At 41.0% G+C, this 288,358-nt stretch overlaps 4 protein-coding genes across 6 annotated transcripts; 1 reads left to right on the top strand and 3 right to left on the bottom strand.

Annotated features, from left to right (window-relative positions):
- Positions 1-120,747: 120,747 nt before the first annotated feature.
- On the bottom strand, positions 120,748-126,115 carry LOC307261518 (protein YIPF7-like; the record flags this gene model as incomplete). The annotated part of the gene is made up of 6 exons (XM_080042077.1): positions 126,062-126,115; positions 125,740-125,873; positions 124,685-124,800; positions 124,234-124,379; positions 121,841-122,022; positions 120,748-120,910 (listed from the first exon to the last, which is right to left on the bottom strand). The coding sequence occupies exons 2-6, from the start codon at positions 125,859-125,861 to the stop codon at positions 120,748-120,750; spliced, it is 729 nt and encodes a 242-aa protein (XP_079898203.1). The 5' UTR covers positions 125,862-125,873; positions 126,062-126,115.
- Positions 126,116-128,097: 1,982 nt separating this feature from the next.
- On the top strand, positions 128,098-136,500 carry lamtor3 (late endosomal/lysosomal adaptor, MAPK and MTOR activator 3). The gene is made up of 7 exons (XM_080042122.1): positions 128,098-128,195; positions 128,419-128,463; positions 130,864-130,898; positions 131,364-131,422; positions 132,536-132,669; positions 133,143-133,206; positions 136,121-136,500. The coding sequence occupies exons 2-7, from the start codon at positions 128,455-128,457 to the stop codon at positions 136,192-136,194; spliced, it is 375 nt and encodes a 124-aa protein (XP_079898248.1). The 5' UTR covers positions 128,098-128,195; positions 128,419-128,454; the 3' UTR covers positions 136,195-136,500.
- Positions 136,501-136,751: 251 nt separating this feature from the next.
- dapp1 (dual adaptor of phosphotyrosine and 3-phosphoinositides) lies at positions 136,752-170,072 on the bottom strand. Of its 3 annotated transcripts, XR_013845223.1 has the most exons (10): positions 169,989-170,072; positions 161,993-162,115; positions 158,743-158,876; positions 149,637-149,770; positions 148,998-149,045; positions 148,752-148,814; positions 147,998-148,083; positions 144,144-144,231; positions 139,711-139,835; positions 136,752-137,436 (listed from the first exon to the last, which is right to left on the bottom strand). XR_013845223.1 is itself a non-coding variant. In XM_080042060.1 (9 exons), exons 1-9 carry the CDS (start codon positions 170,045-170,047, stop codon positions 139,812-139,814), a joined length of 759 nt encoding a protein of 252 aa, XP_079898186.1. In that variant the 5' UTR covers positions 170,048-170,072; the 3' UTR covers positions 138,844-139,811. The 3 variants fall into 3 exon arrangements, 2 of the variants coding, with proteins under 2 accessions (XP_079898186.1, XP_079898187.1); XM_080042060.1 differs by lacking the exon at positions 136,752-137,436 and having other exon boundaries at positions 138,844-139,835; XM_080042061.1 differs by lacking the exon at positions 136,752-137,436 and having other exon boundaries at positions 138,844-139,835; positions 149,637-149,767.
- An 18,483-nt stretch (positions 170,073-188,555) lies between these two features.
- atp10d (ATPase phospholipid transporting 10D) lies at positions 188,556-269,286 on the bottom strand (the record flags this gene model as incomplete). Its single annotated transcript, XM_080042761.1, has 23 exons — positions 188,556-189,604; positions 198,498-198,685; positions 199,771-199,875; positions 206,545-206,625; positions 206,811-207,011; positions 207,510-207,635; positions 209,875-209,951; positions 210,669-210,942; positions 212,664-212,848; positions 220,514-220,640; positions 221,425-221,531; positions 222,167-222,632; positions 222,950-223,123; positions 224,100-224,279; positions 226,956-227,161; positions 229,357-229,609; positions 233,174-233,286; positions 235,952-236,083; positions 237,072-237,178; positions 237,612-237,700; positions 248,695-248,899; positions 266,153-266,347; positions 268,922-269,286. 23 exons carry the CDS (start codon positions 269,284-269,286, stop codon positions 189,421-189,423), a joined length of 4,140 nt encoding a protein of 1,379 aa, XP_079898887.1. The 3' UTR covers positions 188,556-189,420.
- Between the last annotated feature and the right edge of the window lie 19,072 nt (positions 269,287-288,358).

The following is a 288,358-nucleotide window of genomic DNA, read 5'->3' as shown; positions in this document are numbered from 1 at the left end:
TGCTATGACCACAGCATCACAACCTCTAACTTTTGTAACTATGCCCTAAACCAAAGCACCAACCCTACAAACATGATATATGCTTTGCACTGTGTTTGAAATTCTCCAACACACTTCTTGAAAAAAAATTAAACTAATTGAATACCAATCAGTCTAAACCTTAGCACTACAAATAGACCCCAGGTGAGCTCAGCTCCTTTCTGAGACAGTAAGAGTCAGTGGAAGAGGAGGAGAGAGAGCGACAGGAGTACGAGGACAAAGAAGGCAACAGACAGAGACACATACAACAGGGACACTATAGTGGACTATGTTAGATCATGGCCTATCAATGAGGGAGCCTGGACAGAGAGTGCAGCCCAACCTGAGTCGCTCCATAATTAGGAGATTTAGACTGGATATCAGGTGATCATTTCCCTGTTGCTTCTCAAAGGATTGAGTGTGATGTTGATGAGGCGATGTGGCCAGACGTAAACAGGAGGCGGTATCCATAAAAGGATTCATAATCCAACCACCCAATTCCTTACAACGCTGTTTTTTTTACCATTGTTTCCTAATTTTACTGTAATTGTTTCTTAGTTCATCCTGACACACTGAATTGCTTGAACTGCAGTCCTACCTATTCATTGTGTCAATGTCAAAATAAACTATTCTGCAACATGTGTGTTAGCATTTGGCAAAAACCGTAAAGTATTTGTTGTTACTGTAGGTGAAAGTGTATGAACATGAAGAGGCATAATTCTACTGATAAAGCATTCATATAGTGGTTTGCATTTATACTACAGTGTTTTCCATTCTGCACACCAGTGTTCAATGAGTGCTAGAAATGTCTAGTCATATGATGTGTGTGTTTGTCATTTGAAAAGAAAACACCATTTAGTGAAGAGTTAACACTGTTTTGAGGGTAAAGTGTGCTTTTGCAAGAGAAGTGAAGGATTTTGCATTTTGTGTTTGAGTTTTGTGTTTAGGGTTTTGAAAAAGTGAGGTATCTATCAGGAAATGTGTTTAAGCAATTGTGAAAAACTGTAAGCAATCGAAAAAACAGTAATTAATACAATGTGTTTTCCCCTTACAGTTTTTTACGATCGCACGAACACTAAAATCAAAAGTATGACACAATTATCAAAACCTTAAACTCAAGAAGCAAACCATTGGCCCTATGTGCACCACTATAAGCACAAAGTCAGCCTCACACTTTTTGCAAAACAATACACAGTGATTTGCAAAACACTAAACACACTTAAACACATTAGACACAGAAGTATATCATGATGTCACCTCATTGCAATTCCAAAGCACTGACTGTCAAACTACCAAACACATGAGCCAATCAGTAAACACAACCCCCAAATGCACAAACACATGATTGCTTTATTCTAGACACACCAATCAGGTTCAAGCACTATACAAATGCAGCAGGTAAGTCCACATGCCTTTACAGTAACCAAAATGGAAGGAGTCAGAATTACAGTGAGAGTGAGGGGGTTGAATCCACAGAGGAGATCGGGTCCTCCTCTGTCATGCCAATATTAGCCCTTACAACACACCTCATACTCACATTTTTAGACTGATTGCGAAACATAGTCAGAGCAGGTAAACAAATGCACCAGACGCAATACATTGTCATTTGGGACAATATGTCATTCCACCATGCTGCTCTGGTCCAGAACTGGTTTCTACACCATCCACAGGCCACAGTTCACAGTTTTATACCTTCCACCATACTCTCCTTTTCCAGTTTTTCTCTGCATGGCGGTGGAAGGATGTGGATGAAATTCTCTGGACAGAACCAGCTAGTCGAAGAGATAATGTCTAGTATTTTCTAAACTGTATTTTCTGTTTCCTTTATTAAATGTATATACAGTATTATCTGTAATTTTTAACCTGTACTGGATACAGTATTGTATGTGTGTTGTTGTTTGCTGGGATAACAGTGTTATGCAGACTACTGCACACATGTTTGGTTGTGATTTTCCATGTTGACTGATTTGGGTGTATGGAGAAAAATGTATTATATTTTCCTCAGTCTGCAGCATTGGTCTGGTCAAGTGTTTGGTGAACTTATTGTATATTTGCACTTTCTCTGTGTACTTGTGATACATTACTCAAATAACTGAGAAGTAGAATTACTAAAAGTGTTTAAGGTTAGCAACAGCAGTGTGTAACTGGTTCAGACAGAATTAAGTGATATGAAAAGTGTGTGTTTCATATGGTAACAAAATATGTTTTTTATAAAAGAGTGTATAGTTTTGAAAAGAGTATTTCATTTTGCAAAGGGTCTGAGGTGTTTTGGTAATTGAGTGTTTGGTGGGCTAATTGTGTGTAGTGTTTTGAGAAATCGGGCCCTGTTTTCAAAATCGTGCTTAAGCAATCGAAAAAAACTGTAAAATGACTAAATACATTTATCCAAAGGTCTTGCTTCTGCTATTTTACTCTCCCGCGTGCATGCCGTAGTCACGCATGGATGCCGCAGAGCAGCACACACACAGACACACACACCAGCTGATAGAGAAACCCTTTGAGACACATATGAACATTTATTTACAGCAAATTGCGGCCCTTCACAAAGTTTTGACCATGGTAAGAGGTGCATTTACCTTTGTCAGATTTTTAACTTAAATTATTATTTATTTTTTACAACACAGTCGGTCAACCTATCAGGCGAGCTACTGAAAACCCGATCGACGTGTTGGAGACCCTTGGTCTAGAGTGGATCAATCTTTCACAAAAAAACTCTGTATGAGGGGCACTTTACACGGTGAAAACGAGAAAGTTTTCCCATTTTGGTTTTTAAAAAAACCCCGTTCAGACACAATTTATCTGACATCTTCACTCGTACACATGTTTTCAGAGGAAACGGGACGAAATCGCTGTAGTAGCAGTGTAGTAGGCGTGCCGAGCCAATAGTCAGCGGTGACACTTAGCCTAGTAGATAGCTCTTCCGGTACAATTTGATGCATAAAACCTTACTGTAACCGAAAATTAATGCCACTAACGTTCATAAAGCGGTTGGTGTAAGCTTGGGGTTATAAGTATTGTAAATGACAAGCTTTCTGTCCTCTTATTTCACCACATTGAACTCATGAAAAAAGAAGACATGCTGATAGTGAAGTGGCTTTGTGAGCGGCTACTTTCCTGTTAGGCGTACTTCAAAATAAAAGTCGACTCAGGTTTGTCCAGTGAAATGCTATTAATGTTTAGCCAGTGAAATGCTTTTACTGTGAAGCCTTAATGCTCCTTTTGTTGAACAGTAACTTAACCGCTGCGCGCTGAACTATGGATAGTGTTTTTTAATGTAGAGAGAGCCGTGTCCCTGGCATATAGAAGCTACACACGTTTATTTTGCTAGAAAAACCGGCAGAGCACAAATCTTTCCCCAGAAAAAGTAGCGGGTGGTCTCAATAACTTACTAATCGCTTAGACTAAATTGGCGAGTGTTATATTTGAGTCCTGCACGACACTCTCCGCTGATCACAGTGATGGTGCCGCGGAGACACCGTGCATGTTATGTTGTCTTCAAACTTTATAACTCGCGTGTGGGTATTTTGACAGCAAATGTTATAGACTACGCACTACGCATACGTGAAGTGGAGCCGTGACGTCAGCGTTACCAGGGAAAATGGTTTCGGTGTTTACAAGAAACCAAAACCGTTGAGTTTTCCAAAAAATCCTCCCTGGGAGTAGATCTCAAAAACTTGCGGTTTCATGCCTGCGTTTGCTTTTTTCATGTAAATGATATAGTGCAACCGCGAAAATATTTTCGCGTATGCATCGTTTCGTGTTGTCGTGTAAAGTGCCCCTGAGACTTTTAAAGTCAAAAACCATCAAAAGTACTGAATCAGCTGTGTTTTGCATAAAGCACATCTGTGTGTTGTTGCTGCTAGGAAAGAGTAATTCAAAGGTGCATGTGTGTATTGGTTTGATGCTAAAAACAGTTTTGAAATGGAATTGTTAGGTTTTGTTTCAAGAGTTTCATTTTGCCGTATAAGTTAGAAGTTTATCTCCATGTGCTTTGTCCTATTCGGCCTGTGTGTTAAGTTTTGACACAGTGAGCCAAAGTCTGCAACATGTGTGTAAGCATTCGGCAAAAACTGTAATTTGTGCCAGAAGCCGACGTTATGTTGATGTCACTCAATAATCACACACACCTCTGAAAACAGCAGACATTTATGTCCTCCATTGCACTGAACAAAGCAGACAATGTTTCTCCTCCTGTTGCTCCCGTCAGCAACTGCTGCCCGTGACACAGACGTGGCCGTTAGCAGTTCAAAATACAGGCTAGCGTGCTGCTATGTTTGGCCGTGCACAGCTACTGATCCTGGGTCAGCCACAAAGTTAGAGTGACTGTAGTGCAGAATGGGTGGGATGTGCAGGGCGGGTCATTCTGCGCATGCGTTAAAATAATTTATGCATTCATTCTAGAAATGAATCACCCTGTGTTAATGCGTTCATTTTTACAGCCCTAGAGATATATCATACTTTTATAGATATATTCACCTTGAGTGAAGATATCCACTTTGCTCAGGTTTTTATGTCACTTAGATGTCAGGATAAGGATATAAGAATATAATCTTCAATTATGCACATTAAAAATCCAAGATAGTGACCTATTCACAGTGCACTTATATGAGTGGAAATGTAAAGCAATGGTTTGTGCATGCATGTATTTGTGTGTTGGCATGCTTACTGTGTCATAGAGGAAGAAAAGGAAGCTGGTCCAGGGGAAGGAGGAAACCTGAGCGGATGTTAGGCCTGTTGCTCACCCATGTCTCTTGCAGCCAGGAACTCATCAGTCTGTCATCAACTCCCTGAGTAGCCATGGACACACACACACACACACACACACACACACACACACACACACACACACACACACACACACACACACACACACACACACACACACACACACACACACACACACACACACACACACACACACACACACACACACACACACACACACACACACACACACACACAGCTTGAGATGGCTGGGGATGTAACCATTGACTAATAACGTAACTTAACTCAGGCTGCTTGCAACAGAACAGACATTAAAGCTGGGGTGGAGGATTTGGGGAGAAAATAGCAGTTGGGATAGAGATTCGAATCCAAATACCTCAACCGCTCCACTTGTTCTCTTTGGTCCCTCCCCTATGGTCCCTCCCTGACACGCTCTACACAAACAAAGTTGTGCCAAAGTGAATGGACAGTCCCAACAGCCAATAAGAACAGAGAATCGGAGCCTCGCTCTGATTGGTGTCAGCTCATGTTAACTTTGACCAATCAGAAATCACATACCCAAGCTTTAACTATGCTAGCGCTATGTTAAGCTAGCGGGAGCCCACACTGTTAATTAAATTATACAAACACATGGCACGGGAGTATTGTGACCATTAGCTGTGACTGGCTATCTTTCTTGCAGCGTACCATATACCTATTATAAAGTAAAGAGCATCTATTATGCCTTTTCATGTTTTCTGATAAATGCTTTCATAATGCTAAACAGTCACGCTAAATGATACCAAAGTGTCAGATAATGACGTATGTGCATTTTAGACAAATTCCCTGCTTACTGTCTGGGGTGGCGGCTGGTGGCTGTGCACAGCCTTAAAGATCTCCTATTATACTACTTTTCTGGGCTTAATTTCTCATAAATGACTCCTATAGAGCAACCTGACATGAATCACAGCACAAAAAACATAGCATACAGGGAGTAATAACCGGATATGGGGCCAGGCCCGCTTTCACTCTCCCCGTCTGGGCCACTCTACCTCCACGCAGAGCCCCCTGCCTTCCACAGCAACTTACTTTCTATGTGGGCTCCAGCTAGCTTAACACAGCACTAGCATTAGCCTACTTGAGGCGGATGTGGAAATCTGCCAGTGAATGTGAGAGAGAGTGACAGACAGGCTAGTGAGTGCCCGCTCCCTCAATGTGGGCTTTGCTCAATCTTGGCTGGGTTAAAAGTTTGACCTCGCCCACATTGAGCTCTGTCTGCAGGCTGCAGTCAGGGGCTTCTCGTTTAAGGTGATAGTTGACAGTTGGAAAAGTTGAAAAAATTCTATTTTTGATCGAACGTAAGACATTATTTTTCAAGATAGTTATTCCTTCAATGTGTCTTTAATTGAAAAGTAAAGAAAAAGAAAAAGACCATTCTTAACAATAAAAACGAATAATAGTACAAAAGAATATTAGCAGGGATGTTTACCATAAAAGCTCCATGAACATCCAGCCACCCCCTCGACCTTGGCTTTACCTTTGCAGTCCCGTGGGCCGAGGGGAAATATCCTTCACTGCTACTGTCCTAACTGAACGATTGAGGAAGGGCTGGCAGAGGGCATGAAGGGGATGAGGTGGTGCTTCACACAGTAGATGTGCTTGTGAGTCATTGGCACGTTTATGGCTTCCGACCGGTAGGGTGAGTTAGAGGGTGGCAGGATGGACACACAGTGAGCTGAAAGATACAGAGCCTGGGGGGACCACTTGTTTTTCCCCAGGCTTCCTCCCCCCCACCCCACCCCAGGAAGGTAAAAGCAGCTCTTGATGAAAATCACTTCCACGTGGTTAATGGCCTCTTCACTCTACTACAGCAGAGTTACACAGACACAACAGCTGTCACTTCAAGCACTTCCATGTAATAAGCGGTACTGAGAATGACACAGCAACCTGCACCAGCATTAAATTGGCAGCCATTCAAATGGCATTAGATGCTGAGGTCACAACTGTTTCCCAGGGATCAGTGGGGATGGTATTGTCAGTTTTTTCTATTTGGTAGTACATTCAAAATGGTATGGATGTTTTGTCATTGAAAAAATAGTTTCAATAGAAGCAAGATGTTCTTACTTCTCATTTTAGCTCTACTGTACTCCTGAGCAACAACTTGGTTCAAAATGCATCTTCAAACTGAGACATATTTAGCATTTAAATAACTAGAAATATTATGGTCACAAGAGGAAAAGTCAGACTTTTTGCCGAATGCTTACACACATGTTGCAGACTTTGGCTCACTGTGTCAAAACTTAACACACAGGACGAATAGGACAAAGCACCTGGAGATAAACTTCTAACTTATACGGCAAAATGACACTCTTGAAACAAAACCGAACAATCCCATTTCAAAACTGTTTTAGCATCAAAACAATACACACATGCACCTTTGAATGACTCTTTCCTAGCAGCAACAACACACAGATGTGCTTTATGCAAAACACATCTGTATTCAGTACTTTGGATGGTTTTTGACTTTAAAAGATGAGCTCCTGTTGCTGTGATTTACAGTAGACAAATACAGTTTTTGCCTAATACCGTAAACACTAAAAGTGAATGCTATGACGGTGACCACAGCATCACAACCTCTAACTTTTGTAACTATGCCCTAAACCAAAGCACCAACCCTACAAACACGATATATGCTTTGCACTGTGTTTGAAATTCTCCAACACACTTCTTGAAAAAAAAAAATAATAATAATTGAATACCAATCAGTCTAAACCTTAGCACTACAAATAGACCCCAGGTGAGCTCAGCTCCTTTCTGAGACGGTAAGAGTCAGTGGAAGAGGAGGAGAGAGAGTAACAGGAGGACGAGGACAAAGAAGGCAACAGACGGTGACACATACAACAGGGACACTATAGTGGACTATGTTATAGATCACGGCCTATCAATGAGGGAGCCTGGACAGAGAGTGCAGCCCAGCCTGAGTCGCTCCATAATTAGGAGATTTAGACTGGATATCAGGTGATCATTTCCCTGTTGCCTCTCAAAGGATGACATTGAGTGTGATGTTGATGAGGCGATGTGGCCAGACGTAAACAGGAGGAGGTATCCATAAAAGGATTCATAATCCAACCACCCAATTCCTTACAACGCTGTTTTTTTTAACAGTAACTTTGTTCCCTAATTTTACTGTAATTGTTTCTTAGTTCATCCTGACGCACTGAAATGCTTGAACTACAGTCCTACCTATTCATTGTGTTTGTTTGAAATGTCAAAATAAACTATTCTGCAACATGTGTGTTAGCATTTGGCAAAAACCGTAAAGTATTTGCTGTTACTGTAGGTGAAAGTGTATGAACATGCAAAGGCATAATTCTACTGATAAAGCATTCATATAGTGGTTTGCATTTATACTATAGTTTTCCATTCTGCACACCAGTGTTCAATGAGTGATAGAAATGTCTAGTCATATGATGTGTGTGTTTGTCATTTGAAAAGAAAACACCATTTAGTGAAGAGTTACCATTGTTTTGAGGGTAAAGTGTGCTTTTGCAAGAGAAGTGAAGGATTTTGTGTTTGAGTTTTGAGATTTGTGTTTAGGGTTTTGAAAAAGTGAGGTAGTCTATCAGGAAATGTGTTTAAGCAATTGTGAAAAACTGTAATAGCTTTAAAATATTAAGGAGCTATTTAGCATTCACCACTTATGGTAGATTGTGGGATGAAACTGGGAGGTGAAGTGGGAGGACACAGGGCGGAGATCATCCGTGCACAATTTGACACAGGTGGGTATTTATAAAGGGAAGATTGCGTGCAACTGTGTTTTTTTTTGCACAGCACAATTTTGGTTTTGTGCGAACGCAATGTTTTGGGATGGATTCTAAGCACCCCTTTATAAATGAGGCCCTTGGAGCCTTCGGGAAAAGTGGAAAGCCCAGCTTTCATAATCTTAATTAAGGGGTTGCAGTCATCCAAAAATGTGCCATCAAGAAAAAAAGTACAGACACTGCTAAACAAGAAATTTGAAGAAAATGTATGTGAACTTAATTCTGAACTCTCTGAGGTCGATGGTGTGTGCACAACAGTAGATTGCTGGTCAGCTGTGAACAAGGCATTTATGGGCATCACTATCCACTGGCTAAACAACACTGATATTTCTAAGAGACACTATTCAGTTGTGGCATGCCGGCGGATTAAAGGAGCACATGTATTCACATGATGTGTTGGCAAAATTATTGTCAGATGTTAACAAAGAATTCAAAATCCACAACAAGGTTGAGTGTACAGTAACGCTGCAAATTTTGTCAAGGCGTTCAAGTGTTTTGGGATGGATGTTGCTATTGATACTGAAGAGCCAGAGACAGTGGTCCACTTTGATGAAACTGAAGGTGAAGATGACAATGAACCAGTCAGCCTTTGCTGCCGCCAGTGAGAGTTCAGATGAAGATGAACAGATGGAGCCTGAGGCCCTGTTTCCACCTGGGATTATGATGTGATTTTGGTAATCCGATCAAAGGTGGCCAGCTCTCAGTCCGTGTGTTCACACTTGTCTTTTTACATGTGACTTCTTTGTCTACGATCGGATTGCATTTACCCGCTCTGTATGTAAATCAACACGTACATCATTTCCATTTGCATTGGTGTTTTTAACCGGTGGGTTCAAACAAGTAAACATACAGGGCTGTACAGTGCCACAGATTTAATCGCATTTGCTATTAAAATGCATTACGTGCAAAGATAATTACAAGTCTAGGTTGACGAGATAGGCTACTGTCTCATTTAGACAAGGAGGAGTGATGCACAACACTGCTTAGAGGGCTCTACATTAACACTCGCCAAATGCGGGTAAATATCATAGATAGCGAGTAAGTTATTACGCCACTTTGGCTGGTGAAAGATGTGTGCTCGCCGGGCGGCTTTTCTAACGTCTCTGCTACACTCTTGCAGAGGTGGAAAGAGTACAAAAATATTCTACTCAAGTAGAAGTATGATTACTTGGATGAAATTTTACTTAAGTAAAAGTAAAAGTACTGGTCTAAAAATCTACTGAAGTAAAAGTGAAAAAGTAGCTGATTTAAAATGTACTGAAAGTACAAGTTACTAGTTACTTTTTAACAGCGGGAGGGGGCAGGGGTCTCTTCTGCGTAGGGCATTATATACACTCAACAAAAATATAAACGCAACACTTTTGTTTTTGCTCCCATTTTTCATGAGATGGACTTAAAGATCTAAAATTCATTCCAGATACACAATATTACCATTTCTCTCAAACATTGTTCACAAATCTGTCTAAATGTGTGATAGTGAGCACTTCTGCTTTGCTGAGATAATCCATCCCACCTCACAGGTGTGCCACATCAAGATGCTGATCTGACATCATGATTAGTGCACAGGTGTGCCTTAGACTGTCCACAATAAAAGGCCACTCTGAAATGTGCATTTTTTTGCTTTATTGGGGGTCTGGGGACTCAGAACCAGTCAGTATCTGGTGTGACCATCATTTGCCTCATGCAGTGCAACACATCTTCTTCGCATAGAGTTTATCAGATTGTCAATTGTGGCCTGTGGAATGTTGGTCCTCTCCTCTTCAATGGCTGTGCGAAGTTGCTGGATATTAGTGGGAAGTGGTGCACGCTGTCGTATACGCCGGTCAAGCACATCCCAAACATGCTCAATGGGTGACATGTCCGGTGAGTATGCTGGCCATGCAAGAACTGGGACATTTTCAGCTTCCAAGAATTGTGTACAGATCCTTGCAACATGGGGCCGTGCATTATCTTGCTGAAACGTGAGGTGATGTTCATGGATGTATGGCACAACAATGGGCCTCAGGATCTCATCACGGTATCTCTGTGCATTCAAAATGCCATAAATAAAATGCACCTGTGTTCTTCGTCCATAACAGATGCCTGCCCATACCATAACCCCACCACCACCATGGGCCACTTGATCCACAACCTTGACATCAGCAAAGCGCTCACCCACACGACGCCACACCCGCTGTCTGCCATCTGCCCTGAACAATGTAAACCGAGATTCATCCGTGAAGAGAACACCTCTCCAACGTGCCAGACGCCATCGAATGTGAGCATTTGCCCACTCAAGTCTGTTACGGCGACGAGCTGGAGTCAGGTCAAGACCCCGATGAGGACGACGAGCATGCAGTTGAGCTTCCCTGAGACGGTTTCTGACAGTTTGTGCAGAAATTGTTTGGTTGGTAAACCAATTGTTTCAGCAGCTGTCTCAGTGGCGGGTCTCAGACGATCTTGGAGGTGAACCTGCTGGATGTGGAGGTCCTGGGCTGGTGTGGTTACACGTGGTCTGCGGTTGTGAGGCCGGTTGGATGTACTGCCATATTCTCTGAAACATCTTTGGAGACGGCTTATGGTGGAGAAATTAACATTCAATGCACGAGCAACAGATCTGGTTGACATTCCTGCTGTCAGCATGCCAATTGCACGCTCCCTCAATGCTTGTGGCATCTGTGGCATTTTGCTGTGAGACAAAACTGCACATTTCAGGGTGGCCTTTTATTGTGGACAGTCTAAGGCACACCTGTGCACTAATCATGATGTCAGATCAGCATCTTGATGTGGCACACCTGTGAGGTGGGATGGATTATCTCAGCAAAGCAGAAGTGCTCACTATCACACATTTAGACAGATTTGTGAACAATGTTTGAGAGAAATGGTAATATTGTGTATCTGGAATGAATTTTAGATCTTTAAGTCCATCTCATGAAAAATGGGAGCAAAAACAAAAGTGTTGCGTTTATATTTTTGTTGAGTGTATATAGACAAGGGGATATACATCTAAAACGAGTTTTGTTCAATTAATGCAACACTTTTACAAATTTAAGTGCACAAATTAAACAAATCATGTCACCACACATGTATGGATGTATACTGTGTCATTATACTTTAGATAAGCAAATATGGAGCAAATAGTCTGTTAATGAGGGAATGTAACCGGTCTACAGACTTAAACAGACTGCAGCTGCAGTTCTAATAATGTAATTGTGTACAATTAATCTAAACCATGGACATTGCAAGGTTAGGCTGCTCGATTTTGACAAAAATCATAATCATGATTATTTTGAACTGCAACATGCACTTATTTAACATTTGAAACCATGACTTTTGACTTTGAACATATCCTAATTGAACTGAAAACAAGGAAAATGCAAATAAGTAAAACATATTTTTAATAATTAATAAAATAAGTGTCAAAATCAAAATAAACCGTTGCAAATGTTGTTGATAGGGCACGTCTTTTGCTAGCAGGAATGTGAGGGCATATTTTATTTATATCTCATGGAGCTGGCTGGATAAACAAGTTGCATTGTAGGCTACAGTGTTCTTGATTGATGACTGTTGTGGTGGCAAGAGTCAAGGAACTTCCTGTGTTTTTTATTCCTTTATTGCTTGGTCATAGACCACTTGGATTCGACTTAAAGTGAGTAAACTAATTGGTCGTAATGTTTTGAGGTGCAGCTGGGTCGGATATGCCTTTTTTCTCTCTCTCACGGTCGCGCATGTCATCTGACTCGTGTGTCCGCGCATAACATATCTTGCACACTATTTTAGTCTATTAATTTTACCTTTATTCTCGACCAAAGCCTGACTTTCTGCCGTCTTCTGGAAGTTTTTCAAAGCTGTACTCTGCACTGTTAAGGCCGAATTCCACCGGCTGCATCTCCGGTCCTTCTCCGCTCCAGCACGGCAGAAACAGTAATACAATTAAGAGCAGTCAGTGGGTGAGTTTGCACCACGTCCGCTGCACCGTCTCTCTGCTCCGCTGCTGCTCCAGCTCTCCGGTGAAATACGCACTGCTTCTATTTCTGCCGGATGCCTGAGCTCACCGCATCAATTTAGCACAGAACACATCGAGATAGACAGGAACACAAGCGCCGACAAAACAATAAAACCTCCGGTTAATTTTCAAAATAAGACACTCCGTGTTCACTGCAGGTGACATTCTCAAAACAGAGACACATACAAGCATGTCCACTGTTCTTTTACTCGTTCGGATGGGAACAATAACCTTCCGTGCGTTCGTTGTTGTGTAAATACCATATAGGAGAATCATATTATCAAGAGCGATCGCCCGTCACTTTTATTACCGCGGGAACTCCTCGTTCTCGCGACTCCAGCTGTTCAGCGGAGCTGGCCGTGCCTGCTTTGAAAACGGAGCCGGTGGGTATTGACGGACGTGGGCGCACGGAGCAAAACCGTTGGACACCGCACGCGCAGCCAGTGGAAATTCCGGGGTCAAGCTGAAAGCTAAACTATCAGGTGAGGGAGGGGCCGATCGCACGGCTGGATGAAAGGTTCGCTGCATTTAAAAGCCTTCACGTCTTCACGTGCGGTACAATCAGGGCCGCCTTAATGCACGGGCTTACCTGGGCTGAAGCCCCAGGGCCTACAAGGATCAGGGGCCTCTAAAAAAAATTTTTTTTTTTTTTTTTTTTTTTTTTTTTAACTGTCTCAATATAGGCCCCTGATCTAAGAAGGCCCCGCACATTGTCATTTAAATAAATTATTGACTGGCTCATGATAGGCCCTGATCTTAGGGGGGCGTAGAGAGATCAGGGGCCCATCATGAACCAGTAAAGAAAAAGGAAAAAAAATCACATTATTTTTGGCCTACGAAGATCAAGGGGCCTATCATTCACCAGTACATTTTTGTTATTTTTGTTTAAATAACATTGTTCGGGGCAACGCAGATCAAGGGCCTATATTGAGATGAGCCATTAAAAACAAAATGAAGAATTCAAAGAGAGAAGTAGCTTTGGGATAAGGGATTATAAAAAAAAAATTGGAATGCTGACTGACTGGATTTTTTTAAACCTGTATATTTTTGTTTCTGCTTTTTGGTATTTCTGTGTCTCCAAATGATTTCAGAAAATAGCTCACATAGGACACAGTTGATTTAGCCTTAGTTTTCTTCTCAAAGTGCACCAGATTGATGCATTTTACTTTAAAAGGTTCAAATTTTTCTTCCGGGGGGGCATGCCCCCGGACCCCCCTAGAAGGTCCTGGGTCCCCACCGCTGTCTCTTCAATAACTTGGAAAAACACAGTAACCAACCATGTGTGTTTGGTTATGAAAAGTCACTAGACCAGGAGGGGTTTAAGTACATGTTACCTTAAGTGATTTTGTATTTCATCAATAGAGATATTGTGGTGTAGACTAACATGGCTTTAACGCATCTGTATTGTAAGACCGCCGCCCGGGGGGGCCTACAAAACCTCTCAGCCCCAGGGCCTAGTGGCAGGTAAAAGCAGCCCTGGGTACAATGACAGTTTAACTAGGATTATTTTGTTTTAATGATAGAGGAAGCAATGTTTGTTGTTGTCATTTAGTCGCAACGTGTTCTCTCCTCCTGTTGATCATTCACTGTGTTAGTTTCCGGTATTGTGCCGTAAAAATAAAAGCCCCCCACGATTTTTCTTTTCTTTTCTCTCTGTTAGCCTATCTATTTTTTTCTCAGTAACGCAGGTGATATACAATGTAGCGAAGTACAATACTTCAAAATAAACATACTCAAAGTAAAAGTATAGGTTTTATAAATCACTTAAAAAATTACAAGTACACAAAAAAAACTATTCAATTACAGGAACGCGAGTAAATGTAATTCGCTACTTTGCACCCCTGCACTCTTGTCACCACCACCAGTACACGGCTTTCGATATGCAGTTAAGTTACTGCATCATGTGCGAACAGAATATTTCCTGTGCGCCTTCACATTAAAAGCCTATTACTAGCCAAACGCGAGTTGACTTTTATTTTTAAGCAGATAAGAACAGGAAGTCGTTGTCTTGCAGCGCACCAGTCAATAGCAGCGATTTCCGTGTTTTGAGATTTACGCAGTGAAATGAAAACAGAGGACAGAAAGCTTCTCATTTGCAACACAACTAACGTTCATGACGCTTCTATAAAAGCTGCATGAACGCCAGTGATGCATTTTCAACGTATTTCCGCTCAGGCAGGGGGCGGCAGTCGAGTAGGAGGTCCCTAATGTGGACAAAAGTCACATTGCTGTTTCCACTACCATTTGAATGCGGACACATCGGACACAAGCAACGTAAACTACCTCCGAATGTGTTTTTTGTGATCCGATCTCAATGCGTCTTGAGAGTGTTTTCACCTGTAGTTAGAGCTGTATTCATGTGATCAGATGACAAAAAACACATGTTAAAGACAAGTGGAAACGGGGTCTGTGCCTCACTCAGGTCTGGATCATATAAGTAATACATTTTATTTTTAGAAAATGATATATTTGGATACGTAAAAAAAAATATATATATCTAGATATAGGGGAGAAGGGGGGAATGTGAGACATCGGGTAATGTGAGACACCCCCTGTATCTAGGCAATGGAACACATTTTTGGTCATGTGAGATATATGTTTTCAAGCCCTTCTCATTTCCCCTTGGCCATGAAAGAGAGGACCTCATGGTGATGTTGTAAGCATGTTTTTTTCCCAAAAATTTATTTTTTGCATGTAAAAGTAAATTTTCTTGCTGTCAACTTAATCGATTGTTGTGCCAAAGCAAATTGATTCAGGTAGAAAAACTTCTATCATACATGTTGATGAACTACCATCATATGAAACCATGTGATGATGATAACTGAAGATTAGCCTGAATTGCTGAGAGAGGTCGTTTTTTCTCAAATTGTGGCAGTGGGGTAAAGTGAGACAAATGCTGTGGGTTAAAGTGTTACAGTGTCTGTGCCCTCTTTTAATAAATCCATTATATTTGAGGTAGCAAGGAGACTAGTTTGAATAAGACAAAAGACAATGTGGGCTGGAGGTGGGGGTTGATGGTTGAAGGGGTGTCAGCAAGGGCATGGTTTGGCACGTATCTATGTGGGGGACAGGAGAGTGACCTTTAACACCAATAGACTCTAATGGCGCATTTCCACTGCGTGGTCTCAGCTCAACTCGACTCGACTCAACTCGCATTTTTGGCGTTTCCACCGCGAAAACATGGTACCTGGTACCAGCAGCGGCTGTTTTTTTTGGTATCGCCTCGCTCTAGGTTCCAAGCGAGCTGAGCCGATGCTAAAAAAGTGACGTCGGCAGACAGCCGGCCGCTGATTGGCCAGACGGTAGTCTCTGGCCAATCAGTGGCCGGCCGTCTGCCGACGTTTCTGATTGGCCAGAGACTACCGGCTTCATTCTGTTGTTTATCCTCCCCAACTCTCCGGGACTTTTGAGTGTATTTACACCGCGTGCAGCCTTCCCTGGCTCTCTTTCATTTGATTTGCATCACAGATCCGATTTTTTTTTCCATATATTCGCTAAGCTCACCCAGTTGTGTTGGTTGTTGGGGAAGTTACTTTAAACATACGAGAGGAGACATGTAGGGCAGCTAGCAGCTAGGCTAAATAGCCTATAGTAGCCAGCTGGGACAGACATGATAGCGAGCGATTACATTAAGCCTCGGACTGAACTGATTACCTCAATAAAATAATCAGGCTGAGACACGGCTTGCATTTGAAAACACGTATCCTGAAACAAGCACTTAACAGTCAACTTTATCATGCCCGTGTTTACATGCATAGGGATGTACGTGACGCATCCCTACAGCTGACTGTGTGGCAGAGTTACACATCGGGACACCAACCCTCCCTTTTAATGGCCCGTCACAATATTCTTCTACTTCTTTTAGCAAACAGATACAAGGGGGGTATTTCTTTAACAATATCACTATCAAGAACAAGTATCCCCTGCCATTAATCAACTCTGCTTTTGAACCCCTCCACGGTGCCAGTGTTCAGCAAGCTCGATCTCCGCAATGCTTATCATCTTGTCCGCATTCGGAAGGGAGACGAATGGAAGACTGCATTTAAGACCCCCCTCGGCCATTTCGAATACCTGGTTATGCCTTTTGGACTCACTAATGCCCCCGCTGTCTTCCAAGCCTTGGTTAATGATGTGCTCCGTGACCTCTTAAATCGCACTGTGTTTGTGTACTTGGACGACATACTTATCTTCTCTCGTTCACAGGAAGAACATGTCCAACACGTGAAGCAGGTGTTACAGCGACTCCTGGAGAACAAGCTGTATGTTAAAGCGGAGAAGTGCAAGTTCCATGTGGACTCCGTGGACTTCCTGGGGTACATCATAGAGCGAGGGCAGGTGAGGGCCGATCCCGTGAAGATACAGGCGGTGGCACAATGGCCTCAACCCTCGACCCGAAAGCAGCTCCAGCGCTTTTTGGGCTTCGCCAACTTCTACCGAAGGTTTGTCAGGGATTATAGTCGAGTAGCGGTTCCCCTCACTAGACTCACCTCCCCGGCTGCTCCTTTCTCTTGGAACCCCGAGGCTGAAGCAGCGTTCGTTGAGCTGAAGAAGCGGTTCACTTCAGCCCCCATTCTCATTCACCTCAATCCGGCTCTGCAGTTCGTGGTCGAGGTCGACGCTTCAGACTCCGGGGTAGGGGCGGTCCTCTCTCAACGCTCCCCGGAGGACCGGAAGCTTCATCCCTGTGCCTTCTTCTCCAGACGTCTGTCACCAGCAGAGCACAACTACGACGTTGGCAACAGGGAATTACTAGCTGTTAAGCTAGCGCTCGAGGAGTGGAGGCACTGGTTGGAGGGAGTGGAGATCCCTTTTGTTGTTTGGACTGACCACAAGAACCTGTCCTATATTCAGTCCGCCAAGCGCCTCAACTCCCGCCAAGCCCGCTGGGCATTATTCTTTGGTCGATTTAACTTCCAGCTCACGTTTCGACCAGGGTCCAAGAATGGGAAGCCGGACGCCCTGTCCCGACAGTTTGCCGTTGACCACGGCTCCCCCAGCCCCGATACCATCGTCTCCCCTGGCTGTGTGGTGGGAGCTGTCAGGTGGCAGATTGAGGCACGGATCCGAGAGGCGCTGAGGGAGGAACCGGATCCTGGAACCGGTCCGCTGGGCCGTCTGTTCGTGCCAAGTGCTGTCCGCTCCAAGGTCCTCCAGTGGGTGCATAATTCACGGTTCTCCTGCCACCCAGGTGTTAACCGCAGCCTGTCCCTGGCTAAGCGACACTTCTGGTGGCCCACCATCGAGGCTGACACCCGTGCCTTCGTCCTCGCCTGCACTGTCTGCGCCCGCAGTAAGTCCTCGCATCAATCCTCCTCAGGTCTGCTCCGTCCCCTCCCGGTGCCTGGCCGTCCCTGGAGTCACATCGGTCTCGACTTTGTCACTGGTCTGCCGTCGTCCGAAGGTAATTCAACCATACTCACCATTGTTGACAGATTTTCCAAGGCTGTTCATTTTGTTCCACTGCCCAAGCTGCCCACAGCGCCTAAAACTGCTGACCTCCTGGTCCAGCATGTGGTCCGCCTGCACGGGATCCCGACTGATGTGGTCTCCGATCGGGGTCAGATCAGGGGCCTATATTGAGACAGTAAAAAAAAAAAAAAATCTTTTTTTTTTTTTGAGAGGCCCCTAATCTTCGTAGGCCCTGGGGCTTCAGCCCAGGTAAGCCCGTGCATAAAGGCGGCCCTGTATACGTCAGCTAGATGGGCGTATCTCCCTCCCCCTGACGTCACATCAATGCCCTTTTTCGGCAAGAGGAGTGAGGCAGAGTAAAAATCTCACAAGACGGCGACGCGCATAAACCAGGAGAATTGAATGCAGTTGGAATAACTGAGGTAAGCCCGGATACTATATCCATTTGATGTACTATCTATGAGACAGACATACGCTACTTGCTTTATAGATACTGTAGATGTCAACTTTGTTGTTAACAGTATTGCAGTTAAGAATGGTCTCCTTGAGGGTTTTACTATTTTAAATTGTAATTTGTTTGTAGAACCTGGCTGGTATATTTTTCCAGTATTGCTTTCTTTAGGTTCCTTTTTAGTATGGACTGAATTTTTTTTTATTTTTAATTTTTTTTGAGAGGCCCCTAATCTTCGTAGGCCCTGGGGCTTCAGCCCAGGTAAGCCCGTGCATAAAGGCGGCCCTGTATACTTCAGCTAGATGGGCGTATCTCCCTCCCCCCGACGTCACATCAATGCCCTTTTTCGGCAAGAGGAGTGAGGCAGAGTAAAAATCTCACAAGACGGCGACGCGCATAAGCCAGGAGAATTGAATGCAGTTGGAATAACTGAGGTAAGCCCGGATACTATATCCATTTGATGTACTATCTATGAGACAGACATACGCTACTTGCTTTATAGATACTGTAGATGTCAACTTTGTTGTTAACAGTATTGCAGTTAAGAATGGTCTCCTTGAGGGTTTTACTATTTTAAGTTGTAATTTGTTTGTAGAACCTGGCTGGTATATTTTTCCAGTATTGCTTTCTTTAGGTTCCTTTTTAGTATGGACTGAAATGGAATTTGATGTGAATTGTTTCCAGGTTTGGAAAATTATAAAAATGGGAAAACATTTGCACCCTAAGGATTAACTGTCCTGTTTCTGTTTGAATAATTCCTCATTAACCCTCTGCACTCCACTCTGCAACATTGTAAGGTAGAGTACTGTTATCTAAAGCTGAGGGGCTGTCTTATTTTGTTTATCCGTCACTTTCTCTTTTTGTTAATGACTCCACAGCCAATGCCATCAATAAGTTATTCCTTGGTTTTATTTGGAAAAATAAACCCCACAAACTTAAAAAAGCACTATTATCTAACAGTAGAGCGGACCGAGGTCTTGAAGATTTAAATTTAATCGATTCTGTTAAAGGTCACATATTATGCTAAATGCACTTTTTAAATGTGTTCCAACATATCCATGGGTCCACGGTGTGCCTAGAGACTGCCAAAATATAAAAAAAATAACAATCTCTCCTTTTCTCACTCTCCCCCTTTCTGAAACCCCCACCCCTCCCCCCCAATATACTCCGTTCATAATTCTCGCGGTTTATGACATCATAAACTGCACAGCCACATCCCCATATTTTCTTTATATGTCCATGCTTCCCCCCCCACATTAGTAACCAGAAATGTCCACCGTGCAGTAGTCTATGATAACCCCACCCCCCCCATTTCTTATTGGTCCACGGCCCCGAGATCCTCTAGAAAATTTTCCGAGCGACAGCCATGTTGCTTTCCCCGCTAAGCGACAAGATGCCCATAGTAGCCTACAGCCGGCCGGGTAAACACTGTGTTCGCAGTCACGCAGTGTCTCTCTAGTATCGCGAGAGCACGGCAGAGATGGTGGGAGAGCCCCATGGACATATAAAGAAAGCCCGGCAGAGAGGTGGGAGGGGCCAGCCAGATCGCACAAATATAGGTCATCCTGAGACCAGAGGACAATCAGGGTATAGAGGCTTGCTACAATAAATGATCTGAACGGGTTTTTCAGCAAAGATCTAAAAAAATAAGTATTAGGGACTACTTAGACCATATAAAATTGACAGCAAAGTGCATAATATGTGAGCTTTAATACTTTTAAAGTTAACTGGCTTAAAAGATGCTTAGCTAACCCTAATTCTTTATGTTTTTTTATCCCTAACCACATTTTTTATAAAAATGGTGGTCTCTCTTTTGTTTTGATATGTAATTACGCACCAAACAGACTTCCTGTTGCATTGTCTAAGTTTCATCAGCAGTCTCTTGCCTGGAAGTTATGCTACATCCACAACTTTTCTCCTCACAGAACTTTCCTATGGAATAATAATAATAATAATAATAATAATAATAATAATTATAATAATAATAATAATATTAATATAACTATTGGAAATACTTCCCTCTTTTATCCAAAGTGGTTCGAAAGAAATATCGTAAATATTTTGTCCTTATTTGTTTTCCTATTCCCTTCAAGGAATTCAATGCTGTAACTAGGCTATCCCTTCAGGTGTGTCTCATCTGATTAAGAGTCATGTAAGAGTCATGTTTGTTTTAATGAAGTACATACTTCTATGATCTACCTACATTGTCTTTGAATGGCATGGAATTAAAGGATAAAAAATTTAATAATAGATTCATTCGTCAAACATTGCAAAGTAAAAACAAATTTATTCCAAGAAGAAAATTCTACTGGAATTCACATTTGGAAAAGATAAATTACCTCGTCAATTTTATATTTCCAACAAGGTAAAAGAAATTAATTTTAAAATTTTACATAAAATCTATCCAATCAATTCTATAATATCAAAATATATGGATATTGATAGCTCCTGCTCCTTTTGTGGACTCACTAATGAAACATTTACCCATCTTTTTTTTAAATGTGAATTTACAAAGAAATTTTGGTCTGATTTAGGTTAAGAAAGCGATTTATTTATGTTAATATAAGTGTTAAATCGCTCTTTATTCGTACAGTGATCACTTATATAGTGTGCGCGTTTCATAAAGCCGATCTCTCAGTCAGCTGCTCTGCATGTAATCAGCAAATAAACTTTTCGGGGATCCCACTACTGATAACCAATCAGAAGAGAGAACACTACACCACAGAATGCATGTGCACCCGTCTCACTGCCGGTGCAGATGGGTGAATGTGTAAATGCGCCTACAATGGCGGAGCAGGTAAAAATCCTGCCCAATGTCTGTTTTGATGGTTTTTATCATGTTTTATCGCACTGATGGATCTGAGATGATGCTAGATAACTCGCTGCTTGAAGACCGCAGTGCATTAATGTGGGGACGACCGAGGGGACTGCTAACTGCAGTCACTGACAGGAAGTTAGCTTAACTGACCATTCCGCTTACTGAACCTTTAAGTTGTTTCATTTTCCACCTATGGTCATTCATGATTTTATTCTTAAAGATGTGATATGTTACTTTGACGATGGTAAAGATAAGTCCCTTATTTATATGGTTAACTTTTTTATTTTACTTGGGATATGTTTTATTCACAAGCAAACATTCTTAGATTCTCACCCCTCTTTCCATGTATTTTTAGTGGAGTTTAAGTCACTTTTCAAGTCCCTTTCCTTGATGGTATAGCCATCATAAAATTTGACCCCACCACCCCCCCAGTCAGATTTGGGTTTGTTACCAACACTGTGCTACGAGGGTACAAAATCATTAAGGTTTGATATAATACACTGGATAATTGGCATAAAGAAAATAAGCAAATGTGCATGAATTAGTAGGTTATTTACAGTGACAGACATGAACGATAAATGGTTTCAAGCAATCAAAATTAAGTAGTCTTTATCTTTCTTGTTATTTTACGAGATAAGTATACTTTTAAGTGATAAAACAATACTTTTCAATCCAAATAAAGGAGGTTTAGTATTTCTCCCATTGCATAACAAATATTATAGGCCTAAATAAAGTTAAAGTAGGTTAAATATCAAAAGAGAGTAATTTCAGTAGTAAAATTGTTATGTTGATATAGTGGATGTAGGCCTAATAAAAGATCCCTTATTGTAGAGATGGACATGATGAACTTTATTATGCTGATGTCTAACATTTAACATAGCCTACAATTCCCAGAGACCATTTACATCAATGTCAATTAGGCTATGATTTAATCTTAATGGTATAAAGATATAACTTCACTATAAAGTAATGTGACTCTAGGTAGTCTTCCAGGCCCGGTTCTAGACAGTTAGATTTGGGTGGGCCTGTAGAAATTTTAGGTGGGCACACTGGGCAGAGAGACTGAAGATGCTTGCCGAGGTCATGACCCTGCTAGGGGGATCCGGGGGTATGCCCCCCCGGGAGATTTTTTTTTACCTTTTTAAAGTGAAATGCATGAATCTGGTGCACTTTGAGAGGAAAATTAAGAGGCTAAATCTGAGGAATTTTGTGTGAACAAATAATTTGGAGACACTGGGTCGGATGAATTAGAAGCTATTGAAGAAAGACACATGGATTTTCCATAGAAATATAAATTTGAAATAAAATATTATGCAGGGTCCTCTGGGATGGGCTTGATGCTCTTTTTCTTTTACGGGACATATTTTTCTGTAATATAATGCATTCATTTAAATGCAGTGAGATGAACGAAGCAGAAGAACTCTGTTGTCCAGTTATCTTTTTTTCCACAGACAAGGCTCAAATAGGCTATAGACTATACACAGTGCATGGGCAACTGAGGGCAGCCCCATTTTCAAATATTTTTAAATAAACTCAATACACACTGTGCATGCCATGGACTTGAACGTGACGTGATCAGTTAACCTCGGATTACCTCCCAGATGAACTGATTCAATCATTACGCTATCTACCAAAACATTGTATTCCTTTTATTGTATGATAATTTACATTTAAATAATATGATGTTGATATCAAACACACAAACAAAAAAAAATTAAAAATAAAACTAAAGATTGGGGGGGCCCCCCTGTCAGTCGGGACCCTAAGCAACCGCTCATTTCGCTTATGCCTCGGGCCGGCTCTGCTGACCAGTGACCACTATAAGCGGGTGGGTATCTTGGAGGCAGGCTGTCCTGCCCACCCAATAATACAATTGGAAGCAATGCATGGTAAATTAAGTATTAATTAATTGTCTGAATTCTATTTGACATTTTCTTGGACAGCGAATGAACAGGTCCGTCCGATAGTGTGTCTGGACTTCCACCTAATTTATTTTATTTTTTTCTGATTGGGTGGGCACAGCCCACATTTGGGTGGGCATGGCCCACCCTGGCCCCTGGCTACCGCCGGCCCTGTAGTCTTCACTTTTAAATAAATCTATAAAGGAGAGTTAGGGGGCGCCCTTAGCTCAGTTGGTAGGGTGTCCCCCCCATGGGCCTCGGCCAGCAGCGGACCCGGGTTCGATTCCAGCCCGCGGTCGTTCTCTGCATGTCACTCCCCTCTCTGCCCCATTTCAACTCTATCTCTACACTATCAATAAAGCATAAAAATGCAAAAAAAAAAAAAAAAAAAGGAGAGTTAAACCTGCATGCATGGGTTCACAAAATAGCACAATATAGGATCTTTAAAAATAAATATGACCAACCTCAAACAAGAGACATCTCTAAATAGACGGCAACTATACAACTGGATTATCTTGGTAACAGTGGTATTGTGTAAGCACATGTACACGTGAAAAGAGAACTTAATAACAAGCAGTATATGTGGATTATTTGCTCTACCACTTGTTTGCTGACTCTGCCTTTCCTCCTGTGCGGCCCTGGGCTCACGTTCCCATAACTGGGAATCATCCTGATGCTGTGAAAATACTGGCCAAAAGAGCTTTGACCTGGTTCCCTCCACAGTAGTGTGAATATGAATTGAACCTTGGGCATGAGAGAGAGATGGAAGGGTGAGAGGTTCATGTGAGAGGATACATTCTGGAGGTGGCTGAAGGCTTCCTAGATACAGTGCCGTAAGCAAGGTATGCAAGAGGATGAAGCAAAGTTCAACAAAAGGAGACAGGCCTTCCACTAAAAACTCCCACATTGGAGTGTTTTCTCTATAAACCTCTGAGACATTTGAGATAGGTTTTTTACCATGAGCTGCATCACAATGTCTTCCCTGTGCTTCCCCCTCCTCGGCTCAGCAAGCAGTGGCTGCAGGGAACTCCGCGACCTGGGGAAATGGTGGGTGGTGGACAGTGGAGGCGCAGTAATGTGCAGGAAAAGCATCCCCAGAATCCTTTGGCTCCTGCCAAAGTTAACATACACCAGGGGATTCTGTATCAAAGTTTCCAATATTTGGCTCCACAAACAGAATAGCCACTACAAAAACACAGTCCGAGGGGTTCCCTGCTGGTTATTCAAATAAAAAACGTTTAATTATGAACATTTGGGAAATCAAACTGCAATGTCTGAGCACTTTGCACCAGGCCCCCTTCCATGCTTGAAAGCATAGCTCACAGTCTTTCACCAACATCCAAACTTCACTCAGCTCCATAGGGCAGTTGAGTTTCCTCATTTCAACTTAATGTATGTGTTTAAGATAAAGGAGAGCTTTTTAGAAGAGCCAGTCTACACATTTAGGATTTACAAACATAAAAGGCTGGTATATTGTTATTTGTCCACATAGGGATTTATGACATATCATCCTTTATATTAAAGATCTCTTATTATACTACTTTTCTGGTCTTAATTTCATGTTAAAAACTGACCAACCTGACACGAATCACATCACAAAAAACCATGTAGATTTTCGGGAAACTCTTCCTCTCATCTGAGCGCGCACAGCAGTCTCTCTCCACACTCGGCTTTGTGCTTCTCCGCCCCCTCCCCCCTCCTGCAAACCCCACTCCGTTGTGATTGGTTACCTTCCTTCCGGAACATTTTCAGCAGCGCACGGGCAGATTTGAGAGCAGGAAGGTGGGGGCATGGCCGGAGCTTGCCTGAGCAGCACGTTGCAGCATTACCATACATGGAAACATCCGCTTTTCGTGAAATTCTGAACCGATTTGAACACGTGATTTCTCGACCGGCTGCGCTAGTGTTTAGTGCTCTGCACAGCCACCCCAGACGGTCAGCAGGGAATACGTCTAAATGCGTGTACGTCATTATTTGATACGCTAGTATGGTTAAACATGACTATAAATCATTATAACAACGTTTATAGGTCATAAAAGTCAAAAAGTATAATAGGTCCTCTTTAAGTGAATGGGGGCCTCCAGCTCGTGAATATTTTATCTTCCTCAGCATGTAAACGGCTTTGAATTGCCATTGCCTGAAGCCGGATAGGCTAGTCAGGAAAGGCTGACTGAACATGGAATGTTATAGGGGACATATTATGGTAATCTGGGTTTTAAATGTGTATTTCCAAGGTCTACTAGAAAAGGTTTTCATAGTTTATTGTTAAAAAAAACCATTAGTTTTCTACCATTGCCCATTTGTTCATCGCCCTTTCCAGCCTTTTCTGCACTTTATCTCAAAGGGTTGGTTTTGACATTTGCCCCCTGCTCTGACTGGTCAGATCTACATGGGCGTGCATGCACCGCCCTGCTCATTTACTCTATACCTGCATACGTGGGCATGGCACCGCCCAGCTTTGTTTACTTTTGGCCAATGCAGCATGGAGACCAATGTAAACATGTTTAGCTTCATTGTTACCGCAAATATCAGCACACTTCTAAACCAAATGGCATCAAGATTACTGGTTTCCCTGACATTATCCTCAGGTAAATACAGTTTAAATGTATAAAATATATATATATATATATATATATCACTGTCAATAACAGAATATGAGCTAAGTATTTATCCATAAACTCTTTAAACTGGTAACATAGGGAGTTATATAGGAGTCATAGTTTTACATTTGTCTTTGCAGTTTAAACTGAGGAATGATCTACAGCCCAGTGGAGTGAAAAAGCTTTGGTTGTGAAGCCATGCTGAGGTAGCATGTAAACATGTACAGTAACGAGGCAGGAAAGGAATGTATCCTGAATCATGTCAAGATTCACTGGAAAGGCATTATCTTTTGTGAAATGTATTGTTGAAATAATTATGCTTACGGTTTGTCAGAGCTGCAAATAATCTGACACCCCTTTATCTATCTGAAGATTTTCTCAGATAAAACAGTATCATTACATTTTAAAAAGACCAAAACCATCTTTAAAAATAAAGCAGTTTATTCATAGCCAGTGAAATGGAAATATAAAGTTTACATAATTCAAACAGAAGCAAAGCCATAACTTTTCTCAGGTCATTCGTTGGTGCTCTCGTTGTTGCTAGTGATCACTGAAGAACACCACCTGTACCACCCAGTGAAAAAGTCCTCCTTTCCTCTGATGGAACAGGTAGCTGGGTGAAGGTCCTGGTGGGTCCACGGACACCTCATCAAACACTAATCTGTGGCAGCCAGAATTATTTATGGTTGGTAGGGGATCAAATACTATATCACTCAAGGAAATGCAAAATAATTTATATATTTTTTTATGTGATTTTCTGGATTTTCTTTTTGATATTCTGTCTATCACTGTTAAAATGAACCTAGCTTTAAAATGATAGACCGCTCTTTTCTTTGTAAGTGGGCAAACTTACGAAATCGGTGAGGGATCAAATACTTATTTCCACCACTGTGTGTGTGTGTGTGTGTGTGTGTGTGTATATATATATATATATATATATATATATATATATATATATATATTAGGGCTGTCAAATTAACGCGTTAAATTCGATTAATTAATCACAGAAAAATTAACGCGATTAAAAAAATTAACGCAGATTAATCGCACTTTTATAGTGCCCTTTGACCCGGTGCAAAAGGGGTGAGATGATAGCGCAGCTGTACCTGTAGTTTGCGGACACGGCCTGCACGGGATTAAAGAGTAGGCCAGAAAGAAGCATAGAGAGGGCTCTATGGACGTTTTATGGGAAGCTTCGGGCAAATAAGCATGAAGGTAGGAAGTTATTTTATGTTATTCTCAGCAGTATCTGTGCATTATTGATTTAGTGGGTGCCTAATTAAAAATGTAGGTTCAAAACTCTCAGTATCTCTTAATCTTCCGTCTCACTTTTGTTTGCTAGCTGCCTCGTCTCCCCCATAAACGGACCCCACCCCGTCAGTCTTCCTAGCATATGCAGCCTGCCTTTTTTCCTCGTGTGTGTGTGTGTGTGTCTCAATATTTTTGGCTATGAGTAGGACGATGGTAAATGAGTCGGCGTAGGGCGTAGGCTAAGCGAACCTGTGGCAGTGCAGCGCTGTCTGTTGTGGGAGATAGACAGTCTTCATTTAGCCTGCTTGTTTTTTTGTGGTTTTAAGTAGAAAATTCGGCGAAGTTCCTAATTTTATTTAATGTAGAAAGCTGGCTTAGGGGAGGAGACAGAAGTTATGAGAGAGAGAGAGAGAGAGAGAGAGAGAGAGAAACTGTAGGCTATACAGCTGTTTATAAAAAGGCATAAAAGTGTCATATAAGTACGCAATTAATTTAGATTAATTAATCACAGAGCCTGTAATTAATTAGATTAATTTTTTTAATGGCTTGACAGCCCTAATATATATATATATATATATATATCAGTGATTCTTGAGAACCGGGACAAAAGGCGGGGACAAAATGTAACTGCTGTTATCTTTAAAAATTAAAATATTTAAAATTGTAGATGTTATTAGGGATTAAGAATAGAATGTCTGGAGCACAATTATCCCCTTAAATTTAATTTTATTATTATTATGTCAAATTTATGACACTTGTTATCTTCTCATGACGTCAAAAACAGTGTGTCCACAGAGAAGGTTTCAATCTTTCATATGCAATAAAACCTATTAAAAATGTACTTTACTGATTAAAAATAGTTTTTTCATTAAAGGCAACACTAAATAATCTCATATCAATAAAAAAATGTTTCTACAACACATTCATGTTTTATAAGGTTTCTAAGTGGGGGGACACTTTTTGTCACCACCGTCAGACATTTCATTAAAATGTAATAAAATCACGCAATATGAGGGGCAGCTGTCTCCGTGAAAAACCTATTGTCACAAGCTGTCTGTGCAGAGTACATTAGAGTCAGACAGGCTCTGATAAGTGTTGTAGTTTTAGAATATTTTACATTCCAAATCTTGAAAGTCATGCGTCACAACCATGATATGTCAACACCGACTTACAATTTTATTTGAAATGTTTATAATTTTATATTCCTGAAGTAGTTCATACTAGCACCAATCATCAACAGAAAAAACAAATGGCTAACTAGATTAATTCAATTTTTTTTTGTTTAAGAAACGTATGTTTCGAATATGTCAACACCGTCAGATGTCAACTCCATCAGATTTCCTGTCTGACGGTGGTGACAGGCCAATGACGGAATTGACATTCAATGTGAAGGCATCATATTTGGGTGGTTTTCAAGTTATTATAATTATATTAAATACAGAAATAGGGTTTAGTTTTTCTAATACTGTATTTATGGAAACTCTCACAATCTTCTTTTGTCATGGATGATTCTTAGAAAAGTACAGGATGATATACAAAATCTTTTAGAGCAAGTCTGATTGAAATACTGTAATGTGAATCTTTGAATTAACGCTCAACCAATAATATGCTGTTATAAAATCACTGTTATTGATTATTCTACGTATTTGATGGTTATATGGGTCAACTCCGTCAGATATACTTGTCAAACCCCCATAAATTCCCTGCTATATGGGGCCCAGTGCTGCGGCACTTAGGGAACCAAAAGGTGTGAGGTTTGCCCCAGTTTTGTTTTTGTCTTTGTTTTAGCTTTGTTTTGTTTCTTGTGTATTTATGCTTATTTTCTTAATCATTTTGCCTAATTATATATGTGTTGTGAGGGAGGGGGGAGGAGAGAGGGGTTTGGGTGTTGTGTATGTATGTATTGTATGTTTTGTATGTTTTTACTTATTGTTTTTTTTGTCCATATGTATAAAACCACTAAAATAAAAGTTAAAAAAAATATATATGGGGAGAATGGGGTAATATGAGCCACTTTTTACATTTGCTCCCCTCTAAGCGAGCTAAAATGATTTATCACTAAAATTTACACATTTCCCATTAATTCAGGATGTTTCCTAGAAATGGGCATTAGCAGAATTTTTTGTTTTAAAAAAAAGTTGTCATGTGGCTCACTTTACCCCAGCTGTGGGGTAAACTGAGACAGACCAGAGAAATCAAGGGGGTAAACTGATCCACTTACTTTTTCCACTCTGAAACTACCATAACAACACATATTGTAACAGTAAGAATCCTGAAAGCTAGCCACACATTCCAGAACTAATGTCGGACTAGTAAAAGAATGATGGGGTTTGGTCAATTAAGCAAAGCAAATTTTCTAAACACTTGAAAGTAACTCTGAACAAAATCAAATACAACATATTATAATTCAAAAGGTTTTAATAAGATTCAAATGAAAGATAGAACCAGTTAGATTAGGACAAAGTCTCGGGGTCAGAACACAGGACCCTTAGAGCCAGCTTGTGTCTGGGGGTCAAAGCATAGGAAAATCAGAACCAGCGAGAACAGCCTGGGACTCAGAACACAGGAGAAGACCCAACTGGATTATAACATCAGCCTGTCATACTCTATAACTATAGGCCTACTCTACATTCCAGCCCTGAAGGTTACAGGGAAACATTTCAGGCTAATCTTCATTTATAAGCATCACATGGTTTCATATGTTGGTAGTTCATCAACACGTATGATAGAAGTTTTTCTGCGTGAATACATTTGCTTTGGCACAACAGTTGATTAAGTTGACAGCAAGAAAATTTACTTTTACATGCAAAATACCTATTTTGGTGAAAAAAACATGCTCACCACAGCACCATGAGGTCCTCTCTTTCAGGGCCATAGGGAAATGAGAGGGGCTTGAAAACATATATCTCACATGACCACAAATGTTTTCCGTTGCCTAGATACAGGGGGTGGCTCCCATTACCCGATGACTCAGATTACCCGTTCTCCCCTATATATACTTGTCAACTCCGTCAGATTGATATTATTATGATAACAATACAAAATTATATTTCATAGTTGTTGAGGAATGGTTGGTCATATGTGAAAATCTAACCAGTCACCTAACATGAGAATGTGTTTTGAAATTTGAAACACATTTTGATTGATGTTAATTTTAAAGTAAACATTCTATTACACAGTTCAACTGAAGAACATAGAGGAAAATCGATATAAAATATCTAGTCATATACATTCTGAAAATATTTTTTGTGGCCTCTGTCAGTCTTGGTGAATACTTGTGATCACAATTCTTCTCATGGGTCTAGCATAAATTGAGGGAAAATGTATTTGTGACTTTGGTGTCTGACGATGTTGACACAATAAGGAATGGCAAGGTAAAAAGCCCATTTTGATAAAAGGGATAAAAGCTGGGAGGTTGTATTAAAGTGTAGCTCTGTAGCTTAGTATATGTTGGAAGCATACATGTAATTTAATTTGCCTAAACATAGGGTTTGTATTTTTTCAACATTGCACCCTGTTTTTTCCCGGTTCTCAAGAATCACTGATATATATTTTAGTACTGAGTTGGAACTCTGATTGTTCAGGTATCACTCTGTGACCGAATGTTGCGTTCCTGCCAAGGTGGCTCGACGCTTTGACCCCCATCTGAGGAGGGCAGGTCTGAGCTACTGTGCCCGATGCGGGCTCTTAGGGCTTATGTTTCTGCTACCGCCTGTATTCGTCAGTCAGCGCAGGTCTATGTTTGCCATGGTGGACCTAACAAGGGTCATACTCTAAAAACAACATTCCTGCTAATAATTGATTGGATTTATATAGCGCTTTTCAAGGTACTCAAAGCGCTTTACAGGGTTCCAGGTTCAATTCATTCACACACAGTCATACCGGTGGTGGTAAACTACAATAGTAGCCACAGTTGCCCTGGGGCAGACTGACAGAAGCGAGGCTGCCATTCCGCGCCATCGGCCCCTCCGACCACCACCTCAAACATACAAGAATGAAGGAGTTCACCACCTACAATCCATTATATAATTAAAACATTTAGAGAATCCGGAGAAATATCTGCAGGTAAGGGGCAAGGTCCAAAATTAAAATTTAGTGCCCATGACCTAAGGTGGCATGCAAAGTGAAAGCAACAACATCCACAAATGCGGCAGACTTCTCTGGGCCTGGGGCCTATTTCAGGTAGCTGGTTTTACATACTCTGAGTTGGTCAACTCAGAGCGCAGGGTTGATGAGCAACTCTGGGTTTTCGGTTTCAGAACAGTGGATCAGCGTTGGGTCAATCAACTCTAAGTGTGTTCACTCTGGGTGGAACGTGTGCGTAAAAGCCATCGTCAATGGATCGCTGATAACATGATTCACCATGGAAACAGGAGAAACAAATGCTTGATCCTCCCACTTCTCAAAAAAGAAAAAAAAAGAAAACTTCTCCGCTCCTCCCACTAGAGTTAGAAATATTAACGAATGAGTTTATGGTATGGAGAAGAATTAACGGAGATATTATCTCATAACTCTGATCTAATCACCTCGGCAAATCAGAAAAAACGGTGTCAAGAGCATCATTGCTTCCGTATGAGAAGCATTCTATTTTAAGAATTAAGTCACCGCATATCAACAGCAGCAAAATTATTAATGCAAATTGCCGCTGCATTATGTAGGCAAGCTATAATAGCCTACTGTGCAGTAAACAGACTGTTGCTTCTTTTAAATGGGGAGTGAAAGACATTAACGTCTGACACATAAAGTGACAGTTTCCATCGTAGATCCTGATTGATTTATTACCAGATCCCTTGTCCTCTAGTGATCACAGTTTACATTATTATATCATTTCTATATTCATATTATGCTATTTAACGAGGCTCGTCTGTGACTTTGTGATCACACAAGTAAACAGTAACGATCGCGTGCAGCCGCATAATTACATTTCAACCTGACATAAATAGCCTATGTTCAGTGGCAAAGACGTTAAAAAACTCCTGTTAATAAAAAAATAAATAATGAGATACATAAAATACAATAGGTTTATTAATCTGAATGTAAAGCATGTTCACAATGTGTAAGGTGGCCGCATATGAACGGCACGAGGGCTGAGAACAATGCTACTGATCAGATAAATGATCGATCAAACGTAAAATCATCAGGAAATGATAAAAAACACCCCGATGGAGATTTCTATGGAGTGATTTTGCGGAGCTGCAGCATAAAGTGAAAACAAACTCAGAGTAGGTCGTCAAATCACTTATCCAGCAGGTTAGACCTACGGCGTATGTTGCCGCAGTAACTGACTCTCGGTTGCGCTGAACCTGCTTCTTGAAACGGAAAACCGAGAGTTTCCACTAACTCAGAGCGAACAAACTCTGGGTTGGCTAAAAACCAGCTACCTGAAATAGGCCCCTGGGCTCATCTGAGATAGACTGACTCAAAGTGGAACAGTGTGCTGTGGTCTGATGAGTCTACATTTCAAATAGTTTTTGTAAATCATGGACATTGTGTCCTCTGGGCTCCAGAGGAAAAGGACCATCCAGATTGTTACCAATACAAAGTTGAAAAGTTAGGAAATTATCACAATCTGTTGTATTCACATCTTACATAACGTCCCAACGTCTTCGGATTTGGTCTTGTAGATGACATGATTTATAAACATAACTGTCCAAACTGGTAATGATATAATTCTATTTAAAAATCTATCATTATATCATGTTTCTCCAACTCTTAATTTAGTCCTTAAACTGTGCCAACTGATAGCATTTGGATAGACTTCTTCAGGCTGAGCAAACTGACTTCCTGCTAGTCCAGTACACATGGATAACACCAAAATGGTTAACTGATACAGATTTTTGAGACTTTCAACTTTGTTTTTGACACATTGCATTATATCAGTTTTAAAGGGGCACACATTAAAGTATCATCAAGATCTTTTTTTTAAGTGAGAGGTAGATGGGATGATGGTATCTTTGCACAGAAACTGTTATTGCATGTCTGCAGGTGTTTGGTAATTGGATTAATGCAGGAGCAAAAGCAGAAATGTATTTTTCCTCTACAGGCTGTAAAGGCCCAAAGACAGCCATGTTTGTTTAATGTTAGCGGGTTAGGTGAGGGAATGGATGATGACAAGCCCCATCTTTCCCACAACTCGCCTACACAGCAACTCCCCTAACTCGATGAGCATTTTTGTTTCTTCAAATGTGACGGTAGATAATACAAAAAAATCCCCTTGCCCAGTAGGTGACCGCGCTTGCCCTCTGGAGTAGGAGTTTATTTAAAAGCATAAGCATAACAATAGCAGTGTGGCTGAAGGATGACGATGAAGGGCCTCCTCAAAGTTTGATCCCTCTCCAAGAGCAGCTTGGGTAACGTAAGCCAAACAACCCCCCCAGAGCATCTGAATTAAAGCTTCACTTTATGGGGCTCTATACACAACAATGGTCTTTGTGACGTTCTGAAAGGGTTAGGGTTAGGCATGGCAGTCCACGGAAATGTTGGCTTAGTTATGAGAGGTGATGTTAGACACACAAACCGGCATTTTTCTTGTCATTTTGATATCGTAGAATTGTTTAACAAAGTTCATTAAAAAGGAACAGGAAGAAAGAGAAAGAAAGAAGGATGTATAAAGAGAGAAAAATGCAGCCTGTTACAGTAGCTCCTGCTCGTTTAACCAGCAGAACCAAAACTCAATAAAGCATTTTTACAATTCTATGGAATGGCTAGTCATTCATCAGACATCCTGCTCTGGGGCCGTATTCACAAAACATTTTATCTTAGCACTAAGAGTACTCATAGGGAGCACTAAAAGTTCTTAGTAAGGAGTAATTTCTTAAAACCTATTCACAAAGCTGATAAGACCAACTTTTACTAAGGAATGGGAGGGACTCCTAAGCTAAGACTAGAGGGCGGTGTTGACCCTGTTGCTATGGATGATGTCATGTTCATACCTTCTATGCCTATAGTGATTGGCTGAGAGGGAATGAGAGCTAAGAGTGAATTTATGATAGAAACACTGTGGGAGATATCCATATTGTGTCGCAGTATTAAAGTAAAGAGTTTTTATATACAATTAATGACAAGTGACACTGATTTAACATGAAACCAAGATACTGCAGGGTTTCCCACACATTATTTCACAATTAGCCTACAATAGCGCCACATAGGTCTATTCATTTTAAATTTTACAATTATTTGAATCGGAAAAAATATCCTCATTGAAGAGCTGCACGCCATGCACTCTCACTGTATTTCTCTCAACGGCGGACTATGCAGCAATAGCCAGACAACGACAAACCGGGAAATTCACCATTTAGAAACAACACCCGGCGAAATCGTAAAGTGCATGCGGAAGGAAAAAGGCGAGACGCGCAACTATACAGTAGCGGACCTCTGGAACGGAGGAGATGCTGCGAAGCGCCACATATAGGCCTCTAGTAGGAAATTAAACCCAAACGTGACACCAACAGTAACTTTCAGTGCATCATAAACCCAAAGCAACTGCAGGAAAAGGAACTTAATAAATATTTTATTATATACATTTAATAAATATAAATGTGTCTATACTTTCTAAATATAGCTTTACTAAGATCATTAACCCCTTACAGCTATCCAAAACACCATCAAATGACTGTCTGTGATTTACTCTTAGTGACTTAGGAGTCCTCTTGAGGACTCCTAGCTTTTCATAGATTTAGGAGCTAGTTTTAGCGCTAAAATGCTTTGTGAATTACACTTATTAAAAAAAGTTAGGAGTCCTAAAATTAGGAGTGAAACGCCCCTTATTTTTAATAATAATAATAATAATAATGCATTTATTTTATATGGCGCCTTTCAGGGCACTCAAGGTCGCCTAATAAGCAAAAACAAGGCAAAAACACAATTAAAACAAGTTTAAAAAGCACAGAGCTTGCAGCAGATTTTCAGTCCATGGGTGAGTATGCCTGCCTAAATAAATGTGTTTTAAGGTGGGATTTGAAGGTGAGAGGTGAGTCCATATTTCTAATGTCCGGGGGAAGGCTGTTCCAGAGGCGTGGGGCAGAGCAGCTGAAAGCTCGAGCCCCCATGGTGGACAGATGAGCTGGGGGGACATGTAGGTTGATGGAGGAGGCGGATCTAAGTGACCGGGTGGGAGTATTGATTTGGATGAGGTCAGACAGATATGGGGGGGCGAGGTTATGTATGGCATTGAATGTATTGAGGAGGATCTTATATTCAATACGGTGTTTGATAGGGAGCCAGTGAAGTTGGTGCAGGATGGGGGTGATGTGACAGATGGCAGGGGTTTTGGTGATAATACGTGCAGCAGTGTTTTGGACCAGCTGGTGTTTATGGAGGAGTTTGTGGGTGAGACCAAACAGAAGGGAGTTGCAGTAATCCAGGCGTGAGGTGACTAGAGAGTGGACCAAGATAGCGGCGCTGTTGGGAGTGAGTGACGGGCGGAGGCGGTTGATATTTCGAAGATGAAAGTAGGCGGACCAGATGGAGTTATTGATATGGGTATGGAATGATAGGGTGCTGTCGAGGACAACACCCAGACTCTTAACCTGAGGGGAGGGGGAAACTGAGGAGTTGTCAATGGAGAGGGTGAAACTGGGTTGCTTGGTGAGTGTAGATTTGGAGCCAATGAGGGCTATCTCGGTTTTGTTACTGTTAAGTTTGAGAAAGTGGGAGGGGAACCAGGATTTGATTTCCTGTAGGCAGGCACAGAGGGAGGGGGGTGGGAGGGTGGATGAAGGTTTGGAGGAGACATAGAGCTGGGTGTCGTCCGCGTAGCAGTGAAAATTAATGTTATGTTTACGGAATATTTGACCAAGTGGGAGGAGATAGATGATGAATAGGATGGGGCCAAGGACAGAGCCCTGGGGAACACCGGAGGAGAGGGGGGAGGTATGGGATGAGAATGATTTTAACTGAATGAATTGAGTGCGGCCAAAGAGATAAGAATGGAACCAGTCTAGGGGTGTGTCGGATATACCAATGGAGGCTAGTCGGTCGAGGAGGATGGAATGGGAAATGGTGTCAAAGGCTGCTGTCAGATCAAGGAGGATGAGAATGGATAAATGTCCAGAGTCAGCTGCCATCAGGAGGTCGTTAGTGATTTTTATGAGTGCTGTTTCTGTGCTGTGACGGGGGCGGAAACCGGATTGGAACTGTTCATAGAGGTTATTGTTGGAGAGGTGGGCCTGAATCTGTGATGCGACTACTTTTTCCAGAATTTTTGAGATATATGGCAGGTTGGAGATGGGGCGGAGGTTATTGAAAATGTTGGGGTCTAAACTAGGGCTGGGTATCGTCAAGGACTTCGCGATACGATACGTATCACGATACACTGGTCACGATACGATATATCACGATATATCACGATATATTGCGTATCTTGATATATCACGATATATTGCGATATTCCATAAACAAGTTGCCTTGTCAAACATAACAGCACAATATAGTGATAATTGTACAGACAAATGAAGTCAAAACTATTTAATTCACAACTTCCTTTACTATTTTTCTTCCTTTTTTTTGGTTTTGGCAAATTATCAAACACTGCTGCAGCTGCCATAACATCAAAATAACAAATCCAATTCACTCTTGTACTAACTGTAGAGGACACAATAAAAATGAAAACACATCAGTGTGCTTTTGTGACACAGTGAATCTTAAGTATTTTTATAAACAAAACTGATCTAACTTCAATAGTCAGTATCCTAGAGGCTCAGGCCTGACAGCAGACATGGGTTTGAATCTGACCCGTGGTTGTTTCATTCCCTCTCTGCCCCACTTCATATCTGTATCTCTGCACTGTCAATAAAGCCTTGAAAAGCAAAAAAAAAAAAAAAAAAAAAAAATCATAAAAAAATTAATTAAAAAAAAATCGATATTTTGATATAAAAATCGATACTGATATCGGGAAACTAAGTATCGCGATATATCGATATTTCGATTTTTTTGACACAGCCCTAGTCTAAACCAGGTTTCTTCAATAGCGGTGTAACAGCAGCAGATTTGAACTGGGATGGGACGGAACCAGAGGTGAGAGAGGAATGAATAATGGCTGTTATCAGGGGTAGTAGAGAGGGAAGGGAGGCTATAACCAGGGAGGATGGCAGGGGGTCAAGTTGGCAGGTAGATGGTTTGGAAGTCCGGATGAGTTTTGTTAAGTCAGTCGCTGAGGGGAGTTGAAAGCAGGAGAGAGGTACGGAGAGGGGGGGATTGGGAACAAAGGGAGGCGGATGACTAGACGTGTGAGGGGTCAGTTGCTGGTGGATGGTGGATATTTTAGAGTCAAAAAATGCCATTATGGAGTTACAGTGGTCAGTGGAGTAGAAGTGTGGTGGAAGGAAATCAGGGGGGCGGAGAGAATTGTTGAGTGACATATGCATGGCAATAACAAAAATGGCCAGTTTGCATTTATTTGATTCAGCTGAGGCCTGTTTCAGGTAGCTGGTTTTACATACTAGTACGAGTTAAATCCTGTGCTCTGAGTTAAATCCTGTGCTCTGAGTTGGTCAACTCAGAGCGCAGGGTTGACGAGCAACTCTGGGTTTTCGGTTTCAGAACAGTGGATCAGTGTTGGGTTAATCAACTCTGAGCATGTTCACTCTGGGTGGAGCATGTGCGTAAAAGCCATCGTCAATGGATCGCTGATAACATGATTCACCATGGAAACAGAAGAAACAAATGATTGATCCTCCCACTTCTCAAAAAAGAAAAGAAAAAAAATCTCCGCTCCTCCCACTAGGGTTAGAATTATTAACGAATGGGTTTATGGTATGGAGAAGATTTAACGGGGATATTGTCTAATAACTCTGATCTAATCTCCTCTGCAATTCAGAAAAAAACAGAGCAAACATTTTTTGTCAAGAGAATAATTTTGCTTCCGTATGAGAAGCCATAGTCTATTTTAAAAAGTTACGCTTATCAGCAGTAAAGTATTAAGCTGGCGCGGCACAGCATTGCTGACAGTGTTTTATATTCGCTGTATAATATGTTGGCAAGCTATAGCCTAATACTGTGCAGTAAACAGACTGTCGCTTCTTTTAAATGGGGATTGAAAGACATCAGCGTCAGACACATTAGGTGACAGTTTCCATTGAAGAGCCTGATTTATTTATTACCAGATCCATTTTCCTCAAGTGATCACAGTTTGTTCACGATGTGTAAGGTGGCCGCCTACATGAACGGACCGAGGGCTGAGAACAAGGCTACTGATCAGATAAATTATCGATCAAACGTAAAATCATCAGTACATGATAAAAACATCCCGATGGAGATTTCTATGGAGTGATTTTGCTTCAAACTGTACAGGGACGCGTTGTGACAGTGACACTCTTTCTTCAGTCGGAGCTGCAGCGTAAAGTGAAAACAAACTCAGGGTAGGTCTAACCACCTCCCGAGCAGGTTAGACCCACGGCGTATGTTGCCGCAGTAACTGACTCTCGGTTGCGCTGAACCTGCTTCCTGAAACTGAAAACCCAGAGTTTCCACTAACTCAGAGCGAACAAACTCTGGGTTGCCTCAAAACCAGCTACCTGAAACAGGCCTCTGGGAAGCAGGAACATGTCAACACAAATATAACTGAATGACGACCAATGATTGCATGCTTGATCTGACCATACTTTTTCAGCTTGTGAGCTACTTTTAAAATTAACAAGTCAGGATGATCTACCTACTATAAAAATGCAAAACATATATTTATTTAAACATATTTTGATCATTCTTTATATGTGCAATATACATAAGTTGGTGTACCTTGCATAACTTCATGAACCCATATTGCCAGGCCGCCTCAACCTTACAACAAAAAATGTGTAATATTTATTTTGATTAATAAACAAATAATTTTAAAGTAATACAGTATTTCTCACGGGAATATGGGAGACTGTGGTGGGGACTCAGGACCTCTGGGGTACGGGGTCTTGCCCCCCGGAAGAAAAATGTGAACCTTTTAAAGTAAAATGTATCAATCTGGTGCATTTTGAGAAGAAAACTAAGGCTAAATCAGCTGTGTCCAATGTGAGCTATTTAGTACTATTTTATGGAATGATTTGAAGACACAGAATTACCAAAAAGTAGAAAGGTTAGGGGCCTATAATGAGCCAGTCAATTGTTTATTTTTTTAAATAACGTTGTTCTTTCTTCTTTTGTAGACTATATTGAGCTAGTAAAAAAAAATATATATATATATATGTTTAATATAATTTAATATTTTAAATTGAAAGAATGCCATGCGAACTACCCACACTTTGCTCGCACCTTGTGTGGTGGTTGCAACTATTGGTGTATAAATGTGTGTGTGAATGGTAACGTGGGGATGTGAACAGGTCTCTCCTGTAAATGAGTCTCAAGAGATTACCTGTTAAAATAAAGGTAAAAAAAAAAAATTGGAAAAGTTGATCCAATATTGAAAGTATTCAGCCAATGCATCTTTCCAAGATAGTGTCCCTTACTACCTCCTGTTTATTTGGGAAGTACAGCCCATCTTCTCCATCTACATTTAGGCTGGTGGCAAAAGCAAAAGTGGCCAAAATCTGATATTTTGCTGATATGTGACTCAGATGTTTTTATTCCATCACTTCAACAGTTGAGGTGGTTGGGGCATCATGTTTAAGTTATGTTAGTCAATTGTACACGAGGCATATTGAATCTTTTCGCAAAGCCCCTCTCAAGTTTTACCTTTCAGAGGGGGTCAGAGCGCAGGGTCAGCCATAGCACGGCGGCCCTGGGGCAGTCGGGGTTGGTCAAGTAAACAATGGTAGAGATGGTGGGAGTCATTTTCAGCCCTGTAGTTTCATGCCCACTTGATTTCACAATCGACTGTAATAATGTAATAGTGCACTTTTGTCTTACAGTCTTGTATTTCATTGTGATTTAATTTTTTTAATATCATCATTTCCAATTCAGTGAAAATAAGTGTTGCTTCACAATGATTTTTTGTGAACATTTAATATCCGGACATTCTCCGGGTCGGATTCTCTGGATATTTTCCAGTGTGGCACCATTGCTGATACCGATAACTAATTTGTATTTCTTTATTGAAAACCAAACAATAAACATATAACATATAGGCTAGGCCTAGACTATGTAACAGATTAGTGAGCTATAGTAGAAGTATTTACTACAACCTAGCTCAAATTCAATAGGTTGTTGTGAATGTTTTGGGATAGTTCCTCCTCGGCGTATTTCAAACTGTGGACTCACCATAGGGACTCACACTATACACCTGTGGGTGCTCAGGTTGCGCGCACTGCTGAGGCAGACACCCTTCGTAGAGAGCGTAGCATACATTGAAAATGAATGACTGGTGGATGCCACTTAAGTTCATTGCCCTTTTGGTGTGAGCGTATTACAGATTGCAAGCTTTCGGTTGTCTTCCTGCTGCGTATAAGCTACAACTCCCATTTGGAAGACATGCTAAATCTAGTGACAGCCTTGAAGCAGGGTTGGGAAGTGCTACGCTGAACTCACATTCTGGTCAAAGTCAACACACGTTTCGCCAGTTAAATGCTTTTAATGTGAAGCTGAAGCTGTAGGAAATGTTCAGATTGAATTAGCAGTAACTAGTATTTTTCATGGGCACGGATCAAGGCAGAATAAGCCAATCTGTGTGATGATATTTAACCCAGTGCAATGACACCAGCCCTCACAGCCCAAAAACCAGAGCTGACTTTGCCTGGCACCCCAAGTCAAACTTGTAAACTGTATATGTTTAACTTGGGTCATGCGCTTCCTAAACCTCAGTCTATTATTAACTAAATGTTATTCATGTTTTGAAGTACGACATTTATCAAACTAACATTTGTGTTGGAAACAGACCCACAGTGTCCTCAAGTGTCAGCTTCAGTTTCAGCCTCTTGTTTTGATTAATCAAGTGTTCATTCCATAACGGAAGCATTTGGAACATTTGAGACAAAGCAAATATACTCCATTTCAGACTGGCCTGTAAGAGTATTTCATGAGAATTCCAAAGTACTCGCTAAGAATTCTTCTAGCTGTAAAAGGTTTAATCATCTCATTATCATTAACAATGAATCTCCTTATAAAAGTTTAGAGTAATTAAAGAGAAATTAAAGGTTGTTCTAGCAATTCATTTTATGGCGATTTGTGAATAGAGCAAACGATTGAGGGTGTGATCAGAGTAACTGTCTAACATACTGCACGGGAAACTGACACCAACATTGATGCCATGTTTCCTGGTGAGCTGAAATAGCAACCAGCATAGATGCTAACAGGCACAACCCCAAACAAAAAAGCCCTGAAAATCCCCCCAAAAATGTTTTTATTGAAGTGAATAAACTATCAACAGAGACAACTACATTAAGGTTGGAACGAACACACACACCACTCACTCCCAGCATCCACTCAGAGTGAGAGAGAGAAGAATAACTGTACTAAGTATTTATTTAGTTAATTGGAGATATATTAAAGCAGAATCTGAATACATTTCTGTTCTCTATTACAATACTTGTATATCATCATTACTTATATCACACTGTTTGATTATAGTAATTGCATCATAAGGTTTAACTGTATAGTGTCCCTATGCTCAGGCAGTGCTGCTATACTGCTTTCAAGGCAGTTTTGTTTTGCCTAATATAAGCCATTTTGGGTTGGCACATTAGGAAACTATACCCTCATGCATCGTGGGTCCAGATGAAAGTGGTATTTGCAAAGCTTTATATTGCCTCATTTGGGTGACAAATTAATCGCAACGACAAAATGTAGGTATACTGTATTATATGCAGTGAAGATCACTATGTCAAACAGATACTGCAATAATGGTTGAGCTTGCAGCAGCAAGACCACTTAATATGTAATATATTAATACTAAATATTAAAGTATTATAGGGGAGAACGAGTTAATGTGAGACATCGGGCAATGTGAGACACCCCCTGTATCTAGGCAACGGAACACATTTTTGGTCATGTGAGCATTATGTTTTCAAGCCCCTCTCATTTCCCCTTGGCCATGAAGGAGAGGACCTCATTGAAATATTGTAAGCATGTTTTTTTCACAAAAATAGTTTTATATTTTTGCATGTGAAAGTAAATGTTCTTGCTGTCAACTTAATCAACTGTTGTGCCAAAGCAAATGGATTCAGGTAGAAACACTTTTATCATACATGTTGATGAACTACCAACATATGTGATGAAGCTAACTGAAAATGAGCCTGAATTGCTAAGAGAGGTAGTTTTTTCTCAAATTGTGGCGGTGGGTTAAAGTGAGACATGCTGTGGGGTAAAGTGAAACAGTGTCTGTGCCCTCTTTTGATGAATCCATTATATTTAAGGTAGCAAGGAGACTAGTTTGAATAGAGACCATGCGGGCCGTAGGTGGGGGCGACTGTGGCTCAGTTGGTAGAGCGGGTCGGCCGATGATCCAAGGGTTGGAGGTTCGATCCCCGCCCTGCCACCTGTGTCATAGTTGTTGTGTCCTTGGGCAAGACACTTCACCCACCTTGCCTCGTGTGAATGTCGATAGTCAGCCTGCTATCGGTGTAAATGTGTGTGTGAATGGTAACGTGGGAAAGGAAAACAGGTCTCCCTTGCAAAAGAGTCTTCGGTCTCAATGGGATTTACCTGTATAAATAAAGGTTAAAAAAAAAAAAAAAAGTGGGGGTTGAAGTTGAAGAGGTGTCAGCAAGGGCACGGTTTGGCAGGTATGTATGTGGGGTACAGGAGAGTGACTTTAACATCAATGGACTCTAAGTAATATGTCTTTATTCAATGAATGATCCCAATAAAACAAATGCGGAAAATATTTATCAAAGACTCAAAAGATGAAAAATTACAGGTGGGTCTAGTCCTGTGTTCTAAGTCTCAGGCTGTTCTAGCTGGATCTGATTGTCCTTTGCCAAACCCCATGATTCTGTTACTAGTCCGACATTAGTTCTGGAATATGTGGTTTTCAAGCTAGCTGTCAGGATTCTAACTGTTACAACATGTGTTGTTATGGTAGTTTTAGAGTGGAAAAAGTAAGTGGATCAGTTTACCCCCTTTATTTCTCTGGTCTGTCTCAGTTTACCCCTAGGTTGGGGTAGAGTGAGGCACATGACAACTTTTTTTAAAACAATCATATTTTCACTGCCCTTCGTCCTGAATATATTCTGATTATTTATCCATTGCTAGGAAACATCCTGAATTAATGGGAAATGTGTAAATTTGACTGATAAATCATTTTAGCTCTCTTAAAGGTGAAGTAAGCGCAGGGCTGTACAGTGCGACAGTTTTGATCGCATTTGCTACTGAAATTTATCACGTGCGATGATGAATACAAGTCCACTCGCACTAGTGCGACAGCTTGCCAAGGAGCAGATGCTGTCTGTTTGAGAGACAGAGGAGCGCTGCACAACACTGCTACATTAACACTCTCCAAATGCGGGTAAATGTAGTCTTAGGCAAGTAAGTTATTAAGTCCACCCGCCACTTTGGCTGGTGAAAGATGTGTGCTCGGGACCTGTGATTGTGCGGCAATTCTAGTGTCTAAAACACTTCACCAGCGGTAATAACCGGAAGAAGACGGCACGCAGTTAAGTTAGCGTGTGTGCAAACAGAACATTTCCTGTGCGCCTTCACATTAAAAGCCTGTAGCCAAACGTGAGTTGACTTTTATTTTGAAGACAGTAAGAACAGAAAGTTCACTCTCCACAGGTTTTTATCATGTTTTATCAATAATGGATTGGATTAATATAGCGCTTTTCAAGGCACTCAAAACGCTTTACAGGGTTCCAGGTTCCACTCGTTCACACACAGTCATACCGGTGGTGGTAAACTACGATAGTAGCCACAGCTGCCCTGGGGAAGACTGACAAAAGCATGGCTGCCACCACCTCAAACATACAGCAATCATACACATTCACACAAGGCAAGGTGGGTGAAGTGTCTTGCCCAGGGACACAACAACCATGACACAGGTGGCCGGGCGGGGATTGAACCGCCAAGCTTTGGATCATTGGACGACCCGCTTAACCACCTGAGCCACAGTCGCCCCAATGGATCTGAGATGATGCTAGATAACTCACTGCTTGAAGACCGCAGTGCATTAATGTGGTGACGTAGGGACGAGTGATGGGACTGCTAACTGCAGTAACTGACAGGAAGTTAGCTAAAAGAACCATTCCGCTTACAGCACCTTTAAAGGGGACCAAATGTAAAAAGTGTCTTACGTTACCCCACTCTCCCCTATTTATGAATTGCTATTTAGGCAATAAAGCACACATACATTATAAATCCAGATGTAAATCAAGAGGTAACTCAACACAAAAACCCAAGATTGGAAGTTTTCATCATGTGGATATTGTGAAAATATATATAGTTTTTAATTGATCCATTGAAGACTGGAAAGCACTCACTTGAAATACAGGTACTTCCAATTAAAACTGCAATTATCATGATTATTTATTTTATTTTAACATGTGATAGAAGCATTTTGGCGAAGAGAATTAAGGAAAGAGACACCATTTACTTCACTTGTGATAGATAGTGAAACGAGCAAAACAAATTGACATTTTTGTTTTAGCTTGAAGATATGCCTAGTTGGGTAGGCCTGTGCAGTTTGATAAATCCTACCTGAAACACTGAGAGATAAGTAATAGAAAGTGTTTTTGTATGTGTTTGCTTTCATTCATTCTCTGCTTAGTACATGCTGTCATGAATAAACCAATACAGTATCTCCCCTCTGGATGCTATTTAGAATGGCAATGCATTCAATGACAGCAACAATTGATTGTACTTCAAGTGAACACTCTTCACCACAGTGAGTGAGACTGAGTGCAGGTGTTGATGATCATTTACACAGCGAGCACATGTTTTTCTGTTCGCCTGTCACAGAAGCAGGTGTCATGCCCTCAACAATTTATTGCTTTAATAAAGAGTTTGAGCTGGAAGTCAGGTGTTGGGTGTTGGTGACAATAAAAAGGAATGCTTTGTGTACGGAGGAATCTTTCATGGCTTCCTGCTGCCAGTTTTTCAAACAATGCTTATTTGTCAAAGAGATGCTTTTGGAAAACACCTTTCATTTATGTTGGCACATTTTGGGATGGCTTTCACTTGCCAGCACTGGATTAAATGGCTTTCAGTCTGTCTTTCTCTATTTCTTCATCTCCCAGATAGAGACATGAGATAAGAACACAGGCCAAGGGGACAGGCACAGACTGAGGTATGGACTATGTATGTGCAGAGGGAGCTGTCAATCACTCACTGTTAAATGAACTGTAGAACAAATTAAAAATGCTTTAGTAAAGGGAAACAGTCATTCTTCATCAGAATATTAGAAGGAGCATTCTGAATGGTTATGGTTATGGGCAAACATCACAAGGTTCTCGTGCTAAACTGTTCCAATTCTATGAATTTATCATAATAAACACAACAGCAAATGAATAGGTGATACGATCAACCTTATGAGGATGAAATCATTTCCCAACACTTGATATACTGTATGTTGGGTGTGCTTGCAGAAATGTATCTTTCCATTGTGAGCGTCTGGCCTGTGCAGCTTTGCTCCATGTTGTGCCTAGGACCTAACGTGTTCGGTCATGCATAGATCCATCAGAAGAAGGAAAAACAGGTTCTTAAGACTGCAGCGCTCTGTGAGGGAGATAGATATATAGGTGTTTGTTATTAGAAGACTTGCCATCACCAGACAACTCCCCGAATTCCTGCCTGAACATTCTGGCTGTATATGTGTGTAACTGCCACACACTGGCACAATAAAGGCCAAACTCTTTCCTCTCATTGACGCAGTATCAGCGGCCACTATTCACTGCCAGTCCTGCATGGGCCTTGTAAGAGCCTGAAATGTAATAAAAATAAATTAATTTAACCCAAAATGTAATATCTGAACGATAATGTAAAAAAAAGCTCAGCCCAAAAATTAATAACTTCCCCAAAATGAAGCTACTTCTGACATTTTGTGTCAGTCATTACATTATGGAGCGAGCAAAATATTTTTGAAGTCTATCAGTCTACTTGTGTATGAACACTTTAAGCATTGAATTACATTAGACCCATTAAAAATAAAGATTTTTGTTGGTAACTACTCTCTCCATTGTAGGCAAGGGCAATGCAGAGGAAATACTGTATACTGATACACTGTGGACCTATGCTAACATATAGCTTGAAGAATCGTAAAACCCAATATATAAAATACTAAAATACATGTTATGCAACTGAAAACACTCTATAGCAAATTAAGGTTCTTCTTTTAACATTCTATTCATATGAACCAATTTGAAGAGTAAAATGTTAAAAGTACTTATTTTAAAGCCTATTTTAAAACTACCAGTCGGTTTACCTCTGTACTAATATGTACTATATACAGTATCTACATACATTTCAAGCATATCATTTTGACCATTAAACTTAAACTCATTTCTATCTAGAGGTTTGTCCACAGATACTCCAGACACTCTTAAAGTTAACTCAGCTTGTGTGTATTCCCCAGCAGCAGAACTGGGACATGAGTTGATCATCAGTCAGAAGAGCTTCTGTTGGCTACACAGACACGTTTGTGATTGGCTGTGGAGTCATTCACTGATCCTTACCAGTGTTATTTCAGACCCCGGCACTAAACTTTGATGTGCTTGAGCTTAAAAGGTGCACTATGCAGTTTCAGGGGAGGGGGATTTGTTTCAATGTTCAGAGCCTGCAGTTCATTTACAAAACATATTAACTCAACATGTAATTCTTAGCATTGGATAATTACAGTATATTGTCATAAATCAAAACTTAATTATTTTGAGGAACCTGGAACGAAACGAACATCCCAAAAAATCTTTGCAAACCAAACTGTGGGCCCTGCTGCTGTACACAAAAAACAGTGAAACAGTAACTTTTCATGAAGCTTTTGAACTTCTAACAGTTTCCAGGGATCACATTTTCATGTGATGAAAGTTTGTTTATTCAATTAACAGGTTATATCTTAGAAAATGTTAACTTCTCTGACAACACCCAAAGTTACATAGTGCACCTTTGAGACTTTTTTTTAAAGAAAAGCAGTGTGTGCAAACTAGCACACTACTTTGTGAAAGCTCCTAAAAAGCTTAGTGATTCAGAAGACAGCGAAGGTACCACCACACTACTGAGATATGGAGGTAAACTAGGAACGTTGACACTCGGAGCGCCACTAATCACCAACACTGCACACGTTTCCAAAGTCAGGAAGTAATAAAATATGGATAAAAGAAGGGAAGACGAAGATAAGAAAAGAAGGAAGAAGAGAAAGAGGCATGATGTGTAACATATGTGTAGGAGACTGGGGATCACATCCATTCACAGACCTCCATTTAATGTTTGCCTTTTTATATTATGTCAAGCAAAAATTGTATAATTCTCAATTCAGGAAACGCTAATATTAGTCCATTTGAAATAGGCATTTGGACATTTTGGGAAATCAATTATTGTTGTCCTGCTGATAATATCCAATCAGACACTACTTTACCTGTCATTGTGCAAGGCCGTGAGAAGACAATGTATCTAATGTGTTATTATTTCTTAACTAAGGCTTGTTGCTAATGACAACAGGATAAATAATCTATAATAGTGGAAGATGGATTTGAATATCCAAATTCAATAGAAGTGTGGTAGAAAATGCACGCCTTTACCTGGGAAAATAAAGAGGTCACAGATCTCCTTCCCTCGCCAGTTTGTGAGCGTCATTAGGACGTTTGAGAAACACAAGCAAGTGCCTTCAAGTCTGCACTCCTCTGCCCTGACACTCCCATCAAATGAGATTCAGGTGTTGGCAAATTACTTCAGTGAGCTGTGACCTTTCAGAATATCTAAATACGTCTCAAATGGGCAAACTTCTGGAAAGTTTGTTTGCAAATATTAATGCTTAAAAGTTAACTTAAAAAAAAATAGATTATATATTATTTTTCTATATTTTGACTTCAGTATTTCAGTACAACAGCCCTAGCGCCTGTGAACCATTTTTTTTTATCTGCAGCTATTTTGTATATGCTTGTATAAACAATAACAGTGCGTCAGCCGTGTTGAGTATTTGCCTGCGGCGGTTCAGCCTCCCTGACAGACAGACAGACAGCACAAACCTCCTTTGTTTCATCTCAAGAACAGAAGTTGTACTGTGGTTAAGCTGTTTCGCCTGGATGGAATGTGCTGCTGAAGAGGAGCCAATTGAAAACACACCCACCTGTTTGCGCTGAAGATAGCATCGCATTGTGTCATAATGACGGGTGCTAATTTCTGTGGATGCAGAAGAGATGAAGATTTATGACTTCTTGATGACATTAAAAATGTTTTAACTGAACAGAACAGACAGAACTATCAGTTTGTTTCCCAATAGCTTCGGATAACAAGATAAACAGATCCCTCCTGTCATTCCTCAAGCTTTATGTACAGTATCTCACAAAAGTGAGTACACCCCTCACATTTCTTCACATTTTTCTTTATATATTTCCATGGGACAACACTGAAGAAATGACACTTTGATACAATGTAAAGTAGTCAGTCTACAGCTTGTATAACAGTGTAAATTTACTGTCCCCTCAAAATAACTCGACACACAGCCATTAATGTCTAAACTGCTGGCAACAAAAGTGAGTACACCCCTTAGAAAAAATTTACAAATTGGGCCCAAAGTGTCAATATTTTGTGTGGCCACCATTATTTTCCAGCACTGCCTTAACCCTCTTGGGCATGTAGTTCACTAGAGCTTCACAGGTTGCAACTGGAACCCTCTTCCACCCATTTATGACAGCATCAAGGAGCTGGTGGATATTAAAGACCTTGCGCTCCTACACCTTCTGTTTGAGGATGCCCCAAAGATGCTCAATAGGGTTTAGGTCTGGAGACATGCTTGGCCAGGCCATAACCTTTACCCTCAGCTTTTTTAGCAAGCCACTGGTCGTCTTGGAGGTGTGTTTGGGGTTGTTATCATGTTGCAATACCACCCTGCGGCCCAGTTTACGAAGGTTGAGTGCACGTGGTCAGCGTCGTACACAGAGGTTGGCTTTGGAAAATAGACGTATGAGTGCTGCCAGCATTGCTGAAGGGCTTGAAGGGGTGGGGGGTCAACCTGTCAGTGCTCAGACCATACGCCGCACTCTGCATCATACTGGTCTGCATGGCTGTCATCCCAGAAGGAAGCCTATTCTAAAGATGATGCACAAGAAACCCCACAAAAAGTTTGCTGAAGACAAACAGACTACGGACATGGATTACTGCAACCATGTCCTGTGGTCTGATGAGACCAAAATACATTTATTTGGTTCAGATGGTGTTAAGAGTGTGGAGCGGCAACCAGGTGAGGAGTACAAAGACAAGTGTGTCTTGCCTAGAGTCAAGCATGGTGGTTGGAGTGTCATGGTCTGGGGCTGCATGAGTGCTGCCAGCACTGGGGATCTACAGTTCATTGAATTATAGCATGTACTGTGACATACTGAAGCAGAGCATGATCCCCTCCCTTCATAAACTGGGCCGCAGGGCAGTACTGCAACATGATAACGACCCCAAACACACCTCCGAACGACCACTGGCTTGCTAAAGAAGCTGAGGGTAAAGGTTATGGACTGGCCAAGCATGTCTCCAGTCTTAAACCCTATTGAGCATCTTTGGGGCATCCTCAAACGGGAGATGGAGGAGCGCAAGGACTCTAATATCCACCAGCTCCTTGATGTCGTCATGAATGGGTAGAAGAGGATTCCAGTTGCAACCTGTGAAGCTCTAGTGAACTACATGCCCAAGAGGGTTAAGGCAGTGATAGAAAATAATGATGGCAAAACAAAATATTGACACTTTGGGCCCAATTTGGACATTTTTTCTTAGGGGTGTACTCACTTTTGTTGCCAACAGTTTAGACATTAATGGCTGTGTGTCGAGTTATTTTGAGGGGACAGTAAATTTACACTGTTATACAAGCTGTACACTGACTACTTGACATTGTATCAAAGTGTCATTTATTCAGTGTTGTCGCATGGAAAGATATAATGAAATATTTGAAGAAATGTGAGGGGTGTACTCACTTTTGTGAGATACTGTATATGTATACAGTAGGGGAAGGTGGGGTGATTTGTGCATTTTGGAAGTTGCAAAACCCCTTGTTTCTAGAAAACCGTGGAAGAAATTGGAAATGTGACCACATATTTAAGAAGAGCCGTCCATTTGACTCATCCTGTAAAGAAGGGAGACACAAGGAATAAGATATAAGCACGTTTAAGCTCAAAAAACTGTGTTTTGCCTTTCAAAGTAAAATTTCCATGATCAAGGTTTTTTGATTATTGTGTCTGAACAATTATAGACACGTTTGAAAACATTTGACACATGTTTTAGTGCTTTGGTATGCTACACTTTGAGTCTATATAGTTAGCACAATGTCAACCCTAAATTGCTGCATCATGCCTATTATCCAAAATTCTGGGGATGGGGTGATTTGTGCGCAAGGGCCTGGGTGAGTTATAAGTAAGTAAGTAAGTAAAATGTATTTATAAAAGCACATTTATGACAGTTTGCACTGTCCAAAGTGCTGTACATAGTGCATTCAGTAGGTAAACAATGAAGGTACAATAACAATAACCAAAATAAAAGACGTAAAGCCCATACATCCACATAAACACAGATAGTAGTGCAGAGGTAAGATAGTTAATGGGGAGGAAACACCAGGGTGTACATATGGGTTTTGAGCCTTGATTTAAAGGCAGAAATGTAGGGGGAATCACATTTGTCAGGTGGCAGTTGGTTCCACAAGCACGGAGCAACTAGTGCAAAGTACATTTCTGAGAGTTGTGCCAGTGGCATGGCTGTATACGCTGGTCACCAAAAGAAAGTGATTGTCTACAGTAGCTCAGAAGAGAGTGACATCTCAATTCCACTTAACGACACCACTGATGAGAGTTCAGATGGCCAGAAAGATGATGATGGTGACTTCACCCCACTACGTGGGGTGATTTGTGCGACAAGACAACTTTTTTTCCGAAAGCTATATTTCTTAAACAGTTTATTCCAGATCCAAAGTTTTTATTGCCAGGGATGCACAACATCCTGAAATATATGTACATATTTGAGTTGGAGACATAACTGTCAAGGCCTCACTTTAAAATCACTTTGAGTAAAAAGTTGCACAAATCACCCCACCTTCCCCTATATACAGTGCTGTGTGAAAGTTTGTGAACCCCTTGAGCCTTTTGGAATTTTATTTATTTTAACCACTATTCATTCATTTTTATCAATTCCAGTATTTATTATATGAAATAACAGATGTTTGTTTATCAATTGAACATTTTTCTTTTCCAGAAATCAATTGTTAAAACAGATAAAACAAATTATTTGACAAATGTTGTATCTGCAAAAGTTTGTGAACCCTGAGCTGCATTGCTTAAATCGAGAACACAGACAAATAAGAATAAGACTTCAGGTATCTCCAGGTGCTCTCTGGCAAAGTTGTGACAAGCAGTTTTGTTCTTTTTTGAGAGCAGAGGCTTCTTCAGCAACCCTCCCTTGAAAGCCATGTTGACTTATTCTTATTCTTATTGTGGAACCATGCACATCTGTCCCAGATGCTGCAAGAGAGGTCTGCAAATCACTAGATGTAATGTTTGGGTTGGCTTTTAACTGAAAAATCACTTTTCTTGTGGTGCTTATGGATATTTTTGAAGGAAGTCTACATCTAGGCAGATGTTCAGTCACTCTGAAAGCTCTCCATTTGTAGATGATTTGCCTCATGGTGGACCGATGGAGCTCAAACTTTTTTTAAATTAATGTATAGCTGTCCCCAGACAAATGTGCAGCATAACAACTCTATTCCTGAGATCCTCTGAGATTTTTTTCCATTTTAGCATGTCTGACCTGTATGGGTTCACTTTGGTGAGCCTAAACTGACCTGGTTTGATCTCTGTTTTATCTAGTGCCGCCCAAGTTCTTCCCTAAAGATCTCTCACTACATTGATTTCATCACTCAATTTGGCCCATCAGATTGTGTTTATCTGCTCCATTTAAGCAATGCAGCTCAGGGATCACAAACTTTTGCAGATACAACATTTGTCAAATAATTTGTTTTATCTGTTTTAACAGTTGATTTCTGGAAAAGAAAAATGTTGAATTGATAAACAAACACCTGTCATTTCATATAAAAAATACTGGTATTGATAAAAATGAATTAATAATGGTTAAAATAAATAGAATTCCAAAAGGCTCAAGGGGTTCACAAACTTTCACACAGCACTGTATATGTATTTATTAATACCCAGGCTGCATTCCAATACCCATACTATCTACTATTTAGTTGGGGAGGACAGGGAATGTGAGGCATCGGGTAATGTGAGACACCCCCTGTATCTAGGACACGGAACACATTTTTTGTCATGTGAGATACAATCATATGAAAAAGTTTGGGAACCCCTCTCAGCCGGCATTATAATTGACTCTGCTTTCACAAAAAAAATATAAAAGTGGTATGTCTTTAATTTACCAGGAACAGCTAAGTACTGGGATGTTTTCCAAACAAAGATTTTTTGAAAAGCAGTATTTGGTTGTATGAAATAAAATAAAATGTGAAAAACTGGCTGTGCAAAAATATGGGTACCCTTGTGGTTTTGTTGATTTTAGTGCCTGTAACAGCATGTAAAACTGATGAATTTAAACACAAAGTTGGTTGGATTATGTTGTTAAGCCTTGAACCTCATAGAAATGTCTGTTTAATCATGAGAAAATGTATTTTAGGTGCCTAAATGCAAGTTGCACTTCTCTTTGACTCTCTGCTGAAGTGAGACAGAATGGGATCATCACAACTGCTCCCAAAAGATCTTAAAAACAAAGATTATTCATTATCATGGTTTAGGGGAAGGCTACAAGAAGCTTTCCCAAAGGTTTCAATTGTCAATTTCTACTTTAAGGAACGTTGTCAGGGAATGGAAGGACACAGGCACAGTTGCAGTTAAACCCAGGTCTAGCAGACCAAGAAAAGTACAAGAGCGGCATATGCGGCGGATTGTGAGAATGGTTGCACACAACCCAAAGATCACCTCCAAAGACCTGCAAGAACATCTGGCTGCAGATTGTGTATCTGTACATGGTTCAACAATTCAGTGCAATTTGCACCAAAACATCTGTATGGCCGGGTGATGAGAAGGAAGCCCTTTCTGCGCCCACACCACAGATACAGTTGCATGGAGTATGCGAAAGCTCATTTAGACAAGCCAGCTTCATATTGGAAGAAAATGCTTTGGACTGATGAGACAAAAATTAAGTTATTTGGTCTTTATAAAAAGCAGATGTTTTGGTGCAAATTGCGCTGAACGATGTACAGATACACAATCTGCAGCCAGATGTTCTTGCAGGTCTTTGGAGGTGATCTGTGGGTTGTGTGCAACCATTCTCACAATCCTCCACCTATGCCGCTCCTGTTTTTTTCTTGGTATGCCATGCCTGGGTTTAACTGCCACTGTGCCTGTGTCCTTCCATTTCCTGACAACGTTCCCTACAGTCGAAATTGACAATTGAAACCTTTGGGAAAGCTTCTTGTAGCCTTCCCCTAAACCATGACAATAAACAATCTTTGTTTTTCAGATCTTTTGGGAGCTGGTTTGATGATCCCATTCTGTCTCACTTCAGCAGAGAGTCAAAGAGAAGTGCAACTTGCATTTAGGCACCTAAAATACATTTTCTCATGATTAAACAGACATTTCCATGAGGTTCAAGGCTTAACAACATAATCCAACCAACTTTGTGTTTAAAGTCATCAGTTTTACATGCTGTTACAGGCATTAAAATCAACAAAACCACAAGGGTACCCACATTTTTGCACAGCCAGTTTTTCACATTTTATTTTATTTCATACAACCAAATACTGCTTTTCAAAAAATCTTTGTTTGGAAAACATCCCAGTACTTAGCTGTTCCTGGTAAATTAAAGACATACCACTTTTATATTTTTTTTGTGAAAGCAGAGTCAATTATAATGCCGGCTGAGAGGGGTTCCCAAACTTTTTCATATGACTGTATATGTTTTCAAGCCCCTCTCATTTCCCCTTGGCCATGAAAGAGAGGACCTTGTGGTGATGTTGTAAGCATGTTTTTTCACAAAAAAATATTTTTTGTGTGTTAAAGTAAATTTTCTTGCTGTCAACTTAATCGATTGTTGTGCCTAATCAAATTGATTCAGGTAGAAAAAATTCTATCACACATGTTGATGAACTACCAACATATGAAACCACGTGATGATGATAACTGAAGATTAGCCTGAATTGAGGTAGTTTTTTCTCAAATTGTGGCAGTGGGGTAAAGTGAGACAAATGCTGTGGGGTAAAGTGAGACAGTGTCTGTGCCCTCTTTTAATGAATCCATTATATTTGAGGTAGCAAGGAGACTAGTTTGAAAAGACAATGTGGGCCAGAGGTGGGGGTTCATGGTTGAAGGGGTGTCAGCAACGGCATGGTTTGGCATGCATTTATGTGGGGGACAGGAGTGTGACCTTTAACATCAATAGACTCTAAGAAATATGTCTTTATTCAATGAATGATCCCAATAAAACAAATGCAGAAAAAAAGACTCAAAAGATGTAAAATGACAGCTGGGTCTAGTCCTGTTCTGAGTCCCAGACTGTTCTGGTTCTGATTGTCCTTTGCTCTGACCCCCAGACACTAGCTGGCTCTAAGGGTCCTGTGTTCTGACCCCCAGACTGTGTTTTAATCTAACTGGTTCTATCTCTCATTTGAATGTTAATTATTGAATATGAATTATATGTTGTATTTGATCAGAGTTACTTTCAAGTGTTTAGAATTTTTTTTGCTTAATTGACCAAACCCCATGATTCTGTTACTAGTCCGACATTAGTTTTGTAATATTTGGTTTTCAAGCTAGCTGTCAGGACTCTAACTGTTACAATTTGTGTTGTTATGGTAGTTTCAGAGTGTAAAAAGTAAGTGGTTCAGTTTACCCCCTTGATTTTTCTGGTCTGTACCCTGGGGTAAACTGAGACACATGACAACTTTTTTAAAACAATCATATTTTCAATGCCCTTTGTCTTGAAAAAAGTCTGCTAATGCCCATTTCTAGGAAACATCCTGAATTAATGGGAAATGTGTAAGTTTGAGTGATGAATCATTTTAGCTCGCTAAGAGGAGACCAAATGTAAAAAGTGTCTCAGATTACCCCGTTCTCCCCTACGCTAGAATTTTTTTTAGGATGTCCCCATTCTTGTGGCCAGATTTAGTTTGGTTAGAAATACCCGGATGTCTACTACATCCGGCCGAGATTTTTAGTGTTGAAAACGGCATCCGATTTGGGCGTTTCTGACCCACAATCCAGTGCGCACCGGAAGTGACGTAACATCGACAGAGCTTCCGTGTAAAAAAACACCCAGAGATACGACGGATGTAAAAGCAAGAGGCAAGATCAAGGCACAATGTTATGATGAAATAAATAAGTAAAATTATGTCCCAAGTATATGCCTATTGCATCCTAACTAGATTATATAGAATAGAAAAAAGAAAGAGAATGATATTTGGAACGCAGGGAATGTCTCAAGGCTGTGGGAACCATGAGCAAAATGGGAATATGCAAGACATTAACCTACTGTTATTCCTTCTTCTTTATCCCATAAATCATCTTGATGCAGTGTAATTACTAGTTTGTCTACTAGATATTTAATATATTTCGTACAATTATCTTTTTATTTATGACCCTGTTTCACAACCCTGCTTTGTCAACCTGAAAAAAACTATAGCAATGGTGCTGATTGTATCAAGCTTGTAAATTGTTAAATTTGAGGCCACCACAGTCTCCCAAATTCCTCTGAGAAAACACTGTGTGTGTGTGTGTGTGTGTGTGTGTGTGTGTGTGTGTGTGTGTGTGTGTGTGTGTGTGTGTGTGTGTGTGTGTGTGTGTGTATGGTTATTAAACGTCATTAGACTGGTCAGTCACAACTGGTAATAATGGCAGAGCCCTCCGCCCCAACCTTTTAAAAAAAATGTCAGCAACAGCGAAAAAACCTTACGAGGTGAAAGGAAAGAGGAGCTTATGTCGTTTCTCTCTCATTCACTTAAAAAAAGCAGTTTTTTGCCTTTTTACCATTTTTCTAAGCTGTTTTTTATAAATGTCTTTTGCTCATTTTACTTTTCATTTGAACTGAAATAAAAATGTTCTTTGTCCTTAATTCTCTTCACCAGAATACACCAAATTGCTTCTTTTACATGTTCAAATCACAACATTTTCTTCTGGGGGGAGGATGCCCCTTTTTAGCCTATTTTATCAGCCCCAAAGCGCTTTACATTTCTTACCACATTCACACACACACACACACACACACACACACACACACACACACTCATACACCGATGCAGTAGCTGCCATGCAAGGCGCTCTGGATTACTTAAATCAAATCTAATCAGTCAAAACTAAAGAGGACTTTACTGCATAGATGCTAAAGCCATTTCTATTTTCAGAGTGCTTTTTTACTGTAATAAATATTTGTGAAAAGAGCATTCTATGTGAACTGTTTCCATGTTATTGTGTTTGTCTATTTGCTCAGACATTCAATACTTCATAATGTCTGTGACATGTTGGACAGTGCATGACTATTACATGTAGTAGAGAGAATATAACATACAACATTAAAACGTACATGGAGGTTATTCCAATTGCCAAAAAAAATGATATTAATGAGTGCATTTCAAATTTCAACCAGACCTGGATGTAATTAATGATAAAATGTATGTTTTTCTTTCTTATGCTGTGGAGACTCTGAGGGAGACTGACTAGAGCTACTGACAGAAACCTGAGTTACATGTAAGTGGCCTCTCACTATTCTTCTGGGCCCCAGCTCCTCTCAAAATTCTAAGTTATACCTCTAGAAGACTTTACTCCTCTCCAGGAGACATTTCTATGTCTTCACCCGTCAATTACTGCATTAGAAAATAAAGTAATATTTTTAAAGATTTCCTTTCCTGCATTTAAGTCACCTGTGTGTGTTGCTTATCCATATGCCTCTCATTGTCTCTGTGTCCCAGTATGCATGTCCCAAAGGTGCTCTAGATGTTTGTCATATAATCTGTAAACTCATGTAATCTCTATCATTATCTGACAGAAATTCAACCCGATCACACTTAGGACCTTTTCATGAAAGACGAAACTTTTTTTAACGGTCCAGCATTTCTTAGAACACAGTAAGACAGTGAAGAGAGAGGAGTGTGATTTTTTTTATTTTCTTCATTTTTGATATGATAATTCATACCATCCCACTCACATTCTGTAAACCATATAATGTTACGCACATTCATTTGGTTCCCGCCAGGTCTGCACTCTTCACCATAATAATGCATTTGGTCCTGGGACCCATCATGCATACCTTAGGCCCTTGTCTAAACAGGAAAAGAAGTTCTGAATCAGTAGTCCTTTGTAGTGGATACGTTTGGAGGGCAGCCAGCCAACTCTCTCCTGGTGGAGAGGGAGAGCTGAGCTTCTACTGGCGGGCTGCTGCTTCACTCACTCTATGTCTATGTCCATGTGCTGTGTGAGGATTCTGTTTTATCCTTCTTTCTCATGTAACTTGGCTCTTGTCTGACAGAGGGCTGTCACTTTTTACAAAAATGAAGTTCGAACGAATTTGACCCGTAATTTGCTCCAATATATTCAAATACCCCTCCCTCCCCCCACCCCCACGCTCACTCCCCTAACCACAACACGTCAGAATGTTCGTTATGCTGCTCCGCAAAATGACGTCTTTGAACAGTGCGACAGCGCTTTGTGACGTTACCATCAACGGTGTAGAACCCAAAATACTTCCACACGCTTCTGCTCATATTTTTGGGTGATCGTTCGGGACGGCACTGCTCACTATTGTCTATTTTGGTCGCAAAACAACAGATTAACACCATGATTAACATTAGCTTGGTTTACTGATAGGTCAACAGGGTTTACAATAGGTCAAACTGATAGAAAAGTTAGAAAGCGCCCTCTGCTGGATTACAAGGGAAACTACTTTGAATGGTCTGATATGCTTGAGGCTGTAGCAGCACACATATTGAACAGGAAATGACAGTTTGAATATGAACTTTTTTACCCCACCTTTGAACTAATATTCACATTTTGAATTAAAAGTGACAGCCCTATCTGGTATGAACCCACCTGACTCACCACATGCTCCTTTAGTGCAATGACTGTGTGGACATGCATTCTTCATGGGTTTATTGATAATAACACCATAGCCCAATATATGGAAACATACAAGACATACAATGTGGGGTATTTGTGTATTATTCTTAAAGGAGAAATTAGATCAAGTGGATAATCCTGCAATGAACCTGTTTGATCTGTGCCCAGGGTATAGGTGTGCACATATCACAGAATATGGGCTAAATGGATTTCTCACATTGGAGCTGTAGGAAATGAAGGGGCGATAAGGAATCAAAGAGTTGAAGTATAATGGTATAATGCACGCGTTTAAATAAAGTTATGAATTGCTTGCATAGATTAGCAAGTCATAAGTTTTATCGTCTCGGTGCTGCCTTCATACCACTACCCTGCCTATACAGATCAAAGCCTTCTCAACAAAGATGATCATTTGATAGTTGAACACTGATAGTTATGTCGTTTTGTACAGAGACATCCTGGAGAACTATTGCCTCCCACTAGCAAGAAGGGTCTGGGAACAACATTAGGCTGCAAGACGACAACCAGGCGACTGCCGAGCATTTCTTGATGCAGAAGGGGTGTACTGTAGATGCCATGGCCTGCTTGCCCCAATTTTGTATCATCCTGAATACACAGTTTGCAAAGGTTCATTGTGGTTTAATTTTCACTGTGAAATGTTTGGATGAGATTGATCAATAAGGTTTTGAGAAGATATACACTTTATATTTTAAAAATAAATCACATTAAAACAATCATTTCATGAGAAGAGGTCAAAAATATTTCAAACAAATTTCTGTAAAGATTATACAATTTAAACAACACTATCTTTAATTTGGACTGATAAATATGCCTAAACTCTTTAGAGATGCTTACTATTATGCAACTTACTCCCCAAATGACATAGTTTAAAAAACTTTATTTATGGATTTCTTTTAAAGAACATACACAAAAAAAGGAAAACAAGACAAAATAAAACAAACAACTAACATGGCGTACTCTAATTTACAGGTTTCTAATGACTTCCAATTACATTGTTTCCCAGAGGTGTCATGTAGGTCCCCTTAGAACTGTTTTATAATCAAGGAAAGGCTGCCCTATCTGTTGAGGTTTCCAATGACTTAAAGTCTCTAGTTGTTGTGACGAGCCTAGAATGGCTGTTTCTGGGTTGGGATGGAGGACGTGGCCATAGACATCTGAATAACAACGAAACACACTTGACTAGAAATTGTGGAGTCTGGAACAGAACCAAAACATATGAGCCAGGGTTCCATCAGAGTGATTGCACCTAATGCAAAGTGGTGATGAGGAGGGATAGAATGAATGTTATTGACACGTGAATAATGGAGCCGATGTACAACCTTATATTGAATTAATTGGTGCCTAGAGTTGATCGAGCAAGAGTGTATGGAAGAGAAATGTCTCTCATTTCCTCTTCAATGGCTGTCCATTCATTCCCATTCATTGGTCCTACCCATCCTTAAGTGTTGTATCCATTATTTGCCATTATCAAAAGACTTAAAACATTTTTGTTTATTAAATTTAGCAAGGGTAGAGGAGCTGAGTTAAAACACAACCTACTCAGTCCTTAGCCTACTCACTAGCACCTACCAAAATTACATAGTTAAGAGGATTTTGTGGATTTGGGTTTACAGGGGCTCTATGAAACAGGACAACATGAAGCTTCAATCACAGGATATAAAGTGCAGAAACAGTGTAGGTTGACTGAGTGTTGAAGCTCAGTATATAAACTAGTATTCCTTTGCTTATCTAAACATAGTGGCTGCAGAGACAGGCCAGTTTGAGATCTGACACACACAGCTTCTGGCAAACGAAGACACTTGTGGAACATCCGGCAGTTTCCTTCTCTAAAACCCATGTTTTGACAAGAAATTCTTACTGTGAGCCACTGTTTGAAATGTGGGACTATGTACACAATGTAAGCCTGAACGCCTGCACCCCTCTGCTGCTGACACACAGGCTGTGCTCACTGTAGTGCCGTATATACTGTATGTGTCTTACAGTTGTCAGGTAGTTTGTGCACTGACACTGCAAAGATTTGTATTCAATATAGAAAGGATTGTGTGAGAATGACATTAACAATAGGCAATGTTATCATCCCTGTGTGTTTTCGTACACTGTTAGGAGAGCTGCTCTGTCATTGAGCAAGCAAAAAGTGTCTCTGCTATGGGCCTTTTTTTTATTAAGAGAGACAAAGACAATGAATACACTTAAAGGTGTAGTCGGCGATTCTGGAGAATGCTTGTTGTGTAATAACACAATATATTATTTAGGTGCACACATAGTACGAGGTAGCGGAACGTGAGGATATATTCACAGATTTTGAAAAAAGTGATTTTGACAAACAGCGTTGGTGACCCCCCCCCCACACACACTTTTTGGTAAAAGTAAATATCTATGTCAATTTGTTTGGCGGATACACAGTCATTTGATCTGCTGTTGGGTAAGGAGAGTGCAATAATAATAATATTCTCAATTTATATAGCGCTTTTCTCGCAATCAGTCCTTGGTACCTTCAACATTGGTTTGCAACAGTGCTGGTATTTCTTATGGCCTTGTGTTTTTGAGTTCTGTTCCCGTGGTAGGTTTAGTCAGCGGGTTCTGTTTAGGGAATCTCAACAATAGCGTGGTGGTGAAAGTGGACATAGAGCTCAGGAAGACCTCAGTGGCTCCCTGACTTACCTGGGAATGTTTGAAGAGCTTGGCGTGGAGAGCAGGGCAGACCTTGCCTTGGTAGAAGAGAAGGATCTGGAGAAGTACCTCAGACCAATCCAGTGTCACAGACTGCTGATCGGCATTAAGAATAAAGGTAAATCCAACTATGACACTGCCATGGTTTTTATTATTTTTATAGTTGAATCGTTAAAATAGCTTAAGATTTTAGGGGTGCTAGAGGCACAGTGGTTAGAGCGTCCCCCTAGAGGCACCAGACCTGGGTTCGAATCCGACCCGGATCTACTTCTTGCTCTACCTCTATCCATAATAATTTTGTTTTCTCACTTCTAGAATTTCCACCAGTGGAATAAGAAGATTATGTTGCTGTCGAATCTCCACCCCTCACAAGTACACCCTATTCCCAGTCGTCAAGTTCCGAAAGCACTTTAAATTCTCCTTTGTCATCACCCATATGGCTTGGCAGGCCATGATATGCTGACTTCTGGGTCAGATGGGACGAGTTGCCAGCAGCTATTCACAAAGCGACGGAAGATAACAAGACCATCACCGGGGGACAGAAGAGATATGGTAAAGACAGTGGTGGACCAAATGTTAGAGCATGAGCTAAACCCAACAAGAGCAACAGCATCGCCCACAGCATTGTGAGAGACTGGCCCGAAAGCTTTGCTGATGTCGGAAAAAAGGGAGAAATGCTTGGAGACGGCTGCTACTCTCTTCTTCAACAAATAAAAATAAGACTTGTATCCAAAAATAAGAAACAAACTCTTCAAACACTGCGACGCAGGCAGCGCAGGCCTTGCAATGTGGCGGCAGAGGGGGCTCTCGTAATGGCCAGAGGCCCAGTAGATCAATACGGTTGTGTGAGGTGGTGTCTGGAAGAACTTCCTGCTGGAAAGACGGAGGCAACCTTGGAAGAAACAAAAATGGAGGAAGGGATGGGAGGGGCAGAGACGGCTGAACATCTGATGAAGAGGACCTACATCACCCAGCACCAGGACATAAACAGGGTGCCTGCACCAGCCATTGCTGAGATCACGGAGGAATTGCCATTCCTATTCTCGCAGAGAGGCCTTTTCTCCCACTTCAGTCTGCTGACGGATGTCTCCATACAAACTAAGTATCAAGAGGCTATGAACAGCAAGGGCAGTACCATCATTCGGTTTTGCCAGCAACTCAGCAGGTATCCAGGCATCAAGGACGTCCTCGCTAAATACGAGCCAGAGGCGTCAGACAAGGCTGCATGTGCGTCAGACAAGGCTGCATGTGTCCTTCTGCTACTAATGGCATATTTCAAGGAACCAAAGCATGCCCACATGCTTGAGACTGATGTAAGTTGTTTAAAAAATCAGTTTGTGATTGTATTAGACAGTACTATTATGTTATCTTTTGCACGATGTGTTGATACCAGGGCTGTCAAGCGATTAAAAAAATGAATCTAATTAATTACAGGCTCTGTGATAAATTAATCTAAATTAATCGCATACTTTTATGCCTGTTTATAAACAGCAGTATAGCCTGCAACAGTTTGTTTCTCTTTCTCTCTCTCTCGCTCTCCGTCTCTCGTAACTTCTGTCTCCTCCCCTCAGCCAGGTTTCTACATGAAATAAAATTAGGAACTAGCGCCGAATTTTCTCAAAAAAACAAGCAGACTAAATGACGACTTTCCATCTCCCACAACAGACAGCGCTACACTTCCACAGATGCGCATAGCCTATGCCGATTCATTCACCATCGTCGTACTCATAGGCAAAAATATTGACACACACACACACACGGAGCGGGTGTCCGTTTATGCGGGAGACGAGACAGCTAGCAGCGCACACACAGGTAGCGGATCATGAGGATATTTACGCTGATTTGCCTGATTGCTTGTCTCCATCTTTTTGGATTCAGCGTCTTTTAACTGTGGGGCAGGAACACACCAACTCTCTTGTTCTCTTGTCCTGCAGAAGACACAGGGTCAGGTTCTTACCAATCAAAAGAAAGTGCAACGTCCAAATGTGCATATGCAAGATGGATTGTATCTCACCTTTACTGATTGTGACAGCAAAGGCCATGTAAAACTTTCCATTACCTAATGCTTCATTAATACAGTATCTCCCAGTCTGTTAACTAGTAAATAAGCAGTGATTGAATCAGTTTCTCAGTACCTTCTCATTAACCTATCATTACCTAATGATTCAATAATACAGTAACTCCTGCTCTGTTTGGTCTAGGTCCTGGGAAAGTTTTGTATGCGCTTCATTTAGCGGAGAATATCTCAACTATTATAGACTAATATGACCCCAGTGAACAACGTGGGATGTGTGACAAAATCTCTATCCGGGGCGAAAGCCCTGAAAATTACCACAACAGGTTACACTAGTATCACACTACGTGGTGAATGGGACTTTTTTTCCCTTTATAGATATCCTCATACTTTTTTTACCAGATCAATCTTCATGATAAGAGAAATACGGTTTGTATTACACTTTGTATAAAAAAGGTAATAAAATATGCAAATGAGGCAATATCTCATTAAATATGCGTAGCCTACATATAAACTATTTAGTAGAGGTCCTGGACACGATTTGTATGCACTTAATTTAGCGAAGAATATCTCAACTGTTATAGACTAATATGACCCCATTGAACAAAATGGGATGTGTACCAAAATCTCTACCCGGGACGAAAGTCCTGAAAATAACCACAACAGGTTACACTAGTATCACACTAAGTGGTGAATGGGACTTTTTTTCCTTTATAGATATCCTCATACATTTCTACAAGATTAATCTTCATCATTAAGATAAATACTTTTTGTATTACAATTTGTCAAAAAAAATTAATAAAATATGCAAATTAGCCAATATCTAATTAAATATGCGTACATATAAACCCTTGAAGTTACAGATTTTCTGAGGGGATCACAATGTTCACAATGACAATGACTATAAGGTCATAGAAGAGTGTAAACATTCTGATTTGATATATAATGAAAATGGCAAAAAAACAGTCAACCTATTACGTACTGTGTGTACGCATATTGAATGAGATATTGCCTAATTTGCATATTTTATTAAATGTTTTAGACTAAGTGTAATACAAAAAGTATGAGGATATCTATAAAGGAAAAAAACGTCCCATTCACCACGTAGTGTGATACTAGTGTAACCTGTTATGGTCATTTTCAGGACTTTCGTCCCGGGTAGAGATTTTGGCACACATCCCATGTTGTTCACTGGGGTCATATTAGTCTATAACAGTTGAGATATTCTTCGCTAATTGAAGTGCATACAAATCGTATCCAGGAATTCTACTAAAGGGTTTATATGTAGGCTGTGTATATTTAACGAGATATTGCCTAATTTGCATATTTTATTAAATGTTTTAGACAAAGAGTAATACAAAAAGTATTTCTCTTAATATGAAGATTAATCTGGTAAAAAAGTATGAGGATATCTATAAAGGAAAAAAAAGTCCCATTCACCACGTAATGTGATACTAATAGCACCTGTTGTGGTCATTTTCAGGACTTTCGCCTCGGATAGAGATTTTGTCACACATCCCACTGGGGTCATATTAGTCTATAACAGTTTAAATATTCTCCGCTAAATGAAGCGCATACAAAACTTTCCCAGGACCTCCACTAGTTTACAGTAACTAATTAATAGTGCTTGAACCACAGTATCTCAGTACCTACTCATTAACTAACCATTTGTTCCTCATTCCTTCCTCGGCGACTTTGTGTGAGCCTTATTGTAAAGTGTTACCATATAATTTTACTGGGGGGCCCACATAGAAGCTCAGTCCAATTCACAGCAGACCCGGTTCGAATCCGAACCCTTCTCTACCCCATTTCAAATCTGTCTCTCTGCCCATCAATAAATCATTAAAAATGCCAAACAATTATCTTTTAAAAAGAAAAAGCATTTAACTGGTGAAAAATGTGTTGACTATTATTTTGAAGCAGACACCTTTCTCTTCTGTCTGATGGTTCTTGAGCAGCGGGGATGTGACATGTTTTGGCTTCTGTGTGGACAAATTCGACAAACAAAGATAAGGGAGGAAATCTGACTATGTTGTTGTCACATTTGTATTTTGACTAAAACACTGTCCACTTTTCCTTGGGATTATATGACCAGATTTCTGCAATGTCTAGGTATGGTAGTCCTGGAAGTTAGCCTTCCAATGTTGCAGCATCAAGATGCACCAACACGTCTAAAAGTTTGCGGAGCTTTTGTGGATCTTTGTTTGTTTGACATTCTGTAGTTTGGAGAAAAAGAGCTTGCTACATGGCTTCGGGGCGAGCAATGTGTCTCTTCCAGCCATTCCCTGGACTGGTTGCTTTGTCATTTGTTAGTTCCTTGTATTTGTGAATGTCTGACTTAATTATCAATCTGGACCTTCATCTATTGCCTGCCTTCTCATTTAACAACCTGTGATCTGCCAGTAAGCTTCTTTTTGTATTATCCTTTATTCTTCTAACCTGCATCCTCAACTGTCTGCATTTGGGCCCAACCCGTGTTGCCCTACTCACATCAGCGTGGCATTTTCCAGCCTCATGACCTCAGGAATTTCCATGATTTCAGCTTTGGTGTACCTTCTAGTTGGTGAAAGTTACTACTACTACTTTATTAATATTCTGTGTGAATTAGTAACTTGCTTCTACAGTTTAGTTTTTCTATACTTCTATAATTTTTGGTTGTATTGATTTGGACAGTGTCATTTGGTTCTGCTTGTTGTGCTGTCATGTTTGTTCAGGAGAACGGCAGGAGCAAGCAATCGCAAATGAATGTGGAGGGTCTACAAGCACTGGCCGAGTGAATGACTACATCTGACATTCTACCCATTGTCAATTTCAGAGATGTATGACATTTTAGGAGCATGACTCACACCCTGGCTCCTTGATGTGTTTGCCTCTTTAATCCCGCTTGAGAAATGCCTTTTTATAGTCACTTTTTAAGGGACTTGTTCCCAGTTGAGTCACTGGTGGTGATAATGCGAGGGCGTCAGAGGAGAATGGACGGACCAGCAACAATCACACTTCACTCTCTTAATGTTTGACTTTCAGTGGCAGAAAGTCAACATCCTTGAATGGAAGTTTACTGGACAGACACTAAAGGACTGCTTTGATCTGAGTTCAAAAGCCACAGTTTAAAATAAATCAATGTTCAGTGAGTCAAACAGCAGTGGTTGTAGCATGACATGTTGAAAGACGTTTTCATAGTCAAGTGATTGGGTGCTCTGACAGTTTCATTCACACTATTTTATTACACATCAACAGCTTTTTGATGTTTATGTTATACACCTTTCCTCTAAAAGCAATGATAGAAAAAAACTATCCTTACTTACATTTCCAATTCAGTTTTTAACTGCTTTTGTGCAGCTCTTTCCAATAAAATAATCTAGTAGATCCTGTAGAACAATAAGATGTTTCCCCAATGTCTGAATGTCTAGTGTCCTCTTCATGTTGAAGAAGTGGACCTGTTTTGTGTTTTGTTTTCCTACAGAGAACCCTCTGGCTAACAGCATGTTTCACAAGTACTTCTCACTAAATTCATCCAATAAATCTGTGCAGCAATGTAAGACATCTGGACAATCTGGCACGTCTCTTTCTTTAACTGCCCGCAGTACAAGACAGGTGGTCTTTATTGTTCATACCGTCTTCCCTTTATTGGTTAGAATTCCCACTTCTTAATCTACAAGTCTGTTTAATGGGCTTGTTCAGCCAAAACCTGAACATTGTGATAGCAGATGGTTAAACAGTGAATATGGAAGATGCTGTCGCTCCAACACCACAACATCATTATCAGCCTTCAATAGGTACATAATGTTACACTGTTTTCTAACACTGTAGGTAACTGAAATCACCTCTGAGCAAAATATATCAGATTCATATTGCTTTGTTTGAAGGCGTAGTCAGCGATTTTTTTTAAAATCAGTAAATCCTCAAGATTGGCTACCTGTCGGTACTTTGTGCGTGCTGAAAAAACATGCCCATTTACAGAACCTAGGCTGAGTCTTATTACTAGATTATTTTTCAGCGCAAACACAGTACGGACAGGTATACATTTTCATCCCATTAATGTGTGTGTGTGTATGCCATCATCCTACATTGCACAATGGTCCACAAGTTGTCCACTTTAGCTGGGGTACCTCATGTACCCTGTCTCCACCCTTTTTGACAAATGTGGATTTGCTGGTTCCAGTAACTGACCCCCAGTCAAAGGCAGGTCTCCTGATAGCTACCAGCTATCAGGAGGGTGCTGGTAAGCAATGTCCAGGATCTGAAAATACTGTACCCTCCACTGCTGTGCTTCATGCTCAGTTAAGCCTCCTGCCTGACCGGACCCATACAGTTTCAGTGTTCGGAGACAGCGTGTCACCACTCAGCTGGTCAATGACCTGAAAGCCCCTAGTCAAGCCCAGGGAAGCAATTGCTTCATGGACACCTTCTCTGCTCCAGGATTTACTGAATATACATCCATATTGTAAAGCCCTTTCCTGAACCTTGCTTCTTCACCATTGCTAAATGGAGTAAATTATGGAAAGAGAAGTTTACCATCCATCATGTCATTTTGCTGAATAAAAATTGTATATTTGATTATAAAAAAAAGAGTGGGAGACGGAGAGAAAGGAGAGAGGACAGACACAGCATTTTATTGCCTGTTTGACAGGGCTCACTGCAGAGGGAATAGCTTTGATGAAGAACAGGGACAGCCCTTACCCAGTAAGGCTACTTACAGAGTGTTCTGTGGAACTGGACATGCTTAATACACATTATATATTTCATTTATCACCAGAGAGCTGGTGAGATGACAAGAGTGGGGCCCATGAACCCTCCCAGGAGAAGAAGGCTCACAGGAAGATGGAGAAGTTATTTTATTGAATGGATTGCCTTAAGAACTGCCTGCTTCTCATTGTAGGCATCTCATTATGACAGCTCGTCAAGACTCCAAATGAAAACATGCAGAGCAAATTATAAGTTCACTTGAGATGTGTTTAGAGCTAACCAGGCAGATGTGCACCAGTGGCTCTAATATTACTGGATTGGGTCTATGTGTTCAATGAGTGAACAGACAGAATATGTACACACAGATTACCTCCTCTATATCTTCCGCATGACTCCAGTACCCTGGAAATCCAGACTCGCCTCAAGCAAATTTACAGAGTCACCAATCAAATCGTACTATCTGATACTGGCGGGCGGGCGTAACCGGATGACGACAGTGCTGTGCCATCAAGGTTGTGATAGTAAACAAGAAAGATGGCCGCAAATACATACTTGTGTTCAAAAAGGCTTTGACTTCGACACTTAACGATTTGGACTTGTGCTTTTTCTTTAAGAAATGAACAGAAGACGGCACTCAACTTTCATTAGCAAGAAAGATGTATTCGCTGTTTTGCCGACCGGATATGTCAAAAGTATAATTTACCAGTTAGCCCGCTGTTCGCTAAACAAATTGGGCTATCACGTTGTTCATTGCTCTTGTTGTGCCTACAAAGTGTCTTGTAATGTGTTAAAGCTGATTCCATTGTGCATACCGAGAGACTAAAGTCTAACATAATGTATGTTTACATAAATCTCTCTGTAGAATCAACCATCCCTGAGGGTGTCATAAACTCATTAAACACTCTAACAGTGTGGAATACTGAGGAGGGACAATTTATCAGGAAATCAGGAAATGCTTTTGTGTGCTACCAGTCATCCCCATCCCCAAGCTTTACATTCCTCTTATGCCTCAAAAATACAAAGTTTGATGTTTTTTTAAAGGTTCAGTGAGCAGAATGGTCAGTTTAGCTAACTTCCTGTCAGTGACTGCAGTTAACCAGCAGTGAGACGGTGCCGGTTTGTAGTGTTCTCTCTTCTGATTGGTTATCAGTAGTGGGATCCCCGAAAAGTTTATTTGCCGATCACATGCCGAGCGAGAGATCGGCTTTATGAAACGCACACACTGTATAAGTGATCACTGTATGAATAAAGAGTGATTTAACATTTATATTAACATAAATAAATCGCTTACTTCACCTTTAATCCAGCAGTGCTCAGTGGCCAAGCCTGGTATTTAAATAGTTTTGGCCGGCTGTGGACGGGTCAGTAAAACAAAATGGAATTCATATGAGCCCGGAAGCAGATATACCTGTTCACTCCAATACAAGCGTCAAACAGGAATGTGTCTCCGCAAATTTTTTTCGGGATATCAATCAAAGGCTTATACTTATCTTTAGACCATGTACTAATAGGCCCCTTATCAGTCTACGTCACACAGCGTCACTCCCCGCTCTACTGCGCATGTCAGTTGCAGAAAGAGAGCCCAACGGCCCGACAGCTAGCCTGGCTCCGCCCGCCTACCTACTTCCGCTCAAATTTAATTTCCCCTGCAGTAGTCAGTCTGGGTCTGCAGTATATTCTTAGGTTTTCTCCGGCCAGATTTCTGCCGGTCCAATCAGCGCACAGAGGGAGTGGCTCGGAAGCCGATGCATAACATAACGTCAAGCCCCAAAGGCTATGCGATTGGTTGGCAGATCCAGAGTGGCACTGGGTAGATCCAATAGTTTTAAACTTCAACAGACACCCGCCTCCAAGTGAGTGAACGTTTGCCAATAGAGCGATTACAGACCTTCTGTACAAATGAAATGAAGTACGATGGTCTGGTAGGACCAGGCTACCCGACAGCGGGAATCAGTCTAAAAACAGATTATCACTAGGCTAGTTATGATCACTTTTAAGTCAAAAAGCAAAATTATGAAATAAAGGCATCTCGGCCTCTCTTTGTCTATCTGTCTGCTGGTCTTTCTCAGTGCACACTGTCACTCTCCAACAGCATCTGCAATAAAAGTCCGCCCACTGGAGTCGTCGGGCCATTTCTTCTCATCATTTATCCACTTGCCCGCAACGCGTATGGGTCATTAAGACGTATCCCGTTCAATAGTGTTAATGTTTCCGCATAACCTATTTATCCCTTGCTAATAAACTGTTTTTAGTAAGCTGACAACATCGCTATTTAACACCATGGACCTATAAAGACACACCGCAACTGCAATATAACCAAACGGGTAACCATGGCAACCAGTCAAAAAAATGTCTTTCTGCAGGCGTGCTGCTTGATAAACAAATAAGCCCCCATAGAATGGAAGTTTTCTCTTTTCAAAACGCCACCTCAAGCGTTTAATAGCCAGTTTCTTTTGAGTTTTACAGGGCTGCCAAGTTTCACCAAAAGTTTGGAGTGAGATTTTTTGGCCGAGGGACCCAAAATTGTGTCATTTCTCCCACCCAATTATTTTTGCTATTGTCCTGCAAGTTTACATATTGTTCACAATAAATCAGAAATAAAGACAATTGGAAAATGTGATAAGACATCAAAAATCTTATTAAAATAAACAAATTCATGAATTGCAAAGTCGTAGGACAGGTCTTAATTAAACATTGGGTGTGGGCACATTATAAGTGGGGGTCTGAGGGTCCCCCCCATACATTTTTGAGCATTAAACACTTAATTTCCTGCATTCTGGTGAATTTTTATGAAGCAATGTGTGCCTTTTCTGCATTCATTTTTATGTAAAGTATAATAGAACATTCACGGTCCCGACCAGGCTAAACGTAAAGGATAAACTTATTCTGTTGCCTGATTGGCTCAGTCAGCTGTCACTCCGATCTGAAATCAAGGTGTTTAACAGTTATTCCATGATCTTCTGTGTACTGCTTTATTTTCATTAGCCTGTTTTAAGGTACCACATAAAAGACTGCATTGTCATTTAGTTAAATAGTTCTTATTTTTTATTTATTTAACCTGAACCATTTATAATTAACGTAATTATAATTAAGATAAAGATGCAATATTAAGATGCAATGACATAAATTATAATAATGTATGTGATAGTCTGTTCATATTGCAGGCTATATTTATACAATTGATTTTCGATGGCAGATGACGTTGCATATGTGGGTCAAATAAATTCACTTTGTACTTATAACTATATCGAGGTGCATCTAAAACAAAATTCAATATCAATGAAAAATTCCTTTTTTCTGTAATTGAATTCAAAAAGTGAAACTTAAATAAATTCTAGAAATTCATTACACATGAAGTGAAATTAATCTAGAATAAACATACTTTTCAGAAGGTCGACATTTCTGTATTACAAATCCTTTTTCTGATTGGTTGTATGTAATATTCAAATATTTTGAGATACTGGATTTTTTATTCCATGATCAATCAATCATCCAAAAAAAAGGCCTGACATATTTCACTTTGTGTAATGAATCATTGAAAGTTTCACTTTTTGAATGGACTTTCCATGATATTCATTTTTTTTTTGCACCTTCAGACTGCTCACTGTCAACTATTTTAACATAAAACAATGCAGGGACATCAAGACCAGTCGGCAGAGAATACATCTGCTGTATGAAATGAACTGCCCCCTGATTTACGGTTCAAACTAGCAAGGCATTGTGGGATAATGGGCCATCTTTTCCATTTTTACATCAGTAAATCTGTGTTGGATCTCTGGGTCTACTTCTGAAAGCTGTGGGCTGGCACTTAACAGAATGACTTACACGTGACGGGTATACTACGAAACAAACTCAACAGAGCCCGGCTCTCTTTTTTTGATCTGGTTCAACAAAACACACACCCTCGCTCAGAGCTAACCGGTATCACGAAAGAAGTTATCAACCTCTTATGTTGAGCGAGGGTTTCGGCCCATGAAAAGGGGGCGTTTGACCCGTCATTTGACTCTGCATCCGCACAAAATGGACTGATCTTGTGCCGCTAACTTTACACAAACGGACTGATTGTGAGCAGCTGAGTAAAACAAAAGTGTGTCGCCAACTTCATTCAAGAGGAAGAGTTTGTCAGTCTGAATTATTACAGCAGAAATCAGAGAGCCGAAAAAAACTCTTACTGCAAATAGGCTAAGGAGAGTGGAATGCTGCCAGCATGGAAATTATTTATTTATCTTGCCAACTGTAATTGCTACTGATGAAAAGAAAGAAGCCCACAGTGAAATAATGTTGCAACCTGTGATTTTATAGAACACTTTATTAAGAGCCAGTGTGTGTAGATCGCCAGGTAAAACCATGTGAGGTGAGAGCATAGAGTAGCGCTGCATACAGTAGGTCTAGGCTATTTAACATTTTCTGCATCAATAACTGTATGCATGTGGCAAAAAGCCCCAGCGTGATGCTACAGTTCACTCTGCTGTAAGCCTTATGTCACGGCTTCGTTGCGTTCATTAACTTACTGATCAATAAGTTTACTTATTTAACGAGTTTCCTCAGTGAGAATATATCGCTCAGACAATATAGTCAGGTCCGCGGGATTTCAAAATGTGTAGTTTCCTTAAAGGGCAGCGCACTAAGAGCCGAATTTAAGCTCAAACTCTGAAACAAAAACTGCTCTGAGCAGGTTAGCCGTGCAGCCTCTGTTACCACGGTGATCTAGCCAGGTAAAAAGAGAGCCACCTTTCCTGATACTGAAAACTCTGGCTTTAGACTCAACAGACCTCGCTCAGCCCTTAATCTCGCTTCGCAGTATACCCCTCTGGCTTTACAAAGCAGGCCCCTTTGATCCTGGATTGGCGTTTATGCAACTGACTTATCCAAAGTGCCCAGGTTAGACTTTGTCAAGGCTGGCTTTATCAATCATCCTGGATATCTTCATTCCACTTTTATGCAATAGGCCCCAGGTAACACACAATGAGACACTTCTTAAAAGTAAAATGTCCAATATACGAACATGATGTAAAGGATGAGCTACAAACAAAAAATATTTACAATAGGTCTAGAGGTGTGAGGACATAGTATTAGCAGAGCCTTAGATGGGATGCTGCTGAATTTGAGGTAGGACTGATATCCTCTCTGTGAAGCTCACTGCAGCCACCTTGGTGTGGGCCCTGGTTGCAGTTGAGTGGGAGACAGCTATTGATCAGATAGATCAACTTTTTACCCCACTATCACAGCTGACATGGAGGCTGTAGACATCGGATTCTGAAATGTCACCATAAAATACAACAGTTAGGCTACTATAAGTGAAACGTTAGCTTTGAGCACTCACTGAAAATGATAGTGGATGAAAACTTTTTTCTTTAGTTGCCTTACAAACACACAAACGGATGTTACATTAGTCTGTTTCTGAAACAGTTTAGCAGCTATAATTGCATACTGTGTGAACAGAAATATAGTCTAATAGGTTGAAAGTCTTACCTGTACGCGAGTGCATTCTGCAGGAGGTGGTGCATTAGAAAAGTCTATGGGACAGGGTCCCGGTCCGCATACGTCCCTCCCGTCCAGAGTGTCCTCTTCTTGCCCAGAATATTTAGTTTCAGAGTCCTCCGGTTGAAAAACTATCTTGAAAACTGTAGCAAATTTAGCCGAGTGCGCGTTTCCTTCCCTCCGTTTTACAGTGAAACTGGAAACTATACATTCATATTTTAGAAAAAATCATTCATTGTGGAATCTAAATAGTGTCAGTATTTGTCGAGGTATCGCCCACAACTGTATTTGGAAGTTGTTGTTGTTTACCAACTCTCATCAGTCAGATGAGACCATGGACGAGACTACAAGGGAAATGTGGGCGGGGCCTTGGAGGACTGCGAGCGCAGTGCATTGTGGTAGTAGGAGGATTTCTGACTTTAGAGCCAGAGACAGCCAGAGAGACCATAAAAACACTCTTTTTGCCTTTTCTCAGGCTAGGACGAACCGATTTCTAATTTATTTGCACATCTATACTGCATAGGAGTATAGAGTTCAATACACTTTCATGTTTCCACCGGGGGAGTAATTCTTTAAGTTTGTTTGCAGAAGACAGGTCTCCTTCAATACAAAGTGAATGGAACGGTGTTCAACGGTTTCCCCCACGATGGGCGTGGCCTATTTCATGCACTGTCTCTATCGCATGGTATCAATGGGTTGTGGGAGGAGCTTATTTTCATGCGGCCCGGAGGCAGATATCCCCGTCCACTACACTACAAGCGGCGAACAAGATTGTGTCTCTGCAAACTTTTTCTGGATATCAATCATAGGCTCATACTTATCTTTTAACCATATACTAAAAAAATTGAAGTTTTCTCATTTCAAAACGCCACCCCAAGCGTTTTATTAGCCCAACGGCTTTTAACGGCTTTCAGTTTTAGCCGTTTATTTTTGAGGGAGAAGGAGGGGTGGGCAGCCGTGGGCAGCGGAACAGAGTCGTAGTGAAACAAAGGTTTCGGTTTCGGCCCGGCCTCACGGCAGGAACATAAAAGTAATTCTTACTCATTCTGATAAGGGATTAACGTTCACAGCTACAACATTGGTCTTATAAGAAAACTTTATAAAGCTAACTAACTATGTTAAAGAGCATAATAGATGCTCTTTAAACATTTCAATCCTTTTTTTTGGTGGTTGGTACAGTTAATAGCACAACAACTGCTCGTAAGTTCTGCTTTGCTGCTTGGCTCCACTAGAAAACAATGGAGAGAAGTCTGTGTATAACTGCTTTGACTTTTAATGGGTGCCTGCTCACGTTTTACAGTGCATGTAAGTTAAAGAGCACCTATTAATCTACATAGTTGTTTGTGCTGTGATTCATGTCAGGTTGCTCTATAGGAGTCATTAATGAGAAATTAAGACCAGAAAAGTAGTATAATAAGTAGGGCTGTCAAATTAACGCGTTAATTTCGATTAATTAATCACAGAAAAATTAACGCGATTAAAAAAATTAACGCAGATTAATCGCACTTCTATAATGCCCTTTGACCCGGTGCAAAAGTGGTGCGTAGCTGAACCGAGCTGCACCTGAAGCAGACACAGCCCGCGCGGGTGAAAGGGAGAAAAGTAAAGAGAGAAGCAGGGGGCCGAGGGCTCTATGGACGGTTTAATAAGCATGAAGGTAGGAAGACATATTACTTTATTCTCCGCAGCCAGTGTCTGTGCATTATTGATTTAGTGGGTGCAACAATGTAGGCTAGGTTCAAAACAGTATCTCTCAATCTTTCTCCCCGTGTCTCAATTTTGTTTGCTAGCGTCTCGTCGTCCGCGTAAACGTGTGTGTGTGTGTGTGTGTGTGTGTGTGTGTGTGTGTGTGTGTGTGTGTGTGTGTGTCTCTCAATATTTTTGCCTATGAGTACGACGATGGTGAATGAATCGGCATAAGCATCTGTGACAGTGCAGCGCTGTCTGTTGTGGAGACAGAAGTTACGAGAGACGGAGAGAGAGAGCGAGAGATAAATAGAGAGAGAGAGAGCGAGAGACAGAGAGAGAGACAGAGAAACAAACTGTAGTAGGCTATACAGCTGTTTATAAACAGGTATAAAAGTGTCATAAAAGTATGCGATTAATTTAGATTAATTAATCACAGAGCCTGTAATTAATTAGATTATTTTTTTTAATCGCTTGACAGCCCTAATAATAAGAGATCTTTAAGTTTAGTTTTTGCAGTGTGTGTCCGAGTGAGAGCTTCATGTCAGTGTGCACCAGTAGGTGTCTCATCTTTTCCTGTGTTCCTGAGTTTATACTCCGGCTTTATTTTCTTTACTGTGAGTTCTATCACGCATTTCTATGTGCCAGTTTGATGTTGAATTTCCTAATTTTGAAGCTAAGTTAAAGCAGTGCTGTTTAGGCTGCTATGATAATTAATTGATTGCTCCCCACGTGAAAAGGTAATGTCTGTCACCACATGTAGTGTAGCCATTCTGACCTGAAACTCCAGGGGCCTGTTGCATAAAAGTGGAATTAAGATATCCAGGATGATTGATAAAGCCAGCCTTGACAAAGTCTAGCCTGGGCACTTTGGATTAGTCAGTTGCATAAACGCCAATCCAGGATGAAAAGGGGCCGCTTTGTCAAGCCAGGTGTAAGTAATTCTGTTAAGTGCCAGGCCACAGCTTTCAGAAGTAGACCCAGAGATCGAACACAGATATACTGATGTAAAAATTTAAAAGACGGCCCATTTTCCCACAATGCCTTGCTAGTTTAAACCGTAACGGCCTCCACACACATCCTACCTCTACTGCGCGTCTGCGTCTGACTTTTTGTCACTGACCGTGTAATCGACCTAGAGCGAGCACACATCCAACCTCAGACGCACTGCTGATGCACGTCGGAGGCACGTCTGCAGCGACGCTCCCCTTTACCTCAGGAGGAGGAGCCTGTTTTTTTCTGAGAGCCGCGCGTCTCTCTCGGGTCTCTCTGCTTTAACTGATAGAGAAATACTCTGCTGCGAGTCATATTGACTTCATACCGGCAGCTTTTGCTGTAGTTTCACCATTTCCTGGTGTGTCCCTTTCAAAATAAGACTTCCAACAAGCGAAAAGAAAAAAAAAGAAAAAGGCAATGGGGCGCACGGATTACTGTCCAGACTCAATATTAGACTCAATATAAATCATATGCATCATAAATGACACGAAAGAACTTCATTTTTAATGGGAATTATCTATGAAAACTCTATGTAGAAATATAGGGCTTTTAGAAGCAGCGCTGCAGCAGCAGCTGCTGCTGAGACGTTCCATGTGTGTCCGAGAAAAGTCCGAGAGACGCAGCAGTAAGGTAAGGCGACGCGCTCCAGAGGTAGACGCAGGATGTGTGTGGAGGCCGTTAGTCAGGGGGCAGTTAATTTTATACAGCCTATGTCATCTCTGCCAACTAATCTTGATGTCCCTGCATTGTTTTATGATAAAATAGTTGACAGTGAGCAGTCTGCAGGTGCATTTAAAAAATAGAATATCATGAAAAGTCCATTCAAATAGTTAAACTTTCATAGAGTCATTACACAAAGTGAAATATGTAAGGCCTTCTTTTTGGATGATTGATTGATCATGGAATAAAAAATCCAGTATCTCAAAATACTATAATATTGCATACAACCAATCAGAAATGTCGACCTTCTGAAAAGTATGTTTATTCTAGATTATTTTCACTTAATGTGTAATGAATCTAGAACATATTTAAGTTTCACTTTTTGAATTAAATTACAGAAAAAAGGACACTTTCATTGATGTTTAATTTTGTTTTAGATGCACCTCGATATAGTTATAAGTACAAAGTGAATTTATTTGACCCACATTTGCAACGTCATCTGCCATCGATAATCAATTGTATAAATATAGCCTGCAGTATCAACAGACTATCACATAAATTATTATAATTTATATCATTTCATCTTAATGTAATTATAATTAAGTTAATTATAAATGGTGCAGGTTAAATAATAAAAAAGAAGAACTATTTAACTAAATGACAATGCAGTCTTTTATATGGTACTTTAAAACAGGTTATTGAAACTTAAGCATTACACAGAAGATCATGGAATAACTGTTAAACACCTTGATTTCAGATCGGAGTGACAGCTGACTGAGCCAATCAGGCAACAGAATAAGTTTATCCTTTACGTTTAGCCTGGTCGGGACCAGGCTAAACGTAAAGGATAAATCTCCATGGTAACTTATGTCCCTCCGCTTTTATGCAACCGGATCATAGCTAACGCAAGCCAGGATAACCGAAAAATCCTAGGTTAATACCTTATCCTAGTTTTATGCAATAGGCCCCAGGGCTGAAAATGAGTCCAACTCTGGTGACGATATTGAGTATTGGAAATAAACAGGGTTTGTTTAACACAGTACAGTCTAAACTGAAGCTCCGTATCCTCATCCTCATTCCCAGTATCCTAATAGATATGCCATCCTTGGTTGCTGTTTAAACCTAATAGAGCACGCCCTCCTTCATAACTTCTAAAACAGTTGGCTTTCTGCCCCTTGTATGCGCGTGCATATGTTCAATGACGTTTGACAGAAACACGTCTATAGAAGGAAACACAAACTGATCTTTAAATGCCCAGAAACACAAATCCATTTACACTAGTTAACCACAAAAGTCAAAAGTAAAAATGTTATTCAAATATGGAGACATACAGTTTTCCTTAAGACCTGTTGACAGACACTGATCCCCTTAAAGGCAAAGCAGGTGTTGGAGAGGGATATACAATGTGACATTCCAGGCAACATAACATCTAAATTCCATCATTCTCCATCTTACTGCCACTGCTATCCATATTCACACCTGAGTGTAGTTATGTGTGTGACATAAGAAACACTGAGGTTAATGTTGGTCAGTGTGCTGTACTTTTCCACAGCTGTTTATGTGGAACAACTAACTCAGCAACAGCATGTGTGCCCTGTTTAGAATTCTACATCACAGATACATTCTTGTCCACCTTCAAAAAGGTACATGTTTGCGCAACATGAATGAATTGTATGTTTAATGTGTAAACAAGATAAAGACATCATTGATTATATTTCCTTAGGAATGTTCCAGGGTCTTAGAGCATGTTAATCAGTAATGAGATAAGTGAAATGTAGAAACTGATGTCAACAGTTAGATTTTGAATCAGTATTACCTGGATACATGTTGCTCTTTCAGTAGGTAAACACTCAATAGTCTTTTTCTCTCTACATCATTGTTGTCCAGTTCTGACAAATGTGTTGATCTGGTGCTTTACTTTACAGGAGGTGACCTACATTTTAGCAAATGACTGCTGATCTAACAATCTTTGAAGAGTTTTGTATTATAAAACCAGTGTCGTGCGGTAAGGGGAGGCAGAGCATCATGAAAAAAAAAATAATAATACAATAGATATACAGTATCTCACAAAAGTGAGTACACCCCTCACATTTCTTCAACTATTTCATTATACCTTTTCATGGGACAACACTGAAGAAATGACACTTTGATATGATGTAAACACACAGCCATTAATGTCTAAACTGCTGGCAAAAAAAAGTGAGTACACACCCTAAGTGAAAATGTCCAAATTGCGCCCAAAGTGTCAATATTTTGTGTTGCCACCATTATTTTCTCGCACTGCCTTAACCCTCTTGGGCATGAAGTTCACCAGAGCTTCACAGGTTGCCACTGGAATCTTCTTCCACTCATTCATTACGACATCATGGAGCTGGTGGATATTAGAGACCTTACGGTCCCCCACCTTCTGTTTGAGGATGCCCCAAAGATGCTAAATAGGGTTTAGGTCTGGAGACATGCTTGGCCAATGGCCAGTCCATCACCTTTACCCTCAGCTTCTTTAGCAAGGCAGTGGTCATTTGGAGGTGTGTTTGGGGTCGTTATCATGTTGCAATACTGCCTTGTGGCCCAGTGTACGAAGGTTGAGTGCACGTGCTCAGCGTCATACGCAGAGGTTGGCTTTGGAAAATAGACATACTGCCACCATTGCTGACCTTGAAGGGGAGGGGGTCAGCCTGTCAGTGCTCAGACCATACGCAGCACTCATACTGGTCTGCATGGCTGTCATCCTAGAAGGAAACCTATTCTAAAGATGATGCAAAAGAAAGCCCACAAACAGTTTGCTGAAGACAAGCAGACTACGGACATGGATTACTGCAACCATGTCCTGTGGTCTGATGAGACCAAGATAAACTTATTGTGTTCAGATGGTGTCAAGTGTGTGGGACTGCAACCATTTACTGTTCCCAGAGGGGAGATACGCGAGTTGAGGCAGCGAGCAGTGGTGCCTCACTTAGGATTGCGCAATCCCTCACAAACAGGCCCTACCTTCCGAAACGCATACTTTCTACTATTTAGTATGGTAGAAAAAAGATTTAGGATGTCCTGATTCTTGTTGCCAGATTTAGGATGGTTAGAGATACCCGGATGTCTACTACATCCGGCCAAGATTTTAGTGTTGAAAATTATTTGGGCGATTCTGACCCATAATCCAGTGTGCACCTGAAGTGACCTCACATCAACAGAGCCTCAATATAAAAAACAAACAGAGATGGGACGGATATAAAAGCAAGAGGAAAGATCAAGGCACAATGTTATGATGAAATAAATAAGTAAAAGTATGTCCCAATTGTATGCCTACTGCATCATAACTAGATTATTTTTATCGTCAGATGTAGTAGGTAGAATAGAAAAAAGAAAGAATATGCGATTCGGAACGCAGGGTGGGTTAGCTTTTTCACTGTTTGTCACCAATGTAATGTTTGTTGACACTTTTATTATGTCAGCACTTAACTTAAAATAGTTAATGTATTGTATGTATGTGTATTCATATAGTCTTGCAGCAAGACTAAATATGCTGATCTGACATAAAACCGTGCTAAAAAAGCATGAATACGCATACGCCACTGAAGGAGGCGTATGCGTGAGCCCACAGGGTTTACAGGATATTACCGTTACCTTCACAACCTGTAGACCAGGGGTGTCCAAACTTTTTTCACTGAGGGCCACATACAGAAAAATCTACGAAGGGCCGGGCCACTTTGCAAAAATAACACATTTATCAGGACATGTAGCTGCTCTGATGTTTAGTTTCAGAGTGTCTTCATAAATTGTAATCCTTCTTCACGGCAAAACTTTACTTGCACATTAAACAGATACATTCCCCCTCTTGTTAAATGCCATTGATACACCCAGTGTTTTCTGCTTTTGCGTCCAATGTCCAGCTGGGTGAAAATAGTAGCCAGCCGAGATCCCGCCCCTCCAAAGGGGGTCCGGGGGTATGCCCCCCGGGAGATTTGTTGAAGTTTCTAAAGTGAAATGCATGAATCTAGTGCACTTTGAGAGGGAAATTAAGAGGCTAAAGCTGAATAATTTTGTATGAAAAAAATGGAGACACTGTGTCAGATGAATTAGAAGCTATTGGAGAAGGACACATGTATTTTATACAATAATATTAATTTAATTTAAAATAAAATATTATGCAGGGTCCTCTGGGATGGGCTTGGTGCTCTTTTTCTTTTATGGGACATATTTCTCTGTAATATAATGAGTGCATTTAAATTATTTAAAATTTAAAATGACCATATTACATTATATTTTTTAAATGTGCCATGGGCCAATAAATCAGTTTTGACACCCCTGCACTAGTGGGTTAACTAAGAAATGCAAAAAAAAATATATTTGATATTTTTCAAAGGGACATATTACATTATATTTTTAAAATCGGCCGCGGGCCAATAAAAAGCGGGCAGCCCTCGGGCCGTAGTTTGGACACCCCTGCTGTAGACCTACTTTAGTTGAGCTGGCTTTATTTATCCATTCTTCCGTTTGGCTATTTTTGGTATTTATTTGTTTAGGGTAATGAAAGGCAGACTTTGCCTAAATGTGAATCTGAAAAAGTAAGTGCCTCACCAGCCACGAACCTCACCGCACGTCTCTGTATAAAACAGTCATATTTCGTCTAAAGTAGTTTTCAACACCAATAGTTGAATGATATATGAATTTCAGTTAGTGTATGACTGTAATGTAATGCACAGACAATACTTAAACCCAAATGTACACCACACAGACGGAGTAGAGTAGAGTAAAAGTTCTTACCTTTTATCGAAAAACAACCTATGGTAAAATACAAGACATCAGTCAGAAAAAGGAAAACTTGACTAGTTGGCGAGGAATAATCAACTGTTAACGGAGATGAGTCTGAAGACAGAAGCCGGTAGGGAGGGTGGATGTTCATGGCCTAGGGGAGGCAGAGACAGTAATTTAATAATAATAATAATAATAATAATAATAATAATAATAATAATAATAATAATAATAATAATAATAATAATAATAATAATAATAATAATAGCACATTTTATTTATATTGCACACTTTAAAATACAATGAAATCTCAAGGTGCTTCACAAAAAATATGTTAAAATCCACCAGTGCAGTTACAAAAAGCAGTAAAAGTGTAAATATTTAAACTAGTTAACCCTCTGAGGTCCGGGGCTATTTTGGCCGTTTTTGCATACTTTTGATTCATACTTACTAATGTACAGTAAGACATTTTTATCATGACAAGTTAGTTTTAGTTTTTTGTTTAGCACACCCTCACCTATATGACATGATAGTTATTTTTGTCATTTTGACACAATAAATGATCATATTGGACACACAACCATACAATAAACGTAAAAACAGATTAAAAAAATATTATTTTTACTATGGTTACATAAACATTTATAACACATTTTTTTGGAAGCTGAAAATAAATACATGGGATGTCATTATGGTAATGTGAAAGATTGATTGAGGTGGCATCAACCTTTATGAACAAATAGCAGGTGAATACATAGGCGTTTTCCCCAAATTCCTAAAAATTCTGTCAATCATGACACAGAGGGCACATAAAAGAATGTAAAGCTTGCTGTGTTTGGTATATTTTGTTTCAGTAAAACTTCACTTGCATTACCTGTTAACCTTCTTTCCCGAGGGTACATAACTGTACCTTTTTAAAATCTATAGTCTACAGTTAAATTATGCAGCAATCATTGATCAACATTGAGTAACTAGGCTATTTTAATGATCTAAATAACCCTTTTCAGCTAGCTTTTAAATTGCATTGTAATTATCCCAATTATAATTGAATAGTCCTCCTTTGAGACGAAGTGAATCAGCTACATAGCTGATTTTTCTGTGGGTTTTTTGCAGAGTTTGTGTGCGCGCAATTGAGCAGAGTCACCTCAGAGGAGTTGTTGGTTATTGAAGACTCTTCATGTGGCCTTAAGGAACAAATAGAGTGAAAACACAGCTGTGGATGTCCAGTGTCAGGCCAGACCTCTTCGGTAGGGGCCAGAGTATGGGTCTGCCTGAGGGGTCCAAACCCCACGCTGCATCCCCACCTCATGCCGTGTGCTTTATTTACTCTGTGGTCACATGGTCCCTGCTTAAGCTCAGCAGCTCTGGCAGAAGCCGTTAGCTTCCCCATACCTCCCCTCTCTCTGTCTGCAGATGGTACCGAGGTTTATTTGTATTTAGAGGGCTTTTGTTTTCTTCAGTTGCATCAGTAAGCTGGTCGTCCACCGATGGGGTCACATGCCTTTGTGTCAGACTGTGTCTTGCAGATGGACAGCTGAGTCTTCTGGGGGGTGAAGTGTTCCTGTGCACAGGCTCCCATCTCTCACAGGACTCTCACTGCCTGGGACGCTCACAGTCAAGATCTGATGGTCAACACAAAACTGCCCTCCAACTGGACGATTACTTTTTTATGTCTACAGTTTGGAAGGAGGTCAAATCTTTCTGCAGAATTGACTCTTGATATAGTGTTTGTGATTTGTAGTAAGTTGTAGGAAAAATTACCTGCTCATTATCTATGGGATCCTCTGGAACCTTCTTGATTGTATTCTTCCACTTATTTATTTTTTAGTGAAGCACTTTAAAATATTTTTTCTGAACTATGTCCTCTGTGTTCATTTTCATATTTGTTTTCTTATGTTGCAGCCTGTTATTCAAGAATTCCATTGCCCACTACTGCAATTGTCATGCATATGATAAAAAGAAAAACTTGATCAAAGTCATGAGAACACATATGTAAGTCTCCCAACCCTCCCCACAGTCCTTCTGTGGGTGGGGGCATCATGTCGTTTCCTCCTTGGAGTTGATTGTCATAAGATCTTTGTAAGTTTTTCCACCTGCTCATGTGCCTTTGGTCTGAGGCCCACCAGAGCAAACTGACAGGAGTAAAAGCCTACATGTTGATTCAGCTTCCTCTCATCCAAAGCATTCCCCGAGGAAAGAGATCCTGTGTGTGGGACAGGTGCTAGGTAGGGGGTGGATGTGGCCCAGAGCCATCCAGATGACATCTTTAAGTTCAAAAGGAACACATTTTGAAATAATCTTTTAAATTTGTAAATTTAAAGTGGCAAGGCTGGTGAAACCTTAACCTTTTATCAGGCATAGAAAGCAGAATGTAGCAGGGAATTCCCATTCTATTTTCATAGGACATTTTCAAAGGCATGCCATTATTTGCTACGTGCTACACTGAAAGTAAAAAAAAAAATTTAAATAAAAAGTTAATTTAATTTACAGAGCCCAATGTCACAAATTTGCCTCAAGGGACTTTACGACCATCAATCCAAAAAGGAAAATAAGAAAAGTTAAGAAATCCCAGGAAGAGCAACCAAAAAAAAGGGTACAGAATAGACCAACATTAAAATGACTGTATGGAAAATCAGGATGAACAAATTGATTGTAAACATAATGGGAAAAATGGATCAGGGAGGAAGGTTGATCACTTTCAGATGTTTGGAAACAGATAGGAGCCACATGACCTCTTCCCCACTATGGAAACCTGGACAGGGCCCACTACACAAACACACATGACCAAGCTGCAGCAACGCATTCACACACATAGGAGAAAAGAAACAAAAACACACATCTGAGACACACAGAGAGAAGAGACACTGGATCTCCTGGAGGACATGGTTCCACAACCAAACATCTGGAATGAGAGAGAGAGAGAGAGGTCAGCAGACAGAGGGTAAGGATGCACTGTACTAAAGTCTAGTGTGTTCTCCCAGTGCTCCTGCTCCGTACACTTCCTTGGCCCGGATGGAAGAGGTGAGCTTCACCACGGTACAGATGCTCATAGAAGAGCATAAATGGGATACTGACCTGTAATTCATATGCTACGAACATGTAAAAACAATGCTGTGATACACAGGATATCTGTAAATCAAACCAGTAAGTATTGTGTTAGTGCGAAACAATCACAGCAGCATTTAGAGCTCCCCACGCCTCATCCAATGTAGCAACAAACTCTACATTTTCTTGGGTTCTGTCAAATAAATGTCACATCATTTGCCATTAACATTCTATTCTTCTGCAGGCTTGTTTAAAAACAATTGCTATATACTGTATGTTACCAGGGGTGGCCAACCAGTCAGAGACTAAGCCACATTTTTTACTGTGTAACTGCAAAGAGCCACATCGTACACACGGGTACACATGAACATCCCCCCATCCCTTCCTCATACACACACACACACACACACACACACACAGACCTCTGCTCAGTCAGATTTACAGTAAATGTCACAACCAAAATGATAATGCAGTAACGGCCTTAACTATGTTTCACCCGTTTCAGTTGAATTTTGTATTATTATTATTTTTTTTAATAAATAATGCTTGTGCCCCTGGGCTACCAGGCCCAGGGGCACAAGCACTCAATAAGGGGGCCCTAAGCTAAGGTACTGATAACTTTACATGTCTTATAGTCAAAGAGCTCAGTCACTCATGTCAATAAAAGGTTCCAAAAAAGGAATAGCCTAAATATAAGGAAATAAATCATCATGGGCCCCTCAACTAGTAGGGGAGAAATACAAAAGCAATTGTAAAGCAACAGCATTATTAGCTCTGTCTTAGGGGCTTCATGAGGGGCCTCTAAGGCCCCCACACATACAGGAATAAACTTTCTATGTGTAAATTCTATACTGTTCATAAAAAGTAGCTATCCACCCTTTATCTGTTGAAATGGGTCTCTCCATCATATAACATGAGTCTGCAGACCAATCTACTGTTTTTGCAGTTGCAGAGTAAAGGATGCTGCCTGCTTAAGAAAAATCGGAAAAATAATGTTCCTTCTGCAGCTCAAGATTTGATTTAGCCTCTAAATTTTCCTCTCTAAGTGCATCAGATTGATGCATTTTACTTTAAAACGGTACACATTTTCTTCCAGGGTGCAATGCCCCCTGACCCCTCAACAAGGACCAGGGTCCCTCCCACAGTGTCCCAAAATCATCTGGGAAACACTGACTTCCTTAACAAGTTTTTTGCCAATAATTGTATGTATCTGTGCGGAAAAGTCAGTGTACCTGACTGGATAGGTAGGAGTGGGGGGGCCCTTTGAGAGTCTTGGTCCAGAGGCCTATTATCTCATAATCCGTCTAAGAAACAACTGGATTCCACAATCTTTTTTATTTTCGCGGGTAGCATGCACAAGCATGCGCAAGCATTATTTATAAAGAAAAAAAAAAACGGGGGGCCCCACACTAGGACTTGAAACGGCCCCCCAGATCGTTAAGGCCGCCCCTGTGATAATGACAGAACTGGACTCCTACAGTACTAACGACAGGCCAGTCATTTTCAACAATGAACATTGTGTGCACTGCCTCACACACAAACTCTCAGTTCAACCAAGTCCACAAACAAAAATATAACAATTTACAATAGCGTTTTTCTCTTACTATGCATGTTGCTTAGTGGGACTTACTTTTAGCATGGAGTGAGCTGAAGTGGCGCTGAAGATTTGAAGCCTTGAAATGCGCAAATGACACTTGGCATATAAGGCAGAATGGCTTGGCATAACGTTCAACAAAAAATATAAACTCTCCCACTCTGTTTCAGAGCGAACTTGACACAAATTGTTTACTCACGGAAAACCTCCCTCCAAGCTGAGCGGACAGTTTTATGTTCCGTCCACACCAAACGTTTGCGAACGTTATGTTGCGTCCTCAAATAAACATTTGCGAACAGGCATACACATACACATTAACAAAATAAAAAATTAAATAATAAACAACATGTAAAACGAACGTAAGAGCCGCATGAAACGTTTGCGAACATGCACACACAAAAACAAAAGTATAGAAAAAAAAAATAAAATAAAAAACTAGAAAATCCCGCGGAGATTTTGAAAGTACGGGCAGCCCTGCGCAGGCCGCCAATCCCCGCGTCGGCGGCGCCCCGCCCGTCGGCCGCGCCCGAAAGCTTCTACGAACCTCCGCCGCGGGCTTTCCGAACTGCAGTCCCGAGTTGTGGCCGATCGAAGGTCGCAATCGTGGCAAAACGTCAGGAAAATGGCCGCTCTTAGCGAAGACGTTTTCGTTAAGGGCGGCCGTGTTTTTTGAGCTATCTGGCTAAAACGTTATACACACGTGTATGTTGGTCCCCTGATGCTGTGTACACAATTTGGTGATGATAGGTTGGGGAATCCACAAAGTAGATGTCACTTGACTGAATTTCAGGTCATGTAAATTAGGGAAGAAAAAATAATCATGGCTGACCCCTATGGTCCAAGAGGCTTTATTGTAGAGCACCGTGAGTTGTGCATGTGTAAGAAATGTCAAGTCAATCAGAGTCAGTGGGAAAGGGGCGTAGCCTGTCAAACATTGCATTTTTGAATTATGGTTTTCGCATTTGTGGCGCCCCCTATGGGTTAATCTTGACAAGCTTAGAGGGCCATGCTACCACATGACTTCTGCACATATCCTGCAAGTTTGATGATGATAGGACCTATGGTTAAGGAGCTATGGCCAATTTGCTAATAAGCCCCGCCCCTGTGTAAACGTTTTGGTCAATGGCGGCCATGTTTTTCAAGCTTTCTTACTAATCTTTTACGGGCATGTGTGTCATAGTCCCCCGAGGCTCCATGAGAAATTGGTGTTGATAAAGAAAAATTTGAGAAAGTTGTGGTTAAAACCATGTTTTTCAGTTTACGCTAATTAGCGGAAAATATTCCCAGGCGGATTTATATGGTCCCAGAGGCTTTTTTGTAGAGCACCCTAACATACACCTGTGTGAGAAATTTCAAGTGAATCGGATTTACGGTGTGAGGGGCGTGGCCTCTCAAACTTTCTTCAGTTGGGGCTTAATAACAGCGCCCCCTAGCGGAAATTCAAAAAACTGTCCGAGAGGCTATATTGTAGAGCACCATGAGCTGTACAAGTGTAATACAGGTCAATCAGAGTCAGGGGGCATTTGTGGCGCCCCCTATGGGTTAATATTGATAAGCTTCGAGGGACATGCTACCACATGACTTCTGCACATACCCAGCAAGTTTGATGATGATAGGACCTATGGTTAAGGAGTTATGGCCAATTTGATAATAAGCCCCGCCCCTGCGTAAACATTTTGGGTAATGGCGGCGAAAAAAATAATCATGGCTGACCCCTATGGTCTGAGAGGCTATAAAGGTAAAGGGGAGGAGCCTAACGCGGTAAAGGGGAGGAGCTTAGGGAGGAGCCTAACACTGTAAAGGGGAGGAGCCTAACACTGCAAGGGGAGGAGCCTAATGCTGTAAAGAGGAGGAGCCTAATGATGTAAAGGGGAGGAGTCTAATTGGGTAAAGGGGAGGAGCCTAATGTGGTAAATGGGAGGAGCCTAACGGGGCAAGGGGAGGGGTCTAACGGGGTAAAGGGGAGGAGCCTAATGATGTAAATGGGAGGAGTCTAATGGTGTAAAGGGGAGGAGCCTAATTGTGTAAAGGGGAGGAGCCTAATGATGTAAAGGGGAGGAGTCTAACTGGGTAAAGGGGGGAGCCTAACATGGTAAATGGGAGGAGCCTAATGGTGTAAAGGGGAGGGGCCTAACGCGGTAAAGGGGGGAGTCTAATGCAGTAAAGGGAGGAGTCTAACGAGGTAAAGGGGAGGAGCCTAATGATGTAAAGAGGAGGAGTCTAACGGGGTAAAGGGGAGGAGCCTAACATGGTAAATGGGAGGAGCCAAATGGTGTGAAGGGGAGGAGCCTAACGAGGTAAAGGGGAGGAGTCTAATGCAGTAAAGGGAGGAGTCTAACGAGATAAAGGGGAGGAGCCTAATTATGTAAAGGGGAGGAGTCTAACTGGGTAAAGGGGAGGAGCCTAACGAGGTAAAGGGGAGGAGCCTAATGATGTAAAGGGGAGGAGCCTAACGGGGTAAAGGGGATGAGTCTACCTATGTAGAGGGGAGGAGCCTAACGCGGTAAATGGGAGGAGTCTAATGGTGTAAAGGGGAGGAGCCTAATTGTGTAAAGGGGAGGAGCCTAATGATGTAAAGGGGAGGAGTCTAACTGGGTAAAGGGGAGGAGCCTAATTATGTAAAGGGGAGGAGTCTAACTGGGTAAAGGGGAGGAGCCTAACGTTGTAAAGGGGAGGAGCCTAACGTGGTAAAGGGGAGGAGCCTAACGCGGTAAAGGGGGGGAGTCTACCTATGTAAAGGGGAGGAGCCTAACGTGGTAAATGGGAGGAGTCTAATGGTGTAAAGGGGAGGAGCCTAATGATGTAAAGGGGAGGAGTCTAAAGGGGTAAAGGGGAGGGGCCTAACGTGGTAAAGGGGAGGAGTATAATGCAGTAAAGGGAGGAGTCTAACAAGATAAAGGGGAGGAGCCTAATTGTGTAAAGGGGAGGAGTCTAACTGGGTAAAGGGGAGGAGCCTAATTATGTAAAGGGGAGGAGCCTAATTATGTAAAGGGGAGGAGTCTAACTGGGTAAAGGGGAGGAGCCTAACGTTGTAAAGGGGAGGAGCCTAACGTGGTGAAGGGGAGGAGCCTAACGCGGTAAAGGGGAGGAGCCTAACGCGGTAAAGGGGAGGAGCCTAATGGTGTAAAGGGGAGGAGCCTAACGAGGTAAAGGGGAGGGGCCTAACGTGGTAAATGGGAGGAGCCTAATGGTGTAAAGGGGAGGAGCCTAACGAGGCAAAGGGGAGGAGCCTAATGTGGTGAAAGGGGATGAGTCTAATGATGTAAATGGGAGGAGCCTAACGTGGTAAAGGGGAGGAGCCTAATGCTGTAAAGGGGAGGAGTCTAACGTGGTAAAGGGGATAACACCCTGTTTTTCAGTTTATGCCAATTAGCGGGAAATATTCCCTGGCGGACTTATATGCTCCCAGAGGCTTTTTTGTAGAGCACCCTAACATACACCTGTGTGAGAAATTTCAAGTCAATCGGACTTACGGTGTGAGGGGCGTGGCCTCTCAAACTTTCTTCAGTCGGGGCTTAATAACAGCAATACATTGAGGGCCCGTACTTAATTATAATCACAAAATTTGATATGAACTGAAGAGCAAAGAGCCGCATGCGGGCACACCAAAACCTCCATGAATGTTAGTGGCAGCCACCAGTCATTCATTTTCACTTTAATTTTCACTACGAAGGGCGACTGACTGACTGTCCACTCCACACACAGTCTGAAATAAGCCGTGGGTGAAAGACTCCCAAAACATTTAGGCCTACAACAACCAGTTTGTAGCCTTAATACTAATTTGTTTTATATACCCTATGTTGTTTTATGGTTTGGTTTTTAAATAAAAAAAGAAGTTCCAATATGTTTGTGAATGCTGTTCTAGGGGTGGGGTGCAGGGGGCGGGGGGGAGAGGGTCTATCTATATTGTTATTTGCACTGAATTGCAAATTATGATATTTTAGAAGAAATACACTGAATTACAATGGTGTAGACATCATTGTAATTCAGTGTATTTCTTCTTAAATATCATAATTAGAATGGTGTGATAAGAGCATTAAAATGAGAAAAAATAATGGGACAAAAAGAAATCAAGGGACATTCAGGCTAGAATAAATAAAAATGTGATTAATCGCGAGATAACTATGACATTAATGCGATTAAATATTTTAACCGTTTGACAGCACTAATATATATATATATATATATATATATATATATATATATATATAAAAAATACAAGATGATAAAATTATAAAAAAAAAAACATGTACAATCTATACAGTTTGACACACAATACTTCACAGACAAACATTTAACAATAAACAACAAAAAAAGCAATTTCAAGTGTGACTACATACATGTTATCTAACCCCTCGACACATTGATCAAATCATTTTGGTAAAATGAGGTGAAGCTGAGTTCAGCAGGGTAGAAAGGGCTGAGTGAAAACTTTTATGACCTATAAACGTTGTTATAATGATTTATAGTCATGTTTAACCATACTAAAGTGTCAAATAATGACGTACATGCATTTAGATGTATTCCCTGCTGACCGTCTGGGGTGGCTGTGCAGAGCGCTAAACACTAGTAACGCCGGTCGCGATTCACTTGTTCAAATTTCCGGGATTTATCTACGTTGATCAATCCGGATTTTCCATGTATGGTAATGCTGCAACGTGCTCAGGCACGCTCCGGCCATGCCCCCACCTGCCTGCTCAAATCTGCCCACGCGCTGCTGAAAGTGTTCCGGAAGGTAACCAATCACTACGGAGTGGGGTTGGCAGGAGGGGGGCGAGGGGGCGGAGAAGGACGAAGCCGAGTGTTGACAGAGAATGCTGAAAGCGCCCAAATGAGAGGAAGCATTTCCCAAAAATCTACATAGTTTTTTGTGCTGTGATTCATGTCAGGTTGCTCTATAGGAGTCATTAATGAGAAATTAAGACCAGAAAAGTAGTATAATAGGAGATCTTTAAGTAACTAGTACAATGTATTTAATGGTCTCTGTTGATGTTTTGAAAGGAGCAGGAAGTGCAGGAAAATGTTCACTCAGTGAGCTTCTACAAAAGAGAATTAAATTCCTTTTTTTTATTTATTCTTGGATTACCCATCTGCAGTATTGCATACACAACTCTTGAGATTAGATGATTGTGTTCCATTGATGATGATGTGATGTCAGCAGGGTTTTTACCCCGTCCTCCCAGCTCCTGGTTGAGTGCCAATTTGGCAAATGTCTTATAGTATGAAAACAGAGAAGAAACCATGCCTGCAGTGCTTGCTTATCAGTTCTCTTCCATGTGCTCGGTCGGTATAAATATTTAACAAAATAAGAAAACAGCCTGACATGTAACACTGGATGTCAGACCGATGGTTCTGCCAGGAGTAATGCTTTGGATTAAAGAGGACCTTTTATTCTTGTTTGTATTTTCTGACCTATAAATGATGTTACAATCAAGGCCGTAGCCAGCTATGAGGTCACCGAGGTCCGGACCTAGCTATTTTCATGGAGTGAGAACAAAAACCATTACAGCCATTTACGGGAGTAGTCACATCTCACTGAGGGTGAATCTCAATACAGGGGTTGCGGTCTACGAAGGCTGCATTTGAAGACCGATTGCGTCATAGCGGCGCGCAAAGGTTGTTCCATTTGCAAGGCTCCTCATATGCGGCCGAGAAATGCAGCCTTCGTTTCACGGTTTTGAAGGCTGCATCAGATGTATCCTTCGCGGCCCAACATATCCCAAGATTCATTGCGTTTTTTTCAGAGATGGCAAGGACCCGGTCTCTGGATTGAGATCCAGCTTGAGTGTCTGCCTGCCACTGTGAGTGTGTTAATGCCAGGACCTCTCCCATCCGCTGTCTGACCTGTGTGTGTTGTGCCCATCTAGTTGAGTTACCACCGTCAGGCCAGTTTCCATGGCTGGCCTCGAGCGTGCACGCGCAGGTTAGAGGGTACTTTCTTCAGCGAAGAAGGTCTACGTTCTGGACGTGGCTTACTACTGGAGTAAAGTACAAACTATGCATTTTGCGAATTATCGATCCACAAACAAAGTATTACCGCACCTTACATAATAGGCAGTAACCTATATAGTGTGTCTATCTACTGTATGAGTTTAGTGGAGCAGGTCAGCACCTGTTTCTTTCGTTGTTCCTTGTATCCAGTCTGAATTATAGTAATGTGAATAAACCCTTGTCTAATATGGTATCAGTGACCAACAATTGCCTGCTTCAAAAACACATTTTACAGCAGTGTCTGAATTCAAATCTCTCCATGCCACGGTAGTGTGTTGCCCTGGGACCAGCTGAGAACACAGCTGTCTGAACCCCTTTGCTCTGCAGACAATGCATCCCAGCAGGTAGCAGCTAGTTAGGGAACTGTAAAGTACATCTGAAAGTCAATTGGGGATGGACAACTGGTAGTTTTTCATCTTAGACAAAGCTGCTTCATTTTCTTAATACGTTTTGTAGAGCATTGTTGAGAGAGCCTAATAAATAAGAATTGCATTGCTTCAATACTGGTTGCATATGACAGATGAATGAACTTTGAACATCAGATATGTAAGTGCAAATGCATTGCATGGTAACAGGGGAAACAATGGCAAGGCAACGGTGCGTTCAAGCTCTATTGCACTGAAGGAGACCTCCATCTTAGAATCAGATAGGACTTATCAGAAATGACTTAAGTGGCTCCCAATGAAGGCATTTTTCTATATGAATGCTTGTTTGCAAAACAGTCACTGTAGGCCTCTGAAGGTATTTGGCAAATGAATTGCCCAACACCAGATGTCAGATTTTAAATTGACAAACGCTCGCTGCTCTGTATAAAACACAACTGCAACTCTAAATATCTGCTCAGAGGTTCCAATAATGACATTGGCAATGGCATTCATGGCAGTACAACATTGTAACAACATCACATATGACAGCTGTGGGGATCACTACATCAATACATATTTTTTACAGAAAGGACCATGTGATCAAATGATCCAAAGGAAAAGACAGATGATGGCACGTGTCATCCCACTTCCCCTCCCAGTTTCATCCCAAAAATCTGCCATAAATGGTGAATACTAAATAGCTTCTGAATATGGTGACGCTCATAATAAGCACAGCACTTTGACATAAGAAAATATGAGGTGACCGCAAAGAAAGTGACTGAAAAAACTAGCACACTCACACACACTGATCACAATATCATGATTGGAACAGTAATTGTAGTATTTGTAAAGCAGTTTCGCCCATATCTTGCTGTGTTAAATATCACGCATTAGCCTACCTGTAGGCCTATAAGTATATACAGTATTTTGTGAGAAGTGAAATATGGGATTATAGCCTATTTAGGGTTCTTGCACCATTTTTTCACCATTCATAGCTGCAAACCAATAAAAAATAAATAAAAAAATCACTAAAATGGTTTTGATGTGTAGTTAGTGAACACCTCTTTTAGTCAGAATGGTTGAAGTGAAAAAATATTTTCCAAGAGTCAGTCTGTGTGAACTCAAATCACAGACACTGAAATCCTTGTGTAAAAATAGGCTATTTCGTAAACTCATAGAAAGCCATAAAACCAGTATTTTTGATTCCTTGGCCATGGCAAGATATAATCAGGATTTATATCATGTTTTGCACTCATTTTGAAGGAGAGGCATCAAATTTTAGGTTGTAACTCATATCTAGTAGATTTATGCATTTCATATGGTCTCCAACTGAGGAGCAAACATGCCTCATGACACAAACGAGAAAAAAATAGGAATTTTCATATTTTATGTCAAACTTCCGGATTACTGGCCACTGCGACAACAAATCTAAAGAAAAATGTCAAAGGTGTTCTGATATGGATAGTATGGACTGCTGTCTGCATGTCCATGACAAAATAAGATTGTGTGTGTGTGTTTGCATGTGTCATAGGCTATTAGGGCTGCAAATATGTACCCCTTGTAATTTCTCTCCTCTCATACACACACACAAGCACACTTTCACACACACACACACACACACACACACACACACATGAACTTACACACGCGCGCACACACACACAGACACATATACAAACTAAATTTTTTTTTTTTTAAAGCTGGTATTTTGTAGTTTTAGTGAGTGAGTTTCATCATAAAAACTCATATTTTGAAATAAAGACGATGATAAAAGAGGTGATAAAATGGGTACATTTTACTATTCTCTTTCATTTTACCAAATTGCATGTCATGGTCTGTCTTTGTCTTGTTTTGGTGTTACCCGGGTTTCCTGTTTTATTTTGGTACGTCTGTCTTGTTCCTCCCCATGTCCTGTCAAGCTTCCCTCTTGTTTGATTACTGCTCCCTTCCCTAATGTGTTTCACCTGTCCCTCCTTGTCTACCCTGTCTTGTGTGTGTGTGTGTGTGTGTGTGTGTGTGTGTGTGTGTGTGTGTGTGTGTGTGTGTGTGTGTGTGTGTGTAACTCCCAGTGTTTCTTTGTTCCCTGTCTGAGCATTGTACCTGTTGGTGAGTCTGTCCCTGTATGTTCCTGTGTTCCATGTGTACACTGTTATACCATTCCTTCACAGCATCTCCAAGGTGCAGTAGTATGTGGGTATCAGCCTCCTCATGTGTGCATAGTGCAAGAACTTCTACATCTCGAGGCTGAGTGCAGAGGACTTCAGCATGATGGTTGCTAATCACTTGTTTTTCAGTGTTGAGGTCTGTCAGGCCCTTCAGGGAGTTTGTAGAAGAGTTGAGCCGTCAAGTGCCATTCCTGAAAAAGTTTTTGCGCATTGACGACAACAAGGCTGAACTGTTCTCCTTCCTGGCATCTATCTTGCTGCGTGTTTCCGCCTTTAAACTGTCAGGAAAATATTGATCCCACACAACATCCACTCTGCTGACATGCTCCAACTTAGACAGGATGTATAGAGGTTGATCCAGAGTGATGATTGATACCTGACCAGGATTCAGAATATCCACTGCCTTCTTCACCACATTCATAGAATGGCGAATCATGGCAAACGGTTTTGGCTTGGTCATAGAAAAGGGGAAGTAAACGCTACATTATGTGGTGTTAACAATGTTGTTATGCTTCAGTATGATTATTGTATAACATTTACACGTAGTGAGATCCACTGTGAAGATCCCTCTCCATTCAGAGCTCCCGGTGTGATCCTTCCAGGACGAGGAACCGACTCCACATGTGGTAGGGCCGTACCAGTCGCCAGGATACACACATCCATTGGACTACTACACACATCCTTTCCAAGAACTGTCACAGGACCAGTAAAATACAGTTTAACAGAGAACCACTGACAGTGATTGATTAACCGGAAATGATCACAAAACATACAGACTAAAAGGACTATTGACAACACTTGTTTATTTTAAATGGCCCATGTTTTTATTTTCAAATAATGAACAGTATATGCATATGTGTTTTGGGTGTGACCTACAACTTTATGTGAGTAAAAGTTACTGCTTGCAACTTACCTTGCCTGGTACTTTCATTGTGGTAACTGTTTATATCACTTAGCTCCTTCGGAACCTAGAGAAATATAAGGTCAGCATACAACTCATGAACTGATTCTGTAATTCATGAAAATATGCATTACTCCGCTAATATTTGGAGGTTTTACCACAATTTTGTTCCCTGAATGCCAGATATATGAAGTTGGGTACTTTCCAGCATGTTTTAAATAGCACCACTGCCTTGTCCATCCTTGAAAATGTAGGATTAGACAACATAATCAAGATCCTAGGTGCTCTACAACCCAAGCTACTATAAGAGCTGCTGGTGGCCATTTTTAAAAGTGGCCGCCGTGGGCGCCATAGGAAAAATTGGTGGTGCCCTATAGCCAAAAATCTTCCTTAGGGCATGCTCTAACAGTGTGCCAAAGCTCATGTTTGTATCATAAAAAGCACAATGCATTCACATATCTGCTGGACTATAGGCTATTAAGCCACCTATCCCCCATTCGGAATGTCCTAATATGGCTATTTCAGTGGAGGAGTACTTCTAGAAAAATCTCATTAGAAATTGAACTGTAATAGATATCTTCATACAACCACTGGTTATTGTTCAATAGCATCCTAGACAATACATAAATGGTATATTTGGCAGGGATTCATGTTTTGGTGATATTTGAGAGAAAAGTAAAGGAACCCTCTTTTCCTATCACCACAAAAGTACCATTTCCCCCTAAACTAAAGCTATGTATACAGGACTCTATTTCAATAAATGTTTTGGTAAATTACATTCTAACTTTTTGGTGATGTGGGACAGACACCTGGTTAGTACCTCAGCAAATCTGATGAAGAAAAGAGTGAGCATTCCCAAGTTATGGGCTTTTTTGTCACATATCCCCTATTCGGAATGGCCTAATTTGGCTCTTTTTGAGGGACTGGGGTAGTTCTAAAGAATAACCAAAAAAACACATTTCGCCCAAAGATAAAAGTGCTCAACAATCAATTTCATAAACAGGACATTCTAAAGATAAAAAAAAATCATTGTTGGGGTTTGTTCTACCTCGGGTAGGGGTACCTGAACATCTGAGGGCCCCTCCTGCTAGTCTATCTCCTTCATCTGATCGCTGAACACATCAGCATGTTTACGCGTCTCTATCAAATGTAATATATTTGCTCGGGGCTCCCGGTCAAACCACAACTAATCTTCCTAACAATGGCGACAACAACACTTTCCCATAATGTGAAGCTGACGGCAATTTATTAAAAAAGAAGAGAAAGCACCTGAGTTTGTTTCAACCGAACTAAACATGGCAGGTGTGAATACACCTTAAGATTGTCTGGAAAGGTCTGAGGGCATCTGGTGGACAATAGGAGGATGGGATGTCTGGCGAATTGTGAGAGCTCTGTAAGAGAGAAGTGAAAGACTGAGAGGGACTGGAGAAAGGGAAAATGGCATGGCATTCTTTGTGACTCCAGATGGTAAATGTCAAATGCAACAAACTGCATTAATTATATGACAGAGTTGAAAGTGATAATGCATCGCGTGTGCCAAAACAACTATGCTTTTATAACAATATTTCACCCTCCACTGTTATCTAACCACAGAGATTTGAATCATGATGAAATTGTCTCCCTATGTGACTACCAGAGAGTCTGGACTATTCTGAACTCCAGAACCCAAAAGCTCTTTCTCTTCTTCCCCATGTCTCCTATTGGACTGTTAGCCTGATCAGTGGCGTGGCGTGGGGATTTTTTTTGAGGAAGCCAAGTGAGACAACACCTTTAATCTACATGTTTATTGGAAGGTGGGGGACGGAAAAGAGTAGGCTACGTCGCAGCTTGTATTTAATGTAACTACAAGAGCTATTATAGCGCCTAGTCACTTTACCAGGACTTACACACGCCTGTAATCTGTCCGACACCGCTCTTTCGCTCTCTCTCTCCCTCCCTCACTCTCTCACTCACACACCTCCTAATCGTTTTATTAAATTATACATTTTATTATAAATGCACCCCCCACCCCGACCGGAATGCACAACTAGCCGCTTAATGCCCAATACAGATTCGAATTCATTCACAATATAATTAGGGGATGTTTTAGGCTATTTTAAGTTTCACGTTCACGTGAGACACGACTCACACAATCAGTTGTAGGTGCTTGACATACACACATACTTTCTATGCATCCTTTTCGTTTAAGAACTAGGCCAAATGTTCATTATACAACACTACTTAAGACAACCCAGAACAACTTCAGTGGATATACAGTAGGCCTACCAATGCAACTTAATCCAGGCAATCGAGGCACAATTAGCAGTAAAATAACACAAAACATAACACACATAGCTACACGGACAGTTAAAGAGGACCTATTATACTACTTTTCTGGTCTTCATTTCTTGTTTTACACTGCTATAGAGCAACCTGACACGAATCACATCACAAAAAACTATGTAGATTTTCGGGAAGCTCTTTCTCTTATTTTGGCGATCCAGCACGTCCTGTCAACACTTGAGTGTGTGTGCTTCGGCAATCTCCGCTCCCTCCGCCTGTGCATCGGCCATCTCCGCTACCCTCCCCCCCCCCTCCTGCAAACCCCACTCCGTTGTGATTGGTTACCTTCCTTCCGGAACACTTTCAGTGGCGGGAAGCGCGAGCATGGACCTATAAGGGCGCGAGGCAGACGCGAGGCAGACGCGAACAGGGAAGTGAAATCATTACCATACATGGAAACATCCGCGTGGTCACGTCACAAATTTTTATGCGACGTCACAAATTATGAAAGGGTAGACCGCTTTGAAGACGTGACTTCTCGACTGGCTAGAATAGTGTTTAGTGCTCTGCACAGACACCCCAGACGGTCAGCAGGGAATACGTCGAAATGCATGTAAGTCATTATTTGATAATTTAGTATGGTTAAGCATGACTATGAATCATCATAACAACGTTTATAGGTCATAAAAGTCAAAAAGCATCATAGGTCCTCTTTAAGGGAACAGTTAACCCGCGCCGGGAGAAGGTGTGTATTTTACTCACTATTTGTAGAGGAAGGCCATTAGCTGAAGATTGCCGCTACCAGCTAGCCACTCGGTGCGGATTGTTCTCCTCATTGAAAGAGCGATAAACTTTCTTTCTCTCCACTCGCATTGGCCTGCCGTCAGATTTGATTTTTAATGGCTTCTCAATTGGCAGTTTGGTAAAATAATGTTTTACTAAATACTCAAAATCTCCACCCTCCATAACTGTTCTTGCTAATATGATAACAATGCAAACATGCTAATCTCCCGCTATTGTTATTGTTGTTAAATTTCAGTGACGTTGATAATGATGCTTTGATTTGATTGGTGTGAAGCCAAGGGCCGAGTGGCTTCCCTTAGCACCCTCATGACACCTTCCTGACCAATCACAGGAGGGCAGTGTCAAGACAATAGCCTCACCTGATTGGTCAATCCTTCTTTCTTTTTTTCACTAAGGGATCATGGACATATAAAGTAAGGGATGCCTCGCGGACATACAGTGTTCAGTGTCGTGTTTCGCCACGTCTTCAGTATGTAACTTTAAAGGGGCGCTGTTTCGCGCATTGTGAAATGCTCAATGAGAGGAGAAAAATGGGGAAGAAATGACAGGAGCACAGCACCAAAGAATTACCGAAACTGTTAATATAAATGTTTTTATTGGATGACAACTACAGCCTAAAAAACAGGGAAGCCTGGCTTCCCTTGGCCTCCGGGAGAAAACGCCACTGAGCCTGATTAACATCACAACTAACAGTGAGCGCGGGTCAGAGTGTTAATGCGGAAAATGGCTACCACACTTTTCAGTGGGTCACACTTCCCTTGCCTTGAGCTGAGTAAGACTGAGGGAGGCTGGGAGATTGCAAGGTCCACTGGAGGGGAGGTGGGCTTTAATCGGGCCGTAGCCCCATGCATTGCATGAAAGTCAGTCAAGCATAATCAGTCATCCTACAAAGTACAGGAACATGCCTGCTTTTAAGTTGTTTACATATCCCCAACATGACTGCAGTGGGTAATAAGTGCAAATCAATGAGCAGAGTGCGAGATCTGGGTCAATGCTGCAGCCCCTGATGCTGCCCAGGCTGACAGTACATACCCTAATGACCGATTGGTGCAGCTGGAAAATTACATCGCTCTAATTGTGCTTTGCAAAATACATTACAATGTATTCCTTTTGCTTCATTCTCAGTTAAACACAGGGCTGATGTTTGACAAAGGAAAGCAAAGTGTGGATTTTTATTTTTTTTTCATTTCCTTTATTTATCCTCGAAAGATCAATTGAGGGGTGACCCTCATTTGCAATAACTTCGATTTAAAAATTACAATACACACACAAAACACAATGCAAACAAGCTGACAAAGAGACAAAAACAATCGAAACATTCAGATCAAATGGGTGAAGCAAAACATAGCCTAACCAAAACAGTTATAGGTAGAGTGGGGCAGATTCAAAATAATATGTCTAAATTTGTTCAAAGGATATGAAGGTATTTATTTTTATTTGACGCCGTAAATTGTTCCAGGAGTCGGGGGGACTGAAACTGAAAGCTGACTTTTAAAGTGGGCATATGGATCATATAACATGAGCATGTCAGTGGAGCGGGTCTGATAAAGCCCATCTGAAATTTGCAGTCAAATAACGAGGAAGCTTCCCGGAGCTTCCCGGTCAGGGCTTTATAGAAATATGCCAATGTGTGTCACGTCTTACTTTAAGAGAGGACCACTCAACCTGTTTATATAAAACACAATGGTGTGTGTCATAAGCATCTCCTGTGATGAACCTTAAAGCAGAGTGAAAAACAGAGTCCAGGAGTTTATGACATGAATGAGATGCATGCTGATAAACCACATCACCTTAATCAAGGACCAACATAAAAACTGCGTTGCAAATCCTTTTCCTACTGAAAAAAGGGAAAAATAAAAATATAAATTTTTTACAGTTTTTATTCTTGGACAAGAGATATTTTTCTTTGCATATGGGGAGCGACATTACGCCTGTGTATCGCGCTGGACCTGTGGTGTGGCATTGGGAGAGGAAGCCTTGACAGCGCCCTGTTTTAATCTGCATGATAAGGTTAAGATCTCTCCATAACTGTTGGAGCCTCTGCCTGTCACGTCTCGTTGTGGACACACGGTTAGGCAGCCACAAAAGTACAGAGACTTTGTTACTTAGACACCGTTTCCACTTGTCTTTAACATCTGATCACATCTGGACAGCTCTAACTACAGGTGGAAACACTCTCAGAACGCATTGAAGACGCATTGAGATCGGATCACAAAAACCACATTCGGAGGTGGTTTACGTCGCTTGTGTCCGAATTCAAACGGTAGTGGAAACAGCAATGTGACTTTTGTCCACTTTAGGGACCTCCTACTCAACTGCCGCCCCCTGCTTGAGTGGAAATACGTTAAAAATGCATCATTGGCGTTCATGCAGCTTTTATAGAAGCCTCATGAACGTTAGTTGCATGCGCCAGTATTGCAAATGACAAGCTTTCTGTCCTCTGTTTTCATTTCACTGCGTAAATCTGAAAACACGGAAATCGCTGCTATGACTGGTGCGCTGCAGGGCACCTGCCAATAGCGGATTCTTCAACCATGATTCAGGCAGAACCAAGACATCTGGGCCTGCATGAGAAACCAAGATATTTTTATGGTCTAACTTATCGTTCTGTAGCATCTTCTTATCTTTAAATGAAGAAAACCCAAGCTCTTTTTAGCAACAGCGGGGTGGGCCATGACAACTGAATTATTACACGTAGTATGTACAGTTTTCCAATTAATAATGGTAATCCCATGTGGTCTGTGGCTTGACCTGTATGTTCTATGAGGAGGGTTTAAAGTTGGTCTGAAGGACTGACATACAGATATTGGATGAGTTTTTTATTGGAGACCACGGACGACCACAATCTTTGCCCCTGAGGGCTGTTGACCAAATGAGCGGTTTCACTGGAGTCAAGCTCAGCTCATTTGTCCTTCCCCTTCGTTGACAGACAGCTGCCAGCTTTGCACCTGGTAGGATGCAGCATGAGTCTAAAGTTCAAGTTCATGGGGATTGATCTTTTTTTTTATTAGGATGAGACACACGAGGAGAATTCCAGTTAATCAGAACATTGTCCTTAGATCTGGCTATTATAGCATTATATTATAATGACCAAGAGTGTCTGTTGATAATCTGCACAGCTAAACAGAGCCCTGCTAAGCTGTCTAACATTTTGCCTGAGTTTCCTTAAAGGTGCTGTAAGCGGAATGGTTCTTTTAGCTAACTTCCTGTCAGTTACTGCAGTTAGCAGTCCCTTCGCTCGTCCCTACGTCACCACATTAATGCACTGCGGTCTTCAAGCAGCGAGTTATCTAGCATCATCTCAGATCCATAAGTGTGATAAAACATGATAAAAACCATCAAAACAGACATTAGGAAGGATTTTTACCTGCTCCGCCATTGTAGGCAAATAAACATTCACCCATCTGTCGCTCTGCACGTGCACCGGCAGTGAGACGGGTGCCGGTTTGTAGCGTTCTCTCTTCTGATTGGATACTACTTTCGGGATCCCCGAACAATTAAATTTGCCGATTACATGCAGAGTGATTACATGCTGAAACTATAAATCTTTGTTAAATATCATTCACACACCTAGTGTTTTCCGCTAGTGCCTCCAATGTGCGACTGTGCGAAAATATTATACAGCCGAGATTCAGACCCTCCTAGTGGGGTCCGGGGGTATGCCCCCCCGGGAGATTTTTTTAACCTTTTTAAAGTGAAATGCATGAATCTGGTGCGCTCCATAAAAATATTAATATAAAATAAAATATTATGGAGGGTCCTCTGGGTTGGGCTTGGAGCTCTTTTTCTTTTACGGGACATATTTCTCTGTAACATAGTGAATGCATTTAAATGCAGTGTGAGGAACTAAGCAGAAGAACTCTGTTGTCCAGCTACTGTATCTTTTTTCCCACAGACAAGGCTGAAATAGGCTATAGACTATACACAGTGCATGGGCAACTGAGGGCAGCCCCATTTCCAATTGTTTTTAAATAAACTCAATACACACTGTGCATGGATGTGAACGTGACATGATCAGATAATTTCGGATTTCCTCCCAGATGAACTGATTACATTTTTAGACTATTAATTATCTAGACCAAAACATTTTATTTCTTTTTTTGTATAACTCACATTTGCATAATATGATGTTAATATCAAACACACATATATATATATATATATATATATATATTTGGAGGGGGCCCCCCAGGCATTCGGGGGCCCTAAGCGGCCGCTTAGTTCGCTTATGCCTCGGGCCGGCTCTGTATCTTTGTACCACACCACACCATACTAGCTATAGTTTGGTCTGGCTGCGCCAGACAAGCCTAGGGGGTTCTGGTACAGCAGTCCTATAACTAGTGTTAGCACAGGCCAGGGTGACAGCTTCATAGAGTTCTTTCACGCTGCACCTGGTGTTAACTCCCAATAATAGTCCACGTTCAACTTGTTTGGTCCATTTATTTGTAGCTCAACAGCATCACCACCACGGCGTCAGACACTTGGCACACACCAAATACGTCATAACAGTGCGCACCTGATAACAGGGATATGGCTACCGTAAATAACAGAATAGAAGCGCCAACAAATTTAACTTAACAATCTCCCCTCTTAAAAAAAGAAAATTAAAAATGTGCAAATAAAGGCTGACACTTAATGTTCCTGTGTCTTTTGACAAATTACATCGAGTAAGAAAGAACGTTCTCCTTTTAAGAAAAAAAACAGTAACGACATGTAACATGTGAACAGTCATTTGTTTTTTGTTGTTTTTTTAGTCATATAACAGTCACTCTTCAAGCTTCCACTTTCCATCCTTCAGCGCTTTAAGAAGGAGCAGGGAAGAAGCTCCTTTTTGGGTCAGACAGTCTGCCAGCTGTTCTTTTGTAGCTGACCAGAGTACATGTTCCTTTTGCTTTGGATCAGTTCTTTTGACTTAAGTTTCTTTACAACTTTATTTGCTTTGTGCATAGTTTGTACAGTTTGATGCATGAACGCACGTATCAAACATGATGTCCGGCCTGCTTTGTCTAGCCACCCATAGCAGCTGACCTATCTTTGACCTCAGCTTGTCAGTCTGTGAGAGGAGAATCACGCTCTAAAGCTCTTGATGAGTCCAACAGGCTGCAGATTCTTTATGTATATATCTTGTTGCATCTCCACTCCTCCTTTTACAGTGGCAAAGTCCATCCCCACATAATGAAAGCGATCATGCTCCTCGCGTCCCACTTTAAAAGCAGTTTTGATGTGAGGAATGACTGTAGAGGCAAAATGTGAGAGCCAGCCCAGATGAAGTCATCCACGTGACAAGCAAGGATACCAGTTACACTACAGTGTTCATCAAGCCAGTAGAAAACAGCAGGATCCACTTGTGACATTGTGGCGCCTGTCTTGAGCATTGTTGCTTTTACTTTATTGTACCAGTAGAGCGATGCATCAGCTAGTCTATAGACACATTTTCTTAGACACATTTTCTTAGCTTCCACACTTTTCCTTCACTTTTGGCTTCAGGAGGAGGACGAATGTGAATGTCCCGTGACAGCTCCGCCCCCTGAAGAAAAGCTGACTTGATGTCCATGGAGTGCAACGTCCACTGTCTCTGACATATTACTGACATAAATAACTTGAGTGACTCTGATGAGCACGTAGTGTTAAATTCTTCAAACCCCTAGCTACAAGACGTGCTTTGGGTATTATGCCATCAGGGGTTTCTTTTAGTGTACACACCCACCTGGTGGACACCTGCTTTTGACCAACATCCTTTACCTCCTCAAACAACGCATTTCTCTTCCTGTTTCTAATTTCTTCAAGTTTTGCATTGTCAAATGAAACATCTTCTGTGACTTAACACATCATTTTCATGCACGTCAGAGCATACTTCACCATTGTCCAGAGGCTCAACCTGAAGCTCCTCCACCTGAGTAAGATCAGCTGACCTTGTGGTCCCTGTGTCAAAAGGTTCTGAGTATTGTAGGTTGAACCAGTTCTTATTTTTTCGCCCCATCACTTTAGCTGTATGAGAAACACCAGTGTCTTTGTCCAGATAACTGATTATTTGTCCTGTTTTTACTGCTATGGAGCCTCCCACTCTTATGTCAAGTGGCTGTTGTTCATCCTGACGATTGTCACACACTGTCTCAGCAGCATCGTCAATGTCCATATCGCTATCAATAGCAGATGCATCAGTATTTCCACATATGTCATTTTCTGCAGGTTGCTGTGGACTTTCAGCACCAGCTATTTCACTGGAGTCATCATTAGCCTTCCTTAGCCTTGAGTGGTGAACCCTGACGTAGGTCCCACCATGACGTACAAATATCACTACTCCATCTTGTCCTATCACGACTCCAGGGCCCTTCCATTCAACACAGTCTGTCCTCTTGTAATAGACTCTGTCCCTGGTTTCATACTTCTCATCGTTTGGTCGGAGTTGCTTTCTCAGAGCTCTTCTTATTCTCTCTGAGCACTCTGCCTCAGTGAATGCTTTTCTTGCTGTGTGTAACGCTGTTATATGTTGTCCCACCCATGCACTGATAGTAGTGCCATCCAAGGCAGGTGGCATGACGACTAGGACAGAAGGAAGATTTGGATTTTGTCCAAATACCAGCTGGTATGGGCTGAAGCCGTGGACATTCTGCATTGTGTTCTTTGCCATGAGTGCTCAATCCAGGGCCGTTCCCCAGTCACATCTGTTGTCACTTTTAACTTTCAACAGTATCTCCGTGAGTGTTTGGTTATGCCGCTCCAGCAAACCATTACTCCAAGGACTGTAGCCAGCAGTAGTCTTTATCTCAATATTAAATTCTCAGCCATGTCTCGTATTTCTTCATTATTAAATTCCCCTCCATTATCACTGAGAAGTCGCTCCGGTGGGCCGTGGACACTAATCCAGGAATGAATGAAGTGTTTCACTATCATACTAGGCTTCTTGGAGGTGACAATGCTACCAGCACTGAAGCGAGTGAAATGATCGATAATGTGAAGGTACCACACATTATGTTCTAGTTCATGTAAATCCACTGCTACAGTCTCATTGTATCGAGAAGCCATGGGCAGACCAACAGCAGGTTTAGGCGTAGGCCTGCTGTGCTTGAAACATATCTCACATTTGCTCACTATCCCTTCCAGAATAGTAGTGTTCTCATCATCAACATTTCCAGCAGTTTCTTCAGTCTATCAACTGATGCATGGCCGAACTGCTTGTGAAGTTTCAGTAAAGCTTTGTGTTTTTGTTCCTCAGTCATATTTTCTGTAATAGCAAGCACAATGTTCTCATATGCATCACTTAGGGAGTCTTTATCTGATATGTTAATACAGTAATGTCCTGAGGATGTAACCTATAGAGCTAGCTTCTGTTTCAACATGGTCGCTGTGTCGTTATCCAAGTCTAAAAGAGCTCCTGCTCTCTTTAGGGAAGCTTTACTTAGAAGTAACGGGATGTCAGATGGTACTACTTCTGTTTCTATGCAGCATTTTGTTTTCCCTACCTTGGCTGGAATCTTAACTTTTTTTATGGAGTGTACAACTTTTCCATCTTCAAACTTGAAAGGCTTGCTGCTCTCCATGTTTATCACTTGCTGTATTTCGCACTCATCCAGTCCCTGCACATAGTTATCCAGCCACTGTTCACCACAAACTGTCCTTGTGCAAGCTGTGTCAATTACAGCCGATCCTAGAGCTTCAACCTTGAATATCTCATAATCTGATTCCTTTGAAAACAGAGTTATATTGCACTCATCAGGTTTTTCACTGCACTGATTTTCACTTGTCATTTTAACATGCTCTTTCTTGTGTGGATAGTCTTTTACCCAATGGTATGTGCTCTGACAAATACCACATTTTGTCAGTCTTCCGAAATTATGAAGCGGGTTAGTGCCTGCAAGGGGTCCTCACGCTTGGCTACTTTGGGCTGGTGACCAGGCCCGGAGTGGCTAATCGGGAGAACCGGGAGCATTCCCGGTGGGCCGCTCTGGTTTTTGGGCTGCGAGGGCCGGCCCAGTCATGGCACTGGGTTAAAATATCATTTTACCTATTGGTGCATTAAAAATCATATTATTAGTCCGCAGTTAAGTTACTGCTAATGGAAACTGACCATTTCCTACAGCTTCAGTTTCACATTAAAAGCATCTAACTGGCGTAACGTGAGATTACTTTTATTTTGAAGCAGAATTTAGGGCCTCCTAGCCCTGCTGCGTGTCTCTCTCTAGCAGCATGTCGGACTACGAGGTGAAAGATAACTTGTAATTCTGCGCTCATACCAAAGGCTTTATGAAAGTTAGTCACAGCCCCCAGTCATATATGTTCAATGCATGCTCGGGACAATGGCGACTGGAGCGTCGGCTGCACTGGGATGAGCCAGAATCCGAACATGTAGGCCTATTCGGATGAGCACGGATAATGAGATGATCGATCCGAATATGTTTATTTCGCGAATAATCTCGTTATTATTCAGGAAACAACTATTTATTTATTTTGCCTATCATGCACTAAATTGACGCGGCGCGTTCTGCCTTAACTTGAGTGGCACCTATCAGCTGTTCATCTCCGCTGCCGTGGCAGAAAAGAGATAGGCCTAGACCAGCTGCGTTTATGCATGGCCCCGTGAGCTGCGGTCTCTCCATTCCGCTGGATGTTTGTGACCCCGAGTCACCTTCAGTCCCTCCTGACTTTTATTTATTTCAAATCTCTGAACGTGAACCACGTCTCTTCATTTAATAAAATCGATCTTTAAATATTCGATCTGCAAACACTTCGCTTGTTTAGTTCATACAATCTGTTTATAACTAAGAGATTTGCTCAAAAAAAGTTTCGTTTTTGTGCGTTGATCAATTAGACCACTAGATTATAAAACGCTGTTTCCTAGTCTAAAGTAATTATTCATTGAACTAAGTTAGAAATTAAAAAAGAGAGGGAGAGAGAGATAGCGAGACAGAGATAGGCCTATGAGAGACAGAGGGAGAGAGAGAGAGTGAGAGAGAAGAGGGAAATAAACGGGCAAAATAAATCTTATCTAGATCGATGATACAACTTAGTTTAGTTAAAAATAAAAAGGGACAGAGATGAAAAAATAAAATAAATTGGGCAAGTTTATGATTTACTGTGATGTAATAGGCCTACTGTTTCAGACTCTGAATGTTCAATGTCCCCCAGTCAAACGTGTAGGGGCTTAGACAGTTATAATGAGAGAGAGAAACAGATGAGTACAGTATGAGGAAAATATGCCTATCTCATTATTGATAATATGCCAATATTAAATCAATTTGAGGCTCTGAAGGGACAATAATTGTTGTTTTTTTCACACATAAGCCCATAAGCCCCAGCCACTTCCGGTTTCATATCCGAATACAGGTAGCCTACATATAGATAGGCTAATTGTGTTTGTTGAACAGATAGCCTACAGATAATGACGTCTCCGTACACTCCTACTGCACATAGTAGCACCATGGCAGGCACCTGAGTAGGCTATAGGCTAAACAGGAGCATTTGAGTCCACACAGTCTAAAAACACAGAATTACAAGGGTGCAGAGAACAGTGCACTGCAAAACCTAGAGCAGACGTACATATTAAGGTTGTTATTACATTACATTAATAATATCGGCGTGAAAGTGGGCTGATCTGAGGCATGAAACTCCAGGGCTGAAAATGAGTCCCACTCCGGCCCTGCTGGTGACTGCTCTCTTCTGTTGTCTGTGTCGTATACAGTGTCTTTACTCACGTTAATTGTTCCCGCTTTCCGTTCACTCTTCTCGCCGAACACTCGTTTGAGCGCTGATCAGCAAAAGTATGTGTTCCACATGCAGTTAATGCCAGTTGCTTCAACGTGTTTAGTCCATTTATTTGTAGCTCAACAGCATAACATTACAGCATCGCCACCACGGCGTCAGACACTTGGCACTAACCAAATACGTCATAACAGTGCGCACCTGATAATAGGGATATGGCTACCGTAAATAACAGAATAGAAGCCCCAACAAATTTAACTTAACACCTGGTATGCCCCATGTGTCACAGCCTGACCATAGGAACAAGCTTCCTCGCCCAGTCTGCCTCCAGGACGGAAATAATAATGGACTCAGGTTGTAATAAAACCAAAGGACAACCTTGTTTCAAATATGTCATGTGTGATAGATATTACGTAAGTAAAAAAAAGGCAGAAACATCCCCTTTGTCAAAACTCCTCCGTTCTATATATCTATTCCATTCAAATTCTCTTTTTAATATTACACATTCATTTGACCAATCTTTTTTTTTTTAAAGCCACAACATCCAGTTTGCTCCCAGGTTTCAAGGTCCTCCTCCTACTGGATGGTAATCACAGGCAGGGTTAGTTGAGGTCAAGCCTGTCAGTAGGAACTCCCAAGAGAAGCTCTGAAGGCCAGGAGTCCAAACTATTTTTGAATTCTTCTGGGGGTTGGGACTGAGACCAATTTTAAAATGACTGTAGCACAGGAAACTAATCAGCTAAATGTATGTAGGTGGAGTTTGTGCTTTCCCTGAGTGTGGTTTAGGCGCATTACATCAAGAGGTTTACTTGACATTAAAGAGCGGCATAGTTAGTTTGCAATTAGCAATCCTCCATATGGTGGCGCTGTTATTAAGACCCACAGTTGCAATGCTTAACAGGCCACGCTTGACCCCTAAGTCTGATCAACTTAAAATGTCCCACACAGGTCCAGGTGAACGGGCTTTACAAAAATGCTTCTGGGACCATAGACAAATGTTGAGCTAATTTGCATAAGGTGAAAAACTTTTTTTCTCAATGTCTTTTTCAATTTTCACCCAATCCACACAACATTTTGTACAGAATGTCTGTAGAGAATTAGCAAGATCGCTTGAAAAAAAGTCCGCCAATGATCAAAACGCCTTCGCAGGGCAGGGGCTTAGCTGATACTGAAAATGTATTATGCCTCCATATCAAACTTTTTTAAATGTCTTCGGCTATAAGTATACTAAATTTCATGAAATGATAAAATTAACAATTGTTATGGAATATTTAGCTAAACTGCTCCATTAATATGAAGGTATACTGTATATAGATTGTAATCTCCGTCACCTTCTTGAGAAGTATTTAACCAGTGCAACATGTTGGAGCCTTGCGCTCACAGTCTGGCACACTGTCTGCATGATTATCACTGATGACATGCCAATGTTTTCACATCCACTCTAGATAAACTAAAAACATGTTGCTAATTATTTTATATTACCCCTTTAAAGCCGTGTACATGTTATGTTACTATTATGCGGCACATATTTATAATGTTGACCACACCATATCATGTATACAATTTAAAAAATTATATCTAACATTATTCTATTACATGTATGATATCCTATTTCACTTCAGTATTTATTACTTTTATCTCCATGTAGCTACAGTATTCCATTTCGTCCAAACTTATTTTTAACTTTATTTTGCATGCGACTTTATATTTATGTTGCACCTTATCTCTACACTTTTTTATCTGCACTGTGTCCTTGCACTACTTTTATGTTTGACTTAAGAATGTCATTGCCAATGATATGACATTGAATCTTGTTAAGATGTGTAGGTAAGCTTACTTACTTACTTGAATTGTTTTTTATATTTGCGTGCTTATTTTCTCTGAAGACAGACTTATTTGTTCTTCAATTAATATGAAACATTCATACACCTCAGCTGTGACACTGCTGTACAATCTTTAGATCTGGCTGGTTGAGGTTTAGTGTGAGTGCTGCCTCTCATTTAAACATTATGCCATTGTGTGTTGATAGACGTGTGTGCTGGGAGCTTTAAAATCCTAGCGTTGAGCTTCACAGCTCAGACAGAACTATCCCTTTTTCTCCACCTCTACACTGAGCACTGGCCTCCATTTATCAAAAGCAAGTGTTGGCCGGGACCAGTGACACACTGGGGCTGCGGCTGTCATCTAGGCCATATACTATAATGTCACTTAAAGCTGTTTTTTATTAGCTGGATGACAGATAGTTCTTTAATTGTTTTGTTATTTTTCCTCCTCATGTGAGAAAACACAGGGGCTTGAACGTGGGAATGTATGGACTCTTGCTATGTTTGGATAGAACAATTGGGAAAGTCCTATAGAACATGTGTGATTGGATTTTAAATGTGTTGATATACAAAGAGCTGATAGCACAGTTAAAGGGATACAGTTCTTGGGACGTGGGTTCAGTTAAACATGTAACAGCTTTATCAGACATACAAACCCTGATCAGTGTGTGAAGTTGAGTCTCTCTAGGACTGTGGTGGTGAGGTGATGGTGACACACGTCAGAAGGTGACAGGACACACTTTATTTTGTTTGCAACCTGAATTTAGGAAACAAGACCTTGGTTTATTACCAGGATATTTCCAAACACGTAAATTCATGCAAGCAGTTACTAATCTACCAATCCCTATCCTTTTGGCTTGGGACCACTTATCTTAGAATTTTTATGGATTTTATTTTTTGTTTTTTTATTACCTTTCACTTTATTATGGGTTATGATTTGGTGATCTAGGTTGGAGCGTATCCTTGGAGGTGGCTAGTTCAAGGCTAACCCCCTTACTAGTCACCTGCCCACCAGATGCCCTCAGACGTTCCTACCAGTGAGTTTTCTGGTATTCTGTAGGCAGTGGTGCAGATGTTACTGGTGTGTGAAGCTGCAGAGTGGGGACTCTTTGCTCTCAGCTGAAGCAGAGCAGAGGGCCTAACACAGGTTAATTGGTGTGCTCGGCTTTGACTCCAATCTTTTCCAGATGTCATTACCACATTATTGCTGCTGCTGGTAGAGCCTGTGAAAGCAACCACTACAGGCCCAGCCTCTTGAGCAGTGGTGGAAATATCAATGAGTTTGACACAGTTTTGTTTCTGTGAGTTGCAGGCCAACAGAGCTCCTAAAGGCTTACACCAACAGGACATCAGGTCCAGCAGACAGATGATGCTTTTTCAGTATGTCAAAAAGGTAGAAACTCTGATACTTGTGAATGTACAGTTAATGTCTTTGTTATTTTTTATTTAACTATATATTTTTGAAAACTTCATAAAGACAAGAATCAGAAAATGCATGATTCCATTTGCCATCTTGGCTTTTCAAATATGGCGACCTTCAACGTTTGTTTTTTAATATAAAGTTTATACACGTATCTCCTTATCCTGACATCTAAGGGACATAGGAACATGAGCCAGGTGGATATCTTCACCCAATGTGAATACATTTACAATAGGAAGGTATATTACAAATATCCATATACCGTATGTACACCGGCCGCACAGAGCAGGCGCTAGCTTGGAAGCTGAGAGGGAAACGCTGGTATGTACTGGCTGGCAATATGCCCATTAGCCTACTTTGCATTGAATCTGCAAGTCTACGCCACGAGAACGCTGCTGTGGCAGTGCAACACATCAGAGGGAAACACACTTACATCGATGGCAGTGCGGAGATGAAAATATAATTGTATGGACTTTCTAACAAGGTGACAACCACTCACTATAATGGCACACTTTCCACTGGCATTGTTTGTTGGGTTGGTCTATTTGTTTGAGCTCTGCTAAAGTTTCTTTTTTAAATTGTTGTCCAAAATTGAGTTGTTTTGGACTATAGTTTATAGACGTATAGGGCCTGTGCTTCATCTACCCGTTCTCTGTTGACTACGCGTATAGATGGCACGCTTTAACGCGCTGGGATTAGTAATTTAGCGGGGGCTCTCTGGCCCCCAATCAGACCAGTTAATACGGTCAAGTTGAAATATGTATCCTTGAAGGAGGCCTTATCAGGCTCATTGCCACATCGTGTCCCTTCGGCGCACTGTTGACAGATTTGGAGAGGTCTGGTACTGCTTCATTCTGACCAGCTGTTTGTATGTTACGGTGACGGGTCTCAGTCCTGTGGTTTGACTCTCTCCAGCATGGTATCTGCACATTTTTAAAGTTCAAATTTAAAGACATTTAAGACCTTTTTAAGACCTCTAAAATGAAAAAATAATACCATTACCGTGGTAACAGAAATCGACAAACTACACTACAGTATACTCCGTAAAGGGTTGCATTAAATCTGACTAACACATATTCAATGCACTTTAGCTAACAACTGCTGTCTAATTACAGAAAATAAAAAATGTTCAGCAGTCTGAATGAAGACAATGTCCCCCCGCATTTCCATCAAATACATATATAAGATCACTGTAAAGGCAACCTGAAAACCCATCATTACCACATTTTCAACCAATTATAGAACTGTATCAATTGGTTTACATTTTCTGATTAATCGAGTAACAAGAACAGTTTAATCAATTTAGAAAATATGTGTTAGGTGCAGCATACAATATTTTAATTAGGCTAAATTAAAAATGGGATATTTTTTGGGGAAGAATAATCCGAATGTTCTTCATATTTTAATTCCTTATTCAATAAATAACAAACTTAGTCCATTAACTTTTTTTTCAGAACTTATGGCAGAAACTATTTAAAAATTGGTTCCACAGGTCAAGGGAGGTTTTTGCAATTTCAAAATCGTATGTGTATGTTGGCCTAGCCACCTGTAGATTTACATCCATGCTCACGGGACCTGCGGTAATTTGGGCAAAGTAATTTGTTCTTCATACAGTATTGTTGCAGGCATTCAGGTTAATAAACCGCGGGTAATAGGGCTGTACCGATTGGCAAAGGAAACGTAGGCTACTATCTGCGATTGATGGGAGGATCGGCAATAGCTTTTATCTAGCTGTCAGAAAGGGAGTGCAGAGTGGAGAGAAAGAAAGCGACAGAAAGAGAGACAAGCAGTGAGATAGAGACCCGCGTCTCACTCCATGAGCTCACGCTAAGTCAACGCGACCTGAATGAGCTGAATGAACGTCTGATGAGCAGCTATTAATAAATATAGATAAATAAACATGTTTACTAAACACAATCAACGTGTTGTGTGATTTGCGACAGTAGCCTACCTATATCATCAGCGGACGGGTGATTGCGCACCTACAAGCAGCGGCAGTGTGTGGTCGCGGGGTGAAAAAAGCCAGCCAGTCGTCCTCCCTCCACCTCTCACTGAATTTATAATAGCTTGGCATGCATTCCGCCTGATTCCGCCGCGTTCTTCTCTCCTTTTTTGCTCTACTGCGGCCGACTTCAAATTCGAAAGCAGGGAACACACATTCTTCTTCTACGTTTTAAATGCGGTACTCAGCCTCACACGGCCGTACTGCCTCTAGCGTATGTGTCGGACTTGCCGGATATCTTTGAAGTATATAAAACACGATAAAATAAAAACATAGAAATCTATAACAATTAAACTAGAAAACTAGAAAGAAACAAATAAGGCAAGCTCATTAATTCTGCCCCCGATTAAATTTAATGCCGCCCACCCAATAATTCCAGACTTTTTAAGACATTTAAGGCCTTGAATATTGAAACTTAAATTTAATGACTTTTAATGCTTTTCAAGATCCGCGGCAACCCTGCTCTCCAGTGAGTGTCCGTCATAGCTCATTCAGTCGGACGGCTTTCCTGACCACTGGTGCCCACCCTTGAGGACCACAGCTCCCCGCCACAGCTTCAGCAATGGAAAAATTTAGATTTGGCAAATGGAATGTTTTTTTAAATTTTTTTATTGATTTTCTGTTATCAAACAAAGAACAACACAGCACAGATCTTGTCAAGTTACAAAAGAGTAATGAGATATAAAGGTTACATAAATACATATTTGGATCATATAAGCATTGTTTACAGTGGAGTCATGTGGAAGAGATTATACAAACTATTTATTTGTGAAAACAAGGTGTGGGCGTCCTTTCTGCAAGAGCTCAGCAAGATGGCAACTGGAATGTTGATATTAGGTAATCTAGTAGGAGGCGAGATATTGAGAAATTAGTGTTTGAAGGTCGCCATTTTTAAAAATCCAAAATGGCCACCATATTGGTTTATCCGATACGTGAATCATGAATGAATCCACACTGCACCTTATGACCAAGCATGTAGTGCTTCAAGACAAGCCAGTTGATAATTTTTGTTATAAGCTGGTTAACTGAAGCAGTCCAAGTCCACCAATAAGTCCTGTGTTACACCTGCAGCCAAAGCACAAGAAGCATTGTGTCATGCTAGACTCTGCATAAAATCCGGTAAGTTTCACAACACTAAAAAAAGTGTCACACTTAGCGCTCGTGGTGCAGTGGTCAGAGCGCCCCCCGCTCTCCCTCCATGAGGCTCAGTCCTTGCAGCAGACCTCAGTTCTCTGTGTGTCATACCCCTCTCTGCTCCATTGCATCTCTGCCTCTCTGCACTAAATAAAAAGCATTGAAAATGCAAAAAAAAAAGTAATGTGTGACACTTATCATGTGCTGCAATACAGTTAAACCTAGTGCCACTTTTGATTTGACAAATCTGAACCCTTATTTAGAATCTGGGAAAGCATTGAGGTCTCCCTCATTTTAAATGACGCTTCCAGGCGACACTGTGTCATGGACAATATGGGCCATGGTAGATGATGAAAAACATATGAATTGATTGTATGTCCTTTGGACTGTATACAAGCTGTGTGCATCCTACGTATTAGAAGGCATGGGGTAGCCCAGTAGTGAACTTTTGCACTTTTTTCACATGACCATTCAAGACTTGATGTGCGCAGTCTATCCAACCTCATACTGTATATCAGAATATTTACACAAAAAAATTACATTTGCAACAAACTTAATTGCTCTACAGTTGTTAGTATTGAATAATTTTATCATAAATATTATTTTGAGGAACATGGAACCAAACGTAAAACTAGAATATGCTTGTAAAGCAGACGGTCGTCCCTGTTGCTGTAAACAACAACGGTGAAACTCTTCAGGAAGCTTTCTAACTTCAAACAGTGTTCCAGGGATCACATTGTCCTGAGAGGAAAGTTTGTTTATACAATTATGGGAATATACCCTAGAAAAATTTCACTTTTCCAAGTTACATAGTGCACCTTTAAATAGCCAAGCTCTCTGAAGGACTAGTCGATCATCACTCACAGGTTGGTCCGGTATCTTATTGTTCTTCAAGCTTCCATAATTAGGTGTGTGTAATAGAATAATGCTCTCAACGACTTGCTTCATTTCCAGACTGCCTCATTTACACACAGGCTGCAGGGGAGGAGTCAGTAATGAAATATCTTCAGGGGGAAAGTTGGGCTTCAATCAGACATGCTGGTTTGCTCTGAGAGCAGTCATTAGCTGGGAATGTTTTCACTCCAGGTCACCCACAGACACAGCACCCTTTCCCCTTACATGAAATGGTAGTGAGACCCCCAGGATACACAACCACTTTCACATCTGTATTCTTCATTAGGATATGTTATGGATCATTTAGAGAGCGCTGGAAAACAAGCTAAAAAACACAGAGGCAGCCGCTTTATCAAATCTATCTAACGCTAAAAATGCCCCTGGGGCGTTTTAATGGCAGCTCTATTCTATTTATTTTACAAATATCTCTATTAGTGTAATTACAGATTTTGATGTTCTTAATCGGCACAGTAATATTGATGGTATAAGGCTCAAGCTGCTCATGTGTGTGTGAATTGTGTTACTGGCTGTTTGAATGTGATTTATGGACACGCCACTGTTGCAGCTCGAAGGATGACAATGTCAGTCAGTTGTCCCGAGTCAGTTCTACAGAATAGGAGAAAGCAAGTACAGCTAATCACAAGCTTGTTGCTGCAAATAAGGCAAAAGATGAATGCTTTCAGAAAACTATTAACTTTACAACCGATTATTTCTAACATGACAACTGTATATCGTAGAGCTTTAAGCTTTAATCTTGATTCAGCAGATTTAAACTCTATACTTAAGCATTGCATTTATATCTTTAGATTAACCAAATCAAAGAAATACATTGTATTGTTAATCTACACCAATAGAATAATCACTAGACTACTCCTTTGTGTTGATATTTAGACAAATGGTCTACAGTGCAGCAGTGATTTATTAAATCTATTTTAGTTTATGGCAAAATGCCTGAAAAACTAATGAAAATGATATCACGGCCTTCCAGCATTTTTCATGCTATACTATATGGATGTTAGATACCACTTAAAAGGTGGAGTCAGCGATTATTGAGAAAGCTTGATGTCAAAATCACTTTTTGTCAAAATCAGTTGATATCTCCTCATGATCCGCTACCTGTATGTACTGTGTGTGCGCTGAATGAAATCCAGTGTTAATACACAGCCTAGGCTCTGTAAATGGGCATGTTGTTAGCTTCTGTGGGCCCCTATGTTCACATGCCCGTTTACAGAGCCTAGGCTTTGTATAAACACTGAAAAGAAAATTTCAGTGCACACACATTACAACAAGTAGCAGATTGGGAGAAGATATTCTGTGATTCTGACAGAAAGTTATTTTGACAACAAGCATTCTCCAGAATCACTGATTCCTCCTTTACTAAATGATATGTATTACTCTGGTTTAACTACGGCATCACCCATTGCACAGGAGGTAGCGAAACTAATCTATATTACATCCTTGGACATATGAATATTTAAATACTTTATGAAACTCCTCGGAGAATAAATGGGTTGAAGCAGATTAAGCTGAATCAGTTCCTTTTAATCTGCGGTAAACTGGTTCATTTTGGGTTGAGGTGAAACAAGTGAGATCCCCATCCATCTTTCCTCTGCTCAATGAAAGCTGAGCCTGAGCAGGAGCTGAGTCCCTGAGAGCACAGAACCTCTTAATCATCTGGAAGAGTGTGGTGTAAAGTAGCAGGATAGTTACTGCGGGGCCCAGGGAGTGTTTGTCTTCAGCCTGGGCAGCTAGATTACCTATGTGGGGGGAGGGGGGGGGGGGAGATTCTCATTTATACAAATACACTCTTTGGCCATTATCAATGCTATCACTTCAGATAACTGTCTTGTCTTTCTCTGAGTCTAAACTGTGAGTGTATTAGGGTCAAGCATGTTGCATATGTTCTGGGTTACAAGGCGTTGAGAAGAATGGAGTCATGAAGGGGGCTGTGTTGTGGTTTGGGTAACAGAGGGTTAAGGCTGACGTTAGGGCCATGCTTGGGGTTAGGCTCTGCCAAGGGTTACAGCCTGAGAGGAAGTTCTCTTCGACAGTTCACTGACAAGAAAGTCATCTGTGAAGTACTTCAGCATGTACTGAAGCTCACAACTGTAACCAAAACTGTTTTGGATTTCACTTGTACAGCTGTATGAGAAAAATTTGTGGTCGGAGCAACACTCTACTGATAAAGCAAGAAACACTAGTGTTAGAGGTTTTAGAACAAGGGCCCAGATCCAAGACCACCATCTTACAAATCCCTGTCTTGCATTGACGAGATCCCCAAAATTTGACCTTTCAAAGATGATCACATAAAATTCCTAAAGAGCACCTATTATGCTTTTTTGTCTTTTCTGTCCTATAAACGTTGTTCTAATGTTTTATAATCATGCTAAACGATACCAAAGTGTCAAATAATAACGTACATGCATTTAGAGATATTCCATACTGACCGTCCGGGGTGGCTGTGCAAAGCGCACGGCACCCTAGTGCCTAATTTCCTGCATTGAGTTACATAATCAACATGGATTTGTCATGTATGGTAATGCTGCTACACACTCAGGCCCGTCCCTGCCTCCCTTTGAATGTTTTATAGTTATGCTAAACGATACCAAAGTGTCAAATAATGACATACAGTACATGCATTTAGACATATTCCCTGCTTACTATCTTCGGTGGCTGTTTTGTTAGGTCTTTTGTTTTTGTGTTCTCGTGTTCAGGTGTGTGTGTTTGTGTGTGTTTTTTGAAAAAAAAAAATCCAAAAATAAAGTATTAAAAAAATAAAAGCAGCTGATGACGTTTGCGGCACCCTAGTGCCTAATATCCTGGATTTATTGACTTGAACAAATTGGATTTCCCATGTATGGTAACGCTGCTAAAAGCTCAGGCCCGCCCTGCCCGGCCCTAGCCTGGCTCCGCCCACCTACTTCTGCTCAATTTTCATTTCCCTTCAGTAGTCAGTCTGGGTCCGCAGTATATTCGCAGGCTTTTTTCTTGATAGATTTTTACACGTCACGACCAAACTTTATGCGATTGATTGGCAGATCCAGAGTGGCACTGGGCAGATCCAATAGTTCTAAACTTCAACAGACACCTTCAAGTGAGTTTACGTTTGTCAATTGAGCGATTCCAGAACTTCTGTACAAATTAAATGAAGTACGATGGTCTAGTAGGACCAGGCTAGCCCCACCCTCCCCTGTCTGCTCAAATCTGCCTGCGCTCGCACTGCAGTCCGCTCAGTGTAGAGGTGACGGTGCATGTTACCATCCGGTTAATGAGGGAACATGGCTCTGATTGGCCAGGTTCCAGGCCTAGGTAAGACAGGGACAGAGGGCAGACGGGGGTCTTAAAGAGAGTTGCGTTTAGGCTCTAAACATAACGTTTGTGCAGAGGCTGAACTGCAATACCAGTGTGATCCTGAAAAATAGCATAGTAGGTGCTCTTTAAAGAGAGTTATGTGTACGCTCTAAACAGACCGTCTTCGCAGAGATTCTATGAGACGAAATCCAGCAATGCAAGTGTGAGAAATAAAAAGGGATTTTTGGACACTACACTATGAAAACAGTTTCTAGTAGAGTCACAAAATAAAAAGCTGAACCTGAAAAATAGCATAATATAGGATCTTTAAAGACTTTCGATGTGAGTTTTTGTTGTTTTTTTACCATCCAGTGAGTATATATTATGGGAACTTTCCTAATGTAACACATTTGACAAGCTGCTCAGTAATGAAATCCCACTGCAAAGAAGAAGAGGAATAGTAAGAATGATAGTAGGTTGACATGTGGATAGTAACTTGTGTAAATGCAAATAACATTAAGATACATTTTTTTAATTGGTCTATAACGACTGCAAATGTTTCATTGTGTGGTTGCTTAGTTGTGGATGGATGACAAGTGTCTGTAGAGTGTGCCAGTTTGGACATACACATCCCAGCTGCCTTTTTAACCTGATTCCCATTTGAATGTGAATGTATGGATGGGTATACTGTATGTATGTATATATGCATATAATGTGTATGTTTTTTGATATGTACATATATTTATTTGATTGTGTTGGGGAAACAATAAAGACAGATACTAATGCATGTCGAAAAAAAACAAGGTTTTTTCAAGAATTGTTATAGAAAAAATATAATTCTAAATCGCATTTTGTCTGGCTAATCTTGAAATGCTAAACATACAATTGTTACCATCCGTGAGCATTGTAGCATCATCAATACTGTATATGAGTATTGTTTTGGTGTTTCTTTCAAGAGTAGCTGTGATAGAATTTGATGTAAATAAAGAAACGGTTTGTCTGCAGAACATCAGTAGACTAGCCTAGCCCCCTCAAACAATAGAGGGGACAAATAAAGCATAGTTTAAAAACAAAGCTATCATTATCATTATAGTTTCTGCAGCACACAACTCCAAAAAAAAACAGTGTGACCAAAAGTGTCTTAAAATACTAAAATAGTAACCACATAACAAGTTTCTGCCAGATAAACATATCTGTTAACACTGATAAACATGGGAATGAAGGGAAATGTGTCCTCACACTGAAAACAGCTGCACTACTGTGATGCTGTGGCGCCCTCTGTTGTAATAAGATGAAATGACTACTTTGTAGCCATAGATAATCAAGTGTAAAATAAATTTCAGACTAGAGTCATTTCATTTCTATGAAAATTCTGGATGAATTTAGAAACAACAGCCGACGAAATCGCAAAGTGCATGTGGAAGGAAAAAGGACACGCAACTTTACAGTAGCGGACCTTTGGAACGGAGGAATGCTGCGAGGCTTCCTAGTCTAGTAGGAAATTAAACCCAAATGTGACACCAACAGAAACTTTCAGTGCATCGTAAACCGACAGCAACTGCAGGAAAAGGAGCTAAATAAATACTTTTGTATTTTAATTTTTATAAATATAATAAATATAAATGTATCTATACTTTCTGAATATAGCTTTACCAAGATCATTAAACCCTCACAGTTATTAAGGTACCATTCAGAAAGCTCACTATCATAAGGCCTATATCTCTCCAAAACGGCATCAAATGATTGTCTGTGATTTACTCTTAGGGGTCCTCTCGAGGACTCTTAGCTTTTCATAGATTTAGGAGCTACTTTTAGTGCTAAAATGCATTATGAATTAAACTTATCTTAAAAAGTTAGAAGTCCTAAAATAATGAGTGAAACACCCCTTATTTTTAAGTGTTACTCCAAAATCAGCAAGTTTGGACTTACTCTTAACCTTAAAATGTTTTGTGAATACGGCCCCTGAGCTTTTCAGACATCACTGTGGAAGTTTGTCCTTAATTTGAGTGCTTGATGGAGTCCAGGAAGCATCATGGCTGTGAGATATCATGTCTTATGAGCCGGTGAAGGCCTACATCCTGTTAACCTGACGTACAATCTGCCGGCTTTGGGCTTTGCAGGATTGTTTTTTTTATGAACTATAGTTCATGAGGAAGAAGGCAGAAGGAGTTTTTATATTTTTTTAATGAAAGATGTAAATTCTTCATTATTCTATATCTTCATCACACTACAAGGGTGAAAAACATACCTTTAACATACCTTTCATTTTCTTGGAAGAAGTAAGAAAATGTGAAAAATGTAATAAAAACTATTTACTTGAACAAAAAAGGCTTTTCCTCTCAGATTATTTCTTGTGATGATTAAAATACAGTGATGAGTGCAAAGAGCCCATAGATAAGGGCACATGGGTAAGCCACCAACAGCTGCTGGCCCTCCATACCCAAGGTGGAGATGAAGATCTTGGAGGCAGAGAGACTACACCAAAAAATCCCTAGCAAGGTCAGACATGTACCCAGGATGCCTCTGTGGAAAGAAAAAGAGGGATTGGAAGCTTGTTCACCATAAAGGTCAACCTGACCTGAATTCTTCAAGAAACTTTCATCTGATCTTTTTCTTTGTTGGTCAAAACTAAGGGGGCTTTCACAACTACTGTACCTTTTCTAGGACTTTTCTGTTTGATCCGAACCAAAATTACAGAAGTGAAACCACCAAGTGGACCTTGGTCCGACCTAAAGAGGTGGTCTCGGTCCAGATTATACTTAACCATGGTTTGGTTATGGTCCAGTATGAAGGCAGTTTTTCGATGGTTCAGACTTTCGGAACAAGTACAGGCAGTCCTGGCCGGCTATCGCCATTCACACAGAGGAGAAATTAGTCTAAACCAAACCTAAGCAGATCAAATCCATACACTGGATTAAAAGAATGGTTCGGACCTAAGTGCAGACTTCAAGGTGTGAAAGCCCCCTATAACAGATTTTTATATGGTCATTCAGTTTTTGATGAGGATGCTTGTGACAAATTTAAAGGCTGTTTAAACGGGGCAGTACAATTAGATTCCAGACGTAGTGAGTTAAAGCTACGTTTTCATGCCTCCGCACTGGGGAATGACGAAGGCCATAGCCAATATGTTTTAGAGTTGTCCGTCCATCTGGGCCATTCTTGTGAACCCAAAAACTCATCAACGCTTTGAGGGGATTTTCTTTAAACCTTGCACAAATGTCCACTCTGACTCTAAGATGAACTGAATAAATGATGGAGGTCAAAGATCACTGTGACAGAAGGATTTGAAGGATTTTCTTCAAAGTTTATGAGTGAAGTAGTAGTAGTTGTAGAAAATAATGACAATGAGCCATCTTCATAGCAACTGACCTACTGTAAGTCTTTAAGCCTATGAAGACGATGAAATATCACAAACAGTAACATAGATAATACACAAGTACTGAGGGGACTTACTGCAGCGAGCAGAAGACAGCGTATGTAGAGAGGGCCACCATGGGCAGGAGGCAGTAGCCCAGCACACTGATCACACAGCTTAAAGACACGGCCAGGCAACTCATCAGACTGAGGAGAATGTAAATCCCAATGCAGGCTGTAGCACTGACACCGTACACGTAACCAAAGTTGGCTTTACCTGCCTGGATATACGAGAGAACAGAAATAAACTGGTTTAATCACTTTACTTTGCATATTATATGGCAAGCGTTCCAATCCCCGTACTTTCTGCTATTTAGTATGGTAGAAAAAGATTTAGGATGTCCGAATTCATGTGGTCAGATTTAGTATGGTTAAAAAATACCCAGATGCCAACTACATCCGGATGAGGTTTTTAGTGTTGAAATCAGCATGCTATTTGGGCGATTCTGACCCACAATCCAGTTCCCGCCGGCAGTGACGTCACATCGACAACAATCTGACAACATGACGGATATACAGTGCTGTGTGAAAGTTTGTGAACCCCTTGAACCTTTTGGAATTTTATTTATTTTTACCATCATTAATTCATTTTTATCAATACCAGTATTTCTTACATGAAATAACAGATGTTTGTTTATCAATTCAACATTTTTCTTTTCCAGAAATCAATTGTTAAAAGACAAAACAAATGATTTGCCAACTGCTGTATGTGCAAAAGTTTGTGAACCCTGAGCTGCATTGCTTAAATCAGGCAGGTTAACACAATCAGGTGGGCCAAAATGATTGATGAAATAGACCAATGTAATGAGAGATCGTTAGGGAAGAAATTGGGTGGCACTAGATAAAACAGAGATAAAACCAGGTCAGTTTAGGCCCACCAAAGTGAACCCATACAGGTCAGACATGCTAAAAGGGAAAAAAATCTCAGAGGATCTCAGGAATAGAGTTTTGGGGCCAGTTTCACAGACATGGATTAAGCCTAGTCCTGGACTAAATGGAATTTTGAATGGAGATTGTCCATTGAAAGTACAATTTAGTCCAGAACTATGCTTAATCCATGTCTGCGAAACCGGCCCTTGATGTTGCACATTTGTATGGGGACAGCTATAAATTCATATAAAAAAAAATGTAGCTCCATCGGTCCACCGTGAGGTAAATCATCTACAAATGGAGAGCTTTAAGAGTGACTGAACATCTGCCTAGAAGTGGACTTCCTTCAAAAATATCATCAAGCGCCACAAGAAAAGTGATTTTTCAGGTAAAAGCCAACCCAAACATTACATCTGGAGATTTGCAGACAATTTGACACCACCATTCTTCACTTGGGAGAAGGTTCTCTTGGTGGTAGGCAGAGTTGCGTTTTTGCCCAAACATGGTGGTTTTGGTTATGACCAAACAGTTAAATTTTCGACTAATCTGTCCACAGAATAAGACTTCAGGTATCTCCAGGTGCTCTCTGGCAAAGTTGTGACAAGCAGTTTTGTTCTTTTTTGATAGCAGAGGCTTCTTCAGCAACCCTCCCATGAAAGCCATGTTGACTGAGTTTTCTTCTTATTGTGGAACCATGCACATCTGTCCCAGATGCTGCAAGAGAGGTCTGCAAATCACTACATGTAATGTTTGGGTTGGCTTTTAACTGAAAAATCACTTTTCTTGTGGCGCTTGTGGATATTTTTGAAGGAAGTCTACTTCCAGGTAGATGTTCAGTCACTCTTAAAGCTCTCCATTTGTAGATGATTTGCCTCACGGTGGACCGATGGAGCTCAAACTTTTTTTTAAAATAATTTATAGCTGTCCCCAGACAAATGTGCAGCATCACAACTCTATTCCTGAGATCCTCAGAGATTATTTTCCCTTTGAGCATGTCTGACCTGTATGGGTTCACTTTGGTGGGCCTAAACTGACCTTTTTTCTCTGTTTTATCTAGTGCCGCCCAATTTATTCCCTAAAGATCTCTCATTACATTGGTCCATTTCATGACTCAATTTAGCCCATCTGATTGTGTTAACTTGCTCGATTTAAGCAATGCAGCTTAGGGTTCACAAACTTTTGATCATACAACATTTGTCAAATAATTTGTTTTATCTGTTTTAACAATTGATTTCTGGAAAAGAAAAATGTTGAATTGATAAACAAACATGTTATTTCATATAAAAAATATTGGTATTGATAAAAATGAATTAATAATGGTAAAAATAGATACAATTCCAAAAGGTTCAAGGGGTTCACAAACTTTCACACAGCACTGTATAATGAAGAGGCAAGATCAAGGCGCAATGTTATGATGAAATAAATAAGTAAAAGTATTTCCCAACCTCATGCTAACTAGATAATTTGTATGGTCATCTGTAGCATGTGGAATAGAAAAAAGTATGAGATTTGGAACGCAGGGAAAGACTCTTACTGTGCTAAATATCTAGAAAGTAACTCACTATCATTAAAGTGACCCCTAGTACAATGAAGAAGAGGAAAGGGCCTGTCAGGTCATTGTCATGTATAATGCTGCCATCTACTGGCTTGGAGGGGTTCAACACTGTCAATGTCTTCTGCCAGATGACCTCAAAGTTGGTACCTAGTTCTAGACAACGACCAGAAAAGAGTCAAGAAGAGAAGAAAAAATTATTTCAAAATTCAATCATGAAAACAACGTACAAAATACAGAAACACCTGATCAGTCAGTAACTCTTTCTGATTGTTAGTATGGAGTGATCTTCAGTGCCATGTTGCTTTGATTGGAATCTGAATACAGGAATGTTGCTTTATATATATTAATCAGTTCCACAGCTGCCTCCGGGGAATTACACATCTGAATTCTATATGAACGGACAATTGCTAGTTTAAAACGAATCTATTACCAACAAAAAAACATCTGTTTGTTATCACCCTCGAGAAGGGGAGGCTCCTCTTCTGGGTCATGTGTTCCAGGCTGGTAGAACTCTCCAGTGTACTGCTGCTCCATGGAAGGATCCGCAGAACCTGGCACCAAAGCCTCTGCTCCACTGGAAATAACACAGTCGCAAATGAAATATCAAATTAACACTGATTGGAAAAACATAAAAGTAGTAATATGATGAAGGCACAGGTCGATGACCGGTGTCAAGGTTTATCGGGGTTTGAAAAAGTCAAGGTTTCAAAACCACTATTATTTTTCCGCTATAGCGTTTTAAGGTTTTAGCGCCCTGCCCCCTAGTATGTTAACATTCAAGTTTATTAATGTTTAGAATATTCCTGCATCAGGAATTTTTACTAAAAGAGAAATGTGTAGAACGTGAGCATGTCTCTACAAACCTTATTGACCTGCTCACTTTAGGACTGCTTTCATTTCTATTTTATTTAGAGTTATTCATTTAATGTCTTATGTTATCATTAAAGTTTATAAATGTTCAGAATATACTATATGTTGTTTAAAAATGAGAAAAGATTGTGTTAATCCGCAAAAAAAAACAAAAAAAAAAACATTTCTAAATAACACATTTGAGAGCTGCAATCGCCATACCATGATACAGTGAAACTGTGGAATTTCTTACTTTAAGTTATCATACCCTCAGAAAATCATGCCTAATATGATGATGCTGTTCTTGCTCTCCGGGAAGAAAACACATTCTCCCTATAGTTTCTAAGTCTCATCAGTCAGTTATGTCAAGTTATTCTAGGATTTATTTGATGTCGCCCTCATGTGGAGTCTTACATTGTTCACAGAAAAGTCAGGCTATGATCCACAGCACATGGTCAACACAAAGAGAAAGTAAAAAGAGACTTAAATACCACCATAGGAACAAGTTGTAGTTTGGCTCACATACCTTTATACCTGTCTAGTCCCATTGTACTCTGGAGGTTTTCAATGATTGTGATATTATTTACAGATAATCGGATGCATATGGCACTCAAATGAAATGGTAATACAGTATAGAGGCACAATCTAAAGTCTAAACACTTACTCATCATAATAGATGGGGCTTGTGGCGTTGTAGATCTGGCTGTAATCCATATACTGATCCTGGCCATCGATGTTATACCCTGTCTGGTAGAAGTCCTGCTCAAACTGTTGGAAGTCCCCCATGCTCAACACAATCTGAATCACATATTTCAGTCAATGTTAAGACATTTTTTATAAGTACACCCCCGCCCAAATCCCCAAATGAACTTGATTCTGCACCTGGTTTATGAGAAACTATCTCAAAGTATCTCAGGGTTAATAACTAAAGGGCAATACACACTTTCAGGCAACAAAACAACTTATTTTCTGCTCAATAAACTCACCAGTTTGAGTCTAGAAAGCCCGACTTGTTGAGGCCTCTTCACAGAGATGTTGATGTCAACAGGCCAGAGAACATGCAGCCCAGTCTGTAAAGAAGTATTAATAGTTTGCTATATTTAGCATTGGGCTGTGGGACATGGCAACTGCTGAGCTCCTCTTTATTCTGATTCTTTAAACTGGAAATGCTCTAAAATGTAAGAGCTTTACTGAACTATAATATACAGTGCTACTCGAAAGTATGTGAACCCCTTGAGCATTTTGGAATTTTATTTAGTTTAACCATTAATCATTAATTTGTATCAATACCAGTATTTTTTATATGAAATAACAGATGTTTGTTCAATTAATTCAACCTTTTTTTTCCGGAAATCAATTGTTAAAACAGACAAAACAAATGATTTGCCAACTTTTGTATGTGCAAACGTTTGTGAACCCTGAGCTGCATTGCTTAAATCGAGCAGGTAAACACAATCAGGTGGGCCAAGTTGAGTGATGAAATGGACCAATGTAATGAGAGATCTTTAGGGAAGAAATTGGGCGGCACTTGATAAAACAAAGATCAAACAAGGTTGGTTTAGGCTCACCAAAGTGAACCCAAACAGGTCAACACCTAAAAGGATAAGAAAACCTTAGAGGATCTCAGGAATAGAGTTGTGATGTTGCACATTTGTCTGGGGACAGCTATAAATTAATTAAAAAAAAGTTTGAGCTCCATCGGTCCACCTTGAGGCAAATCATCTACAAATGGAGAGCTTAAACAGTGACTGAACATCTGCCTGGAAGTGGACTTCCTTCAAAAATATCCACAAGCGCCACAAGAAAAGTGATTTTTCTGGTAAAGGCTGACTTCCAAAAGACTTCAGGTATCTCCAGGTTCTCTCTGGCAAAGTTGTGACAAGCAGTTTTGTTATTTTTTGAGAGCAGAGGCTTCTTCAGCAACCCTCCCATGAAAGCCATTTTGACTGAGTTTTCTTCTTATTGTGGAACCATGCACATCTGTCCCAGATGCTGCAAGAGAGGTCTGCAAATCACTACATGTAATGTTTGGGTTGGCTTTTAACTGAAAAATCCCTTTTCTTGTGGCGCTTGTGGATATTTTTGAAGGAAGTCCACTTCTAGGCAGATGTTCAGTCACTCCTAAAGCTCTCCATTTGTAGATGATTTGCCTCGCAGTGGATCGATGGAGCTCAAACTTTTTTTAAATAAATTTAAAGCTGTCCCCAGACACATTTGAAACATCACAACTCTATTCCTGAGATCCTCTGAGATTTCCTTTACTCTTGGCTAACTGACCTGAATGGGTTCACTTTGGTGGGCCTAAACTGACCTGGTTTTATATCTGTTTTATCTAATGCCGCCCAATTCCATCCCTAAAGATCTGTCATTACATTGGTCCATTTCATCACTCAACCTGATTGTGTTTACCTGCTCGATTTAAGCAATGCAGCTCGGGGTTCACAAACTTTTGCACATAATTTGTTTTGTCCGTTTTAACAATTGATTTCCGTAAAAAAAATTGTTTTGATTTGATAAACAAACATCTGTTATTTCATATAAAAAATACTGGTATTGATAAAAAAAATTCATGATTAATGGTTAAAATAAATAAAATTCCAAAATGCTCAAGGGGTTCACATATTTTCGAGCAGCACATATAGGCTGTTGTTTAGGCTACACATAAAGAAATGTGCATTACATAATAAAGATATGATTGGATTCTGCATCAATGCTGTGCTATGCATCATAAGTGTTATGTCTTTATAAATAGGTCTGTGTCTATTGAATGCTTATGTAGGCTATGCAATATCAGTGGAGCTATACAACTGAATATGGCTTATTTAAATATATAAAAAGGCTATTTAATATAGGCTACAGCCTAATGTAGCCTATATTTATTTTTCTCAGGACACAAAATGAACGTTACAGCAAATAGTTTCTCTCGGTAAAGTTTCAAAAGACACCGAGAACATGTGACCAGTCAGAACAAGCAAGAGAGCAGAACGGCTGTCATTTCCTCCAAAGCCACGCCCACACCGGAAACAAAACAAGGCTGTCATGTGACTCGTGCTCTCGTGCCTCTTGTGTCGTATGCTGCGGTTAGATGTGAAGGCAGTACAAGAAGGATTCCATTATAAGGTATAACAAACCGTTCCCCGTTGAGATGTGTTATTTTCTTTGCATTTACTTCACATGTTTACATTAATGTAGTATGCCATTGTTAGCTAAATATCGCCGGTTACCTTTCTCATTAGCTACCAGGTTAGCATGGTAACATACTCATTCGTTTCAAATGACCCAGAGTTACAGACAGTCTAAGTTACTATGTGGACTTTTAATGGACTCACTTTTCTCCCTACAGTCGCTCACCGTTGTGAATAACATATAAATCAACACCATGGCTGACGTGAGTACGGCCTGTCATTCTCTCCTTCCATAGTCCTACCAGTCGCTGGCAACGAGCCCCAGAAATAATATCAAAACCAAATTTGATTTAAACCAAAATGTGACCTTCCATGTAATTGACCCTGCGTTCCAAATCACATACTTTTTCTTTTTACTACACTATATTAAAGCACACAAGAGTATTAGAACCATGGGAGAGAAATAAAAATCAGATAAGGAAGTTTTTTTTTCTTTCATTTTGTATAGAAATGTCAAGAATCAAGACCAATCCTGCTAAATGCTGTTGGAGTTAGTGGGGCATAGGTATTTTTGGCATAAAGCTGGAGTACAGTATATGATTTCTGATTGGTCAAAGTTAACATGAGCTGACACTCTGACCAATCAGAGCGAGGCTCCGATTCTCTGTTCTTATTGGCTGTTGGGACTGTCCATTCACTTTGGCACAACTTTGTTGGTGTAGAGCGGGGGTCACTAACAGGCGGACCGCGGTCCGGGTCCGGACCCAGACGCCGTCCTATACGGACCCGGACCTGTAGTCAATCAATTGTTTAAGTATTTAAAATTTTGACGGGGCGCTTCTATTTTGACCGGCGCAGCTTTTCTAGACTTTACGGTACTGGTTTAGCGAATCAGGAAATGCTTTCGAGTTAAGCCATCCCGCCTCCTGCTACTCAGGCAGCCAATCGAATCTGTGCATTCCCGGCTCAGGCTGGCTCACAGACAGAGACAGTGAGCTATCATGCGAGAGATGACAGAGAGAAGTGCAAGAATTACGAGAATTTCAGCGAAATAAGTCAGATTAGAGTGAGAAAGACAGCGGGAGGAGAGTGAGAGACAGCTTTCTCTCTCGCTCGCCCGCTCGCTCACCGGCTCCGTGTGTCGCGAGCGAGTTAACGAGCGATCAACAGCTGAGTTTTTTCCTATTATTACTATCTATGATTTTTTCCCCTTTTGTAAGACTGGTGAAAACCGGTCAAGGTGCAATCATGTGGACTCTCTATTACCCTGATGTAGACCTATGTGTGAATGACACAGACATAAGATTGACATAATCACCAATCGCCAGCAGCACTGCATCTACTGCCCACAACAGCAACAGGAAAAACATTATTTAAAAAAAAAATTTGTATGTAGTTTCAATTATCTACATTTTAAGTTTTACATATTCTTAGTAATGGCAGAATTTATAAATACAGGTTAATTTTTTAGCAAGATATTTGGCAGTAGCCCCCACTAACATTAGCGAAAGCTAGTGGTCATCCGTCCCTCAGTCCAGTTATCTGGCTGCTAGCAAGTTATGTTGTTTTGTTAATTTTTCTATTCATCTTAACTATATTAAATGTTGACCTTTTCTTTTATTATTTGCACCAGAATGCTCCGATTACATTCTAAAAACACAAAAAAAAATTACTGGGGGGGAAACCCCCAGACCCTCCTACAGGGGTTTAGTTTCTGACATGTCACTTTTTCAGAGCTTTTCAAAATTGCAAAATAAAAATCCAGTATTAGACAAAGTGGGAGATTACTATGTTAAACAAACACAGTAGGTATAGTGAAGTTTAGAAATGATACATTGAAAATATTTCTCAAAATTATTTAATTTTTCAAAAATGAATTATATATTTTATCTTTATTTTAAGATTATTATTATATTTATTTTCACAATTTTATTTTTAAATGCAGCCCTTCTCTATGAAGAGATTAGTTTCAGTTGAGTCACTTAAATAATACATATATCTTCAGTATTATATATCTATAATTATTTAAAAGTGAGAATAAATATTGTTGAAATGTTTTTGAATTGTTCTTTCTATATTGATCTGACAGTCAGTTGTTAATTACATGCAGACGTTGATACAACTACTAGGCTACTTCACTATATATCACACTGAATCATAACGCAAGTTAGACATTATGATGTTCCGGACCTTTGCTTGAGGACATTTTCTCTAACTGGACCTATTTGAATTTTAGTTGAATACCCCTGGTGTAGAGTGTGTCAGGGAGGGACCATAGGGGAGGGACCAAAGAGAACAAGTGGAGCGGTTGAGGTATTTGGATTCGAATCTCTATCCCAACTGCCATTTTCTCCCCAAATCCTCCACCCAAGCATTAAGTTACTTTATGAATTAAGATTTTTGGAACCAGAACATATGAACATAAGATGATGATTGTCATTGTAATTTTTATTTTTTTATTTTTACAAATATGCCAAACATGTCATGGCTTCAATACTTTAAATACATGTTCCTGATTATACTTACTGTAGGTAACGTCAATGCAGGCGCTTAACTTGAACCAGAGTATTTTTACAGTTTGGTATAAAGGATCTGGGGACTTCCTCCACCACTGCTAAAGCTCTACTACTTTCCTGTCCAACATGTATCACTTTTCTTTGCAGGATTTGAAGAGATACCTGTACAAACAGCTGCAAAGGTGTGTATGATTGAGCTCGGGCATGGGGCTGGTATGATATTCTGACGGTATGATAACCTTAAGCAAAAAAATAACACGGTACAGCAAATACAGCTCTCAAATGTGTTATTTTTGAAACATCTGAGTAAAAGACAAAATAATTTCTCTTTCAAGATATAGAATATTTTCTACATTAATTCACTTGTAATAAACATTTAATTATTCTTAACACAATAGAAATACCAGCTGTCCTTTTTAAGTGAGCAGCTCAACAAGGTTTTTAGAGACATGCTCACTTTCTACACATTTCTCTTTTAGTAAAGGTTATGATGCAGGAATGTTCTGAACAATAATAAACTATGTTAACATCCTAGGGCATATATGTATACCTTGAGAATGGCCCATGCCTGATTGAGTACATAATGAATATTAGTAAAGCTATGTTCCATGTCAGTGTGTATAACCCTGCTCTGTGCTTCCTCCCAGTGTTGAAGGTCTTCATGCCATTGTAGTGACAGACAGAGACGGAGTCCCTGTCATCAAAGGTAAAAGAACTATTGCAACACTTTGGAGCTCATTTCTATTATACAATCCTTTGTCTTTGTCATCAGTTCCACTATAACCACACAGCATTATGGCTAACCACACACTGACCCTGTGTTCCAATCCCCATACTTCCATACTATTTAGTATGCCAGAAAGAGATTTAGGATGTCCCAATACATGCACGTCAATTGCAGTATGCCAAAAATACCCAGATGCCCCACTCACTCCAATAGCATTTTGCAGTATTCGTCTTTATTCTTGACATTTCTCGAAATAATAAAAAAAATCTTCCTTATCTGATTTTTTTTTCTCTCCTGTGGCCCTAAAACTCTTCTGTATGTGTAGTATGTAGTGTAGGGCTGGCCCGAATTATTCGAATATTCGAATACTCGTTCGGAAAATTAGTATTCGGGGCTTCGTTTTTTTAATTTTTTTTTTTATAGTGGTTTTATTATGGTGTGTTTTTCTGGAACGAATATTCGAATATTCGCTCGGAAAAACCAACGAATATTCGAAGCCTGAAAAATGGCATTCGGGCCAGCCCTAAGTAGTGTAGTAAAAAGAAAAAGAGTATGTGATTTGGAACGCAGGGTGAGTTATTCTTGTTTTGCCTACATTGCACAAAAGTAGTAAAAGTAGTGATGGAGACTCATCTAGTTTTTGTTTTTGTCCCATGCTGTGAGCAGTTGATATGAGTTAAAGTTGAGGATTTGTGGAGACTGATGTTGGGATAAATATTGAGCTTTTCAGGGGGTATTTCATTCACAGGCCAGAAAATCTAATCAAAATGTCGCAGACTGATCTGAAACAAACTCGGCAAGCTGCTCCGTTCCCATTGAATATCACTATTTAACTGCTTTGACTTTGTGCATCAGAAATGATTAGAACTATATTTTTGAAAGTTAAGGAGGATTCAAGTAATGTACCAAAGGCACTGAGAAAAAAAACCTACTAAAAACAGACATTGTTAAGTGGTGTGTTTGTGTCAAAGGGAATTCAGAGCAAATAAGTCTCATTATGCACGTCTTCTAATAGAATATCTGAAGTGAGGAGCAGTTATTGAGTGTGTGTAGAGTACAGTTATTCACATTGCTTGTTGTGTGTCCCTGCAGTTGCCAATGACAGTGCTCCGGTCCATGCTCTGCGACCAGGCTTCTTGTCCACGTTTGCTCTGGCCACAGACCAGGGCAGCAAACTGGGCCTGTCCAAGAACAAGAGCATCATATGCTACTACAACACCTACCAGGTCAGACATTATCATACATGGCTCTCATTTTTCTCTCACATATTACCATAAGTGACTAATGGATTTCTTAGCAGCTCCCTGTGATTATTGAGAATGAAAAAAATAAGGTAGATAAGGTAAATATTTTCGGTAAAAAAATTAAAAACCGCTAACATTGCTCCAAAGCAGCCACACTGACAAGGCTGCCTGGCTGCAGTCTTCTTTCTTCTTGATTTTTTTAATCAGCCTCGTGAGCCTGATTAATCGGTCTATCCCTAGTTTCAACCACCTACAACTAATAAGCCTGTTGTCTGGTTGACTGTGTTTTATTAGCTACATTATGAGGATTCTCAACCCAGCAATAGTTCTGTGAAAATCTTAAGGCTGTTTTCTGGACAATACCTCATATCATCCCAACACGTGAGGTGTAAGCATGGCGGTGTTTCTCCCCTGTTGGTGGCCTAACATGTCTGTTGTGTCCTTGTACTCAACAGATTGTGCAGTTCAATCAGTTACCACTGGTCATCAGTCTGATTGCCAGCAGTAGTGCCAACACAGGTAAACCCTCTGTCAATGCTCAATGTACACAGTTCACCTTAGTCCACTGCAACTACATGTAGATTACCAATAGTCAAGCCAAGATAGAATTATGAATGACTAGGGAAGGGCTTACAAGTTATTGACAGCAACATTTAATCATTGTTGTTTATCACAACAGCATTTACTTAAACGGCTTGGTAATTGTGTAGAAGAATGTTATGGCTGAAGTACTCCAAAAGCGTTTACATTGTGCTTGGTTTTCTCACTGTATTTTAAATAGAGTAGTCGACAAGTCTAAATAAAAACTTCTGTTTCAATGTTGGGGAAAAGAGTCTCTATGTACATGCCTGGTATTTCCCCACCATCTGCCATGTTACAGTGGTGTTTGTGAGAACTTGATAGATAGATATTGCTTGTGTAGTTTGAATGGTTTCATAGTTTGATGTTTTGGAAAAACTTTAAAAAATGAAAAGATTAGACTTTAAAAACATTCCCAATGTAGCTAATTATATTTCTGTTATGAGTGTTGTGTTTTGTGATTAACTTTGTGAAAAATTATCTAATTTCCCTGTCTGTCAAATAAAAAGCATAAAAAAGCCCCAAAACATATGACATATGTCTATTTCTCCTGATTACAATGATTTGACTTATCACCAGCACACTACTGCCGCCCTGTGGCGTGGCGTGTCAACACCAAAAATAATCAAACCAAATATTCCAACATAGAACCAAAAACACCCCTAATGGCTTCTACACGTCTGTTCCAGTAGTCGGAGCTATACTAGGTGGAATAGTTGTAACACAGCCAGCATGGTGTTTGTTACAGGCCCCCATACTAAATGTAGCTGCAAGAGCCTCACCGGTGGGGCTACTGTCTGTGAACTAACCCTGCGTTCCAAATCACATACTCTTTCTTTTTACTACACTACATACTAAAGTACAGAAGAGTTTTAGGGCCACTGGAGAAAAAAAAAATCAGATAAGGAAGATTTTTTCTCATTATGTCGAGAAATGTCAAGAGTAAAGACGAATACTCTAAAATGCTATTGGAGTTAGTGGGGCATTTATGTATTTTCACCATACTACAATTGGCGTGCATGTATCGGGACATCCTAAATCTTTTTCTGGCATACTAAATAGTAGGGAAGTATGGGGATTGGAACTCCCCATACATAAAAGGGTAAGTGTTGTGGGAAGTGGATATACAGTGTCGTGCGAAAGTTTGTGAACCCCTTGAGCCTTTTGGAATTTTATTTATTTTAACCATTATTAATTCATTTTTTTTCAATACCAGTATTTTTATATGAAATAACAGATGTTTGTTTATCAATTCAACATTTTTATTTTCCAGAAATCAATTGTTAAAATAGATAAAAACAAATTATTTGACAAATGTTGTATGTGCAAAAGTTTGTGAACCCTAAGCTGCATTGCTTAAATCGAGCAAGGTAAATACAATCAGGTGGGCCAAACTGATTGATGAAATAGACCAATGTAATGAGAGATCTTGAGGGAAGAAATTGGGCGCCACTAGATAAAACAAAGATAAAACCAGGTCAGTTTAGGCCCACCAAACTGAACCCATACAGGTCAGACATGCTCAAGGGGGAAAAAATCTCAGAGGATCTCAGGAATAGAGTTTTGATGTTGCACATTTGTCTGGGGACAGCTATACATTCGTATAAAAAAGTTTGAGCTCCATCGGCCCACCGTGAGGCAAATCATCTACAAATGGAGAGCTTTAAGAGTGACTTAACGTCTGCCTAGAAGTGGACTTCCTTCAAAAATATCCTCAAGCGCCACAAGAAAAGTGATTTTTCAGGTAAAAGCCAACCCACACATTACATCTGGAGATTTGCAGACCATTTGCCACCACCATCCTTCACTTGGGAGAAGGTTCTCTTGGTGGTAGGCAGAGTTGCGTTTCTGCCCAAACATGGCGGTTTTGGTTATGACCAAACAGATCAATTTTGGACTAATCTGCCCACAGAATAAGACTTCAGGTATCTCCAGGTGCTCTCTGGCAAAGCCGTGACAAGCAGTTTTGTTCTTTTTTGAGAGCAGAGGCTTCTTCAGCAACCATCCCATGAAAGCCATTTTGACTGAGTTTTCTTCTTATTGTGGAACCATGCACATCTGTCCCAGATGTTGCAAGAGAGGTCTGCAAATCACTAGATGTAATGAGTGGGTTGGCTTTTAACTAAAAAAATACTTTTCTTGTGGCGCTTGAAGATATTTTTGAAGGAAGTCCACTTCTAGGCAGATGTTTAGTCACTCTTAAAGCTCTCCATTTGTAGATGATTTGCCTCACGGTGGACCGATGGAGCTCAAACTTTTTTTAAATTAATTTATAGCTGTCCCTAGACAAATGTGCAGCATCACAAGTCTATTCCTGAGATCTTCTGAGATTTCTTTCCCTTTTAGAATCTCTGACCTGTATGGGTTCAGTTTGGTGAGCCTAAACTGACCAGGTTTTATCTTTGTTTTATCTAGTGACGCAGAATTTCTTCCCTAAAGATCTCTCATTACATTGGTCTATTTCATCAATCAATTTGGCCCACCTGATTGTGTTTACCTTGCTCGATTTAAGCAATGCAGCTCAGGGTTCACAAACTTTTGCACATACATTTGTCAAATAATTTGTTTTAACTGTTTTAACAATTGATTTCTGGAAAAGAAAAATGTTGAATTGATAAACAAACATCTATTATTTCATATAAAAAATACTGGTATTGAAAAAAATGAATTAATAATGGTTAAAATAAATACAATTCCAAAAGGCTCAAGGGGTTCACAAACTTTCGCACGACACTGTATTGTGAAAGCTCATTGGATCACCACAGACATTCCAGTGGCTCCTGTTGTGTTCATACATTGACCATGAGATATTGTCTAAAGTGAATTAACAGCAGTGCACTGTGTGTGTCCTCAGGGCTGATCATGAGTCTGGAGAAGGAGCTGGCTCCACTAATAGAGGAGCTGAGGCAGGTGGTGGAGGTGACATAAGCTCTGACACACAATCACTGTCTGTTCACTGTCAAGCTGTCTGTAATGGTGCATTCATGGCCTGTGGGAAAAACCTGTCTGGAGGTTTTTAAAATTCCCAGTAAGAGACTTGATATGTGTTAATATCTTCCATCGTGATTGAACTTTCCTCTACACATTTTCTCTTTGTTGACTTTCTTGCTCTCTGATAATTTTTTCTCTGTACAACAGAGGTATTCCTCGTCAGCATTTTCACAGTTAACCCAGAGTTAATATGTCAAATCAAATGTCAAGCAGTCTGAAATAAATGTCATTTTTAGCATCTCATCTGGTTTCCCTCATTTTGTCATTGGTTATGGTTTGATTGTAAACATCCAGTGTTGTAGTGTTTTCTTGTAGTAGTAGTAATGTACTTATATTGTAGTCTTTGTAGAAAGGTCAATTTGTCAATACATTTTATTTCACTGACGACTGCAATCCAGCCATCAGTGTGGAGAGGGTTTGCCTGAAACAAGGTTATTACAGAAAGATTTGTTCATTGTTTGTTTAATGATACATTGTTCTGTAAAAATGTTGGACACTAATATGTTGTAAACATGCATTTTAACTCTAGCTTTATCCAACATCTAGATTGTTGGCATATTTATTCAAACATTTCATAAAACAATGAAAAAAACTAATTGTTTTAATATAAATGATCAACTGGCAAGGTTTCATGATATCTAGAAGTTAAAATGTTACAGTGTCTTGACCTAACTACAATCTTCAGTACATTCTCATGAAATTATCACCAGCCACTGGCTCTAGTGTAGCACATGTGACACATAGTATGGGAGCATCGTGCATATACACGGGTGTAAGGTACTTTTTATTGCTACATATTAAAAAGATTTCCTGCATCATAATTCATTTGAAATAATTCCATTTACCAGTTCTGCATTATTACAACAAAATAGGCTTTTCTGACACGAGAGAACTTCATATAATCAATATTGTTTTTTAAGGATGAGACTGGAGAGATTTTCTTCACTGCTAGGAACAAAAATAGCTTGAAGCTAATAGCCACAGACAGGATGTTTGGTGTAATAGCATAATGCTAACAATACCCATGAAGGAGTTTGTTTTAAAGGAAACCCAACTCTATAACAGCAGAGTGAGAATTCTAACAGACGACTGGTGAAATTCTTCACCAGTGAATATGTCATGAAGCAAAGCGGAGTCTCTTCCCAGTAGCTGACCTCCAATCAGTCCACACAGGGCAACCTGTCCCCAGGGTTGCCGCGGATCTTGAAAAGCATTAAAAGTCATTAAATTTAAGTTTCAATATTCAAGGCCTTAAATGTCTTAAAAAGTCTGGAATTATTGGGTGGGCGGCATTAAATTTACTCGGGGGCAGAATTAATGAGCTTGCCTTATTTGTTTCATTCTAGTTTTATAGTTTAATTGTTAGATTTCTATGTTTTTATTTTATCGGTGTTTTATATACAAAGATATCCGGCAAGTCCGACGCCTACGCTAGAGGCAGTACGGCCGTGTGAGGCTGAGTACCGCATTTAAAACGTAGAAGAAGAATGTGTGTTCCCTGCTTTCGAATTTGAAGTCGGCCGCGGTAGAGCAAAAAAGGAGAGAACGACCCAGCGAAATGCATGCGCAGCTATTATAAATTCAGTGAGAGGTGGAGGGAGGACGACTGGCTGGCTTTTTTCACCCCGCGACCGCGACCACACACTGCCGCTGCTTGTAGGTGCGCAACCACCCGTCCGCTGATGATATAGGTAGGCTACTGTCGCAAATCACACAACACGTTGATTGTGTTTAGTGAACAATGTTTATGTGTCTATATTTATAAATAGCTGCTCATCAGACGTTCATTCAGCTCATTCAGGTCGCGTTGACTTGGCGTGAGCTCATGGAGTGAGACGCGGGTCTCTTTCTGTCACTTTCTTTCTCTCCACTCTGCACTCCCTTTCTGACAGCTATAAAAACTATTGCCGATCCTCCCATCAATCGCAGATAGTAGCCTACGTTTCCTTTGCCAATCGGTACAACTCGGTTTATTAACCTGAACGCCTGCAACAATACTGTATGAAGAAAAAATTACTTTGCGCAAATTACCGCATGGATGTAAATCTACAGTGGGCCAACATACGATTTTGAAATTGCAAAAACCTCCCTTGACCTGTGGAACCAATTTTTAAATAGTTTCTGCCATAAGTTCTGAAAAATAAAGTTAATGGACTAAGTTTGTTATTTATTGAATAAGGAATTAAAATATGAAGAACATTCGGATTATTCTTCTCCCAAAAATATCCCATTTTTAATTTAGCCTAATTAAAATATTGTATGCTGCACCTAACACATATTTTCTAAATTTATTAAACTGTTCTTGTTACTCGATTAATCAGTAAATGTAAACCAATTGATACAGTTCTGTAATTGGTTAAAAAGGTGGTAATGATGGGTTTTCAGGTTGCCTTTACAGTGATCTCTTACACTGTGTGTGCAAATTTTTTAGGCAAGTTGTATTTTTGAGGATTAATTTTATTATTGAACAACTACAGTGCTCTCGGTCAATCCAAAATGTTAATGAACCTAAACCTGAATGTTTACGAAAGTAAAGGTGAGGTTTTGTCTTTCTTACGAGAATATAGGCTATATATGTTTTGCTATTATTAGGTAACTATTAGTGTGCAGAATTATTCTGCAACTAAATAAAAAAACTAAAATTTTCCCATCTCACTTGTTTATTTTCATCTGTTACAGTGAGAATAATAAAACAACTCAACATTTACAAATAAAAATGTCCGACATGTCAAAAAAAAAAATCAGTGACCAATATAATATAGCCACCCTTCTTTTCAATAACTGTCACAAGCCTTCCATTCATGGAGTCTGTCAGTTTCTTGATCTGTTGACGATCAACTTTTTGTGCAGCAGCAACCACAGCCTCCCAGACACTGTTCCGAGAGGTGTACTGATTTCCTTCACTGTAAATATCCCGTTTAAGCAGGGCCCACAGGTTCTCAATAGGGTTTAGGTCAGGAGAGGAAGGGGGTCATGTCATTATTTTTTCATCCTTAAGGCCTTTACTGGCTAGCCATGCAGTTGAGTACTTCGATGCATGTGATGGAGCATTGTCCTGCATAAAAATCATGGTCTTCTTGAAAGATGCAGACCTTTTACTGTACCACTGAAGAAAGTATCTTCTAGAAACTGGCAGTAGGTTTGGGAGTTGATTTTGAGGCCATCTTCAACCCGAAAAGGTCCAACTAGCTCATCTTTAAAGATACTAATAGTTCCCTCAAAAGATCAGCTAGTTGGACCTTTTTGTTTTTTATTTTCTGTAATTAGACAGCAGTTGTTAGCTAAAGTGCATTGAATATTTGGTAGTCAGATTTAATGTAACCCTTTACGGAGTATAGTGTAGTTTGTCGATTTCTGTTACCGCGGTATTGGTATTATTTTTCCATTTTAGAGGTCTTAAAAAGGTCTTAAATGTCTTTAAATTTGAACTTTAAAAATTGGCAGATACCATGCCTGTCCCATTCTCATCCATTCTCCAGTGGACTCTGGGTTTAGTTCATCCAGCTGATGTGAGGTCTTGTGTGGAGTCTGCGTTCCATCTCAACTCACAGCATTCATCGACCTTTTCTCATCTGTGACTGGAAAAAAAGAGTGTGTCACCGCTGGCTGCAAATCACCTAGTCCTTTAACTGGTCTGTAAGGGGCCACTCACACTAGGGCCGCGGCCCCGTGCCAAAGCTCATTAGCATACTAAAGTCTAGAACAGGGGTGTCCAAACTACGGCCCGCGGGCCAACTGCGGCCCGCTTTTTATTGGCCCGCGGCCGATTTTAAAGATATAATGTAATATGGCCCTTTGAAAAAAAAAGATTTTTTTTTTTTTTTTTTGCATTTCTTAGTTAACCCACTAGTGCAGGGTTGTCAAAACTGATTGATTGGCCCGTGGCACATTTAAAAAATATAATGTAATATGGCCCTTTTAATTTTTAAATAATGTAAATGCACTCATTATATTACAGAGAAATATGTCCCAAATAAGAAAAAGAGCTCCAAGCCCATCCCAGGGGACCCTGCATAACATTTTATTTTAAATTAATATTATTATGGAAAATCCATGTGTCCTTCTCCAATAGCTTCTAATTCATCTGACACAGTGTCTCCATTTTTTTCATACAAAATTCTTCAGCCTCTTAATTTCCCTCTCAAAGTGCACCAGATTCATGCATTTCACTTTAAAAACTTAAAAAAATCTCCCGGGGGGTCATACCCCCGGACCCCCCTTGGAGGGTCAGGATCTCGGCTGGCTACTATTTTCACCCAGCTGGACATTGGACGCAAAAGCAGAAAACACTGGGTGTATCAATGGCATTTAGCAAGAGGGGGAATGTATCTGTTTAATGTGCAAGTAAAGTGTTGCCGTGAAGAAGGATTACAATTTATGAAAACACTATGAAACTAAACATCAGAGCAGCTACATGTCCTGATAAATGTGTTATTTTTGCAAAGTGGCCCGGCCCTTCGTAGATTTTTCTGTATGTGGCCCTCAGTGAAAAAAGTTTGGACACCCCTGGTCTAGAACGTTTGGCTAGTGTGATCACGCCATCCGTATTCCAGCACGGAACAGCTCCTTGGCCACGGCACACCTGGGAGAGGTGTGCCGTGGCCAAAGTACAGATGCTACTGAGATGACACGCGCACAAGCAAGCGCACAGGCGGCGTTCCTGACGTGAATTTATTAAGGATGCATTGTCCGTTAACGTCCGCTGCCTTACTAGTCGGCACCAGAATTGCCCACCACTTGGACTTGTAGCTATAATGTGTGAGAATTAACGTGTGTGTAAGCCTAGGTGTGGGCTAATAAAAGAGGGAGAGAGCTAATTAGGTCGGCTCAGAAAGCACAGCAAAAAGGTTTTCGTGTTTACTCACGTTCGTCAGATGATTTTTTTTCTTTTTCCTCCCGTCAGCTGTCATAACTGCATTTACGCATGGCGGTGGAGACGCACCCAAAACAACACACCGCGGCCCGGTGATAAGGAAACAGTAGCCTACACTAAGGTTTAACAAGAAACTTTATAAAGACACTTAAAAAAACGATCTCTGCCCATACAAAAAGTTCTGACTTGGATTTGATGGAGCGATCGATGTGTACAAAACCATCCGGATACATATGGTCTGATGACGGGCCGTTATATTAATAATAAACAGCGTGCTGCACAAATATGAGACTGTCCACCGCGACCTATTACGTCAAGGCTACATTTAAAAAAAAACAATAGCTTAAGGATTCTCGTTGAATGTGGAACATTTGATGCAAATTTGGCCGGATGAAAATATTCACAAACAGTCGTATAGCCTACAAGTAGACTAAGCTCCAAATCCTAAACGCGCACGGTGACGTAGGCAAGGTGCAATCGTGCCCAGGCCACGAGCAGTGTGAGCACGGGCCTGCGGGGGGAGTGGGGAGGGGGGGGGGGGAATCGTGCTGAATCGTGCTGAGCACGGAACAGGCAAACGGCACTAGTGTGAGTGCGCCCTTAGTTTAAAACCCACATTACATTGCTGCTGCCACCTTAGAACACTTAGGGCGCACTCACACTAGGCACGTTTGCCTAGTGTGAGTGCGCCTCCAGCACGATTGCCCTGTAAAAATACCCACCAAATGTGCATCCCTAACTATATGGAACTTTTGAGTTTTTCAGGTTTTCATGTACAATGTGTTATACACCTTTAAGGCCACAAGGAGGCAGTATTTTCATGGTTTGCTTCTTGTTACCCCTTTCCCACCAACAGGAACCAAGTGGCAGCTCCAGGCTGGTGCTGGGGCCAGTGAGCCACTGGTTTCACCCTGGCACAAGTTTTGAACCGCTTAGTTAGTTGGTCTGGTTGGTCAGGATAATCCCTCCCCTGGCACCTGACGTTTGCGACTCTTATTTCCAGTCTGGCTCTAACCTGGTGTTGCTCTGGCACCAGTTTTTCCAGCCCGGAGCCGGCTCTCTGGCAGTGGGAAACCAAATAACTGATTCCAACTGGGCTCTAGCTACGTATAAGCCCCAATTTTGCTTATTTGGTAAAAGGGGCAATTGAGGCCAGGTAAATTACTTGATGCTCCTCTGTCTTTCAGTCATATTTAGGTGTAAGTTGACCTGAAGTGTTGACTTGTGAATTTCCTTCAGCAATAAGGAAGTGGTTTAATATTACTCAAGCAACAATCCATCACTCAGAAACAAATGAGAGAATACTGAGTCATGAAGTGTTCCCCACACAATCAAGGATAACCATCAGAACATACTCAATCAGAACCTTGATTTAGGCCCAGACTAGGTGTCTATCATTAGTTCTCTGTTAGGCCTTTCACACCGCCGCAAAATCGGCGCTAGTTCTGGGCTTGTTCGGAGTTAGAGCCAGTGTTTTGGTTTCACACCGCCAGAAAGCCTGCTCCGGGCCGTAAAAACCGGGGGAACTCATACCCCAGGATTGAGCAGGGTTTGGGAAGAACTGCTTGCGCCAGCAGCCGGGGGAGGGATTATCCTGACCAACTAGAGCAACTCAAACCTCATGCCCGCCATATTTAAAAACACCGCTACTACGAGACGTAAACATAACATAATTACCGAACGTAGCGATCAAATCGAGGGCTTGGCGCAAAAGGGGCGTAAGTGACATTTTCAGAATTTTACAGGAGAGCAAAAACAAACTTTTTATTGATTGTAAATATTTAACAAAAAACAGCATATGGAAGCAATCTCTACTTTAATAGAGATTAGAAATGACTTTTATATATCATTTTAAAGGTCTTGATAAGTTCTATCAAATGGTAAAAGAATAACGTCACTAAACATTATACTTTTTGAAATAAAGGCTGAAAACATAAAGGCGTAAGTGAAAACCTTCAGTTGAGCTTGGCGCACAAAAGGCGTAAGTGCATCATAAATAGGCTCAAGAGTTGACAATATGGAGGGATTGCAGAAAAGACCATCATTTATACTACAGAAAAGGTGTTTTTGAATATGTTTGGAGAATTTGATATACCCACATATGATGGAGAACATAGGACACTAAAATAAACACTTTTTTTATTTTTTTATTTTAATAAATCTTTTTTTTTTTTTTTTTAAATATTAATTCCTTGAAGCCTAATCTCTATTAAAGTAGAGATTGATTTCATATGCTGTTTAAATATTTATGATCAATAAAAAGTTTGTTTTTGCTCTCCTGTAAAATTCTGAAAATGTCACTTACGCCCTTTTCGCTCCAAGCCAATACGAGTATTGTCAGCTCTTTAGCCTATTTATGATGCACTTACGCCTTTTGTGCGCCAAGCTCAGTGCACTTACGCCTTTTTTGCTCCAAACTCAACTGAAGGTTTTCACTTACGCCTTTATGTTTTTAGCCTTTATTTCAAAAAATAAAATGTTTAGTGACGTTATTCTTTCACCATTTGATAGAACTTATCAAGACCTTTAAAATTATATATAAAAGTCATTTTCGCAAAATATGTCACTTACGCCCCTTTTGCTCCAAGCCCTCGAAATTGACCGGCGAGAATACGCTGTATGGGTCCTGTTTGGTTAAGAAAGCAAAGCGAGAGCCAACACGTGTAAAAATAAGACGTATTCGCCGCTGTTGTTGTGCTTAAAGCTAGTGGTAGCTTTAGCGTTAGCCACAAGAGCAGCGGCGTCGGGTGACGTACACACACGTTTACAGTGACTTCATGACGTTGCTCTCTTGCCGGCTCCATAGCTGTCTCCGGTCGATGTGAAACCAACCGGTTCATAACTGGGATAAGGCTGTAACCAGTTTTGAACTGACCCCAACACCAGCCTGGAACTGACTCTTGGTTCATTTTGGTGTGAAAGGCCTATGTGTGTTTTTGATTTGACTCCACTATGCCATGGAGTGACTCCAGCCGTTAGTCACTCTCTGGCAGCACTGTGTGATAACACTCACCAGTTTCCACCTGAGGATCTTGATCCACTCGTCGGCCTCCACACCCGTCTTTGCACAAAGATAGTAGGTTCTCTCAGGGAACACCATGCTGTGGACAGACATATGTTAAGAAAGGCTCAAAGCACATATCCAATAGGAGCCTAATATTCAGGAGCCAATCTGCTGGTGAATTGGCTGGTTAAGTTAGTCTGCTAGGTTACTCCAGTGAGGTTGATGGCTATATTTGAGATAAAACTTGTCTTTAGGAGCCACTATGTAAATAATTGATTTAATATATATTTAGTTACAAATTAAAAAATTCATACTATTTAAAATGGTGTAAAATATATAATTTAGTCATATATAAATGAGTAATTTTCTATGTTTTATATATAAAATAAGTTATTTTCTATGTTTTATTTTTCCATGCTATAACATCGCTGTGTAGTTAAAGCTGTGACAAATGTAAAGTAATCAGTTTGGAGTCGGATATTGATGGAAGCTACACACTTTTTTGACGGTGCGTTAGACTAAGGCTTTGTAAAAGGGCATATACACTAAAAGGGTATGTGAACAAGCGGCCCACCGTAGCTAGCAACATGCCAGTTTACAGAGCCTAGGCTGTGTATTAACACCAAATATTTTTATATTTTTACACTTGTTAACTAATGTCATTTTAGAACTAAATACACACATGACCGTCACGGGCACTTCCTGGTTTCCTTCCAGTATGTATTTGGTTTTAACATGACATAAAGTGTAAAAGTATAGAGCGCAACATAACAGTAAATATACAATTCCCAGCAAGCACACAGGAGCGTTAAGTGATGTTGTAAAGTTTGTACTTCTCCTTCCCTCCCCCTGTTTCCTTCCTGTTATCTAACTGCTCAGATTTCCCTTTTTTTCAAAGGACACAGATTTCAGTCTGCTGGCATGGGGAAGTGAAACTGAGAAGAAACACAACCACAGAATGCATTGCTGCGACAGGACTCTAACCCTGCATTTCAAACCTCATACTCTTTCTTCTTTCTATTCTACATACTAGATCTGACCATAAAAAGAATCTAGTTTGGATGCTGTTGGCATGCAATTGGGACATACTTTTACTTATTTATTTCATGATATCATTGCGCCTTGATCTTGCATCTGGCTTTTATATCCGTCACATCCCTGGTTGTTTTCATATGGAGGCTTCGTCGATGTGACTTCACTTACGGTGCCACGTGGGTTGTGTCTCAGAATCACCCAAATAGCATGCTGTTTTTCAACACTAAAATCATCGACCGGATGTAGTAGACATCAGGGTATTTTTAAAGAGGACCTATTATACTACTTTTCTGGTCTTAATTTCTTGTTTTACACTGCTATAGAGCAACCTGACACGAATCACATCACAAAAAACTATGTAGATTTTCGGGAAGCTCTTTCTCTTATTTTGGCGATCCAGCACGTCCTGTCAACACTTGAGTGTGTGTGCTTCGGCAATCTCCGCTCCCTCCGCCTGTGCATCGGCCATCTCCGCTACCCTCCCCCCTCCTGCAAACCCCACTCCGTTGTGATTGGTTACCTTCCTTCCGGAACACTTTCAGTGGCGGGAAGCGCGAGCATGGACCTATAAGGGCGCGAGGCAGACGCGAACAGGGAAGTGACAGCATTACCATACATGGAAACATCCGCGTGGTGACTTCACGAAGTTACATGCGACGTCACAAAGTTACAAAGGGTAGACCGATTTGAACACGTGACTTCTCGACTGGCTAGAATAGTGTTTAGTGCTCGGCACAGACACCCCAGACGGTCAGCAGGGAATACGTCGAAATGCATGTAAGTCATTATTTGATAATTTAGTATGGTTAAGCATGACTATGAATCATCATAACAACGTTTATAGGTCATAAAAGTCAAAAAGCATCATAGGTCCTCTTTAAGCATACTAAATCTGACCACAAGAATTGGGACATCCTAAATCTTTTTTTCTAGCATACTAAATTTCAGAACGTGTGGGTATTGGAACGCAAGGCATGTGTTTGAAGTCTGTGGTATACAGGGTGAAGAGGAAAGGTGAGAGTAAAGTCCCTTGTGGTGCTAACTGCCTGCTCAGACATTCATCAAACTGTCTGTCCATCAGGTAGTCAATAATCCAGGAGCTTGCGGAGGCGTCTACATGCATATTTTGGAGCAAAAGCTTCTCCAGTGTAGGCTGAATTGTGTTAAAAGTAGAGCCCCACTGATATGGAGTTTGTTTTGGGGGCCAATGCCCATACTTATATCAGTGATACACTATATCGGACGATTAAATTATTTTAATATATATATATATATATATATATATATATATCTATATACAGTGGTGGCCAAAATTATCAGAAGGCTGAGGTTTGTTGTTTTTGTTGAATTGACCATTAAAATACCCATAAAACAAAGGATATATCTACAAAGTTATGTCATTATGATCTATAAACCATGCACAAATGAAGCATCTCAAATATTTTTCCTCCTTTAAATACAGTACAAACACTGTTTAAGAATACTTTTACTGTCAAACATTGGTACAGAGAACTTTTCTCTATTGTAATATTCTTTGTAGAGCTGCAACGATTAATCGACGAATCGATTATTAAAATAATCGCCAACTATTTTGATAATCGATTAATCGTTTCGAGTAATTTTTTAATAAAACATTTCCAAATTCTCTGATTTCAGCTTCTCAAATGTGAATATTTTCTGGTTTCTTTAATCCTATTATGACAGTAAACTGAAATATCTTTGTGTTTTGGACATAATACATTTGAGGAAGTCAACATGGGCTTTGGAAAATGTATCAATTTTTTTTTACCATTTTCTGACATTTTACGGACCAAAACACTAAACGATTAATAATCGATTAATCGAGAAAATAATCGACAGATTAATCGATTATCAAAATAATCGTTAGTTGCAGCCCTAATTCTTTGGCATAATACTGCAAGGGATGTCGACATTAATACGTTTATATTGACAAATGATGGACATTAAATAGAAGTTAAACCAAGACACATTCCCTTCACTTTATTGGGAGTAATAAAAGTGTGAACATTGGCATCCATCAGCCAAGTCACACCGCCAGTTTTACAAATAGTGTCTTTAGCAGCAAACACAAATTTCATTATTATTACCTAATTACACACAAAAGTAATAATGCTGTCAATTTATCATCCATTAAAATCTAAATTCTCTAGTGTTTTTAAAGCCACAATGTCAAGTTCATGACTTTGTAAGGTTAATGGAGGCTGGTGAATGGGACGACATGGCATCCCTCCTCTTCTCGCATGTGTCAAAAAGCACAGACTAGCCTGTGAACTTGCAACATACCACTTTCTTGAACACTTTACATTACCTTCTGCCAAACAATTCATTATTGAATAAGATACCATATGTTGGCCTACACCACTGCAGATTAAGCCACAGAACATAATACAGAAAGCACTCTGATGATAATCCATCTGCAGACTAGTACTTCAGATAGACACATAAATGGTAAAAGGACTCCACTTATATAGCGCTTTCCCCTGGTTTTTCACAGACTCAAAGCGCTTTACATTGTTTTGTACACATTCACCCAATCACACATTCATACACCGATAGCAGCAGTTACCACGCAGGGTGCAAACTAACTATCGGGAGAAATTCGGGGTTCAATGTCTTGCCCAAGGACACTTCGACATGTGGTGGGTAGGCGGGGGATCGAACCACTGACCCTGCACTCCAGAGGCGACCTGCCGCCCCATATACATTAACTTGATTTGACAAAAAGCATATGGCTCCTAATAATGGATGTGTGGTTGGATTTAAATGAGAAAATGCCAAATCCCTAACGGTCACTGAGACTCACCCACCAGAAACAGTTGACTCTGTCCTGAGTGTAGTCAAACTGGACCGCAGAGCAGGCTTTCAGGTCCAGGGTTCGAATGGGCTCCTCACACTGCAATACACATACACACAGACACACACAGAGACAGACACACACACGCACACACAAACACACACATGCACAGACAGACAGACAGACAGACACACACACACACACACACACAGCCACAAACTTAAGCTCACACCCTGTTATTGTTTGACTTGCGAGACTAGTGAAGCAGAAACCCTGCGTTCCAAACCTCATACTTTTTTTCTTTCTATTCTACATACTACATCTGACCATAAAAAAAATCTAGTTAGGATGCAGTAGGCATACTATTGGGACATACTTTTACTTATTTATTTCATCATAACATTGCGCCTTGATTTTGCCTCTTGCTGTTAGATACGTCCTATCCCTGTTTGTTTTCATATGGAGGCTCTGTCGATGTAACGTCACTTCTGGTGTGCACTGGATTGTGGGTCAGAATCACCCAAATAGGATGCAGTTTTCAACACAAAAAATCTCGGCCGGATGTAGTAGACATCCGGGTATTTCTAACTATACTAAATCTGGCCACAAGAATCGGGACATCCTAAATCTTTTTTCCACCATAGTAGATAGTATGGGTATTGGAACACAGCCTTAGTACATCTGCTCTAGCTTGTTCCTCTGATGAAAATCCAAAGGTAGAGTTGTGAATAGAAACACATTTAGCACACAGGTGATGAGAGACTCACCATTTTGTCTCTGAAGTACTTGAGTTCATATCTGTTGAGTGTGAACCACCTCTGTTTCCAGCTCTACAAAAAAGGTGTATAAAGCACTTTAAATATCACCTCTGTATTCAAACACTGAGGCATGTTTATGAAAGTCATGCGTCACTCACTGCACTCAGAGAACATTTTCAACTGCAATCACAGCAGTAGAACAGGTTTCACAATGAGGCTTATTTGTTTTAACACTCAGTGAGGTGTGACTCTCACCTTCACAAATGCTCCTTGTTTCACCAGATAGCCTTCCTTTGTGCCAAGCTGAAAAGACATGAAGGAGAAAGTAGAAATGTGACGCTACAGTGAGAACAATATATTGAACAATTATCAGCTGCTATGAATTATGTCAGAGCAGCTGAATGACTGGTTATTAGAATGTTCTCACAACACAAATGATGGTCCAAAATAGAAGTATGTTGTAAAAATATAGAATTATATTTTAATATTTAAAACTGTCACGTACGTATGTATTTGTTTCTAGAAAGACATAACGTGTTTAATTATAGAGCGCAACATAACAAGGTAAATAAACAAGTCCCAACAAGCACACAGGAGCGTTTAGTGATGTTGTAAAGTTTATCTTTTGACCTGCTCCCCTTGACTACCAGTGTTTGAGCTAAGATAACCTGGATGAGCGACCTATGTACATTTATATATCAAAAATGCACGCAGTTACAGGAACGGTTTTTGTCGCCTTTTCTTGAGGCGGAAAGTGAGGCAAAAAGCTTAAAAATGTAAACATTTGAAATATTCCTTTAAGGCTGATTTGCAGAGGCCCCGTCTAGGTTAATTTGGTCCCTCAGATGTTTTGTTATCTTGTGGTATTGGCTGAGTACAGGTGTGTTGACCTACCGACGGTGCATTGGGCACCAGGTCGTTTTGTGTGCGGCCTGTCTGTATGGCTGTGTGAACTCTCACTGACTCGTAGATGGAAGGCTCCTCCACATGCACAGGGTACGCACACTTCAGCACTATGAGGGTTCCTGCTTCAGACAGGATTCAAACACAAACACAATTACAACAACCAACAACACACTATGGACATGTGTGTGGGCCTTCCCCCTTTTTGTATTACAGTGATCGGAAAATGATTGTTAGATTGTATAACAATGCTGGGGAATGTTTAATGTACTGTATCGCTGCGTTGAGATTGTGCTCAACCTCTAGTCTGAGTAATAATTTCGAAATTCAATATTTATTTATATATTATATATGCAATATACTTTAGCAGAATGTTATAATTTTCTATTATTTGCATTCAGAACTACTTATGTAACTGACGGTCCATTGCGACTACAAGGGCAAGTGGGTTCCATTTAAATTCCCCGCTCCTCCCCCGCCCACTCTCCCTCCGCGCTCCAAGTTCCCTCCGTGCAACGTATGCTGCTACCAAGCCCCAACCTCAGCGATTTTTACCAGCATCCAATAAGGAAGTGACCACAACTGTAGTAACCCGGAAGTGCCACTGGGGGCTGTATGCAGAAGACAGCCATCTCTCATTGACTCCAATGTTAAACATGCCGTTTTCACAGCATTAATAAACCTATTTCAGGCCTGGATTGAAAAACCATTCTAGTCTGTATGTTTAGTTCATATCTCCATGTCAACTCTGAGGGGGGTGATTTTTTTTCTAGCAGGCTAGTTTTTATTCTATTGGAGGTTAAAATATATGAATTTTAGGGGCACGGCCTCTTGATTGACAGCTAGCCTCTGTCCCTCACTCAACCTCGAAGGCTAGTTGTAAGGCAGGGGTTCTCAAACTTTTGATAGCTGAGTGCCAATTTAGGAACCCAACATTGGACCGGGGGCCGCCGAATGGCCAGCGTCTTTGCATTTTTAAAGTTTACATGTATTGGTTTGCATCCAATAATGTGTAATTAACACATTTTAATTAATAAATGAAGGGCTAGGTTTCATTTCAACATTTGGGGGGACACATTAAAAGCGGGGGTCTGGTGGTTGTCCCCCAGAAAATGTTGAGGTTCGAACACTTAATTTTGTGCATTTTGGTTAATTTTTATGCAGTAATTTGTGTCTTCTGTATTTATTTATGGTGGACTAGTTAAGGAAAAGACAACTAGCTCCCATTGACACACATCTAATGGAATATAAATCAGTAAGGCACTGAGGCATTCTGTATTGCATTCAAATATTTATTCTACTTTATTGTTCAAAACTTTCTGCACATTGAAAACGTATCACATTTTGGAGTGTTTTTTTGTAGGACTCACTACTCATGATGCAGCAGCAGTGTTAACTATTATGACACTATACATTGGAAATAAACTGGGTGGGCTATCAGCAGTCAACTAGGAAGATAGTTCCATGGCTATCAGCAGCTAGCTAACGTTAGCTTGTTAGCTAAACTTTAGGCAAAAGAGTTAGAAACCAGATAATGTTAGCATCCATCCTTAGACACTTAACCTAATCTAATTCACCTTGAAGGTGAGAAAGTGCATCGTATTGGGCTTGACAAGCTCACTATCTAACAACTTAAACTGGGACCACTACACTGCCTGCTGCACTGCGGGAGGCTGACCAGCCGTCTGCAACGAGAGGCAGAGGCCAGCCGAACTTCGCAAGTTTAAGATGGTACGGTCCACTGTAGGGGTGTTATTATTAATAATTGGGGAATGAATATAAACAATTAGGAGGGATATTTAAGTATTTCGACTACTGTACTGTTTTTACTGTTACGGGGGACGGATCCCCTCCGTCTGTTTCAATATTTTTATTTTTATTTTTAATAATTCATAATTCAATGCGGGCCGCCAGATATGTTGCCCGCGGGCCGCACTTTGAGAAACACTGTTGTAAGGGTTAGCATGCTAACTCAGTAGACAGCAGTGCGTTCATTCCTCCATTCGTGTGCTGCTTGGGGCCAAGCCGTCTTGTTCTTTGGTAAACTGTACCAACGATGGAGGGGACTGTGGTTGCCAGTTTTTTCGGTGAATAACACTGTATTTACAATTATTATTGTTATGTTACAACCGTACACTGTAGCCTATAGAACAAATTAAAAGATGTTAGTTTTGCGAGAGTCACAGTGACAGTGTTAGCTCTCTTATGCCAGCTAAATTGTACCAGTCATTTTAAATACAAAAGACTGAGATCCGAAGAAAACATAAATGCATTAAGGAATGACTTACTGAAACAGAATTGGAGGGAAATATATGAGGTAGAAGACACTGACGAAGCATATAATGGATTTCTTAACGTTTTTAAATCACTTTATGACAAACACTGTCCTGTGAAACAATACAGTGATGGACATAAACAGACAACTAGTCCGTGGATCAATAAGGGTTTGAAAAATGCCTGCAAAAAGAAAAATACACTGTATAGAAAATTTATGAAAAATCCAACTGCAGAAGCAGAAAATAAGTATAAAAAGTATAGAAATAAATTAACCAATATAATGAGGATATGTAAGAAAGAATTCTATAATAAAATACTAGAGAATAACAAAAACAACATGAAAGGTTTATGGAATGTGCTAAATAGTATTATTAGAAATGGATCAAAAAATACAGGTTACCTTGAGTATTTTATGGAGAAAGAAAATACAATAGATAATATGGATGATGTGGTTGATGGTTTTAACAAATTCTTCGTAAATGTGGGACCAAATTTGGCAGAAAAAATTAATGACCCAGGATCTGTGAGATCTGAAGACAATAATTATGATTTAATAGACATTCCAAAATAAATGTTTCTAAAAGCAGTGGAAGAGAGTGAAATTATAGAGATTGTTCATAATTGTAAAAACAAGACTCCTACCAACTATAATGACATTGACATGAGAATAGTTAAACATGTCATTGAAGGAATTGCAAAACCACTTACGCACATCTGTAACTTATCATTTCAAACTGGTAAATTCCCCCAAAAAATGAAAATTGCAAAAGTCTTACCGCTGTATAAAACTGGAGACAAACACCACTTCACAAACTACAGGCCTGTTTCACTGCTTCCTCAATTTTCAAAAATTTTAGAAAAACTCTTTGCTGCCAGATTTCATCAATAAACACAATTTACTAACCGACAGCCAATACGGCTTCAGACCCAACCGATCCACTTCATTAGCAGTCATTGAGCTAATTGAAAAGATATCAAATTCGCTGGACCAAAAGAATTATGCAGCCGGTGTTTTTATTGATCTCAAAAAAGCATTTGATACCATAAATCATGACAGAATAATCAATAAATTAGAACGGTATGGTATCAGGGGGGTTGTATTGGTTGAGGAGCTATTTACAGAACAGGCAACAGTTTGTGAAGATGGGTGAACATATGTCATCTTGTTTGGACATTGCCTGTGGGGTCCCCCAGGGGTCAGTATTAGGGCCAATTCTTTTTATTCTCTACATTAATGATATATGCAAAACATCAAAGATTTTACAATTTGTGTTATTTGCAGACGACACTAATATTTTTTGTACGGGAGAGGACTTGCAGCAGCTTCTGGAGTTAATTACATCTGAAATGAGCAAATTAAAAAAGTGGTTTGACAATAATAAATTGTCATTGAATCTAAGTAAAACAAAAATCATGTTGTTTGGAAATTGTAATTTAAATAATGACGTAAATGTTAAGATTGACGGTGTTAATATTGAAAGAGTGTATGTAAATAAATTCCTTGGTGTGAGCTCAGCTGGAAACCTCACATTAAACATGTTAAATCTAAACTGTCACGAAGCATCAGCATATATTGGATCAAAAATCATTGCATATTCTTTATTGCACAATGATCTTACCTTATTTAAATTACTGTGTGGAGGTCTGGGGGACCACTTACAAAAGCTCACTGCTACCATTAGTCACAATACAAAAACGAGCCATAAGAATAATCAATAAAGCTGGATATTATGATCACACCAACCTCCTCTTTTTACATTCCCGTATCATAAAGTTCAATGACCTGGTTGAATATCAAGTTGCACAAATCATGTTCAAAGCTAGAAATAAACTGCTACCAGGTAACATTCAAAAACTTTTTTTTGACCGAGAGGGGGGTTACAATTTGAGGCAACAGTTAAACTTTAAGACACTGGCTGTACGCATGACTTTAAAATGTCATTGCATCTCAATTGGGGGTGTGAAACTGTGGAATGGGATGAGCATGGAGCTAAAGCAATGTCCAAACATGATCCAGTTTAAAAAAAGGTTCAAAGCAATGATTTTCAAAAGGTACAGGGATGAGGGTGTGAAGTAAGAAGGAAATTATAATTATATGGATATATTTACTGATTGTATAGATATGTATGTAGATATGGATATATTGATTGTTTATAAATATAAATATAGATATATGCATGATATAAATATATAAAATATAAAAAATTCATAGTATATTAAGTAGTATGTATGTATGTATGTATGTATGTATGTATGTATGTATGTATGTATGTATAGTTCGTAAATAGCAAATATAGTATCACCAATTGTACAGAGAGTATATGGATTAAGAGAAGCGAATATAATAAATATTTTTATTTTTTTAATTTAATAAATATTTTTATTTTTTTTACTATGGAAAAGGGGTAGGATTAAATAAGTGTATACTTTTTCCTGCTCCTTTTCAGGCATATCTCAGAAATACAGATAATTTGTTATCTTTTTTTTTTTTTTGTGAAAACATAATTTGTTTATTGTATTTCCATGCTTTTCATTTTGTTTTGTATGTTTGATATGTCTGAAATAAATTAAATCAAATCAAATCAAATAAATAAATAGCCAGTAGCCACTACCATGACTTGAGCACCGGGAGGGTTCGGGCGGTGTTTGGACCGTGAGGGTCGCTGTTTTACAGTTTATGGGCATGGTACTGTGTTGAATACGTGTCGAATATCGGTTTAAATCATATCATAAATCATGTTGGCTGCATGCTTGTGGAGCCGATGTGACTCTGCCCGGGCCCGAGGTTTGTTCAAGGCTCCATGCTGCTAACGACAGTCTATGGTCAGACCTGGGCACGTAATGGTATTGGCTCAGAAACAAAAGTTGGGCTGATCGGTCCAGTTAAACCTTTTACTATCTATGGGTTAACCTATGGCGTAGGAACACTTTTGTGACAAAATATATGCTCACAAGTTTGCGCTCAATAATGTTTATAGATGAAGGGGCTATGTGCATTCGTAAAACCGGCTCCGTTCCACGGATAGTCTTATAAACTCAAATTAAATATACAATTGTGGCTGTGTTTCCACAGCTGTGTTATCCGTGGATATTATGACAGTTATCATACTGTGTGAGTTAATGCAGATGTAAAATATGCATATTTACATCTGCATTAACTCAAAAATAAATATACAATTTTTGCTGTTTCTTCCTTTATTCCAAACGTTATTTTTGGAAAAAAATTATTGATTTCCTAGTGCATTACTTTTATCTGACTCTTTCTGTATTGTTTGACTCAGTGGTTGTCTCTTTGTCCTCTTCCAGGTTAACATGGAGGAATGAATGTGTGCCTCTGTTCTCCCTGATCTCCACGGTGAAAGAGCAACAGTGTGGCCCTTCGTCTGGCAGCAAGCTGAAGTCAACCTACATTCAGACTATCCTCATCTTATCTGCTTGTGATAATTGTCATTGATTGTGATATTTTGTGATATATCTTGTTCTGCACTGTCCATCCTTGTAGAAGTATTCCTGCTCTGTAGAAAATCTTTAAAGTTTTTTTTTTTGTGGGATTTGTACCTAACTTAAGTAAAGTGTTTTACAACATTACATAGCCCTGATTATATAGAAAAAAACATAATATTATTAATTGATAACTTAACGGACCCAAATGTATTATCTTTTGACTATTTTAGTGTAATTTTTAATGAAAATATGCCAAGAATGTTTCATATAGCTTCTCCTGTTAAAATTTCAATGCAAAACTTTTACTTGTAACAGAGCAATTTAACAGTTTGGTATTTGTACTTTTACTTCAGTAAAGGATGTGAATATTTCCTTCTACACTGTTTAATCTTTACCTGGGTCATCTTTGAGTCTTCCTTATACCAGCAAAATCATTTTCAGAAGTACTTTTAATATAACATAATGTTCTACTTTTACTCAAGTGATATTTTAATTGGTGACTTGTAAAAGAGTCAATTCTCTGATATGATGATGATACTTTTAATGACCACACAGCCAGGCTGGTGGAATTTGTTTTCAGTACAGCTCCTTGGTACAGGTTACAACTTTACATTGAACATTAGACATAGATACAGACAGACACATTACATAATACAAAAGGGCCATGCTTAATCCTCAGCGTTCAGATTTTAGAATGTTAATTGCAGTGGGAATAAAACTGTTTTTGAACCGGGTTGTTTTGGAGGCAATTGTCCTGTAACACCTCACAGAAGTAGCTGGAAGGCATAGTGTGCAGGGTGAGTGGGATCAGAGATGATCTTGCGGGCTCTGTGTAGTGTCAGTTTGCGGGATAGTAATTCAAGGGATGGTAGGGGGGTGCCAATAATTTTGGATGTTCTGTTGATGCACTGTAATTTCTTCCGGGAGAATGAGTCAAGGCTGCCAAATCAGACTGATGGATGAGGTGAGGATGCTCTCAACGGTGGCTGTATAGAAGCGATAGAAAGTGTATTTAATAATTTAATTCAACTGTTGCACCTTAACATAAAAACCTGCTCTAAATATTTTATATAATATATGTATTATTCAAAATCATAGGCTATTAAATTAGTGTTCTCATCTGTTTATAGATTGAATGTGTCCTCCCTTGTCATGTATTACTGTTAATAATATTTTCAGTCTGGAGACCAAAATAAAATTAATATTATTACAAATACATTGAGATCAGCTTGTTCAGCCCTTAGTCAACACTAGAAGACATTTGTTTCAGCGATGAGCTTTTTAATGTGCTCGGAGGTGATATTGAGAATATGTTCAGCTCTGTTGGAGTTGTTGGACCAAACTGGAGGCAGGGAATTACGTGACTGAGGCTGAGCTCGTCTACCGGTAGGCTAACTAGTAGAGCGAGTGCTGTTAGCCTAGCTCCTGGCAGTCGTGCTAAATGTTGCTAACTCAGTGTACGTCACGTTTCTTCAGCTAGACGGGAGTATCTCCCTCCCCCCAACGTCACTACATGCCCTTTTTTGGTACGAGGAAGTGAGGCGGAGTCAAACTCTGGCAAGGTGGCGGCGCGCACACGCCAAGAAAGAAGGGATACTCCTCGGTGAACTGAGGTCGGCCATGCTGCTCTATCCATTTATTATACTATGGCTGCTACATCATACCAAGGGCTGAGGGTAAGGGAACGAGGGGAAGTGGAACTACTAATGAAACACAGCGTATGTCATGAGTGCTCTATTCAGCACCAGGAAATAAGTTGCCTGCATTTTAATATGACACTATTTAGTAGTAGGCAAATCCCAATGTTTCCAATCTCTTGTAAGGTGGACAATACACTACTTTGAAATCTCCTTATCTCTATCACTTTCAGTATCTAAAATGAATGTGAACAAAAACCCAATCAATATGAGCAAAGAATACTTTTCCTGATGGCATCAGGAGCCATTGCTTACCAGCTAGCCAATGTCATTACTGACATTACTAACACTTGAAATACAATAGGCTACATCACTGTACCAGGAGAGACCGCCTACATTGCCACTATACCTCAGCAGTGTCTAGTATTAATATGACCAAACCATACACAGACATTCCCCCAGTCAGCGCTCACCCTCACCAGTTTGCATCAGGATGGCACACTCAGCACTGTGGGCTTCAGTACCACTAACTACAACTCAACGTTGGACTGTCAAAAACGCTTTGTCCTAGACAGATTGGCAGTTACAGTCTACTTCTGCACACAAGCACACACACACACCAGGCCTGTGTCTGCTCTAGTAGAGCTAGGGTGGAGTGGCTCAACAGCTCCTGGGAATCACAACCACAGAGAAGCGTTTTAGTAGCCTGGAAATCCAGACCTGCCGCTAGGCGCTGGCAAATTAAATTAGCTGCGCCTGTTGGTCTGGAAACTCTCAATTGAAGCTCATTAAATATGTCAAGATAGCTACCAATCAAATCGTTCTTTCCGATATGGGCGGGCCAGAGCAGTATGTAGGCCTAAGGGGCTCTGGGGCATACGTAACCGGATGACGACAGTGCAGCGCTGAAGCTGTGATAGTAAACAGAGATGGCTGTGGTGGATATGTTGTTTGAGTTTGAGACGGCTTTCGCCTCGACACTTAGCGATTTGGAAGACAGCACTCAAATCTTTCATTAGCAAGTAAGAGGAATGTTCTGTTTTGCCGACCGACAACGGCAAAAGTTTAATTGAACAGACAGTTAACCTGCTGTTTGCTAAACGAACAGGGCTTAATATGTCACCTTGTTCATTGCTCTGATTGGTTGTAGTGCTATCCAATTGCGTGCAGTTGCATTTGAAATGCACGCGTATGAGCCGCCCCTTGAGTTGGAAAGGTCTATTGATCGTGGCCAGGCCCTCTATCGTTCCAGATATGGGTCTGGATTTCCAGGCTACCTTTTAGTACAGATGGCTGTGCAATTTAAGTAAAGTTCCATTGAAACTCTGTTGAGCTCTTCTAGTGGACCGATAGAAAGCATCCTGAATAGAAACAAAACAAACTGGTGTGGGATGAGCACGGCCCAGAGCGCTACTGCTGCTGGACATTCACTGAGCATCTCATCTCATCTGGTTAACCTACAGTTGGACCATGGTGGATTTTTAAAGGCCCATATGGATATGTGTCAGCATTAAAAAGCTGACAGCCGATTAAAGGCATACTTAGTGATCTCCAGTCAACTTTGGATTACAATAGTTTAGTATGCCTTTAAATGGCCGATATCAAACCAGATGGATTCAACAAAGGGGGAGAGCCAGCAGAGAAATATGTTGTTATATTGATGGCATATAGTGACATACCTGTATATGTATGAATAATGAATATAAAGCTTGTTAGTAGAGATATGAACCTTTCCATACCTGTGTCACTGCCTAGCAGTGGCTGGTTAGCAAAGTGGTTGACAAAGTCTTGAAGGGTTGAAAACTGGTTAAAGCCAAACACGTAGATGTTGTCTCTGCGTGTCACGTGAAAATGCTTGACAGAATCCTTAGCCCTGTGTGTTCAATGACAAACAAACTATATTTAGTGTTACACTTACAACGTCACTGAAGTCCAACTTTCTATAGTGTGGCTTGTGAGGTGAATTGTATAATGGAGATGCAGCTTGAAAGAAGATATATAATATGTATTAGATTGTTTGCTGTCGTGGTAATGGTTGCTTATAATGACATGCTGGCTTTTATCAGCACGTACACTGATCAGGCATATAATGCAAACTGCAGGTGGGTTTACTTTTACATTTTCAATAGGCCTACCTGATGCAGCGCTACATGGCCTGCCCACACAAATGTCTGGGCCCCTGAAAAGGTCCAGTCAATGGGTTTCGTATCAATGTGTGTGCATGCACTCACACCTACATAAACAAATAGGCCTACATGTATTTTTGGAGAAACTAACTATCTTGTCAAATAAGAAGTTCACAGAAAAATGACAAACAACACTGTACACAATGCAAGCTTAACCTCAAAAACTGGCTTCATAGTATAATGCCTCGTTTCCACCGAGTAGAGCGGGTCGGGTCGGAGCGGAGCGGCTCGGAGCGGGACAGCTCACTTTTAAGAATCTCGGTGGTGTTTCCACTGCCGACCATACCCTTACTGGTAGAATATGGGTCAAACTATCTGGCTGTGGAACAACTGTGTTCAAGCCAGCGGTCTCTCGTTTATGCTTGGTCAAACCAGCCACTTCTTTATTAATTTCTAGGGCTGGCCCGAATACCATTTTTCAGGCTTCGAATATTCGTTGGTTTTTCCGAGCGAATATTCGTTCCAGAAAAACACACCATCAAAAACAACATAAAAAAAAAAAAAAAAAAAAAAATATATATACTGTATATATATATATATATATTTTTTTTTTCAAACGTTAATAATCCCTATATACTCCCTGGAACCGATTTTGACAGTATCTGCATATTTTGTTGAAGATTTACGCGCTCGGAGGTGAAGTAATGGATGCGCTATGACACTTAGTGATGTAATATCCTCCTAAATGAGCAATACTACTACTACTACTACTACAATATTACTAACTTTTATATCCAAATATAAAATTATTTGATGACATTATATTGCAGTACTAGCTTCTTGCAAAAAAAAAAATTTGAAAAAAAAAAATATATAAAAAAAAAAAAAAAAAAAAAACGAAGCTCCGAATACTAATTTAAACTCCGAATACTAATTTTCCGAATGAGTATTCGAATATTCGAATAATTCGGGCCAACCCTATTAATTTCCCCTGTGTTGTGAGCGTATAACGCCAGTAAATACAGAGACGGCTCTGTACAAGCCGACAGAGACAGTGAGCGAACAGCGCTGGCTGCGGCAGCTACGTGACATCGTAGCAGTGGGACACAGTGTAGCCCACTGATTAATTTAATGACGAGGAAAAACACCCCACAATAAAAGGGTGCTGCGCTAACATTTTTCGCCAAAACACAACACTCTACTCACTCTTGCCGAGGTGACTAATCGGCGGAAATTATTCTTTTGACCAATCAACGGACGGCAGTGTGTAGCTCCACCTTTTCGGCACCCTTTCAGGCGGCTGGTACCCCAACGGAGGAGTACCGAAAATAGGAGCGGTTAAGAGCGGTTAGGCTCGCTTATATCCGTACCCTTCCCAACTTTTGACACATGAAAAGCCAAAATAACCGGACCGAACCGCTCCGACCCGCTCTACTCGGTGGAAACGAGGCATAAGTTGAAGTCAAATATGCGAGGCCTATGGGTTTAAGACACATTAAACCCATAGGCATGGCACCGTACATAACAATAGACACTTGTTTGGCTGACCTTTTGACGTTGATTGTAGAAGGTACAAAGAGGAAAATGACTCATACTATGTTTAGGTTTCAAGATGAAATAGGATATATTCTACTCGCGTAACAATAAATAAAATGTCTTCAGTTTAAGTGCCCATATTTTGGGTCAAAATAAAGTTTACCAAGGGCCCCTCAAGGAGCTGGGCCCTTGGTAAAGGGTGGCCCTGCCTTTTGCTAGATAACTTACTTTAGCAGTTGTTGAACTACGTACTTAGAAGTAGGTTGAATGCTGAGTTCTTACACTAGTGTTACAATAGATCTATATGGTCAGATCACTCTAACTGACTAGAACCAAAGTGTGTCAGATCAGATGAGAAAACTCGCTAAATTCAAGCACATTACTAAGCGGAGGAAAATAAACTAACCAGGATTCCCTCAGTAGCGGCGAGCAAAGAGGGAGGAGCCCAGCACCGAATCCCCGTCCGACAGGCGGACATGGGAAATGTGGTGTACGGAAGACTGCTTACCCGGTGCCACTTGGGGGCCTTACCAAGCACTCTCCATGCTACATGACTGACTCTGAGTTCTGTGCGGAATCAGCCGTCCTAGGAACGGACCCTCCCTGCCTGCTGTTGCCTCACACCAGCACTGATTCACCCTCCATCAGGATAGTACTCTTTCTACTCGCATGCTTGTTCAATCTTTAAATCTTTAAATTCATTTTTGCTTCGCTCATTGGTTGTCTGTTTGTCCCCTTCCAGTTTTTCCCTGGTGGTGACGAGACGGTGTGGATCTGGTCCCCCCCTCTGGCAGCAGCTGAGAATGGATCATCAACGCAGAAGATGTTGCAGTGGTTAAGGACGCCGCCTGGAGGCGTAGGATGTAATCCTGGCGATGGAAACCTTAGTTTTCCCTGGTGAAACGAGACGGTGTGGATCCGGCTCCCCCTCTGGCAGCATCTGAAGTCTTCCTGCATCCACACTATTCGCTCTTTACTTTAGTATTACCATGTAAACATCTGGTCAATGATCAATTTTCTTAGTGATTTTCTCTACTTATGACATCTATTGCAGCATGTCCGTCCTGGGAGAGGGATCCCTTACTTTGTCGACTCTCCCTGAGATTTCTTCAAACATTTTTTTTAATCCCGGTAAAGGGTTTTTTACTGGGAGTTTTTTCTCAGCCGAGCTAAGGGTGTAAGGGCAGGGTGTCATACTGTATCATATTGTATAATATTGTATGGAATGTAAAGACCACTGAGGCAAATGTCTATTTGTGATATTGGGCTATACAAATAAAACTGATTTGATTTGATTTGTTTCATTTCATCTTGTGTCCAGACTGACCTTACAGACAGGGCGAAGCAGCCCACTCCCCCATTACTGTTTCTAAGAAGATAACTTCCATCTGTCCCATTGGACAGGAGCAGAGCCTCTGCAGTGTGGCGCGACAGGTCATAGTGGTACCACCTTCAACAAAACAAGAAGAGGAAATGACCTGGAAGTCAATACTGTGGTGAAGGCACAAGACATTTTAATTCAATCTATTTCTTGTAGGAAAAAAATAAACTTCTTTAGAGGAAACATGATAATAAATACGACTTTAAGATGCTACTCAAAGTCTGGTCAAAATAACATTAATAAAGGTCACCTATTTTGCTAAATGCATTTTCTTCATGGTTTTTTCAACATGAATATGTGTATAGACAAAAAACAACCCTCTCTCCTTTTCCCCAGCTCCACCTTTCTGAAAACCTGTGTTCAAAAACCACTGTCTTGTAATGGTGGCAACAAAAAATGAGCCCTGAATGTATAGCAAGTGGAATGTATGTGAAATTAAATTGCTCAATAAAAGATACTTGAGAAAAATAAAAAAATAAAATCAGATTTCTCTCCCCTTGGGGCCCTTTCCCACCGCCGCTTAGCAACTCGCCGCCTCCATTCATTTCAATGAGGGAATGGCGGAAGGAACGTGGCGGTTACAACCCCGGCAGTTGGACCAAGAAGCGGTTGCCGCCCACGTGAGCGTGCATAGATATTGCCCAACAGCTCAGCTTTCCCCGTGTTGAAACTGTCGGCGGCAGACGCCCGGCGTAAGGCGGGAGTACAAGGCATCGTTGCAAACTGAGTATCCGGACCTAAACAACACGGCTCTACCATTTATTAGTTCAATGTTAAAGTGTTCGACATTTCAAAAATATTGAATATACTGTATAGGGGAGGACGGGGGAATGTGAGGCATCGGGTAATGTGAGACACCCCCTGTATCTAGGACACAGAACACATTTTTGGTCATGTGAGATATATTTTTTCAAGCCCCTCTCATTTCCCCTTGGCCATGAAAGAGAGGACCTCATGGTGATGTTGTAAGCATGTTTTTTTCACAAAATGTCTTTATTTCATGTAAAAGTAAATTTTCTTGCTGTCAACTTAATCGATTGTTGTGCCTAATCAAATTGATTCAGGTAGAAAAACGTCTATCAACATGTGAAACCATGTGATGATAACTGAAGATTAGCCTGAATTGCTGAGAGGTAGTGTTTTTCTCAAATTGTGGCAGTGGGGTAAAGTGAGACAAATGCTGTGGGGTAAAGTGAGACAGTGGCTGTGCCCTATTTTAATGAATCCATTAAATTTTAGGTAGCAAGGAGACTAGTTTGAAAAGACAATGTGGGCTGGAGGTGGGGGTTGATGGTTGAAGGGGTGTCAGCAAGGGCATGGTTTGGCACGTATGTATGTGGGGGACAAGAGAGTGACCTTTAACATCAATAGACTGTAGAAATATGTCTTTACTCAATGAATGATCCCAATAAACCAAATGCAGAAAAAAAGACTCAAAAGTTAAAGAAAAAGACAGCTGGGTCTAGTCCTGTGTTCTGAGTCCTAGGCTGTTCTAGCTGGTTCGGATTGTCCTTTGCTCTGACCCCCAGACACTAGCTGGCTCTAAGGGTCCTGTGTTCTGACTCCCAGACTGTGTTTTAATCTAACTTGTTCTATCTAATGTTTTGCTTAATTGTCCAAACCCCATGATTATGTTACTAGTAAGACATTAGTTTTGTAATATTTGGTTTTCAAGCTAGCTGTCAGGATTCTAACTGTTACAATTTGTGTTGTTATGGTAGTTTCAGAGTGGAAAAAGCAAGTGGATCAGTTTACCCCACAGCTGGGGTAAAGTGAGGCACATGACAACTTTTTTTTAAAACAATCATATTTTCACTGCCCTTTGTCTTGAATAAATTCTGCTAATGCCCATTTCTAGGAAACATCCTGAATTAAAGGTGAAGTGAGCGGTTTATTTGTGTTAATATATGTGTTATATCACTCCATATTCCTACAGCAATCACTTCAACAGAGTGCGGACGTCATATCACAGGTCTCCAAGTCATTCTGATTTGCAGTAATAGCCCAATTAAAATGTTGTAGTATTCCGATGTTTTATCCAATCAGAAGAGAGAACGCTACAAACCGTCACTCGTCTCACTCATATATAGGTTGCGTTCCGAATCGCATACTTTCTACTATATAGTATGTAGAAAAAAGATTTAGGATGTCCCGATTCTTGTGGCCAGATTTAGGATGGTTAGAAGTACCCGGATGTCCTACTTCATGCGGCCAAGATTGTTAGTGTTGAAAAGTGCATCCTATTTGGGCGATTCTGACCCACCATCCAGTGCGCACGTGAAGTGACGTAACATCGGCGAAGCCTCCATATGAAAACAAACGGGGATGCGACGGATATAAAAGCAAGAGGCAAGATCAAGGCGCAATGTTATGATGAAATAAGAGAGAAAAGTATGTCCCAATAGTATGCCTACTGCATCCTAACTAGATTATTTTTATCGTCGGATGTAGTATGTAGAATAGAAAAAAGAAAGAGTATGCGATTCGGAACGCAACCATAGTATATACACTCCATGGTCTCACTGCCGGTGCACGCCAGAGCAACAGATAGGTGAGTGTGTATGCGCCTACAATGGCGGAGCAGGTAAAAATCCTTCCTAATTAGGGTTGCTGAAAATTCCCGGAATTGACCGTTTTCAAATCACGGGAAAAAAGAGCCTCCTCCCGGGAGATCCCGGGAATTCCCGTTAAACCGGAAGTGCCTTTTTAATACTTTATTTTGTACCCACGTACTCGGCCGAGTGGTTTATTGGGCAAGTTTTAGCCTCATATGCGCAGGGCAGACTGGATGCTAGCTCTAGAATGAACTGAGGGCATTAAAAGTTAAGTCATCTAAAGGCGTTTTCAGACGGGAGGAGACTGTCTGTGCACTCGACATGGACCGGTGGAGATAGGAGGCTCCACGAGGAAACGCCGTGCGGTAACCATGGAAACAACTTTTGTTTACAACCCTTTGTCGCTGCTGTTAAATATCTACTCGTATTGTTAACATTTGTTTTGTTAATAAGTGGATTAGTTATTCAATTTGGTTTGGTTTAAATGTCTACTTTGTGGATAAGGTCTAGGTTTCACTTTAGTGTTTGCTGGAAGGAACGGGGCGAACAGCGATGCCATTAGATTCATGTCTCTACAAGAGAAAGCAGCAAAAGAAACAGGCTGCTTTATGTTCATCATACAATCTTGACTTGAATATGAATGAATACTTTATTCCGGACTCAAAGTTCCATATAAAAAGACAATGCAAATACAAGTCAACACAAATTAAAATACATACAAGCAACGATTCCAATGTTTCCACAACCCAGAGGAGAACCTTGTATCACTCTGTTTAGTGTCAGTGAGTGCAATTATTAGTTTGTTTTTTGACTCTAGGAGTCGACACATACATTTATACATTAAATTCCTCAACACAGCATGAAAGGTGGAGACATTACTAGTCACAAACGAAGAGCTAGCACTTGTCCATCTAGGAAGCTTAAGGAGGATCCTAAATGCATCGTTATACGCTACCTGTAACTTTTTCAGTTTTGCTGTTCTATATTTTCACCAGAGGTGAGCTGTGTAAAACCGGGTACAGTAGGCTCTGAAGAGACTAACTTTAACATCATCCCTTGCATATATGAAATTTGCGTGAATACAGAAGAATGGTGAATATTAGTGCTACAACTAACGATTATTTTGATAATCGATTAATCTGTCGATTATTAATCGATTAGTGTTTTGGTCGGTAAAATGGTGAAAAATGTTGATCAATTTTCCAAAGCCCATGTTGACGTCCTCAAATGTATTGTTATGTCCAAAACACACAGATATTTCAGTTTACTGTCATAATAGGATTAAAGAAACCAGAAAATATTCACATTAGAGAAGCTGAAATCAGAGAATTTGGAATTTTTTTATTAAAAAATTACTCGACACGATTAATCGATTATCAAAATAGTTGGCGATTATTTTAATAATCGATTAATAATCGATTCGTCGATTATTCGTTGCAGCTCTAGTGAATATCACCATCTCATTGAGGAGAGAAAAGTAAAACACTGTTCAGCTGTGGCAGCAGCCGCTTTTAAAAACGCCGGGCTCAGCAGTGGAATCCCTCCGGTAAGGAGCGGTTACCGTGCAGCGGTGGGAAAGGGTCTTTATTGCGCCATAAGGGGAGAAGCCACACCCCCCCCATTACCAACCTAACTGCTGAACTACCTCCACCTGTGATAAGCCACACCCCTAGACTGAACAGAGGAGATTGAGCAATGGCACTATGAGAAATAGAAAGGGGTGTTTATCGGCACTACACCATGAAAACAGTTTTTAGTAGAAAATCAAATTACAATTTTGAACCAGAAAATGAAGCAAATTTGACTGATGAAGATGCCATGCAGTTGACACCTCTTTAAAAGCTTTAAAGTTTGCCAGAAAAAAAATACTTTGAACACAATATCATCTCTTAACTTCCTGTGACGTGCATGTGCTGCAGTAACTGGCGCACACACACACGCGCGCTTATCACATATCATGATTGGCACAGTCGATATAGTCTTTGTAAAGCAGTTTCGCCCAACTTTGTACTGTATGAAATATCACGTATTAGCGCAGTACTATATGTAGGCCTATTTAAAATATGGTGTGACAAGGGAAATAATGCCTATACCCTATTCTATTCGAGAGCATTGTTTATCTCCTGTGAGATCCACACATTTCCAACAACGTCAGATTATAGTTTAATCTTCCAGGGTGAATTGTTATGGGAAAGAGATGCGTGTAATGATTTGCTAAATTCATAACATGATTTTATTTAACGAAATATACAGTTTTAATTAATATCTGTTGGGCTTAACTTTGTACAAAACTACTTTTTACACGCCGCTTAAAATTTGCTCTCCCGCTGGCCACTCACGGTAACACCTCCCGACGTATAGGATATTATTATAGAGTAGCGCTTTAAGATTCAACGTATAAAATATAACCAAAACATGTAGACCTAGGCTACTTGATAAGTAATTCAACCTACATCCCAACTGCAAGCCATAGACTACAGTAGCCTATATTCGCAACTATAGGTAAGCTTATAAATTTTATTGACTAAATATATTGGGTGCCAAGCACTTCACAGTCATTTGTATGTGTTTTTCTGATGACTGAGCTTTTTTTCGTGGTGTTGCCATTGAGTGTCGCTGATTCCCCGAGTCAGGAAAACCTTGCGTAGCTCTACGCATGGTCGAAAGTTGGCGTAGGAATACGCACACTTCTCCGCAAAGAATGTTTTTATAAATACGAACATGTGCTACCGCACATTTTGCCGCACATTTCTGCCCGTCTACGCAAGGTTTTTGTGCGCCGCAAGCTTTATAAATGAGGCCCCTGGTGTAGTCCATCCAAAAAGTGAAACTTCCATATATTCTATATTTATGCAGACCTGCTATGAACACATACAGCCCCGGAAAAAATTAAAAGACCAGTCTGGATTTTTCTTAAATCTTTATTTTTACATTACTTGTTGAAAATGCTCTAAATGACAATGTTTTTATTTTATATTTTGTAGAAATGTTGTCAGTAGTTTATATTATAAAATCTAAATGTTAATTTTACTTAAACATATGCCTATACATAGTACAACGAGAGACACTGAACATCCGGAGCTGTACATCACACCACATGTTGTTGACATGTGGCATAGCAGTTATTATCAAAACTACAGATAGTTTACACGTTGGAGTCAGTGAACAGAACCAGATGATTATAGACAAATAAGTTATTATGTGGATGTTCTGTGTGTTAATGCAAAAAATGAAATGATCAATCCAAAAGCAGAGCTCAATGCACACACACACACACTTAAGCTACTTCACCTCCAGGATTACTTATATGCAAATCACATGTAACAGCTGCACACGGAACCAGTTTCGGTTAAAAAAAACAAGTTCCTCTTCTAAATTATACTTGTAGGACTGTATTGCAAACAGTATAAGCCTATTCTAAAATCAAAATCTTGAGCCATGACAATTGGTGCACTGAGACAGAACTTAAAGGTGCACTATCCAGGTTTAATGGATGGGGATTTGTTTACATTTGCAGTTAGTTTACAAAACATATTCTCTCTGCATTTAATTCTTAGTATTGAATCATTTTATCAACATCAATTATTTTGAGGAGCCTGGAACCAAAATTAAGACTAGAATATGTTCGTAAAACAAAATGCGGGCCCTGCTTCTGTAAACAACAGTGAAACAGTAACTTTTCAGGAAGCTTTCTAACTTCAAACAGTGTTCCAGGGATCACATTGTCCTGTGAGGAAAGTGTTTATTTAGTTATGAGAATGCAGTGAAACTCAAAAAATTAGAATATCATGCAAAAGTTCATTTATTTCAGTAATTCAACTTAAAAGGTGAAACTAATATATTATATAGACTCATTGCGTGCGAACTGCGAAGTGAGATATTTCAAGCCTTTATTTTTTATAATTTTGATGATTATAGTTTACAGCTTACGAAATTCATAAAATTAGAATATTATATGAAATCAAAAAGGATTTTCAATACAGAAATGTCGGCCCTCTATAAAGTATAATCATGCCTATGTACTCAGTACTAGGTTTTGGCCCCTTTTGCATGAATTCTTGCCTCAATGCGGCGTGGCATGGATGCAGTCAGCCTGTGGCACTGCTGAGGTGTCATGGAAGCCCATGTTGCTTTGATAGTGGCCTTCAGCTCGTCTGTATTGTTGGGTCTGGTGTGTATCATCTGCCTCTTGACAGTACTCCCTAGATTATCTATGGGTTTCAGGTCAGGAGAGTTGTCTGGCCAATCAATCACAGTAATACCATGGTCAGTCAACCAGTTACTAGTGGTTTTGGCACTGTGGACAGGTGTCAAGTCTTGCTGGAAAAAGGAAATCAGCATCTTCATAAAGCTAATCAACAAACGCAAGCATGAAGTGCACTAAAATCTCCTGATTGATGGCTGTGTTGACTTTGGACTTGATAACACAGTGGACCAACACCAGCAGATGACATGGTGCCTCAAATCATCACTGACTGTTGTAACTTGACACTGGTCATCAAGCAACTTGGATTGTGTGCCCCTCCACTCTTCCTCTAGACTGTGGGAACAACATTTCATTTGGATCAGTGATGATTTGAGGTATCATGTCATCTGCTGCTGTTGGTCCACTGTGTTATCAAGTCCAGAGTCACCACAGCCATCAACCAGAAGATTTTAGAGCACTTCATGCTTCTGTCTGCTGACAAGCTTTATGGAGATGACCATTTCCTTTTCCAGCAAGATTTGACACCTGTCCACAGTACCATAAACCACTGGTAACTGGTTGACTGACCATGGTATTACTCTGCATGAATGGCCAGACAACTCTCCTGACCTGAACTTCATAGAGAATCTATGGACTATTGTCAAGAGGCAGATGATACACACCAGACCCAACAATACAGACAAGCTGAAGGCCAGTATCAAAGCAGCCTGGGCTTCATAACACCTCAGCAGTGCCACAGACTGATCGTCACCATGCCATGCTGCATTAATGCAATAATTCATGCAAAATAAGAACCCAGACCAAGTATAGAGTAGATGAATGAAAATACTTATGAAAAGAGCGACATTTCTGTATTAAAAATATTTGTTTTGATTGGCCTTATGGAATATTCTAATATTTTGAGATGCTGGATTTCATGAGCTGTAAGCCGGAATCCTGAAAAGTTAAACAAAAAAATGCCTGAAATATATCACTATATGTCTAATACTGTATATCTAGAATACTGTATATGGAACTTTCACATTTTAAATTAGATTTAAAAAAAGAGCTTTTCCATGATATTCTAATAATATGAGTTTCACCTGTATACCTTAGAATATTTTCACTTTACTAACACCCCCAAAGTGACATAGTGTACCTTTAATTCAGACGACAGATATTCAAACAGTAACAGTCTTACCCTAAAGTCTCCAACTCCTCGCTCATGTCCTCGGTAGACGTATCGCTATAGAAACTCATCGTCGCGGGAGGTTGAGCGACTATCTGCAGCTGTAGCAGTCACACACACGTACACACAAAGTGAAAGCTTTCTCTCTCTCTCACACACACACACACAGATATGAAAGTTGTCTGTCTAAAAGCAGGAAGCTAGATATGCAAAGGAAGAGAGTTAGGCTCCACCACACTCTGATCACAGGGCTGCTCTTTTTTCCTCTCCATGTTGATCAATACTAGCCTACAGTATTTTCAATACAGAAGTGCCTAAAATGATCTTACATTAACAGTATACTTATTATAATTGGTCTCATGCATAGTCCCTGCTAGAAAAAAAAGCGGTGAAGGCAGACAACTGACTTATTCCACTCCACTTGTGTTGGCCCGAAGGTTTTCAGATCTAGTCCTACAAAAATATCACATTTGAAATTCCCATTTTCAAAATGACCCTTAAAATGTGCAATTTTCAATAACACATAATGCATCCGAATTGATCACGTGAAACAATCTCGCACAGTGTAATATTAGATGCAAATTTAGCTTTTCTGTGCATGATGTTAATTCTACATTGAAATTGACCGTGGCTTATAAATGCATTATGTTAACATGTAAAATGTTTCTCAGAGAATACATATCATTTACAGGCTTGTTTTTGTGAGGCTAAATAGACAAGTCTTAACACACTGGAATCTGCCTATGAACTATTTAACTTCCCACACATTGCTAGAGCCAGAAGAGGAACATACAACCCAGGGGCGGATCTAGAAAAATATTCATGGGGTGGCAAGAGGGTGGCAGGAGATTTTAAGGGGTGGCAACCTGTGGCGGCTGTATATACATGTAACCCTAGGGTACACAATTTTACTTTAACTGAGATATGTTTGTAAATAATATGTTATCGAAAAATCAAACTGTAACAGAGTAATAGGTAGGTTTGTCTCGTGGAGCTGGTGGAGGATTAAAGACACGACACAGATATTTGGTAACCGGTTTTGTATTTCAAATAAACAAAGAATAATCACTTGACTCAATCAAGGAAATATAAACAAACATAAATAAAAATGAGGCCTTCAATTCAATTCAATTATCTTAGATGTTCACACTTGGTATGGGCACACTGTACTCCATACATTTAGATCCACAGTTCCCAGTTCTACTCAAACATTGATTAGACTAAACATAAAACAATGCATCCCACACAAATCATTCACTGCAGGTTAGATGCGTTTGTGGGTGCAGAATGTTCAAGGAAGTCAGTGTTTGTTTGGGCAGGGGAAATCCTACCACACTCCAGGCAGCCAGGCTTGAAGCCTGCCTTTTTAGGGAATTGGACTCGAGTTTGTTCTTCTCCTTTAGCTTGCCATCATCTCGCTCCGGCAATAGGGCCTGACCTGTTTAGGTAGACAGGTAAGATTTATAAGTCTGCTCAATTTGGGAGCAGCATGTTAATTAAGCTTTCCATGTTGGAGCTCTCACCAGTGTTCAGTGTTGAAAGAGTCCTCCTCATCAGCAGATCAGCTCCTCCAGGTTTGCAGTCACAGTCCAGGTAAGTACATTTTGTTTCCAGAGTTGGTAAGTTTAGTTTTGTGTCTCTCCTGTGTTCCTTTGTTGTGTTTCTCCTCCAAAAGTTCTCATGGACTGGGGTTTTAACTGTGTCCTGCTGCCTGAATGCTTAATTACTGATTCAGTTCACCTGGGGAATGGGGGTAGGTTCCATTGGCTCAGGGGATTTGATTGACAGTTTGCCAATTTCAGCAGTGTTACATCCTCCCCTTCTGAAGGAATGCACGTCCCGATGCATCTTCGTTGTGGCTGGTTAGTCACAGGCATATTCAACATAGGCATTGCTCCAGAGGGCACCACATGATCTAACCTTGGATCCACTAAAGATGTGGTGACAGCATTGCTAGCCTTAGACCTTGGAACAATGACTGAATAACAGAAATTAGTGGATTGCCTAATTTTGTGTAGTGAAGTCGTTCAGGTTCCTTTCTCTGTCTTTTTGGGTACCTGCCAGACTCTTCCGTTTGGTCCGGAGGTAACGGGTTGTTTTCTTCATCAAGCAGCTCATTTGGGATTTCATGGGGTCACTGGTAGATATTTCAGGTAAGTTTATTTCAGGTGTCCTATTAGGTTCATTGCTTGGTTCAGGTAAGTCTTCATTTTCAGAAGATAACGGGGCTGAACCATCGAAGAAAAAAAAAGAGAATGCAATGCAGAAAAGCTAAAAGGGAGAGTGATATAGGCTACGGGCGAGAGCGAAACTAGACTGCAGTGTTTACTCCTAAATGAATGAGCGGTTGGTACTAACACAAAGTTTACTTTGCTTCACCATCATCAGATAATCTGAAATAGTCATTATTTACATCAACAACACAAACACATTACCTCATCGTGATCCATACTAACTGCCGTCTCTCGTTCATTTGCTTTCTGTGAGGACACGTAATCTTTCAGCTCCGTGAGAGAGAGTAGTTAGTTGACGCTGCTGCATCAACTCATCAGGTGTGTGTAGCACTGACTAGCATTAGTTGATGCAGTGTCAAAACCACTCTCACGGAGCCGAAGAGTCCTCACACTTTCAACACACGGAGATGCACTATATTGCTCCCTACTCAGTTCACACTCGCACGCCTGGCACGAGCTAGAAAACAGCTTTGCAACAGCGGGCGTCGTAAAAATACTACCGCTTGTGTCCAAAGGGGACGCCAACATGCCATGTTACTCGTAGTGGCTTTAAAGAGGACCTATGATACTTTTCGACTTTTATGACCTATAAACGTTGTTATAATGATTTATAGTCATGTTTAACCATACTAGAGTATCAAATAATTACGTACATGCATTTCGACGTATTCCCTGCTGACCGTCTGGGGTGGCAATGCAGAGCACTAAACACTATGGCAGCCGGTCGAGAAAGAACTTGTTCAAATTTCCGGGTATCGTGAGTCACGTAACCGGATGTTTCCATGTATGGTAATGCTGCTCAGGCAAGCTCTGGCTTCATGCCCCCACCTTCCTGAAAATCTCCCGCTGCTGGAAGGAAGGTAACCAATCACTGGAGAAAGACTGCTGTGCTCGCTAGGGTAAGAGGAAGAGTGTCCCGAAAATCTACATAGTTTTTTGTGATGTGATTCATGTCAGGTTGCTCTATAGCAGTTTTTAACAAGAAATTAAGACCAGAAAAGTAGTATAATATGATCTCTTTAAGGGCCTGTGTCCACCTTGTTTCTTTTCTTTTTTTCGGGTGGAACACTGGTTGTGCGCTCTGAAGCGGCTGGGTCGTGCGTCTTTGCGCTGGGAGAGAGAACGCGGTGGGCTGAGACTATAGTAGGCTATAGAAAGGCACGGGAAATCGCCAAATAGCTCAACATCCCCAGCATTGAATTCAAAGCCTCAACTCATTATGTTGGGAGTCGACGTGTCAGAGGCATGAATCGACAAAGAGATCAACTCTTACTGTGGCTTTTGCTGCGGCACTTGCTGAGGAGAGCTTGCCAACTGTGCTGCCATACGCACCATGACTGCCGCCGTTATGTTTAGATTTCATCATTTGCATCAAAGCACTTAAAGGATAATAAGAATTAGAGGCTTTATTTAAACGCTGTCCATGCGGTGGTTATATTAACTGTGTCGGCTGTCTTAAATGTTTTCTGATGTGTTTTATGTATTCTAATCTTGCCCCTGTAAAGCACTTTGAATGGCCTTGTGTCTGAATTGTGCTATATAAATAAACTTGCCTTGCCTTGCTTTGTAGACTTAAACTAACGAGGGGGCGGCTGCTTCACTGTACAGTTCCATAGTTGCGCATTCAGTTTGGCGACATGTCTCTGTGTATCAGGACTCGAGACTCGGGACATGCAATCGGATCGCAGAAGCTGCTCCTCCGTTGGAAGGGAGCGGCACTCCGTTGTAAGGAGGGAAGTGATGTGGTCTCTTCCGGTTTCCTCTTTTACCCAGCGCAGCTTAAACTTGGGCAGTGAGACGGAAGCTAGTAGCACATCTTTGGAATCAATTGTAGCAGCAAATCGAGTTTTTTTCTCCTCTAGCAGTAAGACAAAGTTAACATTAGCGCGGGTTTTTTTTCTCCTCTGCGAATCTCGCGGTGTTGGCCAATTTGTATAAAAACAACAAACCAGTAAATGTTGGGTTTAAAATGCATTGTAATGCGCGTTTCTGAGCTATGTACCGCGTTACATATTACCAAATTTTTTGTTGTAATGCCTTACATTACCGCGTTACAGCAAAACGTAATGCATTACAGTAATGCATTACTTCCTGTAACGCGTTACTCCCAACACTGGAAACAATGTATTAAAACTAATTCTAACTCATTCTGATTAGGCAATTGGTTTGACAGCCACACATTTGGTCTTATAATTAAACTTTAAAAAGCTCACTGAACATTTGTTTGCTTTATTTCAATAGATAACTTAAGAACTTTGCTCACTACTTTACAGCACATGCTACAAAAACAGCGCTAACCCACTAGCTGGTTTAGCTTACATTAGCTAATATTGCTGCTCTGATGGCAGGAGGAGTCTTCGTTTAGAACTTGTTAATCACTGTATTACTTTACAACAATGGGGTGTAATTTTAAGATTACATATAGAGAATCATCGGGGATAAGTAACTTATACTTCCATGGTCGATAAACAATACAACTGTGCTCGTCCCCGCTTAGCTTACAATGCATGGACATATTAGAATGTTACACTGTTTTCTTCATCCGGAACGTCAGGAAACGTACGCTGCGCGTCATGTTTTAGGGGCGTGTTAGGCACCCATGAAAGCCAGGAAGTAATGGAATGAATTCTTCCTGGATGTTACCCTGCGCCAATGAGCAGCTTTCATAGGAATGAATGCGCGCCACGTTCCAACGGTTTTCAATCCGCTGTCCATTTCTTACAGTTTTTTTTCGATTGCTAAACCACAGTGGGCACAACTGTAGCTCAATATGCAAAACTCTAACTACAGTCTGCACTACCAACAGTCACTGGAGCTGAACAGTTAACTTCACCTGCAAAATAGGCACATTGCAGCAAACACTATGAACCAGCCTCATTGAGATAACACACACTGTCACTCAGAACATGCTCAGAGTATTAACAGTGGCATCAAACCCCAATATACAAATTACAAACTTTTAATCTTTACAGTTTGAATAATTTGAGTTACTTCACACAAATCGCGTTATATTTTCTTTGATGAATGAGTGAAATTCTTTCACATGAAATAGTTTATTTTATAACAAACCATTTTTATAGATAACAAAAAGAAACTAGAAATCCCGCGGAGATTTGGAAAGTACGGGCCGCCCCCGCGCGAATCGGGGAAGCAAAAAAATCACGGCCGTCCCCCGCGGTCCCAGAGGCTTTACCGTAGAGCGACGCGAGCCGCGCACGTCCGACAAACGACGAGTCGATCGGAGTCGGGGGGAAAGGGGCGTGGCCCGGCAAACATCGCGTCGGCGAATGACGGTTTTCGCATTTGTGGCGCCCCCTGTGGGTTAACCTCTACAAGCTTAGAGGGACACGCCACCGCATGTCTTCCGCACGTATCCTGCGAGTTTCACGACGATAGGACCTACGGTCAACGAGTTATGGCCAATTTGTAATTAAGCCCCGCCCCTGCGTAAACATTTTAGTGAATGGCGGCCATGTTTTCCAAGCTATCCTACTGATATTTTTCGGAGACGTGCGTCACAGTCCCCCGGGGCTTCTTGAGACATTTGGTGTCGATAGAGTAAAACTGGAAAAAGTTGTGGTTAAAACCCTGTTTTTCACTTTATGCTAATTAGCCGAAAATATTTCCAGGGTGACTTTTATGGTCCAAGAGGCTTTTTTGTAGAGCACCCTATCATACAGCCGTGTGAGAAATTTCAAGTCAATCGGACTTACGGTGTGCAGGGCGTGGCCTCTCAAACTTTCTTCAGTCTAGGTTTAATTATAGCGCCCCCTAGCGGAAATTACAAAAAAATTCTGAGAGGCTATATTGTAGAGCACCATGAGCTGTACATGTGTAATCAATTTCAAGTCAATCGGAGTCGGGTGACATTTGTGGCGCCCCCTATGGGTTAACCTCGATAAGCTTCTATGGACATGCTACCACATGACTTCTGCACATACCCAGCAAGTTTGATGATGATAGGACCTATGGTTAAAGAGTTATGGCCAATTTGTGGATCGGCCCCGCCCCTGTGGCGCCCCCTATGGGTTAATCGCGATAAGCTCAGAGGGACATGCTACCACATGACTTCTGCACATACCCAGCAAGTTTAATGATGATAGGACCTATGGTTAAGGAGTTATGGCCAACGTGTTATTAAGCCCCGCCCATTTGTGGCGCCCCCTATGGGTTAATCTCGATAAGTTTAGAAGGACATGCTACCACATGACTTCTGCACATACCCAGCAAGTTTGATGATGATAGGACCTATGGTTAAGGCGTTAGGGCCAACGTGTTATTATGCCCCGCCCATTTGTGGCGCCCCCTATGGGTTAATCGCGATAAGCTTCGATGGGACATGCTACCACATGACTTCTGCACATACCCAGCAAGTTTGATGATGATAGGACCTACGGTTAAGGAGTTATGGCCAACGTGTTATTAAGCCCCGCCCCTGCGTATACTTTTTGGTCAATGGCGGCCATGTTTTTCAAGTTGTCCTACTAATCTTTTACGGGTATGTTTATTGTAGTCCCCCAGGGCTTCACGAGAAATTTGGTGTTGATACAGTGAAATAGCAGAAAGTCGTGGATAACACCCTGTTTTTCAGTTTATGCTAATTAGCGCGAAATATTCCCAGAAGACTTTTTATGGTCCCAGAGGCTTTTTCGTAGAGCACCCTAACATACACCTGTGTGAGAAATTTCAAGTCAATCGGAGTTACGGTGTGCGGGGCGTGGCCTTCAAAGTTTTTTCAGTCGGGACTTCATAACAGCGCCCCCTAGCGGAAATTCAAAAAACTGTATAATAGCACACCCCGGGGGGTGGGGACGCACGTTGTGTGAAATTTTTGCATGTCTGCGTGTAACGGTGTGGGAGGAGAAGCAGCTAGAAATTTGAGGCAGAATAAGAAGAAGAAGAAGAAGTCAGAAGAAGAATAAGTATGGTGGAGAGTAATAATTACGGGCCCTCAATGCTTGAGTGCCCGTACTTAATTAAAATCAGAAATTGCTTCAATAGATACATATTCTGTATATTTTATTGATAACATTTCCAAATGTAGTATGTTTCTGTGTAAATATTCTATAATTGTAATTCAGAAATCAATTCCTGTAATTCTTGTCATTTACGTTACTTGAAAATTTGTATTACAGATGCAACTTTAGACCTTTGCAGATTGCGTTGCACCCTCAACCCTGCCTCTCTCAGACCATGATTCACAACAGGGTCTATCAGTGTTGCCCTTACTGTATTTCATCAGAAATTACAGCTCTATGTCTTCTAGGTCTTCCTCCACACATCCAGTCTCACTGCTTCTCTTCTCCCTCCAACAACCTGTCTTCCTATTTTTGAGCTTTCCCTATACTGTATACAGTATGTTCACTAACAAGTCTAAAACAAGACACCTTCTTAGTGTTTCAGTTGAAATTGCAATCAGCAGTGTTTGAAATGCACTAGGCTGATATCCATTGTTTTGAATGTGTGGTCTACAGTGGGTTAGCATTTGAACAAAGTGCTAGAAATCCACAGTGTTGTGCAGGCTGTGGTTAAGCCATGAGATAAGTGTGTAAAGTTTTGAAATTTGTGTTTAAGCAATGAAAAACGATGTAGAGTTTGGTCCACATGAACCGCTGCTGTGCATAGTGTTGTTGGAGTTTTGCACTTGTCGTTCCAGTTGTGCCCACTGTGGTTTAGCAATCGAAAAAAACTGTAATAGGTCCATGGTCTATACCGCGGACCCAGACTGACTACTTGAAGGGAAATAAAAATTGAGCAGAAGTACTTATGCCAGCACCGCCAGCCTACCGACCCGCCACATGTCAAAGTAAATCCTAAATTCCTCCAGATAGTTAGCCTGCTATATGTGGATGTTAACGTGAGAATGGGAACAGGTCTATCTGAAAAATGGGATTTACCCGTATAAATAGTATGCTATTATATAGCCTTTGGTATATTTGTAAAATACTAATAGTAATCTAGTAGTATACTTTTAATGAATAAAAGCCTTTTACTGAGGTATATTTTAGTATAAATGAAGTATATGTTCAAAAGTATACTTAAATAGTATAATTAAGTACAAAATAAGCTGTACTATTTTGGTACGCAAATGAGGTAAGAAATACACTTAAATTATGTTGAAGCACTGCTTAAAGATGGGGTATATGATTTCTGATTGGTCAAAATTAACATGAGCGGTACACTTTGACCAATCAGAGCGAGGCTCCGATTCTAAAAAAATAAATAAATAAAATTATTCGCTGTTGGGACTGTCAACTGTTCAAATCTCTATCCCATCTGCTATTTTCTCCCCAAATTCTCCACCCCAGCTTTAAGTATATTTAAGTTGTTTCAATTTAACACAACTTAAAGTATATTGCTCATAAACACACTTTAATATAAGAATACTTTTTTAAAAATATACTTAAATATTAGTTTTTTTCCCTTGGGATTGCCAGATACAATTTTGAGTATCGCAAATTTTTATCCAATCAGTAGACAGTGCTATAGAGGTGGGGTCACTTGTAATGGTAATTGGTGCAGGTTATGAATATGGCCCGAGATTCCTGCCTACACCAACTCCTTACAAAATAAAAGAATGCAAAGACAGACTTCATTCGTGGATTGTATTCTTTACTCGAAAAAGGTAGAGAAGCACACGCTCTTCTTCTACATGTTTCACATTAGATTCTACAACAAACAAAGGGAGGCGCCACCTAGTGGCGCCACAAGTATAAAACCGACTGTTACGTTAATAATACGGCTGTCCTCAGCCGTACACAGCAGAAGAAGCAACCTAACTAAACTTAGCTTTCGTAATACATTACTCCATGGAAAGTTAGCCATTACAAACCCAGGGCAAGAAATAATGCTCAGCGTACTGATATACAAGCGGACAGAAAACAAAAGGAGGCGACACCTAGTGGCGCTAGGCTACATGTTATAAAACTGACTGTTACATATTCACCCCTGTTTATAATACGGCTGTCCTCAGCCTTACACAGCAGAGGAAGCAACCTAACTAAACTAAACGTTTCGTAATACATCACTACTCCGTAGATAGATAGCCATTATATTCACAGAGCAAGAAATAATAAGTCAGTCAAACATTCTACAACCCAAAATAAAAGGCAGAAAAGTAAATAGTTTCATCCCATTTCAGTTATTCTTTTTCCATTAACAACAAACCACTTTTTACCAAACCTTGACCACCTAACGTGGTGACATGAGTCAAATATGTGCATGTTCATAAACAACTTTTTTTTTAAGTAAGTCTAACCAGCGGTGAACAGCAAGATACACAATATTTAAACACTATGCAAAAACTAATTAACAGTAGTACTGCATAGATTAACTGTAAGACATTTAACCTGGTTGACTTAGCAACCAAACCGTCTACTTCAGATACAGCCCGTCAGCATGGCAAATCCCCGTCCATCGGCCGTCCGGCCAACCCGATGCGATCCCGGGGCGATGTCCCGAACGCAAGCCACACCGTCCAGCATGGCCGCCGTCAGACGCCATCACAGCCGAGCGGAGCACAGGTTCACAGTCCAGTCCAGCCGCGAAAAAGAGCAATGATCCGAAATCCGGGGGAAGCTTGGTGTCCGTTCATCCACAGTGAAAAGTGTTTGAAACGTTCTCTTATCCAGCCTGAATGTGAAGTTATTCTTGACGATCTTCCGTCCCGTTAATTCCAGAGGAAAACGAAAGAGAAGGCACAACTCTAACACATGGTGCTCCAACAACGTGCCACTGTACGCTACACAGCAACAGTTAGCTTTGGGTTTTAGCCTTCGAAACAGCACGGCCACGTCCGGGGAAACTGCATAAATTCCACTCACACGGGCTTCCAGGGCGGGGAAGGCAGTCCGGTCCGGGCTTGTGAAGAGAGGTCCAAGGTTTATTCGTTCGGGCGCCACTTGTAATGGTAATTGGTGCAGGTTATGAATATGGCCCGAGATTCCTGCCTACACCAACTCCTTACAAAATAAAAGAATGCAAAGACAGACTTCATTCGTGGATTGTATTCTTTACTCGAAAAAGGTAGAGAAGCACACGCTCTTCTTCTACATGTTTCACATTAGATTCTACAACAAACAAAGGGAGGTGCCACCTAGTGGCGCCACAAGTATAAAACCGACTGTTACACACTGTGCCCGTGAACGATGACTCGCTGCTCTCCATCGCAGCACGATGACTCGCTGTTCTCCATCACAGCAGTATCTAATGAAGATTGTTGTGTGTTCTTGTGGTGGTGAAGTAGGTACGAGGGTGGGGACTGCTAACTGCCGTCACAGGAAGTTAGTTGAAAAGGACCAAATCACTTAATTCTCCTTTAAGCAGAGCTCTCAGGATATATTTCTTCCTACTCTGATGTACTGGAGATGGTAATTTGTATTTATTTATTGTAGTAATTATTTTTACATTATTTAATGAAGAAGGTGGTTTTCTGTATGTGTTTCTTAAGGCTGACTATCATACCACATGACCAGTGGACTTCTTTACAGATCATGTCAGCAAACAGACTAGATCAGAAAAACTATCCTATTTAATACAATGTGAAAATAACAAGGCATGGCAAGTTTATTTATATAGCACAATTCAAACACAAGGCCATTTAAAGTGCTTTACAGGGGCAAGATTAAAATACATAAAACACATTAGAAGACATTTAAAAGCGAATGAAAAGAAGTAAAGCATTTAAATAAAATAAGAAGTACAGGTTAAAATGGAAACAGAAAAGTCTTCAGACTCGATTGTCATGGAATTGAAATACCAACCTTTAAAAGATGAGAATTTAGTCAATTAATACGAGGTGACACAATGTTTAAATACAAAAATAGAACAGATCTTTAATGTTTGCAAACATGAGTCAAGACAACAATCAAGCAATGGGATTGTGTGAAATGACCAACGATAGGCGGTCATACAGAGAGTTTATAGGGAAATCTAATTACGCACGAACATTCCAGCCTACGTACAAGATTCTCCTCAGTCAGAGAATTGTTAGTTATCTTGTGGTGATCACAGCTGGCTGCTGTGTGTGTTCCTCCTCCTCCTACTGCCACGCCCCCTGTCCGTCTCCGTTCCACACCTGGTCTGCATCTGCAATCAACACACCTTTATCTACTCCTGGTTTCCCTGCAGTCGGTGCCAGAGCGTTCCTTGCTATCAGTGGTAATTAAACGTACCTGGCACTAGTGAAATTGTCTACCTCGCTCTCTCTCTCTCTCTCTCTCTCGTCTCCTGTTGTGCTTTGTGCTCATTCTTACTTATGTTTCCTCTGCTTGCAGTTACCCGGACCTCGCTCTCCAGCATACCCACCTGCTTCTCCACCCCGGCTTCCCCACTCACCACCTGCTTCCCCAACTCGTTAAATTAACCTTTTTATTTTTATCCTACAACTGCCTCTGTCTGCTCTTGGGTCCAGTACCAAACCATAACATATCTTGCAGACACAGTTCTCCGGAGCCATCTCAGTCAAAACATACATTCCCGTACACCGTTTGAGTATCTCAGAACATAATCAGAACATAACAACCTTCACCATACGGTTAGAACCTTCACCATAAGGTCAGGTCAGAACTTTTGTTGATTAACTTATGCTTATTTAGAGTCACAATGACATTAGTCTTTATATAAACACATAATTATTATGACTGTAATAAACAATTCCACAACACGATTTAAAAGAACTGAGGGTTGCAGCAGACCTCAAGTTTTCTGGGAGTCTGTTCCAGATACTTGGTGCATAAAAATACAGTAGCTGCTTCTCCTCGTTTAGTCCTAACTCTTGGGACTGTAAGTAAACCTGTCCCAGACGACCTAAGGGCTCTGGACGGTTCATAACGTATCAGCAGATCAGTAATGTATTTTGGCGCTAAACCATTTAGTGCTTTATAGACCAACATCAGTATTTTGAAATCAATTCTTTGAGTGACAGGAAGCCAGTGTAAAGACCTCAGAACTGGGGTAATGTGATCCACTTTTTTGGTCCTAGTGAGGACTCGAGCAGCAGCGTTCTGAATTAGCTGAAGCTGTCTGATAGATTTTTTTGGAAGGCCTGCAAGGACACTGTTACAGTAGTCAAGTCTACTAAAGATAAATGCATGGACAAGTTTTTCTAAATCTTGCTGAGACATAAGTCCTTTAATTCTTGATGTGTTTTTAAGGTGGTAGTATGCTGACTTATTAATTGATTTAATGTGTTTCTTGAAATTCAAGTCGGAGTCTATGACAACACCAAGATTTCTGGCTTGGTGTGTGGTTTCTAGCATAACAGATGTAAGCTGTGCGCTGACTTTTAATTGTTCATCTTTGGCACCAAAGACAATTACTTCAGTTTTGTCGTTGTTTAATTGAAGGAAATTTTGGCACATCCAATCATTGATTTGTTCAATGCACTTACTCAGTGCTTGTATCGGACTGTAGTCTCCTGGTGATATGGTTATGTAAATTTGTGTGTCGTCTGCATAATTATGGTAGCATAATTTGTTCTTATTCATAATCTGAGCTAGTGGGAGCATGTAGATGTTAAACAGAAGAGGCCCAAGAATGGAACCTTGGGGGACCCCGCATTCAATATGTGTCCGCTCGGATGTGAAATTGCCTATTGACACATAGTAGTCTCTGTCCTTTAAGTAGGATTCAAACCAGTTTAGTACAGTTCCAGAAAGTCCAACCCAGTTTGCTAATCGATCTAGTAATATGTTGTGGTCAACTGTGTCAAAAGCGGCACTGAGATCCAGTAAAACTAAAACAGAACTTTTGCCACTGTCTGTGTTTAAGTGGATGTCATTGAGGACCGTAACCAGAGCAGTCTCAGTGCTGTGGTGTTGTCGTCATTGCTAGGTAGTTATTTAGCTGTTGATAAACAGCTTTTTCAATGATTTTGCTTACAAATGGTAGGTTAGATATGGGCCTATAATTGTTCATGAGCGATGTATCTAGATTGTTCCTTTTTAGGAGTGGCTTGATGACTGCTGTTTTCAGGGCCTGTGGGAATACACCTGTCCGAAGGGACATGTTGACAATTTGTAGAACATCTGAGGCCATACAGCTAAAAACAGTTTTAAAGAAGCCTGTGGGAAGAATGTCAAGGCAACAGGAGGAGGAGTTCAGGTGTTGTATAATGTCCTCCAGGTTTTTGTGGTCTATCAGATAAAATTGTGTCATTGCATTTGGATTGATTTTAAGTGGGCATAGCGATAACACATATGTTGAACTTTGTGTTGATGCAGTGACAGCTTGTCTAATTTTGTGAATTTTCTCAGTAAAGAAGGAGGCAAATTCATTGCAAGCCCTCGTGGAGAGATGTTCAGACGCTACTGACACAGGAGGGTTTGTTAATCTGTCGACAGTAGCAAACAGGGCACGTGCATTGTTGTTGTTTTTGGTGATGTCAGAAAAGAAAGACTGCCTTGCACTTTTCATCTCTGAGTTAAAAGTGCAAAGTTTCTCTTTGAAGATGTCATAATGAACCTGGAGATTTGTTTTTCGCCACCTGCGTTCTGCTTTACGGCACTCTCTTTTTTCTATTCTGACCTGCGGGGCATTTCTCCAAGGAGATCTTTTCTTACCAGAGACAACCTTCATCTTAGTGGGCGCAATAGCATCTATAACACTTGTAATTTTGCCGTTAAAGTTGTCTAAAAGCTCATTAACTGAGTTACAGGGGAGGGGTGGTATTAAAGAAAATGCTTGAATAAATGTTTCACTGGTATTTTCTGTAATATACCGTTTTTTGATTACTTTTGATTGATCAGTTGTGTGCACAGACATTTTACTCTCAAAAAATAAACAGGAATGGTCTGAGAGGGGACCTATATCTGCCACTATAATGTTCATTCCTCTGGAAATGATAAGGTCCAGAGTGTGCCCTTTGTTATGAGTTGGTTTGTCAACATGCTGATTTAGTCCAAAGTTGTCAAGGACACAGCACAGTTCTTTCGCACATCTGTCCTCGGGTTTGTCGATATGAATATTTAAGTCTCCAACAATTAATACACAGTGAAACTCAATACAGATTACAGACAGCAGCTCAGAAAGGTCATCTAAAAAGATTGTACAGTATTTCGGTGGCCGGTAGATATTAATGAAAATAGCTCTAGAGGCTGAATTTAACTGGAGAGCCACATACTCAAATGAATCAAAATTTCCATAAGACATCTTTTTGCATTGTAGAGATTCTTTAAACAGAATAGCAACCCCCCCTCCTTTTTTATGCACTCTGGCTTCACTCACGAAAGTGTAGTTTGGGGGGGGCGGACTCTATCAGAACAGCTGAGCTGTTATCTTGGTCTAACCAAGTTTCAGTTAAAAACATAAAATTAAGATTGTGCCTAGTAATAAGATCATTAATTAAAAATGTTTTACCTGCCAAGGATCTGATGTTTAATAAAGCTAAATTTAGTGTGTTCGAAGCATTGTCAGCCCGATTTATTTCAGCAGATTGTGGCTGAAGAGGAATGCTTATCAGATTTGATAACGGTTTCCCGTTTCTTGAGATAAACCTTGAAAAACAGGGCCCCGGCTTATCCTGTGAGTCGAAGGCGATAACTGTGTAGCCGCGGCCCGGCACATATCAACAAGTGCTGACATCATCAGTCTCCCAAGCCTGATGATGATGACGTCGCGGTGGGATCGGAGGGGGTGTGCGTGGAGGGGCGAAGAGCCGGGCACTGTGGCTTAGATTGGCGAGTTGACTGCTGGGGGTACATATGATTTCCTTGAATCCCAGATCAGGAGAGGATGGAGAAAGGGTGGTTGTAGGAGAGATTGAATGAGCAAGAGGTGGGGCCCCCTCCTCTCTGCCCTGATATCTCTCATGGTCTGAGCTGTCATCTGGGGCCGGCAGTTGTCCTTCGGTGCTGCTGCTACGCTGTGTTATGTTCTCCTCCTGGGCCTTGTCCTTGGCACGAACAGATGGGTGACGTAGGACGTAAATCACGTTGGATGTGAATAGTTTGACTCCAGCCTTATTTAGACAAAGTCCATCTGTCTTAAAAAGCTGCCTGCGGTTCCAGAAAATGTTAAAATTGTCAATAAAATGCACTGAGTGGTCAGGGCACGCTATTGAAAGCCACGTGTTCAGTGCTAACAGTCTAGTGCAGGGGTCTCCAACAGGTCGACCGCGAGCTACCGGTAGCTCGCGGGCGGGTTTTCAGTAGCTCGCCTGATAGGTTGACCGACTTGTAAAAAAAAAAAAAAAATTTTTTTTTTTTTTTTTTACAAGTTAAAAATCTGATGAAGGTAAATGCACCTCTTCCCATGGTCAAAACTTTGCGATTTGCGGTAAATAAATGTTCACATGTGTCTCAAAGCGTTTCTCTATCAGCTGGTGTGTGTGCTGCTCTGCGGCTCTGCATGCGGCCATGCATGACTACGGCATGCACTGTCTTTGACCTTTGCATAAATGTATTTAATCATTTTAAGGGGAAAACACATTTTATTTATTATTTCAACTATTGAGTTATTTGGAAAACAGCCTGCTAGTGTAGCCATACAAGATTTATTTTCTGAATTTTCAATGCTGCTTTATTTTTACGTTTTAAATTGGGAAATACATGTTCCTAAACGACCAATAACCTCTGTATTTAAAAAGAAATCAAGCAAGTAGGCTAATAATAACCATTAATGAATTATAGGTTATCACAGTAGGCCTAATTGTCCACAATAATCTCACAACAGCCCCCTATCCAAAAAGGAACTTTAAAAATGTACAACTGTAAGGTCAGTTGTCTGTTTTATTCAAATAAGCAGTTGTTTATTTCTGTAGTGCGTATTGGCATCTTTGAGCAAAATACCCCCCAAATTTTCAGCGCGCCGCGTTGCGCCGCGCCGCGCCTCCTCCACACCTGGGTGGTGACCGCCTTGACTAAGACATTTCCTGGGGAAACACTGTTGCGTCACAATAAGAAGTGTAATAGACATTGATGTCAATTTTCAGTGATATGTGGCCCACAAAAAGTGTAAAGTAATGTGTTCTTGGACCTTTGATGGGAAATGATTTATGAAAAGCATTAGGTATGCAATTTCACACGTGTACAAACAGAAGCTTAATTCATTTGATGTGTGCTATGTAAATAAATATAAGCGATTTGATACAAGTAGCTCTTGGCCACTTACATTTTTTCAAAGTAGCTCTCACTTGAAAAAAGGTTGGAGACCCCTGGTCTAGTGAATCTCTCAGGTCCTCTTCTGATTGGTGGCAGAGGACCACTGATATACACCTCAGCATTCAGTGAGCTGACCGTGTTCAGGAGATTCTTAAAGTCCTGTTTCAACATTTCAGACTCCTGCTTTACCACATCATTTGACCCGATGTGCAGAATGATTTTCTTTACAGTTGTGTGTGCTGCTGCAATTTCCAGGATTCTTTTTTCTAAATCCGACACCATATCATTGGGAAAGCAGAGTACTTTGGTATCAACACTACACATGCTTTTCATATCTCTAACAGAAAAGTCTCCAACAATCAGATTTTCAGGCTCTGTTGTTAGCTTGGTTAGCCCGGTTGTTAGCTCTCTCTGTGGCTCTTGGCTTTCAGGCCTTACCTTGTTGTGTGCAGGCGCTATGCTATCTTGGTCATCAGAGGGAAATCCAGGGACTTGCATCAGTGGAGTAAACCGGTTCGACACTTGCACACTTGTTTGCTGTGGAAGTTTGTTGTTGTTACCTCTCCCCCTTGCAGTAATCCATTGCTGCGGCCTCCGAGGCGCGGGGGTTGAGGAGGCACCGTGCCTGGGTGATAACGCAGGCCAGCCATCCAGATCAGTCATCTCATGGTGCTCGGCCCTGCCCGTTATCCGTCCTCCCTTTTCCAATCTCTTTGGCCTTCCACCAAGACGATTCCAGGGAGAGTTATCACTAACCTGGACACGGTCCTTTTGTTTCTTCATAGCCTTGTCGGTGCTAGTTAGCTGTGCGTTAGCTCGATCTTGTCCACTGTTTAAAGTCACTGGTAGAGTGGTGTCGTTCCCACATAGTCCATTCACTTCAATGTTCATTTCTATTCGATTAATTTTTGTTTCCAGTGCTGTAATCCTCTGTAGGAGTATTTGATAGTCCTCGTTTGATAAGGGAGGCATCTTGCTGCTAATTAGCTTTAGATCAGCGCCTCACTTCCAGTCACCACAGGCTTGTCCTGCTGGTAGGCCTCTTCACGTTCTATTGAGAAGGTCGTGAAAGTGTCCAAAAATGCCTGTAGTATCTATAAAAATAAAAATAAATTACAGTCCCTTTGATTTGTATGTATCCAGGAGCTGCTGCTAAATTTATTATCGAGGAAAAATAAGAATGTAAGCAAAAAGTGCAAGAGGAGGAGAGAGCAAGCAGAAAAGCGTCTGCACAGTAGGAAAGCAGGAAGCACACAAACAAACAGTTTGTATCATACATCAAATACAATCATTTATTAAGACGTACAATATATAAGTCCTCTTCTGCTGGTGACTGAACCAAATTATTCAGACTTAGTACAAAGTATTAAAGTTAAGACTGAAATAATATATGTGAAAATAAATATGTGGACGGCTCTGGCAAAGTGGGTAGGCCCAGGTGGCACATTAGCTCCGGACAGGTTTGACTGGTGTGCTCAGGTTTAGCTGTTTCACATGAATAGATTCACTGGAAATCACATACTGTACATGAATTAAATATTTTTTAAGTTTTATAAATCAAAGAGGATTTTCGGATTTTATGTCATTTTTTTCAAAATGTACCACTATAGCATTTCGTTAAATCCACTGTAAAGCCTTCTAATCAGACATAGCTGAACAGTCTCTCTCTCTCTCACACACACACACACACACACACACACACACACACACACACACACACACACACACACACACACACACACACACACACACACACACACACACACACACACACACACACACACACACACACACACACACACACACACACACACACACACACACAGGTGGTAGTGCATGTATTACTTAAGGCACACTTTACAATATTCCAAACCATTTTGAAACCATGCTGCTGGTGTGCAAGTATGAATGGATTTCTTCCTAACATTCCAGGCTTGTCAGTTTCGACTCAAAAAAATAATTAGTCAGACTCTTGAAATGTCTTACTTGACATAAATAAATGGAACATTAGTAACTAGTTAAAGCTATATCATTAGCAAATTAACATTGAAAAAAAAGACAAGTAAACATGATTTGTAAGTATGGAGAGCACACCATACCACATTTGTTTAAACTTGGTCAAATTTCAAGAGCAGTTTAAACTGTTATACACATGAGAATATGGGCAACCCATGCAGATGCACCAGTCCAGCTTCAGTCTTAGTTCCATGATATAGTAATATCACGTGTTTCATATAGTGGCAGCATTTGTTGAATGTTGATTACAGCAATATAAGAAACAGCAAATCCATAAACAGACAGGTCAGGTTGGCTTTCAGTGAGGTGTCCACCCCTCCTCAGTCTGTGTATCGGTACAGACAGATAAATAAGATAAGATGGAATCAATCGAGTCAAATCTGGTCACTTCACATTCAATATGAATGAAGCCTTGACGGTCAGCCAAGCAGATGTGACATGGCGGCCATGTTTCACAGCCTGGTGAGATGCTTACAACAGATACCCAGCAGTAGGATTAATTATGGAAGTAGATTGTGTCTAATTAAGAAAAAAATTGTTGTCTTTATAGAAAATTAGTTTCAAAACAATGTCTTTGGTTGTTGACATGTAGTTAAAGCTAGGGTGGGTAACTTTTTCACTGTACTATTTGGCAAAAATATCATATAAACCATTCAGCTATATAGGTAGGTGAAGAGGTCTGAGAATATCTACTCATCACTTTGCTCTCCCCTGCCTCTGTGTGCCGCCCCCAAAAATGGCCACTTTGACCAATCAGAGCGAGGCTCAGTGTCTCCGTTCTTATTGGCTGTTGGGACTGTCCATTCACAGAGCATGTCAGGGAGGGACCATAGGGGATGGACCAAAGAGAACAAGTGGAGCGGTTGAGGTATTTGGATTCGAATCTCTACCCCAACTGCTATTGTCTCCCAAATCATATACCCCAGCTTTAAATGTCATAATTACATAGCTGGGGAAGTCAAGTAGTGCAACAAAAAGAAAAACCCTCCTTCCATGTTATTTGATGCAAGAAATATATCGTTCATCTTCATTCAGCCTGAAAAATATTGGGATATGATATTCTGTCCATATATTCAGACTAGGGTTGGACCAGGCTCAGGCAATGTCAGGCTCCAGGCCCGGGTTCTGGCTAGACACTGGCAGCCTGTTGACTCTGGACTGACTCTGGTTCCAGCGTTGCATTCTCCTGTGGTATTCCTCTGAGTACAGGTTGTCCGTGTGATCTGACCTCAGACCAGCAGAGGAGTGTATGGTGTTGTGCACAGCTCGCAGGAAAAGCCTAGAGAGGAGAGGACACAGGACAGACCGAGGATCAGACTGTGTGCTTTCACATGGGCCAGTCAATGACTCACTTCATGGAGGCTTGTAACATTCAACACCTAAGAAAAAAAATTACTTCATTCTTTTTACAGTTACACTTTTCCAGCTTGGCCACTTTAAGAGGTAAGAAATAACGATGGCAGATGGCACCAAATCACTATATATTAGGGCCTTTTTAATCAGATTCATCACTGGGTAGCTGTGGATTATTAAGATTAATTCTACCATTCGAAATATGGCTGAAAATAAATTAAAATCAAACTAAAACATAGGCCTTCCACACCATAATTCAATGTGGCTGTCTCTTTGCTATATCTTTGAGAAAATATAGGCCATGGCATTAAGTTGTTGTTCTACACCAGAATCAATGAATGAATGTGTGTTTCCATCCCATATGTGAATGACATTGAATTAGATCATTTCTGGTCAGGTTTTGCATTCCTGAATAGGCTACAACTTGATTGCAGTCTGCGGTATGTATGTGTGTGTGTGTGTGTGTGTGCGCACGTGGTAAATCAGCACACGTTCTGGGGGACTGTTCATTTGTACCAGAAAGCCGACATTATGTTGTATTATGTTGTATTGATTACACACGCCTCTGTAAACTGCAGACGTTTGTGTCCTCTGGTGCACTGAACCAAGCAGACAATGTTTCTCCTCCTGAGCAACATTTTTTTGTTTGTTTTTTGCTCAAAGATGCCAATACACACTAATGAAATAAACAACTGTTTATTTGAATACAAAAATACAACAGACACTGACCTTACAGTTGTGCAATTCTGTTTGATATGTAGAGGGACACATTTTGTGCAAACATGCAGACAGTACAAAATACAATTAAATAAAAGTGCAACTTCTACTGTTTTGATTTATTTTTAAATACAGAGGTTAGTGGTTGTTTTGGAATACGTTTTTCCCAATTTAAAACATAAAAATAAAGCAGCATTGATAATTTGGAAATAAATCTTGTAGGCCTGAGGCCTACACTAGCATGCTCCTGCTCGTTTCGCGTGCGCAGAGCCGCAGACACCCCGCGCTTGCTAGTACATTAATTGTTCAGCACTAAAAATAAAAATTGTTTTATTTATTTTTTATTTTTTTGGTTTTTACTTTGCCATAAAGCACTGGAGGAAACATTAATAGCGGTGAAGCAAGATTGCCATTTACCATTTCCCACGTTGCTAAAATGTGCTTTTTAAAATTTTGGCTGCCCCCCCCCCCCCCCAAAAAAAAAAATCTAAATCCCTGTGTGTTAAATTTAAACATATTTTTGAAACATTCTAAACATTTTTGTGCGTTTTTAAACACTTTTTTTAATAGATTTGAACATCTTCATCCAGTGGTTTAATCCTGCTTCCTTTAAGCATGGATAGTAGTGACTGAGTGTGCAGCGGAGTGAGAAAGATAGGCAGACAGACTTGCCCAAATTATTGACAAGTTAAATGTCATTCACACACCCAGTGTTTTTTCGCTAGTGCCTCCAATGTCCTGATGGAGGAAAATAGTAGCCAGTGGAGAACCAGACCCTCGTAGGGTAGTGTTGTTTTTGTCAACGAAATGTATGACAAAATATCGTCGTCAACGAACATTTATCACGTGACAGAAACGAGACGAGACGCAACGTAAATGGTGGTCATGTGACGAAGACTATAATCAAATATATTGTAGTGATCTTACATAATTCACCTATGGAACTGAAGTTCCGGGGTTCCGGGGGGACTGTTATGACTGGGGGAATTTCCTGTTTTGTGTTGTTGGCATGTGGAGACTAGCAGGAGTTGACATGTCTGCTCCGTTGTTGTTACTCGACAAGTGTCTTAAGGTCATTAAAGCAGTTAGCTCCGTCTTTTGACACTCCGCCTCCGACTCCCGTCTTTACACGCCACAATATAATGCTTTATTGTTGACTAATAAAAACGGGACTAAATGTGGTTTACAAAAACAAAAACTCTGATAAAATATCTCTTCATGTTCATTGACAAAAACGAGAGGACACGAAATGTTATAAGGCTATTTTGACTGGCCATTATTATTATTTTTGCAATATTTCTGTTTCCTGAGTCTCGGGGCTGCAAACAGGCTACGGTTTCAGATTAAAAGCATTTCACTGGCTTAACATGAGTATTTAACTAGTTGGCTTTTATTTTTACTTCCTCAATCCCCACTCGTGGCAATATGGAAGATGCAGCTGCGGTGGTGGGTTAATTTTAATGACTAACCAGCTGCAGCCTGAAGTTACTGTACAGGCTAACTGTCAATATGCGGCCAAACGTACTCACGTCATCTTGACTGGATTCCTGTCGGATATTAACCATGACTCCTGTGTTCCCTGCTCTCCTGAGTCATGTCAAAAAAGTATTCCATTGTTTTCTGAACGAGTCGTAGCCCTGTTTGTGGATGTCTATCCATCAAAACTATGACGTAGGTCCTTAGCAACGGTCATTATACCCTTGACAGAGGTCTGTCTTTCTGGAAATAACAGACCTGTAGAATGCCGTGATTTACATAGGATTTTCAAAGTGCCATGTAATAAGTTCTGTCAACTAATTCCACTATATGCAGTCTGTGCTTCCAATCTCATGGTTCAAACCATTTGTGTTATATCTTGTAATACAAAATCTGACTTCAGTTTACAAGCAATACAAGTCATACACAAACATTTTATTTGCACTTTGTTATTATGTTATTGTAGCTCTAGCATTCAAGCACCTTGTTTCTCTTAACTAAACTTGAATGTAATGTCATTTTTTTCTGGCATTGTCATTTGAAGCTATTTTATTTAGGCCTATTTATTTTATGTAAATGTATGTCATTAGACAGGAGATTTTGAAAAACAAAGAGAAGCTGTCCGAGCTCCACCAGACAGCTGTTCAGGTTGAGGAATCCGGCATTCTTACATGTTTGGTAGCTCAAATAAATATGATGTAAATTCAATCAGAGCGTCGGATTAAATCATTTCACGGGCCGGTCTACACTTTGGCAGTTTTCACTTTGTGCTTCCTACTTCTCTCCACCCCAGAATGTCTGTTCAATGAATGAATGACCTCAGATCACGTGTAGTTTTGCTTCATAATGCTGGTTCACCTGCAAAAAGTGAAAGGGGACAACACCAAACAAAAAAAATCTAAATTCTATTTGGTCTGAACCAAAGCAAGAGAACTATCGGACTTTCCCAGTGTGAATACACCCTTAAAGGTTCCAAGAGGATCTTTTAAATATTTCTGAGACTTTTTCCTCTGATGATCATGAATTAGATGTAACAGCAAACGAGACCATCAGTGCAAAGAATGCTATTTCTATATAGTTTTTCTTAATGCCTAAATGTTCTCTAATAAGCTGATTTACCACAAAAATCACAACAAGTGTCTGATCCAAGTTTAGCAAGGCAGTGAGAGAAACTAAAGGGCTGTCAGAGAACTGTTGACAATGTTTATTTGTTTGTTTGCAGAAGTCATCACTAAATCACTGAAACTTCAGTGTTGCAGCATTAATTCCCATAAATGACAAAAACATGCACGGACATACGTTTTAAACTTTAAGGAAAAATATTACTATTAATGTGCAAATGAAAAGTACCATGATCATTGTACACACCCACTCAGAGGAGAAGTGGAGAAATGCCATGTGTCAACCTGTTATAAACCTCAAGCATTATTCCTGTCCTCCAAACTAACCTGGCCGATGCAGTCAACAACTAAACTCCCCAAAAAAACTTTGCTAGGATCCTGTTTGTTATCTAAAATTCCAGCATTCCTGCAGTTGCCTGAGCATGCCGAAATGCAAGTGACTTTATCCATTGAAAACACATGGAGTGCTTTTGCATTATGCAATCTAAATCTATCACAGCAATGCCTTTTTCTTTATTTTTACATTACTTCTATCATTTGCTTGTGTGTTAATAAGCCAAATATGTTCTTTTTTCCCCTACAGTTGCCTACCCTGCTGCTCCTAGCATCGGGCTAGCAGCTAGATCTGACTGTCATGTTAAGATTAACCCATCACTTACACTTGAAGCGTCAATATGATTTAATCCAAAGATTAGAATAGCTAAATCAGTGGGCTAAAATGGGACTTTTACACTTGGGGGACTTAAATGACAAAGGCCATATGGTAACATTTGAAACAACATTACAGTCTGACAAATACTGACTTCTGGAAATATCTCCAGTTACCTCACTGTCGTCTTTCATTCATGAGCTCTGGACCTGAGCCTAACACTGAAATACAACGCATGCTACATCATGCCATTCTCAAAAAAGGTGTTGCACCACTCTTTTACAATTACATTAGAATTGATAACAGCAAATTAAAACACCCAATAAGATGGTTAATTGAAAACTTCCCACAGAGCGGAAAAATATATATTTTCCAACTGTTTTCAAAGCTCTATAGGACTCACCATGATTATTGTTTGAGTAAATGTTTCCTTTTTTTCTGTGTTTGGGTCGTGCTGCAGGTTTAATATGTACATATTACACAATCTCTTACTGTGTACAGTGTATTTATGAGCACACAATCCCTCCTGGAAGACTTATTGTATGTTAAGCCAAAATAAAATTATTTCATTTTTCATTTTCATTTAACTTTTATTTATCCTCGAGAGACCAATTGAGGGGTGACCCTCATTTTCAATGACGTCGAGTTCAAACAAATTCAAAGGAAAAACAACAATACATAAACAATATTCAACGCAAATACATCAAATACACAACAACAGGTGAAGAGAAAAACAATTGAAACATTTACACAGTGGTGAAGATTAAGTAGCAGCAATTAAAATTAAATGGGTGAAAGTACAATATAGCCTAATCAGGGTTCTCAACTTTTGGAAATTGTTTAGAGTGAGACAGAAGCGGATTTCCCATGCGAGCGCGCGAAGCGCGCGAGTGAAATTTTATTGTGTGTTTTTAACACAAGTTCAGTTCAGTATAATTTATTTGTTTTAGTTAAAATATAGCCTATTGTTGTAATTTTATGATGAAAGTATAACTGGATTAATACCAAATGCCAGACTAGTGAGATGGGTGTAGGCCTAGGGTAGTTGTTCGGGGTAGTTATTTCAGTAAAACTCTTAGTTCAGTTCAGCAAATATGGATACTGGATATTACTGATGCTCGCTGTTGTAGCTTCGAGTGGCAGATTTTGAGGCCTTCAGGATAGGGGTTTTCTGGCTCCCACTTGAAGCACTGTGGCTCCACACCAGCCATTTTGACCATCATAATGGACGACAATGTTGCTTCTAGGGCTAGTCTGTTTCTGGTGCTGGTCTTGTTAAGACCAACCATGGAGAAGACTATTTTGGCGTCCGCATTTGAATGTGGGAGCACTAAAACCAACTTGGCCCCTCAACTAGTAGGTGAAAAATAGAAAAGCAAGACCCATATAACATGGGTCTGCAGACCAATCTTCTGAAATGTTTTTACAGTTGCAGAGTTTAAGAGTCTGGACCTATTATCTCATAATCCATCTATGAACCAACTAGTTTCCACAATCTTTTTTTTATTTTTGCGGGGAGCATGCACAAGCATTATTCATAGAAAAAAAATGTGGGGGGCCCCACACAGGGTCTTGAAACGGGCCCCGAGATCGTTAAGACCGCCCCTGCACGCTTGTCGTGCTGCCTGACGAAATGCTGCGGCTTCTCTCTGCCCGCTCGCCTCTCCATTGAGAGTGTATTAGTGGGCGCAACAAACTCCTCGGCCCGTGTGAAACGGCCTTAACTACTGAACGAAGGAAATCAAATTAGTTTTTCCCCAAAAAACAGGACAAATTGTGTCCCGGGAGAGATTTTTCTTTCCCCGGGACAGCTGGTGAAAAAAGAGAACAATTTCGGGAAAAACGGGACGGGTGGCAACACTAGGTGATGGTGGTGACGGCCAGGATTTATCGAAGCTATATATATATAAAAAAAATAGTTTGGCAGAGTTATAATTTGCGTGAGAAATGCAAGGTGTGGCGTGGAGCGTGTGAATTGCCTGAAATGCGTGTGTCTCACTCTCATTGCGTGAGGGTTGAGAACCCTGCCTAATTAAAACAGTTACAGGTAGAGTTTGGCAGATTTAAGATAGTTTGTTTAAATTGGTTAAAGGACATGAAGTTATTTAGTTTAATTTGTTGCTGTAAGTTGTTCCAGGAGTCAGGGGCACTGAAGCTAAAAGCTGTCTTTCCCAGCTCAGACCGGGCTTGTGGGACATAAAGCATAAGCATGTCAGTGGAGCGGGTCTGATAAAGCCCATCTAAGATTTGCAGCATTTCTGTTAAATAACGAGGAAGCTTCCCGGTCAAGGCTTTGTAAATAAAAACATGCCAATGTGCGTCACGTCTCTCTTTAAGAGAGGACCACCCAACCTTTTCATATAAAAGACAATGGTGTGTGTCATAAGCATCTCCTGTGATGAACCTTAAAGCAGAGTGAAAAACCGAGTCCAGGAGTTTAAGACATGAATGTGATGCATGCCGGTAAACCACATCACCGTAATCAAGGACAGACATGAAAACTGCCTCAATAATCCTTTTCCTACTAAATAAAGGGAAGGTGGTTTTGTTCCTATAAAAATAGCCATTTTTTTGTCGTAGTCGACAAACAAGATTTTTTATATGAAAATTAAAAGTGAGTTTATCATCTAACCAGATGCCAAGATATTTGTACTCTGTGACTCTTTCAATTAAAAATCCATTATTTGTAAAAATATTAAAATCATTCAAATTTGTAGTTCTTGCTCTGGAGAAACACATATATTTGGTTTTGTCTGTATTTAGAACCAGCCTGAGGTCCACTAGACAGTCCTGCAGAGTATTAAAAGAGCTTTGTAGGTTCTAACCTAAAATCTGGACCTAAAATTGAGCCCTGTGGGACACCATTTGTAACAGTTAAAAACTCAGATTGGTATCTTCCGAGTTTAACTGACTGCTGTCTATCAGAGAGATAATCCCTAAACCAGCTACATGCAGAATGATCAAAGCCAATGTCATGCAGCCTCTGTAAAAGCAAATGGTGGTCAACAGTATCAAAGGCCTTTGAAAGATCAATAAAAAGTGCTGCACAGTGCTTTTTCTTGTCTAATGCTGTAACAATGTTGTCTACAACCAAAGTCACAGCAGAGACAGTACTGTGGCCTGCCCTAAAACCAGATTGGAATGGGCTCAAAATGGAAGCACTAGTTAGAAATGTTTTTAACTGATTATTAATAAGTGATTCTAGAATTTTTGCAAGGCATGGGAGTTTGGAAATTGGCCTGTAGTTATTAAGATTATTTTTGTCACCACCTTTATGTAAAGGAATTACGTGAGCTTTTTTCCAAATTTTAGGAACTATTCCAGAGGAGATGGAAAGATTAAAAATATGGGTTATTTGTTTTGATATTATATGTGTAGAGAGCTTGATTGAAAACGGGTCCAAATTGTCCTCTCCCATGTACTTCTTGGGGTTGATGGCGAGGAGCGCATCTACAACAACACTTGTGGGAAGAAGATCAAGGCTGAAAATAGGAGTTTGAGAGACAGGCGGTACGTTACTACTGGCTGTAGAAGGTGTACATCCTCCATTCTGAAAGAGTTGACCAGCAGCTACAAAATGTTTATTAAAAGCTAAGCCAATCTAACTATGCTATGACATTGCTATAGCATTGGTCTCTTTGAATGATTGAATGTATAAAATGTATTGTATTTATGGATCTTGATGTATAAGGCAAACTGTTTCCATGGCTTGAATTATAAACCACTGTGTTGGTTTGTATATTTTTAATGAGCAATAAAAAAATGAAAAAAATATCTGACTGTATAACTGGACCAGCTAAAAAGATACTCACATGCAGAATACAATGGTGACCACTCAGAGAAACTCGCCGTACCCTTATACATCAATGGCCACATTTTAAGAAGCTCAATTGTGTTTAAAAGTGCTGCAGCGTTTGCTCATTGTTTGAGAAAAAAAATTATAAAACCGATAATTGATCGTTAATTTTCCCGATGATTGATCGAGGACATTTCTTAGAAATGCCCAACCGAGGCTCAAGTGGCAGAGCAGGTCGGCCTATGATCAGAGGGTTGGCGGTTCGATTCCCGCCCTGCCACTTGTGTCATGGTTGTTGTGTCTTTGGGCAAGACACGTCACCCACCTTGCCCGGTGTGAATGTGTATGACTGCTGTATGTTTGAGGTGGGGGTCGGAGGGGCCACAGGCGCTGAATGGCTCACCACCTCCGGTATGACTGTGTGTGAAGGAATGCTAGCTGGAACCCTGTAAAAGCGCTTTGAATACGAGAAAAGCGCTATATAAATCCAATCCATCAGCCCTCCCTAGGGTCCAGCGGCGACTGAAAGATGAGCCCCTCCTGCCTCATTAAAAATTAAAGTTTTAATTTAATAAAAGAGTGACTTCATGGGGAGAGGAAGCAAAGCAGGGGAAGAGGAGACACACTACTTATTTACTTTAATTTCAGATTTTATTCTCATTTATTCCGCCAAACTCTACCTGTACAACCACCCACAGAAGTTAGCCGCAGTACTTTTCCCTCCCAACAAACACACACAAACACACACACGTACACTCACACCCACTATTTCAATATGCCGTGAGCTACTAGTCTATTTCTGTTTTTTTCTCTCTATTTCTTTTTCGTATATATATATAATAATATACGTATATATTATTATTTATTAATTTGTATTACTTGTTGTTCTTTTTGTTGTTGTGGTTGTCTTGTCTCTGATAGCTTGTCTTGTCCCAAAAGTGTTCATGTAGTCTTGTCCCACACACAATGGTGTTTTTGTCATGTCTCTCAATGTTTTGTCATAGGTGCTGTTTGTGTATATGTGTAGTGTACTTGAGGGTGTGTGTGTGTGGTTGTGTACCTGGGTAACAGAGCGGTGACAGTAGTGAGAGCACATATGAGGTAGAAGATAGGCTGTGCCATGTGGAGTGTGTCTACCCCTGTTGGGTTGGTGGGCGGGCTGCAGCTCACACACAGCAGGCTGAAGACCAACACAAAGCCAAAGTATGAGCCAGCACTGAGCACCAGCACCAGGCAATGGATCCACGTCTGAAACACAACACACAACATTAGACCCTACAATCAATGAGAAGTTGATGGAGACAAGGTTAGAACATGTGTGCTCAAGCTTTTAGGCCAAGGGTGAACACTGGAACAGCTGATATAACAGCCAGGCTGACAATTAGCCTTCACGCCATATCCCACCGTTTTCACTTTATTTAAAGGACACTATACATTGGTCCTACCAAAGGCAGTGAGGGAGGCAATGACACCACTGAACTTCCAAACAATAAGCCATATAAATCCCCATTCATGAAAGGAAATCACTAATATAGGAATATGTCATTTTGGGCATTTTCCAGCTCCAAACTAGCCTGGTCCTACCAGACCATCGTACTTCATTTCATTTGTACAGAAGGTCTGGAATCGCTCAAACGACAAACGTAAACTCATTTGATGGCGGTGTCTGCTGAAAATTAAAACTATTGGATCTGCCCAGTGCCACTCTGGATCTGCCAACCAATTGCATAACGTTTGGTAGTGAGTGACGTATGTCATGCTCTGGCTTCTGATTATAACTGAAATGTGCGCACATCATTGTTCTCAGCCACTCCCTCCTGGTCGCCGAAAAACCCCACGAATTTACCGCGGACCCAGACTGACTTCTGAATGGAAATGACAATTGAGCGGAAGTAAGTAGGCGGGCGGTGCCAGGCTAGCTCCAAACTATCATTATTAAAAATCAATTGACCTATTTTTTAAATGAAATGCAAGCTATTTAACACATTCCAAGTGGTTGTATCTTTATTTACCAACTTTTGGAATATAAACAGCCATATTGTCCTTCAACTAAACGTCTTTGGTAATCTGTGATCATGATGTGGACCAGTGATGTCAGTCCGATCGGGCCCATCTCACACAGCCTCAATGTCAGCCTGTTATCACGTCTTTGCACAGTTCATCTTTCAAGTTTTGGTATTTTCTTAAATAATGAAGAACATAATTATAATTATAACCTACATCACATTACCAGGCCACACAATTAAATATTCTAATGGAAAGATAAAAAGAGACCGACTACAGTATTGAAAGCAGTGATTCCTATCAGCTTTTAGTGTAGCAGTGTATCTGACCAGCGTGTGACTCTCGATGACTTGGTGCAGCAGGATGATGAGCAGAGCTGAGGCGTTGATGGGAGAACCAAAGGACAGGAGCCCAACGTCTGAGCCTGATAATGCCTGGGACATACACAACAATAAACGGACAGTGACGGTATGAACACAATTTATAACTACATTATATTCTACAACCCCAATTCCGAAAAAGTTGGGACGTTATGTAAGATGTGAATAAAACAGAATGTGCTCATTTCCTAATCGTTTTCAAGGCGTATTCAATATAAAACAGTACAAACACATCATATGAATTTGTTTAAACTGATAAACTATTTTTTTTTGTAAATATACACAATTTCCCCAAAAATTGCAACACGTTTAAAAAAAATATGGGACATGGGCATGTACCGCTGTGTTACATCACCATTTATTTTAACAACACTGAGTAAGCGGTTGGGAACTGAGGACATTGGCCGCGTTTCCCAGATTCGATCGTTCTTTGGGACCAAAGAAGGGTCGAAAGAAGGGTTTGCCTAAGAAGGAGCGCTAAGATACGGGTGTTTCCCAGATGGCTTCTTAAGTGCCTTCTTTGGAGAACGCGTAAGATGAAACGAAAGAAGGTTCTTAGTGGGAGCTGTCCACCGCGGTCGTGCTGAAACTGAATAAATCGATGCCAGGCAAATCGATCACCCACCTCTTTATCAGCGCATAAGTCACACACAGCGCCCCGTGGTCTCCCCCACACAGGTGGAATTAGGCTACTCATGTATCGTGTTTGTGTGGGGGTGTGTGGGTGTGTGTGTGGCAACAAGTGTATCCAAGTAGTAATCAAGCCCATTAGCGCATATATACCCCGTGGATACAGGCACACACATGTGAGAGTGGAAGAAAGCGGCAGCAAAAGAAACAAGCGGGCACCATCGTTTACTGCGGAGGAGATGGGCGTCTTAGTGGACGAGGTCTGGCAGCACCGGGGAGTTTTATTCGGGGAAAAAGGGGCAAAAAGAACATCACGGTGAAGAACCGTGTTAGGCAGGCCATAGCCGAAAAGATGTCCCCCTCCAGCCCATGTGGCCTGCGTGACTGGCGTGCTGTGAGGAAGAAGTGGCAGGAGTTCCAGAACCAAACAAAAAGGAAGAGTGCGAAGGTTTCACTAATCAATCTCCCTTCTTTGCAGGTGATGCAGATGCCCAGTAAAGACAGCGCAGAGTAACCCCTCCCCCATATGGTTTCAATAAACTATTTTGGTTTCTTTTCAACCATGTATTGTGTGGATCATTTTGCATTGAAATGAGGGTGTCAAACCTAGAAACAAAAAGTCCCAGGCAATTTGTAATTTATCTAAGCGTAGGTAAATGACGTGTGTGTATTGTGCGCCCTTTCAACAGCATTCCAGTGCCAGACTTTCAGGTAAAGCACCCGGACACTGCAGCAATAATCATAGTGTGCAGGACGTTACATGTAGCCTACATCTGCTGGTTCTGTTTATTTATTTCAGCCTTCAGGCCTGACAGTTGATATGGGTGATGTGGTGGTTGTGGGTTTATGGTTTAGTGGTCAGTGCTTGGTGACTGGTGGTGAAGAGGTAGGGGCTGGGGGTTGTTGGACCTCAGAAGAGGTTGATATGTTCCTAAAAACGCAGCGCAGCCAGGAGCTGCATCTCCGGGCTGAAGGCAAAATTGCAGCGGGTTGCTCTGTATGTGTGGAGACACCAGAGTGATCAGCCGTTGGATCTCCACACGGGGCAGCCGGTACTTTGCCTAGACAGCCTGGTCTGATAGCACGTCCAGTGGGGAGAAGTGCCGACGCACGTATGCATTTATGTAAACCGTGAGGCTGTTAGTTCGCAGCGAGAAGGTGTTGTATTGCAGCCATGGTTTCACACGCCTGGACTTTGGCAACGCCTTTATAGCAGGTGGAGCCGCTCTGGATGAGGTTCAGCTGAGTTCAATTAAATCTGTTTCTTTGATATCTGTGAAATGCCACAGGGTTGTTGATGTTTCTTTTTGTATGTGTAGTAGTACTATAAACTCACATGTGTGTGGAAAACGTAAACGTCTAATTCATTAAAACAATTTTTTTTCTCTATGTTTATTGCGCCAGTGGTCTGCATTGAGCATTGTTATATTATTTTGAAAAGTGGAGGAAATAAATTTCCCTGCCGCAGCATGATCACTGACGATTTGGTCGCTAAGAAGGTTGAAAGAGTGGGTCAGCTCCATCTTACACTTCCGTCTTAGTGAAAGAACTTATTTCGCTAAGAACGAATCTGGGAAACGCATTCTTCTTTCACAGCGTTCTTAAGAGCGCTCCAAAGAAGCACTTAGCTCCAAAGAGGCTCTTAACGAATCTGGGAAACGCGACCATTAATTGTTGACATTATTTCCCATTCTTGCTTTAAATAAACTTCAGATGCTCAACATTCCTGGGTCTCCATTGTGATATGTTGTGCTTCATAATGCACCACTTTCTTTCAATAGGAGACAGGTATGGACTGCAGACAGGCCAGTCTATGAAGCCAAGCTGTATTAAGACGTGCTATGTGGCTAGGTATTGTCTTGCTTAAATATGAAGGGACGTTGTCTGGATTGCAGCATGTTGCTCCAAAACCAAGCCCCAACCTCAGCGAGTTTCACCAGCATCCAATAAGGAAGTGACCACAACTGTAGTAACCGGAAAGTGCCACTAGGGGTGGTGCCAAGACCGAGCAGTTTTTCTTTGACTCACTTGTTAGACAGGCTGTTTTCAAAGTCTTATTAAACCTATTTACAGCCTGGGCCACATAACCATTTTAGTCTGTATGTTTAGGTCATATCTCCATGACAACCCTGAGGGGGGTGAATTTTTTCGGACCATGCTAGTTTTTATTTTATCGGAGGTTAAAATGTATTGGCGCGATCTCTTGAGTGACAGCTCTCCGCCCGTTGTCCCTCACTTTGCCTCGGAGGTATACGTCAGCTATCTCCCTCCCCCCTCACAAAATGGCGACGCGCACAAACCAGGATTATTGGATGCCGTGTGAATAACTGAGGTCAGCCCGGATGCTACATCCATATTATTTACTATCTATGTCCAAAACGTGTATGTTTTTCAGCATTAATGGTGCCTTCATAGATGTGCAAGTTACCCATGCTATGGGCACTAACCCATCCCCCTACTATCACAAACGCAGGCCTTTCAACTTTGTATTGGTAACAATCTGGATGGTCCTTTTCCTCTGGAGCCCGGGTGGACACAAAATCAGTGTTTCCCCCAGGTTCACACAGCAGCGGCTGCTATAAAAATCATTTGCATATCAATTAAGGTTAAAGTGGACCTATTGTACTTTTCGACTTGTATGACCTATAAACGTTGTTATAATGATTTATAGTCATGTTTAACCATACTAGCGTAATAATTACGTCCATGCATTTAGACGTATTCCCTGCTGACCGTCTGGGGTGGCTGTGCAGAGCGCTAAACACTAGGGCAACCGGTCGAGAAATCACGTGTTCCAATCGGTTCAAATTTCCTGCCATCGTGTCGTCACGATTCCGGATTTTTCCATGTATGGTAACGTGCTGCTCAGGCAAGCTCCGGCCATGCCCCCATATTCCTGCTCTCAAATCTGCCCGCGCACTGCTGAAATTGTTCCGGAAGGAAGGTAACCAATCACAACGGAGTGGGGTTTGCAGGAGGGAGGGAGGGGGCGGAGAAGCTCAAAGCAGTGTGTGGAGAGTTACTGCTGTGCGCGCTAGGGTGAGAGGAAGAGTGTCCCGAAAATCTACATGTTTTTTTGTGATGTGATTTGTGTCAGGTTGCTCTATAGCAGTTTTGAACAAGAAATTAAGACCAGAAAAGTAGTATAATAGGAGATCTTTAAGGTTTTTGCTGCATGCGGAGCCTGTGTCATATCCGCACGTCGCCCACGCTCTCAGCGGGTGGACACTCGCGCAGCTTACCGCTAGGAATATCTGCTGAAATTTCTACAGCTCAGGATTGTAAGCCATGAATTGATGAACTTGCATCAATGACAAATATGTCAGTTTTCTAAAGGGCTTTAAATAGGCCAATCTATGTGGCTAAATAGCATGCAAATATTGATGTTTGATTGTGTTTTAGGATGAATGCTAACATTATCTGGTTATGTGTTATGTAGCTAACTTTAGCTACCTGCTGATGGCCCATCCATTTTGTTTCCAGTGGTGGCTTTGCATTTCATTACCAATGTAAACTGTCATAAATAATTTACACCGGTGTTGTGTCATGATTCCTAAAAAAATTATATTCCATAATACAGGGGTTTTCAAAGTGTGAGAGAGTGAGCCCCCCTCAGAGAACAAATTTCAGCGGAGCCCCCCCCCCCATAAATATTTTTTATAAATCCATTTGTGTTTTGAAGGATCTTTTAATTGTTTTACACATTTTAAACAACTCTGTTCCTATTTTACACATTTTAAACATATTTTTGAAACATTCTAAACATCTTTATCCGAGTATGTTTTTGTTTTGCTTTTTCAAAATACATTTGAACCTCTTAATCTAGTGGTTTAATCCTGCTTCCTTTAAGCGTGGATAGTAGTGACTGAGTGTGCAGTGGAGTTAGAAAGATAGGCAGACAGACTTGTCCAAATTATTGAGTTTTGTTAAAGAGGACCTATGATGCTTTTTGACTTTTATGACCTATAAACGTTGTTATGATGATTCATAGTCATGCTTAACCATACTAAATTATCAAATAATGACTTACATGCATTTCGACGTATTCCCTGCTGACCGTCTGGGGTGTCTGTGCAGAGCACTAAACACTATTCTAGCCAGTCGAGAAGTCACGTGTTCAAAGCGGTCTACCCTTTGTAACTTCGTGACGTCGCATGTAACTTTGTGAAGTCACCACGCGGATGTTTCCATGTATGGTAATGCTGTCACTTCCCTGTTCGCGTCTGCCTCGCGCCCTTACAGGTCCATGCTCGCGCTTCCCGCCACTGAAAGTGTTCCGGAAGGAAGGTAACCAATCACAACGGAGTGGGGTTTGCAGGGGGTGGGGGGGGGGGGGGCAGAGATTGCCGAAGCACAGGCGGAGGGAGCGGAGATGGCCGATGCACACACACTCAAGTGTTGACAGGACGTGCTGGATCGCCAAAATAAGAGAAAGAGCTTCCCGAAAATCTACATAGTTTTTTGTGATGTGATTCGTGTCAGGTTGCTCTATAGCAGTGTAAAACAAGAAATTAAGACCAGAAAAGTAGTATAATAGGTCCTCTTTAAATGTCATTCCCAGTGTTTTTTCGCTAGTGCCTCCAATGTCCTGCTGGGTGAAAATAGTAGCCAGCAGAGATCCTGACCCTCCTAGGGGGGTCCGGGTTTTTTTTTTTACCTTTTTAAACTGAAATGCATGAATCTGGTGCACTTTGAGAGGAAAATTAGGAGGCTAAATATGAGAAATTTTGTGTGAACAAATAATTTGGAGACACTGGGTCGGATGAATTAGAAGCTATTGAAGAAAGACATGAATTTTCCATAAAAATATTAATTTCAAATAGAATATGCAGGGTCCTCTGGGTTGGGCTTGGAACTCCTTTTCTTTAACGAGACATACATGCATTTACTGTAAATGCATTCACTATATTACAGAGAAATTTAATGCAGTGAGAGGAACGAAGCAGAAGAACTCTTGTCCAGCTATCTTTATTTCCACAGACGAGGCTGAAAAAGGCTGTAGACTATACACAGTGCATGGGCAACTGAGGGCAGCCCCATTTCCAAATTTTTTTTTAAAACAAACTCAATACACACTGTGCATGGACATGAACGTGACGTGATCAGTTAACCTCAGATTACCTCCCAGATGATTAACTATACCAAAACATTGTATTGCTTTTATGATAACTTACACTTGCGTAATATGATGTTAATAACAAAAAAGTTTTTTCTTTTTTTCACATATTCATCTGCTGTGCGTTAAAGGGGTGATGAATTAAATCTTAATAAGAAAATAAATCCAGGCGAACCAAAACATCTCAAAAATAGCTTATGGGCTACGGTTAATAGGGTTAAACTTGTTTAAGAGTCAGCATCAATTATCCTATTAGTAATACACAAGACTCCTTGAATGGGATTTAAGTGCATATTCTCCTCTCAAAGTGCACCAGATTCATGCATCCCAACTTTTTCAGAACTGGAGTTGTACTGTATATGATTAGCTGTAAAGACTTAAAGTGGCTCAGAGTAATTTTCAGTTTCTGTTCATTCTTGCATCCCCTTTTGACAAAAGCGGTGGTGATTTTACGGCGGCAGCTGTTGTTCCTGGGTGAGAGTCCACATGACAAAGGTATTAATAATAACGGTATAAAATAGCATTCTATTGTACTGATGGTCTCGTTTGCTATTACATGTCATTTATTTACATGCCATCTCTTCTGCTCCGCCTACCCCTAGATCACCCACCAACCCAAGCCCCATCAACTCTACATGTTCTTTTTGTTTGTTTATTGTTGTGTTATGTAAAGCGCTCTGAGTGAGAGAAAAGCGCCATATAAATAAAATGTATTATTATTATTATTATGATCATCAGAGGAACAATTGTAATGTTTCAGAAATATTTAAAAGTTCCTCGTAGCTACTTTAACAGAGAAACGGTTTCTAGCAGTGTTGGTTGAGAAACATTAAACAACAGTAGTACAGCACCCATACATTTTAACTGGAAGTTAAATGACTTGGTCACCCACCACACTGAAAGAGATAAGCAAAAGGCTAGAAAAAAAATTAAGGAATTATTGACAGAAACAAAATGATGAGACGGTTTGTACTTACAAAGTAAGGCATGAAGAAGCAGACAAGGCTTTGGTAGAAAGCATCCAGGACTGTGAACCAGAACATGTAGGACACATAGACCTGCAGACAAACAGCCATTAGGCTTCCTAAACACAATGTTGACAGGCATGGCAGAGGGCAAGCTTAAGTCATTTACATTGTATGCATTACATTATAAGTCATCACTGAAGCTGAATAATACATTAGTTAGCAATAGCATTGTTTAGCACACAGTAGTAATGGTAAAAGGCACAAGACACACTGACCTTGGAGGTATGTGAGGCCTGGTAGAGCGCAGGCCGTGCCAGCAGTGTGTGTGCAGGTGTGTCTCGGTCCAGGACTCCGTAGATCAGAGGAGGGACGGAGGTGAAGAGCAAGTTGAACAGGATGAGCACCCAGGAGTTGGTCATGACACTCCCAGAGAAACCACAGAAGAACTGATACCAGAACAGTAGATTGACAAACATCTGCAGGGGGCACCACCAGACAGGGATCAGTCAGCTAGCATCTCCTCACAATTTAGTCTGTTTGTCTGATTTTAATCTTAATTACAAGATCTATAAATTATTCTATATTTTTTTTTCAGAGCTTGCAACAACCAGTAATAATAGCTAGAACTAAATCAGGTCAAATCTTTACTTGAGATCAATGCTTGTTGTACATGCCCCTAGAATATACATATATTAGGCAAGTGTTTTTGCTAATGTACAGTAGTTTTTTTTCCTCAGATGTTCCACCTATTAGCAAAAGGATCCTAAACATAACAACAGCAATCTTGCATAATTATGTCACACTGCGTTCGATTGGTTTAAAAAAATCTCGACACAACATCAACGTTAGTGTTCGGGCATGTCCGACTTAGTGAATAATATAACTCTCAATGCCATTTGTTCCAGTGTTAGAGCCAGTGTTTAGTTGTAACGGCTGTTCAGAGCAAATATCCAGTGTGGGTGAATAAATCTCACCACATTCTTGTAGATGAAGTAGAGGGTCATGTTAGCGAGGCGAGAGTAACACCAGTGGCCGTGGACCAGCAGCAGCTTGCCCAGGTGTTTGAACCTGGAGACGGCAAAGTCACTGGACATCACAGCCTGGACATAGGCAAAGAGGATCACAACAGTCAATGGTTAGAAGGCTCAGTTTTGTTCTCACTGCTTCACACGCACACACAGACTAGTGGACAGGCTAGCTGTTAGTTCCTCATGACAAATAAAACCACAAAGATAGAACAGATGCTGATGCACACATATATGCTTATATAACTAATAAAGTGGATATAACCTGCTTTCATTCTATGTAGCTTTAAAGTTAAGAGTTATGGATAGTTTACATCAACAGCTGTACTAAGAAAAGCTATCTTATCTTTTTTATTTAATTTAATTTGATGCTTTTAATGTTTCCTAATAATATGTTATTAATATTATGTGTATACTATATTATATATATGTATATATATTAGTGGTGGGCCGATAACGGCGTTAACGGCTGCGTTAACGCCAAACTCTTATCGGGCGATAAAAAAAATATCGCCGTTAATCTCTTAATTCCACCTCCTGTTCGGCTCAGGGGAGATGCTGTTCGCCGTCGGGGTGAACCCCCTTCCGCACGTGAAGGCTCGCTTCACGTGCGGGAAAGCTATAGTGTGAGCGGCCACAGCTTGTATTTTGGTCATATCTAACACTGGACTGCAGGCCTATATAAAAGTGTTGTACCTTTGCTTTCTTTGGGTTAAAAAAAACTCCATCAACTCAGTATCCGTCTAGTCCAAAAAAACTCTGTCAGCTGCTGCTGCAGACGGTGTGCAGACGTGCTCGGAGAATCGGCATCGGCGCATCAACAGTCATTCAATGCAGCGGCAGTAATCATACAACCGAACGGTGTAGAAAGTCCCGTCAGTTAAAAATAGTGATCCAGATTTTAAATCCATGTTAAAATCGGAAGGATATAAAGCTAGTTAGCTTAAAAAAAGTAGCAAACATGTCAACTGTGATGTGTTCAGGCCGGCTCAGTAATATGATTGATGTGTTCAAATGCAACACAAAAAAAAAGAAATTTGAGATTTTGGCGAAACTTGTTTTCCCAGCAAGATAAAATAGATAGTAAAGATGGAATGGAATTATGACCTGTTTAATGTCCTATCTAGAGCTATGATCATATCAGCAATTAAAGCAATAATACAAGTTCTATTTCAACAAAATAATAGAAAATTATCAATTTTGATATCAATAAAGACTTGGATCGTTAAGGAGTCTTGAAAATGGTATCAATATCAATACAAATTAACTCTCCTGTCATCTGAGAGAAATTAAGATGATTTAATTTTTTTAACCGTTAGTATTTACCAGTTAAAAATATTATCGGTTGACTGGTTTACCATGGACATCCCTTATACTGTATAAATGTATATCATACATTGTATGTTTTTTTTTGTGTTATCCCAGTTAAGTTTATTATTAATTTTTTATCATTTAATATTACTTTTAATAGTTCCGGGACGTTGGAGCAATAACCTGGTGTTTTGACACTTCAGTGTGCACTGTGAATTTGAAGTAATGTTCAGTTTTTGAATAAAGATGCAGCATTTACAAATGTTTATTTTTTTTATCCGATTCATCGATTAATCGAAAAAATAATCGACCGATTAATCGATTATTGAAATAATCGTTAGTTGCAGCCCTAAACAATTCATCGTTACCTCTTATGGCCTACAGTTCAAAGTTCATGTTTAACTGAATAAACAGTTTGTAAACACAAGTACATCTTGTTGAACATTATTTATTTTCATCACCAATTATCATAGTAGAACAGCTTCCTCAAGCAGTTTGTGATGCATGTTGGAAACAGGAGATGAGCCCCTGGTCTGATGCGCCACCTGGCTTGAGAAACACGTTCTCAAAGACTTACTTTGAGTCATTATTTAGGGAGCACACGCATATTATGAATGAATTCAAATGAGCCATTTTAATCTAGATTAATCTAGATTAATTTCAAAATTAATCTAGATTAATCTAGATTAAAAAAATTAATCTATGCCCACCTCTAATATATATATATATATATATATATATATATATATATATATATATATATACACACACAGTATATTATATTATAATATTCTTAGGCCTGATTCTTCTTTTGTGTATTACTTAAAATTTGTATATTATTTAATGTTGTGTCTATTTTATCTTTGCATGTAAAGTGTCCTTGGGTGACTTGAAAGGCGCTCTCAAATGAATCCTTTATCATTATTATTTTTATTAGTGTCATCTATAAAGAGCAATGTGATTATGGTGTGTGTTCTTTCAGGCTTAATGTAGTGGTCCTCACCTGCATGCCCTCCTGACCGGAGATCCCAATGCCCACATCAGCAGCCTGAATCATGCTCACATCATTGGCTCCATCACCTCCATGAAGAAAAACAAAAACACTCTTTCATTGTGTCGCTCCAAAGCATATCATATAGAAGATATTCTATTCTATTCCCTGCTTTAAGTATTTTATTTTATTTTAATATAATTACTATATTATATTATGAGGTTTAATTTGATGTTTTTAATTGTCAAGAGATAATTAACTCAACCGTTATTTGGTAACAGACCAGGGGCCTCATTCATAAAGCTTGCTGCACACAAAAACCTTGCGTAGACAGACAGAAATGTGCGGTCAAACGTGCGGTGGCAAACGTTGGTATTTAAAGAAAAAAATTTTGCAGAGAAGTGTGCGTATTCCCACGCCAACTTTCGACCATGCGTAGAGTTCACGCAAGATTTTCCCGACTCGGGGAATCAAACTGGCACCCGTTTATCATGTTTTATCACACTTATTGATCGGACATGATGCTAGATAACTCACTGCTTGAAGACCGCAGTGCATTAATGTGGCGACGTAGGGACTAGCGAGGGGACTGCTAACTGCAGTAACTGACAGGAAGTTAGCTAAACTGACCATTCCGCTTACTGAACCTTTAATATGGGTCTCCTGTTTGTAGAGAAAAAAACAACCAACTCTCTTTTTCTCCACCTCCACCTTTCTGATTTTTTTTTTTCAAAAACCACAGTCGGATTTCTCCCCCCTTATGATGTCATAACTTAGAAGACTTCCAAGTCATTTTCAGTGCTTACCCACAGCCAGGGTCATGACTCCCAGCTGGTCTCGGACCAGCCGGACCACCTGGCTCTTCTGCAGTGGAGTGGACCTGCAGCAGAGGACTGCCCTACATCTACAGCTCAGCTCCAGGAACAGGCTCCTCAGGTCCTCCTGCAGGGCCCAGGCCAGGGTCTGGCCTTCTATCACCAGGACCGAGGAGGAGGACTGCTCTCCATCAGTCACTGTTGTACTGTCCTCAGCACTCGGCAGTGCTAGTCTCAGCTCCTCCAGATACGCTGCACAAGAGTCCTGAAGGAGTAGAATGGAGAGTACTGTCAGACAGAGTTGGGGTTGGGGTCCGTGTGAAAAACCTCAACAACGTATGGGCGGGCAGGGTGTAGACAAATATGGCCCTTTAAGGATGCGTCTTTATTTGTATTTCTAAAACCAGTGACCTTCCTTCTGACTAAACATTTTACTTGGCTAACAATTTGGTCTAGGCCAGTCACCTCCAGCCTTGTTTCCACTGAGCGGTTCAGTTCGGTGTGGCTCGGAACACATTTATTTGCTTTGCTGCAGTCCGCTGATTGATTGACAGAATCATGTCAATTTGACAAATAAACAGTTGTGTGCAGTCTCTTCGGCCAGAGTGAGGAGTCTTGTGTTAAAACTTCACTGCTATTATGTCAAAATTTGGGGTGGTGAAAAAAATCTATTAATGTAAAAATAGCGATTCCTAGCGTTTCATAATTTGCCAAAATCGATTAAAACATTTTCTTTTAAGAGATTTTTATTTTTAAGAAATATGTTGACTTGCCTTAAAATCACATGCATTACAAACTTCAAATACAAATAGACTTAAAGTGGCTACAAGTAACTTTGTCGGTTGGCGGCCCCTTTGGACAAAAGCGGTAGTATTTTTACGACGCCAGCTGTCGAAAACCGGTTTTCTTGCGCATGCCGGCCGTGCGAGTGTCAAATGATTAGGACGCAATATAGTGTCTTTTATGTGTCTTTTCGGCTTTGCGAGAGTGTTTAGTGACACTGCATCAACTAATGCCAGTCAGTGCCACACACACCTGATTGCAATGAGTTGATGCATGTTCATTAACCACTCTCACGGAGCTGAAAGATTACGTGTCCTCACAGAAAGCGAATAAACGAGAGACGGCAGTTAGTATGGATGACGATGAGGTAATGTGTTTATGTTGTTGTAAATAATTACTATTTCAGATGAATAATGATCATCTGATGATGGTGAAGCAAAGTAAACTTTGTTTTAGTATGGCTCATTAATTTAGGAGTAAACACTGCAGTCTAGTTCGCTCCCATGAAATTGTGTACCCGTTTATCACTCTCCCTTTTAGCTTTTCTTCATCGCATTTTCTTTTTTTTCTTTGATGGTTCTACCCCGTTATCAGTCATTATGACGACAAATAACTGTCTCAAACAAGGCTCCCGCTCCCCTTCCCTCACCTGGAGGGATAGGCTTCTCAAATCGCGTTGCTGCACTACACTGAAATCTGCGACCAATACGAATATGAGACCATAGAGCCTGCATGCGCAAACCGAAAATCGGACTGGGTGTGCGACCAGACCAAATGCAGTAATAAAAACTATATAAAAAAACGTCTTTCTTTGCACTGATGGTCTCGTTTGCTGTTATTGTAATTTATGATTATCAGAGGAAACATGAGGCTGTTTTAAAGATATTTAAAAGTTACTCATAGTGGCTTTAAATGAAGAGAGATAAGACATGGACTTTAATTTGCTTTCATGTCATAATTTGCCACAACGCCTCTTAGCACACAGTGGACTGTAGTAGATCCAAGAAATCGATTTTGAATCGAATCGTGACCCCAGGAATCGGAATCGAATCGTGGGATTCCATAAGATTCACAGCCCTAGTCATAAGTAGCTGCATAAACCACACCTTCCATGTAAGGGTACTGTCGACAGTTATTCAAATATTTGATATTATTTGTAATTGTATGGTCCAACAGCAGTGCTCCTATCCATGAGACACTCACCTTGCTTGGACAGCTGGCTGTCAGCAGTTTATCATTGGGCCGGAGTAGTTTGCAGGCGTAGGCGATGTTGATGGCCGTCTCCTTTTTGTCTCCAGTGAGGACCCATACTTTGATCCCAGCTCCCTGCATAGCTTCAATGGTCTCTGGGACCTGCTCCTGCAGTCTGTCTACAATCCCCGTGGTACCTGCGCACGCACGCACACACACACACACACACACACACACACACACACACACACACACACACACACACACACACACACACACACACACACACACACACAGCACTGTTTCAGTAACTCATTAACAGTTAGATTTGGATTATGTTCAAACTAATTAGCACTGCAAACACTAAGTACCAGTTCAACACAGTTGTTGTATACATGATAATTATCTCCATAATAATTATTCACACATAATTTAGCCATAATCTTTAGCATCTGACATCTGTATCATGTTTAAAATTAATACTAACTTTTGCATACCTCTGACCATACAGACAGATTTTATTTTCAGTTTGAGTGTGTTCCTTATGATATGACTATATCTGATGTCCATGAGAAATATACACATCCTCAAATCAATTTAGAAAAAAATACTTATATGCCCCGGTGTTGGTCACATTTGTCAATTGAACCGGTGAAAGCAACCAGTACTAACATGAGATGCTTCTTTCTGCCTGTTTAGTGAACTTAAGCCTCGTTTCCACCGAGTAGAGCGGGTCGGGTCGGAGCGGTCCACAGCGGGACAGCTCACTTTTAAGAATCTCGGTGGTGTTTCCACTGCCGACCCTACCCTTACTGGTAGGGCGGGGTTTAGGCTGGACTGCGATAGCCGCCGCCAGAATATGGGTCAAACTATCGGGCTGTGGGACAACTGTGGTCAAGCCAGCGGTCTCTCGTTTTTGCTTGGTGAAACCAGCCACTTCTTTATTTATTCCCCACGTGTTGTTGTGAGCGTAAACGCACAGAGACGGCTCGGTGCAACTGATAGAGACAGTGAGCGAACAGCGCTGGCTGCGGCAGCTACGTGACATTGTAGCAGTGGGACAACTGTAGCCAACTGATTTATTTAATGACGAGGAAAAAACACCACACAATAAACAATGCTGCGCTCACATTTTCGCCAAAACACAAGACTCTGTTCACTCTTGCCGAGGTGACTACACACGGTGGAAATGATTTTTTCGACCAATAAACGGATGGCATGTGTAGCTCCGCCTTTTCGGCACCCTTTCAGGCGGCTGGTACCCAAACGGAGGAGTACCGAAATTAGGAGCGGCTTAGTGTTAGGTGCGCTTATATCCGTACTAGGAAACCAAATAAAATTAAACAGTTGGCCGAAAGGCCGAAACCGAATACCGAAAGAGGCTTTTGCAGTTTTGTTTATTTATTTTGCCAATTCTTTCAACATTGCGTCCATGAACTCCCAAATGTTCTCCTCAAACATAGCCTACAACTAAAAGGCAACCCTAAAGAAACAGTAAAACCTTCAAATCCTAGTAAAATTAACATTTTACTATATTAACAAAAATTCCTCAGATTTAGCCTCTTAACTTTCCTCTCAAAGTGCACCAGATTCATGCATTTCACTTTAAAAAGGTAAAAAAAAAAAAACACGGCCACAAGCTACGGTTCTACGAGGATTACAGCGCGGAGGTCCTAAAGCAGCGGGCTGAATACAAGGGGGTCATGGCTGAGCTTTATCAGCGCGGCTTCGCATTACTCTCCAGAGCGGCGAGAGAGAAGGTGGTTGCGGTCCGTCTCTGAAGCATCTAACTACATCTCTACATTGGGTGTGAGTCCGTAGTAAATACCATTGCCTGCTGTGAGTATACAAATGTGGACAAATGCTCTTTTCATATCCCCAGCCAAACTCTCAGACTGATGGTACTACACGCATTTTTTCTCCCTTTTTTAAAATGAGTAAATCAGCTGGGTGAGCGTGACATTTTTGTTGCTTGTCATTTTGACGTATTGTCTAACTCACTCGCTTTTTTTATTTGTATCTATTCTCTATTTTAAAACGGCTAGATAAGCGTCTCTGTTTTTTTTTGTTTTTTTGCCATTTGGACAGCTTGTCTAACTCACGCCTTTTTCTTTTTTTTGTATTTTGAATCTGTTGGGTGAGCATGGTATGTTTGTTTAGTGTGTTGTCATTTTGACAGTTTGCTGGATTGTTCATAGTGTTACTAGCTGTTATGGGGTGAATTGTACAAGACCTAGGTGGGAGCTAGCACAGGTCAGGAAGTTAAAGCTTGGAATGTTTGTTGTGAGACTAGTACGGGTCTTTTGGGGTTTGTTGTTTAGAGCAATATATGGGGTGGGTTCTGGCAGAGCCGGCCCGAGGCATAAGCGAACTAAGCGGCCGCTTAGGGCCCACGACTGCCTGGGGGGCCCCCTAAAAAAAAAAAAATAATGTTTTTTCTTTTTTTTTTTAGTTTGTGTGTTTGATATTAACATCATACTATGCAAATGTGAGTTATCATACAAAAAAGGAATAAAATGTTTTGGTCTAGATAATTAATAGCCTAAAAATGTAATCAGGAAGGAAATCCGAAATTATCTAATCATGTCACGTTCACATCCATGCACAGTGTTCTTCTGCTTCGTTCCTCACACTGCATTTAAATGCATTCACTATATTACAGAGAAATATGTCCCGTAAAAGAAAAAGTGCTCCAAGCCCAACCCATAATATTTTATTTTATATTAATATTTTTATGGAAAATCCATGTGTCCTTCTTCAATAGCTTCTAATTCATCTGACCCAGTGTCTCCAAATTATTTGTTCACACAAAATTTCTCAGATTTAGCCTCTTAATTTTCCTCTCAAAGTGCACCAGATTCATGCATTTCACTTTAAAAAGGTTAAAAAAATCTCCCGGGGGGGCATACCCCTGGACCCCCCTAGGAGGGTCTGAATCTCGGCTGTCTAATATTTTCGCACAGCCGCACAGTGGAGGCACTAGCGGAAAACACTGGGTGTGTGAATGATATTTAACAAAGATCTATAGTTTCAGCGGCGCTAACATGGAGAGGGGCCCCCCTAATCATATTTCGCTTAGGGCCCCCTGAAGGCTTGGGCTGGCTCTGGGTTCTGGGTGGGATGGGTTGGTGTTAACTGGGGGTTTAGCTGATAAGCCATCACCTGCTATGTTTTCAGTTATTTATGTTTTCCTTTTTTTTGACAATTTTTTCATTCTAATTTCAGGGGTAAGGCTAGGGGCACAGCTATCCTTATTGATAGTAATATTCCTTTTGAGTCCTCAAACATTATATCAGATAAAAATGGACGTTTTATTATTGTTTCAGGCAAACTTTACAATAAGTCAGTCATCTTGGCCAACGTCTACGCGCCTAACGTTGATGATGTAGAATTCTTTAAGAGATTTTTTTCTCAACTCCCCGATCTCAATTCCCATTCTCTTATTCTTGGTAGGGATTTTAATTGTTATCTAGATCCAGTCTTAGATCGCTCTTCCCCCAAACCTGCCACTCTTAGCAGATCTGCAGGTTATATCAAATCATTCCTTGCTGATTATAGCCTCTCTGATCCATACAGGTTTTTATACCCCACAGGAAGAGAATATTCATTCTTTTCACATATCCACCATACTTACACCCGAATTGATTATTTTTTGTTGATAATTCATTGATGTCAGACCTAAAGTCATGCAGTTATGAAAATATTGTGATCTCAGATCACGCTCCTCTGCTCCTTCAACTGGCTTTCTCTGACGTTGAGTATACAAGAAGGCAGTGGAGACTGGATCCATTGTTGCTCACAGATGAGTTTTCTTTCACACATCTCTACACATATTAACACTTTTTTGAGTATAAATAAAACACCAGGGGCCGTATTCACAAAACATTTTATCTTAGCGCTAAGAGTACTCCTAAGGAGCACTAAAAGTTCTTAGTAAGGAGTAATTTCTTAAAACCTATTCACAAAGCTGATAAGACCAACTTTTACTAAGGAATGGGAGGGACTCCTTAGCTAAGACTAGAGGGCGGTGTTGACCCTGTTGCTATGGATGATGTCATGTTCATACCTTCTATGCCCACAGTGATTGGCTGAGAGGGAATGAGAGCTAAGAGTGAATTTATGATGGAAACACTGTGGGAGATATCCATATCGTGTCGCTGTATTAAAGTAAAGAGTTTTTATATACAATTAATGACAAGTGACACTGATTTAACATGAAACCAAGATACTGCAGGGTTTCCCACACATTCACAATTAACCTACAATAGCGCCACGTAGGTCTATTCATTTAAAATTGTACAATGATTTGAATCGGAAAAAATATCCTCATTGAACAGCTGCACGCCATGCACTCTCACTGTATTTCTCTCAATGGTGGACTATGCAGCAATAGTCAGACAGCGACAAACCAGGAAATTCACAATTTAGAAACAACAGCCAGCAAAATCGTAAAGTGCATGAGGAAGGAAAAAGGCGAGACGCGCAACTATACAGTAGCAGACCTGTGGAACGGAGGAGATGCTGGGAAGTGCCACATATAGGCCTAATCTAGTAGGAAATTAAACCCAAACGTGACACCAACAGTAACTTTCAGGGCATCGTAAACCCAAAGCAACTGCAGGAAAAGGAACTTAATAAATGTTTTTTTATATAAATATAATAAATATAAATGTATACTTTCTAAATATAGCTTTACTAAGATCATTAAACCCTTACAGCTATTAAAGGTACCTTTTATAAAGCTCACTAGCATTAAATCTCTCCAAAACACCATCAAATGGTTGTCTGTGATTTACTCTTAGTGACTTAGGAGTCCTCTCGAGGACTCCTAGCTTTTTATAGATTTAGGAGCTAGTTTTAGCGCTAAAATGCTTTGTGAATTACACTTATCTTAAAAAGTTAGGAGTCCTAAAATTAGGAGTGAAACGCCCCTTATTTTTGAGAGTTACTCCTAAATCAGCACGTTAGGACCTACTCTTAGCCTTAAAATGTTTTGTGAATAAGGCCCCAGATGTGTCCAATGCAACAATTTGGGAGGCCCTGAAAGCCTATTTGAGAGGTGAAATTATATCATTTGCAGCATACAAAAATAAGTGTACAAAACAGAAACAAACGGAAATTGCTGATCAGATTCTGAACATAGACAGACAATATGCTAATTCACCTTCATCTGAACTTTACAAAGAACGTTTAAAACTTCAGACAGAATTCAACCTTCTTTCCTCTCGTCAAGTTGCAGACCAGTTGCTTAGGAGCAGAAGTACTTTTTACGAGCATGGTGACAAGATTGGTAAACTCCTGGCCAATCAACTGCGCGGATTTAGAGCGAAGCAACTCATCCCTGGAATACGGACAGACAGTGGGTGTACAACATCAGATCAGAAATTGATAAACGAAAAGTTCAAAACATTCTATCTAAATTTGTATAGTTCTGATTGTACAGTAGACGCAACGGTGATGGAAACCTTTTTCAGTAACCTAAACATGCCTTCGCTTTCTCAAGACCTGAGACATAGCCTTGAGGCACCTATTACTCAGAGGGAAATTATTGCAGCAATAACATCTATGCAATCAGGCAAATCTCCTGGTCCAGACGGACTTCCATCTGACTTTTTAAAGAAATGTTCAGCCGAATTGTCGCCTTTTTTATGTTCAGTATTCTCAGACTCATTTGACTCAGGTAAACTCCCGCCTTCGTTCTATCAGGCCTGTATTTCCCTGTTGTTAAAAAAGGATAAAGATCCTCTAGATTGTGCATCATACCGACCAATTTCACTATTAAATACAGATGTGAAGATACTTGCTAAAATTCTCGCCCACAGATTGGAGGATGTTCTCCCCTCTATCATATCCCCCGACCAAACTGGGTTTATAAAGGGACGCCAATCATTTTATAATATCCGCCGGCTAATGAACATTTTATATTCCCCCAGAAATATTGAATCAGAATGCCTCGCTTCTATGGATGCTGAAAAAGCATTTGATAGAGTAGAATGGAATTATTTGTTTTTCACCCTTGAAAAATTCGGTTTGGGTCCTGTTTTCACTTCTTGGGTTAAATTATTATATGCATGCCCTTCTGCCTCAGTATTAACAAACAGCCGTTACTCAAGTAGTTTTGATCTGCACCGTGGGACCCGGCAGGGTTGTCCTTTGAGCCTGCTCCTTTTTGCTATTGCAATCGAACCACTTGCGATTGCCATTCGTGGTAACAAACAGATTCAGGGGATATGGAGAGGAGGAATTGAACATAAGGTATCATTATACGCCGATGACTTACTTTTGTTTGTCGCCAAGCCAGCCACCTCTTTACCGGAGGCACTTTCTGTGTTGGAGGTCTTTAGTCAGTTTTCTGGCTATAAACTTAACTTGAGTAAGAGCGAACTCTTTCCGATTAATAAAGAAGCTCTTAAACTTGATTATACAGCTCTCCCACTCAAAATGGTGACAGATCAGCTGAGTTACCTTGGGGTATGTTTTACCAGAAATTTTAAAAACCTATTTAAATCGAACTTCCTCAAATTATTGGATCAGGCGAAGCAAATATTATCGAAGTGGTCTCCTCTGGCTTTCTCTCTCATAGGTAGAATAAATTCAATTAAAATGACATTACTCCCAAAGTTCCTATATCTATTCCAATGTCTCCCCATCTTTCTCCCCAAATCCTTTTTTCAGGCCCTTGACTCTTTAATGATAAATTATATTTGGAATGGTAAACACCCTCGGTTACGGAAAGCTTTTCTTCAAAGACCCAAACAAACAGGTGGAATGGCCCTCCCTAATTTCCAATACTATTACTGGGCTGCTAATATCCGTTCTTTAGTGTATTGGGTGCATTTTCACCTTGACGACTCAGCCCCAGTCTGGGTAACAATGGAGTCCAGCGCCATTAGCCCATTGTCTCTATCTGCCCTCTTAAGCGCCGCACTTCCACTCTCTTCGGCTATTCCCAACAGTAGTCTCACTGCCTTCCTCCACAGAGCGCGCTGGGCCGATGCGGTGAGCTCTATCCAGCGCCGGAGGGGAGGAAAAGAAGCCTGTGCCCAGGACCTCGTCGAAAAAAGTAGCCATGAACTTTACCGGGTCCGCTCCCTCGGTCTTCTCCGGGATCCCAATCACGCGCAAATTGTTGCGACGTGACCGTGACTCCAAATCCTCGGTCTTAGCCATCAGCTGTGTATTCTCAGACTGCAAGCGCGCACATGTCTGCTCGAGGGCGGTGATCCGGTCGCTGTGGTCAGACAGGGCTGTCTCCATGGCGGTCATTTTCAGGTTGAGCGAGTCGGTGGTCGACTTGACGGCATCTAAGGCAGCAGAGACGGGCCTCAAAGCTTCACTCACTACCACTTTCATGGTTGAAGTAAGGGTTGTTGTTAGGTCGGATAGTAGCATGGCGCGTAGCTTGTCTAGCTCAGGCGGCAGGGAATCAACTCCGCCATGACAGTCCGACCTCGTGGCTGCCTCCTTCTCCGGCGAATTCTGCCCTTTTTCCTTCTGCTTGCTGCGGCCCATCATCACCAAATAATAACAAAATCAATAACCAAGCAGAAAAAAACAGCTTTGAGTTAGTGTGTGGTGTTATATATAAAAAAGCATTGAGCGCTCAGGAGCCTCGGCGCGACGCGTTCTTCCTCCTCACATGCCTAACCGGTAGTCCCGGTTGTCATTTTAGCCGAAAAACAATGAAGTTTATCAGTTTAAACAAATACATATGATGTGCTAGATCATTTTTATATTGAATATGTCGAAAAGGATTAGGAAATTATCACATTCTGTTTTATTCCCATTTTACATAACGTCCCAACTTTTTGGGTATTGGGGTTGTGCCAGTGACATACGAGTGGTCCGTGTGTGTGTCCTACCCAGCAGTGTGAGGTTGCTCTCCAGCCTCTGAGCTGACTCCAGCAGCAGCTCCTCTCTGTTCTCTATGCTGCTCTCTGCCACGAGATGTTCCTTCAACCACAACGAATACTCCTCCTCTGTCACAACCTGCTCCACACACACAACACACAGTAGCACAACACATACTGGTGTATGTATATATATATATATATATATATATATATATATATATATATTAACTCACTGCGGTCTTCAAGCAGTGAGTTATCTAGCATCATATCAGATCCATAAGTGCGATACAACATGATAAAAACCATCAAAACAGACATTGGGAAGGATTTTTACTTGCTCCGCCATTGTAGGCGCATACACATTCACCCATCTGTCGCTCTGCACGTGCACTGGCAGTGAGACGGGTGCCGGTTTGTAGCGTTCTCTCTTCTGATTGGTTATCAGTAGTGGAATCCCCGAAAAGTTTATTTGCTGATTACATGCAGAGCGAGTGACTAAGAGATCGGCTTTATGAAACGTGCACACTGTATAAGTGATCACTGTATGAATGAAGAGCGATTTAACACTTAAATAAATCGCTTACTTCACCTTTAAACCCCCTTTCCCCATTCTGTTGGTCGGTTTTAACTTCAATAAGTTGTCCCGTCCAGGTCTACTGTACATGCCTAAATGCATTGAGTTGCTGCCATGTGATTGGCTGATAAAGTTATATGTGTTAACAAGAAATTGAACCGCTGTACCTAATAAAGTGGATGGTGAGTATATATATATATTCAAACATTCATTGACAGACAGTCCATTTTAAGAAAGAAAAAACACTGTTTGAGAGAACAAAATACAGATTTGGAGGTGGAGAGGGTTGGGCAAAGAGGCTTTAATGTGTGAGAACATGTAAAAGGCTGTTTAGTTTGACCTTGACCTTTTTAGTGATGCAGAGTGTGCGGAGACCGTCTCTGGCATAGCTGTCTAGATGTTTCTGCGTCTGTTCTTTGATGTGGCTGCAGATCTCCTGTTCCCCCTCTGTACCTGAACACAATAGCATGACAGGGACACACACAAGCATTACTGTTAATATCATTATTCACCCTCTTTATATCAGTGTTCATTAGTCAGGCCCACATGCCCTCTTAGAGCCTGACATGCAACAACGCCCCAAAATGTAATAAGAATGATGTAATAAAACCTCAAATGTAATAACTGATCGATAATGTTACAAAATGCTGAGTCCAAAATGTAGCAACTTCTGACATTTTGTGCCAGTCATGACATTATGGAGCGAGCAAAATATTTTTGTAGTGCAGTATCAAAGTTTGTGTATGAACACTTTGAGCTTGGAATTACTATTCCTAATTAGAACTATTCAAAAGAATGCTTTTATTGATACTCCACTCTAAATTGGGGCAATTAGACCTTTATTCCATTTATTATTGACTCACTCTGTAATATAATACAGTTATAACACTATAAAAATAAACATATTTTGCCTGCTACATAATGTTCTAACTGACCCAAAATGTAATAGGTCTTTATATTTTTAGGTCAAAAAGTTATTTAGTTATGGGCTGAGTATTTTGCTACATTATTGACCAGTTTGGGTTTTATTACATTTATTTAATTACATTTGGGGCTCTTACCCGCCCTCATACTCTGTTTGTACTGACCTTTCCCTGTGTGAGTGAGGTCCATGATGACAGAGTCGGCTCCCTTGGTGTAGACCATCACTCTGCCAGAGAGCGGGTGGCGCACCACCACAGACATCCTCTTCCTGTCTGAGTCAAAGGGCAGGATGTGAAGCAGCTGGACAGACAGAGAGCCCAGGCCTGGCAGCTCCACCAGCAGGCTCTGTGCACAGCGCCCCCGCAGGCTGCAGCGGTAAGCCTGGGCCGCATGCACCAGGGCAGCCTCGTCCGGAGACTCTGCCTCATACAGAAGCTCCTCCTCTTCACTGTCTGTCTGTCTGCTCAACCCCTCTGCTGCAGCCTGCCTAGACCAATCAGGGCCTGGCTTTGGTTCCTCCATATCCTCCCCCGTCTGTCCAGCAGCTCCTCCTTCAGCCCTGCAACATGAGTCCACTTCAGGTTGCAGTTTAGAGGATTCCAGGTTGCTCTCTTGGCCTGGTTCTTCCCGCTGTAAGTGAGTAAGTAAGTACATTTAGTCAATTGTACACAGGGCACATTGAACTTTGTCTTGCCGCATATCCCCTCTCAAGTGTTCCATTTCGGAAAGGGGGTCAGAGCGCAGGGTCGGCCATAGTACAGCGCCCCTGGAGCAGTTTTGGGGTTAAGTGCCTTGCTCAAGGACACAATGGTAGAGATGGTGGGCACCGTAGATGTAATAGCAGCCACCATTAGTTTTACTACTAACACCCTCCTGTCCGGTGCCAGGGATCCAACCAGAGACCTTATGGTTACTGGTCGGCCCCTCTTTCCTCTAGGACAACCTACCTGTGTGGTGGTGTTCTTGGCGCGGGCAAACAGCCTGCTGGTAAAGCCTCGAGGGCTGCCTCTGGCCTGGGGAGGGGAGAGGGCAGACAGGGGGGAGAATGGAGAGAAGCTGAAAGGCTGGAACATCAGCTTGATCTCCTCCAGGGACTTGAGAGGGGTTCGTGCTTCAGGCACCTGCAGGCAGAGAGAGAGCAGGGATCAGGGTTTGACTCCTGACCTCAACTGTTCAGTAAGTAATTAGTTTTTGGTGAACTAGTTTTAAAGCGAGACACAGCAGGCAAAACACATTGTTTTATCAAGCAATGGATATTTAGGTTTTAGGTTAGCATTTCTATTTGTGGAGAAAATACTTTTTTCTTCTGACCCTGTCTGCAACAGTACAATGTTGACTTCTATTACAGCACAACATCTCCCTGAAACTCCTTATAGTGAATGCACAGATTGCCATCTCCATAAGGTGACACACTAACTATGCCTAATTACCTCATACAACCCCACTCTAAAAATACTGAACTATCCCTTCTCACAGAAATCTTTTTAAGTATTTTACTAATGAATGGAAGGGTAGACATGGGCCCATAGCTGATCAGTGCATTACCATCTAGGTTGGGTTGTATACCAGCTGTTTTGAAGGCACCTGGGAAGATGCCTGTTTGAAGAGATGTACATGTATTATTTGGGTAAAGGATCAATAAATTACATTGGAGGAGTTACACTCAGTAAGTCTTTCAATAGCTGCTCCTCTTCAATGGTAGGATGGCCTAGAGGAAAGGTGGCCGACCAGTAACCATGAGGTTGCCGGTTCGATCCCCGGCACCAGCCAGGAGGGTGTTAGTTGTAAAACTAATAGTGGCTGGTATTATGTTTACGGTGCTCACCATCTCTACCATTTTGTCCTTGAGCAAGACACTTAACCCCAAAACTGCTCCAGGGGCGCTGCACTATGGCTGACCCTGCGCTATAACCCCCTCCGAAGTGTGGTAACTTGAGAGGGGATATGCGAAAAGAAACATTTCAATGTAACCATTGACTAATAAAGTAAATTAACTTAACTCTCCTTCACTCTGCTCTGTCGCCCTATCAACTGACAGAACAAGACACATGTGATGTTGATCTATGTTTTGGGAGATCCAAGGTGTGATGTGCTGACCTCATGTCGGGGCTGGCTGGGCGAGGACACCACCACACTGTTACAGATGGCCAGAGCCAGGAAGAAGTCAGTGATGTGGGTCAGCTCCAGGCTGCAGGGAGGGGCAGAGGAACCCCCATCCACAGAACTAAGACAGTTCAGCTTCCTCACCAGCTCAGGGTCTGGTATCACCTCCTTAGCCTGAACACACACACACACACACACACACACACACACACACACACACACACACACACACACACACACACAAACACACAAGGGGCTTTAGGTAAAATGCAAGAAAATCGCAGGAACAGTGGATGGATGGAGGACTACCTTTTCATAGATTTAGGAGACAGTTTAGAGCCCAACAAATGCTTTGTGAATTACACTTATCCTAAAAAGTTAGGAGTCCTAAAATAAGGAGTGACAGCCTCCGCCTGTTAACACTGTTGCTGAAAAAGAAGTCAGATGCAGACGCGCAGTAGACACAGGATGTGTGGCCCGGGCTTGAGCCTTAGATGTTTTATGAATATGGCCACTAGAGGACATTGAGCAACGAGACTCGTTGGCAAAGACATAAAACACAACCTCCTCCTCGCCATGGAAACCTGAAAGAAGGCTCACTACACAAACCCACCAAAGGCAAACAACCGTGTCTGTAAACACAAGCTTCAACTGCATGATGGGATTTCTTCAAGCAAAGGGCTTTCCTGTAAGCATATGTACTGATCAAGTGTTGGGTGGGGCCATTTAGTACTGCACTTCCACTTACAATTTGGAGCACATGCCAATCTCTCTGCAGTAAAAGACAACTAACTATTATTCCTATAATTCCCACAATGCAAGTAAGTGAAGCAGCTGAAAGAGATATGCCTCTAGTTACTAATAATACATTCTATTATGAAAGTACCAAAATATGCATTATTAAATATAACTGCATGGAAAATTTGAGTACAGGTGGGAAATGAATAATATATTTGAACACACTGCATGTACAACTGTGTGAGGTACTCATCTCTGCTGACTTTTGTGCTGTTAAAAGGTGCAGTCAACGATGGTAGAGAATGCTTGTTGTCAAATCAGTGAATGAGCATGCATGAGCGGTCGGAAGGGCTAGAGTCTCCTCGTAACGTGGTGTGGAATGGTCAAACAAATTGTGTGTGTGTGTGTGTGTGTGTGTGTGTGTGTGTGTGTGTGTATGTGTGTGTGAGAGAGAGATAATATTGGTTAAAAGTTAAAATTTTTGTATGAAACTTGTTCAGTTATAACACTAAAAAGAAACATATTTTGCCTGCTCCATAATGTTGTGAGTATTTTGTCAGATTATAGTCTGTGATGAATATGAGTATGTTGTCTTTACTCACACTTCTTAAACAGTGAGCCTGACATCTTCTGTATTTACAGAGTTTTTAAAGGTAATATTGTATCATAATCCTAGCTATAAACATCAATTTCAGTTTTCAGAGTTTTTTACATATATTCATGAATAATAATAATAATTTTATAAAAGCATTATATTTATTACACAGACATTTTTCAAACTCTTCATTCAAGTAAAAGTATGTTACCATGGCAATCAGGATACTAAAAGAAAATTTGTTTTGAACATTCTAAATATTTCAGAACAAAACAAAAACAGAATCATATGTCCATGGTGATCACAAGAACAGAATAGAATAGTTCATGTAGTCATGTCAGTTCTTACATCAGAAAAGTGCAGAACAGGTTAAAAATAGGCTGCATTTTTTTTTTCTTTTTTTTTTATGAATACAAATTTAATTCATATATTGATATATGAAAGGGTCAATATAAAAGAAAACATTATAAAAGCAGCTGTTTGTTGGAAGTTCCAGGAATACACACACCCTGCTATGGATATTGATCCACTGCATTGTGGGTCAGCCTCTTTAGGCAAATGCTAAGGGAGCAAACCCTGACAGATAAGCAGTGTGCTGGCGGTGCACAATAGGCGGGCCTTAACATATCAAGGACCCGGCAGCCTCCTGCAGTCAGGATGGGGACTGGTTGTCTTGGGACCGCCCATGCCACTAGGTTTACCTTTTCCTGGCGAAGATAGTGCTACTGGGGAAGGCGCACCCCCTTTTACACTTTAAAATTCCATGCGCAGGTATCCACTTTTGACCTAGGTGTATTTACCTTATTTTGGTTGAAGTCTGGCGGCGATGGGGCGTCTGATAACGGGGGCAGGTATGAATGGACTGGGAGCTTCTAGTCAGAACCCTACACGTCAGCGGTACAGGCTAAAGGTCGCTAGCAGCTGGGACGAGTGGCAGCTGTTTTCGGCAGACCCCTGTGCGACTGAGCAGCCCTATTCAGGGACCACACTGCTCACCCCTAATGGGGAAGGGCCTAGAAAAGGTGGCCTAAAAAATGCCCACTCAATATGCGCCTGAACAGGTTACCGCTCCTTTTAGGTCATTCCACCTCTGCGGTCGAAAAACAAAAACAAATGAAAAAATTACTTGCACTTTCAAACTGGCTACATGGAACGTACGAACTCTCCTTGATACAATAGGTACTGAAATTTTTTTCAGAGCCTGGGTCTGTTGAAGGTGCGTTGCTGTGTTTAGGCTGTGATAGCCTTGTAGTAGGATAGGATAGGTAGAATCGGCATTGACACTAACTGGAGCTTGTTTGTACAGAGCCTGGGTCTGTTGAAGGTGGCTGTGCTGTGTGGGCTGTGGTAGCCATATGATAGGATAGGGAAAGTAAAGTAAGTAAGTGAAGAAGTATGTTTTTGTTTATTTTTTTTAAAAAAGGTTAAAAGTGGACGTCATCATCGAAATCAATGGACAACCAAGAGAGAGAGAGAGAGAGAGTGTGTGAGAGAGAGAGAGAGAGAGAGAGACTGACCACACGGCTACAGAAGGCACTGGTCCTGGTCCTGCTGTGATTGGACAGTTGTTCCTCCTCCTCCTCCTCCTGCTCTGCAGTGAGTGTGTGCAGAGAAACAGAGCTGCGTGCACAGCTGAGGGACCGACCACTGCACCCAGACCGGAGAGTCACTGAGCGGGCTGCACTCTCACTCTGCTCTGCTTCATACACCTCCAGCCTCCGACCTGACACACACACACAGCAACACAAAGCAACGCACGCACAAGCACGCACGCACGCACGCACGCACGCACACACACACACACACAGCACTGTTTCAGTAACTCATTAACAGTTAGATTTGGATTATGTTCAAACTAATTAGCACTGCAAACACTAAGTACCAGTTCAACACAGTTGTTGTATACATGATAATTATCTCCATAATAATTATTCACACATAATTTAGCCATAATCTTTAGCATGTGACATCTGTATCATGTTTAAAACATTTTTTAAAACTTTTGCATACCTCTGACCATACAGACAGATTTTATTTTCAGTTTGAGTGTGTTCCTTATGATATGACTATATCTGATGTCCATGAGAAATATACACATCCTCAAATCAATTTAGAAAAAAAGACTTACAGGTCCTTCTCATATAATTAGCATATTGTGATAAAGTTGATTATTTTCCATAATGTAATGATAATAATTGAACTTTCATATATTTTAGATTCATTGCACACCAACTGAAATATTTCAGGGCTTTTGTTGTTTTAATACTGATGATTTTGGCATACAGCTCATGAAAACCCCAAATTCCTATCTCAAAAAATTAGCATATCATGAAAAGGTACTCTAAACGAGCTCTTAACCTAATCATCTGAATCAACTAATTAACTCTAAACACCTGCAAACGATTCCTGAGGCTTTTAAAAACTCCCAGCCTGGTTCATTACTCAAAACCGCAATCATGGGTAAGACTGCCGACCTGACTGCTGTCCAGAAGGCCATCATTGACACCATCAAGCAAGAGGGTAAGACACAGAAAGAAATTTCTGAGCGAATATGCTGTTCCCAGAGTGCTGTATCAAGGCACCTCAGTGGGAAGTCTGTGGGAAGGAAAAAGTGTGGCAGAAAACGCTGCACAACCAGAAGAGGTGACCGGACCCTGAGGAGGATTATGGAGAAGGGCCGATTCCAGACCTTGGGGGACCTGCGGAAGCAGTGGACTGAGTCTGGAGTAGAAACATCCAGAGCCACCGTGCACAGGCGTGTGCAGGAAATGGGCTACAGGTGCCGCATTCCCCAGGTCAAGCCACTTTTGAACCAGAAACAGCGGCAGAAGCGCCTGACCTGGGCTACAGAGAAGCAGCACTGGACTGTTGCTCAGTGGTCCAAAGTACTTTTTTCGGATGAAAGCAAATTTTGCATGTCATTCGGAAATCAAGGTGCCAGAGTCTGGAGGAAGACTGGGGAGAAGGAAATGCCAAAATGCCTGAAGTCCAGTGTCAAGTACCCACAGTCAGTGATGGTCTGGGGTGCCATGTCAGCTGCTGGTGTTGGTCCACTGTGTTTTATCAAAGGCAGGGTCAATGCAGCTAGCTATCAGGAGATTTTGGAGCACTTCATGCTTCCATCTGCTGAAAAGCTTTATGGAGATGAAGATTTAATTTTTCAACAAGACCTGGCACCTGCTCACAGTGCCAAAACCACTGGTAAATGGTTTACTGACCATGGTATTACTGTGCTCAATTGGCCTGCCAACTCTCCTGACCTGAACCCCATAGAGAATCTGTGGGATATTGTGAAGAGGAAGTTGAGAGACACCAGACCCAACACTGTGGATGAGCTTAAGGCCGCTATCGAAGCATCCTGGGCCTCCATAACACCTCAGCAGTGCCACAGGCTGATTGCCTCCATGCCACGCCGCATTGAAGCAGTCATTTCTGCGAAAGGATTCCCGACCAAGTATTGAGTGCATAACTGAACATAATTATTTGAAGGTTGACTTTTTTTGTATTAAAAACACTTTTCTTTTATTGGTCGGATGAAATATGCTAATTTTTTGAGATAGGGATTTTTGGTTTTTCTTTACTTTTTTGCCAAAATCATCAATATTAAAACAATAAAAGGCTTGAACTACTTCAGTTGTGTGTAATGAATCTAAAATATATGAAAGTCAAATGTTTATCAGTACATTACAGAAAATATTGAACTTTATCACAATATGCTAATTATATGAGAAGGACCTGTATATGCCCCGGTGTTGGTCACATTTGTCATTTAAACTGGTGAAAGCAACCAGTACTAACATGAGATGCTTCTTTCTGCCTGTTTAGTAAACTTAGCCTTGCTGTAAAGGAGAGCAGCTTTACACATGTAACCTGTTTAAACGTTCAAAACCCAATGTTTTCCTTCCTTCTTATTCTTACCATTTTCCTCATGAGGATATTCAACCCCATAGATACTGCAGCGGCGGAACACCATCTTGTTCTCTGTCAGAGTGCCTGTCTTATCAGAGAAGAGGTACTGGATGTGCCCCAGGTCCTCTGTGATGTTCAGGGCCCTGCACTGGATCCTGGAGTCCAGCTGCTGGTTGTAAAGGGCTATGTCGTTGTGGATGAAGTAGATCTGACCCAGTTTCACAATCTCAATGGACACATACAGAGAAATGGGGATCAGCACCTGTTGGGACAAAAAGTTGATTACACCTTCTGCACGATGCAAATATTGACATGCTTGTTCTCTTCCTCAGTCACAGCCTCCTGTTCGGTCATGATGTTTTATGCCCGTAGTGGCCGATAATTACAACAACAAAAAACAACACGCAGCACAGATTTCACAGATCATTCTATTAATGTTCTGTAATGAACCGTGAATTTTGCTTTTGTGCCAAAGCAAATGTAGTCACGTAGAAAAACTTCTATCATACGTGTTGATTAACTACCAACATATAAAAACCATGTGATGATATTAGCTAAAGATTAGCCTGAAATGCTAAGAGAGGTAGTTTTTTCTCAAATTGTGGTGGTGGGGGAAAGTGAGACACTGTCTCACTTTCCCCCACCATGAGGCACAAGTTAAGTTTAGTCTTAAACATATTTTAATGTAAAATTACATAACATATGTTTTATTTTAATGGCATACACATTGTAGAAAAGCCATCATGCCAAGGAAATACACCAGGAAGACGACCTGGGGAAACCACACGGAAAGAGCACCTTCTCATCTTTCCCTGTAAGCTTCATGGCTGGAATGTAGAGTAGGCCTAGTTGTAGAGTATGACAGGCTGATGTTATAATCCAGTTGGGTCTTCTCCTGTGTTCTGAGTCCCAGGCTGTTCTCGCTGGTTCTGATTTTCCTATGCTTGATGTCTACACCATTGTAATTCAGTGTATTTCTTCTAAAATATCATAATTTGCTATTCAGTGCAAATAACAATATAGACCCCCCCACTCCCCTGCACCCCACCCCTAGAACAGCATTCACAAACATATTGGAACTTATTTTTTTTATTTAAAAACCAAACCATAAAACAACATAGGGTATATAAAACAAATTAGTATTAAGGCTAAATTAAACTGGTTGTTGTAGACCTAAATGTTTTGGGAGTCTTTCATCAACGGCTTATTGCAGACTGTGGCTGTATCTCGATTCAGGGGTTGCGGTCTACGAAGGCTGCATTTGAAGACCGATTGCGTCATAGCGGCGCGCAAAGGTTGTTCCATTTGCAAGGCTCCTTGCAAGGCTCCTCATATGCAGCCGTGAAATGCAGCCTTCGTTTCACGGTTTTGAAGGCTGCATCAGATGTATCCTTCGCAGCCCAACATATCCTATGATTCATTGCGTTTTTTTCAGAGATGGCATACAATAAAATTAAAAATAACAAAACAGCAACGTGTTGCTCCATCTTCTTAACTTTTATCTTCCTTTCTTTTTTTCTTGTACTTTTTTTTCTTTTCGTCTGGTAGGCAACTTCTTTTTCTTTTTTCCTCCGTTGACAAGGCTGTTTCCGGTGGCAGCTATCAGGGTTGCTAGGCAACACAGGAGCGGCGAGTCCTCACGCAAGGTAACGGCTTGTTACGCAAACCGGAAATGCTCGTAAACGGAGACCTGCGGAGACCGTGCCGTTTAACAACGCTCGTTCGGCCTTCACAGGCTATAGCCTTCATAGACCGCGAGACCGCTCCTACCAAGGAGGCGGTCTCTGTAACGGGATACAGACTGTGTGTGGAGTGGACACACTATGCCTGCGTGCAGGTGGTTGCCATGGTGCTGCTGCAGCCGAGGCTTCGTAAGCGAAAATTAAAGTGAAAATGAATGACTGGCGGCTGCCACTAACATTCATGGAAGTTTTGGTGTAAGCGCAGGTGTCACAACTTCAGCCGGTATTTAGGTTGCGTTCCGAATCGCATACTTTCTACTATATAGTATGTAGAAAAAAGATTTAGGATGTCCCGATTCTTGTGGCCAGATTTAGGATGGTTAGAATACCCGGATGGTCTACTTCATGCGGCCAAGATTGTTAGTGTTGAAAAGTGCATCCTATTTGGGCGATTCTGACCCACAATCCAGTGCGCACGTGAAGTGACGTAACATCGACGAAGCCTATAGGTCCATGTTATGAAAACAAACGGGGATGCGACGGATATAAAAGCAAGAGGCAAGATCAAGGCGCAATGTTATGATGAAATAAGAGAGAAAAGTATGTCCCAATAGTATGTCTACTGCATCCTAACTAGATTCTTTTTATCGTCGGATGTAGTATGTAGAATAGAAAAAAGAAAGAGTATGCGATTCGGAACGCAACCCTAGTCTGTTTTCATGTGTCTGTTTCCTGGTTTACTTTCTGTGCCACTCCCTCCTGCTCTGCACTCCCAGTTAATTACATTCACCTGGTCTGCCCCACACTCACCTGCTCCTCATTAGTCAATCAGCCTCAGTATATATCCCAGTCATTTCACTCAGTTCTCTGCCAGATCGTCTAGTTTGTCTTATGTGTTTCATAGCTATCCAGCGTCCTTATACCTGCCTGTCTGTATACCTGCCTGTCTGTTCATGTTTTCGACTCACTCCTTTGGATTTTGGTTTTCCCTTTTGCCTGCCTCTATTGGACTGTTTGCCACGCTACTACCTGGTTTGTCTTCACATTAAAACTTTTGTTGCTGCACCTAAACTGTTTTGTGTCATGCTATTGGGTTCTCGTCTGTCCATCCTGGAAACCTGACAGCAGGGTTATAAGTAGAACTTTTGCAAATGACAGGCATTCTTTTCTGTTCTTTTCCACGTAGTCTCCGAGTCACACACAGAAGACTAGTGAAGGTCGCGCAGTTGAGCTAGGAAGTGCTAGGTTCCGGTTTCTGCTTCAAAATAAAAGTCAGAATTGACTTGACGTTTTGCCAGTTAAATGATTTTAATATGAAATTACGCTGTAGGACATGTTCCGTTTGAATTGACAGTAACTTAAATGCGAGCCATATGTAGGAGTTTGTGGTGTTTCAGTTGTTCTAGCATTACTAGTTGATACAGCATTGCTGTTACAGCATGTGAAAAAACCACAACGTTATAGGCCATGACCATGGACATAGGCCATGACGAGCGTTAATCGTGCGATTAAAAAAAATTGACGCCGTTAAAATGGGTTTGCGTTAATGCCGTTAATAACGCGTTAAACTGACAGCACTAATTAAAACCTTTTGAATTATAATATGTTGTATTTGATTTTGTTCAGAGTTACTTTCAAGTGTTTAGAAAATTTGCTTTGCTTAATTGACCAAACCCCATCATTCTTTTACTAGTCCGACATTAGTTCTGGAATGTGTGGCTAGCTTTCAGGATTCTTACTGTTACACTATGTGTTGTTATGGTAGTTTCAGAGTGGAAAAAGTAGTGGATCAGTTTACCCCCAGCTGGTTCACTTTACCCCCTTGATTTTGCTGGTCTGTCTCAGTTTACCCCACAGCTGGGGTAAAGTGAGCCACATGACAACTTTTTTTAAAACAATCATATTTTCACTGCCCTTTGTCTTGAAACAATTCTGCTAATGCCCATTTCTAGGAAACATCCTGAATTAATGGGAAATGTGTAAATTTGAGTGATAAATCATTTTAGCTTGCTTAGAAGGGAGCAAATATAAAAAGTGGCTCAGATTACCCCGTTCTCCCCTATCTTAAAAAAAAGATTAAACTAATCTATACTTGCCAGTTATAACAAACTTTCAAAAAAGCGCAAAAAAAGCTAAGAGTTTACCTGCAGGACAATGATCATAGTCCAGAAGACATAGAACCCAGCCAGCGCCGGAGACGTCTCCCCTTCAATCTGAAAGACAGGGTCTTTGAGGTTGTTCAGCCAGAGGCCGTGACCTGAAACACACACAGTGGATTACATAAGGGTTTACGGTCACCTGTGCACTGTATGGCTGTGTATTGGCAATGAGTTCACGATACCATACAAATCACGATATATGGGTTATGATATATCGCGATACAATGTATATTGCGATATTCTACACAGTTCAATGAAAATGTAAAAACAGAGCTGAAATACAAGGTCGCTGTGTAAGATCTGAGTGGTTTTTATCACAACGCATTATATTGATAATTTAGTGGATAAATTGAGTCAAACCAACTTAATTCAAAACTTTCATTCAGATTCCATAGAAAAACTAGCCTGGCATTCCCAGACCTGCCACTAGGCGCTGGCAAATTAAATTTGCTGCGCGTGTTGGTCTGGACACGCTCCGTTGAAGCTTTTCAAGAAAGCCAGAAATCTGGCGGGCGCGCCAGAGCCCCTTATACAGGTCCTTCTCATATAATTAGCATATTGTGATAAAGTTCAATATTTTCTGTAATGTACTGATAAACATTAGACTTTCATATATTTTAGATTCATTACACACAACTGAAGTAGTCCAAGCCTTTTATTGTTTTAATATTGATGATTTTGGCAAAAAAGTAAAGAAAAACCAAAAATCCCTATCTCAAAAAATTTGCATATTTCATCCGACCAATAAAAGAAAAGTGTTTTTAATACAAAAAAGTCAACCTTCAAATAATTATGTTCAGTTATGCACTCAATACTTGGTCGGGAATCCTTTTGCAGAAATGACTGCTTCAATGCGGCGTGGCATGGAGGCAATCAGCCTGTGGCACTGCTGAGGTATTATGGAGGCCCAGGATGCTTCGATAGCGGCCTTAAGCTCATCCACAGTGTTGGGTCTGGTGTCTCTCAACTTCCTCTTCACAATATCCCACAGATTCTCTATGGGGTTCAGGTCAGGAGAGTTGGCAGGCCAATTGAGCACAGTAATACCATGGTCAGTAAACCATTTACCAGTGGTTTTGGCACTGTGAGCAGGTGCCAGGTCTTGTTGAAAAATTAAATCTTCATCTCCATAAAGCTTTTCAGCAGATGGAAGCATGAAGTGCTCCAAAATCTCCTGATAGCTAGCTGCATTGACCCTGCCTTTGATAAAACACAGTGGACCAACACCAGCAGCTGACATGGCACCCCAGACCATCACTGACTGTGGTTACTTGACACTGGACTTCAGGCATTTTGGCATTTCCTTCTGTCTTCCTCCAGACTCTGGCACCTTGATTTCCGAATGACATTCAACATTTGCTTTCATCCGAAAAAAGTACTTTGGACCACTGAGCAACAGTCCAGTGCTGCTTCTCTGTAGCCCAGGTCAGGCACTTCTGCCGCTGTTTCTGGTTCAAAAGTGGCTTGACCTGGGGAATGTGGCACCTGTAGCCCATTTCCTGCACACGCCTGTGCACGGTGGCTCTGGATGTTTCTACTCCAGACTCAGTCCACTGTTTCCGCAGGTCCCCCAAGGTCTGGAATCGGCCCTTTTCCACAATCCTCCTCATGGTCCGGTCACCTCTTCTGGTTGTGCAGCGTTTTCTGCCACACTTTTTCCTTCCCACAGACTTCCCACTGAGGTGCCTTGATACAGCACTCTGGGAACAGCCTATTCGCTCAGAAATTTCTTTCTGTGTCTTACTCTCTTGCTTGAGGGTGTCAATGATGGCCTTCTGGACAGCAGTCAGGTCGGCAGTCTTACCCATGATTGCGGTTTTGAGTAATGAACCAGGCTGGGAGTTTTTAAAAGCCTCAGGAATCTTTTGCAGGTGTTTAGAGTTAATTAGTTGATTCAGATGATTAGGTTAAGAGCTCGTTTAGAGTACCTTTTCATGATATGCTAATTTTTTGAGATAGAAATTTGGGGTTTTCATGAGCTGTATGCCAAAATCATCAGTGTTAAAACAACAAAAGACCTGAAATATTTCAGTTGGTGTGCAATGAATCTAAAATATATGAAAGTTCAATTATTATCATTACATTATGGAAAATAATCAACTTTATCACAATATGCTAATTATATGAGAAGGACCTATATGGTACTCTGGGGAGGATGTATCCGGATGACGACAGTGACGTGCATGCGACGTCGAAGCCGTGATAGTAAACATCAGAGATGGCTGCAGATATGTTGTGTGAGTTTGAGACTGCTTTGGCCTCGACCCTTAACGATTTGGAAGACGTCACTCAAATCTTTCATTAGCAAGTAAGTGGAATGTTCTATTTTGCCGACCGACAACGGCAAACGTTTAATTTAACAGTTTAACAGCTGTTCGCTAAACGAAAGGGGCTTACGTCGCCTTGTGCATCGCTCTGATTGGTTGTAGTGCTATCCAACTGCGTGCAGTGGCATTTGAAATGCACGAGTAGGAGCCGCCCCTTGAGTTGGAAATTACTATTGATCGTCGCCAGACCCTCTATCGTTCAAGATATCAGGGTCTGGATTTCCAGGCTATAGAAAAACGGCAATTCAGGGTAAATTACCATACTGATACATCTACAGGAGCGGAGGTTGTAGTTCAAAACCAATAAAAACTTGAAAAACATTCAAATCAAAATATCGATTTTATCGATATATTGCACTGTATTAATATTGCTGTTGCTACAGTAGCTGTGTTGTGAGATGAGAGCTGTGTGGAGTCAGTGAGTGTAGTTACACACCGATGGCAGCAGTCAGACACATGATGATCAGCAGGAGCACACACCACAGGACATCAGTGTTCAGACGCTTCTCCAGCCGGCTGCGCTTGTACCTGGGCCCACTGTTGTTCATCATGGCTTTAGTCTCATGACCTGGGAGTACAACACACCACAGTTAAATGTCTTCAATTGTTTTATTCTTGAGTTGCACCAATATCATATTACATTTTCATGCTAATAATACATGTCCCACTATTTACACATCATAGCTGCATTCACTTATACTGTACATTCTGCAGATAGTTTTTTTCATTTTGTACATATATAATAGTTGAACGGTTTCTTACGATAAACACCCTATAGCTTTATTTTATTCTTTTCCTCCATTTTTCATTCTTCTATATCTGTATGCTATATACAGTATATGGAGTAGAAAACTCTTTATGTGACAAATGCCATGTCCCTACTAAAGGCATCACTATAAATAAGGAATTCAAACCAAATAAATTCAATTGAAATCCTCCAAGTAACGACAGTCAGTCTAGTTAGAGTAGAAATACTGTCTAGATATGGGCTATATCATATATTTATATTTCAGGTAATTGGGGCATGCTTTGATTTAGATTGATTTAGATTTAGTATTACCAGGATCCCCATCACCAACACACCAGAGTGAGAGCTAGTCTTCTTGGGGTCCAACACTTGCAAGAGATATAAGGACGTCAGCTGTATTGTGTGTAGCAGTAGGCATAGTGTCCATGCTATGTTTGGGAGCTGAGAAAACCTGTTGTTTCACTTAGTCTGAAAGAGAGGCTATCTGGGTGACAATAAAGCCAATCCTTGCACTATTTAGGTGTGTCCTTCCTTTTGAGTGTGAATAGCAATATGGTTACATTTAATTTTAGAAAAATCACATTAGGTCAATGCAATACAGGCATGTTTCAGTTTTAGGAAAGTCAAGTTGGCTCTATGTGATATCTTTGATAGAAATTATTTGATAACATCCAACACACGTAATAAAATACATGCTATGCTTTATGTATCTAATAATTTGCAAATGTGTGACTGTACACCTCAGAACAAAGACAGCAGTGATCATAGCCATTAGTTGGATGTTTAGTAAGTGATGCTGTGCGCTTACCTGCATAGACTACAATCCCCACTACAGTCTCAGTGTTTCGGATGGTGCAGCTCCTCAACAGAAGGTTGCTGTTATGTAGGCCAACACGGACCCCACTGGGGTGCTCCCTGTGGAAAACACACAAGGCCGGAGCTAAGGCTTAGCACAACATGAGCAGCTTTTACTCACTCACACAGCCATACTGAGAAGAAAACTAAATGCATGTTTGTGGAATGTTTTTGAGGTAATCTCTACTGGTGCAATATTTAAGTCTAACATCTAACATGTGACCCTCATATTTAGCAGCTGTCATGATTTGAAGTCAACTGCTTGATTAAATATTAATGTTAATTGTCTTAGTGATTATACCAGAAACGAAGATGGCGTCCTATCGCTGTCCTCATGAAAACAAAGATATTGCAATTAAATATAAAATAGACAGGGCTAATAAAGCCCTGATTGCAAACTGATTTCATATATTATTTATGTGATGTCACCTTGTACCTAACAGGTGTAGCTACATAAACGGATTGGTTTGATGAAGATTAAAAAGGAACTCACATGTAACCTCTGAACCTGCTGAGGTCATCGTTGGGGTTCTCACACTCAATACGACAGTCAAAGCTCTCAGGGGTCAACTCTGATCCCTGCTGTTCGCACACACACACACACGCACACACACACACACACTTCAGTTAAAAACACACGTGACACATTCTAAGATTACTGATAATCAGGAGATTGTTTAATTACATACATAATTAACTATAAGGGGAGCCAGGAGCAGCTCTCGTGGGTATATGTGTGTGCAGAGTTAGGAATGTGGATTGCTTAAGTTGAGGAAGCCAGCAGGCTGATCTGTAGATCATTCAAATTGTACACAATAGAGGGCTCAGAGGTGGTCCTTGGTGGGGGCAATTTAGGTAGGGATGGGACGATCCACTTTTTTTAGTTCCGATCCGATTCCGATACCTGGGGTTTGGATATCGGCCGATACCGATACTGACCGATACGATATCATAATTGTTATACATTTTTTCGTTGGTGGTGATGTTATGTATAGGAAGGCTTAAGCAATTCTAATTTAAAAGAGCAATAAATATACACAAATGCATATAGGTTTATCTTAAAGGCAGAAATCCTTCTCAATGATCACTTCTGCCCCACTAGAATATGTGGTGGTCTGTTTGTCTAAACAGTCTTTCTCTCTCTGGCTGTATTTTACATAGTAGAATTTGTCACAAGCCTCTCCACTTCCTTGACTTGGATTAGCTTTGGTTAGCTCACTGGCTAACAAACTCATATGTACTGTATGTCAAATTATAAAGTGATGTCCTCTCTCCCTCCACCGAACGTCGGCGCATGTTACATAGTAAAAAAAAAAAAAAAAAAAAAAAAAAATTATATAAAAAAAAATTAAAAATCGGATTTTAATATCGGAGCTGTCAGTCCGATATCCGATACGCAGATTTCGGCCATATCGGACCCGATACCGATACTGGATCGGATCGGCCCCATCCCTAAATTTAGGACAGCCTGTTTAAGAGTTAACAGCTAATTTATTGGCCCCTGGCTAAAAGGTATTGTCCTAAAGTTACTGAATCAGACTTCTTTGCGCCCCACGGGATATCGCCTCTAGGGATTGATTAACACAGATGTCCTCTGAACAGTGTAGGTCGGAGTTAGTTAGGGTCCACTTAGATTTGCAGGTTAAAGGCCGCCACAATGCAGGAAGAGACAGGTTTTTAGCTTACAGGAATTCTTCATAGCTTTTTCTTTTATGCATGTACCTCTATTAGTTTTTTGGCTATAATACTTTAACTTTTTATTGGCTTCGTTTTGACTGCAGGATGAGTTTTGTTGTTTAAATAAAATAATTGTTCCTGGGACCTCCTCATCTGTCTCAAACTGCGTCTTCTTCCATCAACCTGCTACCAACGCCGTTTTTCTGAGTAAAGGCCGAAAGATTAAAGCGGCAACGAGTAACATTTAAATATCTTTTAAACAGCCTCATGTTTCCTCTCATAATCATAAATTACCTTTCACAGCAAACGAGACCATCAGTGCAAAGAAAGACGTTTTTATATAGTTTTTATTACTGCATTTGATCTGGTTGTACACCCAGTCCGATTTTCGGTTCACGCGTGCATGCTCTATGGTGGCAGATTTCAGTGTGGCGCAGGAACGCGATTTGAGAAGCCTATCACTCCAGGTGAGGGAAGGGGATAGGGAGACCAGATCCCAATTCACCAGATGTGGGACAAAGACTACGTTTGTGCGGGACAATGCGTGACAAAGTGCCATTTTTTTTAGCAAAATAAACTCGTGTCACCACCGGTAATGCCAGAGACACGGCTTTCTATATTAAAAAAACACTATCTTTAGATCAGCGTGCAGCAGTTAAGTTAGCTACTGTTAAACAAATAGAGCATTAAGGCTGCGGCTTCACATTAAAAGCATTTCACTGGCTTCACATTAGCATCTCACTTGACAAACGTGAGTTGGCTTTTATTTTGAAGTAACAGGAAGGTAAACGCTGAAGCACCTTCACAGAGCCCACTGAGCCCAGCAGCCCGATACACACACACAGACAAACACACACACAGACAAACGGAGACTGCTGTCTCCTCACAGCTATCGGATAAATGCCAGATTATAAAACACGCATTTAAAAAGGGGGGCTCACTTTCAATAACAATGCTGGACAACGTCTCAATTTGCGGGACGTGTGAAAAGTAATGGAAATGCGATCTGGTCACTCTAGAAGGGGAGCGGGAGCCTTGTTTGAGACAGTTATTTGTCGTCATAATGACTGATAACGGGGCTGAACCATCAAAGAAAAAAAAAGAAAATGCAATGAAGAAAAGCTAAAAGGGAGAGTGATAGGCGGGAGGGAGGGCGTTGCCAAGCAACGTATACACAATTTCACGGAGTGAACCTAGACTGCAGTGTTTACTCCTAAATTAATGAGCGGTAGCCTACTAAAACAAAGTTTACTTTGCCTCACCAGCATCATCAGATGACCATTATTCATCTGAAATAGTCATTATTTACAACAACATAAACACATTCCCTCATCGTGATCCATAACTAACTGTCGTCTCTCGTTCATTCGCGTTGTGTGGGGACACGTACTCGTTCAGCTCCGTGAGAGGTGACAATGCATCAACTCATTGCAATCAGGTGTGTTTAGCACTTACTGGCATTAGTTGATGCTGTGTCACTAACCACTCTCACCGAGCCGAAAAGAGTCCGGTGCCCTCACACTTTCAACACAAGGACACGCACTATATTGCTTCCTGATTATTTGAATCTTGAGGCCCTGCACGAGCTAGAAAACAGCTTCACGACAGCTGGCGTCGTAATAATACTACCGCTTTTGTTTAAAGGTGTCGCCAACGTGCCGACATACTCGTTGTAGCTTTAACAGCACACATGACAGGGATGTCATCTTTTCCACTGATCTTTCAATTGTCTGTTTTAAGGGGTTCTGCACCATTAAGTGCAAACACCTTATTATCTGGACTCTGGAGGAATTATTCAGGCAATCCTGTTTTTCCATATGAGTTTACATTTAATACATTCAAACAAAGTAGTCCTTGAAACGCTCTAAACATGGCGTGTGGAAATTGATATGGGTTTAGGGATTGTTTGGTGGCTCGGTTTTCCACATTTAATGAAATAGTGTGCATGCTATGTTTCACCTAGATGTAAGAAAAAGTGCTAAGTCCATGTACAGCGGCTTGCAAAAGTATTCTTCTCCTTGAACTGTTACACTTTTTGTGGAAAAGTTTGACTTGCAGCTTTAATTGCAGCGATAGGTGGTTCTACAAAGTATTGACTCAGGGGGCTGAATACTTTTGCACGCCCCACTTTTCAGTTTTTTCTTTATACAAAAAAAGGAAAAAACTTCACAATTATGCTCCACTTTCTGTTGGTCTATCACATAAAATACATTTACGGGTGTGGCTGTAACGTGGAAAGGTTCAAGGGGAATGAATACTTTTTCAAGCCACTGTAACTTCCCCACACAATCAATAACGTGGTGCTATGCTCTCTACACCCAACAGGGAGTCGTCCATTTTCAATTTACTGCACATTTTGATGATTTTTACAGGTGCAGTTCTTGGTTAGTTACACCTTAAAATGTTCATGTTGTTAAATTGCAAAGCTTTTGAGATTTTACTTAAACCCCTCTCTGTGGCAAGGAGGACAATATGACAGAAAGCTCATAGAACCTTTTTTCCACATGAATGGAATTTGGCAGGCACATGACATCTCCACACTCACAAGAAAAGCATCCTGGTGCCTTGCTCTATGCCCTTAAAAGGAAATCTTAGTAATACCAGATCAGCCTCAAATCTAATCAGCACAGTCTAAACACCTCCACAATGTTGAATTGCGATGCTTTTGAGTTGTTGAAGAACTACAAACAAGCCGTTTGGTGCCAAGCCCTAAACCCAACAGGCTCATTTTAAATGAAGTGTTTGCCACTACGTAAGAGTATCAGATCACAAATTTCAACCTGTTTAGTTTTCAGCAGATTAAACATCTAATGGGGATTGACAATGTAACGTTTATTTTAAACCAACGAATAATATTACTTTTTAATAATTTAACAGTTTTAATGCTTAAAAGACAACATGTGGTGCCATGCCCCAAACCAAATGGATGTACGCCATTTTAAATGTAAAGTTCATTTGAAGTGTATCTTCTGCAGTTTTTACAGATGTTGTACTTTGACAAAGTCCTCCTAGCAAGTTGAACGGACACATGGTCAGCAGAGTCTAAAGACATTTCTAGTGCAACGGCCTGAGCCAAACACCAAGTCAGCAATTTCGAATCTGAAAATGTTAATGAAATGTAAAGGCCCCATACTCTTACCAACTCCTCCCAGCTGGTTTATCAGATCATCTTAGAATTGAATCAGCACAGTCTAAATGCCGGCATCTAGTAATTTCCATTGGCTAACATGATAGCCCTGGAGCGTGATTGTATAACTAGCTTTGGAATGTTGTTTGCACAGCTTGCATTTTTAATTGGTGTGTTTCCATGTGTTTTGGGAGATGCTGCAGTGATGCAGGAACAGATGCCTGTGCTGTGGGGCACACAAGGCCTTCTCTTCACTGGATCCTCATAGCCATCTGTGCCGTAACCTCAAAGCGTACCCACGTCCATATGGAAGTGGAACATTACTCTTATATCCAGGGCCGGCGGTAGCCAGGGGCCAAGGTGGGCCGTGCCCACCCAAATGTGGGCTGTGCCCACCCAATCAAAAAAAAATTAAAAAAATGTTTTTTTAGGTGGAAGTCCAGACCCACTATCGGACGGACCTGTTAATTCGCTGTCCAAGAAAATGTCAAATAAAATTCAGACAATTAATTAATACTGAAGAATATACCATTACCATGCATTGCTTCTAATTGTATTATTGGGTGGGCAGGACAGCCTGCCTCCAAGTTACCCACCCGCTTATAGTGGTCACTGGTCAGCAGAGCCGGCCCGAGGCATAAGCGAAATGAGCGGTGGCTTAGGGTCCCGACTGCCAGGGGGGCCCCCCAATTTTTTTTTTTTTTTTGTTTTTTTTTTAGTTTGTGTGTTTGATATCAACATCATATTATGTAAATGTGATTATCATACAATAAAAGGAATACAAGGTTTTGGTAGATAGTTAATAGCTTAATAATTGAAACAGTACATCTGGGAGGTAATCCGAGGTTAACTGATCACGTCACGTTCAAGTCCATGGCATGCACAGTGTGTATTGAGTTTATTTAAAAATATTTGAAAATGGGGCTGCCCTCAGTTGCTCATGCACTGTGTATAGTCTATAGCCTATTTCAGCCTCGTCTGTGGAAAAAAAGATAACTGGACAACAGAGTTCTTCTGCTTCGTTCCTCTCACTGCATTTAAATGAATTGATTATATTACAGAAAAATATGTCCCGTAAAAGAAAAATCCCAGAGGACCCTGCATAATATTTTATTTCAAATGTATATGTCTATGGAAAATCCATGTGTCTTTCTTCAATAGCTTCTAATTCATCCGACCCAGTGTCTCCAAATTATTTGTTGACACAAAATTCCTCAGATTTAGCCTCTTAATTTTCTTCTCAAAGTGCACCAGATTCATGCATTTCACTTTAAAAAGGTAAAAAAAAAATCTCCAGGACCCCCCTAGCAGGGTCATGACCTCGGCTGGCTGCTATTTTCACCCAGCTGGACATCGGAGCCAATAGTGGAAAGACTATACAGGTGAAACTCGAAAAAATTAGAATATCGTGCAAAAGTTCATTTATTTCAGTAATTCAACTTTATAGGTGAAAATAATCTTATACAGACTCATTACATACAAAGTGAGATATGTGAAGCCTTTATTTTTTATAATTGTGATTATTATGGCTTACAGTTTATAAAAACCCCAAATTCAAAATCTCAGAAAATTAGAATATTACATAAAATCAATAAAAAAAGGATTTTAAATACAGAAATGTCGGCCCTCTAGAAAGTATAATCATGCATATGTACTAAGTACTTGGTTTGGGCCCCTTTTGCATGAATTATTGCCTAAATGCGGCGTGGCATGGATGCTATCAGCCTGTGGCACTGCTGAGGTGTTATGGAAGCCCAGGTTGCTTTGATGTGGCCTTCAGCTTGTCTGTATTGTTGGGTCTGGTGTGTATCATCTTCCTCTTGACAATAGTCCATAGTTTCTCTATGGAGTTCAGGTCAGGAGAGTTGTCTGGCCATTCATGCAGAGTAATACCATGGTCAGTCAACCAGTTACCAGTGGTTTATGGTACCGTGGGCAGGTGCTTCCATAACACCTCAGCAGTGCCACAGACTGATAGCATCCATGCCACACCACATTTAGGCAATAATTTGTGCAAAAGGGGCCCAAACCAAGTACTTAGTACATATGCATGATTATGCTTTATAGAGGGCAGACATTTCTGTATTTAAAATCCTTTTTTTATTGATTTTATGTAATATTCTAATTTTCTGAGATTTTGAATTTGGGGTTTTCATAAGCTGTAAGCCATAATAATCACAATTATAACAAATAAAGGCTTGAAATATCTCACTTTGAATGTAATGAGTCTTTATAATATATTAGTTTCACCATTTAGGTTGAATTACTGAAATAAATGAACTTTTGCACGATATTCTAATTTTTCGAGTTTCACCTGTATATCTAGTGTGTATAGTATATAGCTCTGGACTACCACCCTCCAGGTTGCCCAGTCCCAAAGCTTTCTCTTCAATCAGCTCAGGCTGCCTACAGTTAATACTGCGATTAAAAAAAAAGATGTATATAATGTATATTATATGTTATTCATAAACATTTTGGAAAAAAAAACATGCAAGAATCAAATCTCCCACACAGCAACACTCAAAGTTTATTTACATATTGTGTTCTACACAATTCACAGTAAAGGAGATCTTACAAGGGCAAAAAAATTCTGCTGACACGCTCGCATCTTCGGCCTCTCTGCCCAGTGTGCCCACCTAAAATTTCTACAGGCCCACCCTAATCTAACTGTCTAGAACCGGGCCTGCTTATATCTCACATGAACTGGACGTGTTCTATCTTCAAACATACTGTTACCATTAACATAATGTAGGAAGGTGAAATATAAGAAACATCTCAGTAAGATGCACTCTGGAACAACTGAACAGTTACTATGACTTCAATAAATCACATACAGTATAGTTAGATGAATACTACCAGCTTGATAAAATATAAAAACTGGAAATGGTTAGATTTGAGGATTTGAATGACTTTATGGGGATGTTTTCTCCCACACTAAGCCACACCACTGATCAGGACTCTGAGCTGTATTGGTACAGTAGACGTCTAGGCTTCCCTCAGCCTGATTCTTTGTCATTCCTCACCACACATCCCCCATGATGCTTTGCTGGAGCTTTCTCCCTATCTTTTTCCTGTATGAGTACTCGCTCTCCCTTAGTCTCAGATTTAGATCCCTCTGCCTGCCCTCCATTAAGAATGCACTCACACCAGTCATTACTACCGTGCCCAAGAACGCTTGACGGCTAAAGTCTAGTGTGTTCTCACAGTGTAAGTGCTCCATACACTTCCTTGGCCCTGGGTGAGAGGGTAAGACTTAAGGTGCGAACACACCAAACGCGTTGGGTGCGGTGGCCATCGCGCCCAAAGCACCTGATCTGGCACTTGGTCATTTTGTGTCAAAAAATGGTTCAACGCGCCCAACGCTACGCAGCTACCCACCCCCCGGACAACAATTGTGCCAAAAGACAAATAAACAGCAACTGAACGGAACAAATAGCCTTAAAACAGCATTGCAGATTCACGCCACTCGGAAATGAACACAAACAGCAAGGCAGCACCATACCAAACACATTTACAGCAGCATTGTGCGCAGGGCAGTAGAAAATAAAGGCAAGTAGCCTGCATTACCCTACCTGGCTGTGACAGGGGACCGTGGCTGGCGTAGATAGGCATAAACACCGGTGCTTCACTGTACTTGTTGTGAAAGTTCCCCGGATTTAGCCGTTATGTTTGGCTTCATTATATGGAGATGGTGGCCGCACACAACTGGGTGAGTTAACTAACACTATCCGACCGGTGCTAACTTGGTTTATCGGCTAAATCGGCACATATTCACTGAATTAACCAGGAAGCCCATTCTCCTGGCTCACTTTACCCACGTCTTCTAACCCAACCCCGAGCGGCTTCATATCACCAGCCAGCCGCAAATACATTTCCTCCTCGGTGTTTCTCAGCCTCTGTGTTGTCCTCCCACCGTGCCGATGCGATGTCCGTGACGTCGGGTCAAGCTCACCGCTGATTGGCCAACGCGGCTAAACGTCACGCGATGGAGTGTTAAAAGTTACATTTTTTGAACTTGCGCGTTGGTGCGATGGTGCTGTGACGCTTTGGTAACGCGGCTACTGCGCCCAAAGCACCGCTTTACCGCGGCTAACGCATCATCGCACCTAAACCAATGTTTCCCTATGCAAAAATAGGATTTTTCAACGCCGCCACCGCACCCAACGCGTTTGGTGTGTTCGCACCTTTAGAGTTTGTTAACCCGAATTCCTGGAGTTCTCCACAAGGACTACTATTAGGCCTTTCACACCGCCGCAAAATCGGCGCTAGTTCTGGGCTTGTTCGGAGTTAGAGCCAGTGTTTTGGTTTCACACCGCCAGAGAGCCTGCTCCGGGCCGTAAAAACCGGGGGAACTCATACCCCAGGATTGAGCAGGGTTTGATAAGAACTGCTTGCGCGAACGGTTGGGGGAGGGATTATCCCGACCAACCAGAGCAACTCAAACCTCATGCCCGCCATATTTAAAAACACCGCTACTACGAGACGTAAACATAACATAATTACCGAACGTAGCGATCAAATTGACCGGCGAGAATACGCTGTATGGGTCCTGTTTGCTTAAGAAAGCAAAGCGAGAGCCAACAAGTGTAAAAATAAGACGTATTCGCCGCTGTTGTTGTGCTTAAAGCTAGCGGTAGCTTTAGCGTTAGCCACAAGAGCAGCGGCGTCGGGTGACGTACACACACGTTTACAGTGACGTCATGACGTTGCTCTCTTGCCGGCTCCATGGCTGTCTCCGGTCGATGTGAAACCAACCGGTTCATAACTGGGATAAGGCTGTAACCAGTTTTGAACTGACCCCAACACCAGCCTGGAACTGACTCTTGGTTCATTTTGGTGTGAAAGGCCTATCAGTGAAACAAATTGTATAAAGTCATTGGTGTCACCAGAGGGAGCTGAGTGAAATCTGATCAATTTGCTTAAGCCATGTCACTTGGGTAAGTGTTTGGTTGGGCTAAAGATTAAAAAGAAACACAATCTTGTAGGGATGGGAATCGAGAACCGGTTCTTGTTCAGAACCGGTGCCTAGTGAACCAATTCCTTGGAATCGTTAACATGCCTGCTTAACGGTTCTGCTTAATGGTTCCGCTCGTTGCAAATGCGTCATGACTTCACACTCGCGCTGCTTTGTTTTGGTTCAGAACGCAGCAAACATGGCGTCGAGGCAGAATCGCTCTAAAGTTTGGTTGTAATTCAAGCAAAAAGGAGACAATACGGCCACTTGCAACAATTGTTAAGTTTCCATTTCGTCAAACGACACGCGCACAAGCAAGCGCGCAGACTGCGATCCTGACGGTTAAACATTTAAACGTCCGCTCCGCTGCCTTACTAGTCGGCACCAGAATTGCCCATCACTTGGATTTGAACATAACATGTATGAGAATGAACGTGGGTGTAGGCCTAGGTGTGGGCTGATAAAAGAGGGAGATACATAAAAAGGCGAGAGCAGCATATAGCAAAGCAAAAAGGATTTCATGAGCACTGTTTACTCTCGTTCATCAGCTGTTATTGCTGCCTTTACGCACGGCGGTGGGGACGAACCCAAAACAACACACAGCGGGACTCGGCGGTCCGGTGATAAGGAAATGTTTAACAAGACACTTTATAAAGACAGTAAGACACACTTAAAATAACGATCCCTGCCCATACAAAAAGCTCTGCCTTGGATTACTTGATGGAGCGATCGATTTGTATAAAACCATTCGCTACGTGTGTCTGATGACGGGCCATTATATTAATAATAAACAGCGCGCTGCACATAAGAACAGCATGTACATTGTAAAGCTGAGATGGAGCGGTGACTCCTCGTCGCTGGTGTGGTGAAGAACAAGCAAAGTGATACATTGTCTTTTAGCCTTTATGCCGTATTTATTCTCTTAGCCTACATGACTGACTACTGTGCAGTCAGTTCAACAACAACGTGTGACAGTTTGACCTGAGGCGCTCCTTCCACAGACCTATAAAGAAAGGGTTCCTTCACTAGAACGTAGTGACATCATCACGTTGCCCTTTCAGAGTAAGGGCACAATCATCATATAATAACACTTAACACACATTAAATATCTCGTATCCTTCCTGAGAGGGCAAACATGATGATTTTTCTGCATAAAAATTGTTAATTTGCCAAAGTTGACAAAAGTAAAAGTTGATTTTGTTTCAAGTGCAAATGAGCACTGTTAATATTCCAAAAGGCACAAGCTCTTCCCTGACTGTTTTCAGTCTGTGTTTTTAGTTTTTAGGGACCATAATGGCATTTGGGCTTAAAAAGCCAAACATTTATTTTTTTGTCTGGACCAATTAATGTGAAAATTGACAATTTCCTAATCCTAAAGTAGCCTACTCTTGATAATCTTTCAAGTCACACACTAGACACACCTCTGATCAAATATTAAAGAGAGATAATACAAACAAACTAATTTGTATTTATTCTCTCACCCAATGAGAATCGATAAGAGAATCGATAAGAGAATCGGATCGATAAGTAGAATCGGAACCGGAATCGGAATCGTTAAATTCTTATCAATTCCCATCCCTACAATCTTGGCAAGTGGAGTTACAAAGAAGAGAGGTTATTATGATATGAATGATATGTCCGTACATAATAAGGCCTTATATCAAAGGCTGCTGATTCACAATAGAACCATACAGTATACTGACAATCTGTTTGCTTTGGGATGTGGACACACTACCTGTAGACGTTCTGTGCAATCATTATGAAATCTTCAACACATATCTTACACGTTAGCAGGGGTTGAGCCAATTGAATACTGACCTGTGCGGGGAGGTCCGTCACCAGCTGTCTCTGCTTGAGGTTGGTCTCTCCGTCCAGGTTAGCTGTCTCTATGTAGCAGAGCCCCCGAGGGTCAGACGAGTACAGCAGCAGCATGTCAGCAGGGATGATCTCGTTACAGGATAGGCGCACAAAGTCTCCAACATGCACATCCTGCCAGCACTGCTGTATGTAGGCCTTCTGCTTTCTATGGGACAATATGAATAGACAGAGAAAATCAGTTGTTTAGCATTCACACTCACTCCTGCATGCAGCTTTTACAGGTAGTTCATTTTAAAGTTATTTTTTTTTTATGTATATACACTCAACAAAAATATAAACGCAACACTTTTGTTTTTGCTCCCATTTTTCATGAGATGGACTTAAAGATCTAAAATTCATTCCAGATACACAAGATACACATGTTAGGCTCCTCCCCTTTACATCATTAGACTCCTCCCCTTTACCACGTTAGGCTCCTCCCCTTTACCATGTTAGGCTCCTCCCCTTTACAGCGTTAGGCTCCTCCCCTTTACACCATTATGATCATCCCATTTACCACATTAGGCCCCTCCCCTTTACAACATTAGGCTCCTCCCCTTTACCACGTTAGGCCCCTCCCCTTTACCACATTAGACCCCTCCCCTTTACAACATTAGGCTCCTCCCCTTTACTGTGTTAGACTCCTCCCCTTTACCACGTTAGGCTCCCCCCATTTACCGCGTTAGGCTCCTCCCCTTTACATCATTAGGCCCCTCCCCTTTACATCATTAGGCTCCTCCCCTTTACAATGTTAGGCCCCTCCCCTTTACACCATTAGGCTCCTCCCCTTTACACCATTAGGCCCCTCCCCTTTACACCATTAGGCCCCTCCCCTTTACCATGTTAGGCCCCTCCCCCTTACCACATTAAGCTCCTCCCCTTTACACCATTAGGCTCCTCCCCTTTACTGTGTTAGACTCCTCCCCTTTACCACGTTAGGCTCCTCCCCTTTACATCATTAGGCCCCTCCCCTTTATATCATTAGGCTCCTCCCCTTTACCACGTTAGGCTCCTCCCCTTTACAGCGTTAGGCTCCTCCCCTTTACAGCATTAGGCTCCTCCCCTTTACACCATTAGGCCCCTCCCCTTACCACATTAAGCTCCTCCCCTTTACACCATTAGGCTCCTCCCCTTTACTGTGTTAGACTCCTCCCCTTTACCATGTTAGGCTCCTCCCCTTTACATCATTAGGCCCCTCCCCTTTACACTATTAGGCTCCTCCCCTTTACCACGTTAGGCCCCTCCCCTTACCACATTAGGCTCCTCACCTTTACTGTGTTAGGCTCCTCCCCTTTACTGTGTTAGACTCCTCCCCTTTACAGCGTTAGGCTCCTCCCCTTTACACCATTAGGCCCCTCCCCTTACCACATTAAGCTCCTCCCCTTTACACCATTAGGCTCCTCCCCTTTACTGTGTTAGACTCCTCCCCTTTACAGCGTTAGGCTCCTCCCCTTTACATCATTAGGCCCCTCCCCTTTACTGTGTTAGGCTCCTCCCCTTTACCATGTTAGGCTCCTCCCCGTTACCGTGTTAGGCTCCTCCCCTTTACCACGTTAGGCTCCTCCCATTTACATCATTAGGCTCCTCCCCTTTACTGTGTTAGACTCCTCCCCTTTACCACGTTAGGCTCCTCCCATTTACCATGTTAGGCCCCTCCCCTTTACATCATTAGGCCCCTCCCCTTTACAACAGTAGGCTCCTCCCCTTTACCACATTAGGCCCCTCCCCTTTACCACATTAGACCCCTCCCATTTACATCATTAGACTCCTCCCCTTTACCACATTAGGCTCCTCCCCTTTACTGTGTTAGACTCCTCCCCTTTACCGTGTTAGACTCCTCCCCTTTACCACGTTAGGCTCCTCCCCTATACCATGTTAGACTCCTCCCATTTACCACATTAGGCTCCACCCTTTACTGTGTTAGGCTCCTCCCCTTTACAACGTTAGGCTCTTCCCCTTTACCACATTAGGCTCCTCCCCTTTACCATGTTAGGCTAGGGTGCTAAGCTAACTAAGCTAACTATCGGGAGCAATTTGGGGTTCAGTGTCTTGCTCAGGGACACTTCGACATGTGGCGGGGAGACGGGGGATCGAACCTCCGACCCTGCACACCAGAGGCGAACTCCCTACCCACTTCGCCACTGCCGCGTAGTGAGATTCTCTGCTAAACGGATGAAGCCATTCTTACAACTAATAAAAAAATGCCTCCACGGATTTTTCCATGGAGTGATACCAACAAAAAACAAAACAAATTAGGATCTTAAATAGCCTACAAACAAAAAAAAACGTTTGAATAAGCTCTGCATGTTATTGGATTCATTCTGATAATATTGAGGTGGAATACAACCTATTACTATAACTGACGCTGTTCTCGATGCCTCAGTCAGGCAGACAGGAGTGCACAGTTTCATACACTAATCATAAGCCTATTGTACATCACATAGGCCTACTGTGCTAATTTTTCGCGGTTTTTAGTCCGTTTTATCTATGTGTTTTTCTTTGTGTTTAAGCAGGTCGTAACTGTGTTTTGAAAGGGACTGTGAAGTTTATTATTAACCCTCTGCCACCCGTCACTGCACCGGGATGAATTCTCCGAATCTGTATCTCATGGGGGGTCTCAGTGTCCCCCGCTCGTGGCGCAAACACTGCTGTGTGAGGATATGCACTTTTTTGCGTCCACTTTTATGTCGGACCGCTTCTTTTTATTTCGACCACAGCGTTCACAGAGATCGCCACAGGCTGCACTATTACGCCTTTACCCTCACACTGTGCCACCAAACTAAATTTTCCCTGGTCGCCACTTCTCCAACGGGTACTTCGGCGTGACCGCAGTGATCCACACCGTGTGGAGTCTATTTTTCCATTTCCCTTTCAGTCGGCGATTGCCACTACCGTCTTCATGCACTCAGTAAATTATATTAATTTGGGCGTGTCAATGACTATGTATGGTTAAATATGGGCGTTACGTGAAGCCCGCAAAGGCTGCGCCACATTTAGAGTTGATTGTGATTTATAAAGGGAAACAGGCGTAGGACGTGAGTGCGCACTGTTTTATAAATCAGAATATTTTTGTTCGCACGTACATCCTACATTTCTTCTGTACGCTAGCTTCCACGTGAATCCCACGCAAAGCTTTATAAATGAGGCCCCTGGACCTGTGTGACTCATTTCAAGTCAATAGGACTAATGCTGTGAGCCTGTCAACTTTGGGGCTTAATAACAGCAGCAGCAATAACAGGATTGCTTAGAAATTTAGCACGTCCTGCTAAATTGTGGGACTAGAAGCGTGTGTCAGAATAATAATAATAATAATCATGAAGTATAAGGGATAGTAATAGCCAGTGGCGTCACTAGGCTATTTTATTCGTGGCTAAAGCCCTGGATCTAATTTGATTAGCCCCAAATCTTTTTTGTAAAAAAAAAAATATATATATATATATATATATATATATAGGGGAGAACGGGGGAATCAGAGGCATCGGGTAATGTGAGCCACCCCCTGTATCTAGGCAACAGAAAACATTTGTGGTCATGTGAGATATATGTTTTCAAGCCCCTCTCATTTCCCCTTGGCCCTGAAAGAGAGGACCTCATGGTGCTGTGGTAAGCATGTTTTTTTCACCAAAATAGGTATTTTGCATGTAAAAGTAAATTTTCTTGCTGTCAACTTAATCAACTGTTGTGCCAAAGCAAATGTATTCACGTAGAAACACTTTTATCATACGTGTTGATTAACTACCAAAATATGAAATCATGTGATGCTGATAACTGAAGATTAGCCTGAAATGCTAAGAGAGGTAGTTTTTTCTCAAATTGTGGTGGTGGGGGAAAGTGAGACAGTGGCACAAGTTAAGTTTAGTCTTAAACATATGTTAATGTAATATTACATGACATATGTTTTATTTTAATGTCATACACATTGTAGAAAAGCCATCATGCCAAGGAAATACACCAGGAAGACGACTTGGGGCAACCACACAGAAAGAGCACCTTCTCATCTTTCCCTGTAACCTTCAGGGCTGGAATGTAGAGTAGGCCTAGTTGTAGAGTATGACAGGCTGATGTTATAATCCAGTTGGGTCTTCTCCTGTGTTCTGAGTCCCAGGCTGTTTTCCTATGCTTTGACCCCCAGACACTAGCTGGCTCTGAGGGTCCTGTGTTCTGACCCCAGACTGTGTTCTAATCTAACTGGTTATATCTGTCATTTGAATCTTATTAAAACCTTTTGAATTATAATATGTTGTATTTGATTTTGTATTTTGTTCAGAGTTACTTTCAAGTGTTTAGAAAATTTGCTTTGCTTAATTGACCAAACCCCATCATTCTTTTACTAGTCCGACATTAGTTCTGGAATGTGTGGCTAGCTTTCAGGATTCTTACTGTTACAATATGTGTTGTTATGGTAGTTTCAGAGTGGAAAAAGTAAGTGGATCAGTTTACCCCACAGCTGGGGTAAAGTGAGCCACATCACAACTTTTTTTAAACAATCATATTTTCACTGCCCTTTGTCTTGAAAAAATGCTGCTAATGCCCATTTCTAGGAAACATCCTGAATTAATGGGAAATGTGTACATTTGAGTGATAAATCATTTTAGCTTGCTTAGAGGGGAGCAAATCTAAAAAGTGGCTCAGATTACCCCATTCTCCCCTATATACACTCAACAAAAATATAAACGCAACACTTTTGTTTTTGCTCCCATTTTTCATGAGATGGACTTAAAGATCTAAAATTCATTCCAGATACACAATATTACCATTTCTCTCAAACATTGTTCACAAATCTGTCTAAATGTGTGATAGTGAGCACTTCTGCTTTGCTGAGATAATCCATCCCACCTCACAGGTGTGCCACATCAAGATGCTGATCTGACATCAAACCCTCCTTTTCTATTCTCCCAGACCGCCTGCCTCCTGTAGAGGAGACCACTTTATCCTGTCCAATGGTCAGAGAATTTGGAATCAAATTAGGAAGGCCTGTGAACTACAGAGCACGACCATACATGCCCCACTTTGGCATAACCATGCCTTCCCCCCATCGTTCACAGATTCAGCATTTAGAGATTGGAGCCGGAAGGGAATAGTAACGGTAGAGGACCTTTATATAAATGGCCAATTTGCTTCATTTGACCAGTTAGTATCAAAGTTTTCACTGTCGAAAGCTCAATGTTTAAGGTATCTACAGGTGAGGAACTATGTCAGACAGATTATACCATCCTTTGAATCCTTGCCCGCAGAGGATCCATTGTCTAAAACTTTGCTAGGCTCACCAGAAGCTAAAAACCTGATTTCATCTTTTGTGGGAATATTTTTAGACCGGCAGGACAAATCCACTTTAAAAATAAAGCAAGCCTGGGAAAAAGACTTAAACATTGGAATAACTGACGATGTCTGGGAGGGAGCGCTAAAAAGCATAAAATCCTGCTCTATAAACTCGAGGCTTCAGTTAATTCAATTCAAGGTCACACTTAGATTGCACTACTCTAAGATTAAACTGCATGGCTTTTTCCCAAGCCTTTCACCTTTATGTAATAGGTGTAAGATTGGTGGTACACTTGCGCACCATTTTTGGGAATGTCCAAATCTCTACAATTTTTGGTCTTTTATTTAAATGGTATTCTGATGTTTTGGATGTTCCCTTGGCTCCTGATCCGGAACCCGCCCTGTTTTGCCATTCCACAGCCCTGGAAAGATTGGACCATGAAGCACGTATAATCATAATTTATGGTATGGTAATCGCCAAAAGAGAGAAGGGTCCAGATGCAGCCACTGCCACTTGCCAGTGCACGCCCATCTGCCAAACACCCCCATATCGGCCAAACACGCCTACAGCTTGTTGCTATGGTTGCTCTGCACTAAGCTGTGTGACGTTCTTCCAGTTCCGTTCTGTTGGTTAATATCGCGCTAGCCAGCTAGCTGCTCTTGCTGCCGTCAATGTTGAGACCATTTCACCAGCAAAATGTTTAAAACAGGACATTACAGCACAGTTAAAAACAAGAGAATCAGTATCCGCTACATTAAACATGAATACTAAGTGCTCATAGTACAGGAGTTACGTCTCCAGCGAGAGTATGGATTACAACAGTTAGCTGGGACTGAAACAGACAACCCCCTTACTATTCTATATCAGGTAAGTCAATACAAATGTTTTATTCGCCTACTTCGTTACCTAATGTTATGTTTGTGTTATTCAAAGGATTTTGTTGGTTGGAAAATAGCTTAACGTTACAGACCAAATAGCTTCTTTATAAGTCTTATCTGAATGATAATTAGTATATGATAAAAATTATTAACATGTGTTTGTTTGTATATATTAAATTAGACTGGCATCTGGTCACCATATGAGGTAACAGGTTAGGTGTTACTGTTAACATAATTTTGGTGGCAATGTATAATTTATTTGACTATGTTAATTAATGACTAACATGATTTTTATGTGATGTGTCTTTTGTGAATAGATTTGCAAGCTACGAACACCTGATGACATTTTGGAGCTTTGCATCAACAAAATGGTCTGGGTCTCCATAGCCAAATCAGCTGCCTAAAGAACTTAAGTTGTCACACCTGCACGTCCTTCAATGGTGCTTTGTTGGTAGTTACATACGTTATAATACATAAACAAGATGTCATTGTATTTGTGTAGACTTAAAGGCTAAACTAGCGACTCAGTCCCCTCAAATACATCAGTGTAATTAAGTGACTGTTTTTCTCTATTTTTAGGTGCACATGAACTTTGTACAACATTTTGTCAAAATCAATGAATATCTCCTCACAATATGCTACCTGTCCGTACTGTCTGAGCGCTGAAAAAAATCTGATGTTGATACACAGCCTACATGCTGTGTTTTCGCACATCATTCTTTTTAGTTTTAGTTTTATGTTTCTGTGTACCTTGTGTTAATGTGTATGTTTTACTGTACTGCTGTGTGTCGGCCATGACCCTCTTGAAAAATACCTTTCAGTCAGAAGAAATGGATTAAGGGCAGTTATATTTGTTTGATTGCAATGAGCCTCATGAGAGACTCTGCTTCTGTTCCACATAGCGAGTCTCAGAGCTATACATCTGAACATATTTAGTGGGCTTTTTCAAAAAGCTCCAGCTCTTCCATACGTGCAGTAATCACAATTAAACAGTACTTGCTGGGTTGCCAAGGTGGTTGTCCGCAGGTTTGGGGTCTGCCTTTATTTAATATATTGTGTATTTTCTGATAACAAAGATTGTTTGTCCCAGAGAGCCTGCAATTCATATCAAATCAAAGATGTCACTGACCAATGGGTCTGCCATATTCAGTGTCAAAAACTTCTTGTCTGTTTTTGCTACACTTTGCCTGCTGTGGAAACAGACCAATTAAAAGAAGCTTCAGTGTCAAAAAGGTTCATTTAGTCTAACTTGGTAAATTAACTTGTATGTTCATGTAAATAAACAGACTAGTATTCATTTGTTTGTACCTTGACATGTTTCGACTACTTCCTGCTGTCTTCTTCAGAAGCGTCAGCTGTTGCTATGACGCGCGTTGTGTCAGCTGATGTTAAAGACTGCAGGAAGTAGTCGAAACATGTCAAGGTACAAACAAATGAATACTAGTCTGTTTACATGAACATACAAGTGTCTTCAGTGTCAATTAACCGTAAACCTTTGGGGTGGAAAAAGAGCGGAAGTGTGAGCCTTAACTTGGTCAGTGACATCTTTGATTTGATAGGATTCTCAGGCTCTCTGGGACAGAAAAAAAACCGTGTTATTTTAAACTAAGAAATATTAAATAAAAGGCAGCCCCCTGAACATACGGCCAACAACCTTGGCGACCCAAAAAGTACTTTTTTATTGTGATGATTGCATGTAGGGAAGAGCTGGAGCTGTTTGAAAATGTCCACTCAAGATGTTCAGATGAATGACTCTGAACTAGAGGTGGGCATAGATTAATTTTTTTAATCTAGATTAATCTAGATTAAAATGTCTCATTTGAATTCATTCATAATATGTGTGTGCTCCTAAATAATGACTCAAAGTAAGTCTTTGAGAACGTGTTTCTCAAGCCAGGTGGCGCATCAGACCAGGGGCTCATCTCCTGTGCAGGTGCACACCTAATGCATCAAGTTAACGCGTGTGCAGAAAGAGGATGTCACGGAACTCATGTCCGTTAGCTTTTCAATATAAGACTGTCAAAATAAAAGTCCCGCAAAACAATCGTTATTTTGGGGATTAACTTCTCCGCGTGAGAAATTTGAGTTGTAGGCTAGCGTGTGAGAGTGTGAGCTGGTTGATATGAGTGTGTCTCACGGCCAAAAGGGTGAGACTTGGCAGCTCTGTCAGTTGTCAAACAAAGCGGACGGACGTGGTCTCTATAGCAACGAGATCAGCTGAGCTATCACTGATAAAAAAAAATATTGTTTCCATAATGATTTCCATAGCCTTAAGCCATAGGCTAGCCTACATGTTGTGTAATTCAGTGATTTTCAACCTTTAATGAGTCGAGGCTATGCATTGGCTTTGGCGATTTCCCTTGCCTCTTTTTTTTCTCTCCACACAAAGCTCTCCCATTGCACACACGCATGCCCCGGCCGCTTCCGAGAGCACAGACTGTTAGAACTCCTACAGTAAACCAATTCCGCATTGCACAAGGTGCAAACAACCTTGGTCTTGTCGAGGTTTCCATTGGGAAGCTTCTTAAAAATACATTTTCCCTGAAGCAAACCCGGCGGCTTCCTAGCTGCATCCATGTCAGCACGTTACGTTTGATGTGGTAGGCTACACAGGTGCGAAGTCGGACTCGTTCTGACTCGTGCACTACAGTGCAATTCGGCGATATTTTTTTTATCGCCGATAAGAGTCTGGCGTTAACGCAGCACGTTAACGCCGTTATCGGCCCACCACTACTCTGAACGCAAACAGATACTCTGATGAGGACATATTGCCATGTGCATTTGATGATTTCCCACAAAGTGCAATGTTTCAACATATTTTTAAAACAAAACTCATTTTCATATCATTGTTGAGAAAATATATTCATTATTGTTTTGGCTGTAAATAAACTATTTGAATATTTTTGTCATTGAAGTCCATCATTTAAGAACCTGGGAAAGTGTCTGACTACACAACAACAAAAGCAGAACAGCTCATCAAAATAATGTATTTTTTTTAAGATACTTAGACACTTTACAAAAAAAAGTGCATTATGCACATACAATCAGTATGGAAAAGTATGTGAGATGTATATTAATAATACTTATATAAATATATAGCCTATATATAACATTATTATAATTTAATAATACTTCAGTCTCTTATAATATTATTAGCGACTGAAGGCTATTTACTTTTTATACAGTCACATGACAATTGCATAGAAAACCGACGTGATAATGTTAAGTCTAGCAGTAATCATACATGCTCACAGTTTCAATAAGCACTGCATAACATTTTGAATTGCACTACTCATAGACTTTAAAAGAGGGGTACTACAACTGCTAATAGGGATGCTAAAGGAACACTAGAGCAGAGAGGTGTGTATCTCCTGCTCTGTCCGCAGCTGGGAGGGACTGCTGTGCGAGGACTCTGCCGCCTGTCAGTGCTCTGGGAAGGGGGAGAGGCAGGGGAGGCACCCGCTGATCGTTGATTAGAGTAAAGAGCGATACTTGAGCAAAAAAGTCACCAATAACACCAGAAAAAGTAGCTAGATTTGTCTCTGGTCGCTTTTTTGAAGAAAACGTCGCCAGAGGTGTCTGAAAAGTCGGTAAATATAGCGACAACATCGCTAAGTAAGCAACAATGGGACTGAGCTGCGGGCTTGAATTAGTTCTGTAGCGTTACGCATGTGCACGAGCTGTGGGCGTGTTTGGCCGATATGGGGGTGTTTGGCGGATGGGCGTGTTTGGCCGAGCTGCACTGGCAAGTGGCAGTGGCTGCATCTGGACCATATTGCCAAAAGATGCATATTAAAACTTTGGAAATCCGACTTGGCCCCTCGGTTCGAGGATTGGCTGAAGGAAATGATGGGCATTTTGCACGTAGAGAAATTGAGGTACGAGATGTCCGAACACCCCCACAGATTCTCCACTATATGGGGCCCAGTGCTTCAGCACTTAAGAAAATACAGTATCTCACAAAAGTGAGTACACCCCTCACATTTCTTCACATTTTTCTTTATATCTTTCCATGGGACAACACTGAAGAAATGACACTTTGATACAATGTAAAGTAGTCAGTGTACAGCTTGTATAACAGTGTAAATTTACTGTCCCCTCAAAATAACTCGACACACAGCCATTAATGTCTAAACTGCTGGCAACAAAAGTGAGTACACCCCTTAGAAAAAATTTACAAATCGGGCCCAAAGTGTAAATATTTTGTGTGGCCACCATTATTTTCCAGCACTGCCTTAACCCTCTTGGGCATGTAGTTCACTAGAGCTTCACAGGTTGCAACTGGAACCCTCTTCCACCCATTTATGACAGCATCACAGAGCTGGTGGATATTAAAGACCTTGCGCTCCTCCACCTTCTGTTTGAGGATGCCCCAAAGATGCTCAATAGGGTTTAGGTCTGGAGACATGCTTGGCCAGGCCATAACCTTTACCCTCACCTTTTTTAGCAAGCCACTGGTCGTCTTGGAGGTGTGTTTGGGGTCGTTATCATGTTGCAATACCACCCTGCGGCCCAGTTTACGAAGGTTGAGTGCACGTGGTCAGCGTCGTACACAGAAGTTGGCTTTGGAAAATAGACGTATGAGTGCTGCCAGCATTGCTGAAGGGCTTGAAGGGGTGGGGGGTCAACCTGTCAGTGCTCAGACCATACGCCGCACTCTGCATCATACTGGTCTGCATGGCTGTCATCCCAGAAGGAAGCCTATTCTAAAGATGATGCACAAGAAACCCCACAAAAAGTTTGCTGAAGACAAACAGACTACGGACATGGATTACTGCAACCATGTCCTGTGGTCTGATGAGACCAAAATACATTTATTTGGGTCAGATGGTGTTAAGAGTGTGGAGCGGCTACCAGGTGAGGAGTACAAAGACAAGTGTGTCTTGCCTAGAGTCAAGCATGGTGGTTGGAGTGTCATGGTCTGGGGCTGCATGAGTGCTGCCAGCACTGGGGATCTACAGTTCATTGAATTCTAACATGTACTGTGACATACTGAAGCAGAGCATGATCCCCTCCCTTCATAAACTGGGCCGCAGGGCAGTACTGCAACATGATAACGACCCCAAACACACCTCCGAACGACCACTGGCTTGCTAAAGAAGCTGAGGGTAAAGGTTATGGACTGGCCAAGCATGTCTCCAGTCTTAAACCCTATTGAGCATCTTTGGGGCATCCTCAAACGGGAGATGGAGGAGCGCAAGGACTCTAATATCCACCAGCTCCTTGATGTCGTCATGAATGGGTAGAAGAGGGTTCCAGTTGCAACCTGTGAAGCTCTAGTGAACTACATGCCCAAGAGGGTTAAGGCAGTGATAGAAAATAATGATGGCAAAACAAAATATTGACACTTTGGGCCCAATTTGGAAATTTTTTCTTAGGGGTGTACTCACTTTTGTTGCCAACAGTTTAGACATTAATGGCTGTGTGTCGAGTTATTTTGAGGGGACAGTAAATTTACACTGTTATACAAGCTGTACACTGACTGCTTTACATTGTATCAAAGTGTCATTTATTCAGTGTTGTCGCATGGAAAGATATAATGAAATATTTGAAGAAATGTTAGGGGTGTACTCACTTTTGTGAGATACTGTAGCTGTGCGACGTTTGCCCCAGTTTTGTCTTTGTTTTAGCTTTGTTTCGTTTTCTGTTTATTTATAGCTTATTTTCTTACCAATTTTATCTTATTTATTTATTTAACTTTTGTTTATGTGAGGGAGGGGGGAAGGGGTGCGTATGTAATGTATGTAAGACTGCAACTAACGATTATTTTAGTTGCAATCAATTAAACCGATTATTGATTGATTGTTGAAATGATCGCCAACCATTTTGATAAACGATTAATAATTTTGAGATTTTTTTTCTGTAGAAAATGTGCAGGTTCTCTGATTTCAACTTCTCAAATGTGATCTTTTTCTGGTTTCTTTGGCCCTGTTATGACAGTGAACTGAGACGTCCGTGTGTGTTGGACATTGCAATACATTTGAGGACGTCAACATGGGCTTGGAAAGGCTGATCGGCATTTTTGACCGTTTTCTGACATTTTGCGGACCAAAACACTATTAGTTGCAGCTCTAATTGTGTGTGTTGATTTATTCTGTATTTTTGTTTTTGTTTGTTTTATGTTTGTATGTAAAGAAAATTGCAAAAAATCACCAAAATAAAAGGTTAAAAAGATCAGCAGTCAAACAAAGATCAAAACTACCCTTATTGAAACTATAACCAAGATCACACTTTTTAACATGAAGGATAATACACAGGCCAACAACAAACAGACACAATAGATGTTTGTTGTTGCCGCATCAATGTGACTGAAAGCACCAAGGAACCTACCTGCTGTAAACAGGGCAGGGCAGTGTGTTGACCAAACGATCAGACCTAAACCTGCGGTAGTCTTCCCACACATCCTTTAAGGCGGTCACTGACAACACCAGTATGATAGGAGCTAGGGCTACCTCCGGCTGGAAGGCTTCTACCACCGGCACAAAGTTAAGACAAGCAATGAAGAGGAAGTAGACGTTGGCAAAGCGATGGAGCTGCTCAAACAGGTTCTTGGGTAGGAAGGAGAGCAGGGAATACTTTGTGGTTCGGATCTGGTTGTTCTTATAGCGCTCCAGTGGTTGTTTGAGTTCCTGGTCCTCTCTGGAGGAAGGTACCACTGTCCTCTTCTTCTTCTTCTTCTTCTTCTTCAGGTTCTTCTTGGTAGATTGTAGAGGGAACAGATCTTCCAAGCTATACATGAGTCCACTCCTACAGTTTGTGAAACTACTGTTCAGCTTTCCACTTTAAAGCCTCACCTACCGGCAGCTGTTGAGTTGTACTTTTAATTCCGGGTTTATACTGTCCCGTGATTCTAACAGATCATATGTGGACATTTCCCCCCTCTGTCCCTTTCTAAGTAAAGACAATATGCACGGCAGGCAGGTGAGGTGGGATAGTTAACTACCTTGGTGACAGAATTCCTGGCCACTCCTTGACTCATGCTGCAGCACTCATGCTGTAAAAATCAAGGTTCAAGTGTTTCTGCTTGAAAAGGGGATTGTGTAATGAGAAAAGGAGGGCCAAAGAGCAGCAGCCAAGATTGTAGTGTCATAGAGATTTTCATGACGATCCTTCAAGATGTCTGTATGGATGTTGAAAAGGTAACGTGTAGATATATGGCGGCAGCTGAAAAGAGCCGGGCTCCTAAAGGGAGCTAAAGGTCTTTCAGTTTGTTTGTGTTTCACCCTGCTACAGTGTGCCATACCCGGATGAACAAAGCTGTTCATACAGCATTTCAAAAGTCCCATATCTCTCTAGCCCCCACCCATAGACTCTGACAACTCTGCCTATAGGCATGGCGTGCGACTGGAAGCTCTACTCATGTTCCCATGATAACAGGTTTACTGATGTTCCCATTCTACAATTCCATATGTCCTATTACAGTTGATTTGGTTGGCTGTCTTACCATAAAGCATTATTTCAATATTCTTCCATGCCATTTTATAGCCCAAATGCTCAATGCAGAAAAAAACAAAAAAACAAAAAGTAAATATATATACTATATTGACAAAAGTATCCGGTCACCTGCCTTGACTCGCATATGAACTTAAGTGACCCATTCCTAATCCATAGGGTTTAATATGACGTCGGTCCACCCTTTGCTGCTACACCAGCTTCAACTCTTCTGTGAAGGCTTTCCACATGGTTTAGGTCACAGTGGTTCTCAAACTATTTTTGTCATTCGCCACTTTGGAGGTGGGAATATATTGTGTCAACAAAATAGTAACAAAATAGGTCAGGCTTAAAAGTTTAAAATGTATTGAAATAAAATAAAATAATACAATTTAAAAACAGAGAAAATAGAAGCATCTGTGTCATTACTTTGCAATCTGAGCCAAATAAATTGTCAAAAACGATGAGCGTCAGTATGTGAGTCTTAGACCTGCATTAGTGGCTGCATCGTTCATTTTTATTGATATTGATACCATTATTCAGTCTCTATAACGATCCGAGTCTTTATCGATACTTTTCTATTATTTTGTTGAAAGAGAACTTGTATAATTACTTTAATTGCCTATCAGATGATCAGAGCTCAAGATAGGCCGATAAACAGGTCATAATTCCATATTTACTATTTATTTTATATTGCTGAAAAAACAAGTTTTTCACCAAAACTATTTTATTCAAGATTCTCGCCCAAAACTTATTTTTTTCTTTGCTACATTTGAACACATCATGATGACCTTTTATAGACATTTTCCTAATATTACCCAGCCGACCTGAACACAACACATTTGACACTGTTTTGACACTTTTTTTAAGCTAACTTGTTCTATATCCTGCCGATTTTAACATGGATTTGAAAACTGGATAACTATTTTTAACTGACGGGATTTCTCCACCGTCCGGTTGTGTGATTACTACCGCTGCTTTGAATGACTGTTGATGCGCACGGTGCCGACTCCAAACCCGATGCACATCGTCTGCAGCAGCAGCTGACGGACTTCTTTTTTTTTTTAACTAGACTGAGGCTGAGTTGAAGGAGTATTTCTTAAACTCAAGACCGTTGAAGGTAGGCCTACAACACTTGTATATGCAGTCTATGAAGAAAAGAGCAGAATCTCCGCTCTGAACTCAAAGACGCGCTACAACACGTTGCCTCATTGTGAGCCCAGCTGTATGATCAGTGTGTGTGTGTGTGTGTGTGTGTGTGTGTGTGTGTGTGTGTGTGTGTGTGTGTGTGTGTGTGTGTGTGTGTGTGTGTGTGTGTCTGTGTGTGTGTGTGTGTGTGTGTGTGTGTGTGTGTGTGTGTGTGTGTGTGTGTGTGTGTGTGTGATCAGGGGCCTTTTTCAGGTAGCTGGTTTTACATACTCTGAGTTTAATCCTGCGCTCTGAGTTGGTAAACACAGAGCGCAGGGTTGATGAGTAACTCTGGGTTTTCGGTTTCAGAACAGTGGATCAGCGTTGGGTTTATCAACTCTGAGCGTGTTCACTCTGGGTGGAGCATGTGCGTAAAAGCCATCGTCAATGGATCGCTGATAACATGATTCACCATGGAAACAGAAGAAATAAGTGCTTGATCCTTCCACTTCTCCACTTCTCAAAAAAGAAAAAAAGAAATCTCCGCTCCTCCCACTAGAGTTAGAAATATTAACGAATGAGCTTATGGTAGCCTATGGAGAAGAATTAACGGGATATTGTCTCATAACTCTGATCTAATCTCCTCGGCAATTCAGAAAAAAAAACAGAGCAAACATTTTTTGTCAAGATAATCATTTCGCTTCCGTATGAGAAGCCATTGTCTATTTTAAAAAGTTACTCATATCAGCTGTAAAGTAATAAAGCTGGCGCGGCACAGCATTGCTGAGAGTGTTTTATATTCACTGTATAATATGTTGGCAAGCTATAGCCTAATAGCCTACTGTGCAGTAAACAGAACAGACTGTCGCTTATTTTAAATGGGGAGTGAAAGACATTAACATCAGACACATTAGGTGACAGTTTCCATTGAAGAGCCTGATTGATTTATTACCAGATCCATTTTCCTCAAGTGATCACAGTTTAAATGATTATATCATTGTTATATTCATATTAGGCTATTTAACGAGGCTCGTCTGTGACTTTAGGATCGCACAAGTAATGATCGCGTGCAGCCGCAGCGTTACATGAATCCACCTGACATAAATCTGTTCAGTGGCACAGACGTTAAAAAACATGCAATACAAATAGGTTTATTAATCTGAATGTAGAGCATGTCACGATGTGTAAGGTGGCCGCCTATATGAACGGACCGAGGGCTGAGAACAAGGCTACTGATCAGATAAATGATCGGTCAAACGTAAAATCATCAGGAAATGATAAAAACATCCCGATGGAGATTTCTATGGAGTGACTTTGCTTTAAACTGTACAGGGACGCGTGTGACAGTGACACTCTTTCTTCAGTCGGAGCTGCAGCGTAAAGTGAAAACAAACTCAGGGTAGGTCTAACCACCTCCCGAGCAGGTTAGACCCACGGCGTATGTTGCCGCAGTAACTGACTCTCGGTTGCGCTGAACCTGCTACCTGAAACGGAAAACCCAGAGTTTCCACTAACTCAGAGCGAACAAACTCTGGGTTGCCTCAAAACCAGCTACCTGAAACAGGCCCCAGCTCCTATCTCCTCACAAAGTGTGGAGAACAGGCGCTTTCATCGGTCAGGTTTTGATGAAATTGACCCCAATCACAACCTCTGTCAAAACTTTGTTTAGTTCGGTGAATGACACAGTGTGTCCACTGTGTGTGTTGCACATCTGGCGCCACACTCTTTATCAGTGATTGCTCCTGGCCCGCGCGCAGAGCCGATGACGTCGGTGTCTGTTCTATCCACATTATTAAGGTTTGTACGTGTTAATTGAAGAAGGGAAATAGCAGGGGCTCTTCTTCACTCCTCCAACTCACGCTGGGAACCGGTAAAAAAAATATATATAAAAATAAAATAAAAACTATGTGCCACGGATCTGGACATATTTTCCTCCCGTTTGTTGCGCCCCACCTGTCATGTCTCTATTTGAGAACCACTGGTTTAGGAGTGTGTTTATGGGCATTTTTGACCATTCTTGAAAAGCGCATTTATGAGGTCACACACTGATGTTGGAGGAGAAGGCCTGGCTCTCAGTCTCCGCTCTAAATCATCTCAAAAGTGTTCTATCAGGTTGAGGTCAGGACTCTGTGCAGGCCAGTCAAGTCCATCCACACCAAACTCTCTCATCCATGTCTATATAATAATAATAATAATAATAATAATAATGGATTGGATTTATATAGCGCTTTATTTCTATGTGACTCAAAGCGCTTACAGGGTTCCAGGTTCCATTCATTCACACACAGTCATACCGGTGGTGGTAAACTACCATAGTAGCCACAGCTGCCCTGGGGCAGACTGACAGAAGCGAGGCTGCCATTCAGCGCCATCGGCCCCTCCGACCACCACCTCAAACATACAGCAGTCATACACATTCACACGAGGCAAGGTGGGTGAAGTGTCTTGCCCAGGGACACAACGACCATGACACAAGTGGCCGGGCTGGGATCGAACCGCCAACCCTAGGATCATTGGCCAACCAGCTTAACCACCTGAGCCACGGTCGCCCCTGGATATCATATGGACCTTGCTTTGTGCACTGGTGCATTGTCATGTTGGATTAGGGTTAGTGTATCCTGAAGTGCTTTCCACTCAGTAAATACTGTATTAACTATGCCTAAGTACCTCATACAACCCCACTTCTAAAATACTGAACCATCCCTTCAATATGTTGACTCACCCACAGAACACCTGCACTACATTCTTGTTGATCTTCTTATCGAAGCGGTAGCGTCTGTAATCCTCCAGCGCGTCTTTAAATGCGATGACAGTAAGAACAACCAGCAGAGGGATCATGGTGATTTCCTTCTGAAAGGCTTCAACCACTGGCACCCAGTTCAGTAGCACTAGGAACAGGAAGTAGAGGTTTGCAATCCTACAAAGAAAGCATAAAGCAGCAGATGAGTAATTAGACACTGCAAATGTACAACAGGAGCTGTGGAACCAACAAAGTATTTTTAATGGTGTACTACCAGACCAGCATGCATAGGGGTGGTAGGATGACCTAGAAGACAGGTGGCCGACGACCAGTAACCATGAGGTTGCTGGTTCAGTCCCCGGCACCGGACAGGAGGGTGTTGGTAGTAAAACTAGTTTAGGCTGGTGTTAGATCTACGGTGCCCACCATCTCTACCATTGTATCCCTGAGCAAGACACTTAACCCCAAACTGCTCCATGGGTGCTGTTCTATTGCTGACCCTGTGCTCTGACCCCCTCCAAACCGTAAAACTTGAGAGGGCCCAGAGGGGATATGCAAAAAGCCACATTTCAATGTTGTTTGGTCCAGAGACCATTATAATAATAATAATAATAATAATAATAATTGATAGGTTTTACAGTCATATGAAAAAGTTTGGGAACCCCTCTCAGCCGGCATTATAATTGACTCTGCTTTCACAACAAAAATATAAAAGTGGTATGTCTTTAATTTACCAGGAACAGCTAAGTACTGGGATGTTTTCCAAACAAAGATTTTTTGAAAAGCAGTATTTGGTTGTATGAAATAAAATAAAATGTGAAAAACTGGCTGTGCAAAAATATGGGTACCCTTGTGGTTTTGTTGATTTTAATGCCTGTAACAGCATGTAAAACTGATGACTTTAAACACAAAGTTGGTTGGATTATGTTGTTAAGCCTTGAACCTCATAGCAATGTCTGTTTAATCATGAGAAAATGTATTTTAGGTGCCTAAATGCAAGTTGCACTTCTCTTTGACTCTCTGCTGAAGTGAGACAGAATGGGATCATCAAAACAGCTCCCAAAAGATCTTAAAAACAAAGAGTATTCATTGTCATGGTTTAGGGGAAGGCTACAAGAAGCTTTCCCAAAGGTTTCAATTGTCAATTTCTACTGTAAGGAACGTTGTCAGGGAATGGAAGGACACAGGCATAGTGGCAGTTAAACCCAGGCATGGCAGACCAAGAAAAGTACAAGAGCGGCATATGCGGCGGATTGTGAGAATGGTTGCACACAACCCAAAGATCACCTCCAAAGACCTGCAAGAACATCTGGCTGCAGATTGTGTATCTGTACATGGTTCTACAATTCAGTGCAATTTGCACCAAAACATCCGTATGGCCGGGTGATGAGAAGGAAGCCCTTTCTGCGCCCACGCCACAGATACAGTTGCATGGAGTATGCAAAAGCTCATTTAGACAAGCCAGCTTCATATTGGAAGAAAATGCTTTGGACTTATGAGACAAAAATTAAGTTATTTGGTCTTTATAAAAAGCAGATGTTTTGGTGCAAATTGCGCTGAATTGTTGAACGATGTACAGATACACAATCTGCAGCCAGATGTTCTTGCAGGTCTTTGGAGGTGATCTGTGGGTTGTGTGCAACCATTCTCACAATCCTCCACCTATGCCGCTCCTGTTTTTTTCTTCGTCTGCCATGCCTGGGTTTAACTGCCACTATGCCTGTGTCCTTCCATTTCCTGACAATGTTCCCTACAGTCGAAATTGACAATTGAAACCTTTGGGAAAGCTTCTTGTAGCCTTCCCCTAAACCATGACAATGAACAATCTTTGTTTTTCAGATCTTTTGGGAGCTGTTTTGATGATCCCATTCTGTCTCACTTCAGCAGAGAGTCAAAGAGAAGTGCAACTTGCATTTAGGCACCTAAAATACATTTTCTCATAATTAAACAGACATTTCTATGAGGTTCAAGGCTTAACAACATAATCCAACCAACTTTGTGTTTAAAGTCATCAGTTTTACATGCTGTTACAGGCATTAAAATCAACAAAACCACAAGGGTACCCATATTTTTGCACAGCCAGTTTTTGACATTTTATTTTATTTCATACAACCAAATACTGCTTTTCAAAAAATCTTTGTTTGGAAAACATCCCAGTACTTAGCTGTTCCTGGTAAATTAAAGACATACCACTTTTATATTTTTGTTGTGAAAGCAGAGTCAATTATAATGCCGGCTGAGAGGGGTTCCCAAACTTTTTCATATGACTGTATATAGCGCTTTATTGCCTAGGCACTCAAAGACGCTTTACATTTCCTGGTTCAATTCATTCACACTCAGTCATACCGGTGGTGGTAAACTACGAGAGTAGCCACAGCTGCCCTGGGGCAGACTGACGGAAGCGTGGCTGCCATTCAGCGCCAACGGCCCCTCCGACCACCACCTCAAACATACAGCAATCATACACATTCACACAATAATATATATAAGGTAGGTTGAAAAAAAAGTAGTTAAGTAGCTTAATAACACAATGGAATTCTCCATTTTACCAAAGTTGATTTATTAGTATTAGTTGATAGGTCTGTTTGTTTGTTGTATCTCTTCACCTCCTAGATGGAAATTAGCCCGAAACTAAATCTTGTACAAAACATCTCTTTGCATTGTAAGAGTCAAATGTATTTTGTACAAGGTCCTATAAAGAAAAAGAAAAATGTAAAAAATGGGTGCTACTGTCACAAGTAAGAATCTGACCTGTGGAACTGCTGGAAGAGGTTCATGGGGATGAAAGTCAACAGGCTGTACTTTGTAGTGCGGATGGCGTTGCTCTTAAAGCTTTTGGAGGTTGCCTTGTAGTCTTGTTGGTGTGGCCCATGGCGGGCCAACACCTTCCTCCTCTTGCCACTACCTCTGTGTGGGAGGCTGTGGGCTTCTGTGGAGCTTTTGTTGGGCAGAGCAGCAGCAGGGCTAGCGTACCAGCCCTGGCCTGGGTCTACCACCAGCAGCTGCCTGACCCGGTGCTGTACCCAGTGGAGACGCTCCATCTCCCCCACACAACACACCTCTGGCCTCCACCCTGGAACCTTCACAATGTCCACATCCTGCAGGGCAAAACACATGGAATAATTTGGTGTCCAAAAAACTTCAAGACTTCAAATTTCAAGACTTTCAAAAAACTTCTCAATCGATCTGTTTACTAAGACGTCTGTTACCTTCCATTGAGCAACCACTTTTTATTATGTTTTTAGTGTTCATTTATTTTTCAGTCCTTGCTTGAGTTATTCTTTTCATCCCCCTGTATGTTTGTAAGGTGTCCTTGGGTTTCTCTAAAAGGCGCTATATAAAACCAATATATTAATATTATTATTATTTAGTTTTCTTCTCTGTGTATCATATTGAAATTAATCAAATGTTAATGCTGATCCCAGCTAAAGGACAGATTCAGGGTGAATTTCAGGAACACAATGTAATAAATAGGGCTGTCAAATTAACGCGTTAATTTCAATTAATTAATCCCAGAAAAAATAACGCGTTAAAAAAAATTAACGCAGATTAATCGCACTTCTATAGTGCCCTTTGACCCGGTGCAAAAGGGTTGCTATGATAGCGCAGCTGCACCTGTAACTTGCGGACACGGCCCGCACGTGATTAAAGAGTAAAGATAGAAGCAGGGAAAAGGGCCGAGGGCTCTATGGATGTGTTATGGGAAGCTTCAACTCTCAGTATCTCCCAATCTTCCTCTCACTTTTGTTTGCTAGCTGCCTCATCTCCCGTTTAAACGGACTCCCGCCCCATATCACTCTTCCCAGCCTATGCCTGCCTTTTTTCCTCGTTGTGTGCATGTGTGTGTGCGTGTGTGTGTCAACATTTTAGGTAATGAGAAGGTTGTCTGTCTGTTGTGGGAGATAGACAGTCGTCATTTGGCCTGCTTATTTTGTTTGTGGTTTTAAGTAGAAAAGTTCCTAATTTTATTTCATGTAGACACCTGGCTGAGGGGAGTAGAGAGAAGTTACGAGAGAGAGAGAAAGAGAGAGAGAGAGAGAGAGAAAGAGAGAGAGAGAGAGAGAGAAAGAGAGAGAGAGAGTGAGACAAAACAAAGAAACAAACGGTAGGCGATACACAGTATCAATATAAAAAGACATTTGATTCTAACAAACGATCCTGGAGAATGTTTGTTGACAAATCACCTTTGTCAAAATCGATGAATATCTCCTCACAATCTGCTACCTGTCCGTGCTGTGTTAACGCCAGCTTTTTGACTCCACCTTTAACTACCGTGACTGCCACACACTTTACAGTTATGAGGCATCTGCTGCTGTCACACAACGGGAGAGACTTGCTGTTGAACCATTTCAACCATTGTTTTGCTTAAAACCTTATCATTTCCTTATCGTAACAATTCTGTAGTTGCCATGCAAAGATATCCAGGCTTTGCAAAATCTTCCAATCATCAACAATCTATTCATATAATTGGTGATCTGGTGCCGAACTGAAGATTGGTTGGCGAATCTTTGCAGTAAAATTGTGAAACGCTTCCACAATGATTCTGTGTGTTTGGTTCCAAGTCATTTCTTTCGAACAAGCACCAGACTGTCCCTCGCCAGTGTAACCCTTCCTTCTCTTAAAACATGAAGTCCCATCAACAGCTAGAGGCTAAAGTTTGAGCGCATGATGCTGCACAGAGCACACCTCCTCTTCTTCAGTATCACAAATTAATGAACAGTATTAACAACAGCAGAGAGGCTGCAGCTGGGTCACATAAAGGCAACAGATGCCAACTCTGCCTCCCAAAGAAGAGCCGCTAAACAAATACCATATGCTGCATGTGATATGTGCACTGTACATCTGAAAAGTCCATGCACTCACACTTGCATAATGTCCTACGTGTGCTAATTAGAGTTCATTATGAGCTTCATATTTTTTCTTGTGCTATCTAATCATTTCATTGTGTGCTTATGGATATTACCAGGGGTGTTTCTAGGTCTCCAAAACATGGAGACATGAGATGTAATCCCGGCGATGGAAACCTTAGTTTTCCCTGGTGGAGACGAGACGGTGTGGATCCTCTGGCAGCATCTGAAGTCTTCCTGCATCCACACTATTCGCACTTTACTTAGTATTACCATGTAATTACCTGGTCAATGATCAAATTCCTTCATGATTTTCTCTACTTATGCATCTATTGCAGTATGTCCGTCCTGGGAGAGGGATCCCTTACTCTGTCGACTCTCCCTGAGATTTCTTCAATGTTTTTATTCCCGGTAAAGGGTTTTTACTGGGAGTTTTTTCTCAGCCGAGCTAAGGGTGTAAGGGCAGGGTCAGTGGTGTAGTGGGGGGTATACGCAGGTATACGGCGTATACCCACTTATTTTTCAGGCGACATTGCGTATACCCACTTCTAACGGCCGCGACTGCGGGACTTGTTGCCACCCGTCCCGTTTTCCCCGAAATTGTTCTCTTTTTTTCACCAGCTGTAACGGGAAAAGAAAAATCTCTCCCGGGACACAATTTGTCCCGTTTTTTGGGGAAAATGCCAGAACCTCATTTGATTTCCTTCGTTCAGTAGTTCAGGCCTTTTCACACGGGCCGAGGCGTTTGTTTCGCCCACCAATGCATTCTCAATAGAGAGGCGAGCGGGCAGAGAGAAGGCGGCAAGCGTGCAGGGGCGGTCTTAACAATCTCGGGGCCCGTTTCAAGACCCTGTGGGGGGCCCCCACATTTTTTTTCTATGAATAATGCTTGTGCATGCTCCCCGCAAAAATAAAAAAGATTGTGGAAACCAGTTGGTTCATAGACAGATTATGAGATTTAAAGTAAAATGCATCAATCTGATGCACTTTCAGAGGAAAATTTAGATTTAAATCAAATCTTGAGCTGCAGAAGGAACATTATGTTTCTTAAACAGGCAGCACTCTGCAACTGTAAAAACATTTCAGTAGATTGGTCTGCAGACCCATGTTATATGATGGAGGGGCCCATTGCAACAGATACAGGGTGGAAAGCTACTTTTTATGAACAGTATAGAATTTACACGTATAAAGCTTATTCCTGTATGTGTGTGGGGGCCTTCAAGGCCCCTCATGAAGCCCATAAGACATAGCTAATAATGCTTTTGTTTTGCACTTGCTTTTCTATTTTTCACCTGCTAGGGGCCATGATGATTTATTTCCTATTCCTTTTTGGACCCTAGGCTGTTATTGACATGAGTGACTGAGCTCTTTGACAATGCGACATGTAAAGTTACTATCAGTATCTCTGGCTTAGGGCCCCCCTGAGCCCTTGGGCCCCTGGGCCTGGTTGCATGCAGTTTTCTTCTCAAAGTGCACCAGATTGATGAATTTTACTTTAAAAGGTTGCATTTTTTTCTTCCGGGGGAATGCTCCCCCGGACCCTCCTAGAAGGTCCAGGGTCCCCACCTCAGTCTCCCTATTTAGCCTACTGTGCAAACAGTGATGGTCCGGCAGACCGTAGCGGCAGTCAGCTGTCAGGACAGTGAACTCCCCCCCACTCGCACTAATGGCTGTAAATGGAGCGGACACGGAGGCTAAACATATAGCCGTTCTGCCAGCTACGCTCTCTATATCTTATAGACTATTCATGCATTAGGCCTGTGTTGGACCACTACTCGCGAGTGGCTGTGTGAGGCAGCGCAATTATGGGAAATATAGGACCGGCAAAAGCGGATGCGCGCGCAGTACAACTTAGAGTATACCCACTTCTCCAGGCACCACTACACCACTGGGCAGGGTGTCATATTGTATCATATTGTATCATACAGTCATATGAAAAAGTTTGGGAACCCCTCTCAGCCGGCATTATAATTGACTCTGCTTTCACAAAAAAAATATAAAAGTGGTATGTCTTTAATTTACCAGGAACAGCTAAGTACTGGGATGTTTTCCAAACAAAGATTTTTTGAAAAGCAGTATTTGGTTGTATGAAATAAAATAAAATGTGAAAAACTGGCTGTGCAAAAATGTGGGTACCCTTGTGGTTTTGTTGATTTTAATGCCTTTAACAGCATGTAAAACTGATGAATTTAAACACAAAGTTGGTTGGATTATGTTGTTAAGCCTTGAACCTCATAGAAATGTCTGTTTAATCATGAGAAAATGTATTTTAGGTGCCTAAATGCAAGTTGCACTTCTCTGTGACTCTCTGCTGAAGTGAGACAGAATGGGATCATCAAAACAGCTCCCAAAAGATCTGAAAAACAAAGATTGTTCATTGTCATGGTTTAGGGGAAGGCTACAAGAAGCTTTCCCAAAGGTTTCAATTGTCAATTTCGACTGTAGGGAACGTTGTCAGGAAATGGAAGGACACAGGCACAGTGGCAGTTAAACCCAGGCATGGAAGACCAAGAAAAAAACAGGAGCGGCATAGGTGGAGGATTGTGAGAATGGTTGCACACAACCCACAGATCACCTCCAAAGGCCTGCAAGAACATCTGGCTGCAGATTGTGTATCTGTACATCGTTCAACAATTCAGCGCAATTTGCACCAAAACATCTGCTTTTTATAAAGACCAAATAACTTAATTTTTGTCTCATCAGTCCAAAGCATTTTCTTCCAATATGAATCTGGCTTGTCTAAATGAGCTTTTGCATACTCCATGCAACTGTATCTGTGGCGTGGACGCAGAAAGGGCTTCCTTCTCATCACCTGGCCATACAGATGTTTTGGTGCAAATTGCACTGATTTGTTGAACCATGTACAGATACACAATCTGCAGCCAGATGTTCTTGCAGGTCTTTGGAGGTGATCTTTGGGTTGTGTGCAACCATTCTCACAATCCGCCGCATATGCCGCTCTTGTACTTTTCTTGGTCTGCTAGACCTGGGTTTAACTGCAACTGTGCCTGTGTCCTTCCATTCCCTGACAACGTTCCTTACAGTAGAAATTGACAATTGAAACCTTTGGGAATGCTTCTTGTAGCCTTCCCCTAAACCATGATAATGAATAATCTTTGTTTTTAAGATCTTTTGGGAGCAGTTTTGATGATCCCATTCTGTCTCACTTCAGCAGAGAGTCAAAGAGAAGTGCAACTTGCATTTAGGCACCTAAAATACATTTTCTCATGATTAAACAGACATTTCTATGAGGTTCAAGGCTTAACAACATAATCCAACCAACTTTGTGTTTAAAGTCATCAGTTTTACATGCTGTTACAGGCATTAAAATCAACAAAACCACAAGGGTACCCATATTTTTGCACAGCCAGTTTTTCACATTTTATTTTATTTCATACAACCAAATACTGCTTTTCAAAAAATCTTTGTTTGGAAAACATCCCAGTACTTAGCTGTTCCTGGTAAATTAAAGACATACCACTTTTATATTTTTTGTGTGAAAGCAGAGTCAATTATAATGCCGGCTGAGAGGGGTTCCCAAACTTTTTCATATGATTGTATATCATATTGTATGAAATGTAAAGCCCACTGAGACAAATGTATTTGTGATTTTGGGCTATACAAATAAAACTGATTTGATTTGATTTGATTTGTAATAAAATGACAGCCACCATTGGAAATGAAAAAGGTGGGCAGCTAGCTAACGTTAGCTAAATTGGAACTTAAGGCAAAAGTTGGAAACAAATCATGTTAGCTTTCATCCTTAGACACTTGACACAATCAATCATCAATATTGGCATGCTATTTAGCCTCATAGATTGGCCTATTTACAGCCCACAGAAACATGGGGCTGTAAATATGCCAATCTGACATATTTTCTTCAATGCAAGTTCATCAATTCATGGCTTAAAATCTTGAGCAGTGGGACTTTCAACAGAAATTCCTAGCAGTAAGCTACACGAGTGTCCTAACCAACGGGAGCATGTGCGACGTGCGGATATGGCACATGCTCTGCATGCAGCAAAAAAAAAATTAAAAAAATGATATACACTCAACAAAAATATAAACGCAACACTTTTGTTTTTGCTCCCATTTTTCATGAGATGGACTTAAAGATCTAAAATTCATTCCAGATACACAATTGTACCATTTCTCTCAAACATTGTTCACAAATCTGTCTAAATGTGTGATAGTGAGCACTTCTGCTTTGCTGAGATAATCCATCCCACCTCACAGGTGTGCCACATCAAGATGCTGATCTGACATCATGATTAGTGCACAGGTGTGCCTTAGACTGTCCACAATAAAAGGCCACCCTGAAATGTGCAGTTTTGTCTCACAGCAAAATGCCACAGATGCCACAAGCATTGAGGGAGCGTGCAATTGGCATGCTGACAGCAGGAATGTCAACCAGATCTGTTGCTCGTGCATTGAATGTTAATTTCTCCACCATAAGCCGTCTCCAAAGGCGTTTCAGAGAATATGGTATCCAACCGGCCTCACAACCGCAGACCACGTGTAACCACACCAGCCCAGGACCTCCACATCCAGCAGGTTCACCTCCAAGATCGTCTGAGATCAGCCACTGAGACAGCTGCTGAAACAATTGGTTTGCATAACCAAACAATTTCTGCACAAACTGTCAGAAACCGTCTCAGGGAAGCTCAACTGCATGCTCGTCGTCCTCATCGGGGTCTTGACCTGACTCCAGCTCGTCGCCGTAACAGACTTGAGTGGGCAAATGCTCACATTCGATGGCGTCTGGCACGTTGGAGAGGTGTTCTCTTCACGGATGAATCTCGGTTTACATTGTTCAGGGCAGATGGCAGACAGCGTGTGTGGCGTTGTGTGGGTGAGCGCTTTGCTGATGTCAATGTTGTGGATCGAGTGGCCCATGGTGGTGGTGGGGTTATGGTATGGGCAGGCATCTGTTATGGACGAAGAACACAGGTGCATTTTATTGATGGCATTTTGAATGCACAGAGATACCCTGATGAGATCCTGAGGCCCATTGTTGTGCCATACATCCATGAACATCACCTCACGTTTCAGCAAGATAATGCACGGCCCAATGTTGCAAGGATCTGTACACAATTCTTGGAAGCTGAAAATGTCCCAGTTCTTGCATGGCCAGCATACTCACCGGACATGTCACCCATTGAGCATGTTTGGGATGTGCTTGACCGGCGTATACGACAGCGTGCACCACTTCCCACTAATATCCAGCAACTTCGCACAGCCATTGAAGAGGAGTGGACCAACATTCCACAGGCCACAATTGACAATCTGATAAACTCAATGCGAAGAAGATGTGTTGCACTGCATGAGGCAAATGGTGGTCACACCAGATACTGACTGGTTCTGAGTCCCCATACCCCCAATAAAGCAAAAAAATTCACATTTCAGAGTGGCCTTTTATTTTGGACAGTCTAAGGCACACCTGTGCACTAATCATGATGTCAGATCAGCATCTTGATGTGGCACACCTGTGAGGTGGGATGGATTATCTCAGCAAAGCAGAAGTGCTCACTATCACACATTTAGACAGATTTGTGAACAATGTTTGAGAGAAATGGTAATATTGTGTATCTGGAATGAATTTTAGATCTTTAAGTCCATCTCATGAAAAATGGGAGCAAAAACAAAAGTGTTGCGTTTATATTTTTGTTGAGTGTATATAGGGGAGAATGGGGTAATCTGAGCCACTTTTTAGATTTGCTCCCCTCTAAGCAAGCTAAAATGATTTATCACTCAAATTTACACATTTCCCATTAATTCAGGATGTTTCCTAGAAATGGGCATTAGCAGCATTTTTTCAAGACAAAGGGCAGTGAAAATATGATTGTTTAAAAAAAGTTGTGATGTGGCTCACTTTACCCCAGCTGTGGGGTAAACTGATCCACTTACTTTTTCCACTCTGAAACTACCATAACAACACATATTGTAACAGTAAGAATCCTGAAAGCTAGCCACACATTCCAGAACTAATGTCGGACTAGTAAAAGAATGATGGGGTTTGGTCAATTAAGCAAAGCAAATTTTCTAAACACTTGAAAGTAACTCTGAACAAAATACAAAATCAAATACTACATATTATAATTCAAAAGGTTTTAATAAGATTCAAATGACAGATATAACCAGTTAGATTAGAACACAGTCTGGGGTCAGAACACAGGACCCTCAGAGCCAGCTAGTGTCTGGGGGTCAAAGCATAGGAAAACAGCCTGGAACTCAGAACACAGGAGAAGACCCAACTGGATTATAACATCAGCCTGTCATACTCTACAACTAGGCCTACTCTACATTCCAGCCCTGAAGGTTACAGGGAAAGATGAGAAGGTGCTCTTTCTGTGTGGTTGCCCCAAGTCGTCTTCCTGGTGTATTTCCTTGGCATGATGGCTTTTCTACAATGTGTATGACATTAAAATAAAACATATGTCATGTAATATTACATTAACATATGTTTAAGACTAAACTTAACTTGTGCCACTGTCTCACTTTCCCCCACCACCACAATTTGAGAAAAAACTACCTCTCTTAGCATTTCAGGCTAATCTTCAGTTATCAGCATCACATGGTTTCATATGTTGGTAGTTAATCAACACGTATGATAAAAGTTTTTCTACGTGAATACATTTGCTTTGGCACAACAGTTGATTAAGTTGACAGCAAGAAAATTTACTTTTACATGCAAAATACCTATTTTGGTGAAAAAAAACATGGGCCGTGTCTGAACTGCCATACTAGCGTCCTACATCCTACATACTCACCATCTATATACTGCATACTCTCTACTCAAAGATCGATTGTGTAACTAAAACGTTCTCAGTTGAAGTATACTCAAGCAATGAAGAATTTCTTCTTCTTCTTATAAGATTCAGGCAGTTTAGACACTGTTAAGCTTATAACCGCCCTCTACAGGTTAGATATTGAACTAGATTTTTACAGTCCTGTGTTCATCATCTGTGTTTTAGACCTCTTGTTTTATAATAATGATGTTTTGAGGCGGAGGATCCCTCCGACGCTCTCTGTCCGGCTCATCAGCACTCAGCTGTCTGTGAGTTGAGCTGGACGAGCCGCGGTGTGTGGGACAGCGATCTGTTCTGATCTCTCTCCACTATCAGACTCACAACACTCATTTCACTTAGTGACTCTAATGTTGTTAGGTATTTATCTTCATCTCTTATCTATTGTAAGAGTTTATGAATGACTGCACGTACAGTTATCAGATCGTGGACCCCAAACAATGTTGTTGCCTAGCAACTTGCTCGAAAATATTTCATTTTCCTGGGCGGGTAGAATTGACCCAGTGCATTGTGGGGCGGTTGAGTAGGAAAAGTATACGATCGATTCATACCCAAAATCTTCCCGGAAGTTAGTACTCATCCGGGAATTTCTCACATACCCAAACTCGCATACCCAACCGTCACATACTCAAATTGAAGTCAAAATGAGTATGAGTAGGACGTTAGTATGGCAGTTCAGACACGGCCCTGCTTACCACAGCACCATGAGGTCCTCTCTTTCAGGGCCAAGGGGAAATGAGAGGGGCTTGAAAACATATATCTCACATGACCACAAATGTTTTCTGTTGCCTAGATACAGGGGGTGGCTCACATTACCCGATGCCTCTGATTCCCCCGTTCTCCCCTATATATATATATATATATATATATATATATATATATATATATATTTTCTTTTTTACAAAAAAGATTTGGGGCTAATCAAATTAGATCCAGGGCTTTAGCCACGAATAAAATAGCCTAGTGACGCCACTGGATATTACTATCCCTTATACTTCATGATTATTATTATTATTATTCTGACACACGCTTCTAGTCCCACAATTTAGCAGGACGTGCTAAATTTCTAAGCAATCCTGTTATTGCTGCTGCTGTTATTAAGCCCCAAAGTTGACAGGCTCACAGCATTAGTCCTATTGACTTGAAATGAGTCACACAGGTCCAGGGGCCTCATTTATAAAGCTTTGCGTGGGATTCACGTGGAAGCTAGCGTACAGAAGAAATGTAGGATGTACGTGCGAACAAAAATATTCTGATTTATAAAACAGTGCGCACTCACGTCCTACGCCTGTTTCCCTTTATAAATCACAATCAACTCTAAATGTGGCGCAGCCTTTGCGGGCTTCACGTAACGCCCATATTTAACCATACATAGTCATTGACACGCCCAAATTAATATAATTTACTGAGTGCATGAAGACGGTAGTGGCAATCGCCGACTGAAAGGGAAATGGAAAAATAGACTCCACACGGTGTGGATCACTGCGGTCACGCCGAAGTACCCGTTGGAGAAGTGGCGACCAGGGAAAATTTAGTTTGGTGGCACAGTGTGAGGGTAAAGGCGTAATAGTGCAGCCTGTGGCGATCTCTGTGAACGCTGTGGTCGAAATAAAAAGAAGCGGTCCGACATAAAAGTGGACGCAAAAAAGTGCATATCCTCACACAGCAGTGTTTGCGCCACGAGCGGGGGACACTGAGACCCCCATGAGATACAGATTCGGAGAATTCATCCCGGTGCAGTGACGGGTGGCAGAGGGTTAATAATAAACTTCACAGTCCCTTTCAAAACACAGTTACGACCTGCTTAAACACAAAGAAAAACACATAGATAAAACGGACTAAAAACCGCGAAAAATTAGCACAGTAGGCCTATGTGATGTACAATAGGCTTATGATTAGTGTATGAAACTGTGCACTCCTGTCTGCCTGACTGAGGCATCGAGAACAGCGTCAGTGTAAAAGTAATAGGTTGTATTCCACCTCAATATTATCAGAATGAATCCAATAACATGCAGAGCTTATTCAAACGTTTTTTTTTGTTTGTAGGCTATTTAAGATCCTAATTTGTTTTGTTTTTTGTTGGTATCACTCCATGGAAAAATCCGTGGAGGCATTTTTTTATTAGTTGTAAGAATGGCTTCATCCGTTTTGCAGAGAATCTCACTACGCGGCAGTGGCGAAGTGGGTAGGGAGTTCGCCTCTGGTGTGCAGGGTTGGAGGTTCGATCCCCCGTCTCCCCGCCACATGTCGAAGTGTCCCTGAGCAAGACACTGAACCCCGAATTGCTCCCGATAGTTAGCTTAGTTAGCTTAGCACCCTAGCCTAACATGGTAAAGGGGAGGAGCCTAACACGGTACAGGGGAGGAGCCTAATGTTGTAAAGGGGAGGAGCCTAACGTTGTAAGGGGAGGAGCCTAACACAGTAAAGGGGGAGCCTAATGTGGTAAAGGGGTGGAGCCTAATGATGTAAAGGGGTGGAGCCTAATGATGTAAAGGGGAGGAGCCTAATGTGGTAAAGGGGATGAGTCTAACACAGTAAAGGGGAGGAGTCTAACACAGTAAAGGGGAGGAGCCTAATGTGGTAAAGGGGAGGAGTCTAACACAGTAAAGGGTGGAGCCTAATGTGGTAAATGGGAGGAGTCTAACATGGTATAGGGGAGGAGCCTAATGTGGTAAAGGGGAGGAGTCTAACACAGTAAAGAGGAGGAGCCTAATGTTGTAAAGGGGAGGGGCCTAATGTGGTAAAGGGGAGGAGCCTAACATGGTAAAGGGGAGGAGCCTAATGGTGTAAAGGGGAGGAGCCTAACATGGTAAAGGGGAGGAGCCTAATGGTGTAAAGGGGAGGAGCCTAACGCTGTAAAAGGGGAGGAGTCTAACACAGTAAAGGGGAGGAGCCTAATGATGTAAAGGGGAGGGGCCTAATGTGGTAAAGGGGAGGGGCCTAACATGGTAAAGGGGAGGAGCCTAACATGGTAAAGGGGAGGAGTCTAACATGGTAAAGGGGAGGAGCCTAATGTGGTAAAGGGGAGGAGCCTAATGTGGTAAAGGGGAGGGGCCTAATGTGGTGAAGGGGAGGGGCATAACGCTGTAAAGGGGAGGAGTCTAACGCGGTAAAGGGGAGGGGCCTAACGTGGTAAAGGGGAGGGGCCTAACGTGGTAAAGGGGAGGAGCCTAATGTGGTAAAGGGGAGGAGTCTAACACAGTAAAGGGGAGGAGCCTAATGATGTAAAGGGGAGGGGCCTAATGTGGTAAAGGGGAGGGGCCTAACGTGGTAAAGGGGAGGAGCCTAACATGGTAAAGGGGAGGAGTCTAATGTGGTAAAGGGGAGGAGTCTAACACAGTAAAGGGGAGGAGCCTAATGATGTAACGGGGAGGGGCCTAATGTGGTAAAGGGGAGGAGCCTAACGCTGTAAAGGGGAGGAGCCTAACATGGTAAAGGGGAGGAGCCTAACGTGGTAAAGGGGAGGAGTCTAACACCGTAAAGGGGAGGAGCCTAATGATGTAAAGGGGAGGGGCCTAATGTGGTAAAGGGGAGGGGCCTAACGTGGTAAAGGGGAGGAGCCTAACATGGTAAAGGGGAGGAGCCTAATGTGGTAAAGGGGAGGAGTCTAACACAGTAAAGGGGAGGAGCCTAATGATGTAACGGGGAGGGGCCTAATGTGGTAAAGGGGAGGAGCCTAACGCTGTAAAGGGGAGGAGCCTAACATGGTAAAGGGGAGGAGCCTAACGTGGTAAAGGGGAGGAGTCTAACACCGTAAAGGGGAGGAGCCTAATGGTGTAAATGGGAGGGGCCTAATGATGTAAAGGGGAGGAGCCTAACGTGGTAAAGGGGAGGAGCTTAATGCAATAAAGAGGATGTATTGTAGAGCACCATGAGCTGTATAAGTGTAAGAAATTTCAAGTCAATCAGAGTCAGGGGCATTTGTGGCGCCCCCTATGGGTTAATCTCGATAAGCTTCCAGGGACATGCTACCACATGACTTCTGCACATACCCAGCAAGTCTGATGATGGGACCAGTGGCGTAACTTTGATGTTCATATTGGTGGGGACACATTTTGGCGAAACGTCACACAATTTGGCGAAACGCCCTCGCCCCAGACCCAGCATCCAACTGCTCACTAGTTTATTAACCAAACCAGTTTTATCATGTATCTATGTACAGTTTAGTCAAGAGTTGAGCGGTTATCAATCGTTTTGTACTAAAAAACGTATTATATTCATACATCCTTGGCTGCTTATGTTTCACAGTAGGGCTGTCCCGACTCGGAATTTCAGTTTACGAGTGAACCGGGGAGTTGGAGCGCAGTTGAAGCGCGAGCGTGCCCGAGCCTCGACGAGCCAGTGAGAGAGAAACAACACAGAGCCGGTGACGGCTGCAGAGAATGGTGATTTGCGCGAGTAAAAAAGACAAGATGCTTGCGGTCTACGGGGGCTTAATTGTTTCCAAGGCGACCTATCTTTACTACAGCACATAGCAGAGCAGAATCAATAGGCATATATGGTGCGAAATTTGCACAGTGCTTTGGTTCTGCTTTCTCCTTTCCAGTGGCGTGGCGTGGGGATTTTTTTTGAGGAAGCCAAGTGAGACAACACTTTTAATCTACATGTGTATTGGAAGGTGGGGGACAGAAAAGAGTAGGCTACGTCGCAGCTTGTATTTAATGTAACTACAAGAGCTATTATAGCGCCTGGTCACTTTACCAGGACTTACACACGCCTGTAATCTGTCCGACACCGCTCGTTTGCTCTCTCTCTCCCTCCCTCACTCTCTCACTCACACACCTCCTTATCGTCTTATTAAATTATACATTTTATTATAAATGCACCCCCCCACCCCGACCGGAATGCACAACTAGCCGCTTAATGCCCAATGCAGATTCGAATTCATTCACAATATAATTAGGGGACGTTTAAGGCTATTTTAAGTTTCACGTTCACATGAGACACGACTCACACAATCAGTTGTAGGTGCTTGACATACACACATACTTTTTATACATCCTTCTCGTTTAAGAACTAGGCCAAATGTTCATTATAACACTATAGGCTACTTAAGACAACCCAGAACAACTTCAGTGGATATAGGCTACAGTAGGCCTACCAATGCAACTTAATCCAGGCAATCAAGGCAAAATTAGCAATAAAATAACACAAAACATAACACACATAGTTACACAGACAGTTAAGGGAACAGTTAACCCGCGCCGGGAGAAGGTGTGTATTTTACTCACTATTTGTAGAGGAAGGCCATTAGCTGAAGTTTGCCGCTACCAGCTAGCCACTCGGTGTGGACATAGTTATCCTCACGGAAAGTGCGATAAACTTTCTTTCTCTCCACACGCATTGGCCTGCCGTCAGATTTGATTTTTAATGGCTTCTCAATTGGCAGTTTGGTAAACTAATTTGTTTATAAATACTCAAAATATCCACCCTCCATAACTGTTCTTGCTAATATGATAACAATGCAAACATGCTAATCTCCCGCTATTGTTATTGTTGTTAAATTTCAGTGACGTTGATAATGAAGCTTTGATTTGATTGGTGTGAAGCCAAAGGCCGAGTGGCTTCCCTTGGCACCCTCCTGACCAATCACAGAGGGCAGAGTCATGGTAATAGCCTCACCGGATTGGTCAATTCTTTTTCTTTTTTTTACCAAGGGAAGCCAGCTCGGCCTGGCTTCCTCGCAGACATACAGTGTGCAGTGTCGTGTTTCGCCGCGTCTTCAGAATCTAAATGTAAAGGGGCGCTGTTTCGCGCATTGTGAAATGCTCAACGAGAGGAGAGAAATGGGGAAGAAATGACGGGAGCACAGCACCAAAGATTACCGAAACTGTTAATATAAATGTTTTTATTGGATGACAACTACAGCCTAAAAAACAGGGAAGCCTGGCTTCCCTTGGCCACCGGGAGAAAACGCCACTCCTTTCCTTTATTTCCCCGACATTCTTCCTCAGTTGACGTCAAACTTCAGCCACATTCATAGCGCAGCAGCTGAGCTGATAGATTCCGAAATGACAGCAGAAGCTGTTTTGCCGCTCTCAAATTAAGCAACCAATCACCGCTAACCGAAACACAACCCACGACAACCAACAGGAGGCAAAGCCAATCACTAAATACATAAGGCGGGACTATAAAGAGGCAACGCATTAACCCTTTCTTGTCGTTGTCATATCCTTCTCATATTGGTGTGGACAATTTTTGCACATTTGAATATTGGTATGGACACGTCCACACCGTCCATACGCAATTTTACGCCCATGGATAGGACCTATGGTTAAGGAGTTATGGCCAATTTGTTGATAGGCCCCGCCCCTGCGTAAACTTTTTGGTCAATGGCGGCCATGTTTTTCAAGTTGTCCTACTAATGTTTTACGGGTATGTTTATTGTAGTCCCCCGGGGCTTCACGAGAAATTTGGTGTTGATACAGTCAAATTTCAGAAAGTTGTGGATAACACCCTGTTTTTCAGTTTATGCTAATTAGCGGAAAATATTCATAGGCGGACTTATATGGTCCCAGAGGCTTTTTTGTAGAGCACCCTAACATACACCTGTGTGAGAAATTTCAAGTGAATCGGACTTACGGTGTGCGGGGCATGGCCTCTCAAACTTTCTTCAGTCGGGGCTTAATAACAGCGCCCCCTAGCGGAAATTCCCAAAACTGTATAATAGCACACCCCGCGGGGTGGGGACGCACCACGTTGTGTGAAATTTTTGCATGTCTGCGTGTAACGCTGTGAGAGGAGTAGCAGCTAGAAAATGTGGCGGAAGAATAAGAAGTAAGAAAAAGTATGGTGGAGAGTAATAATTACGGGCCCTCAATTCTTTCGGGCCCGTACTTAATAATGTTAACACCAACGCAGTAACCTTGGCAACAACAACAATAATATGTTTATAATAATAATATTTAACCTCTACTTTAGTTAAGAAAGGTCACATTTTACCTTTAGAAAAAGGGGAATATACAGAAGCTTTCATTCGGGGAGGAGGCTTTTTTGAAACATTTCTTTTCTTTACATAATCTTGTTATTTTGGTCAGGTCCTCAGGCAGAACAACCAGAAGTGAAACAACCGAACATGTGAGCGCAACACTGTCAACAGCAGCAGATACGCCTTACGTAACATAACAATGCTTCATTCTAATGAGCAGACTCTGGTGTTTAAAATAGAATATGATAAGTTCTATTGAACTGTTGACAAGACTGATTCAAAAAGCATGACTGAAATACAATAGAAAATAAAAACCCATGAACCGACGCTACACACTCACAGTGAACAACATCTACCTTAGTGTTTTTATATGTATTTCTTGAGTTAAATATGCCTTTTGTTTTCATTGCCAACATATGGTTTTTGCACAACTGATTAACCTATTACAACTTGAGAGGTCTGCATGTTTCTCCTGTCCTTGTTGTTATTCTGGTCACCTCGGCAATGAGTCAACAAGTGACTTACCTTGGGGCCCAGCTGATATTACTCTCCACTAATGGCCAGATGAAGACTACTTCCAATTCATCCAGGTTTCTGAGAAGAGGTGGAGGAAGCAGAGCTGCTGACAAACAGACAGACAGAAGGAAATATAAAGAGTTTCTCTGTCTGCATCGACATGGGGAATGTGAGGGGAACAATATGGAGGAGCTCAGAGCGCTGATGAGCACACAGCACAGAGATACAGGAACGTATTCCAAACTCAAATGACCACATCTGCACTCTAAAAACAGATACTGCATATTACTTAATTTAAAGGTCACATATTATGCTAAATGCACTTTTTAAATGTGTTCTAACATATCCATGGGTCCACGGTGTGCCTAGAGACTGCCAAAATATTTTAAAAAATAACAATCTCTCCTGTTCTCACTCTCCCCCTTTCTGAAACCCCCACCCCTCCCCCCCAATATACTCCAGTCAGAATTTTCCCCTTTTCTGACCTCACAAACTGGAAAGCCAGAAGCTTCCACTGTGCAGCCCACACCCCTATTTCTTATTGGTCCACGGCCCTGACAGACAGAGGGCGAGGCGTATCTAGCTTCGCTTCCGGACAGGGGGCGGGGGCAGCTCAAAGATTGTATATTTACGAGGGGAGCTGCAGCTCTTTTAAAAAAATAGGCCATTGTGAGATTAGCTGAACATCAGCATAGTACAATAAATTATCTGAAAGTTTTTTTCAGCAAACAATTAAAGAAAAACTTATTAGGGACCACTAAGACCATATAATATGGTGTATAATAGAACCGAAAAGTGTATAATATGGGAGCTTTAATTGATGTAACATTATTACACTCAAAAATATGGAGTAGATTTCAAAGCTTAGAAATCAAGTAAAACAAACCATGAATAATGAGTAGATTTACTTAATATTTTCTATTCATAGTTTATTCTCAAAAATATCAATGAAACATACTGTAATTATTCTAAAATATTTACACAATGTAATCTGTCAGTCACGTAATACATTTTGTTGATTAAATAAACTTACTTTATTTATTACATTTCACACAAATATTTCTGTTTAATTTTTACTCATGAATTTTGATGAAGTTAACCCAAATGCTCACCAAAATGATGTTTACTCATCTTTTTCAAGCAAAAAATACTTTTATATTACTGTTACATTTACTAAGCCCTTGAAATATTTTTTAGAGTGTGGATCATGTGAAATATAACATGGCTGTCTACAGGAAGCGACATAGCAGACTTTTCCCTGTGAGGAAGCTTAGATCCTTCAATTTGTTCAACAAGATGTTACATTATCTTCTTCAAGTCAGATGTGGGAAGTGTCATTTAGTGCAGCTATGTGTTGGGGCAGCAGCATCAGAGCCAGTGACTAAAACTGAGCAAAGTGATAAAGAAGGCCGGCTCTGTGCTGTGGCTGACCTGGAGTCAGTAGAGATTGTTGTGGGAGAAGCTGCTGAAGATGGACAGTTCAACACAGCCACTAAACAGTCGACTGGACAGACATACATTACAGACAGACAGACACTTCACAGCATACTGGACAGACAGACAGACAGACAGACAGACAGACAGACACCACACAGCCTACTGCACAGACAGACAGTACACAGTCTACTAGACAGACAGACAGACAGACAGACAGACAGACAGACACTTCACAGTCTACTAGACAGACATACAGTTTACAGTCTACTGGACAGACAGAGAGATGGACACTACACAGTCTACTGGACAGACAGACAGACCTGGGAAAAGCTCTAATCAGCAAGACTCATTGAAAGCACATGTGTGGGTGTGTGCAGGTCCTTTAAACTATCTTTCTATAGCTTAGGGCCTGTGCACACCGAACCCGCTTTTTTGCAGTGTAAGCGCTTGTCTGCAATGCATGCAGCGCGCATATTCAAAGTGCAGCCACTGGCATCTAAACATCCCCTGTGTCTCACGTATATAGGCAAAGCTCTTAAATTAAAAATAGTTGAACTTTTGAAGAAAAGCGCTGCTTATCAACATCTCTTCTTTTCAAAGGTCCAGCTGTTGGTCCGCCTTGAAAAAAACAAAACAAAAAAAAATGATGTATAATCTTTCCATGTTACTTTTTAAATAGTATACTTTGAATTATTTCTTAAATGTGTGTTCATTGTCAAAGTTAGAAACTAAATACTGCAAGCAGCTCATATGTATAATGCCAATGAATGAGATACATGACAGTTTCTATAAGACATTGTCATACAGAAATGTTTCACAGCTGGGGGCTCCCTTAGCTCCCCCCCCCCAGCAGCAGACCCGGGTTCAATTCCCGCCCGTGGTCGTTCTCTGCATGTCACTCCCCTCTCTGCCCCATTTCACCTCTGTCTCTCTGCACTATCAATAAAGCATAAAAATGCCCAAAGAATATCTAAAAAAAAAAAAATTCACAGCTATCTATGAGAAATGATTTAACAGGGAAATAAAGGGTCAAAAGCTTTAAAGGGGGAACCCCAGAAAATAGCTATTGTTGTGAATGCTCAGGAGGAAAAGTTAAATGAATGCATGTGGCCAAAAGGACATGGGGTGGAATTAGAAGGACCTGTTTCACTACTTCAACTCCTCCCATCCAGTCTGGAAGGTAATCTGTCACCATGACAATCTCAGAGAGGAGAATGACAAAGAGCTTTTTCAACAAAGAGAAACATGTTCTGGGTGTGACAATGTAAATACACATAGGCTCGACTTGGGAGGGCCGCCCAGGTAGATTGAGACCCGCTCAGCAGGGGTGGATTACTGCAAAGGAACACCGGGCACAGGCCCAGAGATACTGATAGTAACTTTTCATGTTGCATAGTCAAAGAGCTCAGTCACTCATGACAATAACAGGGTCCAAAAAGGAATAGCCTAAATATAAGGAAATAAATCATCATGCCCCTCAACTAGTAGGGGAGAAATACAAAAGCAAGTTAAAAACAACAGCATTAGTAGCTCTGTCTAAGGGCCTCCATGAGGGGCCCCCTCACACATACAGAAATAAACTTACTATGTGTGAATTCTAAATTGTGTGAATCCCTCCAAGTCTTCACTTCAGTAGGCCTCTACATAAGATCAG

Source organism: Ammodytes marinus (assembly GCF_949987685.1).
Source record: "Ammodytes marinus genome assembly, chromosome: 15".
Taxonomy (NCBI): Eukaryota; Metazoa; Chordata; class Actinopteri; order Uranoscopiformes; family Ammodytidae; genus Ammodytes; species Ammodytes marinus.
The sequence above is the reverse complement of the archived record's forward strand: the minus strand, read 5'-3'. Positions and strand labels throughout refer to the sequence as shown.

Excerpts from the sequence above, each read along its gene's own strand:
- lamtor3 (XM_080042122.1), top strand. Across the intron at positions 132,670-133,142 it reads GCTACTACAACACCTACCAG|ATTGTGCAGTTCAATCAGTT; the intron begins GTCAGACATTAT and ends TGTACTCAACAG. Across the intron at positions 133,207-136,120 it reads CAGCAGTAGTGCCAACACAG|GGCTGATCATGAGTCTGGAG; the intron begins GTAAACCCTCTG and ends GTGTGTCCTCAG.
- dapp1 (XM_080042060.1), bottom strand. The coding sequence starts at position 170,047 with ATGAGTTTCTATAGCGATACGTCTACCGAGGACATGAGCGAGGAGTTG. Across the intron at positions 149,771-158,742 it reads ACTGCTAGGCAGTGACACAG|CAGGAACCCTCATAGTGCTG; the intron begins GTATGGAAAGGT and ends TCCTGTCTGAAG. Across the intron at positions 148,084-148,751 it reads AGTACTTCAGAGACAAAATG|TGTGAGGAGCCCATTCGAAC; the intron begins GTGAGTCTCTCA and ends TGTGTATTGCAG.